Source organism: Atractosteus spatula, chromosome 9, assembly GCF_055471065.1.
Source record: "Atractosteus spatula isolate fAtrSpa1 chromosome 9, fAtrSpa1.hap1, whole genome shotgun sequence".
NCBI classification, from domain to species: domain Eukaryota; kingdom Metazoa; phylum Chordata; class Actinopteri; order Semionotiformes; family Lepisosteidae; genus Atractosteus; species Atractosteus spatula.
The window spans coordinates 9152239-9376208 of NC_142714.1; the positions used below are offsets into that span (position 1 = coordinate 9152239).

Consider the following 223970-nt stretch of genomic DNA (forward strand, 5'->3'; position numbering starts at 1 on the left):
CTTGGACTACACCTAAAGCGCATATCATGCGAGCATCACCTTTGTAAGAACGAGATCAAGTTCTCTACTTTCAAAAAACACTCTACATAAAATTTGCCTGTATTAATCTTTGCCACCTACGGCTCCACAATCAAAGCTCTTCTTAACGATCATTTGAGGCAGGTGATTTCACTATCAGACCACAGCTAGGGTGTGAATACAGTGAGTATGCAAGGGGGAAATTAGACAGTGTAGAAAATGCATACTGAAAATATAACTTCGGCTAGGCTGTTTCTATTTTAAAGTGAAAATGCCTCTTTTCACAATGTGTTGCAGTGTTTTCTCTTCTGTGGAAGCTCACAAAAAGATTTTTTTTCTACCAGAGTAGAATGTGAGACTTTTGTGGTCCTTTGTCATTGTTGATGACGTAGCTTAGACTCTTGTCTTTTGCCTGTGTTTAAACCCACAAATGTCCCAATCTTGTAAGTGCATTTGATGCCAAAATGTATTCGTCTTACTCTGTTTCAGAAAAAAAGACAGAGCACTTTTGACTGTTATAGATAACGTTTACCCTTTGTTTTTTTCCACCGTTTTCATGTATCAAAATTGTGCACTGGGTTTTATTTTTTTCTGTTTAGTTTAACTTTAAAAAATGAATGAAGCCAAATTCATTTTTCAATTTACGATTGCTCAAGCATGCTTTGCAAGACATTATTCTTCTTTTAAGTCGGAGATTTATGAATCTGTTGTTTTATGGCTTGTAAGCAGGAGACCTCAGCAGCCAGCACTCACAGCAGTGTTTTGCCCATGCACAAGCAGACCAATTGATCTCTTTGCCATTACATTTGCTCATGTTGAAACCTCAGAATTGCATAACAGATGTTTCTTTATTTTTCTTAGTCTGCAGACTCCATATTGCTTTGAAGGCAATCTAATAAATATCACCCAGATGGTAAAATTGCCACCAGACCCTCTGAGCAGCCCTTCAGTGGCTAGATGCTGTGGAAGAAGCTGATGCTGTATGTATGATGTGAAAGAACTTGCACTGAACCACACACATACTGTAAGTGACAGGGAGTAACCAGACACGTGAACAAATTCTAAAAAAATTCTCTCGTTTCCTAAAGCTGGGATTTCAGGGATTTAGAATTCCCTACCCTATACACTTGTAAGAGCACTTTAAGATAATTATTTTTTTTCTTTTTAAAATTAGTGCAAGAACATAAAAGAAAATGCTTAATTTATTTTAAGTAGCTAAAATGGTATATAACCAATTAATTTTAATCGTCTTCTAAACTGAAATTCTCAAAAGAAATAGGACAATTAAAGTTGTGCATTGGTGCTGTCTGCCTGGGGGATGGTCAGAATGTGAAGAGAAATGATTTCTGCTCATCTAGTAGTTTTTGCTGGTCTTTTTAACACAAAGTACATGAGCATATCTGGTGTTGATGGGTAAATGAAATTTCCCAACAATCTAAAGTAAATTTGACCTCAAATGATTTAGTTTTTGTACAAACTAAACATTTTCCTTTAATCAAAACAAAGATAAGATAATTTAAGGTTCTAATCACCAAGTCTGACAACTAATTATTTCTTTTATTACATTCACCAACCTTTGTGTATTATGGCGTATGAAATTTCAAAGGTAACTCATTATTGCCTAACACTTTACAATTGTAACTGAAATAATGGCTTGTCAGTGTGAGTGACTATATTTGAACACTGCGCTGGCACATTCTGTGGGTTAATGAAAAGCTCAAATTCCTATTCCTTAAAAAAAGGGGAAATTAGATTATTATGAATATATATGTGTACTGATGGCAGTATTTTGCAATGAGCTCAAATGTTTTAAAAAACTCCACTGAAATGAGAATGTTATAGTACAGCAAGTTGCAGGAGGTGAAGAGACTGAAAGAAATGCAATGTGATTGTGTAAAGCCATTTTCATACCACTAAAATGGTATGAATGGTTTGAATTAATTTGTACTTAATTATTTGTAATTAATTGAATTAATTAATACACTAAAATGGTTTGAATATTCCGAATAAGGAGCAGCATTAAATACTAATGGTAGTTACTATAAGAAATAACTCATGGACTGAACTCTTGTAGGTGTCATAATTGTTTTACCATAATGCAATTAAGCAAGCAGTGCATTACTCTGGCTAGAGTCATGGTAATGACAACAACAAACCACTGTGGTCCTGTAACCTGCTTCCTGAGAGAAACTTTTAGAGACCCTGTAATTGTCAACTCTATTCCTCTGTTTAATTATTGTGGAAGCTCCATCTGTCAAGTATTGTGCAAAAAGACCCACAGTCCCGTTGTATTTTTAGACAAAAATTGTTACCATGGATGTACAGTATATACTTTGCTCAGAGGAGAAAAGAAACGATTGAGGATATTGGTGTATTTCTGGTATTTCTCTGCTGCCTTGGCAATGTGTTTTATTTCATGTATTCTAATATGCAGGCCAGTTGTTATTTTTTACGGGTTAAGTAAACAAGCTTCAGCCAAACCATGACTATATTAAAATATTTTAAAAAGTAGTTCAGTATTAAATGCAATAAGTATTCCCAGTTTTTCAAATATTACGTAGCCATATCTAGTACAGTTAGACTGTTTTTTGCATAATACGGTACCTAAATGAACTTACTTTACTTACCCATCTGTCACCCATCTTTAAATAGCAACTAAAGAGAGGATTCCTAATTTGAAATCTATATTTAGCAATACATTAAAAGACATTGCTAACATATATATACAGTATTTGCCTACAGAAGAAAAGCAATGCTGAAGATAGGAAGTAACCTGGAGAGCCGTGTGGGAAGGCCGGTGTTACACTGTCTCTCTGTTTCTTCTAACGTAGGTCTTTGATTTCTCTGAGTTTCTCTCCTGCATCAACGTGATGCCACCGCACTCAAACACTGATCATGAGAATCTTGTTACTGTCGGGTGTCATGGCAATGTCTTGTGCTGTACCTGTTGTGTGCCGTGCACTTCAAATCACGTGTATCTGTGAAAATTATTTATTTATCTTGTGTAAATATGTTTAATAATAAAAATTACCTTTTGTTCTACAAGAGCAGACTCATGTACTCGTGGCTTATTTACGGCAGGGAATTGTTCAACAAAATCAGCTGCACTCATTTTAAGGGATTATGAAAGCTGCAATTTTAATTTCTTTCTTTTTCCATCACCTGTAGCCCAAACCTTTCAGAATACAGAAGCACATCCTTGTGAAACACAAATTGTTGGTCTTACAAAAGCCTTTATTCTAGAATTGAACTGATAACAGACAGGTGTTTGTGAGCAGCTTTCAAAAAAGACTCTATGGGATCATTCAGACCAATTGAGAAGTTCTGTCTGAACTATTCCTTGAACCAACTATCCCAAAAGAGTGAGTAGGGAACCTTTAGGAATAATACTAATACCGTAATCAAAGTCTAAGGAAAGACACATATGGAATACACAGAGAAATTTCTTCAGAGTAAACCTGGTATAAAAATACAACAATGTAGCTTCACTGAAACTTTATTTTAATTCACACCCCTTAATTTTTATATAAAATATAATAGTTATATTCCTTAGGAAGGAGGGATCAGAAAGATTAGACTCAATAGATTTTCATTGCCTAGTTTTGGAATTACAGTAAGTTGTAGAATAAGTTGTAAGCTGTTTTCAGGCAGTGTGTGAAAGTAAAATATTTCAGCCTATCTTGCATAAGCATCTAATAGTGCTGAGAAAAACAATGCTGCACAGTACCTTGTCTCTTGAATTTTTTTGCATCCATCATTAAGATATTCATGCTTTCTTACTAGAAGATTGAGTTTTCCATTCTCCCTACTGGTGTATAAATAATAAGTAAGTGATAAGACTTGCTGTTTAAGATAGGCTGGAAAACAGCCATCAAGCCAAGCTTTGTGAATCTGTAAGAAATGCATTTTAGTGTTTATTACTGCCTTTACAAACAACCCACACAACCACATGCATGCACAGATATAAATGCATAAAAAGAGACTCAACAGATAAACACACATTAGCTGATTTGAAATATTTGTTGCATATTATGAAACAAACACAAACTGTTAATTACACTGTTAACTGGATATTACAAATGAAGAACAGCACTAAATAAGATTGTTTATCAAGTAATATCACACATCATAAACAATACAAGTCTCCCAGTTTCTGACTGTCCACAGTAAAAACAGATTTCCCAGTTGCTCTTATGAAATTACTCAATGGTTTTGCACTAAAGACTAAACAGCAGTAATCTGCTGCTATAGCTGGCCACCCACCACATTCACAAGAGTATCTCTATGACAGTCTCCACTCCCCAGGACAGTTTTGCACTCCATTATTAGTAATACGTCTAGCCTTGCTTACCAACATTAATAGGAGTTATTCCATAATTATTTGAGTGTGTCAATATCCAGGCCAGAATCTAACGCCTCCTACCCCAAACGTACACTCCCAAACTCCTTTCGAAATGATCCACCTCCATTGTGTTGCAGGTAACCAAAACACAAGCAGTAGCAAACACTTGTAATTTCAACTACAATGAAATCGCCCATATTATATGTTAGAATTATCAAGAAATTTGTAGAGATTTCTACTCTTAGATATAGCCTCTTCATTGTTTTTATTGTGTTTTACTTGCATACAGGCATTGCGTGTGTTTTAAAATACGGTTCTCCAAACAAGACGTGCAGTTCTGTTTTTACTGTTGCTTAGTGTCATTATCAGTGGTTAGTTATTTCTATTGTCTCTCTTAAAACAAAGAACAAGCCAACTCATACCATGCAATGTTTTGGCTGGGTTTACAAAAATGACACAGAGCCTATAATAACCATAGGCTCTAATAATAAAAAGTATCCCAAAACCTATCATTAATGGTAATTATAGTCTGTCATCTATATACAAATTGTAATAAAGCTTCCCATTCTTTCTGGAAAAACCATTATACTCGGATGGATACTCTTTTAGGAGCCTGGGTCATATTATTTTTGTCTTGTTGTAATCCTCCTTTGTGATCTAGTGCTGCTAATTCTTATTTATTTCATCTGTAGCCACTTCATTTTCCAGCTCTCCAAGACCAAAAATTGAAAATGACAAACATGTTCAAAGAATGCCCTGAATGAGGAGGTGCACTGAAAGGAAGCCACTGTATTTCTCCCCTCCTTAAAGTGGTTCTTTTAGCTTGTCATGGCAACGTGGACAGTAAAACCCGAGTTTCTGTGGGAGTCACAGAGAAAGTTCAGGTCACCTGAGAGGAGGAAATGGTCAAAACCCGCTCATGGGGAAGCACGGGATGTGCATGACCTTTTCCACATGTCATCAAAAGGTCAGAAATCTCCACTTGCCTCAAAAGAATTTTACCCGCCTGCCATAATGGAGTAGGCCCCAGTTGTTTATGGGAGTCATGCAGACAAGTCCCCTCCCTTGGGGGCTGTCTGTGCAGAATTTACTCGGCTCTTACTTTTTATTAACTTTAACCAAGAAAGCTTTATCTTGCACTCAATAAGAGCTTGTCTGTGCCCAGGCCTTTCAGCAGATACTAGGTTCTTCTTAAAAACAAAACAGCAAATTCCAAGGCCTCTTTGACTGCTTAGTTCCCTTTATTTTTAAATTCCACATTGTTCTCGGGAATACCGAGAACACAGAGATGTAATAAATATCATACAACACTAGGAAGTCATATATCTAAGCACAAAAACATATAATGACATTTATACAAAACTATTGAGAGCAAAGAGGCTGCTTTTTAAATCCACTTTTTACCTCTCTGATTGTGATTGCAGCACATTGAAATATAATTAATGGAACATACTGTTAACACTGAGATGGTAAACGATAACAGATAAAAGTGTGCTTGTAATAAAAAGAAAATAATATTGTGAGTGCTATCCTTCTCAACATTTTCATTTATATATAAATGGATAGACTGGTGATTGGACAGAGTGCCAAACTGTTTTATGCTCCTAAATTTTTAAAAAATTACCATCTCATAAATATAGGCTTGATTCTTTATACTGTATAAAGCACATATGCGTAATATGCACTGTGTAATATGTACAGACATTCATAAATCACACCTTTATATTCACAAATGTGATTTCATGTTTAATACATGACTCATAAACGGTGATGTATGAAAATGGACAGTTCATACATGGATCTTGAATTAAATATTGTGTAGATCATATACTTCATATTCCTTTTTTCCTGCAAAGTGGAACCTTGGTCAAAGGGAAAATTTATTGTATTTTCTGCTGAGTGAAAAGCGTGCAGTAAATAAAATAAAAGCCAATCTGGTTCATTTGTGAAGACTGGAGTGCATTGCCTGCCCTTACACAGCCTTATCCTGCCAGTGCCGGTCTTTGCAGAGATTTAAAGAGCCTCTGAGAAGTGAGCCAGCAGTCCCACCGTAAGTGACACTGTGCAGTCCATTTGCTAATTTCAATATGGTCTCAGTCTGCGCAGGCAGGGCCTGGGGGCTGAATGACAGCTCTCCTCCTCGCCAGTCCTGCTCGCTCATCTGTCCCATTTGACCTTGTACTGAAACATTAAGAGTTTAATAAATACGCAACTGACTACCTTTGTGATCCGGCCCCATGGAAATAATTCCATTTAGGACTCATTCAGGCCTCATCAGAAGCTTTATCAGGTACACCTCTCCACATGTCTGGAGCAGTCCTTCAGTAAAATTGCAGATCGAGTAAAGATAAAGATTCTTTTCGATCAATTAATGGTATTCACTCGAAGCCAAGCGGCCAGCCTGAAAACCCCACATTGACAGTTGTCTGTTGACACAGATGTGCAACTTCCAGTTACATATTTAACATTTCATTTAATCCGCAGGACTAGGCTTCTGTCTTAAGTGCTTGTTTTTAACATAGCGCGTGTCCTTGGAAGAAATTTCTCCACACTGACGCGGATATTTTCCAACCCATTAAATATCTGTATGTTAAAAAAAATAATACAACCCCCACCACGACAGCCTGTATTGTAGTTCCATTAATCCAGGCCCTCGGAAGTTGAAAAGTGTAGTTAGGGTGTTATTAGTATATGCAGGCTTTGATGTGTTTTTGTCAGTGTCATTTAAAAGGAGAGGATAGGGACAAACAAGCTTTTGCAAATTGTAAATGTCAGAATAGAAAACTGAATTGTAATTTTCAGAACTTTTCATGTTGGATTTTTAACATACTTTTTTTTATGAAACGTGGAAATGCATTATCACATTACAAAGTAATGCATCCAGTGTTAATTCAGCTCTGACGGCTATTGAAAACACTGAAGCACTGAATTAACAATCCATGATTTGCTGTGTAGTAACTTTACAATTTGGTCCGGTTTTGCAATAGGCAGTGTTGAAATTTTTGTGTTAATTCTTTGGAATAAAAGATTTTTGTAGTTTAATCTGAAAGGCTTCAGGCTTCTCCACTGGAGAAAACTCTGTTCTAATTTACAAGAAGCACTGCATGCCTCCTGCGAGGAAACAACAGAATGAATGAAGACAAACGGGATATATATATATATCCGCGCTGCTTCAGAGTCAGAAAGAGACACGGGATGGGCTTTTAGCAATGAGAATGATATGAGCAAACGACAATATTAACGATATTGTTAGAAAACGTGTATGATAATGCGTGTAATTCTTGGTAGCAGGCAGGTGGGGAGCAGCAGTGTGGGGAGTGCTGCTGCCCCACAGCTCCTGCACTATTCCTGCGGGACGTTTCCAGGCGCCCCTGCTTCCTTCCCGCCTTTGCGGATGTCTTTACATTGTCCCTCTGGTTGCGCTGAGACAGACGTGTCCTGTCCAACCTTCCAAATTCTTCCCTACATTTTCCAGAAGGGCTTCAGGTGACCTAATAATAATAATAATAATAATAATAATAATGTTTTCTGATAATGGTTGCATCTGTTTTTTAGATTAAATATATCTATTTTTATATTAATACATATTTATACTGTTTTACATATATTATGATGCAAACATTATGCTGTTGCGTTCTATATATTGTCATCATCAATGCTCTTCCCCCGACAAACAAATACTATTAGCTGTGTTTGTGCGCACTTCCACACCTGGTTTATATTGTTGACAAACCTTTTTTAAAATGTGTCCATTCCCTGAGTTACCTGACCATTCTCATTTTTATACTCTGCTCCTTTCCTAGACCACAGTCTCTAGACCTTCAATACTGACTGACCTGTTTTAAAAATCTGTACCACCCCCTTGCCCTCTGCAACTCGTCCATCTTTCCCAGGCTTTAAAACATTTATGAGATTCTGAACCATGATTAAAGATTCTGCAATAAAAATATTTATTTTGATTTTCATCTTTTTTTTTAATCTCTTGGTGCAGCAAAGACTCTCATAGGGAAAAAAACATAATTTCACGATGGGGAAGGGAGGGGTGGGGTGTGGAGAGGGTCAGTGGACTGGACTGTATCCAACAATGTGGATTATTTTAAAGAGATCTGCTTTATTCCAAACATAATTTAATTATCGCGGGTCTGCTATACTATTGTGCAAAGGCAGTATTTTATCGAGATTATAACTGAGTGTTATGTTCTGTGCGTAGAAAACCTTCTGTGTTATCAAAAAAAAAATCCACCGTATGAATTTAATCAGGTTATAAAATTACAGTCTACCTGCTCAACCACATTGAATTCACTCAAGGACAGGTAAGCGCGCTTTTCTCTTTCTCCTAGCCTGATGCACAGTACAGTGTCCGGAACAGGCTTTTACGCGATAGGTTTTAATATTCTAATGAGAAGAGCACCATCTAAAGACCACCTGTTGAACTGCAATTAATCTAAAACGGCGACAAACCTCGGACATTCCATTTCATTTTGTTTCTCTAATCCGAGTTCTCCACTTTTCAAAATGACAGGGCAAGAGTAAAAATAAAAGCATGAACTTATTAAGGGAAGAGATTTTTGTACATTCCGCGGTTGATATGATTTAATTCCGATAGGTTACTCGTATTTTTAAACAGACACTCTTTGTATTGTTGAGACCTAACCGAGTAGACAAAGATTGAAGAATACGTGACTAATACAATTTTATTTCTTTATTTTTCTTTCAAAAAACATTTGCTAACTGGAATACAGTACATATGTTGTGTGTTGGACCTGCAGGTTTGGCCTTTTTAAGAAAAGGAGAATCAGCACTTTTTGCTTTGATGATATGTGGTTACATTACTGGCTTCAAGGCTGGTTTGAAGTTAAAATGCTCCAGTAACATTTCCTTTTATTTATATCTGTAGACCTTGGTTGAAATAAATGAGTTGAGACAGGCGTGGGGAACTGATGTTACGAACAATTTCTTCCTGCCATCGTAGCTCCTGTGTGTGAGACTTGAACTCTTTCATTGCCAGAAGTAAACCAACAAAGCAAAAAGATTATCGCAAGTGACTTGTTTTAAAAAATCTGCTAAAAATTCTACTGGAAAAAAATCAAAAGTCATTAGCTTAAACCTTACCTCTTGCCTCGGAGGAAAATTTGAGAGAATAGACAAATAATCTACAGTATACTAAAGTTAGTGGCAGGGCCTTAAAGCCACTCTGGTAGGGTAAGCAAAGCATGCTCAGTGTGAGTGTGCCACTCTAAAGGGGCCATATTATCTGACCTGTATTAAATTCATCATCTTTTTAACTTGCATCATAGTTCAATTGTATGGCTTTTTTATTGTAGTCAGAGCCCTATACTGTATCTGAAGCTGGCAATTTTTTTAAATCAAACTTCAGACAAAAATAAGAATTTTACCCTCTTTTCTTTTTTGTTTTATGTCACAAACCACCTGTCCCATAGAAACGATGGAGTCCTTACCTATTTGTTTAGTCACCAGAACAAACTTTTGTAAAGAACAGTTATAAAACGGATCGGGCCATAAAGCCCACCTAGCTTGCTCGGTGATTAGTAACTAAATGATCCAAGGATTTCATCCCGTTTTTTTTTAAAATAAATCAGCTTCAGCAACAGGGGTGAGTATCTTGTTCCATACCCCCACAACCCTTTGAGTAAAGAAGTGCCTCCTGTTCACAGTTTAAATGAACGTCCACAGAGCTTCTCTTGTGTCCTTTGGCTCTTGTTTCGCTGCTTGTTCTGAAGACATCTGCTGGACTGACTTTGTCCATGACTTGGAGAACATGTTTTGAGTATTGACCTTTGAGGACATAAAAGATTGCAAATGCAAGGAGGCCCGTTGGCCCATCTAGCACATTTGATAGTTACAGTAGGAGTTAATCAACGCAAGGATCTCACCTCGCCATTTCTTGAAAAAAGCTTCAACAACATGGCTGGTGGTATTTCCCATACTCCCACAACCCTTCAGTATTCCCATAACCCACAACCTCACTAACACAAACAGTGCAGCAAAGTGTCCTGAAGAAGAATGATAATAGGGCTGAATGACAGTCAAAGAGCTCCAATTTGTTCACCAGACCGTGCTTCAGATTTGGTATAGCTTTGTTCTGCCATGCTAAGTAACTCATCAGACGTCTGTATAAAAAATGAAATGAACTTCCTCTGCTAAAGCAGATCTTAAAAGTATTAGCAGATTTTAAACTGGTATCTGATAGCTCTGTGGCGCTGTTCGTTGTGTGACAGCTGCTGGCCTTAATCATCCTCATGCAGTGAACGGCTAGAGCCCGTGAAGAGTTAAAACCGTCCAGCAACCGTTTTCTCCGCCTCATTTATCAAACTGTGCCTTTGGTTTAACTTTGCAAATTTTTTTTAATCCTGCAATTAAAACTCACTAAAACTTACGCGTATATATAAAAGTCGACAGCTGTCGTTAGTTACAAATCACAGAAGGTACTGTACATCAGCTGTTAGGAATCCATGACCTCACCTCTCACTGTATGCCTATTGTAGTAACTGTTCGAGGTCTACCATTGGTCTTAATGAGAAATTGCGCCAGGTGTTCCTTTCTGGTGCATACTAAAGACAAAGCTGTTGAAAAGCATTTTATGTACTTAGTGTTTTGAGTTTTTTTTTCCTCTATGCTTGTTTATTTTCTAGCGTCTAGGAGCTCTCCAGAGCCAAATGCTTCAAGTTCACAGCCTGTAACTGTAACACCTTTGTATATGTTTATTCACTAACAGAGACATCGTTTTTACTTTATTTTTTGGGAAAGTACTTAAGAGGATGACAGACCCATAGAGGAGAGAGGACAAGAGAGATTTACAGCCCTGAAGCTGCCACTTTTGGCAGGAGTTTATTAATAGATTTATATTTTGTTCCCAGACTTGGCTCGCGCCGCGGTCTGAACTGATAGAAAGGAGAAGATGCACTGGCCCGCTGGGACATGGAGCCAGACTACACTGAAATGCCCCAACAAATTATTTCGCCATGACAGCTGTTGAAGTCCCATGCGAAAAGAGCTGAGCCAAGTTCCTACTGTACAGAAACACACAACAAACAGCTGCAGAGAGACTGCAGAGCCACCAGGCTGAGAAAAAGCCACAGCAAGCGGGATAAGGGGCCCCTTCGTCATGCTGGAACACCATTCGTGTTCTGCTAAAGGCCTTACAAATGCCAGTAGCAGCCCCTTCCTCTTTCCCAACCGTTCTTCCAACTTTTAGTCATTCTTACGACGCCTCCTGCCTTTCCTTCAACGTTTCTCAAAGTTACATTCCAGAGGTAAAACGGACTCGAATGTGAACCGCTCTTCATTTTTCACTTGCTTGTGGCAGATAAATGAACTACTCACCTTTCCCACAAAGCACCACTTCCTTCGTCAAGCAGCACGTGCGGCTGTCTGCCGCCCAGCTTGGTGGTACTAGCAGTGTGTGGCAAACCAATTGGACTTAGGTGGAGTGGGATGAACATTTTGGCGGCTTGGTGCAACACTAATAAAATTCCCCAGCCACTTTAGGGAGGAAGTTGATTTGCAACCCAGACAAATTCTAAAATTAAGCTTTGCAACCAGAGTAAACGATGTAAATACAACCACATCGCAGGATCGGTATTGAGTAAGTGGTGTCTGCTGGAGTTTCTGCACCGTCTCAGAGTGCAATATATTAGAACATACAGTTAAAAGTGAAGAATTTCAATCAACGGATGTTTTTTTGAAAATGTATAATGTACAGTATACATCATATACAAGTTTGGTCAGCGTGATACAAATAATAGGGCTACTCTGCAGCCAGTCCAGAGAGGAACAACCAGATATATTCTGGGGCTTAAAGGACTTCCTTACTCTAACAGGCTCAAAGAAGACAAGAAGTCTTGAACAGAGACGATTACACAAACACCTGATTCAAGTAATGACAATCCTCAAAGTCATTGACAAGTCAACCCAACAAACATCTTCAGAACCAACACCAACAAGAAGACACAAGTTAAAACTACAGAGAAGTGCATATAAAACTAAGAACATGAGGCAGTTTTTTACGTTAAGGGTTGTGAGAGTTGGGACCAAGCTCCTCGTCCTCGTCATGGAAACCGATACCTGGGCTTCTATCAAGAAACAGCTGGATGAGATCCTCACATCCATTACCTGCTATCCACCAAATGAGCTAGGTGAAACCAATGGCCTGCTCCCATTTGCAAACCTTTCTTATCTTCCTAAAGAATTATACATAAAAAAGTACTGCATGAACTTGGCCCACTAAATAGCATGTTCTAGTCTGTGAGACGTGCACTCTGTTCTCAACCTGAAGGTCATCCTTTGAGAGGTAAACAAAATTCAATCTCAACTTTAACCTTAAAAGATCCAGCGGGTAAGATTATTTTATTCATGGAGAGAAAGTGCAACCTTGCACTTACCAGATATGTGTTAATTAGCAAATTCCATAAACCTGCTGTCTGCACAACCAGAACAGGAGGAGAGTCAGGGTGACCGCCATCCCAGAGGGGCAGCAGAATCCAATCACACTCCTTTGCATTTCATTTCAATAGCAGGGACCTGCTTGGGAGGGAAACACTCAGGCATGCTTTGCATTTACGGGAGTCAGACAAAACACATCAGAAGCAATGGACTGCACTGATAAGCACATACAACAGCCATCTAAAACAGGCTACAGATTGTAGTTTTGCACAATTAGGTAATATCTGTGATGGTTTGAGAGTAGTATTTTTTACCACTCTAGGTCAACATTTTTCTTCATCCATGCAAAGGTCTTTCGATCTTACATAGGTGGCAAAACACCTTCATAAAGGTTACACAGTCATTTAGAACTGTTGTTTCAGGAGCTGTAATGGGTATGTAAGCATTCATGATAATAACATTTGTTATAACACAGTTGGGATTAAGGTCAAAATCTCAGTTAAGATTGTGGTCATGGTGAATCCTTGTACAGCTCTCGAAAATTAAAACATTTGCTAAACCATAGAAAAATATTAGAAAGTATTAAATATTTTATTACAGCATGATTACACAGTCTCTAAGAAAGGCTTCAGAATGGTTATGTACTGTAAGTGCATTCAAATAAAAAAAATGCTTGTTTTAATGAGATGGTATGACAATTGCATTACAATTGCAAAATGTTTGACTGAAATTACGTATGGCACAGTCTTCTGATCCACTTAATCAGGGGAATCTTGGGCAGCAGAAGCAATGAATTGCTAAGATGCCCATATCAGTGTTTTGTCTTTGCTTGTATCACACCCTGAAGAGGTATTTACTTGAAAGGTATTCAACATGGATGCCGAACAGTTCCCCCCTCCGCGTGACACTGATTGCTGCCGATATTGACCTTGAAAGGAAGGGGGAGTGCGGGGGTTGGAGTTGGTTGGTAGCATCTGGACTCCTGGCTTGACCTACAACCCCCAGCCCCTCTGATCACACATAACTCTGATGTGAGCCTCCCTCCTCATAAACAAGCACACCGCTGTAGAAACCGAAAGGCAAGCGACACAAATCAAAGGCCATCAATAAACATGGCACCATAACCACTCTGATCAATCGCTTTCATTTCACCCTGCATCTTCACACAATGCCATCGATCACAGGCAGCAGCATGAGTTAGAGGGGATTACACAGCACTATTGAATATCTCGCAGTGAACGTGTGATCCAGAGCTGCCCCCATCACCACCCTCTCCCCTCCTGTGCCTGTGACCCCAATCCTTCAGGACAAGTTCACCGTCCCTTGTTTCTCCCTCATACATGCAGTCAATTAATGGTCAATAATTTGGATTTGTTAAACAGAGGCTGAAAACCAATCAATGCTGACAGACAGCATGGAGCTGTCTTTGTTTTATTAATGATGGCTTAAACAAGCATATGTGTCTTTCACTGGCCCCGTATTTCACCTTTCGTCCCTCTAAGGCTGAGGAGACCCTCTGACAGCCCTTCTTCTTGTTGAAATACTGTACGGCACAAAATCACTTTTAATTATGGGAGACATCTTGCTTTAACATTAGAAAACCTCAAAGAGCAGCTGAAAAATAAAGGAAAGGAAACACATTCATGGTTAATAGTGTTTATACAGTACACCTGACACCACAGAACTCCACATCTTTCCAGGAAATCCTAATCTTTCCTCTGTGTTAATAGGCTAATTTGAATAACAGCAAGATGTTTTGTTAATGAGTCACCGGTGTGGTGAACTACTCCAAGCTGAGAAGGTAAATATTTCTCTAGGAATAACTTGCTCCCGAAACAACAAAGACCGAATTCCAAGCAGCAGCAGTACTTCATCAAGATTTAAATTAAATAAGACTAAAGATGTGAACTATTGTTATCACAAAATGAAACTCGTGTTTCCTTCTGGCAGCCAACATAACAATAGAAGTCCTACAGTTTCAGTCTCCACAAGCCCCTCTTTACTGATAGGACTAGCGCCCTCTGGTGGTAAAAACTGGATAAATCTGGTTCAATCTTTGACGGGCTATAAGGACTCCTCAGACTGCATGTTCTAGTTTGAATATCATTCCTTAATTATTTTAATATCGAAGATAAATCTATATTATTTTGTTTGTGACAAGAAATAACAACACTTGCAACCATAATGTGAATGTAAAATCCAACTTCGGCTTCTCTAAACCAGTTTTGAAGCAAGATTAACGAGCTCATTAACTCAGCTGAGATGGTACAGTGCTTACAGTTCAGCTTTGAAGTATTCATTGGAATATTCACATGTCCCATTACGAGAATAACCAATAGCCTGTATTCCTTAGAGTCTAGCTTCTTTCAAATTCCTTTTAAGCAGTTAGCGCTGCCTTAGAGCGTCACATAAAAGAAATCACATGAGAGCTCAAATAGCTCTCAAGGAGAAAAAAAAATCCACACCAGAAAAAAAAAACAGTATTGCGTGCCAAAGAAATGATCAAATTCTCATTTTTGTATAATCTGTGTAAGTGAAAACCTTCAAAGTATCCACTTTGTCTTAACATCACAGAACAGTAACCGGTGTTCTTGCAGCTGAAGATTCCTCTTCATATTAACAAGCAAACAGAGGCCCCTTACAAGAAATTTGCCTCCTTTCTAATGACATGCCTTTTATGATGCGACAGTTGCTCTATACCTCCACAATTACTTTTCAATTAGTGCGATGGAACATTTTCAACACCATAGCGCAATTATTTTATAGCTCCATGTCTTACTCCATTAATGGCGCTACCAACAGCACAGGAGCGATAAACCATCTGGGCAACATCCCAAAGAGATAGTGCATACTTAATGGAGTGAAAAAGTAAAAGCAATTAATGTCACATTAATATAATGATAATAATGCCTTCCCTCTCAGCGCCACATTGTGTAGCAGGCTCTATACTTCTACAGAGAACTCTGAGTGCTCTCTCACTGGTGTGTCTCACAATGGATTCTGCAATGTGACGCAGGAGAACTGCAGAAATGGGATGAATGTTAAGGTTCTGGTCTCTAACATTCATACTGGTCTGCAGATATGCAGGTAGAGGCATCCTGGGGAAATCAAATACAGAAGTAATATGTTCACTTTCAAGGGGGTGTTGTACACTGTACGTGAGCTAACAGGAAGAGTGCATTTCTGGTACAGCCATATGAGTTATCTAATATTTTAGGGAAAGCACCTGGCCTGAATCTTCATCGTCAACTCCTGTATCCACTTTCGAACTGCAGCTCAATTAGATTTTATCTTCTGATCAATTCATCACGGAATCTCATGCAAATTTAATCGGCCCTAATAAGGAAATCAGTTTAAAATAATGTAAGAAGAAAAAAAAAAAAGGTTTTCCCCGTTGATCATCAGATTAATACATCGTACGTGATGCTTTATAAGGGACATTAACCTCTTCTGTTACCACCGATCTTTTTAAGAATGGAGGGTGCCTAGGAAGGAATGTCCCTCGCTCTCTCTGGTGGGTATGTGAGGCACTGCTGCTGTCAGATGCTCTAAACCTTTCCCTAATGTGAACCATCCCTTTCTACAATCTCCTGACCCCACTCTGTTTCCACTGCCCTACACTGTTTGTGTTAATTCCTCTACATCTCCAGGGTGGCTTGCATTAGAATATCTTAACCAGCAGGCAGCATTAGCATACAGTGATGGATGCTGCTGAATCACAACACAAGATAATGTCCACATTTTGCATTTTAAACTAAGGAACGCATAGGTGTGCTATCCATTTTCTCGAGGAAATTAGGTCCTTATAGACTGTCATGTGACTTGGAGTGTGGAGCTCTTACAAATGGGTTTTCAATGGATTTTTGTCAGACCTTGAGATCCATCTGAGGGACTAGACCCAAAATGAGCTCTGCTGTTCAGCTGAGGTCATCAAGTTTTTTCTTCAGTTGGATTTGGTTGCTTCCTTCTATTTGTGCACTACTCTGAATGAAGAAGGGAGCACGCTCTAGGTGTGCTGTGTTGGAGTTGACTTCCTTGCATCGTTTTCACCTGCTGCCTTTTCCTGTCCTCCCCGCTACCTAGGCAGCTGCGTGCAAATGGCGTGAAAGATGCCCTCCTCTACTCAGCCCTCTGATCCTGGCTGGAGGATCTGCACTCTCCCCAGATTGCACTGAGCTGTGTTTTCTCAACTCCTGCCCCAGAAGACAAATCAGCGTGCCCTCTCATCAGGACACCTTTTGATTTGCCGATATGAGAAGTCAGAATTTAAACCATTTCAATCATTTCCAATTCAGCCTCTGGTTATTCTAAAATACCTGCTTATTTTGGTGCCAAAAGGTATGTACACTGCATAGAAAGTGGTAGCCACTATATGTATGCTGTGTATGATTGCTTTAAAAATAACAAAGATACCATTTTCGCTTTTCTTTGTCTATATATCTTATATACTGTAGCTTTACATCTTTTCTGTAGCTGTTCTTTACACCATCGGCAATACAGGGGACTGTGACATTCCATTATTAATTTCAATAACAGATCCATTGATTAATGTAACTGAGAAAAACACACTGGATTAAGGAGAAGTGAAGGGAAAACGTGATGTATATCAAGCAGTAGCTGTAGACTCATATTCTCTCCCTGCCTTAAGAGCGCAATGCTCAGAGATGAGCTGCAATGCCTCTGCATGTGACCTTTAAGAGTCATGATTAAAAAAAACAGGAGGTGAGAGGTCAGAGTATTAATGCTCCTGCTTCTCCACTGCACACAATTGCTTTCCGAGCTCATAAATTATAATATTCTAAACTGTTGTAATGGTGAATAAACCATTAGCAAGGTGTCAACACAGCGCATATATTAGATACAAATTCCCCTCGCTTACATTTGCAATTAAAAGGTCAGCAGAACTCCAGTCTCTGGAGCACTGGAGAGGGTCTCACAGCAATGCCAGTCCATCGTATTCCATGATTCATGGTCCATGATTTCTTTTTTTCTCTTTCCACCCAGCTCCCCCCGCTCTCTCAAGCACGTTTCCGATATTTTAAGTTAGTTAAGTTAACCATAAGTTCTTCACAACAGCTCTTTTATTTAATACTTGTCGCGTTCTCCAGCAGGGCCTGTAACAGACAGTATCCTAGTGCCAGCCTCTCCATCTGCCATTGCTGAGCTTAAAGAAAACTCTGTAATGGTATGTTATTGCAATCAAACAACTTTCTGCGTTTTTCAAAAACCATGCTGTTAAAAATCCCTCTAGGCCATTTTAAAGTCTAGGGGACAGACAGGCCTAATCCCTTAGCCCCAGTATTGTCAACGTAGCAAGGATAAATAATTCTAGCCGATGTGAAATTAAATTTCCATTATGTCCTTTCTCTATATCCTGATCTCCAAAGCTCCAGAACTGGGCACAGTTTGGGAAGTGCACAGTCAGTGGTCAGTCAGCTGGGTCAATCAGAGCATCTTCAGTCACTCACTGAATAACAAGACTGTGGCAGGAGGCAGTAAGACAGATGGGTCACATCTGTTCTACGCAGAGGAACATCGAGAAAAGACTTAGCATACGAATCGTTTATTTATCAACCTATATGTAGAACCTCCGTAAAAGTTTTTCAACTCTTCCCAACCTCTAAGAGCAGCAAAAAATGATACCGTGCAGATCTACAACATAGATTTTCTGCATTACTGTAGCTAAACCAGCAGCAGCAAAAAATATCTGACTACTGTACATCCTCACCAAATAGTAACCAAGAAAATGCATCAGTGAAGGAATGGTTTGGCAATTGGCTGCCCAATTATAATTAATTGTAATTATATATGTAACTGTAATTGTGCAACTGTATTGCTGAAAGCAAAATACAAACAATTAGCTACTAAAAATGTTGTATTCAACAAAATAAAATCAAGCCTGGTTTTCACAAAGCCTTGAGACAAAGTGGCTTGTACTGTTCCAGTTCATTTCCTGCCAAGCAACACTATGTTGTGTCAAAAATGATCATTTATCAGTGACAAACAACTGGAATATACTGTTTGTTTACTTAATGTTGTGTGTTCATTCTTACATGATTCTGTCTGGCACAAAACAAACCAGAAATACTCTACAAAATTCAATTAAATTTGTTTATTTGTTGATGTTTTCTGTAAACAGCCTCTCTAATATAAAACAGCCAGAAGGGACCCAAGTATGCAAACCATTTACACCAGTGAAACCATCACATTAGGGATCAATATAGCAAATTTAAAGATGACGTATCTGGATATACTGTAGCACTTCATCTCTCTCTTTTAAATTAATATCTTATACAGTATGTTTAACTGAACTTAATTCTCAAGTTAATATATTTAATGCAGAACATTTGTTTTACTTATAACTTTGTCAAGTGTTTTTACCTCTATGAAATCATTGGGTGGGTCTTTCCATCGTCGTTATGGATTCACGAAGGCCACCACTTGACAACATTTCAATTCCGCCATGTTCCGCTAATTAGATTTTGCTAATTATGTTTTTTTTTATTATATTTTATATGCTACGAGTTGACATCTCCCCGTAACACAGGGACTACTCTTTTTTGCTTGGATGACCACGATTGGATTTCAGAGACCCCTTTTTTGTTTACTTTCTAATTAATTATCAGCTTCGACCCCTTCTGAGGAAAACGAATCAATTAATTCCACATGCCTGGAACGCCAAAAACGTGATCATGTGTGACCCTCTTTTTTCAGGCCCCGAAATAATTGATTTCCTTGACTTATTTGTTCCTTCCAGGTTGGAATTTATTCAGCGTTGGACTGAAGCCGGCTGATCACCTGCATGATGAAGATTGCGGGGCTGTAAATGAAAGGCCTCCATCCGTCCTGTCTACCCCGTTTGATAGTGAGGAGCTGAAGGGTCCAAGGATCTAATACCAGCTTGAAAGCAAGCTGAAAGCAACATGGCTGAGGACCTCATTCCAGACTCCCACCACATTTCACGTGAAGAAGTAGCTCCTGTTCTCCGTTTTAAAATACACTTTTGCATGTAGTTTCCACATGTGTCATCTCATTCTTGTTTGCCTGCCCCCTGCTGCTCCCACCTGGTGAGAAAATATTTTTATTATGTAAATGAAATCTGCAAAAGCTTGCACATTCAGATCAGATTGTCCCTACATTTGATGGTGGTACCACTGCACTTCTACAGTAATAAGGGAAAAACAGCCATCAGCCCATTCTTTGTCCACCTGTCCGACTGCAGGTCATGGTCATAGTGAAAAAACAGGGATGTTTCCCGTTTATGATCCACTGAGAATAAAACTCGAAGATCCCAATCTTTCTCCAACGTGGGCCACGCTAATTGTTTATTCCGAATCCTTCTTTGGAGCGTTGGAATGCAACACATTAATTTCAATGTTACTGCATGATAAACTATCAACTGGTTTTATTCATGGAATGCAGTGGAAAAAAACCCCATGAAAAACAGGGGAAATAATTTCTCGGCACACTTGTAGATAAGTAGGCAGGGTTTGGCAGATGCAAGATGTCTCAACAAAAAGTAGAGAAGCTACCGCGCCTGAGCAAAGGATGATGGATGGTAACACTAGAAAGAACAAAACCAAACATCCCTCATACTGTCACAGCAATGAAACCAGGACATAACAAGATTTGGTCACAACGCACTGCATTACTTCAGAAAGATGCCAAGCCATCATGCAACTTCTATTGGAAGTCAAAGACTCCATTTATCACTGTTAGGTCCCCTTAGCATTTGACTGAACATGTCCTGTCTTTGTGGAGCTTTTAGAAGAGCTCAGGCGATTCTTTTCTGATGTTGTTATTTTTGTTCTTGTTTTTCTTTTTCTTTTTTTGTTCTTTCACAGAGGTTGTGGGAAGTGGGAGGCGGAATCTGGAGGGTATATTCTAGCCGAAACTCTGGAAGACTTCCAACGTAATGTAGCTGCACACAAATTCATTAGTCATATTAATCTTTTGTTCCTGTCAGGCTGCTCCAAGAAAATTTTCTTCCATCACCAAACCCGGCATGACAACAGGATGATATACTCATTTTTATAATTAAAATTTACCTATGTCCTTGCATACGAAATAACAACTTACGCATGTAAATTGGCTTCATTTTTAACTATGAACTAAACTTCATGTAATGCAACAATTGTTCACAGAGCTGCAACAAACTACATTTACAGATTTATAACTTCTTTGTGATATTTTAGGATCTCCAGATCTTAATTCCACATCTGGACATACATTGTCAGATACTCCTCTGGACTTGAGATATCTGACTCCATTCAGTTATACTATTTCACGGGGCTTGCTTCTTTCATCATTAAATTTTAGTGACCGATTTAAAAAAGTGATTCTCCATTAAACACAGCAGCAGTTCTGTGGGGGAGAAGATACTGAAAGTGTTAAGAAGATGCCCAAGACATTAATTTTCTTAACATTCAGTAAGAGCAACAGCCCATTTTCACAAAGAAGACTGATGCATTGGAAGACACCTACTTAGTGTCGCATTTTAATTCATAAGACTGACATAATGGGTTTGATGGATTAGAAGGAGAAAAATGAATTCACACTACTTCACACAATGATTAGAGTAAAGGAGCAAGAGCAAATACAAACCTGAAAGCTGAAAACAGTTATTGAAATACTGTGGACCTCTGAATGAACCACATGGAAGTAGGTGATAAAATCTATAATCTATCCATGTATCTATATTTCAATAATCAACATGTCTCTATAGTATGTATTCTTGTTCTGGAAACAGTCAAGAGAACTCATACAATGAAATGATTAACATAAATGTAAAAGTCCCTACCCATCCATATCTATATTGACTGTATATTAATCGTCAAATTGATACATATGACAATACAATGTTCGTTTTAAATCTTGCTGGGTAATGTAGGATAGGATTATTTTAATTCCCTGCTTAAACAAACGCATTTTGTCATACAGTATGTACTGTACCTTCCTTCTCATAGGCAAAAGTGAATGAATGCAAAATGCTGACTTCCACATACAGTTAAGGAAATGTATGAGTATTTAAAAATATTCTGAGCATTCACGAACCTTGAGCAGAGCCCTTTAATTCTTTTTAACTGGATCTGCACGACAGTATTTCCTAAGGTAAGCTTTTACCTATCAGCTGAACCTGAGACCACCGCACCGGTAATGACCCAGACGCCTGTAGGGGTGGAAGACAACAACAGTTTTGGGTGGCTTTTTCCATCTTCCGTTAAATTCCTTTTTAACACGGGCCTTGCAATCAAGCAGGGGCAGTACGCCAAAAGGCCCCGGGTTCTCTTGCTGACTATCGCGAAACCGGAGCCATCGTTGGTGGCGATTCACATACGGGCTGTGTGTAACGTCGAGGTGGAAAAGAAAAAAAATAAAAGCTTTCTTAAAATTAAAAAGTTGTAGCCTATTAGTTTGTGTTTGGTAGCTGAACACGCATCCATGCCTAGCGCAATTGCTAATAGGAAAAGATGTGTGGAAGTGTATGATTTATGGTAGCATGCAGACAGGGGTGGAATAATTTGGTGCGGAACGGGTACTTACTGAACGGCAACAACTCGGCTACTTATCCGTACTTTCTCTTGATAAATTAGCTCTTGTTTAAAGTAGCTGGGGCCCCATTTTTCATTTTGATTACTACACTTGATATCTCTTTCTTTCTTACTGTTTCTTTGTCACCAGTGGCCCTTAGAATATTTTTTTGTGAATTGAGGCAATGTGTTTAAGTAACTCTCTCCAGTGTTACGGCTTTTAACTCTTCACTGCTGCTCCTGGTCAGCTCAGCTTTTTGAGTCGCAAATACGATGATTGCAATTTACTCGTTGTTTTCACTTGGTGTGCACTAATGTATTTTACAAGCCAAGAGGTACGTGGCTCAGATTAATTGCAGTCAATGATGTCTTATTTGTCCCTGGATTTACTTGCTTAGTATTTATTTGTGAATTTAAGATTAAGAGTATGTGTTTTAAAGGTATGAAAAGTTGTTGAATATAACCACTACTCCAGCAAAGATCTCTGAGTACAGACTGGGAGGTGAAGGATCACACCAACAAGGAGTGAAAAGAAAGAAGAAAAATGTATTAATTGTATCCACATTATACATCTTACACACAATCAAGAGTCACCATGAATGTATATGTTATGAGACTCAACAATTTGCTGAGCCTCAAATAGCAAGTAGTAAAAGTTTTCTACTATTAGAATGGCTTGAAAATACATCTTAGTACTGTAAGAAGGAGCAGATCCTGTGATCTAGAAATTCTTATTTCACATTGATCAGTCTTCAGAAACATGATCACAGATACTCCAGGTAAATCATGCATGAACAGACAATATAAAGTCTTGTTGTAGCTAATTGAACACAATTACCGCTCAAATCTAATTGACTCATTATCACGTGTTCCTACAGAATTTATTAATGCCATTTGTCCTTGTCTACATATTCATAAATGTAAAAGGCTACTTTATTACTACAAAATACAGACAAGTTCTTTGTGTAAAAATTGATAAAATATCAGTGGAAGATTGACCTACAACTGCTGTTTTGTTGAAGTGAGAAGAGTAGAGCAAAGTGAAACGTTTGGACAGAAGTGTATATTGTACAGTATGTAAAGGTGAAGATTTATTGCATGCTGAAAGGAGAAGAAAAGAGAAACACCATTTTAGCTTTGGGCTTTTTTCCCTTTCAGCATGGATTACACCTTTACCTGTTCCTTTGCAGCCTATGCATGCTGAGGGAGCTCCCTTCTTGAACTTGTACAGTATGTGCCCTCTCTTAGTTTCACTAAATATATTTAGGCATGATTAAGTCAGGTTGGTCCAGTCCTTGTCCTGGAAGACAGGTTTTCTAGATCTCTTTGAAGCAAAAGCTCCCGGAAAAGCTGGGGGAGGTTAGTATACCAGTCCATTTAAGCCAATTAGCCAATTAGGTAATTACGAGCTGGGTTGGAACAAAAACCTGGAGATAAACCTGCCATCCAGGATCAGGACTAAAGACCCATCCATCTGTTCAGTGTCTAACTGCTTTTTCTAATACAGGGTCACAGGGGAGCCACAGCCTTTTCCAAAAACAACAGGTGCAAGGTAGGATTCACCCTAGATGGGGTGCTGGTCTATCACAGGGCAGACACACAGACACAAACACTCACACTCATATCTGGGCAAATTTTCTCAGAAGCCAATTAAGCAACCAGTATGTCTTTGGACAGTGGGAGGAAAACGGAGCACCTGGAGGAAACCCACGTGAACACAAGAAGAACATACAAACTCCACACAGATAGCACCTCTGGTCCGGAATTGAACATGGGGCCTCAGTGGCAGGGCTTTAAGGCAGAAATGCTGACCACTGTGTCACTGTGCCCCCTGATAAGGGGACCCCTCATAAACAAAAAACAGACTCTGTTATAAGTACCAAATCTTTTATCTCTTCATACTTTCTACAAGCAAATTTGGAACTCTCTAACAGATAAAATGAAAAATGATTGTAGATACAACAATAAATTCATTTCTGTGCTGACCTTTCACTACTTTTCCACAAACTGGAGACTGACATCCAGACGGTCAATTACTGTAGTATCCCCTGCCAGAGCAGGGCACAGTAAGAATAACAGCTTCATTGATTCTGCCATGGTACTGTATGTCAGGAGACAACAACAAAATAAAACAGATAAACTATTAAATTATAGGGCAGGTTCAGATCAATGAACAGCACGGAGAATCCTGAGGAAATTACTCATATGGCTCTGCAGCTCAGAATAACACCACTGGACTGTGCCCAAAGGTGTGCTAGAGGTTAAATTCTAAACTTCTTGATTTCTTCCATGACAGAGTCTACAGCCTGTGGAATAGTAAGACTGCTGCTATCCCTTCCTCTCTGTCATTGCTACTGCGTAGTGGAGACGTTGCTGCCAAAGATGTAATCAGCTGAGAACTGCATAAATATACTAAAGGTGTAATGAGGAAAATTTGCAGAAAGCCAAAAGCGTACAATAGCCTGAGAACATGTGCTTTAGAAATCACATACAGGCTTTGGTTCAGAGCCAGAAAGTGTAGAACATTGACTGGTGCCCACTCTCTGATTCCTGTAGCTACCTGTACATCTGAAGAGCGAAAGTCAGGGGTCTCTGTCGCCTGACGCTAGTTTTTCAGGTCTACATATTCCAGACTCTTCCAAAAAATATTTTTCATATAAGTCATATAAGATCTCACTGCAAAAAGATATTTGTTACTGTTTGACTTTGCCAGTCTTAAGGGAATTAGGTTTGCCAGAAATGCTTGGTTCATTTAAATGTTAACAAACAGGAAAGTCCTGGCAATGTCACTGCCTTCCTTGCCTCCATTCATATCAATCTTTAAAACAAAATCCCTGCAGACAGATGACTGGATGTATAGTAGCAGCAGACAGTACTTTCCCTTTGTACATTTACAAGGGCCCTGGTTCAAAGTGTTATTCTGGGACACTTGCGTAATTATTGCGTTTTTTAAGGGGGCTCTCCCCTTGCTGGTGTTTTGCTTTCAGGCAGGGATTCTTTTCTTTTTCCCCTGTCTAGAAGGACGCAGGTCTGGGGATTGGCCCACCTGATCCACTGTTGGGCCCCATCGTCTCCGGGTGCAGTTGCAGCACATCTGTGACACTGCCCTGTTTGCAGTGAGCCATCGCTCCCTCTCATGCCTCCAGTCCGCTGGCTAGTCCGTCAGCCTATGATTCACAGTGTCATTTGTCCTTCAGGCCAGTGTCACACGGGGCAGTGTCATTATTCATCCTCCCCTCCTGTCTCCGGGAGACGGCCTTCAGGCACGTGCCCCTGTCAGGTCTCCTGAACGAGGCCTGAAGACCAGGGAGAGAGGGCTCGGCTGCACCCACCCCACTGTCAGGAGCAAGCGGCGCGGGCTGGCTCTGGCTGTGCCGAAGGGAGAAGCTCCCTGGGCTCCTGGCCTGTCTCCTGCCATACCACACTGCTGAGTGACAGCTATCTGAAAGACACGAGAAACGTGCCCCTGCTCCCCAGCACTGATAAAATGTTAATGTAATTAACAGATAAATGGCCGTTTGTTTTTAGCTGTCAATACTTTTGCTGTGAAGGGATAAAGGATTGGAACTTGCAAAGTCACATTCAGATATCTGGCAGGCATTGTGTAATTCAATTATTTAACCCCCCCCCTCCAAATCCCTCTTCTTCCAGTGGCCATACAACACCTCCATTCACTCTCACACTCCCACCTGCACACACATACATAGACACACATACTGCACAGACCTGCATTGCTCCTCCATTTTTAAATGAAACTGTGAAATCTATATGCATAGAAATGAGCATGAGTACCGTATGTGTCACCTAACAGCAGGCTGGACAGAATCTGCTCATTAAGTCATGATTTTAGCACAAAACACCTTACTAACTAAAGAGCCAATGTGATTGTGTCTCAGAATGAAGCCGCCACTAACCTTGTTTACTGAAGATGAAGATGCATCCAATTATGAAATGAATGCACTGCTCTTTTTGAGGGAAAAAAAAGTATATGTTGCATATCAGAGCGCTGAAATTTTTTTTCTTCCTTGCTTCTTTTGTATTCTGGTATTTTAATAAGTATCAAAACTGAACAAGATTAGGCTATTTTGGATTATAAAATGTCATATAAGGCACCACTATCACTCATAATAAATGGGCTTATGCAAACAGTACATTTTTGTGATCCATCAGAGCTAGTTTGGTGCACACAGCAGAGATGAGATACCCAGCTCTGATATGCAATTATTCTAAAAAGCTCCGACACCTCCCTATTTTAGTCCTGTGGGCCAGCTTCTTTGTTAGCTGGTGTGAGGAAATAAGAGATTTGATATGCTTTACCATCTTACGTGGGTGAACAGCATTATCTGAAATAGTAAAGCAAGACGCAAATCAAAATCAAACATGTAAAGGGCATTCTTATATATAAATACAAATAAACTCTACAGATTTGGACATCACTTTGAACCTGCTAATATAGTTGAATTTGAGCCTTTTTTAAACCTTTAATAGTCATTACAGACATTTATTTACAGTGGAAAAAATATTAATATAAATATTAATTGAAATTATTATATTATATTAATTTTGTAGCAATGGGGAAAAGTCAGGATATATGTATTTTTCTTCCCATTTTCTTTATTAAGAATTCTCTACATCCACACATTATATCATCACTGATGGTGGCACTGAATGTCAAAAATGATCTGAACTTCTGATCTGAATCTTTTTTACAGGTCCCCTTAAAGTGTTTGGGTTTCCAGATTTTCAATTAACCCAGTTTATGTGCGTTAATGGCATCTAATTATCATTCCTTGTTGCATGATTGTAATTGTTCTTAACAATGTAATGAGAAAATTCCTTCAAATGTTTTAGAGCTTACGTTAGGATTTTCAAGTCATTAGCCGAATGTTTATGCAATTAAAGTTAATCACAGTGTTAATTAGAGTGACATGTTAAGCACAATAAAACTATAAAAAGACACAAGAAAGGCATAATTTTGTGTTTTGTTTCATTGCCATTGGTGAAACAGCTCTGTCCCCAGCGCCTTTGACAACATTTCTAATTTAGCTAAACCTAACCCTCCAGAATGTTTCAAAGATCGCATCGCCATCGCCGATCTACATCGCCAGTTTCTAAAAACCTGGAACAATTACATCGCGGTCAATTATGATGCTGATTTGTTAGATTTAAGCAATTTAGAGTTTATTTGGAACTAATATCTGAGTATCCTTCTGGCTCTCAACAGCCAGAGCTTTTTTAAACGAATAGATTACATGTCTAATGCATCAATAATGCAGGTGTACCCAATCTTTAGAGACACTATGCCAATTAGATTAACTGGATTCTGTGGTACCAGCATTGGACTCCCCCGAATGGGTTTTAATTTGGGAGTCCCCTGAAGCTAGAAACCAGATACCAGATTTTCCAAGTCTCCTATAAACCTCAACCAGACTCCCCAGGTGGAGTGCTCATCCAAGCTGTGACTTCGGTCATCTCCAAAGAAAAGGGATTCTGCTACAGTTCTGTAGAAATTTTAAGATCTGTGGTCCTGATTCCGATTCTAAACCTGCATCACAATTCACACCTCCCTCCGCTCCCTCTCAAATCTCACTGTAACAAATTTCTTTTTAAGCACAACCCTGATTTAGCCTGATATTTTTATTCCTCTTTACAAAGCAGAGCACGTGCGGTAATGAGGAAAGGTGGCAGATTTAGTCATTGTGGTTACTTAATCAGTGATAAATGGCTTCCCGCCGTAAGAAACATCATCATTTTCTCCCTGCCCTCTATTTCGGTTCTCACTCCAGTAAATGAGGACTATCATCACCCTTTTAAATGATTTCCTTGTCAACACTGCCGCAAAGGGGATTTCTGGAGACGAGTAATAAATGTAGCTTTCCCTTTAACAAACATGTGGCCCCTCTATGCTTATAATGTTTACGCAAAAGCTATTATCGATTAATGCACCTGTCATGCTTGCGTGTTTTGTTTTGTTTTTTGTTTCCCCCACCAAAATAATATACTTTGAAATTTGTGATTTAATAAAAAAAATAATTTATCGAAACATGCACGATGTCTATACCGCGGTTTACGTCAGGGACGCGTTCTTACAGCGAATCGTACTGTAGGATAACGAACGAGTTTTCTTTGCAAGTATTAACGCAAAAAGTCGGGGTTGGACTCTGTAGAGTCGGAAATACACACTAGTATAATAAATATTTTTGGTTTGCTTAATGCACTAAAATTGAACGAAATGAAATAAAAATCCAGTCATGGAGTCCAAAGCATAAAAATGTTATTTTAAAGCAGACTGTTACCGTTTACCGTTTTTGAACTACGCTGTGCAGTACTGTACAGGAGTAGTGCGACTTTCTTGGAACTTGGAACATTCTTGTCTGTTTTTCATTGAAGCTCTTCAGATGTTGGATAATGCAGCTGTTATTCTTAAAAGAAGGTACACTGTAAACAATGTTTACCCTTCTGCTTATGCATATACATCTATATTGCGTAGTTGTGGTCCGGTTTAGCGGGGTATTACATTTTAATTTTGTCTTTTGATGTCGGGATTCTAATAAAACAAGCTAAAAACGAAAGTCTAAGACCTGCTTATACAGCATGTTTAGGTAGGACAAAAGAACGAAAGCATGATGCGTGATTGAGTGACACTAGATTTTCACCAAACAATTTGATTTCACTGAAAATCATTGATTTCTTCCGTTTTATTAACTAAACCTCTTCCATCTTGCTTGGAATATTGCACACATTTTTTTTTGTAAATTAACTCATTGCCATTATGTTGGAAGTGGTGGTGGATGGTCACTGGTTCTGCTTTCTGTGCTGACTTTGGGACTTGTGAGGCTCACAAGTGCATCAGTCTGGCAGGACCATGTTGTGAAAGACTAATGCTGGAAGGGTTTCACATGAAAACTGGAATGCTTCATGTTGGTTTGGAGCAGGACACATTCTTTCCTAAAGAATGGCCTGAAGTCTTCAAGTGGGTATCCTGTAAGGTTTTCAGGTGAGTTTGTACAGGTTTGGTCTAGGCAGAAATAAAAAGTCCCAATAAGGGGCCAAACTAACTGGAATTGATTGTGATATAGAGGATGAGAAAATAGTGATTTATTCTCAGTAGTATAACTATTAGTGCTAAAAATAAAGACTCCTCAATCTGAAAGAGCTTTGCCTCTTAATTTAAGCTGTGTCCACCTAGACATACTGTATATACTATAATTGGTGTCAAATAGCAAGATTTTCGCCAAAGCATTGTCAGACTTTGCTGTCAGTGTATTGGAATACAGACCTGCTCTGGACAAAGGTGTCAATCTTAGGAAAATTAGGGATGATCCTTAATGAAAAAGGGGGTTAGAGTAAGGACAATATGATCTGCCGGTCCGCTATGAATGACACACAATCACATAACCGGATAAGTCTGTGGAGAAGAAGCTGAGGTCATTTTACTGGAGCAACCCAAGTGCAGTATCACAGCAATGTCCCCCCCAGGATTCAAACCCACAACCTTCCAATTGAGGATCTAGAGACCTAAATGTTCTTCCTGTAATTCATTCATCCAACGGATGAACTAAATATATTTTGGTGTCACTGCTGCTTTCATTAAAACAAAATATCCTAATGACTTGAATTTTATAAGGAATGATATTAGTGTATGTGCTGTTTTATATACAGTAAATAAAGCTATACTGTGTGTATTTTACTTTCTAATTTATGTGCTCTATATACTGTATATATATTCTTATCCCAAATCCTATTGCACTTGGTAATCTCTTACTGCCTTCACTGAGGAATGTGCCAGTTGAGCTCTCCTCAATGTAATTACAAAGACGTGATTACCCACTCCTGATTATTCTTCTAATCTCTGCCATCACCTTGCCAACACAAGGCTTCGAGCTCTGATTCCCACTCTTTGTTTTGATCACCTAATGAGGAGATAGCCTGGAGCTCAGACCCTTACTGTGTCTCTAATCATACGGTTGGGGTGAAAAGCCGAGCCTCTTAATTTCTTTTTGCACGTGCTCTATGCAAACCGCTAAAAAGTAGTGCAGATTCTCTCTTACCATTGATCTTCCTGATCACATACAGTACTGTACCACAAGACTTTATCTGCACTTGCACATAATTTCTCTAAGGTTTTGCCATAATTCCTGTAATGTCTATACGCATATAATCATAAACCAACGTAGAACACCTTTAAGAATTTTAATTGTTCTGGCTTAACACGGACCCCGAAGACTGGGAGATAGGAAGTTCTGATTGATTCTCTATCCTTTCTTACTTATGAAGCTGAAATTAAGGAAACACAATTGGCAACAACAGAACTGTTGGTGACAACGAGTGTATTGAATTCACATACTGTGCCTGCTCCATTAATCTTTTCTAACATTATGGCTTAGGCCTAGAATGCACTGCTGTATTTTCAGCAGAATGATTAAACTGCACAGGCAGCAAACCTGCTGAATACTGCTGGCTAACGATGCTCTTTAACACCTGTTTAGCGCTGACATCCCTGACTTGCTATTGTTTCCTTTCCTTCTGGAAACATTACCTGTTCCCCGCTAGTATTTTGTGGTAGTATGCTTTCATATTCTTGTTTCTGGAGTTTTATGTCAACCACAAAGTAGCATTAAGAAAAAGGAAATAAGTAATATGGTTGAGGCCGCAGTCTAGAGGAGTGGTCAAGGCTCTGCACTCATAACTGGAAGGTTGGGAGATGAAATTGTGGGTGGGACACTGCTCTTGAGCAAGGCTCTTCAATTAGATGCTCCGGTAAATATAGTAAATGGGTCCAAAGGTAAGCTATTCTGGACAAAGGTGTGAAATGAATGGATAATAAGAGTACATTGGTTTATTGCAGTTCTCTGTACATACCTATCGATTAAGAATGCATGGAGTCTATTTTATTGTTCGGCTCCCCCACGCTGCTCTTTGATCAACAGCACATGGTCTAAGAAAAGCTGTCTGCTGCAAGGTGTTACTTGGCATCAGCTGCAGCACTATTAGAAGTGGTGTCAGCCCTGTCATCCCGCCTGCCCTCCTCAGCCCTGCACAGTTAACTGTCTGTCACACATGAATCCTGCAGAGCTAATTGAGAGTTGTGATCCATGTAGCTTTTTCCATTAGCGTTCCTAATGACAGGCAGCGAGACAGTTACACATGTTCTTCTGTCCCACTGGAGGACAGTCCTGCTGCCAGCCAGTGTGAACACTACTGCTCACCAATAACCCGTGTCAGCAGTTACCAGTCTCAACTTTACCATGATACACAGAGCACCTCAGGGATGTCAGATAGACCCAGACTACAACAGTGTAGTATATATGCTGTATATAAATTACATACTTCTATATGCACTATAAATTATAGTAATTATATACAGTATGTCTATGATATAATATTATCTATTATGGATTATATAATGCCCTATATATTATTTATATGCAACATATAGTGCATTAAATCTGTTCTACCGTTCTCTTAATTGTCTTTTTTCAAACAATGATGTACTCTTTTGTAAGATAAATATTTTATTTTTGCAAAATAAATAGAATAATTAGGATTGTAAGGTATACAGTAGGTCATATATAGGCTTATAGGTATAGGTCACTTATTATATTGAATATATTGTAGTCTGTGTTACTATAGAAGCCAAATACCTCCCTCTCCATTTTGTGTAACACTTTATACGGTATCTGCTTAAACTGTAAAATCTGATAAAAAAACAAAGTCTAATTCCACTCTTTCTGTTCTCTTACCCCTGTCTCATTCCGCGAAATCAGCACAGTTCCTCGAGGAAGAGAAACATTATGGTACAAACCCTGACAACTAGAACACACACACTAATATGTTCTCATAGGACTTTAAATGATCCATTACCAAAACTAATATGATAAGCACTTTCTGTTCCACATTCCCATCTGCTTGCTTTTTATCTATGAAATCATTTGTTTCTTTTGAGGGTGGCCTGGAGGGCAGATGGCAAGCAGTTTGATCTGACTGTTTGACCCGATCAGAATTCTGCAAGGGTTGGAATCAGTGGCTGGGATAAAAACACACACACAAACAAACAAATAAAACAACAAAAAAAAACACATGGCTGGCTGTAGGTCTAAAAAGAACAAGAAGAAATCATTTACAGCCACTACGAATATTTACAGCCAAAGTGTACTTTGTATCTCTTTCATTTATTCATGTTGGGGGGGCGGTTATCATCCTCCTCACGCATAAAGAATCTCTGGCCTCCACAGAAAATATGAATATACCTATATACCGCTTACCACCCTAGAGCAAAAAAGAGATACGATACAATTCAATTACAGCTGTGCTAAAATCATATTTAAATCTCAGAGATATTCCCCCCGAACAAAGAAAAAAAGGGAAAAGGAAGAGGTGATAGCGTGCTTGAAGAAGAAGTGGACGAAGACATATAACAGTAATGGTATCCTTTAACATCTCCTTAACCCCTTCCCCCTTCTCCCTGCTCCACCCCACCCCTCTCCCCTGGGGCCTGTTTGTTTCCCTGCCAGCAGCAGGAACACCGCGGTGCTGATGAGATGCTCAACCCACCATGAAATGTGCTACATCTCGGCACAACCTCCCCGTGATTGCGGTATTTACTTTTTAATCTCGCCATCCTTAATACATACGATAAAAACTTTGTCACGTTAGATGGTGACAGATGGGCAAGAAGATGTTATTACTGTGAGAGCGTTGCCCCCAATCACGATAATTTTTCATCACCCCAATTACATTGTTGAGTGCGCCGTGGCACGTGGGCCAGCTTGAGAGCCAGGAATGGAAAGACATAAATAAAGATAAAATGAGGTGCCCTGCACTGCCTATTCCACAAACTACGTCTCAGGCCATCTTCAACACTCATAGAGCCAGAGTTCACCTGAAGGCTAAGTCTCATGTAGACAGAAGAACTACGCTGGCAACTTTGGCATAGATCCCTTTGTTTGGGTCTGATTGAATGCCGCACATGCATGTAGACCTGTTTGAGAGCTGCATCGTACACATCAGACATTCTCTGAGAATGATCCATAAATATATTTGAGAAACATTGCTAAACACTACTGTAAAGTCTCACCCACTTTTGTAAAAGTTAGCAAATAAGAGAGCTTTAAAGTTCTTTCAATCACATAATTAATTGACCGCATTGGTTTGCACATTTCACTTTTCACCTCGGATTCAAAGTGTAAAAAATGAGTTAAAGTGATTGTGCAGGAGTGCTCTTCAGGGGCTGTCATGCTCTTTCGCATTGTACGGTTTTCCACTGGCCATTGGCATTTGGACTCCTGGTGGCAAAACATTTGGAATTAAGCACTCAGACAAGCCAACTGATGTGCTGTTCCAGATCTGTGCTTGTGGATTCTTTACTTACTGGTTTGGGAATAACTGTTATCTGTAAATATTTTCTGTTTCTTCAGATTGGGAACGCAGGTCAAATACTGTACAAGTACGACTCAACCAAAGCCCCAAAACCAACCCCTGATGAAGAGAGTCTGGTTATCACTAAGTAAGTATATTAAACAAGAACAAAACGAAAAACATTCGGAAGTAAGCTAAACCACCCAGACACTGGATCAAAAAATCTCCACTTTTACCCTAAACTTCAGCCTCCATACGAGGTTTTTCAGTAGTTGCCAATTACTTTTACTCCAGTTCTGTGGAGAACAGGACAAATGACCAAATTCTTGATATTTTGATACGGGACTGTGTAGTGTTTATGCAGTCCACCACTGTATACTGTACAGCTGAACAGGATCACATGAGGGTATCTGATGTTGTGTCTTTGCTTTGGAAGGATGAGAGGATAGCAGTGCAATGTTAAAGAGACATTATATTATATATAATATCCCTCTGTCCTGAAGGGTGGTTGACTTGACATTTGTTGTTAGAAAGTAAAGAAACATGAGATGCCCAGAAGATCGATCTTTGTTGTTTAGAAATACAGAAAAATACTTTTAGAAATTAAAGTTGAGTTCTTGATTACATAACTAGAAAAAGACTCCCCCTTTTTTAAAAAAAAATGCAGTAACTTACAGGTCGATTACTTTACATTTAGCCATGATTTTGGTTGCATGCCCTCTGGAATTATTGACTTGAGCCACGGTTTTGATGGCACTGGACCCTAGCAGGTGTAAATCCAGATCTGGTAAAACTCTGATAAGCCTTTTAGAACTGGCAAAGAGCATGATTGTTTGTACTGATGTACATGTGTGCACATGTGTGCGGAAGCGTTTGTACTGTATGTTTTGTCGCACTAACCAAAATAACTTAACCGACTTTGTTTTTCCACTTAAATGTTGTTCAAATGAAATAAAAACCTTTAATGCTCGTGACAAAAAAAAACATCCTCAGTAATGAGATGTGCCTGTTAGACTGCTAGTCATTAGGAACTGAAAAATCTCCTGAACTCCACGCCGCTATAATCCGTTAATGAAAAGAATGTAGTCACAGATCTCATTTTTCAGACAATTCTTGTGTAAACTGGAAATTTTCCAGAGTATGCGCTTTGAAACAGGCACGCCATAAATCACTCCAAGCCGGCCGCCTCCAGTGCAGAAGCTTGAACGTTTTTAAATCGCGGCGCCATATGTTCACAGAAACCGGAAACCCATATGAGCAAAACCGAGAGAAAAGAAATACGATCCCCTGTCCCCCTCACCGCCGTTATCCCCTCCCAAATAGTCTACAGTACTTCGCTCCGGGCAAACCAGCAAGCGATGCCTGCATGCAAGGCAACGAAATGGGTCATTTTTTAATTAAATACAATATTAATTACTGTGAGCACCATTAACGATATGTGAGATTTGACTAATTAGTGTAATAGTTTCAGAGTCACGCTCATTAAATATGAAAATTACAGCGGTAGAAAGGATTGGTTCCGTGATCAATCTTGTATGGACAGAAAGGAAATGATTTAGAGAATAGCTTTTATTGTACAATTAACTTCATTACAACCAGCCTGACAAGAATAAAGAGAGCAGGGATTTCATCTGCACTCAAGTTTAAAAACGCACTGTCGACGGCTTGTGGGTTTTTCCCGCTGAGTGAAATCCTAACTTTTTTAACGCAACAAATCGCCTAATCTGTACCCGGCTGAACGGCGCTCTGCAGTCTGTAGGCAGAGACACGGGGTCCGTCAGGAACTTCTTTGTGTTTTACTTTAGTCTTATCTAATCTAACAGTTCATTTTTCCTCCCACTCTGATGGTGTCACCACTACATCAATTCATTTTTTAAAGAACAGTGCCATGAAAAGAAAATGAGAACTCTGTGTGAACTGAACAACTAAAACAAAGCATATTTTCAGTCTTTCAGACCTCTTGTGTTGTTGTTTTTTTAATGGGAGAGCAGTTGGAAACCTCTGTAATTCCGTGGCTTCTGTGTGACAAACTGTAGCTATTATAATTTGGAACACTTCCTTTTAGTCTAAGGACTCCTTGGTCATCAAGGGATCTGACTGGATTGCGGCTTCTGTTAAGACGGTGTTCCTCATAATTTTTTTTTTCGTACCAGAGACCAGCTTTTCAAGGTCCTTCTCCTCCAAGGATCACTTAGAACAAAGAACGACCCGTGGCAAGAATAATATTTCATCAGTAATGTTACAGTTACAACAGGAACCAGTCATGCATCACTCCAGGAGCTGAGAAACATGGTGTTAAAGGAGAACCTCCATGCAGGTCCCTCACTATGCTTCCATTTTATCATTCACTGAATACAGAAAAGTCTCAGTAGGGTGGCGCAGTGCTGCAGTGGGTTCCTGGGTTCAATTCTGGACCTGAGGTGCTGTCTGCATGGTGTGTGTAAGTTCTCCCTGTGTTCACGTGGGTTTCCTCCTGGTGCTCCGGTTTCTTCCCACAGTCCAAAAACACACTGGGAGGTTAATTGGCCTCTGGGAAAACTGGCCCTCGTTTTGAGTGTTTGTGTGTCTGACCAGTATGTATCCTGCCTTGCTCCCGTTGCTTGCTGGGATAGGCTCTGGCTCCCTGACAGCCCCGTGTTGCATAAGACAGTTAGAAAATGGATGGACAACAGGTGTGTCTGCAGGTTTTAGGAAATGATATTAAAATAAAATAACATACAGTAATAAAATACAATCCAAATATACTGTCAGAAAGGACAAAGCCAAATCATGCTATTCAAAACATAACAGGGCTGGAGTGCAGAATGTAATGAGCACAATCGCTACAAAATTATCATCGTGCAGTCAGATTTGTGAATAGACATAAAAGTGTTTTGATTTTGGCCAGAATGAGTGTGAGAGGCCACACAGTACATCTCTAAGGTCTCGAGTGGTTTTTGACAGTGCAATTTAAACCGATCCATAATGAATTTCCCACTTTTATTATTTCACTTCAGAACTCGTGAAACAACTTCTAGCGGTTTTGTCTGCTTGTTTGTTGGCCTTTTTGCTTGTGTAAGAAGCGATCCAGAAAATGACATTAAAATCCCACTCAGCCCAGCACAGAAACAAACCGTGAAATCACAACTGAGGTTCTATGAAGGGTACTGTACTTTGAAAATGATATATTTTTAAACTATTTTTTAAAATGCAGTATTTCAAGCCAGACTTGCATGTATGTTATTTATGATGTCAGTGAGGGCATGTTGATTGGAAACAGCAGTGCAGCCAGGAAAACGCAGGGCCTGCTGTTTCACTAGGAGTTAAGAAAGCCCAGGATGACTAATCGGGGCAGGGAATCCCTGTTATTATCAGCCAGTGACATCACCCACTTGGGTCGAACCCAGGACACCTGGATCACAGAGCTGAAGCTGCTTTAGGATGAGCACCTCTACCAGGCAAGTCACCAGACAGCCCCCAACGCCACCCCCCTTCTATTGATCTCTCCTGTGAGCCTGTCAGGGCATCAATCAATCAAACGGTCAATCAGATCTGATCTGAATCAGTGAGACAGTCAACTGTCAACAGGAGACTCGCATGCTCACTCAGATGCTCAACACTCTTTTTCCTTTATTGAAACAATAAGAAAAAGTTTGTGATCTCCACCCCCGGGAAGATTAAACATGTAAAAAGAATTCACACATCAATTTTAAAAGAATTCACGCATCAATAGAAAAATATGATAGCCACTCCATGCAAAACCTATGATACCAACACTGCTTTGAATTCTCCACTGGCAGTCTGTATGTTTACACTCTATCACATTTACCCACATGTTTAAATAAACACGTTTATGCTCCCTTAGCCAGTATCTGCTGTACATGTACTGTCAAATTTAGCTTTCCTATTAATACACTATTTGGAGTGGTGGAATATTGCCCTTTTGGAATTAACTGGCTTAGCATTTTAATGACACTAAGCTGTGAAAATATATTTGTTTATTGAGCATCTCCCATCATCAGGTACTGCGTGGGCTTTGGAAAGATAATTTTTGATCCTATAGGAGAACAGTGAAATCAAACTGGGGAATTGGCACGGCCTTGAATGTTAATTTTCCCATCTGTTAATTCACGCAACGTTCGAGTGAAAAGGAGCCCACTTTTGGAGGGGTCAGCACAATTTATTTACACTGAAAGAATGAAGATAACTGACTCATTTCGTTAAACACTTAAGTTAAATGTAATGTACAGTACAACGTCTTGTTTGCTTTTGCTAAAAAAAAAATCAAAGGTTTTTGGGATGATCACTAGACAGTACAGTATATATTTCAACATATTTGAAATAAAAAACCTACATGGTTGTGCCTGTTAGCATTTCATTAAACTGTTTTATATGTTTTACAAGCTGGTTGAAACATACTGTAAGCAAATGCTGCATTATTTTTCCCTTGATTATTATTTCTACACTTCTGATCAGGAGTGAAGTAGAACTCTCAGGATTTATATGATGTGACTGGCAGGATTATCTTAACAAATTCTAATCAATTTATTTTCTGCACAAGCAAAAGGTTGTTGTTTTTTTCATTTTCTGTACTTTGTTTAAACTGCTTTGGTAGTTTTCTTTTCATTTTAAACAACTTTTCCCCTAATCTGTACGACATGCCTATCTCCTCTTTTTGAGAATCACACTTCCATATTATTTAAATGTTAACCTCCAGAGTTAACACCAAAAAAGCCAATACTTTATCACATTTTTACTTTTTTTTATTTTTATGCTTCTGTCTCTTTTAAATGATTGCACCTAGTTTGATCTGATTCATTTTGTGGTAGCACAAACAATTACTTTTCATCTTTATCAGTTCAAATAATCACCCCTTTTATGGGTATCATTTATTACCAGCCGACAGGTACCTGTTTATTAGAATTTAAAGCAGTATATCAGGATGGCAATCGTTTTTGGTCTATATTTACATTTCAACTTCAGCTAAACAAGCATGACAAACACACGCAGTAAGTCAAGTCCCAGCATGATTTAATTTTCATAACAGTTTCACAGGTTAGAGGGGCTGAAGTTTGGAGAAAGTTATAAGGAGTATCTATCAAATACATTCACAGCTATTGTCAATTTGCAGCTATTGTCAATGATTTTAAATACAAATGTTAGAGCTTCTCTCAGTAATGCTTTGTGCTGGGTGTTGTCTCTTTTCTAGACAAAAGACCTGTGTGTCATTTTCTTCAGCAGTGTTCACCAGTCCTGGAGATATGAATTAGGGCTTTGGCTCAAATAGGACTGTAGTTCTGCTGCTGTTTTATGTCCTGCTCCTAACATTTTTAACCCCATCATATATACATAGGTCAGTCTGATACTCAAGAAGAATCATTAAGAATTTTATATTCAGACACAGAACAGAGGAAAACCTGTAAACCTTGAGATGAGTCTGAGACTTTCCTTTTCAAGATACTTTTTAAATGAATACTTGGACATTTTGTTTTAGGTGAAAATCTCTTTTGTGTAAGTATTCCTGGGTTTGTTGCCTTTTGTATTGTCTAATAGTGTTTGTACAGAACGAGTGTACAGTATGTGCCTGATCATGCAGTGTGCCACAGGAGCCATTTTCAAGGCAAGCAGATGAGATAAAATGGCATGTTAATATCAGGGGCAGTAGGTACCATGGGAGGAGTGGTGGCAGAGGATATATAACACTGACTGGCACCCAATCACAATCAAAGTCTCCCTTTTAGATAACACCATCAATCCATAACACCGAAAACTGTCGTTTAGAGACATTTAAAACTCCATTTTTTTTTCAGCAATATGTGCAGGGAATTTAAGTTACCTTTGCAGACCTCAGGGTTACAGAAGGTCTGTGCCTTTAATTTAGAGAATATCTTGAGGAATTTTAATTAATTTTCCACTCCTAGCTGCTGAATTTGCGTTAATTTTCCCCCCAAGGACTTTTATAAATTTCATCATTAATAAAATCAGACATTCAATTAGTCCAAAAATCCAGATTGCCAACTGTTTCATAACAGTCTCTCCATGATTTCTCTTTTCGTTATAAGGTGGGGGAAAAAGTTAAAACTAATTTCATTAATCTAATTGTCATCACTTCAAACCATCTCTTAATTAGTACAAATTAATATGATTAATCAAAATAATGACAAAAACTCATTCAATTACAGGATTTCAATGGCAAGTGGATGTGTAAAGGGTGATAGGAATATAAAAAATGGGGGCGGGCTGTAAAACGAGCTCTTGTGATAGGGATTTGTCCTGATTATTTAAGTAAATGGCAGGTTATCAATCACAGAACGTTTTTAATAAAGGGAGTTAAAACTTCAAAGTGTGGTAGAGCTGCTTTGTCAGATTTTGTTTTTCTTTTGCCTTGAGTCTTAAAAATGATCCATCCTTACACCAGGTATGGTTATTTGCTTTAAATTAAGCAGAGGTGTAAGGTATAGTGACACTTCAACATATTTTAGTTGAAAAGGCGAATGATAAGGTTTTCCAATCAACTTCATAATTTTTCCGGCAAAAAGGAATACAATCACAAAGCTATCTCCTGTTTGCCAACAGGCTGGTTGTCCTTGGTACATCTACAGAATATATGCAGTACAATATAAAAGTCACTTTGTGTTATATTTACAGTAGTGGTAAATGCTTATTTCTTTTCTTTTAAATTGGAATTATTACCCATGTTTTATTGTCCATTATTGCCCAACACCAGTCTCTCAGGTTATAGTATCAAGTTTCTGATATCTTAAATTCATAGTGTTTATTTAATTTTGAGTACACTACATGGCTTGTGTAGCTATCAATTTATATAGCTTAGTTGTCCACCCTCTTGTTCCTATGAAATAGTTGTGCCCTTTAGTGACTTATCATAGACTTTTTCCCCCTGTTGTACTATGGTCCAATTTTCCAATTTTGTGACACAGATATTTAAGCCACACCTGGCTATACAGAGTACTTCAGACAGAAAATGTTTCCTTGACCAGACAATAGCAAGGACTGGCTGACTGATAGACACATTGTACCTCTGATTATCTCTAAAAAGTAAGACCATTTGACCAACAAATGAGGAATTTACATACTAGGCGATTCTTTACACACAGTACAAGGGCACAGAATGGCAACTAGCTGCTTTGTGCATTTGAAGGCATGACCAATGATGGCGTGAGTTTCAAAGGGGGAGCCACTTGAGGATTTCAATGCTAGTTTCCTTATTTTGGTTTTGTTTCTTTCAAACAGGATGCCCAGTTAACTGTACAGGACAGGGAAATAATGGTGTACTTGGCCACATGCGACATTGTGAAGCAGGTACAGTAAATGATGCGGAAGTTAAAGGGCATTCCAACTGGTGCATATGGGTGCTCCCATTTATGGTAAGAAATTGGACATGGGCTCCCATGAGGATTCTTCAAATCCCATGACCTGGCTGCTGTCCACCTGGATGGAGCCCTTGTAAGTGCAGTCAGAGTGGAGAAAGAGCCAACCGGGTTCTCCCTCCTGGGAGTGTGAGTAGTTCACTCAGCAGATCTGGGAGGAATAAGCTCACATGTGCAGGCAAAGTGCTCCCATGGGGAACTCTGCCCAGGAACAACAACAACAAAAAAAAACGCCTGAATTCAATCTGCTAGCGAAATGGCATTGGCAGACCAAGCATACCACCCTTCTCCTATACCTTCCAAGGGCTTCCCTGAGTTGCAGCAGCACTCCTGGAGAACTGTAGCACACGTCGATGGGTGTTTATTAATGTTTATTCATGCTTTTTGAAGGCAACAGCCACCAAGGAGCTGAACGTGGCCTTCGATGAGGTAGGGACAGGGTACACCACAATTACTGCTGATGCATTCTCATAACAGTACTGTACATTTACACCTATACAAATAGGCTGTACTGCACAAACCACCTTGATGAAGAAAATGCTGAAATTAAGAAGGACAAATCTTTTAAAACACATCTGAAGTTTATTACACCATGAAAAACTCCTGAAGCAAATAAATTGTACTGATACACTTGGGGCTTGAACCAAAGAAGAAAATTTGGGATTTCTAACTCCTGTTCAATAAGTTCCTGTTCAATAAGTACCTGATATGTTGTTAAAAAGCATTAAAAAAGGAATGACAAATCTGATTTGACCTTTTCTCATTCATGACATTCATTACAGCAATAGACTGTGCTTTCAAAAACAGCCTTCATTTTTAATGAACCTGCTGACCAGATGCTGGTGGAAATGCATTTTTACACCTTTCTAAAAAACATCAAAGAAAGAGACTTTTCAGAGAGATAATTCATCATACCCAGGAGAGAAAAAAAAAGCATTGAGCTGTGCATAAAGCAGAAATAAACTGCACCATCCATATTTTCATTGACAAAAGTGAACTCAATTTACACGGTTTAAGATCTTTGCTGACTAAACACCTGCTGGTAATATCTGGCAAATTCCTTTTGTGTCTGGCATTATTGCTCAAATAAATAACCTTCACCACAATCAGTTTGAGGATCTTCACTTAAATTATCACCCTGCGGATAGCTCACTCACGATCTTCTTCTTTATCCATTAACTATCCAGGAAAGTGATTTATTGGTAGGGAAAAAAAAATGTGAGAAAAGGAACCTGTACAATAATGCAATTGTGCCCTCTAGTGTTCCTTAATTGCAGTATCAAAGTGCTTCAGGGTTAGTTGCAGTGGATCATGGGGTGGACAATGCAAGAACGAGTTTTTAAATAAGACTGTGCTTTACTGGGAAGGGGCGTCAGTGATGCAAGAGTGAAGTCACAAATGTTATTCATTGCTGAAAAACAGGAAATCACCCTACAAATACCTTTATTTTTGTTTTAAATACCACCCCCTTCTTGTCTCTCTTATGGGGGAAAGAAATAATGAAAACTGGAGCAAACAAAACAGAAAGACACCTCATGCCTCACGTCTTGTTCTGCTCTTGCTGGTGCAGTTTTGGAAAGATTGCCCAGGTGCAGTGCTCTGGGGGCAAACAAACAAACAATAAAACAGGCAGCAAAGCATGCAGATTCAAGCACCATTGTTCAGATGGCACCCAAAAGGAATCGGTTGGTGGTTAGTGGGTGATGTACCACTCAACAGTACCATCAATGAATGAGTGCTCTTGGGGATTCAATTCAATCCTAGAGAATACAGGTGTCTTTTTCCTTGTTAAAACCCAGCTCTTAACCCAGCTCTTCCATCCAAGAGGCTGCCTTCACTCACCCTGTGTCACTATAGCCTGACAACAAACCAGCTCCAGAGTATATTCTTTTTTTTTTCACCCACTGATGTGCAGGTTTCCACTCCAGTGGGTCTTTTTCTATGACAGACTGTTACCTTCTCAAGCGGAAAAGAATTTGATTGTTAACATCTGGGCCATTACAATTGCAAACTAGGGCTCTGTACATCAATCAGGAAGTGATTTCAAAACAAAGAGACCATCCTCCAATCAATCTATTGGGAAGCAGAGGCATTACATGCTTCTGTAATCCGTGGTAATTAGCAGGATAATGGGAATGAGATTTATGAATCAGCAGTGGAGTGGAGGTGTGGGTGCAATATCCCTCCAATTTGAAGTTTACTACTGAAATTACTAGGGAACAAATCCAAAGCTTTAGCGGGAGGGATCATTTTTTAAAACATAAAAAATTACACATTTTGAGGGGACACATTTCTTGTTCGTTCGTTCGTTCGTTCGTTTTTTTGTTTGTTTTCAGGGCCTGAAATAAATGATCATATACTAGTCCAAATATTAAAACACGTTCACTTTTTTCACCAATTTATCTTGGTACGGAACAAAATGACAGAACTAAGGGCTTGCTAGCATGGAGGAGGGGAATGAGGGTTTTTACATTTTTAATTACACCTTCAGAATGCCATAAAGAAGAACCTTTTTATATAATGAATGGACACTACTGACTTTACCAAGGTACATAACATAATATTCCTCAATATGTATTATACAAGTACAATGTGTATGTTTTACCACCAGATCTTTTATTTCCATTTATTTTTATACCACTTCTATTCATTTGTTCATGGCTGCTATTGAAATTAACTCAGGGCTGTTTGAAAATCAGTTTTTTAAGGGACAAGAAAACTCAGGGACAGTCTTCAGACTAGCCTCCCTCTCTTCCCCTTGCTCTGCTAATACTGTCAATTGGAATAATTATAAACACATTAAACTGTGCTGCTTGCTTAGGGCTGTAATGAAAATGATTCCGGTAAAGAAAGCAAAACATATGGAGTCTACTCAGATGAATAAACAGAGAGAGATACTAATGCACAATGATCTTTGAGGCTGCTTAGCTACCCTGCAGGTGTCATGTTAAAAGTCAGTGTGTGAGACAGTGTGAGACACAGTGGCCTTCATACAATAAGTACAGACTTACACGGCACACCCTTACATATACAAACACGGTATATTTCTACATACTGTATCTACAGTATATAGAGTCGTTTCATGTTAAGAAAGTATATTCAAAACTTCTTATTTATTCATAAATAATATTATTTATTCATCCTTTTTTTCACCCTTTTTCAGTCTAAAACATATTAATTCAGGCCTTGACAAAAAATAGTAAGGTCCACAGCTATTCACTGCGATTCCTATTGCTGCTCGTTAGGTACTTCTCAATTTTCTTCTAATATAAATAATGCCTTTCTAAAATCACGTCATGCTGTATATTAAAGTCACTCACAATGAATTTTTAGGAGAAGAACAATGGATTTTATGTTATCCTAAGATTATTTTGGATTTAACTGGAGTCTGGTTCTGAAAATATCTCTGAATCCTGTAAGAAAAATTATTGGGGTAAATTGAAAATTCAGTATACTTTCCCCATTCTAAGTTCAAAGATTAATTTCTCATTTCAAGGTTTGAGTGAGAAGACAGACGCCTAAACCAGAATAAGTACAAGTTTCTTTTAATTACTAAATCCATACACACATCCATTTTAACCCCTTTATCCAATCCAGGGGGGTCAGACTCTACAAGGCAGGATACACCTTTGATGGGACACCAGTCCATTGCAGGGCATACAGAGACACAAAACCATATACACACTCACACCTGGGCAAATTATCTGAGAAGCCAATTAACAGTCTTTGGACTGTGGGAGGAACCCGGAACACCCAGAGTAAACCCACACAAATGCAGGGAGAATATACAAACTTCATGCAGATAACACCCCAGGAATTGAACCCAGGACATCAATGCTAATCGCTGCCCCACTGTGGAAGCCCTTAATTACTACAGGAGGTTACCTACAGGAAGGGATACGACCCGTTTTTTTCCTGGAGTTTTGGTCTCCCCAAGGGCTTCAAACTGGTGATCCCTGGCAGAAGTCTTATTTTCCTTTTTCCTTCTTCTTTTTTTATTTTCTTCTCTTGCACGAGGCACGGGTGAGTTTATGCACTGCTTGTATAGACCTCTAATGTCACCTGACTGCCAGGTGGAAAACGCTAATCCCTCTTCAGAAGAATCAGTCATCTCAGATTAAAACAGCTGCCCAAGGACTGACAGAACTGTTACCAGCCACAATTTTCTCTTTACCCTATCAACGTCCCTCATATTATCCGGCGGCTGCCAGTCAAAAAGGGTGGAAAATTGCCTTTAATATTTTCTAGGGGTACTTAAAGAATTCTGGGGGTAGGCTGACCCCTGGATCCTCACACTGATGGCAGCCCAGGCGCTGGTTGGCAAGGGGGTCTCCAGTGGTTACCACTGCCATCTCTCTCTCCCAGTTCCTGTGATGAGTGGTACCTGTCCCTCATGGCCAGGCCTTGCTGACCTTGCCTGGCACGGAAAGGACGTCTGCCGTTAAGGAACTGCATTCTGATAAGGCCATTTCTTTTCTTTTAGCATCTCTTTAATGTCATCCCTGAAATATGAAGTCATTAGGCGATATTAAAACAGTGCTGACAAACTAATTAACAGAAGACATTATACGGGATGGGCTCGATTAATCCGCTTTAATGGTTCTTTTAAATGGGGGCTCCAATTAAAATTAATAAAGATTTACCGGTGATCACACTAAACTACGCCGAGGAGCCCCGTCTGAAGGGCAGCCTAAAGTCAGCCTTATCGAATTCTCAAGTTTCACTTGCAGCCCTATGTGCCAATTCCCCGTCTGTATCAAAGGAATGTCAGCGCTTGTTTTATCTTCAGAAGCCAAGAGGCTTCATAAATGCCTTGGTGTTTCATACACTGGCAAAGTATCTTTCTTAATTTGTGTCTGTGGGCATCTGCTCTCTTACAGTGTGACATCAGGCACAAACCAGAAAAACACCAGCCGGGCGGTCCTCTTTTCCCAGCACCGCAGAATTAAGGCAGTACTGTTCGGCAACCGGAATTGGAAGATTCTACCCATTGGACGTCTAAGTCCTGAATGAAATTAATCATTTGCAGCAAGTCAGCTTTAGGAAGTGTGAGATTAATTAGTCCATATTATTAATTTCTGACATTTTTAGCGATGGATATCTTGAAAATGAATATGTATCCTTTGTATAGGAATAATTAATTCCTGCACTCAGAAGAAAACACAACAAATCAATTCTTGAGTGTAATGTATGCGCATAACATTTTCTCATTTGTGTAATGTGGACATCCCCGCGCAGCACAATCCATCAGACGCAGAAGGGCTGCAGCTTTGCCATCCTTCTTGACCTCAGCACTTTTACTGCTGCCATCTTATCTCCTGCAACACTAAAAATAATGCTTGATATTTTCCATATTAGAGTTAGCAGGAAGGAAATAACTGGACGTCTCCACTTTGAATAAAATTTAAGTCAGTGGAGCCAGAGCGTGTTTTCTCCCCTGTGGCAACACTCAATAGGCCTGTACCACAGCCCCCAGAACCGTAACAGGCCCCAACCTGTATTAGATGGCTAACGGGACCTGGGTACATTAAAAAATGAAAAAATGTAGTAAATGAGTCTTTATTCATCACAAATCCAGATAACCTACAGTTCACTATTTTAAACACCAAGTAACACTGTGAAGCCCCTTATATACTAAACATGATGAATCACAGCCATGCAAGAATGTGTTTTCTGAACCAATTATTCAATTAAGTAACTTATCATCTCCCAGTGAGTCTATTTACAGTAATTACAGGCCTTTGATGACTTCTAGTGGCAGGTCACATGAAGCTTCAGTCTGTCCTGACCAGCCTGCCACAGAGCCCTGATACAACACAAACATTAACAGAACCCTTAAAATGTATAACCCAAACCCCAGCACTTAACCCTATCCACAACATTAACAAGCAATGCTTGAAATTCCAAACTGCAGCTAACAAGTATCCATTAATCAATGCATGACCACTCAGAACAATACCTTCCATATATCAGAAATCCAAACTGAAACATTTCTACTGTTAGAGAAACAGAAACAACCTCCAGTCTTATTGAACACCTATTTTGATTCAATTTATTAAGTGAATGCATGCATGCGAAGTTTGGAAAATGTGTTTGAATAGGATTAATGTTTTTTATTTTGTTTTTGAATACCCAAAATCTTTTAGGAATCTTTCAGGAATAGCTGCGCTTCCAGGGTTAATGGCACTGAACTTAAAAACACTGTTGTGGGATCTGTAATGACAGAATCATCAGTACTTTGGAGTAACATCTCTTCCAAAGAAGGGTTCCTCCTGTAGTACAGTGTTATTAGTCACTGTATTCTTGGCTTTGGTTTGGAAAATCCTGTAAGATATTAAAGATTGTCCCAGACACCACTTACAGCAGCAATAGCTTTCTGTCCTACTACTGCCGAGGCCCATACTTGCTTAACTTCTGAGATCTGACCAGACCAGGCTACAAAGCGATGAAAACTGCGGTCTGCATCATTTAGTGTATTTCCTGATGGTTAACATACGCCAGTCACAGGAAATTAACGCTGTTCTTTTAAAAGCTACAGAGAATTTTAAGAGAGAGAGTGTGTCTTATTATTTTGGTGTAATCTGAGAGTGTACAGTCAGAAGGAATAATAAGAATTAAAATAATAGCCTAGTGTAATGTGGGCTCTGACAGTCACGGATTCAAATCAGTAAATCACCCCTTAGAAATATTGCTTATGGAGCAAGAGCTATTAGATAGAATATGAAAACATGGAATAAGGTTGACACCAACAACACATTTGTCAATTATAAAACAATAATTACAAAACCTTCATTTACAAAAAAGAACAGGATTGATGATCAAAACAACTCAATGGTAACCTGTTTTTTTGACAGCTGCCTCCCTCTCATGGTTAAACTGTGTAATTGCATGTTATTATTGAATCCTATCACTATTTCATGGGCAGTATTTTGAACCTCAGTGGGTTAAATCTAACTACATTATTTTTTTTAGATTCCTCACCTGTCACATAAAATACATGTGCCACTGGTTAGGCTGAAATGAAAACTTAACCCCTCCCAGTGGAACTTGTATTTGATTTGACAGGTAATGAACCCAAATGACAATGTGCTTTTAAGTTCATTCATCCCATCGCACCCAGGAATACTGTGGGAATTTGCTGCAAGCCCGGTTCAGTTCATTAACAATGCCCGCGACTGAAATCAGAGATGGTGATTGCTCAGTAATAGCACAGAAGCTGCCAGCAGGGTGCTGAACAGCCTGTCTGAGGTGCTGCTTTTCAAGACATTCAGTCTGAAGAATTTCGTGCTCTGCAGTGGGACCAGTAAGGCCCACTGGGCCATTGCTATTACTCCTAGTTAGGGAGGCTTTGAAAAGAACCACACATTTATATTCTCACTTTGATGTTACTATGCAAGTTTAGGATACCATTTATCATGATTCACAGCTTTGGTCGTAAAGACGCTGGCAGTGTTAGTTGCTGTATGTATTCTGGAGGATGTGAACACCCTGAATAACTGTGCATATCACCCTAAGAGACTTTACCTGAAGCCAGAGCATGGTTATCACAATTCTACCTGAACACCAGATTTCACTCGAAAGATATAAAGACTGCAAAAAGCCCCAGAGCTGTCTTGATATACGTCAGGCTTTCACATTAAAGATGAATCTTGAAATTCTTTCATCTACTTCTGCTACAGTTATTACTTTCACTTATCCAGGTTATTAAGATTTTGTTGTACTACGATGAATAGATGTCAACCAGTACTGCACGAATTTCCATGAGCTACAGACTCCTTTGTACAAATGAATGTAGCACTAGTTTCCTCCTATCCCTCTAAACACTGGTACCTGGTTTGCTTCCCCAGACCTGGGTGAGCCTGTTGTTGCACAGGAGTGACATGTCTGAGCACTAACAGCCTGGGAGACTTATGTTTTCATGTGCCATGAAAAAAAATCATATCCAAGCTGCCTTTGCGCTAATGTCTCAGAGGTCTTTTGAAGGCCAAAGAGTGCAGTGAAAGCTAAAATCACCATGAGGTTATTTTAGGTCTATTTCCTCAAGGTGGCACTATATTACTGTTGGTTAAATCAAGGCTGTTCAAAATTCTCAATGAGTGCCTCAGAAGGGTATAATCCGATGCAAATTTGACCATTGTTAAAGATGCAGGCTGCTTGCTTTTTGGTTTATTTTATTGAACAGCTGTGTGCAAACACTGTTGTCATGTTGTGACATGACATGTAGGAATTGGAACGCTTTTTGTAGACTGCTGACTCATCTTGACCTTCCGTTCCTGGGGGACAAAGTCGTTACACAAAAAGATTTTTTAACCAACTGTAACAGTTGTCAAAAAATAAGACATCTAAAGCAGCCATCCTTGACTGCTTGTCCCTGAGCATGGAGAAAGACCACCTAATATTCCTTAGTCTTTTTGCAGAAGGCTAATGAACACTCTGTGTCTTTCATCGTCCGGATTTGTGAAGGGCAACACCGGCCACAGGCAAAATCTGTCTCGACTACCAGGGATGACCTTGGGGGTAGTTAAACACCTATTGTACCTTGGTAGCCATCCTTCACAATCTGCAGACACTGAAGCAGAGATCCAGCACCAAGTCCGAGGTGCTAGGGCAAGCTCCGGAGCACCCTTCTGCTGTATTTTTAGTCATCACAATCTCTGCAAAGACACAGAGGTTCAGCTTTAAGAACAATCTTTATAACCACACCCTTTCGTGGATGTGAGATATTGGGAGACACATTAAGAGCCCACAAAGGTAAAAACGAAGATCCTCCACATGAAATACAGGCACCCATAAAGCTTCTAGTAGCAGTCACCTCAATCCTACATACTGCAATATCTGGCCAGATGTCATCTAAGGTATGTTGAAAGGAGTGTGTGGAGGGAGTATTTTCCTTGTATTATTATACAGGACTTTATTTTTCGCATGTCGTAAATATGTGACTGTATTTAGGCACTGTTGTTTTTTCTGAGTTGTTTTCATGACAAGTGTGCACCCAAATAGCATTGTATTATTTTTTTTACTGTTTGGAAGAGTCAGAGTAGGAGGGGCTAGCCGACATAGGATATGCAAAGACCTGGCGTTCTCCAGGTAGGGAATGTTGAACAGAGTGTCAGTGTAAGAGAGAACATTTAAGGTAGGGGTTCAGTTTGGTGTGAGGATTCCCATCCATCAGTTGAAATTTAAGCATAAGAAATTTACTCCTGTTCAAAGTAACATTATCACTGTAGCAAAACTAGATTTCCATTCATGTGTTCTATGACACATGAACACTGCCACCACTAACGGTTGAAGTGCCAATATGAGATATGAGGTTTTCTGAGAAAGGCACACTGACTCTGCCACAACTCTTTCCCCCAGATTCTGTAAAGGTGGAGCACAAGCCCTCACTATCCCACTGAGTGGGGCTGACGACACTGGGGAGACCCCTGTTGGCTGAAGCTCATCAGCCCACTCTTGCTCCCTCCACTAACATGCTGTCCACTGTGTGCCCATCCTGCCCCAGGGTCTGTGTACAGAACAGCACCCAGCACCAAGCTGCAAGCTCAAACATGCTGAAGACGGCTACTTAAAAAAAACAGCCTTTGTTAAAAAGAGGTTATGTTGACCAACTCCTTCAGTGCAATGAAAAGATCCTCTTGTTCTGGAAAAAGACAGACAGCTACTGAAAGCGAATGAAGCAGTGAATTTAAAGCAGTGATTTTGTTCACGAAGGACCCTGCATCTCAGCTAGTGTGCTGAATGTGGCCTTGAGGAGACACAGACCTGTGGATTACTGATGACACACTGAGGGGCCTTCACCTGTAGTATAACCACTCTGTTTCACAGACCAAACCAAACAGAAGGCAGTCTTCAAAACCTAAAATGTTCTAAAACATTTCAATGTACAACTCATGTTATTTAATGCCTTCATTGATATGGTCTTCAAATACTGCAGGTATTCATTAAACGATCTAACAAGCCTGACTGGCTATACAGTACAGTAACCACTATCAAAGCCTGCTCAGATTTAGTGTATTGTTTCATGAATATATTAAGTGCATGTCTTGAACATGCCACAGGGCTGGTGGGGCAATTTACAAGCTTATCCATTTACAGAGGAGAGTGCTGTTTGCCCAAAATGTGGCCACAGGGAAAATGTACTGTATTTCACGATGTAGGTCTTATGGACATGAGGTTGGGTGCTATTACTTTAAAAATGTACCTGAACAGTCCTTATAATAAGTCGTTGCAGAGTTTCTCCTACTGATACCACCTCTCGATTCTGATTTCAGTTGATTTGTCTTATTTGGTGGTGAGTGTAGAAAACTGAACAGTCTTAGTCTTACAGTGAGAGAAATAGTCTAATGAATAATAATAATTTCCAATAGCAGCTGGTTACAATACTGTAACCTGTAGCCTGCAGTGATATTTGTGTTTGTGTCCTAGTAAACAACATAATCCAAACTACTTTAGGGATGATGTTTTTAGAAACTGCCATTCTGTTGTCATCATGATTTTTTGTATATTTATAGGAAGCTATATACTGTATATACGTTATTTTTGACGTGATCAAAAATAACCTGTTTAACTTCTGCTTCCTCGGTTCATGTTTACTTCTATTTTTTTTCTTTAGGAGGAATAACACGTATCTGTTTTAATGAGTAGTGTCGGAGAAAAATAACTGAACGCACGACAATAGAAACCACCGCCTGTCCCTAAAACCCACCAAAACAAAAGCTCATTTTCAAACTTGCGACGCAGTGTCACTCCTGTCAATAGACATTAACATTACACGTGAAAGTGAACTGAAAGTTCCCGATTCGTACATCAGTAGGAAATCATTTCTATCGAATTTGTGCGGCATTTCGCTCGCTGTTTTCCCCAGGATATTTGCTTAGGAAGTGTGTATGTTCTTCTATTTATAGCGAAAACATAAGAAAGCACATTGCGCTGAGGATACAGTAATCGCTGTACAGCGAGCATGCGCACTGGCGAGTGTTCTGGGAGTGTCCCGAGCCGCACACAATGTAACAGGCATGATCAGTTTGCTTTCACCGTATACAATGGATTTTAGGACTGAGAAATAAACTAGACGGCTACGTACAAGAAGGAAACATGCTGTGAGGGAGGCATGGACCACTGTGGAATGTCAACGGTGATGAAACCGAGGGTCAAGGAATTGTGCGAGGCCGTCTGTGTAGTTTTGCATGGCGCTGTGGACGTGGGTTGGATGACCTCTGGCTTAAATGTAACTGTTCTAAACTAGCTTGTCTTTAGGCAATATTATAAAGTCGATTTTACATCCACAGTTACGCGATGGTACTCCTATGTTAGTATTAGTCTTTTTAGAGCTTTTCTATACGGTGCTAATAAAAAAACACAGAACCGTTGCGCTTGAATATACCTTTAAAACACTGAATAGCTGTTACAGCACATTGTTCTGTTTTACAGTATGTACAGATTCTGAATATGTGATTTTTAGTGGAATCGTAGCAGAAACGCGAATTTTATTCTGCACCACTTACAATTGTACACATACTGTATACACAGTCTGAGCCGCGAGTGTATTATCCTTAATCGATACCTTTATCGGATTATCGATCGTTAGAAGTGCTGAAGTTGTTTTAACCTACAGTATTTGTGTATTTTATCATTATATGATGGGAGAAAGTTCTATGAATGTCTTTCGTTTTTGAAAAGTTTTAGAATGTTTTGTCACTCAACACATTTTACATACAATTTTTTAAAGTTTTACATTTTTTCTACCTTTGTTCAAGTGCGCTTTTAATGCCGTCATTGTGCAGTATACACACATAAGACGAATGTCTTGGACTGCAGTGCAATGTAATGAATAGACAACAGGCACGTACAGCTAGAAATAAGTTTTGTGTAATACAATTTGAACACATGCGAAGTCTTAACAAATCTATCAATGTTTCGACTATGTATTGACAAATATGGTTTCTGGATAACATCATAGACTGCAGTAATACATTGCGTTTAAGACTGCGTTTAAGCCATTTTTGTTCAATCGAGGGTGCACTCCCCCGTTCCACGGTTTGTGTTAGTTGTGTCAAACTGTGTTTTTGCAAGCACCAACAGCAACAACCACCACCAGCTCCGTGTCCATCTTGTCATGAACGGCACACAATCTCTGTCCACTCGTGCTTGATGTGACAATTTGAGCCGGCGACGGTCGAAGAGGCTAACAGGGTCGGGGGTTCGAGCAGCAGAAATGCCGGGGGACAGGACGGGGGTCTCGGCGGGGTCGCTGCGTGGCTCCGTGGGGTGCGAGGGCGTGGCGCAGCGCGACGAGGAGCAGGACGATGAGGGGGAGGAGGACACGGTTGACGGAGGGGTGCAGTTCTTCGTCAACCGGGGCGGTTTGCCCGTGAACGAGGCCACATGGGAGAGGATGTGGCGGCACGTGGCCCGGATTCATCCCGAGGGCGAGGCCTTGGTCAGGAGGATCAGGGGAGCCACTGACCTGCCCAAGGTAAGAAATCCTTTCATTTCTGCTCGGGGTTCACACAAAATGTAGATGTTTTTGCAAACCTAGTACAAGTGCCTACTGTCTGGTTTACACGTGGGCAGAGAGAAGCAGGTTTAGTCAAAGTCATCCCTTATGAGAAAGTAGCTTACTGCTGGTAAGGGTTTTGGCAATCTGAAGGCAGGGCAGAAAGAAACTATTCTACCGCAGGACGCACACAGACAGTTGAGGTATAATTTCGAAAAACCCCGATGAAACTGTCCAGCATGACTTTGAAAGGGGGGAGGAAACCACATTGAACACAGAGGGAACATTCAAACTCCACCTTGGATGTTGAAACCAAACCCAGGACACAAAAGCTATAGTTTGTAATTGGTGGTTGGGTCAAACGTTTCATTTTTTCCCATTCCTGTGTCAGGTTGCCTAGCTTCAGATTAAGAACACAACCAAAGGTTTGTTATGATTGATATTACACGTTTTATGTGTCACTTTGTCTATGTTTCCTACTACCCTAGTTTTGTAGCATGGATAACAGTTTCAGAAATGTTATCTTATGTGAGATCCTCTCTTGCATTTAAGGGAGTCTACCGTGTCACCCTGAAATGAATCATTCCCTGCTGCCTGACACAAAGCACATTGTCGGTGGACTCCAAGATCAAGACTTCTGTGTGGTAGCATTCACATCCCACTCTGCTGTAACTCATTTCTAGACCTGTAAATGGTAAAGAATGTCAGAAGCCAAATACAGTTTCTGTGTCTTCTGTTTCTGCTTAATTGAAGTCATGTGAAGCTTCTACAGAACACAGATTTCTAACCCAAGACTATAGTCATGCATTTCTATTAAGAAAAATGCTTTACAAATGAACAAGAGGGGATTCTCACACTGCCGTGAATATGGTGATTGTGTCAAGTATGCCTGCCAGTGTTTTAATTTTTTACTTGCAGATTCCAACACCAAGTGTGCCTGCATACCAGCCATTAACCACCATCCCACATCGCCTGGAAGCCATACAGAGATACATCAGGGACTTGCAGTATCCTTAAAGCAGGAAAGGCTGTTATCCATTCAGCTCAGCTGCAAGGAACTGAAGAGAGGTCTGGTTGCAGTCAGAGAGAAAAATGAGTTGTAAAATCTTCGTTACTCGGCTCTGACTTCATTATCTACTATGCTACGATGATGTCAGTCAGTTCATTAGAGGGTTTGGTTGTTCAGAAATATTCACTATTCTAATATACAGGCCACAGTGCTGCAAGAAATATTGCATTATATTACTACGTTGGTCTTATTTCTAAGCACACATATAGCCTCCGAATAATTTTTTTTGTTACCATTAATGACTGTCACTTGTTTTTTTCTCTAACACCAGTCATGGTAAACTCATTGAAGCTGCACTCATATGATTTTCTGTAAGTGCAGTCGGTGCAGGATAAGGAGTTGACACAGTTTAATCTGTAGTCTTCATTTGTTACACTGGGTGGATATAATCCCCAGATTGATATACTTCACTTTGTATGTTTAATGCATTACGCAGAAGCCTAGGTACTGTATGTTAACCCAATGTAAGTTCCCACCAAGATGGCCATTGTAACAATCCAAAGACCAGCCTTGTAATTTCTTTGGTATCTTTCAAAACTGAAAAGGTTATTTGAAATTAAGGTACAGGAGCTCTAAATCTGCCTTTTGAGAGGTATTTCCAAAAAATAAACACTTTCTTCTTTTGCTCTAGTCAGATTGTTGTTGAAGTTTTAAGTGCTTTGGCAAAATTAATCTCGTAACTCAGGGAAGGGAAGCGTGAAGTAATTGTCATATCTGAAGCTTATGAATAATTCACCCATAAGACCATGAATGATGTAAAATATTTAGAAGTGGGGGTCTGCCACAGCTGTTGCTTTATTAGAGCTATTTTTATTTTTATTCTGTTTCCGAATACCCCCCCCCCTTCTACTGGCTCTGTAGTTGACATTTTTGTCAGTCTGTTCTGGTCCTAATTTTTCTTAACAGCACCCTCTCAGGTACAATCATACTGGAACACAGTTCTTTGAAATTAAGAAGAGCAGGCCTCTTACTGCGTAAGTAAACTCACCAGTTATGTAAGGTTTGTGCCAGAACTGAAATTATATTGCTTAAGGTGGGGTTACATGAAGCTGATTGTTTTAGAAGCTTACTGAAAAATGCAAATGTACCGTACAGGCATAGTGCCATCTCGGTCAAGCTGATGAGCACGTTCTATAGCTGTAGCACACTGCATACAGTCTGTTTGGGGCTGTAGAGAAAAGTTTGAAAAGGGACTGAGTGTACGGTAAACCTGAGGTTTAACAGACTTCACTTTATTTTACTTCAGATTTAACAGACAGGATATAAAATAAGATGAGACTGTAAAATAAGAAAAACAGGTCTTTCCATGCAGTAACAATGAAATGTACAAATAATAAAACAAAGTTAGATATTACACAGGTTTGAAATTCAAGAATAGCAGTAGTGCCTTATAGTGATAGGCCGGTTGCTTATGAAGGGTTTGTGTTTCGTATTCTTTAGTAAATTTTTGTAGAGTATATTTATGACACATAAAATAAAGAGTTTGCATATTCACGATAAAAGGCACAGGAACAATTTTCATTAACTCTGTTGATTGCATACTGTACATGTATATTTTTCATGTAATAGTGTGTTTTGGGGGCATAAAATGTAATCTGTGATTTAATTGACATTCAGCAATAACAGTCAAAAGTTCCACCCATTAGTCTGTTAAACTGGGGGTTTACTGTATTCACTGATGAACTTTATAACACATCATCTAATTAATTTAGCCTGTGACAGGAAGGGTGCAGCTATTCAGGTTCTTGCTGAGATGTTATAGATGTTTTTTTTTTCATTTCTATTTTACAACTGAATGACAGCATCTGTGACTTCCTCTTTCTGGTCCACCACACTTCCTTAGTTTCTGCTGTGCCAGATATTTTTTTTTCCTATTTCTCTTTATTGTGAATCCTTTTTAGACTGGAATTGCACTGACTCCGAAACCACCTAGGCTAGGAACAAAGAAAGTCCTTTCATTACTTTGTTTTTTTTTAATTCAATTTATTAAAAATATCAGTAGTTAAACTCTAATTATTATGTAATAAGTTGTCATTGAATTAGATAGATATATTGGGGTAACTGACCAGGCCATGGGAGCATAAGGCGGATGGAACCCCCGTTTTCAAGAGGGATAAGTCAGGGAGATACTATTAGGACAGTGATGGAGAGGAGGGACAGATTTGCACAAGCAGCCATGCTGGACTGATGTTGGGCCATGGATATGGGTGAGGTTAGGGTCTGACCTGATCCTGGACCTCCATTTAGAACTCTGTTTAGCACAACAGCACACGTGATGGTTTCAGGATGGTAGGATGGTATCAGGAAACAACACTGAAGTGTTTTTTTCCAGAGTTTCTACTCTGATAACACTGCTTCTCCAACACAGGCTGATGGACATCGCTAAGGAGATGATCCGGGAGTCACTGCCAATCAAGTGTTTGGAGGCTGTGATCCTGGGAATGTATCCTTTTCTACGCTCTGAAACCTTGGCAGGTATTTTAGCCCGACGGCCAGCCACTGTCATGGGGAACTGACTGTGCTTTGCTTTTCACTGTGTAAGCAAGTCTTGGGTTCGTCATACAGAATATTACATCAGGTCTGCATTTCTGCTTTTTTATAAACAGAATCAGGTCATTTTTGTATTTCATATATAGTAGTGGTACTGTATGCTACAACAATGTTTAACTCATATTTAATAAAGATAGTGAGAGTTTAGCCTTATCTAAAACGTTAATGGTACTGTATATGTGGGTTCCGAATATTCAGTCTACTGGAATGCTTTATTCAGAGATGTTAGTCATTAACACTGTCATAATCAGAAATGGATCTGAGTAACTTTTATATTCCTTTAATAATGCTTTGGGTTAATTCTGAGGGTTGTGTGTTCAAAGCCTGGGTGGGCCTTGAGCAAGGTACTTCCCTTAGACTGCTAAAATACCCAGCTGTACAAGTACAGTAGGTCTCGGGGTCATTGATAGGAATCTGTGGTAAAAAAAGCAGAATCAGATTTTTGAATTTCAAACCACGTAATGGAATACTTTGTGAGGAGACTAGAAAATGCAGACGCTGTTTTTTTAAAAAAACTTCATGTGGAATTGTTATTTCCTCTAATGAACAAAAATACCTTTCTGGGGGAAAATTTGAAGAGAAATGCTGCTGATGTTCTCTCTGATGTGAAACTAAGAAGGTACTGTAGCTTTGACACCAATGAAGACAGTATCCTGTCTAAATGTCTGGTTCACAAGGTTTCCCCTCATAAAGGCAAGACCAGGGAGGATCGTGACTGTATAACTGTCGTGTCAGTCTTTACTTGGAAAGCTTATTGAACCTTCAATATTTTAGATACGAAAAGAAAAAAAAAACAATCCAACATCACTGACTGCAGTAATCTTTTCTTTTTCCTTTGTCTTCATGTCCAAAGCAATAGTGAGGTCTGGGAAATGGGTTGCCCTTGGGGAGAAAGAAGTGTGCAGCTATATTGTGTGTTCCTTCCTTGACTCGAGTTTTCTCAAGTTACCTTACCAACAGCATGCCCGGTGTTGAGCGTTTCCCTCTCAGCTTTAAAACTCAGTTCTCAGGGAATTACTTCCGGCACATCGTGCTGGGGGTGCACTGCGGGGGGCGCTTCGGAGCCCTGGGTATCAGCCGCCGGGAGGACCTGATGTACAAGCAGCTGGAGTACCGTACCCTGAGCGACCTGGTGCAGGAGTTCGAGAGTGCCTACCGGGGCTACTGGCACACCCTGAAGAAGGTGAAGATTGGCCAGTATGTGTCACACGACCCCCACAGCGTGGAGCAGATCGAGTGGAAGCACTCCATCTTGGACTTGGACAAGCTGTCTCCGGAGGACTTCCGCAGGGAGCTGGAGAGACACACCCGGGATATGAGGCTCAAGGTGAGGACTGAGGTGACGTGACTGTCCTGGGGCCAGATTGCCAGGCTGCTAATGGCCGTACAGGAAGGAAGGGATTACTTTGCAAAAAAAACAACAAAAGCACTTGGGACAATGACAGTGAAGCAAAAAACTATTTCCTCCAGTTCTTAACAGTCCTTTCTGACAACATTTCTGCTGCTGTTTGGAGAGCAGTGTATTGACACTTAAGAAGTACCCAGTAACTCAGTAACTGAGTCCAGAAGATCCCTCGTGAATACTGTACTATTTGCTGCAGTGCCAGTTTAAGGACGAGTGATATGTGATGGTGAACTTCATGGCTTTCACCAGCGCAGGTTACATGAAGGAGAAACTGCAGAAATGCTTTAGGCTGAAGTCGATTTAATCTTCCATGTTCAAGAATGTTGTTTTTCTTACCTTAACATTTTTTTTTACCTTACTGTGCAAAAAGTCCTTACAGTATTTCCAGATTTTTTCAGGAATTCAGGATAGTACACACAAAAAAAAAAAAACATGTTAATTTATTAAAGTCACAAAAACATGTGGGTATAATGTCAGTATATACAACTCTTTCCAGAGACAAACAGCAAGAAAACAGCATGATGGACTGTAATGCAGTCTGTTCGGAGATGACCGTCGCCAAACAGTCCCACATTTTTCTGTACCTTTTTTCTCTTACAGATTGGAAAACCAGCCCCATCTTCCCCTACCAAAGACAGGAAAAGAGACATGGGCTCCCCTCAGCGAGGCCCGTCTAGTCCTTTACGGAGAAACAGCCGAGGGGAGAGACGGTACTGCCCGCGTCGCTATGTGTTTAATGTTGCAGGATAACTGAAGCCCCTCAGATTCAAAGGGTTCATTATTTTACAGTGAGAGATTTTGGTGGAGCCTGCACTCATGGGCAGCTTGCAAGCACAGGAAAGGTTTTAGCAGTGCTTTAGCTTACAGACATGACTTGACTCCTCCTGCTTATCAATTTGAAAAGAAAATGTTTTTGTGCATTGATCATTTCTTCCATATGTGAAGATGGTTAGATCCTTAACACTTCCACTTGCCTACATACTGTATATAAGTCTCACACCCAGGACTTCCCGTTGCTTACCTCTCTCTTGCATATCACCCCCATTCCGCTTCCCCATCTACACCCGTGCAACAGCTCCCTGGCTCAGTTCTCTCAATAGTGAGGGCGGGCTGGGCATTGAGAGATGGGGCTGCCATTTCTTCGTGCATATTTCGTAACCCTCTGGATCTAACTGAACTACTGAAATACATTGTTTTCGTTGTGCTAAGAGATGCAGGTTTTATATATCTGTGTGCTGTCTGGTTCTGAATACCTACTGTAGTGATAAAGTGTCTTTTATTCTGTCTCTGTCTCTGGAGAGAAAAAAGAAAAATGAAATTCTTAAGCTGCGGTGAAGGGTTAGTTGCACAGCAGCAGTTGAGGAATGAAAACAGATGCATGGATTTGTAATGGTGGGATGTGGAGCTATAGCTTACAAACCATTTGCCGCCTTTTTTACAGGCCATCTGGGGAAAAGAAGCCACCTGAACAGAAGCCTTCCTCAGACATCAATGGCTACCAGATCCGAGTTTAAGACGTCCCAGCTTCTCATGAGCCGCAGGAAGCCGCTGGACCTCCAGAGTACTGTACCTCACCTACCACAACTTCTGGGTCAAGCACTGTGACCAGAACAAACCAAATCTGCCAGATGTTTGCTGAAGTCTTAGCCTGTGGGCAGAGAACCACTAACACTTTTTAGTGACGGTAGAGGTTGATATGGCTGGTAGAGCTTGAAAGAAGAGTGGTCAGAGTGACAGGGGCAGGGACAGAGCTTTGTTGGTTTGCAGCAACATATTGTGAATCACTTATATTGATGTAGAGCTTGCTGCTGGCAGGCCGAGATGTGAATTGAAGACTTTGTCCTTACAGTTTGGCTTGACTTGGAGTGAAGGCATAGATGGGGAGTAACAGGAGAGTCCCGTCAAAAGTTGAAACTGATGAAGCAGCCAGTGAAAGTACTGTAGGCCTCTTCGCCTTGCTCTTTACTAGTGTATATAAATAGCATTAATCTTTAGCTCTGCTGGACAGCTATGTAGTTGCGCTTTTGTAGAAGATACCTTGAAGACAAAGCATCCAGTGCCTTTTGTGTGAAATCTTACACCATTCACCTTCATATGAAAAATTCTAAGACCACCTGCACATATTTAATTTCCACTCATTGTGTTTAAGAAGGCTTTATGAGCAAACAACTAATAGTTCAAACCACTAGCATTTCAAAAACAGATAACTACAAAATAAACAGATTGTTCCAACTGCAATGCAACAATAGTGTTAAGCCGATTCATCAAAATCGACAGACTTGAAGCAACAGTTAGAATGAGTTGCAATGAGATTCTTGAGTGGCTCAACTAAGTGAAGACTTTTGCTTAGAGCACAGGTTAAGACTAATTAGGCACAGATGTAATCTGTGGTCCAGATTTGATGTTTAAGCCTGTGCATTAATATCAACCCATTGTGGTCAGGCTCCAACAAGTGGCAGTAATGCACCAGTTGTCCTCGTGTCTCTTTGATTGTGTCAGCTTTAGCCAGGCAGCGTTCTTGCAGTAAATCAACACTCTTCCATTCCCTCTCCTGTAGGGCACTGCTGAGCTTGCAGTGTATCGAAAGACAAATGACACTGATAGAAGGGTGTGTCAGAGGAGCATATCTGTCTATCTGCTGTGTTTCTGATCAATAGTTAGAACCGTAAAGCCGAGTTAAATGAGTGGCGATTCCACACTGGGTGGGTATAAAATAGAAAAGAATGAGCAATTCCACATTTTAGGGAATAACGTTGCAGGGATAGTCTTAAAATAGAAATATGAATCACCAACTTAAACAATGTGTCACATATCACATGAAATCCACACTTAAGAGTAGAACTGCATCTTTAAAAAATGTTAACTATGAGAAACCGTACGTATTAGGAATGCTGGAAAACATTTAAACTTTATTTGTAAAAACCTTACAAATGTTTTGTGCTTGGCAGGGATTGTTTAAAAAATGACATCACAATCAATCGTGCTGTCTTGATTACGAATGCTGCAAGAACGTTTTGAGTGTACCAGCATGTTTCTTCTGCTAGCCAAAAGTTTGAGAGGAGTTCAAATCTAAAACCCCATTAAAGGAGAAAGTGCAACTATAACATCAGATGTTTCTTCTGGGTGGTCAGATTCTGGTTTTGCTCACATACAGTACATACTGTATTTCAGCCAGGGTAGTAGTTAGCGAATAGTGGTCAGATTAAAGGACTTAAACTGACAAGTTTTTTCAATAAATATTTAGATCTGGAGAGCATTGTTTTTATCTTGTATGTTGGTTAAAACAGAAGTATAATGATAAGTGTGAGTGTTTTTGTAGGTTTAGGGTCAGCTTTGAAGAGTAATTACCCTCGCAGTATTAGTGCAGGATTGTGAAGTCTTAATAAAGGCAAAGGTGCAAAGAGAGGTTTGTTTACAAGTTGTATATTAAATATTTACTTCCACATCACACTGAAGAGCACTGATAGCCCTCAACTGATATTTTACCTGTACCTTGTTGTTCACTGTAGATTTATTTCAGGCAGGTGAGAATTAATGTAAAACCTGTTCTATGTAACTACGTGAAAGAACAAAATATTTTCAAGGCACAGTAATGACTTTGTAGTTATTTAGTAAAATGTTATTGGTGAATAAGAGTCATGTGTTTACTTGAAAATGTTTGCTGCCTTTAGAATTAATCCATATTAAGGCTCTATAAATGTCATTTCTAGAGTACAGATTCAGTCTATACAGCTCCCTTATTGTAGAACTAAACTAAAATGCTTCTATTCACTTAAGGCTTTTAAAATTATACTGAAAAAATGTTTTTTTTTTTTCACACATTAAAGCTAGATACCCAACATATTTACCACTTTTTTCATCTCCATTCATTTTACATCTACCAGTATCTTGATTTCACACTTTTTTTAAAGACAGATGGTCAAGACCATATATACTCAGACTGGTTCTCATTATTTGTGTGATCGCCAAGACAAAATTATGATCTCAGCAGTTTCGAAGCACTTTCATAAAAGCGTGAGATGTGCAGAATTTCTGAGAGGATAAAGATGGCAAAGATTAATCAATAAATGTGATTTTTATCAAAAAGCAATAAAGAGGCTAATGAATCATTTTTGTCAATCTACTGTACACACTGCCAAGAAAGACAAAATCTGGATTCTGGAAGTGCTTTTTCCCCACAGCATGCCCTTGCCCCAGAGAGATGAAGTTGACCATGAGTGACTTGTTATAAAAACAACACAGAAGGAAGACAGGCAAATGACATCTCATTATGCTCTCAATCCTGCACTAGCTACTGAATATAGTGGGAGCTGTATTTTGACAGAATTCAGATTCCCATTTTAATTTCATTCACTGTGGCCATTACCGGTTTCATTTTCTGTAATTCCGCTAATTAAATAAGTTCCTCTCTGTTTCTTTTTCGAAAGAGGCCTCCAGAGATAGTGTAATACTTTTGTGTGGTTCCTTATACTTTTTGTTTGGAAGCGTTGTTGAGCAGAGTTTAAAAAATGCACGATTTTGCTTCTAGGAAGACATCTGATACTAACTCGTGAGTACTGCTTTATAACATAGGAAAAAACAAATGAAGAAGTGGTTTTGTGGATTACTTTTCTACTAATCTTTGTTTATTTTAAACTTTAATACAACTTGAGAATAATTTTGAAACATTATTGAGTCATGAAAAATATGTTTAATCTTGTCTATGTACCAAGCAGCAAAATAAACCTCTTTGAACTGCAACACATGAATGCAAAGGGGACAAGGCAAGGTACACCCTGGATGGGACACCAGTCCATCACAGGGAAGGCACACAGCCACAAGCGCCAGGGCCAATTTTCCAAGAAGCCAATTAACCCATCAGTAAGTTTTTGGACAGCAGGAGCAAACCGAACACACAGAGGAAACCCAAGTGAACATGAGGACGTACAAACACAAACTTCACACAGATAGCACCCAAGGTCCCTGCTCTGTGAGGCAGTAATGCTAACCACTGCACCACTGTGCCACCCATAAACACATATGACATGGGTAAATTCATTATGCGAATTAACATTTCTCACCAACAGGGGATCTACTGTAACAGTTTGCAGGCATGAAGCGTGTGTAGCTACTGCTGGAATTCTACAAGCTGCCTATCTGTGACTCATGCTTGGCACCAGGTAGCTGATGATGTCTTGTGGGGTTTTGTTCCATTCCTCATGCAGAGCCTGAACAAGCACGCAATGGCTCTCTGGCTAGATGCCACCCCTCCCCCCCCATACAGTATGTCCAGTGGGGCTCAAGCCTGGAAAATAGGACATCTGCAGCTTAATGGTCACACTCTCATCTTGAAAGAAGACTACAGTTACACAAGCAGCATGAGAACATGCAGTATCCTGCTGGAATATCGGCACATCAGGATGAACCTGCAGGAAAGGCAATAAATGGGGCTACCAGGACTTCAAAGTCATGCTTTTCAGTCAGGGTGACATCAATCACTGCAGGTGGAATTTTGTGCCAGTTAGACATACTTACCCAGCCCCTCAAATTTAGACCGTCCCATCCTGGTGAGGTGTTGAGACTTGCTCTTTCCCAGATAGTGGTCTGTTATTCCGACTGTGTGCTTGGTAGTTAGATTTTGCTAGGTTACAAACTGCACCCCAGAAGCTGCGTGAAAGTGCACGAACTTAAGCCAGCTCCACTCTGTGCTCTGCTTTGATTGTCCCCAGGCTTGGCATCCAACAGGTTAAGCCATCTCATCAACTCTGTCCAATCAACTCGCTCGCTAACAAGGCGATTTGGTAACTCCAAGAGTCCAGCCTTCTGCCAAGTGCCCTTCAGAGTCACACAGATCTAGCACTGGGGAGCACTGATGTTCAGTTAAACACGTAAAAGATTTACAGCACCTAACACTACTGTTCTTTTGGGAATCAGTCTTATGCTAAATCTCTCCCTTAAAAACAAAATCCATTTATAAAATGATAGCATAAGACTGCTGCCCCTTTAAAAATGAACAAAACAGTTCATCTCAAACTATACATTCTATCTACAATTGCAACATGAAGATTGTTACACTCGCTGTGCGGCAGCATTAGATTTGTTTGTACAGTAGGTCAAGGGGCCACACAGGTGATGTGCAGATCAGATGAGTAAACTATTGTTTTTACCAAGAGGAGGATACTGCATGTGCAGCAACTGTGTGGAAATTAACTCAAAGTTTTCTCCCACTTTAAAACCTGTACCTCAGGGGAAAATCTTAATGTTATCTATTTATAGACATATTGTATAATTTAAGGTATTCCTTAATAATACCTTTTAAGACTGTGAAACAAAAATCTAGATTGCATTAGTTGTAACCACTAGTCTTCATTCCTCCACCCCAGGGAGCCATGGTCTGATGAGGTATATGTAAAAACTCTTGATCTCTGATTCTTCTTCAAACTCTACACATTTTTACAAACCAGAACAGGCATGAAATCATTCAAATTTCTAATCCCATGTCCTTCTGTCACCTTAATTTCTTCCTGTTCCACAAGAAAAGTTACACGGAGACATTTCTCCCGGTATACCTCAGGCAGGTATGATTTTTAAATCGAGATGAGCGAGGTTTATATTTATTTTATTCTCATGTACATGTACTGTAGCAAGTCCTCATCGCAGGTCTTTATTCCCTCCATTTTAAATACTGTATATGGAGCCCATACAAGAACTGAACTACATACTTGGCTGCACTCTGTGATCTGCTGCAGTACAAGATGAATTATTTACAGTATTCCACAACTGCTTCTCCACCCTTACAGTGTGCTCATCACTAGAGCCAGACTAAATCTAAACTCAAGAGATTTCACAGTGGACAGAAATAGATAAAAAACATCTTCTAATTAAGAGATTACCCATTTCACCGTTTCATGATTTATCCTTGCATGGAAGATGGTGAAAGCTCAGACTACCTTTGCTGACACGCTGTAGTTGCTTATTTTTAAATCCTTTATGCAACTTGCTCTTAAGTGGCCGATCTAATTTTTATTTCCAACGACAGCCTCGACAGTACCCAGAGTACCCACAGGGCACTGTACTTACCGGAGCAATTTGAGTAAAGTGCAGTACTGGATGGTACAATTCCACCTGGGAGTTGAACCCACGGGCTTCTGGTCTGGAATATAGATCTCTAACCATTACAGAGTGGCCTGGCGCCTCATTTCTCAATCCCTAGTTTTCATTTCCAGAAACTAAAAATGGGCAGAGAAGAGACTGGAGAAGACCGATCAGCTCATGTGGCAATTCTGGCTGCTTTGTTCTTCTCCTGCCTCTGCAAACACATTTCAAACACACTGAGACATCATTTTCCACAAAATTTATTCTGTCAGCTTTTCTTACTTGTTAAGTACTGTGTAAGCTGAAATGATATGTCAACATCCACAGCACAGAATTAAGGGGACAAACTATGCGTGAATGGAAAAAGAAAAGTTCTCTGGCAAAAACTCAGTTCGCAGTTTGTTTTCAGATGTTAAACTCACAGTAGCAAAATTGATTTCAGAGAATCAGAAGAGAAATGACAGCCACTTAAAAATACATTTGTACTTTGAATACACTAAAGTAACTGAGGGAAGAAAAGGGGGAAAATCATGCCTCCAGGAGCAACACGAACGATGGTTCATGTGATTGTTGAACTACCTGTATTTGAACTGTGCACACTCACAACCACGGAGTCTGGACAGACAAGTATAGGAAAAGAAAAGTCATTACATAATGGCTTACTGATACAAAAGGAAGCACTCTGTTTCTGTGTCGCAGGGTTCTGCATTGCTGCAGAAGCACACCTACATGTCTTATAGGTTTCTTCATAAAATAAATAAAAACAAGTTTAAATGAAGTTCACAAGGTATCAACATACAGCATCTTTGCAATTGAATTGGTGACAGCTTGACCTTAATCTTATGATATCTCAACATCTTTCTTATTATACTTACACACCTGTTCACATTGCTTTGTTAAATGTTACAAAATGTAAGCAATATGAAGCAACTACCAAAACAGCATGAACTGTGCTTTTAAAAATAAGTAACTATACTAGTGAAATGGAACAGGTAAAGGTAAAAGAAGAACAAACATGTTTCAGCTGCTGATCCTTCTTCAGAAGTGCAATGTATTTCTTTCCATCTGCTTTATCAGCACGGAATCAACCTTTGCTTGCTCCTGTGCAGCTTCCCTCTCACATTTATACAAGTGCAATACCTGCATACATTCCCTTAAAAATAAACCTTAATTTTACTTTGTTTAAAACAAGCTTAAAATATCCCCATTTTTTGTGCTTTGCTCAAGAATCAACATCATTCCTCACTCTGGGTTGCATTCATAAAATGTTTACATTGTTAAACTTATCATCCCTTTATTTGAAATGGGAGAACAAGAACTTGCTGAAAAAGCAAAACAAAACATCTCTTAGCTTAGAAACCTACATGTCGATTTTTTCAGCTTCTTTGTGATAGTGGTAAAGCAAAGTGTTAACTCAGAGTGTCTATAAATGTTGAATGAATATAAGTTTCGAAGCTGAAAACAACCCCATTACAAACAAGCCAAAACCAATAAGCAAGTTTCTCTTTACATTCCTTGTTTCAGAGACCTGGAAAAGAAGGAAAACTTAAAGACATTTTATTTTTAAAACTGAAAAGACCACGGAATTCTGAAGTTTCCTGGTGTAGGACTCAGCTCCTAAATTTGAAATACTGAGCGCTGCTGTATCAATGGCACTGTCTCAGGATGCCACAGGTTGACATGTCTGATATCTGGTACAGGAGGTGCAATTACTGGAGTCTAATTGTACTGAAGTCTAATTGTTTTCTGCTCCTAATAAAAGAATAATTTCCAAGGACATAGTAGTTGTAATACTTAGAAAGTAAATGGGAAACCATTGTAGCTGAATGTGTAAACAGTTCCTACCGTTTATATGTAACTTCTACCTCCAAGAAATCAAGCTTCCAAGTCATCTACACTGGGGCAATTAAAACCAGGTGTGGTCCAGCTGGAATTTAGCTAAGAGAGACAGGTGGTCAGAGGAGAAGACCTCATTGGGCAGTCCCTTGGTGGACCAGAGCTGCTCCTCTGACAGCAGAGAGAGACGACCCATCAGCTTCAGGACTCCATCCTGCTTCAACCTTCCTCCTACAAGGCACAACAGCAGTAAGACTGGACAGTTAGCGTGCAGTCCCCGCTAGCACATCCTTAACAGTTCCAGGGCAAGAACAGAGCTGGTCTGTGGGATTTGGAGATCTTTAATGCAGTAGCGAACGGGTTTTAAGATTTTCATACCTCGCTGGCTCCTGTTCTTGACAGGCACAGCTGAGTAAAAGATATAGTCCACAGTGGCCCCAGAGCCACAGTGCAGTGTAGTTACTTCCCGCATCTCTGTGCCCGAGATGTAGTGGCTGTAAACCGACGTCAAATCGAAACCATGAAAAATTGTGTTTCTGAACCTAAGAGAGAAGAGAAAAGACCTCTTGCACTGTAGGTTCTAAAAACAAGTCAAATAACTTTGATGAAAACCAACATAATGCAAAAAGGTTTTTGAATAAGCGTATATTACTTAGCCAGACGTGGGGTCAATGCTAATTTAAACTACACTTTCCTGCAGCGTGAGTTGACAAAATTACAAGAACAGCGCTGAAAGTCTATTTATGATCATAATTAATTTTATGGGGTGATGATATTTATAAAAAGTATGACATGCATTCAAACAACATACAAAATCTTGGTAAAACAAATGGAGGCATGAATAATTAATTATAACAATCCTTCAGACCTGCTACTTCGTCTTCTATTTTAGTACAGCTGGAATTACATTTGAAAGGTGTAAGGACTCATAGTGGATAGAGTTCGTCTCAATTTTACTACTGCTTTCTCATAGCATGTCCTATACCTTAATCTTTAACTTCATACTTGGGTATATCATGGACTCTATTAATCACTACATTAACTACTGATTAATATCCCTAACCTTAGCCTTATTCTTAATCCTAGCTCTAAAATTACAGTACACTCAATTGGAATCTGAATCCTGACTGTAGGTAAATTCACTACTCTTAATCTTAAATTTATTTTATGCCAACCTTAGCTCTAGACATAATCCTAGAAGGATGCTATTTTTTAGTCAAAATGGTGCTTAGCGTATTCTATTATTTTCTTAGCTATTAGGCCATAGTCCTTTACCTAGATGAACTTTTTTCTGGATCAGGTTCAGGTAGAGATTTTAGGGCCTGTGCCTGTATTTTAGAGGGATCTAGAAGAAAACAGCAAAAGAAAAAAAGTTTACTGAAATGTACAACAGCCACCTCTTTAAGTCACATTTCAAGAACGTTAGAAACTTACTTGCGACTTTCTGATACTCTGTTTTTTTTTCTAAATAAAAAGGTTTTTGATCGTTAATTCAGCAGTTTGGTCAAATTCTAATTAACCAGACGAGATGATGAATACAAAGGGACAGCATACTAAATATTTTAATGTTTGGCACTAACTTATCTAGCTGAGGAAATAACAACCCAAGCCATGAGGTCAAGGCTGAGAAAAACCTCCCTCACTTATTAGGAATGAACCAGGAAGACAGCTGCAAAGGTGGTATTAGGGGGAGCTAGAAACAAAACAGAGACAAAATCCTGCCCACTATAGAAATATTTATACCTAACAGAGCGAAACTGTGAGAATGTAATTTAACTTCCCTATTCGCAAATACAAAACTTTTGTGTGGTAAAATATGGACTATTTTGAACACAACACAGTATAAAGAAGCTTTATGGGTTTAAAATGTACCAAGGAATGAAGAGTTCAGAAGGGTAATGCCTAGGGATTTTACCTGGCTTAGCGTCCGTCACTCCTGGAATACACACAAGATACTCTGGGCGTGTGCAGGCAATTTCACAGAAACGAAATTGAAGCAAACACTTGTGACTATACTGGAGTTTCCCTGCCAAAGAAATACACAATTACATAATAAATAGATGACTCTTAAAAGAAAACTAACTGAACTACTTGTTCATCAGTTAGTATAGTTAATGTATTAAACCAGAACAGTAGGTCAAAAAAGTTACACTCAAATGCTAAAAAGACAACAAACATATTAAAAGTACAGTTTAGGAGACCACATTTCAAATTCATCTCAAAAGACACTCCCACAAAATATGTGCTCTACATTTTTTTATTCTGATTGCGCTCTAAATGTAACTTTTTCTTTAAATTTAGGATGACCGATGATTCTTGTTTCTCTACCAACCCAACGTGGAATTGTCTGTTGTGTCTCTACTTGCAGTGCCAACACCAGCACCCACAAGCAGAGAACGAAGGCGTGCAGACAGGCTCCTCCAACCTGCGCACACATCCAGTTAATCTTTTTGTTCTGCAGGGAAGTGTGAGAGGCTCACTGCCAAACCTGTCGCTGCAGTCCTGCGGGTACCTTGGCAATGAACAAGGGTCACTGTGAAGCCAAGAGAGCCTTGGCCAATTAATTATAACCCCTGCCAAGGAAGTCCGGTCACATTCGACTAGTGTTGTGACCCAGGCTCCCATCCACACTGTCTGGGTCATAGAGCTCCTGCTCTAAACAAGTGCCTCCTGGCCCTGATCTGGTACATTAGTTCATAATGAAGAGAATCCTTTAACTCACTCACTTCCCTGTCCAATAACCGCAAAAGGTGTAAGATCCACCGTAAAGCAAATTAACCAATGAATCGATTGCCAGCACACGGCCTGACCTTTTTCTTCTTTTTCTTGACCATTTTTCTTCTTCTCGTCACAGACTGTGAAGTACTGACAGTTGTCACTTATTCCCAGGCTGCTAGGCCACAAGGGGGCGTACAGCCTCCTCTGGTTCAGTTTGTGTGATAAGTCTTCTTGTCCAGAAATCTGAAACAAAATAATTTATCAAAATTCAAATGAAATCAATACTAAGTTCTACAGTCAGAGACCGTGTGTTTTTCAGCTCCTGTAAAGTAATGTTAGATTTTTATCTGGCAATGACTTCTTCAGTCTCCAAGCAGCAGCATTCAATTTTTTTTATGCCAGTAGGGGAGTGACTGAGACTAGTCAGCCAGGGCTCTCGGAGCTACAAATGAAACAGGGACCCCTGCAAATTCCCTCGAGCCTCCAAGCTTGCCGTGATGTCAACGAGGAAGGCGCCATCCTAAAAATGCAAAGCGTGCATTCTTTGTATTTCTACAGCTGGACCTTGAAGTTTAAGAAAACTTTTAAAAAAATGCATTCTGTACCTCATTTCAGAATATTTACTACAATATTAGTAGTAATATTAGTAAAAATATTGGAAGAACACAATAAGCATTCATGCAGGTATCGCATACGCATCAGGCAGAACTCGTGACACTGGCAGATTAGTGCTGCGTTTTCAGTCATCAGCTATCAGTGGGGAGGACAGCGGATGGTGTGAAACTAAGCGGAAATGCATTTAAAACTATCAACAGGAGTCACTTTTTTATATGCAGGGTTGTGTGGGTTCAGAACCTGTTGTTGAAGCCGATATCCTGGCTTCTTCCATGGAATGCCTGGATGAGATCCTTGGATGAATTATCTACTAAACAACCAATCAGGCTAGATGTGCTGAATTGCCTCCTCTCGTTCATAACCTTTCTGTTGTTCAGAAGTTAAAAATCCAAACCATTTGATCCTCACCATCCAAGCTGGCAGCCCATGGTAATACATCTGGCCGGTGCAGATGAACTGGTACAGAGGCATGTAAGGGACGGAGTTGAAATCCCCACACAGAATGACTGGACACTGTACTCCTTCCTCTCGCCAGGGCTTCACTGCCCGGTCAATTTCGGCTAGCAGCAGTGCCAGCTGTGCCAGTTTGACGTCGCCTCTCATGGGGTTGTACAAAAGGTGAGTGTTGGCGATGCAAAGGGGCGGGGCCTTTGACCTCTGACCCCACACCTCTGACCCCTCTGGGGTTACCGGCTGCAAGAGTGTCACCACTCCCACATTGTCACGATCGAGGAGCTCCACCTCCGGCCGGTAGAACTCCACCAGGCTGCACGACACTTTGCGGAACCTGGCCGGTTTGTAACAGATAGCACAGCCATCTGTCTTCCTGCCAGTGCGGCGCTTGTAAACACACGAGTAACCTGGAAGACACAAGAAGGAAGATCTGAAGGTAGACATCGCCTGAAATTGACTTTATAAATAATAATAATATCTTTGCACTTATATAGTGCATTTCTAGACACTAAACTCAAAGCACTTTACAGATAACAGGGACTCGCCTCCACTATCACCAGTGTATAGCCCCCCACCTGGATGATGTGACGGCGGCCATAGTGCACCAGTACACTCACCACACACCAGCTTTCAGTGGGGAGAAGAACAGAGTGATGAAGCCAGTTCATAGATGGGGATTATCAGGAGGCCATGATTGGTAAAGACTAGGGGGAAATTTTGCCTGGACACGGGTTAACTCCCCTACTCTTTTCAAGAAACACCCTGGGTATAGTGTACCCGGCACAATACTGGGCCATCAGGACCCACACAGAGGTGAGCACCCCCTTGTGGTCCCACTAACACTACTTTCAGCAACAGCCATAGCTTTCCCAGGAGGTCTCCCATCCAGGTACTGGCCAGGCTCACACCTGCCTAGCTTCAGTCGGTTGCCAGTTGTGAGTTGCAGTTTGATATAGCAGCTGACTATAACAAGGCTGGGTTTGGCAGACATCTTCTTGAACATGCTTATTTATAAGATATGTTATATATCGTGACCACCAGATACTATCTCATAAATAGGTTCCTACTTCTACAGCTCCCCATGCAAAACTGGAAGCAGATCATTCCACAGATTCCACAGATGCAACCTCCCGATTGCATGATCCGAGTGAGATAACTTAAGCTCGTCCATACCCATGGCTGACAGGACAGGCTCAAGCTGCTCCCAAAAGTGATTCTCTTGAACTTCCTGGAGGCACAAAATCTGAGTAACAGAAGTAAAATGAGAAAATAAAACAGCACCCTACGGCTGATCAAGAATAATTCAAAAGGCAAGAAAGGAATTAGAGAATAACAAAAGCAAAACAAAGTCCAGCCTTAACCTGGAATTTCAAACTACAGGTTACAAACGCTTCCCCATAAACAGTTACAAGTCAAACAAGCCCGGTTAACTCCTTGGTGTAATATACCAGGTCAATTAGGTCGAACTCACATCTGGTTGCCATGTCTGGAACTCCTGCAGGATGTTCTGCAATCGGAATTCCCAAGCAAGGACATCCGGAAAGCAGTGTGCGTAGAGATCGGGGTTGGCCACCAGCAGGTCCTGGGATAAGAGGTTGTAGGACATGACTGTGAATTCGAACGGCGCCGTGGTGGCAGGGCTGGACCCCTGGGGAGCGAACGTCCGAGAGTGCAACCCAGACAGATCCTCCCACACTCTCCCCACCTCTGCAAAACGAGCGTCTCGTTACCAAAGCCATCCACAGACCAGGAGAAATCCCACCGCGCAAAACCGTAAAGGTTTCCTCCTCACCTTCTACAGGCGCCGTCTCCATGCGTGGGTAGTAACTCATGCCCTGAACCTGCCAGGGGGGATAACACTGCTCTTCCTCCGGCCCCGGCCAGGAACAGGGACTCCATCCTTCCCGAAGACGGTCTGCCGCTATCCCCCAGCTCTGAGCGTCTGCCTCACACAGAAGCATTCCCAAATCCAGGGCCGTGCTGGGATTCTGCGCTTGCTCCTCGCCAGGGTGTGCCCGATCACACTCTGCCCACCCGACAACACGCTCCCCCCAGACCGGCGCATCGCCCTGAGCCACCAATTCCTGCTGGCTTTCTCGGCCAGGCCACTGGGCCCCCGTCCCCGCACAGTCCCCCTGCTGAGAAGCGTTCTCCACACCGAGCCGCTGCTCCAGCAGGGCATTCTGCTCCTGAGGAAGAGTCTCCAGCTGCAGCCCTCCCCCGACTGAGGTCTCCTTTTCGGTCATTGGGAGAGAGGGGGCTCCTCCTCTGTCCAAGTCATCGTGCTCTGGTTTGCGACCTGCCAGTCATAAGACAAATGGCAAATTGGGTGAAGCTCACGTGTGATGTGACGTACAGAAATTGCAAGGATGTGCACTTGGAAAAGACTCAAGGGGGGGGGGGCGTGACTTTACGCGAAGGGTGGTGGGTGTCTCAGACCAGCTGCCCAGTTATGTTTTAAGGTCTATACCCTTGGATCGTTTCAGAAATGACTTAAACTTCTGAGCAATAAGCAACTAGGTCAATTCCTGTCGGCTGTGACCCTATGTATCTTAGGATATGCTTTTGCTTTATTGTTTTGAGATTTAAAAAGATAACATTCTGCTGGCAACTTCAAAAACTCTCTCAGGCATCTGCAGCTGATAACAATAGTTATCCCCCCCTCAAAAAAATGCATGCTTTTTAGTTATATGTCATCTCTTAACTATGCTGTTTCCAGTTTGTGGCCTTTTTAACATTAATATACAAATCTGCGGATATAGAACTGTCAGCTGAAAATGGTCCAATAGAGTTACTGGATCTCTGAATCCGAAATTTATTTTCGGAAATCGGATCATAATGAACACATTAGCTGTCAGGGTACGGAATATGATGTTTTTAATTGCTGAAGGTGTGGTTTATACTTGATTGTTTACTGCTTCTGATCATCGCAGCGCAGTACTTGGTGCTGAAATTCTGCTGTAAATCGTGCTTTTGTATTACTACCAGAAAACAATGATTTAAAATGCTAACTGTCGCCATGGCGAGTTTGAAAAGCAAATTAGAAACGCAGCACTTTGTACCTGCTGTGAGATTTAATAACATTATATTTCCACATCAGGGAAGGCAAACTGCTAATTGTGAGCCGCAAATACACCAAGGCCTGTTCACTGAGAGAAAAAAGAAAACCAGGTGTTTACCTGCAAACTTGCGTAGTAAACGTGATATTGGCAGAAGAACAAAACACATGAGAAACGCAATCATGCTCCACACTGCCTCCCTCACGTGTTTCCTGTGGCTGTTTAAACTTTATTTACACCGACGCCAGTCGAAATCCACAGTTCAAGATGAGCCTCTTCTGAACTTCAGTCTGATGCAAGATATTCGTTGTTGCTTACCGCATAGAGTCCACTGAGATCACGACTTGTACCAAACATGTCCCCAGACCCTTGGAAAAATTTCAGTTTGTAATTTTTAAGGGCAAGAAAACTGAACTCCCTGCGCTATTGGTATTTGTAGCAGTCGTATAGTCGAGAAGGCAGCGTCGTATAGCCCTTAAACATTAACGGAGTTTACCATTGAAACACTGTTAGGAAAATGCTGTAATCGCAGGTTGTCAGTTCCCAGAGGCGTAATTTGAAGTACATTCGCATTACTCTATAGTTGCACATACAGTAGCACTTGACACGGAAATAGTCGCCTCAAATAAAATAAAAACGTGACATCGCAAAAGCAACAAAAATAATCCTTCCGAAGTATAAAAAAGCATTGTGGTATTTACAATACATTAGATCTGTGGTATTGTGGTAGGAAATTCTTGCGGATTCTTGCAGTATGTTTGGGATCTTTTCTTTGAATCTAACCCTGCAAGAGTGTAATATAGCCAATACTAAAGCACTCTTCGGCAAACCGTTGTGCAGGGCGCTGAAGAAATATCCTGCAGGATTGCTCTTTTAGGGGATGAACATACAGTATGATCAAGCAAATGTCATACCTCACGTACTGTACTGTATATTCCTATGGACTGGTTATGCATCATTTTGATAAAATAAAACAAAAATATCACTGTTAGAACGTAACCTTTGCAATACTTTACAATAAAAAGCATTGTATTTAGCGATAATATAGTAAAAACAGCTGATGCAGTGTGTAGAATTCAACATAATTCCTGGAAAGTTCCTGGGAAAAAAATGACATAATGGGCGATGTTCATATTGCTCTTGAAAATAAAACAAATGTCAAAACAATGCTTTTATTTGATTTCGAATTTTGACAGCTGTTACCATGGCAAGGGGTGTTTCGGTTCTAAATCAAACAATGATCACTAACAGAATTCTGGTAATATTATTGTCACAGCTGAAAGATCATGTACCTCTGTCTTCTGTCTGCACAAGACTGAGCGCAATGCTTGAGAAATAAGGTATAATTAGCCACGTAAGAGTGTTATAATGGAAACATGCATCGATACATTTTATGATATTATTAAATTTTGCGAGGTTGTTTGTTCAACTTTTACAGTTACTGTAACACACAGTAACAAACTTCAGGAATAATCCAGCCTTAATGGGAAATGCTTGAAGTTCTATGGGTGAATATATCTTTTACCAGACTAAGGTTCAACAGTAAAACTTGGCACAATCTAATAAAATAGAATTAAATAAAGGTTAATATATTACTTTTTAAAGAACACACATGCATTGCATGTAGCTTGGTTTGTATTTGGTCTCTGCCTTTGCTAACAAATTATTTATCATTAGACGTCTCCTAAAGGTTCCTGTTACATTTCTGTACAGGCTAGAGTTTCACTTTGGCTGTACAGTTGTCAACAATGCCTGTACTTATATTCACTGGAACTCCTAGCAAGTGAAGTTGAACATAGAAAAAAAGCTTAGAAATGGTGCTGGATATCTTTGTTTCTAATCATCACATCTAGCTCCTTAATTAAAGTGTACCCTTCATCGAATACAACATATAGCCCAGGATTTGAGGTAAGCATAAAACATCGATGATCTACTTACTACAGAATGGGCTGGATGGGCTGATTTACCTCTTCTTGTTTGTAGATTTTCTAATGTTCTTACCAAATGATAATTGACTCACTGTACATGCCAGGAATACGACAAATGTTAACCTGATGAACAAGACAGAATGGTTTAACTGATAGAAATTTAAACCCAAAGCCTGCAGAAATTCATTCCTTTTCAATCTTGCACACAGCATTCAAAAAGAAGCCCACTTTAAAATTACAACGAGGTTTGTTTTGTAGCTCCTGTCGGCTGTGAAGGGGTTGAGATGGCTCAGTCCAGCCTGTCTGTGGAGTCCCTCTGTCTAGTGACACAGAGTGGCAGCCCTGCAACGGACCCAGACAGTGGAGATGAGTGGGACACTGACCTTGAGCTCGACGGTAAATCACCTTGCTTGAATTACAACATTCACTCTAGATCTATGAAACTGCGGAACTCCCAATGTGCATATATGTAGAGCGAGTCAGTAAGTTGTATTTCCTTTTCTTTTCAAGGGTTTTAACTGTCTATTTATCAGAGTTTATCAAAGAGGTTCAGTGTTTTTGGCATCGCTAATGTATAAATTCCGCAATTTAAATTTAAAGGAAATCAAAAGGACGTGTGAGGCACACTTTTCTCAAATCTGGGGGAGCATGGATGGTGTTGCCCTGTTCTTAAAAATGTGGCTGGAAATCATTTAGATGGTCTGAAAGACTCAGGAGCCAGGGTGAATATTATGTAGTTTTCATTGCCGGTGAACAATATTCTCGTTATATTTGTTTTGTTAGATATTAACATTTAACATAGAAGTCATGTATCTTTTTCCCTCAGACGGTAAGGAGACTAGAAGAAGTGTCTCTGCTCGTGAGCTCTACCTGCAGGCCTGCAGGCTGGTTGGTGTCGTGCCAGTCTCTTATTTCCTGCGTAACCTTGAAAACACAAACCTCAACCTTAACCACCATGGGCTTGGGCCCCAGGGAGCCCAGGCCCTGGCAATAGCACTTGTGGTAACTATTTCTATTCTTATAACTTACTAATACCATGGCCAACCTGGCAGGCAGCAGGGGCGGCAGTGTCTGCCTGCCCGATAATTTTTTCCCTGGTTTCAATTTTTAGCAAAGCATCCTCTTCTGCAAATCTATTTTTTGTGTGTGTGTGTGTTTGTGTATGTAGAGCGACATGACGATCATAACCCTTGAACTGGAAGACAACTGTTTGTTTGCAGAGGGAACAAAATATCTGGCAGAGATGATCAAAGGAAACTGCACTATTCAGAATCTGGTGAGCAGCAGACTGTGCATCAGACAGCACTCACAGTGGCGCGTTCATGATTTACAGGAAAAACACAATCATCAGGCTGTTTCAGGAAGTTATGAGATGGTAGTGCAATGAAAGAACCTCACTGCCCCGATCGCAGTTATTTGTGGTTTGTTCTTTGAATATAAAATTTTAGTGCAACACGTGTAGGAATGGATTTGTAATGTGAGCTCTTTTGAAAAGGAATTTATGTAGACTGCCACTAGAGAGCACCATATTCTTGAAACCCCCTGCCTTCCACGTCTGAACAAAATTGCTTTGAAACCTAAAATAACATTAATTTATTTGCGTGACAGAATCTTTCCAATAACCACCTGAAGTCCACAGGCGCTATCTACATCTCCAAAATGTTGCTGGACAATATCTCCCTCAGAACCATAAAACTCTCAGGTATATATACCCATCTCTGTTCACTTTTTACAGGCAGTATGTATGTTTTAGATTTGGTATAGAGGTTCAGCACACCAAATACAGAATCACTTTGTATAGGAACTTTCATTCAGTAATATCAAGGGAAGCACAGTAAGGCCGTGGTTAGTACTCCTGTCTCGTAGTTCTTGTGTCCTGAGTTTGATTCAGGCTTGAGGTATCTTCCATGTGGAGTTTGCGTGTTCCCCTTGCATATGTGTGAGTTTTCCCCAAGACCTCTGGTTTCCTCCCACTTTCTGAAGATATGCTGTCCAGGTCAATATGATAGATTGGTGTCCTGACCTGTATTTGTTTGTGTGCCCTGTGATACACTAGTGTCCACTCCTGTGTGTGTGCCCTGTGATACTCTGGTGTCCTGTTCTGTGTGTGCACTGTGATATACTTGTGTCTTGTTGATGTAGTAAGATAGTAGCGTTACAGTAAAATACAATTATTTAAAAACAGATTCTATACCCCATGATTCTTACCTTTTAATTTTCACCAGTTATCACAATATTATACTGTACAATGGAAAACAAAATGTATTTATCCTCAATAAGTTGTACTTGCCTTTCTTTTTAAAATCCTTCAATAACGATGATTTCTGTTGATTGTTTAAACAGGAAATGAGTTCAGAGAAGAAGATGCGAAATGTTTTACAGATGCCTTGTCTGTAAGTCGCAAACAAGAACTATTTAATTGAAAAACATGTACCTATTATAAAAGTGTTTTTGTTCATGATACAGCACACTGGATAATATGTGTCTCGGCAGTTAAGTAATATTCTCAATCCAGTACTTTTCCTTCTCTTTCTCTGCCAGAACAATTACAGAGTGAAGGAGCTAGACTTGAGCCACAATGAATTCAGTGAGAAGGGAGGGGAGCACTTGGGCCAGATGCTAGGTACAGTATGGACATCACTGTATCAGAAACATTGCTTGGATTTAGAATGCACAGCCACATCTGGACACTGGAACTACCAACATTATGAAATAGCTCAGTCAACAAAGGTTTTAGGAAGCAATGGGAATTTCAGTTGTTGTTGTTGCTGAATTCACTGTAGAATGGACCAGTGATAGAAACTCAATCAAGAATCAGAATGCAATGATATCCACATTATTTCAATTATAAACAGAAAGATGCTTTTTTAAATGTTGATTTGTTGCTTGATCTTTGTTTTCAAACAACTATAGCAAACAATGAAGGATTGGAGATGCTGAACCTGAGCTGGAATCGTCTGCGTATGAAGGGCGCAGTGGCACTTTGTGCAGGGCTCAAGGTGTGCATGACTCCTGCTGCAGCTTCTGTCAAGCTCAGGGTGTGCATGACTCCTGCTGCAGCTTCTCTCAAGCTCAGGGTGTGCATGACTCCTGCTGCAGCTTCTCTCAAGCTCAGGGTGTGCATGACTTCTACTGCAGCTTCTCTCAAGCTCAGGGTGTGCATGACTTCTACTGCAGCTTCTCTAAAGCTCAGGGAGACATAATGCAGGCTTCTGTATTTGTTGGATCAATTAAATGAGATGAAGAATGCAAAACAACCAAAATCTTATCTGCTACTTCTCCCAAAAGCCAGTTTTCAAATTCTCATTTCTAATAATTGTCCTAAACATAATTTGTCAGAAATATCTGGAAAATTAATCAGTTTAACATTTGTGAACTATACTGTTGTTCTGTATGGATAACAATGAATTCGGTTGCACAGTGAAATAACATCACAGATTAAAACTATTATATTTAATACTCTGTACAGCAACTTATGAAGAGAAAATTACAAAAATGAAAAGGTCCTGTGTAAACCATTCACTACATAACATTTTGAGAAGACTGGGACATAGGTGCCTAAAATTCTGTGGTTAAAGGCAGCACAGCAAACAGCTTTGTTTTTCTCCTCAGGTCAACATCACACTGAAATACTTGGATCTGTCCTGGAACGGCTTTGGAAATGAGGGGGCTCTTGCTCTGGGGGAGGCTTTAAAATTCAACAACACCCTACTGCACCTGGACCTCAGCAACAACCGGATCACCAACGAGGGCGTCGGCCTGCTCTGTAAAGGGCTGGTGGCTAACGACACACTGAAAGTACTCAGGGTTAGTTGCCAATGTATTGCCTCCATTTATTTACCCAGGAGGGGAATTTGGACTGTATGCCTAAGGGATGAACATGGAAATCATGTTAAAAAAACAGAACATCTGAAGTGTGACCACATATTGATTTTTAATAACTTTTAAAATGCAAATTGCAGGAAAGGGTTCAGAGGTGCTTTGTGTCTGAGCTCAATTCAGTGACGGTGCTGTATTTAATCTGGTTAGTGTCACAGCAGGATGAAAAAACAAATATTGTCATTAGGACTAGGACATTAGGTTCAGTAGTGTAGCCATGCGTTGGTCAGGACCCTATGCAGACGGTATAATCTGGAAGAAAGTGAAACGGACACAGGGAGGAGACGACGATGAACTGGACAAGTTGACAATCAGGGAGGCGTGACTGTGCCCTGGTGCTCGGGGGGGTGGGGGTGGGGGTGGCCATGGCAAACAAGTCCAGAGGAGTTCAGGGGGTAATCCAGGGAGAAGTCCAAACATCCAGGCCGGGTGATCCATCCAAGACAAACACAAGACAAGGTTTAAAAACCAAACGGGATCCGGTTCAGGGACGGGGAATAAAAATGGGTTAACGAGGCCAGGCGCTCCAAGCCCCAGAACCAGATGGTCAGGATGCCGTGATGAAGCCTATGCCGTCGGGTCACTCCAGGACCCGCTGGTAGGCAGGCTTCCGGGCGTCCATCTCCCACTGCTGAGCCCAGAGTAGTGAAAGCGTCTGGTTAAAATAAGGAGGGGCTGGATAGGAGGCAGGCACACATAATCAATTCAAATGTAAAAGATCCGGAGTGCCCTTAAGAGGAGGAATTACAATCATGACAATTAGGACTTGAAGTTTTTCTTTTAAGGGTTGGTTGATAAAAACATAAAAAGAAATATTTTTTGTGGTTTTGCAGTCCAGGCAAGCACTTATATAAACAAAAAAAAGATTTCCTAGACAGATCAGCAAAGCAACAGACACAATTTCCTTAAACAATGTAGCTTGATTTCAAATCACCAGTTTGAATGCAGACAGGGATCAGAGACAGAGAAATTAACTTAGCTGGAGAGCTAAGCTCCAATGTGTGAACGCTGTGAAATAATGTTGCTCCCCAGCTGGCCTACAATTCTCTCACTGTTGAGGGAGCGCTGGCCCTGGTCACTGCAGTGAAGAACACCCCCAAATCTGCGCTGGAGGAGATCAATATCTCAGTGAGTTAATATGAAGGTCATTTTAAGTAAGCTGCAGCATCTTGGCCACAATTCTCTTGCAGCCAAACAACAGATTTACTCTTCTTACTCATTCGGAATTTATGAGTCAGAAAAAACGGATAATATTGTTTAATTACTGTATTATTTCATCAAAGAATAATATATTCTCTATATTAAGTGTTTTTTATTTTTTATTTTGCAGTAGAAAAAGATCTACAGTTAGACAGAGTATATGTAATATTCCAATTACATCAACTTCTTTTTTAAAATTCTAAAGCCATTTAAAGCCATTTTATGATTGTGCCAATAAACTTAAGAAAAATTAAACAAACATGAATGACAGCACGTTTTTATGGAGTTTTATGGTACAAGGATTGAGCTCAATGCAGATACACTACAAAGCTGTTTGAAGTACTTAAATATCTGAAGAAGTTTTCTGAATGCAGTCTGACAGAAGTTGTTAATTTACATAGATCATTTAAGGTGGGTAGCTGCGTCAGCATGCGTAGGCTGCAAAGGAACAAGTAATAGGTTTATTCCATGCTGAAAAAAAGAAGAAAGAGAACACAACGTTTCGGCCGTGGAGCCTTCTTCAGGTGTGAGGCCCTGTCTCTCTCACACCTGAAGAAGGCTCCACGGCCGAAACGTTGTGTTCTCTTTCTTCTTTTTTTCAGCATGGAATAACCCTATTACTTGTTCCTTTATAGATCATTTAAGAAGAGCCTGGCTCCAAATGACTAGAATTTCCCTGGTATAATCTTCCTCACGTCCTCTGACAATGCTTTTCGCCTCCATGTGTGTTCAGAATGTGCTGGTGAATGAGGCCTTCCTGCACCTGCTGGAGCTGACCTGTCAGGAACACCAGGCCCTGGAGGTGCTCTATGGGGGCGTTGGGGGTTTCATTGCCAAGAAGCAACCTCGGCGCCCAGACCCCATGAAAGTCATTCAGGTGCATTGAGCTCATACTCACTGACAGGATGACAGCCACGCGGTCACGGTCGGTGTCCTGTTTGTTTCATGCCCTGGCTGTTTTCTGTAGGATTACCTGGATGAACGCAAGCTGCGCCTCTGGGATTTCTTCCGCAACATCGACAAAGACGGATCAATGAGAGTGCCCGTCTCTGACTTCAGAAAGGCTGTGCAGGTCTGATTCAACTTTGAGATTCCCAGAGCTCTGTCTAAGGACAGCCTCTGGCACTGCTCTGTCTATGAAGCATTTGGTGTTTGGCTTCACCTGTTGTGACTGTTTGAAATATCCAATGTGACATCCAGGACCAGGTGCCTTGATCTGTATTCAGCACTTTGATGTCAGCATCCTGTATTTTCATAATGTGAGGAGCTCATCGGTGTTACAGGGGCTACACTAATTACACCTTTACTACAGTTATCTCTTGTAAATCTGAATATCCTGTCTTTTTATGATTTGAAATGACTGGGAAGGAGCTACATATGAGCTATCTATTTCTGCTCATCTTTATCCAGATACTGTGAAGAGATGGAAGCCTGGCAGGCAGGCAGACATTCTTTTTGAATTGTCTTACTGTATATATTTTGGGGTGTCACCTTTGTGAATATTTTTCTCAATATTTTAGCAATCCAGTATTCCACTAGATCGATTTCAGATTGAGGAGCTGGTGCAGAGACTGGACAAGGACAGGACTGGGAATGTAGACTACAGGTTAGTGTTCCTCAACCTCATACAGTATGTGGATTAAAAAAAAAACAGCCTGAAGGAGCATTAATCATCTGATGACATCGCACTAAATAATAAGCTGATCATAACAGCAGATAAGAACTTCCCCGAAAGAGACCTCAGTTTTTCTGCAAACATTTCAAAGAGTAGTTACTTCGCTGATTAAGCAGAATATTTTGAAAAGCCTTAATAAGGAAACCTTCCCCAAACCTTTCTCTTGCCACTTCTCAAATGACCCTCTGCTTGTGTTTTTCATTTTGATTAGTTTCCTTATGCAGCCATAGTCAGCAGGAGAAAGAGGGGCAGCAGTTCAGCAGATGTCCATTCCAGCAACTAATTGTCTTCAGGAGAGGAAAGGGCAGAGGCAGATCAGTAGAATCTCAAGGGCTCCAATAAAGGTTCAGTGAAACATGGCTGGGCTCAGTGTGCTTCGACTCCCATCTCTGGTCTCCTAGCACTCTTCTTACCTTTGTTGTGTTAAATATGTTCCCTCACCACATTCCCCAGAGGTACCTACGTACAAAGGTGTTTAGAAGTGTAGAAGGAAAAGCTGCAGGAAAGGGACCTGAGAGTAACAAAATAATAAAAGGCACAAGAAAGCATGACATCCTTTTGCCTAAAAGCAAGCACTTCTGTATTAGATCTTGTCCATTTATCTTCAGGTTTAGTTGGTAAGAGAAAAGTGTCTGAGTAGTATATTAAGATGGCATAGATAATCTGGGACAGAGCTGGGATAAAGATGAGTACTGCAAGGCCTGGCTTTACACAAGTCACACTGCTCTTGCTTCCTGGAACCTGCTGCTCTGCTCCCTTTGCATCTCACTTGCTCTCTTCCCATGACCGCTTGCTGCTCAGGGGCCTCGCCGACACCCGGAAGCAGATGATGAGAGATCACCGCCGGCTGCTTCGGAAGGTGGAGTCCCGCCAGAAGAAGGAGAAACAGAAAAGCGAGCGCATCCTGAAGACCTTCCAGAGTGCAGTGGAGGCCGTCACCCCCCGCAGCTCCATGGTGATCTCACCAGGGGGCGCCAAGGAGGAGGAGGAGTCTGGTGGGCCTCAGCACTTCTCGGCCACCCCTCTCAGCTCCTGGCACCACGTGGTGATGACAAACAGCAGTCGCTACTCGGCGCCCGACACGGACAGTGACCGCGTCCGTCTCCCGCGCATCGGGAGCCAGGCCCGCCCCCTGTTCCTCAGCACGCCGGAGGTGCGCTCCTTTTCCCAGCCCAACCTCCTCTCCGAAAGCAGTGGGTCCCCCCTGCCCAAGCCAGACTCGGCCCACCGCGGCCCTCACTGCAGCTCCAACCCCGAGGTGTTTTCTCACAAGCTCAACTCCGGATCAAACAGCTTGACCAGGTCCAGACCAGCGCTGACGTCTCCCAGGAACCCAGCTTCAAAACGTCCAAAAAAGAAGTCCACAAAATGAGCACAATTTTCAATACCTTTATTTCTTTTTAACCAAGAACAAAAACGAATGCGATATGTTTTGAATATTTTTTTTCTGTCTACTGTATATGTATCCAATGGAGCACAAAGATGTTGCTGAATTTGTGATCCCCAGAATTGGTAAATTATTACACTGACAATTAACATAAAAGCTGATGACTAGGGTGGAAATATTTTCCACCAAAACAAAAAAAAAACACTCCCCCAATGTCTCTTTTTACAAGAGTTTCAATACTGAGATTCAATCTTAAGAAAACAATTCTACAATAAGACTTTAAGAAAGGTGACAAATGAGAGGAGGCCATTCAGCTCACTGGAGGCTTATTACCTGCATTGTGTCCATATACTGTAGATGTTACAACCAAAGGCTGCTGGAACTCTTCAGGCTGATAAGTGTAACTCTAACACACTAACATACTTTGGCACCTGCAATCATATTACATATATGTCATGATAAATCTTCAAAGTGGTTTATCACATCTTGCAGTAGAAATGATTGAATCTTGACATTTGCCTCATAAAGACTTTCACTTCGCTAAAATTGTCGAATGTTGTGATTTTGTCATTTTTGTCTCCTCTGTCATGCATTGATTTGCACACTATTTCTGTGTGACTCTTTGCCTGTGACTAAGAAAAGAAAAGGATACAATTATTTATTTTATTATTATTGATAAAATTATATTCTTGATAAAAGAATAGCATCAACGTGGTTTTCATCATTTAGACATCTGGTTTTTATAAATTATGTGGAAACTACGGACACATTTAGTTTTCTGGTGCCACATTTGAACATTAAAAGGTTCTCAGTTTTAAATGTGCTTCTTCAGCTTGTGTCCTCTGGCTCATGTTACAGTGCTGATTCTGAAGAAGTCTACTAAGTTGACTTTTGAGGATTTAGAATATGTGAATCTCATTGCCTTTTCTGTTCAGGACTAAAAAGATTCAGGTCCTTTAGTCTGCCTATGATATCCCTTTATATGTACAGCATTTAGGCTGCTGATTCTAGAGCAGCAATGTCTTTCTTTCTGTACCCAAAGTCTTACTTGGGAATTTTTCACATAACATATCCTGATTTACATTCTGTATTTTTAACTATACTAAATTGTACAGATGTTCACCGATTTGTGCATCATAGAAAAAAGTTCAAACAAACCCCAAAACAGGTGTTGATCACCTATGGTTGTAAATTTTATTGTTATTTTGTTGGACTACAGATTTGACCTAATGTATTGTATATAGATACGGAATATTACACTGATAATCCTGAGAACGCAAAAGATGTTGCTGTTATCAAAGGTAAGATAAGGGATTTAAAAGGCCCAGGATTCAAACACAAATCATAGACCTGGGAGCACAAGACTGAAGAACAATGATCTCTGCGCTACTGCTGTTCATCCTCCTCCACTGTGCACTTTCCTGGATGGTGAGAATCTTGTTTCAGTAGGCATTAGACCTCCCTATTCAATTAAATTAATAAACCACACTGAAAATCAAAGATATTGGTATTCGGGTATTTCCTTTGGAAACACTTTAACTGCAACAGGCGAGCATTTAATAATGTCTAATTTAATTCATAGAGTCATCTCTACTTGTAATGCAGGACTTGCAGCATAGACGTCTGCAGGATTATATACTGGTGCAGTACAGTATGAGTACAGACAGTAAATTCTGATCAAATAATTCCATAGCACAAGCAGTATGAGGACCCACGGGGAACATACATCCTGTTTGTCCTTCTAAGGAAGTACGAAAGAGTAAGGGAGTGTTGTACAGTTTAATCTATGTATTCTTGTAGCCCATAGACCACTGGAGCTCCAGCAATGCAACAGGAGGTGTGGAGGAGAATGACAGCTGTTCCTGTAAAGTGTTCCTGCCCAACAAAATCTTCCCCTTTGACAAAGCGGAAGATCTAGAGAAGACAGCAGTGATGATCAGTCACAAACTGGAGCTGGAGATGAGCAAGGTACAGACTCATTTGGGCATTATTAAATTATATATTACTTTAAAGTAAATAGCATTCTCATAGTGTATTTTAAAGCATGAAATGACCATTGTGTCTTTCTTTTAAACATATACACCTGTACCAGACAGATGAGTTATTATACCATACAATTATATTAATGACCATGCCTTAAGAATTTCAGCTATAATCAGCATCACTCTAAATATGTAACAGATAATACTGAAATGTCCATCCACCCATTTTCTAACCTTTTTATCCAATTTAGTGTTGCAGGAGAGCAGAAGCCTATCCCAGCAGGCACAGGGTGCAAGCCGGGATACTCACTGAACAGAAGGCCACTCCATCCCAGATTACTGAAACACAAAAAAACATTCGAATTTCTTTCTCTCCCAGCCTGGCCTGAAGTCATTTAGTGGTTTGCATCTGCAGAGAGATGACGAGACCCCAGTGGGAGCTTCTGCTGTGATAATGGACTGAACTCTCCGTGTCTGTAGGTTGAGATCTACGAAAGCAAGCTGACCATCTACGTGACGAAGCTGGAGAACCTGACGGCGCACGTGGAGGTGATGGAGAAGGACCCTGACAAGTACACGGAGCTGCAGTTCGAGCTGCTGAAGATAGAGATCAAGCAGCTCGAAGCTCTTATCACTGAGCTGAAAGGATCTATCCAGACCTCTTCATCCATTTTCACAAGTCTGCATTTAGAGGTAATGGAAATGTAGCAAAATCGAATTTTCCTCGTTATGGTATGTCATGAACATGGGCTATAATAAGATATAAGATACTGTATACATATGATAATACCAGGTATTATTGTTTCTTTATAATATGTATTTTTCTGTCCACTGTTATCTAAATTTTTCCCAAATGAATTTTGTTCTTTTTGGAGTACAGTCTCACACACACCACACTATATTTGAACACCTTTGTACTTTATTTTCTTAGATTTCCAACATGACAGTCATAGCAACCCATCTTGAGAGTTACGACAAGAATGGTGTGCTGGCGACCCGCCGTGAGAACGCAAAACTGCAGCAGAAACTGGAGGAATGCGAAAGATGGCAAAACGAGCTGTTCAAACCCGACATAGGTAACTCAGATTTCTTGATTCAATTTCCACTTCACTTTGGTTATTTGACCCTGTTATCAGACTGTGCCATTCCGTACAACGCAAATATTCACTGTTCCATTATTTTCCATGATTTCATCCCTTTAAATCCAAACAAACACAATCTGGGTTTGTTATTACTCAGCAGTGACTCAAGACGTTTTAGGTGGTTAGTTTTTTAACTTGAGCACAGACAGTAGTTCAGGTTTATCTGGACTATATTTACAACATTTAGGTGTTTTCTCACATACATTAATAACCCATGCTTGATGATCAACTTTTGAAAGAAAATACCTTCATTACAGCTCATACTATTTAGTTTTTCTCTATTTTTTCAGGATCCTGTAAGCATGGGGGAATTAGAAACCTCAGCATGCCATTTATAGTCCAGCTAAACGATCACGACAGTACAAGTTACCGATTTGGAGGATGGGGAAGAGACTCCAAGCCTCTGCCTGGCTTTGAGAAGATGTACTGGTATTCTGGATTTACCTCCAGCTACATGTACAACCTGTACCTCTACTCCGACTACACCAACCTGGTCTTAGGCAATTCCTTTAAAAGCTTTTCTTATAGTAATTCTAACACAAACAGGGGGAATGGGAATAATTATATAATGCACGGAAACTACTTGTACTATAACTGCTACAGTAGCAGAGATATGTGCAGAATGAATGCAACTACTATGACGTCAGAGTCCAGAGTCCTACCTGATGCGGCTTATAACAACAGGTTCTCTTACAGCGCTACTCAGTACCAGGATTTTGACTTTTCAGCTGATGAGAATGGACTGTGGGTGATTTACGCAACGGAAGCGAGTAGGGGTAACATGATGATCGCCAAAATAGATGTAAATGCTTTTGCTGTAGAGCAGACATGGGAAACAAAGATGTTCAAGCGGTCGGTGAGCAATGCCTTCATGGTGTGTGGGGTTCTGTACGTCACCCGACCAATTAACATTAACACAGAGGAGATATTCTATAAATACGACACCAAGACTGGTGAGGAGAGTTACATCAGCATTCCCTTTAATAAGAAATACGAAGAATTTTTAAATCTTCACTACAACCCTATAGATCAAAAACTGTACATGTATACCAATGGCTACTATGTGTTTTACAATGTTAACTTCCACAAGGAATAACAAAAGATTAAAGAAATATGGAATTTCTAAGTGTCACATTGTTAAAACATCATGTGTTAACATTTATCTAACAATGTATTTCTGGTATTTTTTAAGTATATTGTTAAAGAAAACATTATACTGTATATGTGAATATGTGAGAAGACACAAACACAGTGGCACCACTGACAACAACTGTGAAATTCTTCACATTAATAAATAAAATCCTATACAAGCATCAAAACAGCACAGTGTGTTTATTATGCATGGACACACACTTACAAACCTGCACAAAGAAATATGTTTTATTTGTACACATACAACAGTTCCAATAAGGAGCTTTAAAACATTTACAACAACTGCTTTAAAACAGGAGCTGAAGGAAGGAAGCTGAAAAACTCTATTTCAAACCACAACAAACAGGTATGAATTGTTATTAGTGACTTCTAGGTGACAATGGATATACATCAATTGAAATACATACAGTACAGTATGTCTACAATTGGTGAACAAATCCTGCATAATTTGTTTTTGCAACTTGTCTGCTGCCCTTAAATAAATGTAATAAAACTCTGTAGAAATTTGACGATTGTAAGGAACGATAATTCAATTACAATAAGAACAAGACTGTCCGTTCGAACAGGATTGAGAAAAAGAATGAACTTTTATTACTATCTTATGATACAATAATCCTAACATACTGTATCTGAAGAGAATTAAAGCTCTCTATGGCGCATTGCTGAGTTGGTCAGCCCTTCACATTGTACTGTACATGACTGTCATGGGAATGGCAATATCGAGGTGATGAAAGACCATGTTTCGTTTATGATGCTCCAGTATCACTGCACTTGAAAATGGCTTTATAGTCTCTAAAGGCATGCTGAACACATGACATCTTAGCACTATAATGAGAGATCTATAAACTTTGAGAATGAAAGAACATGCTCTGTAATGTCAAAATCCATTCCATCAAATTTCTAACCACTCCATACAATATAGGGGATCCGTAGCCTGTCCTGGCAAGCAATGGGCTCAAGGCAGGGTACATCCTGGACAGGACACCCATCCATCACAGGACACATACAGACACAGACAAGCACATACTCACACCAGGTCAAAATCCCAAGAGGGATTCAGACAGATTCAATCAAAACAAGCATTTAAACTACAAAAAATAATTACACAAAATATATAGTACATTCAGATTCAGGTTTAAGGTACTTTATTTTAATTATTTTGACAGAAAGGATTGTCTGAAATATGCTACCAAGCTAAAATATGAGCGATATTCCATGGAGATTCAATAGAGAAGCAGAAACTCTCAATGTCCTGTACAGTGGAATGAGTAATGCATACGGCCCAAACAAAATATTAAAGAATATCCCTAATTGTGCCTAAATAGATACTGCGTGATACTGTGTCAGGTGTTCTGTGGCCTTCAGAGGTGAAACAGAGGCAAATGCATCCAAAATCATTCACTAAAAAATAAGAAATAAATTCCTTATCATTAAACTACAGTAATAATACAGTTCTACAGTCCGCTCTTTCCCAAAAACGTGAGGACATTTATACTATATAAGCAACTGAGATTGTTGAGTAAGCTGCCTTTTCATGACTTTTGTTGTAAGCCACTTCTCCTAATTATATAATCTTGTTTGTATGAGTAATTACTGTTGTTAGCTAAGGCTAGTGTGTACTTTGCACTTTGTGGTGAACATTTATCTTGTTCTTTTATTCATTTAACATAGAGATGTTTGTTAAGTCCTAGATAATTAAGTGAGCAAATTAGCTGTCCCATAGTATAAATCATTATCATCGTTGTCATCATTTTCTAACTGCTTACACCTGTTGAGGGTTGCAGTTGTAACAGGCTGAACAGAGCAGACCAGAGTTCTCTTTCCCAGCTCCTCCTGAAGGATTCCAAAGTGCTCCCAGGCCAGCCAAGAGATATAATCCCTCCAGCATGTCCCGGGGCCTCTTCCCAGTGGGCTCCTGGGGGGCATCCTCACCAGATCAGCCACATCAACTGGTTCCTCTTGATCCAGAGGAGCAGCGATTCTACTCGAAGTTCCCCCCAGACTGCTGAGCTCTTCACGGAGAGAAAGCCCAGCAACCATATGGAGAATCCTCATTTCCACCACTTGCCTTTGCAATCTTATTCTTTCAGTCAATTCCCAAAGCTACTACAACTACATGGCCATAACAGGAGAGCTACGTGATCATAGACACAGAGATGGAGATCATCCAGAAAAACAAGAGCTGCTTTGAATACTCAGCTCCTGCTTCATCACTACTGTTTGGTCCAGCATCCTCATCTCTGCAGCTGCTGCCCCAATCTGCTGGTCAATCCCATGATCCCCTCTACCTTCACTCGTGCACAAGACCTCACGGTACTTAAACTCCTGCACTCGGGGCAGCTATTCCTGCCTTACCTGGAGAGACTAAACCTCTCTTTCTCAGGAGAGAACCATGGCCTCAGATTTAGAGGTGCTGACCCTCATCTTGACAGTGTCACATACAGTAGTAAACTTCTCCAGTGCGCACCAGAGACAGAGTATTCACTGAACAAACTGTGCCCTCTGCATCATTTACAATGTTATTCTAACATAAATACAATATTTTACTATCATAAAACAATGTTTAACAATGGGTACGATATGAAGCAGCAGTCTACTATGATTAAGTTGCTTATGACACCTTATTTCTTCTGAAATTTCTTCACAGATGGTTAATGGCAGTAGACTGTCCTATAGTAAACAGAAAACATGAGAATTTCTACAGGTTCTCATTCCATCATAGATGCTAGTCACCAATGTTTACAAAAGATATCATCATCAAGGAAATAAAGAGCCTCATCAGAGAACTTATGCACACCGTCAGATACAGGAACTGCTGTAATAACTTTGAGAACAGGAAAGATGTTTCCATTGAGGTAGATAAGATAAGCAATTTAAAAGCATCGAGGATCCACACAACAAAACACAAGAGATCTAGAGAGACAAAGCTAAAGAACAATGATTGCTGCCTTGTTCTTATTCTCTCTGCTCACATCTGTGCTTGCCTGGGTGGTAAGAAACTTGTTTCAATTGTTTACCTCTTGATGAAAAATGTATTGAATTATGTCTATGCGAGTAGAATAATTCCTGTCAATCTTTTTGCATCCTGAGCCTTTCTATCATTTTGTATTGTTCTGAGGTTGTGAACTACGGAACACTTATAATGCTGTTTATGTTATGCAACTTGTATTTTTTTGTCAAAGTTGCCTCAACTGTCCAAACTTGTAATCATTCCTGACATTATTTCCTAAAGCTTAGGAAAGCTTCTCACTCTGTACTATTGTACTCCGTACTCACTCTGCACAGGGGTCCCAACTTCCTTATCCTGTGGCCAGAAGGTTAGCCCTCAGCCCAGCATGTTAAGCCAAATATACTATTGGCTATTAACACGCAATGCACATTTTTCTACATATCTATTTCTTGGGTTTCATTCCTTGTGAAACCCATAGCAGGTGCATGTACAGTAATTGTATGGTGAAATGCAAGGCAAGTGAGCAGCCTGTTGACTTTACATAGTGTTACAAAGTGTTTGAAATTGGAGCCAGTACTCAACAGCATCTCACCCCTCATCTTCTACAGCCCATAGAACACTGGGGTACAGCTAACGTGACACAAGGAGTGGACGAGAATGGCCAGTGTATCTGCAAAGTGTTCCTGCCAGACACAACCTTCCCAGCTGACAAAGTGGAACATCTGCAACAGACATCGAAAGTGCTTGGCCAGACTGTGGAGCTGGAAATGAGCAAGGTATGCAACTGTCATTATCTGTTTATTGAAATAATAGTGTTTCACATACAGTACCTTTTGCACGTAAGGAAAAGGCTACAAGATCTGGTATGTGAATAGTGTATAATGCAATTCCTCTATACCTAGTAAGTGAAGGAACAAGCATACAAAAGTTAATAGGGTTAGAAGAATTCGTATTTCTAGATTTCTGAAACACATATTTATGTGTTTTTAAATCTGCTTTAGCTAGTCTTGAGAAGCTGCAACTTTTAGCCAAAATGCACACAAACTCCCTGATGATGTGCTGATCTTCACAGAGGGAAGGAGCCTCTGAAACTCAAATCCAGTGGCATAATGACAAACCTTAAGAAAGCCAAGTCACCGTGCATACAAGTAACTGCTCTGAGCTCTTCCTCACCTGCAGCTCGAAGTCTATGAAAGCAAACTGGTCATCTACTCTGAAAAGCTGGTCAACCTGACTGCGCGCTTGGAGTTCATCGAGAGCAGACCCGACAAGTACACAAAGCTGGAGTTCGAGCTGCTCAAGATCGAACTCAAGCAGATGGAAGTGCTGGTCACCCAGCTGAAGGCTTCTCTGAATTATTCCTCTCCCATATTTGACATGCTGTATGCAGAGGTAAGGTACCGAATAGAGGGAGCACAATCCCTGTCTTACCTTTCAGTATTTGGTATGGACACTATCAATAGGCTATCTCTGAAAATTTCAATCAAGTAATTATTAAAACAAGCTTGTGTAGCACATTCACAGTTTATTATTAACATGATTTAAAAGATGATTGAGCTTCATTCATTAATACAACACGCATTATTAAAAAGCAATTCATTCCGATTTGATTGATCCAACTCATCACGATCATTTCAAAAGCAGTAAAATCGCTTCAGTTAAAATGTTACGGTTGTCTAGAAGCTCTGTAACCTCACTGCTGTAATTGGTTTTCATCCTAGATCTACAACATGACAATAGTTGTGAATCAGCTGGAGAGCTATGACAAGAACAACCTGCTTGTGATCCGTTATGAGTTCACCAAACTCCAGCAGAAACTTGAGGAGTGTAAGAGGTGGCACAATGAGTCTTTTAAGCCTGACATTGGTAAGTGCCCTTTTCTGATTTTAAAATTGCTTCCTAGTCTCTGTGGTTGATCTTTTTACTCTGTATTAAACAATTCAGAGAAAATCTATGGCACCTTGAACTTAACAATGTTCTTTGTGTATGCCTGATTGTTTTCTGTTTTTTCAGGATCCTGTAAGCATGGGGGAATTAGAAACCTCAGCATGCCATTTATAGTCCAGCTAAACGATCACGACAGTACAAGTTACCGATTTGGAGGATGGGGAAGAGACTCCAAGCCTCTGCCTGGCTTTGAGAAGATGTACTGGTATTCTGGATTTACCTCCAGCTACATGTACAACCTGTACCTCTACTCCGACTACACCAACCTGGTCTTAGGCAGTTCCTTTAAAAGTTTTTCTTATAGTAATTCTAACACAAACAGGGGGAATGGGAATAATTATATAATGCACGGAAACTACTTGTACTATAACTGCTACAGTAGCAGAGATATGTGCAGAATGAATGCAACTACTATGACGTCAGAGTCCAGAGTCCTACCTGATGCAGCTTATAACAACAGGTTCTCTTACAGCGCTACTCAGTACCAGGATTTTGACTTTTCAGCTGATGAGAATGGACTGTGGGTGATTTACGCAACGGAAGCGAGTAGGGGTAACATGATGATCGCCAAAATAGATGTAAACGCTTTTGCTGTAGAGCAGACATGGGAAACAAAGATGTTCAAGCGGTCGGTGAGCAATGCCTTCATGGTGTGTGGGGTTCTGTACGCCACCCGACCAATTAACATTAACACAGAGGAGATATTCTATAAATACGACACCAAGACTGGTGAGGAGAGTTACATCAGCATTCCCTTCAATAAGAAATACGAAGAATTTTTAAATCTTCACTACAACCCTATAGATCAAAAACTGTACATGTATACCAATGGCTACTATGTGTTTTACAATGTTAACTTCCAGAAAGTCTGAATGCTGTTTTAAGAGAAGATAAATACATTTTTTTTCTGAAATACAATATTTAGATGACCACATTGCTGTTTGTATACCCATAAAGAGAAGGCAGCACACATTAATTGTACCTATTGATAGTTATTTAAAAATGTACTTACAATGCAACAAAAACCACTGTGTTTATCCTTAAGGGAATAAAAGCAAATATTATTCAAGCATCAAACCCTGTCAGTGTCTGTTTAAATACCTATATAAATAAATAGAATCTCACTGTATATACAGTAACATGCAGAACATAATTTTATTCCTCTGGGGCATGGGCATGACACTTTGTTAAAGAATTTGTCTAATACTGAGTAAATGTATTAACAAGCCAAGATCACACATCTTAATCACACAAAATCAAATGTTTTAAATTATAAGAACAATTAAAACTCAAACCAGAGAATAAGTGAAAAGGTTATTACTAACTCAAGTGAAATATATTGAACCTGCAAAAACATTCATTGTATTCCCAATAGATGTTATTTTTTCACATGGAAATCATACATTTCACAAGACAAAGTTATTAATCCCAGGTCACAACTGGACTTTTAGCACAAAGCTTCACTAAATGGACACTCTTCATGCAGTGGCGGGTTAATTTTAGTCCTTCACAATGAAAATACAAAATTGTTTTGCTACATTGGGCATGTGTGTCAATGGGTACTCTCCTAAATCCTTTCTGTACTCCAGTTCCCTTTAAGCATAGATTTGTGGAGTAAAATAACATGGGACATGAAGAGTGAAGGTAATCAGAAAGAGAAGCAAATGCAAACTTGTTTACCCTTTACTCATTACGCAAATGACTTCTTTGATCTAAAGGGTGTTTGGAATGTGGAAGAAAGCCCCCAACCACGTTGCTGAAGCCGATATCCTGGCTTCTTTGTAAAAACTGCTGGATCTAAGTATCAGATGGGCTCGGTGAGCTGGAAAGGCCTCATTGCTCTTGTTGGCAGCTGTTTTTATTTTCTCACAAGACAATTAGTGCGGCACGACACCACACAAGTTCTGCTTTCCCTCTGATGTCCTGGTTCTGAGAAAGTGTGCAGTCACTGAACACAGAAAGAAGAAAAGGGGTCTTGTTCTGGAGCTACTGAACATTGTATATTTTGGTTCTGGCATGCCTTTCATATCTACTGTACACACATTTTTAGACATGCTGATTACTAAGTGCCCTTATGGAACAGTCAGAGAATGAGCTGTCTGTACACAACAGCTCTATGCACAGGGGCTCTCAGGATGATTTTGCTAGGCAACCCACACAGTGTGTGGGTTGATCAGCTGCCATTATTTTCCTAGGTCGTTTAAGGAATGCGGAAAACACTTTAAAAATCTCCACTTTACATAGTTTGGTGTAGTTTTACGTAATTTACCGATATTGTGTTGCGTGTGATCACCTCTGAAACTAAAGGCCATTTTTGAAAATGGCGGGGCTGAAAGAAAATCCTTAAGAAATATGCTAAACCGTCCTTTATCTGTGTTTCAACTTGTTACAAAAGTGTGACCCTGCCTAGTTATTTCAAGATACCTTCCAGAGATTGCAGCCTGTCTGGAGCTCTTGCATTGCGTCAGAGGGAGAGGGTGCCTGGTATGTTCCTGCCTCACTCGACCGTTCCAGGTGACGACATTGCTTCCCTGCACACAGACATCAATCCAAACAAATTATAAACTGGAACGAGAAGTGAGTAAAGCAGAAAAATGTTCTTGCAATTGGGGTTTTCATTACGTATTCCATAACAAGATAAGACGTTCATTTAACATGGTGGATTTAGCTTTGTTCAACTTGTTGATGTGTTTTAATTTAAAGACAAGGTGACAAGGTGAAAAAGAGTCTGGCTAATCTAGAGATAGTAGTCTACCCTAACTTCCTGGGGTGGCCAGGACTGAATTCCTCTATTTCAGGGAAAGTGCTGATAACTGCTGTTTGTTCTCTCCACCTAGTCGCCTGTAGACGCCTGAAATCTGTAGACACAAACAGGTTATCCAGAGACTGGTGAACTTGACTGTGCTTATTGGGGAGATTAATCCTTATATGTGACATATATGTTAAAAAAAAACAAATGACTAAATCATCTTTGTAGGTCACGCTCAGGAAGAATCAGAAACACAATTGCTGTTTTTCATTAACACAATATATTTCTTTGTCGCTGCAAATTTTTAAAATGATTACCACCAACTCCTGCAATGCTGTTGCAGTATCGGGTTTCTTGTGCACCATCTGTGTGCTGGTTTTTACGGACTTCTCTTGTGGTCTGTACTGTGTACAGGATGGTGTGGAATACAGCTTCACTGAGACTCCCCTGGTGGGAACCAGATCTCTCTCATTGAAAGAGCCATTTCACTCACAGCAACAGAAGGCCCTGTAGTCTAATACAAAAGGGCCTGACACTCCCTGGTGTCTTTTCTGTATGCTCCAATGTCAGTGAGTGGCTCCAGCTGGTAATGTATAAGAAGTGCTATCAATGTTTAAAAGGATGACATTTCTCTTAGCAGAACGTATAGCTGCAGTGGAAAGTTGGATTTCCACATTCGTCTGTTCACTAGTTTCGATCACAAGGTATTTTTGAATACCCCCTTATAAACAAGAAACGAATAAATAAAAGTAGGTCTGCTGGTCGTTTTTCATGCGTTACATATTTATTGCTTAACTAGTTGTGAAACTAAAATTCTGGATACCACACTTTACAACGGTGCTCGCTTTGCAGCTATGAAAAACCCCCAAGGTCTGCAACAATGTTTACTGTATGTGTCATCAGATGAAGCATCACAGTACACGCGTTTTCATGTGAAGCAAGTCGCATTTTAGGATAGTACAATGAAATGCCTATTTTAATCTGGGTAATTGTTCAAATGAAGGAGGTGTTAAGGAAAATAGACGCTACTGCGTCTTTAAGCAGAGCGGTTTTAAATGGGAGGTGTGCACGCTCTTCAGCTAATGCTGGAGGGGTGACATCACCATCGGCCAATAAACCGCAATTGCGAGTCTTCCCCTATTAATAAGATTTTCTGTGCTCATACAGCTTCCTAATACACTTAGGCGCAGATGGTTCTCGTCACGCGTTGCCCATTCAAGGTACAGTAAGCATCTGCCTAAGTTTATTTTTCTTATCATCATTTTCTAGGTGAGTCTAATGCTAAGTACAGTATGTTTGGGAGGTTTTATATTTCTGTAGCTGTCTGGAGGTTTGCGTCAAGTCATTCTGGCAGGTTTACATGCTCGTTGTGGGGAATGCTTTTAGTAGCGGACACAAGCCTAATGAACAATCTGCCGTCTGCGTTGCATCGCCTTTCCTTTCTTTATTTCTTATTCCGTGAATGGTTTGGCCTGGGATGCTATCGGTTGAAGAGGGTGTGTGGAGGCGAGACTGTCTGCGGGCGCTGCAGTGATGCAGATTTTCATCGCCGTGGAGATTCTCGTCTGTTATACTCTGCTGGTCTCGCTTTCTGGCTGCCCGCAGAGTTATGAAATGGCCATTTTCTTTTCACTCATAGATTTCTTTAGCCTATTACTTCATAATTGTGGAGTTACAACGTCAGTGATTAGAGAAACCGTGACCGGCTGCGCTGAACTGGCGGTGCTTCCCCGCGCACCATCTCCTTCCTTGTCCCGAATAGAAACTTTGAAACCAGCCGACAGAAAGTGCTGTGGTAACAAAAACGAAGCTATGGCAGAAAAAGAGTCTGTAATAATAAGAAAAGTTTTATTTTCTGTTTTAGTTTTTCATTTGATCCTTTAATTCCCTTCTGGGGGAATGGAGAATTATAAAATGGTTCAGGACAAATAAACGTGACATTTCAAGGTAGACTTCATTCTCAGTGGGTTTGACTTGGTTAACCTGCTCTGTGGTTCTTGTGAGCTTTTGATAATTATTTGACAATATGGAAGGAGTAGTTTTTAAAATGGCACATCCTGTTGAATGTTAAATAGTATTTGTGAGATTTGTGGATTTGAAATGAATGAGATCCAGCATGTCTTATGATGTACAGTAAATAGGAAGCCTATATTGCATCTATACATGATGCATCATTTTGTATTGTATGTATAGAATGTAAAATCATTTTTGCATCTGCACAAAATAAAACGATACTTTAGCACAGCAGTGTGCAGTGAAGGAAGAAGCATGGGGCTGTGGTACAAAGAAAGCCCAGGTATACATCATGAATTCTTTCTGTTATGAGAATAGCAGAGGAGACAACATGCTTTATGAACTGATTTGGACTAGGCCTATTTGAGCGATACACAGATCTCTTTGCCCTAGGTCCTCCAAAACACTTTGTGCTTAGCCTGTTGACTTGTTTGAAGACATACAAGTTCCTGATGGGGCCAGGCTAAGCAGTTTCTCAGCACATAATGTAGGTGTTTAATAAACAATGAAGGTTTGTACTTTGCAATAGCCCTTTAAGTGAATGGTAGCACATGGGCATTATTCTCTGTGCTCTTTGGCCCCTTTTAATTATGAATTATGAGAATTCAATACAACATTGTTTAACTTTGCTTTTTCACTGTCACATATTATTTGCCTAGTGATGATACTTGTCTCTACAGTTTGTATACAGAATAGGAACAGGCTGAAAACTTGCTGTAAAGGATAAAGACTCAACTAGCGACTAGGAACTCCAGAAATGTTTCCTGTTGTTGAAAGGATTTTGGGAAAATAGGTTAGTTCCATTCAGTGCATTTTTCTTAGATGTGGATGCCTACTAACAGTTATATCTCTAAGGCAGAGAGCTCTTATTTGAAGAGAGCAAATGCTTTTGACCATTTTCAGGTTAACACTGTGCCAAAGAGTAACTGTAAGACATTTAAAATAAATTAATAGTGGTTGTACAACTTCAACATTATTTCAAACAATGAAAAATATCATGAACGCTTAAGATAGGTTACCTTTATTGACGATCCTTCATCATGAATGTCGATGAACCAGACTGCTTCTTTTTCTCAGCAGCTGGAAGAATTTCTGTGGCTGTCGTGGGGCGTCGGTGAGAGTGGCGCGAGGATGAGGAGGCAGCGGCAGGCCCTGTCATGACCCTGCCCAGGCCATGCAGACGGGACTGGGGGGAACGCAGCACACCGACCCCCGGGCCCTGGTCTTCCCTCAGGCCCGAGTGTGTCTGGAGCACATCCGCAGCCAGACCAAACCCACCATGGCCAAGAGAGACTACCTGGTGGACGCCGCCAAGCAGATTCGGATGGCTCTTGACAGAGAGGTCAGCGAGGACTATGAGGCCGCCTTCAACTACTACAAGAATGGGGTGGACCTCTTGCTGAAGGGAGTACAAGGTACAGTAACAGCACAGAACATTGGACTTCTCAGAACCTGCGGAGAGCTGAAGAACTGTGCTGTTCAAGGGTTTCCTTCTCTTCTTTATCAAAGAACTTCCAAGACCACTTCTTTCACACTGAGATGCTATTGGTGCCCCTCTACATCTGCTATAGTAACAATAGTTTAAAAGAAACTATAAAGGCACAAGGGGGATTTTCAGCTAGTCTTTGCAAGTACAGTAATAATCTGCTGTTGTAGAAAAGATGCACATTGCTTTGTAATGCCCCTTCTCTCTCTGGCAGTGCTTTTACTTGTGCAGGAGCGAATGAAATAGAGACGGATCACAATAGGAGCAGGGGATAGTCTTTTGAAGCCCTCATTTCTGACTTTGCTTTATTTTCTCATGTCTCAAGTTAAAATTGCTACAAGATGCACCTCAGATAATGAAGTGGCGGGGGGGGCTTTTAAAAATCCTGTTGACACTAGCCTTTAAAAAAAGAAACCACATTTGTTAAAGTCTGGCTTGAACCCAGCCACTGGGAAGACTAAATGATCTATGTTGCTCAGTTTTTTTAAAAAAAAATGTTGCTAGTTTATTTTGCAGTACTTCCACATTCTGAATTATCTAGCAGAAGTAATGACTCTGAATAAAAAGAGGGAAGTGTTTTTATTTGCTTCAAAAGAAGAAAGAAGGTATTAAAAAGAAGAAATGAAGTGTATTGTGTCAGAATCTAGTCTGATCTGGTATTGTTTTTACTGTGGCCAGAGTTGAGTAACAAACGGTCAGTGAAAACATAGTTGGGCTGAGGCCAGAAACATTTCTTAACGTAATAAATGACAGGACACATTCCGGAATCACTTCTATGAGCTCTATCATTTTTGTCACTCATGGCAACTTGGAGAAGTGAATTTCTCAGACCGCTGCAGGTAAAAGATGTTGGATGACCCACAGACTATTGAAGGAGTCTGCTGGGGGGGGGGGATGTGTTTTTACTGGCTTGTCTTTGTTTTTATTGCAGTTGACCCAAACAAGGAGCGCAGGGAAGCAGTTAAACGGAAAACCACTCAGTACCTGAAAAGGGCTGAGGAGATCTTCAACTCCCACTTGCAAGGCAGCCTGGGAAGTGTATCCTCCAAGTCTGAGGTACAGCCCAAGGAGGGGCGGGGCCTGGTGACACACCCACAGAAGGGGTGTGTCCGCAGGCTAGAATAAGGAAGGAAAGGCATTGTCTCAGGCAGACTAGATGGATTTACACATGTCCATTTTTTGTCTCCACCCAGTTTCCTCCTCTTTGTGAAAATATGCTGGACATGTAAACCACAAACCTGTGTTGCCTGATCCTCTCCCAAACATTACATCAAAAATATCCTGCATGTTAAAAAATTGTAGTAGCTAGGTGTGTCAGGCAAGTCCTAGCAATGCATGATATGCTTTTCTCATCTGTCCATGGCACAAACATCACTGCCTTTTTGGTAAATCCTGAGTCACTTATCTGCTCCTCATACCCGTCTTCTCTGTCTCAGGCTCACTGTCAGATTTCAGTATAGCAATTGTAATAGCTCTTCATTTTACTTTTAGCGGAGAAGTAGAGTAACGCAAGTAAAGAGACTGTAAACTTTGTAAAGAACCTTTAGTTCTGGGAAGCTTCTCTGTTTATTTATTGAACATTTTCCAATTAAATGGTAGGGTATGTGGAACAAAGGTCAGTTAGCCTTATTCTAACTGAATTCTGGCTTATAGTCCCTTATAGCAGTGTGGCAAGTAGTTCCTCTTCCATCATCAAACCCCTTTCTTCTTGAATCCATAGGGTTACAGTAGCTTGAGATTCCGGCCAGTCAGAGTCCTCAGCTCACCTGTGGAGGACCTGAAGATGTGCAAGGTCATTGGGGTCATTGACAAGGTAAATGAATCAATCAAATTGGTCTTCAATATACTGCGCCTTTAAAATGTAAAATTCAGGTCTCTGATTACAGCAGTTTCAAATAACTTTGGTCTTGCAAAACTAGACCACAAGATAAACCTGTTTTGTTGGTGCTGTGTCTCTACAAAGCAGACGGTCTAGCTCATTGCACTTGTCAGGATCAGAATAACATTTTCACTTCTGTTGTATTCAGGTGAGACTTTCTTTTTAAGAATTGTGGTGAGGGATGGGGTTAGTTCACTTTAAGAATAGTAAGCAGAATATCAGCAGAAACCAAATGGAAACTAAGAAAGGTGTTAGCTGTAGGTGAAATTCCCCCTACCACCTTTCATCCACTTTACAGACTTGAGCCTTTATCTAGCGATTGCATGGACATTTGCCTTTAGTTCTTGGCTCTCTGTTGAAGAATGGAAGGCGTGTATAAAACTGACATTCTGAATACAATTTCCAGATAGCAGGTGATGCAGAACTGGATTTGATGTCATGTGAGAAAATGCACAGGAAACACCTGCTATCAAGGAGGGTTTTATTGTTGCCAGTTATGGTGAAACAAAAGAGGAAGCTGTAAATCTTTCTCATTCTCTTGTGCTAAATCACATGATATTCAGATATGTTCTGTAACAACCCTAAGCAACCCATCTTATCGTACATGGAGTTTATAATTAAAATTCATAGGTATAACACCAGTTCTTAGTTAATTGATATAAGCATTACAATCTTATGAATTGCTGATATGAAACAATTACAATATACATCTTGAAACTTGTATACATTTAATCTCTTTTGTACTGTAGGTCCTTACTGTCCATAATTCTATCACCAAGGAGACGTTTGTTGTTAAAGTAAGTATTAAATGCTTCTGTATTTTTTTATCTTATTTTGTTTACAGCTTGAACAATATGCCCAGATACCAGAGAGAACATACAGATACAGATGGTAACTTTGAATCAACCTCAATGATACCTAGACTGGTCACTGAGTATCTTCAGTAATCTTCAGCTAAAAGGTTGTACCTTACGTCAGAGGCAATAGAACCAGATGTGCTACCTATCTATTCAGAAAGCCAAGATTCTGTTTGCTGTTTGAAACAACATAATTTGGTGTTTTGATTTTATTTACCTATTTAGGATGCAAATTGTTATTATTTTATATGCATAGAACATAATGTCATTTTGAGGTTTCAATAGGAACTCTCGAACGTTAACACTAGATTTAATTCCATGTTGAGCTGAATTTGTCAATTTAATATTGTTCTGAGAAACTGAGCTAAATACAGTGAGAAGTTTTTTTATCTAATTTGTGCCTGTCACTCTGATGATTTACAAGGACAAAAGTAGAAGTTGTAATTTTTTGTTTTCCACAGAGCCTGCCAAAGTCCAGCTGGGATGGTCATGATCAGCAGACTATAATTCCGCAGGGAGTGCCTTTCATGGTGCAGCTACTGAGGTACTACGTCAGTGAAGATGCTGTGTTTCTGCATCTGGAGCACGTTCAAGGTGAGGTGACTCCCTGAAGTCCACCACTGTTGTGTCCGAGCAGGAACAAGGGGCTTCAAGAGCATCAAGCCAGGACTGCTACTAAGACCATTTGTTGAGATGTTTTCCATGCAGATGTTTTCTTACTAAGCCATTATTTACAGTACATAGATCGTGAGTAGAAGTGGATGTTCCTTGGTGGACGTGCAGCATGGCATACTGAGGACTAGTACATTTTCGTTAATAGCTTTAAACTATTTGTCACATTTCATTCTTATTATGAATATAATGACTGTTACAATTAAGAGCGGCCCATTTGTTAGTTAGTAACTAATTAATCCAAGGAAATCATCCAGCCAGTTCTTGAATGTAGGCAGGGTATTGATTTCCACAATATGGCTGGGTAGCTTGTTCCAAACTCCCATAACTATTTGTGTAAAAGTGTTCCTCCTGTTCTCTGCTCTAAATGCATGTCCACATAGTTTCTTAAAAAGATTCTTATTGCTGCCCCTTTTCCCAGGAGGAAGACTTTTCTCTAAGCTTCATAAACGCAGAAAGGACAGTGCTAAGGAGCACCCAGAGTGTTGCAGTCCCACACACAGGAAGATTAAGTTGAAAAACAGTTACACCTCTCCTACTTTGAGTCTGGACTATGGTGAAAGAGGCAGATGCACCACAAAGACTGCGTTCTTCACAGAGGACTCTTCACAGCCAGACAGCTCTGACACAGAATCTCCAGCCTCCTGGGAAGAAGCACATCACCAGCTGGAGACCTTTAACACACACTCCTACTCGGAGGACACTGGCTGTTTGCTCACATTCAGAAAAGACCAGGTCTGTCGTTGTGCAGATCCTCAGTGCTCAGATTCCTGGGGTTGTTCAGGATGCAACTCTGGAGAAATGCTGAGTGCTTCATCAGGTGACTTCCCACAGGAACCTCAGAGCCCATGTCCTCCTCATTGCGAATCTCAGGAAACCTCTGCTCTCCTGCCTGACTGCCCTTGTCAGTACACAAGAGAGAGTCCTAATAGCGCGTCTGATGTTTCACCAAAGACTATGATAAATGCTGATTCTGCTGCCGAAGCCAGTGTCGCCTGGTGTGCTGCTGCTCACTCTAAGGACCGTAAAAAGTCTGCACCTTGTTTTGCACTGAGTGTAGTTCCAGGAGGGAAGGGAGACATTGGAGTACCTCAAGCAAATGAATCTTCCGTGGAGGGTTCAGATTTAAAGACTGAATCTAGGGTGAAGGAGACTGTGAGTCAGGGCATTATTCTACAGTCGAAAGACATGGAGACTGTCCCCCCAAATCTGCAGTTTACTTCCTATGACCAAAGCCAAGACGATGGCACTCGGAAAGAGTGCTGTCGCGCTCCGGCCACTGAAGGTGCTTGTAAGCAATGTGGCAGAAAGAAGAGTGATGGAATACCCAGCCTGGAGCTCTTCCCTGTAGAGAGCAGAGGGGTCATGCGGCCAGGGTTGCAAAAAATGAAAGGGACTGGAGGGAGCAGTGAAGTCATTAAGGGAATGGAGGTGTCGCAGTCATTCAGATCTGCGTGCTCCTGTGCTTGTCCATTAAAGGGAGTGGCAGGACTAACCTCAGGGAATGCCCATAAACGCATGACTGGTCTAGCTCAAAGCCCAAATGCTGCCGACCAGAGTGACCTCCTTACTGCACTTAAGCCAGAGAGTTGTGGGGAGAATGACCCAACGCTGATGTCCAGCAGGAACATGGGACAGGGGGAGGAAGACGAAGGGTGGGAGCTACTGAACACAGTGACTGGGGATCTATCTCAGAACGAGGAGGCGGGACTGTCCAACTCGGGTGACTCCCAAGCTGTGTCGCAATGTTTCAGCAGCAGAAAAGACTGCCAGGGCTTGGTGCCCTCCTCTGATGTGCACATTGAGGTGGACGGCTGGTGTCTGCTGCCCAAGATGCCCTCCAGACAAGCCACTGACAAGCCCAGACAGGCCTGCTGGGGCCTCCCGGAGGATAAGGTGCGCTTGTGGGTGGCCCAGATTGTGCTGGCTCTGGAGAGCCTTCATCAGCAGGGCATCCTGTGCCGAGACCTCAACCCGAGGAACATCCTGTTAGACAGCACGGGTCAGTGAGTCTGGCGTGGTTTTCAATGCCCTGTGATATTCCCTCATATAGTCGCCCGTCACTGTGCTGAAATGTTTAAATAGGACTCTTAATTTTACTGTTGATCCACTGCCGGTAAAAGCGATTGTTTTTTTTTATGTGATGAAAACACAATTGTGACTGGCAGTTTAAGGGTGAAGGCGATTAAAATGAGAAATCAGTACAGGCTTAGAAACATCTGGGATTTTGTGGTAAGAGGAGCGTTCAAGTAGTACCTGAATCTCGAGGGCTTAAATGAATATCGGTTTAATCAAATCATTTAATTCCCATGTCATCCATGACGTAGAATTATGAAGCATCCTAACTTGTGTATGCCAGGGCTCCCACCTCAAAATTGACCTAAAAATCAGAAAACCCGACCTTGTTCTGGAGTATTAGTGTCGTGTAATTTTAAAAGAGCCAGCTCACCGGTGTGAAATTTTGTCTCTTGAACAGGAAAGGTCCGTCTGACCTATTTTGGCCAGTGGAGTGAAGTTCAGCCTCAGATGAGCACCAAAGCAGTGGAGTACATGTACTGTGCACCAGGTAAAGTAGACCTTTCTGAAGAGCCCCATGTGTTTTAAAGAGGAGCCTTTTGACAGATGCAGGCTAATTAAAAACCTTGATTGATCATTCACATAAAAGCAGCACCCTCTAGTGTTCACAGCTGTAGCTTACAGCATGGTTTAATTATTTTTAATGGAGGGAAGGGAGTTAAAAATCACTTTAATCACATTTCCATATAAAAAGTGTATTGAATATTCTGACAAAATAGCTCCACCAATGAAAACTACTTAATCAATTCCCTATATATATATTTATGCATCATAGAATTGCACAAATTCTTGAATGTCTAAAAACAGTTCAGTTTATACAGTAAGTCATGTAAAACCACAAGTTTAAATGTTTTTCGCTGGCAGAGGTGGGAGGTGTTTCGGAAGTTACAGAAGCCTGTGACTGGTGGAGTTTGGGGGCTTTGCTGTACGAACTTCTCACTGGAATGGTGACACATTTATTAACTTACTCCTTTTCCAAAACATCTGTTAACACTCATCTGTCTGTTTTAGTGGATGTTGAACCTCACAGTAGAACAAATAAAATTCAATTAAAAAAAACATGATTTTCTAATCAATAAAATACTGCCTTTTCTATCTAGTTCATTATTAATACTGTAATCAAGTTTATTTTAACAATTAATTACCTATTAATTGCTTGGGTGTAAATAATTTCCTTCCAAACTGACACACATTTAAAAACCGAAGTTCTGACTCAGAAGTAGTGTTGATGGACCTTCCCTTTCTTTGGACTCCTAGCAGTATATTTCCTTCTTCCTCTTCATATCCGTTCACGTCAAGCTCCGTTGTTCCAGCCTCAGTACCTTCCCAAGAGGCTCTGTGTTTACAAGCCCCTCTCTTCCGCCCCCAGCCCCTCCGGCAGTTCCACCCCTCTGGAGTCCTCCCTCACACCCAGCTCGTCATCCCCGACCACATCAGTATGGCGGCTGCCTCCCTGCTCACTGAGGTTAGGCCACTGCGATTGAGCAGCTCTGTAACCTGACCATTGAGATTGACAGCGCAGGTCTGTTTTCCAGCCTTTTAATCAGTCTTTTACAGACTACAGCAAGTACAGGAAAGGTGCAAAGTTCAAGATAGTTAAGATTTTGTGAAGTATTTCCGTAATTTATGTGATTATGGACGCATGCAGGCAGAAGCCTGCCTTGTGTGTTTGAACACCGCTCTGTGGAGATCGTGAACTAACTCGTCTCTTGTCCTCGTCTCTCAGCTCCTGCAGTTCGATGCTGGTTACCGTTTGGGCTCTGGAGGAGGCGGAGTGAGCGATATCAAGTGTCACCCATTTTTTGGCACTGTTCCCTGGCATAAGCTGAGCAGTTAGGAGCCCGACGCCCTGATTGCAGAGCTAACTAGCACAACAGAGATGGAAGAAAAGGGGGCGAACCCAGACAGCCTCTGAGAGACAGAAACCAGTGAAGCCCTGACTGGCTTGTAAGAACCATCACTTGAACTAAAATGAACAGGTCCCAAGCTGAATGAGGGATGGGGAAAACATGAACTCACACCCAATCTTAAGACTATCATTTGAATGAGGATGTGCATGTAATATATAGGAACTGCAGGTTATGTATTAGTCAATATAGTGCTGCACTGACTTTCTCAACGTAGTTTGATGTCATACAATATGCAGATTTAGCGATGATTGTCTTTTTGGGTGCAGAGAATCGCCTAAATGGGCTGCACAGGAGAGGTGCTCAGCAAAGATGAGCTACAGTTCCTTTTTAAACCTATAAACGTATACCACAATTTTGCATTCGGAAAAGAAGTGATTGCAAGAAAAGGTTAACTGTGGTCTTTAAATAAAACCTCTCTAATGGGTGTGAACATTTAAACTTAACCCAAATTCCTGTCACGAGTCACAACTGTAACATTAACTAGATCATGGCCATGGCATTCTGGGATTTTTTCAGGAAACCATTTTGTCACAAGGACAGGTCATTGACTTTTCTCAGCATGCAGCAACAAAGAGATTAGGATGCCTTTAAAGAAGTTTAAACAAAGTTGTTTTTGTTCTTTCAGAGAACTGATGTTACAAAGTACCCGGCAGATCTTAACTATGAGCATTTGTATCACTGCATAAGTTATTAAAGCGAATGAAACTTTACTTATTAGCTGTCTTTTTTTTTAAGTTTTAAAGACGCAGTTTATAGGTTTCTTTAAATCCTCACCCCTAACTATGTACAGTACCTGGTGATTCTGACTAGAAAATTAACTCGAACTAATTTAGTATTTAAGTCTTCAAGCAACAATCAGAATGCCCTGCTGAGAAGGACCATGCTCATTATATACTGTTAGGGTGCTTTGCATATGAGACATGGTCATATAAGACTGGCCCTGAAGGCTATGGTTGTATTCCCACAATCTATGTGAAGCAGATGAAGCAAATAAGAAAGGTAAGAAGAATGATTCTTTAAAGTACACCTTGACAAATTCTTCCCAAATACATTATTGCCTTAGGATTGTCTTAAGAGTAAACGCCTAAGGAAAGTGCTTTTCTAACAAAAAAATATAAAATAAAACCTAACGATAATGCTTGAGATTAATATTTTAAGCTTTTACAAAATATTATTTGATTTTAAAAAATCAATGTTATCTTTAACCTCTCCCTGAAATCGGCTTTGTTGTGCTTCCGATTCACTTAATTGCAAATCTTATTTATATTCCTTCTGTTTGATGTCACAGCTGTTCACTTTCATCTGAAATGGGGAATAAAACAGTCATTCATTAATGAGTGCTTTTTATTCCTTTATATTTTCTATTTACTGTTGTCTTCTGTAAAAAAGAACAGGGACATGCAGTCACAAGAGGACAGTGGAGGCAGAAGAGAAATACCCTTTTGGACTGCTGAACTTGCCGTCAGTGGTATTTTTATAGGATCTACAAGCAAAAAAGGTTATTGAACAATACTTTAGTTACCACAGATAAAGGAGGACTGGTTATAATGTTATAAAAACTGCAATTCCAAGAATGTGAACAGCTACTGGAAATCTAATTTAGTTGTCCACAGCCATAGACCTGTAAGCAATCAACAAATTTAAGGGAACATTTGCACATTTTATTTTTATTACAGTATGAGCACTTCATTTATATTTACTCTGTAGCCATGGCAATGACAAAATTGGTGATGACCGTAAAACTTAATTAGATTTTACTGTGATTTCTCTACCTTTGTGCTTTGTGTAAAAGGTATAAGCAACAAATGTTCTACATTCTATAAATCTGTTAATCATTTTAGATTAATAAAAATCCTTAGAAACAGAAAAGCTCAGTGAAGATGCTGCTGAATGTTCCATTTTCTTTTAATTTAGAATCACCGATTATTTTTGTTGTGCTACATCGGTTTGGAATAGCCATTTGTGTGTTGTTCACTTCTGGGCCAAGTATTTCCACTCTTCCCTCTCCATGGCAGTGTTCAGACATTTGTGCGCCACCTAGTGGGGAATCCTGGTCACAGGTAGTAGCATGACATGAGCTCGAACCCATGATTGGAGAGCTCAATCTGCTCTGGGGATGGGCCAACAAAAGCCATGAGAAAAGTTAAACACCTTCGAAAGTTTTATACTACTTAACCACTGGTTATGACTGTATCTTTAAGCTCAGCTCAGGGCTTAAGGCTGTTTTCTGAAGCCTGTAGGATTTTGGAGGGCAGTTTTATCAATCATAGTACTGCACGTTTGTCCCTGGCTCGTGTGTGCTGAGGGTCCAGTTGTCCAAACATTTTTGTTCATTCAGATTTGTCCTCTATTGGTGTCACACCCAGTTTGTAATTTTCTGACAACTGGCAGTAGCTGGCAATAACTGCACTGACATACCTGGGGCACACTGCTCGGCTGACAGCAGAGCAGGCCCATTAGGCTTGCCTGCTGTACATAACTCATTCACAGAGTGTAACTCTGTTCATATTGGAAATGATGGAGGAAAGGGTTGCAGAGGATTGTGTATTATATTAATAACTAACCTTAAGGGATATTAAGGTTATTATTGAAGATCCAGTGAGTTGATTCCATCACTGACCATCCCATTACAGATTCTTAAAGTAGTATTTTGTATAAAAATGTTTGACTAATATGTGCATAAAAAGCAAATATTTAACAGTCATTTAACAGTCCTTACTGACTTGAGCATGGAAACAAAAACTACTGGCAATAAAGTATTTGCTTTTGCAGAAAATCAGAAGTGTTAATACTAAGGAACTTAAACTAGAGAGCATTTTTTGGTGATTTCATAACAGCCAGTTTTATGTTTTTGCAAAGGCAAAAACAATGATGGAATAATTTAGGGAAATCATCTCTCTGAAGTGGGTAACGTAAACAAATTGCCATCTCTTATAAACTGTCCATTTTTATTTGCTTAGCTTTCATCTATCAGAATACAAAGACTAAAAGGTTGACTATCTTGTTCAGAAGCCTGATTTGATATTCTCATCTTGTGCCAAGTTTTTAAAGAAAACTGCATTTGAAAAAACAAGGATACAGATATCTGCGCACCTTATAGAGCAGCGCATTAAAAATAATCTCTTTCTTGCTAATGGAATCTTGAGTGGCAATAAAAAAAACCCTGAATGTCATTGTTTGAGCTATTTATCTATATTATAGCTTCATCTATTCTTATGGTAATCTAATGTGCATGTTTTTTGTGTGTATAATGAATTCAGTGTTTTTCTCCAGATTGCATTGTTTGGGCATTTGTGTGGGCTCTGGCAATGAAACAAAGATGCCTATTAGAAGCTATTGTGCTTTGCGATTATTAAAGTAAACGAAGTATTAGAGGGTCCCCAATGCAGCTGTGTACACTTGACCCTCCATTATTAAAAGGTGGAGGCATAAGCAGTCTAAAGACTGTCAGAGGTGATCTCATTATTTGGATTCTTAAGTGTAGAGGCTAAATGAGCGCACAGCCCTTGGATGTGCACATGTGGTTTAAGCTTAGTGTTTGATACAATCTGTGCAAGACTCAATAACCGCATTTACATCGTTAAGGTTTCTAAAAAAAAATGTAAATACGATAAAAATTCCACATTTTACCTTACCTTCTTTTGCTGCTCTCTATCATATGGCTTTTAATTTAAAATGAAATATCCCTTCAAATTTGAAAATGGCTTTTTAAGGTAGTCTATTAGTATGCCAGTAAAACCTGAAATGTGGGCTGCTTGACTGGCACTCGAGAGAGAATAATGTTACTAGATGAATGGATGAAAAAGGAGAAATTGAAACTCTTTAAGGACTTTCCTATCTGGAAGTTGCAGGGGAAATGCTCTGTGATCGTACTGTAACAGCATGCCTAGTGTGAGCACTTGCCATTTCCGTCCTTCTATATTTGACTTTATAGTGCAGCTAAGGGTTTAAACACCCTCATAACCACATCCTCTTCGGTCTCGACTTAAGATGCAGGAATATAATTAATGTTTATTTTAAAACTTTAGAGATTTTACAAACAGTGGCATTCACGTGTCAAAACTGAATATCTTAAAACCTTTGTGATGGTTTAATACAGGGTAGTTATGATTTACCAAAATTTTGAGGTTCTTGTTTATCCCTTGCTTCTTTTACATTACCACAACAGTTTAGTGGTGACAGACTTAGATGTTTTTGACACTACAGAACATCTTATAAGGCAGACCTTATTTCCATTACCATTTATAGCAATGTTCCCGTTTCAGAAAAGAATCCTCTGTACTACTCAAATTTACACAAGCAAACATATAACATAAAATGAGTAGTTGTGCGGTCTTTTGAAAATTTAAAACAATTCTGTTGCTGATGCGTGTATCAGATAAGTAAAACATAGAACACAAAACATTTTAAAGTCAATATGTACCACCAAAACACTATAGGAGTTTTGTGTTTTAATGTTTAAAACCACTTTCCTTTCTATATGTTCGGTATACAGCAGACGTAAAATCAGTTCCCAAGGTTATCAATGGAGCAGACCTCTAGCTTCTGCGAAACATGTATGGCTACCTTATGCATTTCAGATATCAATGCCACCGATTCCTGAAAATGCTGCATCAAAGTATAAACAGCTGTCTTATACCATCACAGAACAACAGCAGGTGGATTTTCAGCTTACATTTTGTCATCACAGAAATCATTTTTTACACCTATTATTCAGTGCATTTTTTTTCTCCAAAAAGACAAACCTCCCAAGGTATCCATTTGTAACTTGTTGTACTACTTACATTACAACAAATTAACATCTAAGTATATTTGCATTTCTTAGTGTGAAAGGACGCAAGCATATTGCAAGAAAAATAAACACCTCTACATTATTTTACTGTCCGCACTAAAAGAAACCTGATCCATTGAAAACCCAGACTGTGATACATTAAGTAAAAATATTGTTTTACTCTTTGATCTCATGCAGAATTCCAAACCACCTTTCTCCTTCCAAGGGTAAACTACAAGATTACACCTTTTTCTTTTTTGTACAATATAATAATTAAACATGTAGTAATAACCATGGAGTATATAACCACTGCTTGTGTTAAGGGAGGCTGTCTTAAATAGAATTCCTGTGTTTTACTGGTTGAAGGTCACAGGTCACAGGTCAAGCAGGAGCACTCGGGGGTCCTCCACCACTGACTTGATTTTGCGCAAGAAAGTCACCGCCTCTCTTCCATCGATGAGACGGTGGTCATACGTCAGAGCGACATACATCATGGGCCGAATTTCAACCTAGAACGTGCAAACATTAATGTGATGAGCTCAGTTTCAAGAACACAAAAATGCTCAAAAATCTCCCGGCAACAAAAAACGTACAAAACGTTTTTAACAATAACACACCTTCCCTCCAATTGCGACAGGCCTGTCAAAAATTCCATGCATGCCCAGGATAGCGGACTGTGGAGGGTTAATGATGGGCGTTCCAAACAATGACCCAAAAACACCTCCATTGCTGATAGTGAAGGTCCCACCATCCATGTCTTCCACTGCCAATTCATTCTTGCGAGCCTAGAAACATCAAAACACAAGTTGTACTTTAACCAAAGAAGGTAACTGGGTGAAAAAATATATTCATGCAAAATTCAGACATTTTCTACTTTCTACTTTGTTAGACATTTTCTAGTACTGTTATCTGTCCTTTTGTCCCTAGAATGGGGAACAAAAAACTGCCAACACCTAAAAGAACTGTTTGGAATAGTGTCAGAAATACTTAGCTTCCTTAATGGGACCAATTTAATTGCCGCCTGCTATTAAACCACTATAAATATTACCCTATGTAAATGTGCTGTTAAGGTATACAGTTCCAACTGTCAGGAGATGCTTTTCCCCATCACTAGTTCTGCTACTTCTGAAACATACTACAGACTGAAAACAAAAATTAAATTAAAAGTTCTAATGGTTTCCTCATATGTTTATCACCTGCCATGTTAACAAATCATGAGAAATGCTTTAAAAATAGCAGTCACCTGCTTCTACTACCCTACACACACACACACACCATCAAAGCTAATGGCACTATATGTCCTGATATGGTTTAGGAAAAAAATGGCAAAATAAAAACAAATGCTATTAGTTTACTAACAAACAGAAAAATAGCCTAATAAAGAGGAAAATATTCATATTCAAACATTAATGAGCAAATTGGTCATTTACCAGGAAGGCCGGTAATTCAGAATTGAATAAGTGGGCTCTCATGGTCAGGTCTGGAGTGCATGTGCAATTCATCTGCAGGAACTCTACTCAGCTACTCTCAACCCCTTTCCTCCTAGGTGTCTGGCAGCAGCCTTTACCTCCAACTTGCCCAAAGACTGCAGGCTTCTGTCTATTTTAAGTGTGATCGGCAACTCAGAGGCCCACCGGTTAACATCATGAGACTGCATGAATTTACAATTCACTCGATTGTTGTACTTGCAGTTGCTAAGGAACAAGGTACCAAAACTAGAAAAAGTCCAGCTTTCCGTACGACTGGCTTGTGCCATCTGTGCATAGCTAAAATAAAATTAGCTGAAGATTCCAAGTCTAAAAGCAAGTTATTTTGTGCTTTATTTGACACACCTAGATTGAGCCCAGGAAATACAAAATCACATTATCTTCTGATTCCAGAACGGACATTTAGCTTGGCAAAAAGCAGTAACAGACGAAAATCATGATTATGAAGAGTGATTTTTTACAACATTATAAAAATCTCCACGATAACGATCATGGATTATTGATTGCCTTTGTCAAATTACACACTCCTTTATTTCAGCAGGAATAGAAAGACCATACCTTTTCTCCGAGCTCATTTATGGTTCTCTCAATGTCAGCAAAGTTCATAGTCTCAACTCCTCGGATCACTGGAACCACAAGCCCCTGACATCACAAAACACAATATTTCAAACTTTACAACACATCAACAGATCCAGATGACTGAAACCTTTGCCTTAAAGATCAAAAATGTCATGTCATTAGGTTCTGTAAAAAGGTTTTATAATTAACAAATATGTTTCAAACTAGGTCATCTGTATAATGAAATATATATAGTGAAGAATACCAACATTAATTTACCTTTGGTGTTGCCACAGCCACACTGATATCGACATAATCCCTGTATACAATTTCTTTGGTTGTATCATCAATGACTGAAAAAGAGAAATTAACAATTTCAATTTTATTACTGAATCCAAAAGTTATATTAAATTTTCTGCAGATTACATGTTCAAAATTTATTTCTAACTTTAAGACCATGGCATGCCGATTTTACTAAGTCTTGCATGTACAGACTGTACACAATGTCAAGTCTTTACCTGAATTTCTACTAGAAGCATTTACAAACTCAATTAAAAATAATATTTGAACACATTTCTATGTACTCACTTCTAACTATATATCAATACTTCTCTACTAACCTAAAGCTACATGTCACATTTAAAAAAAAACCACAAATGGCAAATTCTAGACAAATAAACCACAGGTATGATATACAGACACTTTTAGATACATGGAGGTTAGCTATGAAGATGAAACTTGTCAACCTGTTCTGTGGGCTCTCTAAATAGGACGGAGTAGCTAGGAGCAGTGCAAATGACGCTTTATGAAGGTTTATGTGGCTTATTCATTAAAAAAAACCTTGCATTTAGACTCTTCAGAAGTGAAAGCATAAAATTCAGTCAAACCTCTAAACCACAGGAACACTTGCCATGTATCAAACTAAAAATTCAAAATCTTAGACGAAATAAGAGGGTACTAAGAAAACAACGGTTTTAAATTTTTATTCAGCAGCATCCCAGAGCAGCTTGCTTTACAGTACACCTCAGGTACAACTGCAGACAAATCCATCTTACCAGCATTAACAGCAGGTTGATCAGCTAAAGCGTGTGCAGCCGCTTTCACAAATGCAGACATGAAACCAAGCTTATTGCCGTGTTTTTTCAGGAAAGAATCTTTGTGTTGTTTTCTCATTTCCTGGATGTTACTGTGGAGAAGAGGATTGTGAGACCCACCTGGAGGAACTCAAGGAGCTCATGAAAACAGTTCCAACAAAACCAGATGTTAGACCAGTAATAAACATCTGTAATCATTAATAAAGCTAGCACAAGTGAGGTTTTAAACCATAAACATTTCTATCAGAATTCACATTACATGAAACATGCATCATTCTGGCTATTGATATAGTAGAACTTTTTGATTTACAATAAATTAACCAAGCAAAGACCTTTGGACTAAACACTGCATTAAGATTATCGAATGCAGACTATTCCTGTTAAGTAGACATTCATTTTTCTTTGGTATGATAAAACAGACCCTTTTATCAGTGTTTATGCTGTTTTTAATTGTTTGTTTTCCTGTCTATAACCTTATTTAAATTCTAGGATTACTCCGCTAACGGCATTACCCCCTCCCAAGACACAAGCTCTCCGAGAAAGAAGAGAAGAAGCGATAAAAATCTTCACTTTTAAAAACCATCCAAATCTTATTGCCTTGTCATAAAAGCCTATTCTATTTCAGCCTCTCTTCCACTCATCACGTTATTCTCATGAGGGAGTTTTCAGATGTTCTGGCCTCCTAACCTGTCTCCTTCCTTAGTCTCCAGAATAACACAATCCTTGGGAGTCTTTCTGCATCCCATCAATAGGAATTCAATTATAACACATAGCAAACCCCAAATAGCTGTAAGATGACACCTTCATTAGCTTTTGAAAGAAATGGTCAAAGTGTTTTCTCCTACACAGGAAAAAAAATGTAACATTTCCACATAAATTAATAAAGCTTGTTTTACCAGTCTTATCTTTGTTTTACTGACATTATGTACAAATATTTACATTCAATGTTAAAGAAGGTATTAAATTTCACCGAGCTGTTCCTATTGATCTAAACTAAATCCATAAATACTTATTAAAGTATTGCTCCATATCTATTTATACCATAGTTTCTTAATGTCTTTCAAGCCATTAAATATTTGATCAGAAAAATGGAAAAGGGAATAAATTCAGATTTATTCCTTTCTGCTGCATTTAGCATTTGTGTAATCTTCAACACCCAAATTTCTCCATCAAACATCAACTTTAGAAAAGATTGGGTACTGTGATTAATATAGATTAATTTCACAGACATAAGAAAATAAGGGTTTTTCCTTGCTGCAGACAGCAAACTTCGCAAATAAGATACTGGGAGTTACTGAAAAAACAAAACTGAGTGTTATTTTTTAGTTCCTTCTGTCATATCTTTGATATATACGACTCATAATGTAAAGATAAGTGAATGGTCCCTTGAGAAGCCCTCTGTTTGCTGATATGTCTCACCTCATATCAATCTCATTAAAAGTGGTCAGCATGGCACAGGTGTTTTGTGCTTCCTTCAGCCTTTGAGCGATCCTCAATCGCATACGGTTCATTTTTACCTGTTTTTATAGAAGAAATAAAACACCTTACAATACCATTACAAACATAAAAAAGCAAATTCTGATAGTTCTTCTCTTGAGTTCTTCTCTTGAGCTTTCAAAGGTAGTAACATTATAAAACATCAATAGTTAAAACATTTTCAACACTTCTGATTATACTTAACATTTCCATGTCCTCTATCTAAAGATATCGAACCGCCTTTCGCGTCTTTAAAAATAGGTACCCCAAACTAAGTAACTTGATTTGAAGTGTCCAAACTGGCCAAAACGGATGTACATAAGACAGCTTTATATACACTGATCTATCTTAAAAGTTAAAAAACCAAACTAACCTCATGAGCACATTGAAATAAAGCAAAAATTAAATATGATGCCCCTCTACCAACTAATTTTCCAGGAAGTACAGGACAAGTCCTTCAAAACCAAGAAATCATTTTATAAACCTGAGGTACTGTGGTTAGTTTCTGAAAACTGCTTGTGGCAAACACACACATATCAAAGACAGCCATGCAAGCAAGGGCAGACTGGATCTGAAGAAAATCTAGATAAAGCAGCTCTCAACGGATACTACGGTTCAGTTTTTGCTTTGTTCTTATTTTTGTGATAGTTGTACCCCAAATTGAACCTATACAATACCTTCACAGAAAGCGGATTTAAGAAGAAATGTAGCTCAGTTTAAAAATGCCTAGCAAAGAAGAACAGAAAGCTCAACATTCTCAGTATAAAATACAAATCAGTACTTTTCTCTTTGCTAATAAAACTGTGAAAACTATTTCAATGTTTATGTAACACCTTTTCTAAGGCTACAAGGCTTTTTCAACTTCATGGATGATGCTATTGATTCAAAAACCTACAATGCCTTATGAAGTATGAAACATGAAAGAACTTAGGGTTATTAATTATGTAAGATTTTTAAGACTTAACCATCATTAAATAAAAACATTTAAAGCAATACTTTTATACATTCTTTGCAGTGTTCTTTCCTGTTTAGGGACGTGGCAATGGTTATAAATAAAAAAAGGCCACTCCCTAGTTAGGCTGACAGTTCTGCACAGGTGCTGCTTCTACTCATTTGTCTGACAACACTGCAGTAGATTCTTACCCTGTGCTCTGACCTGGACCCTTTTGCTGTGCTTTCTGCAGAGGCAAATGGAGTGGATGGTGCTGCTGTAGGTTTAATGGCACCAACTGGAATGCAAAGAAAACATTTTCTTGATTTCTTCAACATCATTTTCATGGACTGCTGAAAGATACTGTATACTAGTCCGATCAAATAGGTTTAGGTATGTTGGTATCATTTAGTATAAGCCTATTATAGTTGTGTTAATTGTAACAAAGCAGTGTTACAAGCATTAATGTAGAAAATATTTATATAACCATGCAGGTACATATACATGTGTATATAGCAAATACCACATATCACACTCTCTTGTATTTTTAATAGATGTATTAAATATTTACTGATTTTGATTGCTGTAAATACACAAAAAAAGCTGTACAATTATGATTTTCAAGACGTGATAGTTAATAAATATGCTTTGATATTCAATATATCAAAGCTTTGATTTCCTAAACAAAGTCTCCGTGAAGAATACATGCTGCTATGACTGAGCAGAGCAGAAGAAGTGTCTTACCAGGTTTCATGTCAATGGCCTGTCCTGGCACAGGGGGGACAGGGGGCATGCTGGTGGGGATTGGTCCCACAGAAGGAGGAGGGGGTGAAGGAGGAGGAGGTGCTGCTGTGACTGGAGCTTCTGCTTTTGGCTGTGGGGCATCAGCAGGCTTGGCTTTGGCAGCGCCAGCTGGTGAAACAAATTGTCAGTAATCTGTGATACAGTGCAATGCAACATTTTCTGCTTTATATGAAAAGACTAATTTCAGCTCAAACTTTTTTCCCCCACTCACTTTGAGTTTGTACATTTCCCTCCAAAGGGTAAGAGTATGTATGCTTAGCTCCCCAGAATAATATCACTTGAATCACACTTATCCACGTATATATTGAAATAAAGAGAACTCACGGATATTTACATTTCAAGGAAGCAAGCATGCAACACAAGACATAAACATATAATTACATCTGTGTCTGAAAGCTCACCTCCTTTTCTGAGTTTGAAGAGCGGGGTTCCACCTTCCACTCTGCCTCCATCTGGGACCAACAGAGCCTCAATCACTCCGGCTGCAGGGGAAGGGACCTGCACCGAGGTCTGAAAGACAAGTCTTCATGAAATAAAGTTAAGAAAAATACTGTAACCTTCACAGTACCCTTCACATCCTGCCAGCGTGTGCTTTCTGTATTAACATTTTAACAGTGCTAAAGTACATTTTAAAAACATGAAGAGAATATTCCCATGTTATCTTGTGGAAAACACCTGAACTCTGTTGATTTTAATATAAAGGTATTCACAAGCTTTTAATGCCACACACAATTATTATTGCCTTTCAATTTGCAAATTTATCTGACTATTAACATTTTGAGCCATTGGAGCCTGATAATTAAAATACTTTAATGTCCAATTCATAGTTCATCTTAGTTTCTACTCCATAGTGTGAATAACCATGTTTAAGTGTTAAGAGATGATGCACAAATAATCCACCTCATTCAAGTAGCTGTTTTCCTTATTTTAACTATTATAGCAACTGTAACAAGTTAGGCAGAGAACAAATGGCCATAAATGCTAATAATAAATGCAAACGATGTATGCTATTTGTAAAAAGACAGTGTGAGAAGGTTTTTTCTTTGAAAATGTTGATTTCCGTTAGTTCAGTATCAAAATTTAAAGGGGTACTGCAACGCTCTTGTTATATTTCAGGGTTAAAATGAGTGCATTTCAAACCACAATGAAAGACAAATGTACACAGTAAACACTGGTGTATAACCTCCAATTTATCTAAACAAAGACAAATTTCCAGTTACTGTATGAGAAGTGGAATATTCTGCTATTCAGAATGAGGCAACAAAACTTCTGGTGATGTGAAGCGGCCCTATTACATTGTAAACAAGCAAGTTTATAAATTCATCTCTTTTAATCCAATAAAAATATTGTTCTTGACGTTGAGATGGTTTTGCATACAAAAATACTACTTACGTGTTACTCTACATGCAGATCACATTTCAGTGGTGAAATTTCAGCTGCATGACCTGTACAATGACTGTACATCGCATTACATTAGTCATTACAGTAACTAGTGAGCAGGAAGGGCCGCTTCATGTCACAATTTGCATAAACTCCCACTCCTGGTGACAGAGAGACCAGGATTTTTGAACAGCAGTTCCCGAGATTTAATAACCGGTCTGAGAAATTGGAACTGCAGTTCTCCTTTAAAAGTTCACTACCTAAAACTTAACTTTTACAATTCAGTATCTGTCTTGAATACATCTTTTTCTGCAAAGGTGTGAGCCTAAGAATTGAATAAAAGCATGACTTATTATCATCGTTTCAAACACAGCATTACACTTACAAGTCAACATGTTATTTGGGCAGCAGTTCTTTGTTTAAAAAAGGCCATATTCTCTCACTTTAACGTGAGTCATTAGTGAGTTATATTAACCAATACCGACAAAAACAGCAATTCAGGGTGAGACTTATATAAAAAGTGATGTGTAGTTAAATCCTTTATAAGGTTTATACCTTATCAGTCTCTATTTCACACACCACCTCATCCTCTGCAACCTCATCCCCAACAGCTAAAAGACAAAATGAATAGTTACATTTTGTGCAGGGACAAACTTTCAAAAATAAACAGTAGATCAATATCATAATGGAATCAAAACACCTAACTACATGCAATCAAGAAAGAATGGCAAATATGATGAATTATACAAAAGATATGTTTACTGTATTGATCCAAACCTGCATATATCCATAATTAATATCAATAGTGATAAAAACATTTCTGAAAAATGTATACTAATATGGATACACCAAAACTGTAAATCTAGTAATAAATGACAATACTGTTCTGCGATATATAGAACTGCAGTCAAATATGCAAGAATTACTACAGAATAAAAAAGAAATTAATACAGTATTCCAAATTCCAAAACTTTAATGGAAAAAAAAACAATACCTTTCTCCCACCTTACATCACCCTCTGTGACAGACTCCGCAAATGCAGGAGTATTTACTGTGACAACTTCATTTTCTGTTAAAACAAAAAAGAATGTGAACATACTTTACTGGAGGCAATTTAAAAAACAAACTGAAGACAAATTTTAAATTTTAAATGGAACCAAGGCAGGTGAATACTTACTGCAGACTGCTGAAGTCTTAAAGTACCTAATATGGAAGACACTAGATCTCCTGCCACATTCCCTGAAAGAAATGTGATTATTCAGGCAGCTTTAATAGTAAAAAAGCAGAATTACTGTACGATTAACATTTTTCTTTATCAGCAGCTAATTTCATACCGATTCTCTTTACAACTGAGAATTACTCTTCTCTAGAGCATTAAAACTCTTCTTACTAGAGCATTAAAACTCTAGTAATGCAAATGTACGTCTGTTAAAATGTTTTACTAACTATTCAGTTCCATCATATTGGTTAAATGAATCAACAATTAATTCAATTCAAAACTCTTATGGGAATATTGACAATGTATTGGTATTTGTGTAAAAGAATGATAGTAACACTGATGTCCTGAATGTTAAAAGTAAAATTATGTCTGAGGTTTCTTTAACCATAAAAAGACCCAATTTCACCTTGGTTAAAAGACTTTAAATGCAAACCCACAGGTGTTTAAAATAAATAGAACAAGTGCACTTTACAGGATGTTGAACATTTATAATCATGAACTCATTTTTTCTTATTAATGAAACAACTCGGAAATCGTACTGCTTGGAAGCAATATAACTCCAGACAATTTCACAGACGTTTTTTTGAGCTGTTCAACTTAACTTGAGGACTTGGAGATTAATAAAGACACATACGCAAGTATACTGTATGGGTGACAAAAGGAGATTCCAAAAAAACAGAACACTTACAGACGGCTCTTCTCATAAGCTAGGTGATGACAAGCTGAAAGGCCTAAACAGATAAAGGATAACATTAACAGTCTGATGACAATACTCCATTATTTAAATAGAGTAATCCTATTAATATCTTACTGTATATTTAAGTGGTCCTTTGTAAAGAGTACTTAACCTCTCAAAAGCCCTTTATTTAATCAGGGTACTCAATAAGCATTATCATCTCCAGTAGAATTGTTTATGAATCATTCATGGGGAATTTGACCAATTTTATGGATATTCATAAGACATAAAATCTTTGTGTACGACCGACAACAGAACTAAATTATGCTAAATCAGTGAAAATAAAAGGCAAAATCCTTACCTGAAATGGCCCTCCTCCCTAAGACACTGTTACCCTGTTGAAAGAAAAGAAAAACAGGAAATGCTTTTATTCACAAAATAAGTTTTAAAATAAGCACACATTTTGTATTTTGGACCTGTATCAAGTTTGTAAATTGCCATTCTTCAATTAATAGGATATGACCAATTCTATGAATTCTGATTCCAGAATACATGAAAATACAAGATAATGAGATAAGAAAAATAGGTTAAAGGACTGTCTATGCAGTTCACGTACGTGTGGCAACACCGGTTTAATTATATATTATATAACTGGCGACTCCAGTTTAATTAAATATACCTGCGGATACAAGTAACCTGTCACGAGACGCAATAAAGCTGAAAATAATATTTTTCTTTAGCATAGCAGATAAAATAGACTGTAGGAATCCCTCACAAAAATATACAGTTCAGCAAAACATTTTATAATTACTTCAGTGTTTCGAGTCTGAAGACGATCTTTCTTTTCAGGAGGAAGAAATTCAAAGGCCAACTGAAAACTACTTGACTGGAACTTACTGTACCTATTGTAATTGTGTTACAAAAAACTTATGTAAAGAACAAAGAGAAGCCTAACCATACTTTATAATGACCCCCCTCCTCCCTGACTCCCCTTACATCTCTTCTGCGACAAAAGAATCAGAATGTCCAGCAGGCTCAGACCCTCAGGTTCACACAAGAGTAAGATAACAATAAAAGGACAACCTCTTCATCAGCACATTTTATGCTGAGAACAGGAATATAGAAAGAACTGGATGCCTTGACTACTGTTTCACAAAGGGGCAAGGTACAAGAATTATGCAATCTTTCTATTCTGAGAAATGTTTTCAGACCATAAATACCATTACTGATGGCACATCTTTCCAGAAATTCAGGAAAGAAAAAAACATCAAAGATTTTTCATTTCTTAAAGTAAAAAGATCTTCATCTGATCTTTGTGCAAGCAATGTGGTGTGGTTTTAGTGGGTTTTATATTGACTCATATTTGTAGTGAAATAATGCACATACAGTCACATACATAACTTTTCTGTAAATGATCTTGAAGGCACTGTCCAACAAAACATTTTCAGACTGTGGAGTCAAGCTAATTTTTCTCCATTAGTAATACTGTCTTGGCATTCCACTGATTTTGTAAACCAGCTTTCTTACAGTTCTCTGCAGCCAAAAACCACTTGTGAGTGGTCTGCTCTGCTCTATATGTTCATTCTCCAGGTTTAAAAAAAAATCAAATGGCTTTGAGCCAAATATTATTCTTAAAATATACACCACATGGAAATTATACAGTAAACTACTTCAGTATGTTTGGGAACTTTCTCAATTTACAATTGTATTTTAGGGAAATGTATTTGAAAACTGACATTTTGCAAAGGAAGAAAACAAATAAGCCCTAGTACCCAAGTAACCTGAAGTACTGCATTCACTCCTCAAGCTATTTTTAAAAGTATGCAGCTGCAGTGTGATCATTAAGGTTCCTGGGTGACTGGGAATGAATCTTATTGACCCCCAGTTTTATAACATAACACACAAATAAAGGTTAACACAAAACATTCAATAACAACAGCAGCTTACATAATGATTAAAAAATATAAGTGGAAACAAAGTTCTAGTAAACCATACCATATTTGCAAGATTTTAATAACTGCACATATCAAATGGTTATTTACTTTAAAATGTTTTATTTCTTATTGAAAATTCAAATACTCCTATCAGGTACCCAAACAAGGCACAGTGTTTTACTTTGAACTTTTTTGGAGTTTTGATCATCTCTTCAGTCATGGACTACAAAATAAATGCACCCCTTAGTGTGAAATAACTTCCTCCATTCTGATTGGAATGTATTTAAGATACATATTACACATACACCCGGTAGTTCATTAAAATATGATACGTACATTTACGAATAGAACTCATGTGATTTTAACGCGTGATATTCTTTTAAACTTGCCTAAGTTTGTAAGAAAACATTGGCTGAATTTAGCAACACCACACAACACTGGGGAATTCTAAAGGACATCAATACTTCGTCATGCGCTGCCTTATGCAAAGCAGGAGTTCAAACACAGATTATCACAGACATGGCCCTACAGGGTAGACCTGCTGTCTTTGAAATGGGGTGAAATTTCAAGACATTTGGATGCTCTGCCCCACCTTAACCGCCAACCGCCTGACCGTGAACCTAACTGAATAGATTAGTTATTACACATGATCAATACCTGCAAAATCACACCCCGTTAAACCCGCTTTGGTTACTGTTTTCTACGGTTTCAGAACCTGTTTATCTACTTGTCCCAAGCGCCCGTATTCAATTCTAAAAGAGAGACCGCTCAACACACCACAGACCACCTTGGGCTGTTCGAAATGGGCTGTGCCTTCGTTCTCTTCTGCAGTTAATAATATTCAGTCAAGGGGCAACATGTGAGCTGCAGGCCAGGCTTGTTCTATTACGTTGATCAATTCACAACAACCGGGCAGAATAAAAACGGGGAAAAAATAAAGCACTACACAGTGGCAATTTGCAAACGCTACATGCACAAATGTAACTCCGCAAATGTTGTTTTTTTTAATGGAACAACCTATCAATGACCTCATTTCTGAGCAGAAGTTTTTCCCAAAGTGTCTCCAATGACGCCGTAGAATACAAAGATTATACGGCCAGATTTCATTATTATTTAAGTCGCTCCCTCACCCTCAGGGTGCTTATTCTCAGTGTTTTACAAAGGAGCCGCTCTGCGATCCCGGGAACGGAGTGTCACTCTGTCCTTGGGGTGTCGTGAGGCCTATCCCCGGCCTACATCCTACTCCACCGCCTCACTGCCAAACCCCAGGCTCTCGCATTCAGCCTCAGCGAACTAACGGCGGGTTGCTTTTTCCAAGAGCCTACCTGGCTGAGAGCGGAGAGGGAGCGGCCAAGAGTCCGGGAGAAACACCGGGAGTGGGAAAGCATGACGACTAAGGACAGCGGTAGCAGTACCGGGGAAAACCAACAGCAGACAACCCGACCGAGAAGCTGTCACAGACCCACAGGGCGGAAACAACCTGGGATAAACCAACGCGAACAGTGACGGGGGAGGGGAGGTTGGAATTGTTGGGGCAAACCAACACCGAACAGGGATTAGGAACGTCCAAAAGGAGTAAAACATGTAAAAAAAAATACATACATGAATTTGGGAAGTACACGTTGTCTCTTTTAAGTAACCTCGCATTTGTTAAACATACAGGGATAAACGACTAGGAATGCCGTTGACTTATTTAGCAATGGTTTAGCATCTCCTCTCGGATTTCCCCACAGATGCTACTACAAATATTTTTATTGTTTTATATTGCTTTACAATACAACAGAAAAACTCGTGCTTACTGGAATAAACACTACGCGTGGGGTTCAAACTGGAGTGATGGGATTTTATTGATAATTATCCTTAGTTAATTCATTCACACATAATTCATTAATTATTACAACTCTAAATGTGTAGAATGGCTAGGTCACCTCGAGTTTTCAACAGAAACTTGTCGTTTTATTTCTGGGCTATAATAGCATGGACTGAGAATCAAGCTGTGACACCCGTGTCGTTGCGTCTCAGAAGCTGACAGCGAGTCAAATAGTGCAGTTGTACTGTATCAGAAAGCATAGCTATCTGTTCTGCTTTACTTTTAAAAGGGATATGTTAGAAGGAATGTTATTATCTGCACGGCATGTCAGATATGTGATTGTGAATGTGATTGTAACGAACATTACCGCTACTTTTAAATTCCCTGCTATGTTACGCTCCTGCAGCGCCGCTCTCGTCTCATTAACATAGCTGAACTCCGATTTGCCTGAGGTGACCACACCTCCGCTAGCCCCTTGTGTCATGGACCGGCCTTTGAGGCTCCAGCTCTCGGGATTGTTTTAACCTTTCTCGCAGGCATAGGGAGTAGCATCTTCTCAGCGGGGCTGCAGGTAAGACAACCTCAGAAACCCTCCTCGATCTCAAGTGTCGTTCCTTTATGGAACAGAATAACACGCCTTTTGTTTTTTTTAAGAGAACATAACTGCAACGTTCCCGATTTTTTTTTCTCAAGTTTATTCATTTTCCTACTATTGAGTTGAACTTTCACCGCATTACTGAAAAATGGCAATGAAAAATATTTAATTGTGGGGGGGGGAAAAAAAACTCCTAGTCATTTCAGGTTGAAGCAAATAATATGCCTTTGCAAGTTTAGAGAAATATATGTCTGCAACATTTTGTAGCTTAATCTTCTGGACAAGAAGTACACTGTATTAAAGTGATTATTTCTCCGTCTTTAAATAGACTTTAGATGTTTAGATGTTGTCGATATTATTAATAAGTGTAGTCAACTAGCAATTTGTTGTAATTAAGGAAGGACACCGACTGCTTTTAATAATCTGTCAGAATGCAGAACATGAAATGCATTTACTGGATAATAATCAATTTGTTTGAATGTGTTGCAAATAACTTATGTCCTGTTTGTATTACACCTCTATCAATGTAATGATTTGCTATAGACTTGGTATTTATTTTTTGGTCACCGTATGGCAAGATTGATTTTAAGAACAGTTATGGGAAAGTACTTATAGATTAAATATAATTATGCAAACCTATGTTTTTAAATAGGTTGTATTAACAAACTCCTAGGACGTGTTATTTATATGCATTTACATCTTGTGATATAGCATTTCACATCATATCTTGTGAAAAAAGGAAGATGGAGCATTTTTTCCATGGTACAATGTAACAGATCTTGAATAGGATTTTATATTTTATACTTCAGAATACATTTTCTAAATGTATTGATACTCAACTCCTTGGTTACGAATTCTATACGTCTTAATATTTAACCATAATGAGACTAAACACTGAAAAAACGGAAGTACCCTGAGTATGCTTCACTCTGTCATACATGATAAGGATAAGAACGTTTTTATTTGAATTAGTCAAATGATTTGTTGTAGTATATAGTTTTTACAGTTAAGATATGTCCAATGTCTTAGATAAAAGAGAAATAACAAGGAAGGGACTTAGTTTTTTGTGCTTGTTTTTAAGTGTGCTTAATACTGTAAATGCCATTTTAACGGTAAGAGAAGCTTTGATTTATTGTTGGGAAGTGAAGTTACTAATTAACTACTGTACCTCATTTCCTCTTTTATTCAGCTAAGTGGAATAACTTGCCCAATTCTGAAACCTAGCACACTTGTGACCTGTTCTCATTACATGGAAAATAATTGTTGAGTAAAACATAAAACAATCTGCGTTCAAACAGGAGCAACACGATTTTAATCAAGACGTGTTGATTGAAATCAACAATAAGACCAAAGCTGGATTCCTTAATGCAAATTAATGTTACAAAAAATATTTTAGAGAAACGCATTCACCTGTTGGTTAATTTTAACACAAATTTGTCCAAGTCTGAACATACTATTATTACGTTTAAATATGGTTACATTTTTACAAGCAAAGCTGCCATTATACATACACTATATTATAATTTTTAACTTAAATTGAGGATTAATATTGCATTAAAAATTAATATGGGCATTTTAGGTACATAAAGTTAGTATGTCTGACAATATTGTTAGGTCTGCTATACTATCCCAAGAATGTTATTTCAAGAACACAACACAAATACAATTCCTCAAACAATACAAAGAATTCAACTGAACAAAATTTCTCAGTTGAACCAAATATCTCATAAAAATACATCCTGTGTAACAAATGTGGCTGTTTTTACAAGTTTCATCAACAGATGTTTTTTTTAGTATGTAAACAACTTTCTCAAACTATCTAAATAAAACTGCCATCTGAGATGCTTTTTCTCTTTAATATGTCATTTCAGAATATTTCAGAAGCGGATATAAAATCAGTGATTGTGACACAAATGAAATAAATTAAATTCTTTAAATGTATGAGATTCTGAAAACTGTGTTCTGAGAAAGGCACTGTACAGGATATGTAAAATGCTAATGAAGTTTACATGGAGATCAGCAGTAATATTCTAAACAAAACCATCATTCCTTTAATAGTTGGGATAAGGTGTATAATCTCTGACAATGAGAATCTAGAGACAGATTACAGTATATAGTAAGCATGATGATAAAGTTTTTATTATCCAAAGCAATTAATGTATTCAAGGCTGATATGATGGTTTAATAATATGTCTGTCTTTCTTTTTGTTACACTTTTCATTAACAGACAGAATGCTTGCTAAACGTTTCTTTGGTCTATTTATTTGCATTTATTTTTACAGAAAAATAGGATTTTCTGTCACCTCAGTTCACAATTTGTATGTGGTTTACCAGCTTGTTGACTACGTCTGAGTCATGCAGAAAAGGTTTATTTTTAAGATTAAGTGATACAAAAGCTTCAGAATTGTTTTTTGATTCATTAAAATGTTCCTGAAGAATTCAGTAGCTGGCTAGGTGCTGATAGAGAATGCTTTTTTAATAGGAATTATATTTGCAGGCAAGGAATATTGAAGGCTGCAACGTATGTGAATTGTACCTGTTTTGTAACACATTAATGTGCAGTATTTTAGTATCTACCTGTACTTGTAATAAATGAACAACAACGACAATAACACTATTCTCGTAGCGATACATTCTCCTTTGTTCTGTGTGGTTCTTACTTTTACTGATTGTAAGACTGTCTATTAGCCTATTTTGGGATTTTGGATCTACTGATAAATTGTAATTATCTCTTCGGGGCTACAAATATGTTAAGGTTTTGCAATACGTTTTACCTGTGCAAATGCATGATTTACAACCCATGTTTGAAAGGGAATGGCAACATGTTGCTATAATAAAGGACAATATGAGGAATCAGGGGTTATGCTTTAATTTACTGAGGTTAATTTTCATGGACTGACTCAGACTCTGTTACTGGTTATTTATCTACCTTTCCAATTTTGTAGCAAAACATTCCCAATGTCCTTCATGTATGACTTACAATCGTGTAACAGTTAAGGCTTTTGTCTATGTAAACAAATATTAGTGTTAAACATAAACTGTTGTTTCAGAGTTGTGTAGAGATTTATTCTGAACACTTCATGCATTTAAGTTATTATTTACGTTAAGGAAAGTACATGTTACATTGTGCTGTGCTGTTATAATAGTATCCTTACATCTTTTATTAGTCTGTAGTTAAGTCTTTTATTTTTTATCACTGACTTTCAACTGTTTTAGCTTCTCAAGTAATAAAAAGATTAAAAGAGTGTTTTATATATTTTATAAAAATAAATCTTAATCATCTGTTTGGTCTTTAGGAGACCTTATTCTCTCTTTTTGTCCCATAATTAAAGATCTTTTAGGGTGTTTTTAATCTTTTTTAACATGCAAGATAAAGGACGCTCTTTTGCAGTTTAATGATGCCCAATCTCTGCATTTTTTAAATTTGCCTTTATAGTGAGAAGCAAGGGTCCTTCGCCAGAAACCTTGCAAGAAGGTTTTTGAATGAGATTAGCCTAAAACTAAAGATCGAAACCAAGCACTGCAGAATGAGGGATATTGTTGCATTGTTGGACTCATCGTTGTATTAGATATGGTTTGTGTTGTGGTCTGAGCTGTGCTCAAATGTTCATGGTTTTTGGTACAATAAGGCTGAACAAACAGGAATGTCAATGTATTGCTGCTGAGCGTCTCTTGTACGTTAATGTAGAGCATATGTCATCTTTACATAATGTCTGAGGAATCCAGAAAAGATGTGGTTGCCTTCTATTTTATTGATAGAGAGACAAATCATATATCAGACCTTATCAGACACTTATTTTCTTGAAAGAAAATATCATACAATTGTGGCAGCAGATAGATGTATAGAGTTGATTTTCATATGATGCTGGAATTCATTTTTCACTGTTTCAGTATTCAACTCTATAAATTTTGACTCACTAGAACTTCCAATTAAGAGACAATGGCTATGGTGGAATACTTTCACGGTATCTATTTTTTAGCATTTTAATGATCTTTGGGAGAGTGACTTAAAAATCAATCTTTAAGACACATTTGTATGTGGAAATTTTATTTTGGACATGGGTGGCTATTGAAAACACTTTTACATTAAGTTTTTTAATGCTTGTCTTTATTTCAGATATCCTCAACATCGGGCTTGATAACATTTCAGATTTATTGATTCGGGCATCTCTTCATTAAATTCTGTTCTTTTTGAATAACGATTGCCTCCCTAAACATGAACCTCAGCATCTCAGATCCAAGCATGCATTCCTCCAGCGCAAACTATCTGGAGGAGGACAAAGGGGAAATCCTCCATTCGTCCTTCAGAAAAAATCTGTATGACGGCTCTCTGAATATGTACTCGAACGGATCCATCATTTCTCAGCTTTTGCGTAAAACCATTCAGAGTAAGAGAGCTCTGGAGGAGGGTGTGTTCTTCTTGCCTGCCACTGCGGTCTCCAGCTGCACCATGGGAGATTCCGCCCAGGAGGACAGAAGCAGCAGCTCATCCAAAGACAGCGCCCTAGAGCCACTTTCCCCAGGTAGCCACACTTCTACCATAGCCAGCCCCGAGGGTGACCGGCCACTGAATGAGCACCACCAAGCCAAGCGGGCCAGGGTGGAGAACATCATCAGAGGCATGGCAGGATCTCCTAACGCAAAGACGCCTGGAGAAGGAGACAGGAATGAAACTGCTGGGGACCTAAGGGAGACCTACCGGGAAAACAAAAGGAAGCAGAGGCTCCCCCAGCACCAGAACCACAGCCTCAGTGGTGGAGCCAGCAGACCCAGCAGTAAGGATGAAGAGTGCCATAAGCTGAAAGAGCAGCTGCAGGCCATGCAAAGACACCTGAGGCAGCTCCAGGAGAAGTTCTTCCAAGTTTATAATGTGAGTGAGCTGGAGCATGAAGACCGGGTGGAGACATACCCAGCTGGCTTCGTACTGCATGGCGGTGAGGACCGTAATGCAGACCTTCTGGAGAACCTTGACTGTGAACTCCTCGCGGACCTCGACAGCGACGTGGAGAAAAAGTTTGACGCTATTAAAGTCAGGCAGAAAGAGACACTGCAAACTGAAAATAACCTCCCAACCTTACATAAAGAGAGCAAGAATCTGTCAGAGGCTTTGAAATCTGAGTTATCCAGGGCTGTGAACAAGAGCGTAGACTCAGTTCTTAAAAAGTTCACTTCTACATTGGTGAGCCCAACATCTCAAATAAACTTTGAGCAGACTTCGGTGCAAGATAATAGAGGACCTGAGAACAAGACCATCATCGTGGCTGCTCAGGAATATTCACACACAGATGACTCAATGAAACCTAGATCTCCTGACTATTATGAGAGTGCGGAGGTGCAAATTCCTGAAGACCAAACAGAGGCTTTGTCACTGGTGGTACGTAAGCCAACTCTAAGCCACCCAACATCTGTAAACCAAGTCCTGAAAAGGCCATTTCACTTACATCAACCTTTACAGTTTAACTATAACACCGCTTTACATGAAAATCAAATCCTTGAACATCTCCTGAAATATGGACCTCATAGCAGTTTTGGAAGCCTGCCCTGTATGACCCCAGCAATGGACAGGTCTTCACCAGATTCAGTAGACATGCCTTGGGATGTCATCAAGGTGAGGTCCAAAGTAGGTCCCAGTCATATGACTCACCAGTCCCGTTCTCCGAACCTGGGGCAGGTACCCGTGGACAGCCTGTGCCTTCCTCATGTCAAAATGGAATGTGGGGATCTGCATAACATGGCAGACCGGAACTCTTACATGTCACTAAATATATCCTTTAAAAAAAGTGATTCTTACTGTTAAGGGTAAGGTACAAGTAGAGAAAGATGAAATATTTTAAGCCTTAGATAAAATAAGACTTTGGTTTCACATAGTTTGCTCCACTTTAGTGAACTCTTTGTGCAGGGACTCCATAAGCCACATCCACATACAGTAATGTAGGGGGATCATGTTATCACCATATGGCTGCCTTTCACTTCATATAATAGCCAGTCTTCAAAATAAAATGAGAGCACTTTCATGAATGTACCGTGTATCATTCAAGTGTAATGCAAAATCCAAAGACCTGCACATACAGTAGTGTCTACAGTCATTGTAAATTATACTAAAAACAAATTCTCAGAACTTATATGGGTTTGCTTTCAGGTGGTTGAAGTATACCTTAATAATCTTTCTTTCTGCAAGTTTACTATTATTCCCATCTACTGCCTTTGAAAACAAAGGTAAACCAACAAATGCCAATTTTCCTTTCTTCCCTTTCCAGCAGAACAATGACTCGGTGAGCCTCACTGTAGCATTAAGAGTTCCAGTAGCACAGACTTCAAGGAGAATTTTCCCTTTGATCTTGGTAACCCCAAAGAAAATTACAGCATCTTCTTTAATCTGGGCAGAGTAATGACTTTAAGTCTGGAAAAAGACAAATAAAAAGGAATACAGGGCTTTGATAAGAAATTGCTAGGAACAAAAGGCAATTTTCAAAGGCAGAAAAAGCAGTGTTTTTATTCAGGAAATTCTCTGAGCTTTTTTTTATTGTACTTGAAATATTCTTCAAAAATCCACAATATGTATGTGTTCACCTTGTTACAACAACTTAAGATGAACCCAAAATAAACATTTTGGTTTTCATTTACTGGACAAAACCTCCCGTTTTTCAGTGTTTGAGATTCACGAAGGCTATAAACATCCTTACAAGAAATGTTTTTCTTCTTTAGTGTCAGCTGGCTGCTGTTTAATCAGCGCCTCATAAATCTTTTGGTGACATGCACTTCTCCATTTTTCCAAATGCACCTTTGCCTTAAATAACGTAAGGCGTTTTATTAGTTAAATTACTTTGTTGTGTTATTCTCTGGGCTTGTTTGCTTGAGGTAATTTTTATAAGAACAAATCAATTGAAAATTAGTGTCACATGAAATTCCCAAAGGTGCAATTGTTAAGTAACTTTTAATAAGGAAAGCTTTGTCTTGGAGGGCAGAGGCAAGAGAATGAGAATCCTCTCTCCCGTTCTCTCCCCACAAGCGCTTTCTGCCTTTGTTTCTGTGACCCAGAAATGAAACTCTGGTTAGTCTCTCTAGAAGTAGTGAAAGGACCAAGGTTTTTATAGTCTCATTAGACAAATAATGGCAAGTGCAGAGTTGGAAAACAAATACAAGGATATTTCTTGTTTTTTCTCCCTGTTATCCTTGCATTAAAATGCTTTTGAGCTTCTGAAGAAAGTGTTGCCTTCATTAACACTGTCCCCCATCTGTGAAACAATAGGCAAACTCAGAGAGGAATGAGGCCATGAGAGCAGCATCAGAACATGACACAAAAACCTTTTAATAGCTGTCATGTGTTCCTTTTCACAAACAATAATGGAGGTTAATTAAAAGACATCTATTTACATATTAAGTAAACAGAAAAAATCAGCTCGGGCTCTTTAAAGCACATTTCATTTGCTCTTCGCTTTCCACTCATTTCTTCCCTCCCCCCATTGTTATCAGTTTTAAAATTCATTTACTGATACATCATTGTAAACATACGACAGATTTAATAATAAGGCAGATTTTTAAAATATTGAAATGAAAATTGTTAATGAAAATGATCTTTAACTCTCATTTTGGGAAAACATTCCTTTTTGTTTTGCTGTGGGTTTAAACAGTACTGTTGCTGAGTGTAAGTATTGTCAATTCTATTATACAGTATAAATTTGTGTGTGCGTGTGTTAAGGCCAGACGGTGAAGTCATGAGAGAGGTTACCAGCTATTGTGGGCAGAAGTCAAATAATCACAGAAATGACTGGCACTGCAGTGGGCTAGAAAATTGGTCAGATCCTGCAGAAACAAACACTATAGTCTGTTCCATTTTACACCAGCAGCCATAACAACAACAAAAAACTTGCTCAGTCAATGTGCGAGAGAGAAGTACAGTACTGGGTGGGAGTTTACTGTTCTTATTTATATTTACCTGTCATGAATGAAAATGTCTACCACTGCATTACAGCATGAGGAATTTAAGCAACAGTTATAGCATAATCTAAGCTCCTCTAATCACATCTTATGGCAAGTCCTATCTATTATAATTATTAATATTAAGATGATGATGTCCAAATTGCTGCAGACATCGCCCTAGCCTTGCTCACTGGGGGTTCAGGCCCGGAAATCTGTAAAGCTGCTTTGTGACAATGTCCATTGTAAAAAGCGCTATACAAATAAAACTGAAATGAATTGAAATTGAAAGTGCCTAGCCAGAAGCTCAAGTTAGATAAGATAGTGTATAAACAAGCCTTCTGTCCATGGTAGCCTGGCTTTGGCATTTACCATCACATACAGAGCATGTACATGTATGAATTTATATATCTCAGGCATACAGAAAGGGAAAGGATCCTATTGCCCATTCTTGCAAGGTGAACTGAGACTGGCAGGCATACCCTTTTATCAGTAGCTCAACACTGTAGCAATTGAGCTCCCCAAATGAACTTACCAGTACAAATCAATGTTTTTCTGCCTTCCGTTGCGAACCTATGAAAACTGTCACCTTTCACACATCCAGATGTTGTTTTTTAATGCACTGACAAATGATAGCTTGCAATTACCCTTAACAGACATCACGCTAAAATACTGATAAAAATCCTTAATGTCATTGATTGAGGTAAACTTACTAACATACACCTTTAGTGTGAGATATCATTGTAGACTCCTTATTTGGCACAGTCTTTGTGTAATGTAATAGAGCAGGAACAGCAGAATCTTCTGTATAAGAAAGTAATGACGAAAGTGGATTAAAACAGCTGAAATAAAGTCTGCTAGTTGTTCTTTGGTCAACTAGGTCCTTTTTTCCTTTATTTCAGCTGAAATGTCTCATTTATTTTTTCCGGACAGTAATCAGATCACAAACATTGAAAATATTTTAAAACAGAGATGTATTGAATGGTTTTAAGGCACTATTTCTTAACTATAAGGCACATTCAGGAAGGCCTAACACCCAATCACCTGAAGAAGGCAAAGTTAATGTTCTTCTATACCCGGTACCCCAGCTCCAACGTCTTAAAAACATTCTTTCCAGATGTCAAGGTAAGCAAAGTAAGAAATTCCTTTTTTTTACTTTTACTTTTTGGAAGTTTTGATCTTTCTTCATCTTTTTACTCAAAGCATCATAACACTTCTCGCTAATGTCTTCAGTGTTTTGATAAGGCCATGCGTTTTATTGCTTATGCTTCGTGTGAAATATGCACCAAAGTGTAAAGAGCTTTTTTTATGTGTACATTACACATATGTTGGAAAGTATTAAAATATTAACAAATTATATGTTGAAAAGTTGGTAGCAGTAAAAAAGTCAACTTGTTTTTCATTTACCTAGCCATATCTTGCCAATTTATCAAACTGGTAGTCTCTGAAAAGGAACTGTAGATATTTTTTATACAAAACAGATACATCAGTGTTGCACCTACAGTAGAACTGTAGAATGCCCAATGCCGGGATAATTTAAGTATATTTAACTATATAAAAAATGGTTCTCCGGAAGGACCTAGAGCAGAAGAAAGACTGATGTAAATAACATTACTTTCTCCTTGCGCTCTGCCCTTCCTGAAGTGGGCTCAGCTGACGAGCTGCATAGTGCTGACCCTTGAGGTCAAAAGTAAGTCCATCTCTCCTCCCGGCCCATGACCCTGTCAATGGGAAGCCATACTGAATGACAGGTAGCTAATCCCGATGTCTGAATCCATTGGATCAAACTGAGTCACTGAGAAGGAAGGTTCCTACTGGTCTTGCACTGCAGATGCTCACTGACAGGAGGAAAAAAAAAGGCTTTGATGACCATGTGGCAAAAAAAAATAAATTTGGCCCCTTTGGCTTCACGCATTATCTTCTTGGATAAAAAGATAAAATAGCATGACTAATGACAAGACAAAGGTGAAGAACACGCTGCTTCGGAACACTTTTTAATCTTCAAGAAAAGTTGACAAAACAGTACAAATTGCAAATATGGAGTACACAAACCCAGTAAGAAAAGGACAATACAAACAATGCATCTAGATAGCATGTGTGCTAAAATGACTAATCTGGCAATTGTAAAACTTTTAATTTAAAAAACTGCATGGGCAAAACTTGTTTTTAAAAATGATAAACTACTTTCCTCATCTTCAAGACATGCATATTTAAAGGGTTCAAACAATATGTAGCATCATTAAAAATAAAAGGCAGAGAGAGTCAATGACTGATATCTACCATATAAAAAAACCTTCAAGAAAAAGAGTTATGGACTGACCTCCAGCACAGGAAAATGAACTTACTGCTTCTTCTCTCTTCCAGTTCAATCGCTGCATCACCTCTCAGCTGATCAAGTGGTTCAGCAACTTCCGTGAGTTCTATTACATTCAGATGGAGAAGTTTGCTCGCCAAGCCATTTTGGATGGAGTAACGAATGTGAAAGATCTGTCAGTTACAAGGGACTCTGAACTGTTTCGAGCCCTCAACATGCACTATAACAAAGCAAATGACTTCCAGGTTTGTAGAATCTCCCATCCGTTCATGTGTTTTCACCTGGAATGTATTATTGTGCAAGAAGAGGTATTTTGTCAGTATGGAGCCAGATATTTTATTTTACCAAAGCTTTGTTTCTGCCAAAAGTTAGATTTTCTGAAGACTAAAATGCTTATAACTCAAATTTATAACCAAATGAGAACAGCACCTTTGCAAGGGTTCATTTTATCAACAACAGTGCAAAATATATAGTTTAGATTGCATACGTTTAGTTTATTAATAATTCAAATAAAAAACGTAAACATAATACCCAACTTGTATGCAGCCCATACTAAACATTACAGCACAGTAATGGATTCTGATCTTCATCCATAGGTGATCATTATTATCTTGTGAAAATATATACAGTTGCATTTACCAACCTGAAAGCTGCTAAATAGTTGGATGTATGATCTGTTTGTTTTGGCCACTGGTGAACATGTATCTCCCATTGGTCACGTATGAGAATGTCCTGGGACTGACCCTCATGGCGCAGTCCACCTGAGGCTGAGTGGTCTTTAAGCCCATTATCTAAACTTTAGTGCAGTATATTATAAAACTGTGGGAAGAGGAAGCCACAGAATCACACTAAAACAACTCAGGATTAGAGGAACAGCACGCCTGAACGAGGCTCCCGATGACTACTGACGCGGAACGCTGAGAAAGATTCTATGAATTCCGAGGATGAAGAGAGTTTGGTGGGAAAGGGCCGAGACAGTTTTCTTTACCTTTAAATCAAGACATTCCTTTCCCAGGGAGGGTTTTTGTTAGGCACTAAAGGGAAAAAATAACTCATCTCAGCAACAGCCAGTTAAATACTCTGCTTGAAATAATGTTATTTATTTTGCATTGTTTGAACATTTTCTTGGGGCATCTCGTTCTGTGACCAGTGTTGAATCTGCTGAAGTGGTATTCAAGTTCCCATTAACATGCCGTTTTTCCACAAAACAAAACATAATTTACCTATACTTACTTGTAAAATGTAAATGTTTAATATGTTTTGATGAAAAAAAACATCCTTGAGTGTCAGTCCGTACAGTAGTAAAGATAAGAGAGAAACGTTCCTGTAAATTCTCACCATAATATGGAAAAATATCAACCATTTCATAAAGACTGCTTTATAAAGTATGGACAGTATAGCAGACTTAACATGAATACATTCAAATTTCATTTTCATTTGTAAATACTACTTTCACCAGAACTATTTTCCTTAAGTACTGTAGGTTTAACACTATCAACTGCGTAACCAAAGGTTGGAACCATTTGTGTTAAATGAGAAAAATAATGTTACAAATCTGTGAAAGGAAAACTACAAGATCAGTTATTCAGTGAATAAATCTGTACATTTGAGCTTTAGCTACCATCAAGCTTTCTTGCCACATTAGAAGTTGTTACCTTGTGCTGATTATTTTAAGAATGAATAAAAAAACAAAGTGACAGCAACTGTGTAATAACAGATTCAAGTTAATAAGTTATAAAAGCACAAGCACTCCAAAAGGGAGTTTCATTTATGTTTAAAAATATGTAATAAGAATGGAGACATTAAAAAGCGCAAACATTTCCGTCCTTGGTGATAAATGACCATGCAGAATGAATTTTACTCATAATTTATGAAAATTCTTCCTTAAGCCCTTAGTTAAGCCTCCTTACCGACACACAATGCAAAGAAGAATTTTGTGATTGATATGAAAGTGCCTCGCCAATACATGAGGTTTTTACTGCAAAAGCTACATTTAGGTATTATAAACTCATTGAATTTTATCCTGTATTAATAAAAAAAGCACCAGATTTTTCCATCCATCCATGTTCTAACACATTTATCTAATACAGGGTTGTGTGGGAGCCATTGGAAAGCAATGGGCACAATAGAGGGTACACAGAGAGAGACACCCATTCACACTGCAGGAGTTTTCCTTTAATGATAATTAAAGAGTATTTATGTAAAATTTCACATTAAGCTGAACGTGATTTATTTATTTTTGTTTGGGAATATTTACATATTCTAAACAGGTTAATTCAATTCACAACTCTCTTTTCCTCTCTTCCCACAGGTTCCCGATAGATTTCTTGAAGTCGCAGAAATTACACTGCAAGAATTTTTCAATGCTATTTCACTTTCAAAAGATTCAGACCCCTCCTGGAAGAAAGCGATCTACAAAGTCATCTGTAAGTTGGACAGCGAGGTGCCTGAGGAGTTTAAATCTTCAGCCTGCCTGTAAGAAGTCACCTACAGATGGGCACAGTTGAATACGGTGGCATCAGGACATTTTGTATGATCACCCACATTATTAAAGTAATAATCAGACCAATGTCAATGGAGATGTAAATCAGTCATCTTTTTTTTTTGTCAAATTAACTGGAAACGTTTTTCACCTTTTTTACCTGTTTTTCAGGGTGACTTTTAAATGGTAAAAAAAAATATAAGCATGATTTAATGTGTTGTGGATTTCAAAAGATTTTCCACAGGAATTGGTTAAACATATCCTGGAATTAAGCACAAATTAGTAAGAAAAAAATATCCTCAATTCTAAGAAGGGACAAAAAAACATTGCAAAAAAAAAAGAAAACTATCGCCTTATTCAATACAGAGAAAATGAAAAATGATTTGAGCCAATTACAGTACTTAGTTATGCAGCTCTAATATTCAATTGTTCAATTATTCAAAAAGAATGTCGTATATACCCTTGAAAAACTACATGGACAAACTATATATTAATTGTTGTATATCCTTTCATTTTTTTATCGGTATATCTAAATCAAATGTACTTGGTTACTGATCATCACAAAAAATCATGTTATGCCTGATGTTTGCTTTTCACTTACAGTATATAAAATAGGAATTAACAGTAATTGAGCCTATGTATTTTAAAATAAAGATTTCTTATTTTCCTTGTTAATAGAAGAATGTGACTGGTGTGAAAATTAGTAAGGATATCTTGTGTACACAAATTGGTTTGGAAAACGCTTGCATGTTCATTTGCTAATGTCATTTTGACATCACAAATTTAAATCATTACAACTTTAGTTTCTAACCAGTTATCATAATCTGTACAGACAAGTATCATGAATATCTTTATATCCAGTCATGAAAATCCTTTTTTTCCCTGTTTTATTTTAATAGTAATAGTAGTTGATTAGACAACGTAATCCAGAAAATAAAGTTATATTTAAGCAGATTGTTGACCTGCATTGTTAGTACTCTTACTTGTATTTTTTTATGAGACTGTCATGTTTGTTTTGTTTAAAAAATCAATACAATTTTTAATGTTAAAATTGTAGACGTGTACGAAGCATCAGGGTGAACTTGCTGCAGCCTTGTTTATAATTGGATGAAGGCACCAAGCTGTGCCTTACAAATCACAGGATTCCTAAGTGAATTAATGAATCCTAGTCCTTCAGGTACCACTACTGCTTTTTTAATGATCCTAATGAGTGTTAAGATGAAGGAAGCCATGTATGAGGGACATAATTATACAGTAATCTTAATCTGGAAGACCAATAACACAATTCAACTGCAGTTAAATGAAGCTACCAAAAATAAATTCTACCGGCTGCTTGCTTGTTAAACACTGATTGTATCCTGCATAACATTCTCTCATTTCTAATTAAACTAATTTAAGAAGCGAGAAAGAATAATTAAGGAAATGCAAGGCTACTGTTGTGGCAGTGCCTAGAGAAATGTCAAGGAAGTTTAAATTCCTTCTAGTCTTCTGATCTTCAATTTAAATTTAAATTTAAAAGGAATCAGATTTGAGCGTGTTTCTAGCCTGCTTAACACAAAATGGCTGTAGATGATTTCATATATTTTAATATTGAATTTTAATCATTTCAATAATTCCTACAGCATTTGACGCACACCAGAGTGGCTCTGCAAAGCAGGTAAGCATGTATAAGGATGTGTTCATGAAGAGAGAAACACCTGTGGGCAGTACAAAACTAAAACAAAGGCCAGAATGATGATTTAACCCACTGAAAAACAAAATTGTGGCTAACAGCTTCCGTTTAGCTTGTACAGTAACAGATCAGTAACCAGGCTTGTCTGGAAATTCGAGAATGAGTAATTGGACTTCAGCTTATCATGTAAACAGGGGCAGTTTATAGCACATACTCGTTCATTTTATTCCTGTTCTTTTGATCAATGTCTTTCCACATGCTTATCTCCTACAATCAATATCTTCTTGATTGTACTCTGTACATTTCCCCATTGTTCTTTTCATTTGTTACATCATGTTTTCAGAAGAGGAATGGCTTCTGAAGATTTCTCAGAACCGACTGTGGAGAAGTGTGATGGGGAAGAAAAGCACCCAACAGTGTCTGAAACAAACTGATACACAGCAATTCACATCCCCATTTCATTTCTTCACAACAGGCCAAGAGGAATCTGCTCAGGAAGATCTCCTTCGATTTGTATGCCTCAAAAAATAAACATCTTACAGGTTCCATGACGACAACAGGCAGCCCGGTGACATTACAACTTTCCTGTAAGGTCATGCCGATGTGCAAAAGATTGGGCTGAGCATCAGACACAAAAGGTTTAAAAAATGTCACATCAAAACTCAATGTTGTTTCTCAGGATTACGTAGCCCATTTTCAGATACACAAAAACATTTTCCAGAAGAAAAATCTCCCTAAATAAAAGAATTGAAGAGAAGGAATGGAAAGTGACACACTCAGACGCAAACGCAACAGAAGTGAATTAATGAATAGAAATGGTCTCTTCAACATATTAATTATATTTATATGTAAAAATTGAATAACTAGTGTAAGCATACACTTGTCTAAAACTTTATTTTGTAAATCTACAACTTTATTAACCACAGTGACAAAAGGTGGATCATTTTGTAGAAATAACAAATTAGTTTTAAAAAAGATTCTGAAATGGTTAATTAGGTTTAAGTTAGGCTAAAGGAAAAATATGAAAGACCTGTATTTAACAATTTATAATTGTGCACTCCTAATATAAATTTGCATTGCATCTACCAAACATGGTAATACATGGATAAAGATGTTTCCAGTGTTATATTATAAAGTGTTGATTACCTAGAATTGTTAACATTCTCTTATCATTAGAATTATCACTGCCAAAGATAGGGATCATTTTCTGCAGGCTCTTGCACAGTATTGTGGCTATTTTATAAATCTTTAACAAAGGGTTTTTCAACATTATAACAAAATTATTCCATTGATGTTATTAAGTGAAGTGGAGCCAATTAAACATTTTCTCCCCAATCATTTAACAAAAAAATGACCAGAATAGCTGTATTTTTATGTATAGATCTCATTGACATCAGAAAAGGCAAGACAAATATGTTTTGCTTATAAAGCTTTCCCAAAACTATCCATGTTATCCATATGCATACTGCAAGCAAAGACCTGAACAGAGCATACTGAAGGCTTAAGCAAATTATGAGGTTACTAAAACAGGCTTAAGGAATGTAATCTTTTCAACCAGCCTCAGTACAAGACACTAGAAAGTATAACTATAAACTGGTTAAAAGACAATTTTGCACTAGTACTAATCAAATCTCTTACTTAAATAGCTATTAATTCATGGAATGCTTTATCAGGATTTATAGTGGAGGCAGCGTGGGATTAACACTGTGATATATTTCCATACTGTATATCACACACATTTTCATATATCACAAATATATTATTTAAATTTGTAGACGTTTTATTTGAACCTCATACGTTTTACTTACCCAGTTATGAATTCCACCAGTGAACCCCTATAAAACAAAGTATAGTTAAAAATAATTCAAGCATATTTTTCAAACTGAAGATAAAAACTGCACATATTCCAGTGCGTTGAAGTAATGGGATATATACATTAATGATCTAAAGCAAACTGTACAGTCACTGCAAATATAATCAATATACATTTTCCTGATCAATCCCCACCTCTTATACCTTTCACACAGTAAAAGCTATTGGGTTTTTTTAATTGCCCCCAAAATAAATTTTATACTGTTTTCAAGGAGTGGTAACCAATCCGTAGGAAGTCATGTAGCGCAGAAGAAAACAATGCCACATGTGTAAACGCATTCAAAAGCATATTTCTTATAATTATCTCATATAGCGCAAGGAAGGAGCCTGACAGAGAAAAAATGTGAAAACTAATGCAATCTCACCATTTTCTTTAAATAAAATTGTGCTGATGTCAATATAATAACTGTCAACTTTGAAATGGGTTTGCAGTTCCAACATTTGTCAAGGTTAAAAGAAAAACGGAGTGGATTGAAAGTTAACCTCTTCAGTACACACAAATGGAAATCGGTGTCTTAGAATGTCAAGCATTTTTGACTTGTTATACATCAAAATGACTATTAATTCATCAGCTTGATCCAAACAGGGATTTGTATTTTGGCATTTGGAACTTAATTCCACAAAGTTCCATGCCATATAGAAGCAATTCCTTTTAAATACTTCACATCTGTCTAATGCAGGAACTCAAAAACTTTAAAAAAAAAACTAATTTTCAAGTTTTTATTAGAAAACATTTTGAAATCTTGAACCACAGGTACGAAATAAGGTAATGTATTTACTTTATAGTCAGATTAAAATTACACACACACACTCCCACCATTAAAATTCTCAAAACCTTATCATATTTTAGTTCTTGAATAACACTGTCATTAGAGATTTTCTTAAACTGCAGGAAGAAAAAAAAAATAAGACCACATAACTGTGAGGCCCATATGATCATTCACATGAGCCACATGAAGATGTTGTTTTTGGATTTTTTTATTGTTTATTTTTTAATGGTAAAATAACCAACAGTGCTCACAGGTTAGATACAGTACATACAAAGTATAAAAACTGCAAAGACAGCTAACAATTTAAAGAAACCAATAGGATCTTTAGTCCAGACTGTGAGTCTAATTACAGAGTGCTCATTTACCCTGCAAAAAGGATTCACTATAAAAAGAACATTTGCAACATTATCTTTTTTAAAATGAAGAACCACTGAAGGAGTATCCAGGAGTATGTAGAAATGATGCTTTCACAGCTCAGAGCCGCTTCACATTCAAGATAACACCAGGTAACAACCTACAGGAATACAAAACGCTTGATTGAAATACGAGCTGTACCATTGCACATAGACTAAAAATGCTCTTCAAAATTGAACAATAGATACACGGGAAAAAATGTTTTTACATCAAATGTACAATTCTAGCGTGAAAAGGACTGGGACTTTCCTTCCTGGAAAACTAAATGCAAATAATAAACACAAAAAAAACTCCTGAAATCGGGACTATCGGGAATGTGTTGATTTTAAAAAGTCAAATTTACTTTTGCCTGTGGCCGAGGTAATTAAGTTCCTTTAAAGTAAATGCTATTTAAATATGTTATCAGTTTTAGGAATATCGACTTATTGGAACCGTGAAATATACAGTTGTGGCTCTCTGCCCTCTACACAGGGCATTTAACATTTTATGTTAGCATGTTACTGTTTACATGCTTTACAAGCAAGCAAACAGTTAAAATGTGCATTATAAATAATAAATGTATTATAAATAAATCACGTTTAGCATACATTTCAGAAATTTCACCAATACTCCTTTCATGTGGTGTGTTTCTTAATCCATACTGTCATCATGTTCTTAATGAATTATCAATCACCATACTGTTTGTGTAAAATGCTTCTTTCTTATCAAACTACACTGACAGTTTACTGAAATTTAACCGTATCAAAGTGTACACTTTCTTCAGACTGCACTGCATTTTAATATTAAGCTCCGACAGCGGTTGTTCTAACACTACTGAAAATATCACCTGAAAAGTAACAACTCACCTGTTCCCGAACGATTTGCTTGGAAAACGTTCTGTTAAAAATACTTTGTGCGATTGAGTGCTCTCTGAGCAAGCTGTCCGCTTTCGTCCGTTATTTTCTCCCAATCTGTCTGTCCAACCACAAAACCAATAGCGCGCTTCCTATCAGCATCTTTTTTCTCTTCAAGATCTGCCCACCTCACCTACAGCAGAGTGGGGGAAAAACAAAACGGAAGTCATACAGATGAATCCAATATTTCACATACACCAAAGACTGGAAGAAAGGAAGGGTTTTATTCATGTTTTACTTTATACTGTAGAACTCTTTCAAAATACTGGAACGCAACAACAAACCTGATCCTTCAAGCAGAAGTATCCAGAATATCAACTGTAAATCATCAGAACACATAACTCTTTGTTTTAACTGCCGAAAAATTTGATTTACACATGTTGACAATTATACAACATGAGATAACACCATCTCCTGTCTGAACCTTTGAAATAAACTCTATAAATCAAATCAAGTCATACTGAGCACTTTAACAGGTCTGCTGCATAAATTTCGTAACAGGGGCCAGTGATGAGGAACCTTTAAAAAACAAGCATGTCAGCTCCACTATCTTCTATCTTGATTAGTGATGTCTGAAAGAAATGCGTCACCCTTTTCTTTCCTGGCTCCGACATGCGGGTGGCGTAGTCATCTGGGAGCTGCAGGTAGTCCTCCATGTCTGTCATGCGGCCCCAGTCCCGCTTCCTTTTCGTGCTGCTCACCAGCCCGTCCAGCTTGTCTGCGAAAATAAAGTGCCTCCCTTGGTCACACGCCATTCCAACCTCCCGCCAAGCCCATACGGAGCCGCGGCCGAGCCCCGGCACAGCCCGTGGTAAACGGTGGGCTCTCAAGGAACAAAAAAAGCACTTACTCTGGAGAAGCTCGTCCCTTTGGCTGCGGCAACGTTTGGGAAAACTACCTTCCCCGCGGGTTTTAATTTATCGGGGCCCTTTGCGAAGTTGCTGTTAAGGAGTCCCAAGGTGTAACCGAAATGACGGCAGGGTAATGAATAAATGATAACCCTCCGGAAAACACCAGCCGAAACAAATGCAAAAGACGCAGGAAGCACGACATCTCGGGATTGAAAACAAAATCTCAGTATGTCCAATTTCATTTTATCCTCTCCATTGCAACATGGTGCATCGCATCTGACGAAACGTGGGTGACTGCCGGTTTTATAATCGATGTTGAACATTGCAATGCTTTTGTAAAAACCACAAGAGGTAACCCAGTTACATTTTCAGACATTTTTTAAATAGACTCGGTTTAAAACTAAATTACTGTTAAAGTGAACATTGTGATCTTTTTGAAAAACAAAAAAAGTACAATATGCCATTATCTGAAACCAAGCAGAAAATAATTGGTCTTGCTGTGCCACACATTCAGTAGTTATATATATATAGCATACAGTATTCAAATTAAAATTTCCATGGCTTTGAAAACATTTGACATGCATTAAGGAGGACAGTTTTAAAAATGGTAAAGATTTCATAATTCATATTTCAGCGGGGGAAAGCCATAAATGTGTTTTCAACAAGTTTTCTAATAAAAACAAAAAGCTCTTATGTGTTTAAATTTTCAGTGTTATTTTAAGTCATTTTATAATATTTATGCTGCTTGGGCAGCTTGAAAACCGTCAATATGGCTTGCTGGCTGAAGTAAACCAGTTTTGTTAACCAGTTAATTAATGCAAACACTTCTTCTCACTAAAGATCCCAAACTAGACAGAAAAAAATGAAAAAAGTATATTTCAAAGTTGGAAAGATTCAAATAGTTACAAAAACAACAACGTATTTGCACAATCATTATGCAAAGACTAGGATAGTCTCCAAATAAGCAAAAGAAATAAGTTTTCTCCCGGTAAAGGGCATGTGGTCAGTGAAGGCAAGTCAGTGACATATTAAGTGTTTGTGGCGGAAGACCAGACAGTTAATCTACAGGTTTATGAACAACATCAGCAGTCCTATAGGGAGGCATGATCCTCCTCCAATTCTGATCTCACTGAAGGGCACTGCAGTAATCCTACAAGTCCACCACCAATGAAATGCTTCAAAAAATTTTTAAAAGTCTGTTTTCTCTGCCTCTAATGAACAGTGTAGCACATTCATGCACATCAGCTGCTGACCTTATCACCCGGAGTCGTGACAATAATCATTCCTGCTTTCACAGATCTGAGCTTCTCTCATTGTTATATTGCAGTTGCAGCTTTGTGAGCTGGAAGTTTAAATCTGACTTACTACCCGTCTTTCGGACACTGTTTTTACTTCCTACTTGCATCAACAATAGTTCACACCTTTTCCTTTTTTTATTCAGATATTCCCTGAAATTGAGTCTTGTACTTATAAGAGACTGGTATCTCCTGTCATCACACCTTAAAAATTAAGGTTAGAAAATGTCCCTGACTCTCAAGTACTTAACTCATATCCTCTTTCTAATTTGCCTTTTTCCTGCAAAAAGACTGGAACGGGCAGTGCCCGCTCAATTACAGTCTCATCTGGTATCTAATGAACTCTCCCAACCTTTCTAGTTGAAAAGGAGATTGTAGACAAAGACACAATACTGAAACAGCCCTTATTAAAGCAGTGCATGCTTTGCTGACTTCTAACATCAGATCACTTAAAATTAATCACCTGCTAGGCTCGAGTGCCATTTCTGAAACTGTCCATCACGATATCCTACTGAAGCACATGGAAAAGTATTAAGAGAGAACTGGCACTTGACTTTGTAAGCCTCGCTCCTACCTGGTCAATAAATACTAATTTGTAAATCTGGGCTTTTTTAAAACTGATGATGTTGTTTACTCTCTGAGTTCCCCAGGGCTCTGAGCTGGGATCTCCACTATTTAGTATTTACAAGTAGTTTCTTGGTCATTCACCATATTCATCTCTGAACAGGTATGGATCTATTATTAATACTACATTTTTTTCATCACTTCATAACAACAACTTCATTTGATCTAATCTAAAGGAAACATTTTAATACGTCGTCCTAATTTTATCATTTATAGTAATATATTATTACATCAGGTGGGTAGCTGCGTCATTACAATTTTAGATAAGTTTATTTGCAAATATCATCTAATGCGTGACTTCTGAGAATAATAAACTATTCTGGACGCTATGAGAATTTGGTAATATGCCAATATGCAAAACATTGCTACCTCTGAACCAATGGTACCGAAAGTACAATTTCTCTGCGTCTTCCAATAAATATTTTCAAAAACATTGGCAAAGAAATTCACTTGGACCTTCAAAATACACAATTCAGCAATTCTCTAAAGCATGGATCGGCAAAATCATCAAATACATTTCAAATATTAATAAATGAGAACATTTAAAAAAATACGAAACATAAGATACCACTGAATACTGCTAAGAAATTAATATTCTGAAACTACAAACACCAATGCCATTTATAGTGTAATTGAAGCAGTCCGACTAGGACTCAACAGGTGGTGTCATTGTACTGAACAGCAAATAGTGTTTATGGAGAGAAAAGAAATGCACTACAGATTACAATAAACGTTGAGCTGAAACATACAAAATATAATCAGACCCAGGGCACAGCAATTGCATGATGGAATACTATCCCAACTGAAGTCAGGATGGCCAAGTTCGTGGGTGTTTTTAAATCACACTTCAAAATGTACTTGTTTTTGTCATTTCTACAGTTGTACATTTGTTTTATATATATTTTATATAAGTAGTTTATGTTAGGATTTAACGAATGTTACATTTTATCATCTTTGAAATTTTAAATATGAAAGATGTTTTATAACATTAAGTTCAGTATCGTGATCTTCTTGGTGTTAAACCTGAAATTGGTTAGAATTCATACTGTTTACAGATAGTTTGTACATTTTTATGAACAGAGTTTATTCACAAAAATGTACAAACGGAGGACGGAACAGAGAAGTATGAGATAGGGAAGTATATAGTTAAAGTTATAGTTAAAATCAGTCAAAACAAAGCCTGACCATTTTTTTATTTCTTACAGATTACTTTAAAACTCCTTGTTTTCTAGAGGATAAAATATAGCAGATTCATCAGCAACAGCACACTCAACACATATTCCCATAGTCAGAAGGAGCAAAAATGATTTTCACCTTAGGTTTAAAGTGTTTGAAACACTACTTATCAACGTTGCCTAGATGAAAGTTAATTGTGCTACTTCTGTGAGGACTATGATGCACAGTGGACCCCACTGCACATAGTACAGCTCCTTTTAGATTAACTTCTTGTCCAGAACCACACATTTTTTACATACTTTTTAATTTATATCCCTTATCTACAAAATGAACAATGCAAAAGTGTTTGGCATTGTTTTTTTTTTGTATAAAAAGGATATAAAAGAAATGCTTGCCAGCTTTACACAATATTTAAAAACAAATGAATTTGTAAGAATGAGGTTACTTCCACGGTATGGCGCAAAATGAAACATAAGAATATTGTTCCTTCAAAACGGCAAAGCCTGAGTTTTGTGTTACCATACAGTTGTTTCATTTTATGTATTGGAATTGGCAGAGATATATCAACCACGTATTCGGTTGGATACCCAAACTAAAAACAGCAGGGTGAAAAACAAGATATACCTACCAAGTTTTGCCCCAGAGGTGTCCATCTCCCATTTGCTTTTTGGAATGTAACCCTATATTATATACAGAGAGAGACTCCAACAGTTAGAATTCGGCACAGAGAGGAAACAGGAGGTGCCAAAGCTTAAAAATAGACAAGAGTTAATAAGATATTTTCAGCAAGGAACATATTAATCAATTCAACCTGCCTGTGAACAAGAAGAACATTTTATAGATGTTAGCATGCAGCCAATTCAATGGCACTGGGGAAAAAACAAAGCTATGGGAGCATGCGCCATGTGAACCCCACAGCAAGACTTTCACGGTTAAGAGTGGAATCCCACACAGAGCTTCCTGATTTTCTGCTTGAACCTGCATATCCATAAATAACACACACAAAAGCTTGTCTGCACCTGGAAATGTCTGTTTTAGATACATCTTTTCATGCATGGAATATCGATTTAATGGCCTTAAAAAAATAAACTTTCATCCTACACTTTTGGGATATACAGCAGTAACCCACAATAAAACAGCAGGTAGGAAAGAGCTAAACTATGTTGTTAGGACCACTACAAAAATGAACAGTGAATCCCAAATAAGATACAGAATGTTTTGAGTTATAATGTTTAATGTATAAATTTATAATTTATAATGTATTACATAATAGTGATACAGAAACATAACAGATTCACTTACCTACCAAAACTAACGATAAATTAAATCAATGTTTTTTATACAAACGGTTAGAGAGCAGCTCATACGTTACCTCTGATTATAATAATTTTAATTATTTGAACTCGATTTAATGGATTTAGAAAACAAATATATGTCCAAATCTTTTCCCGTCTGTAACATGACAGTTTTTTAACGCATTTGTGGCTGAAGTAATCGAGGTAATGGTTGGGAGGGATAAATGAGAAACATTATTAAATGAATGTGATGCTGGAAGAAATACTGACCAACATCTCACAGAAGTGACTGGCGCCATAACAGTGAGAAAACCAGGTTCTCTGTGCTCATCTAAAGGCAGTGATTAGCTTAAAGCATTTTAAGTGGACAGGTATATCCCTTCTCCCCATATGACATCACAGCAACTGTAAATGACTGTAAATGTAAATGATGTACAATATTTTACAAATGTGTAAGTACCTCATTAGGAAACGCCAACTGCAAACTATCTTGGGCAGATAGTACACTTACAGTAGAAGTGATAATAGCTTATGGGTATCATTAAGAGTCACATTTTAATGGAAGGTTCCTGTACTTACTGCTTTTCAAGGGCTGTGAATACTTTAAAGTATATTAAAATACCGTATCTATATAAAATTCCAAAATTTCATGTACACAGTGCTCTTCCAAACTTCCGAAAAGTTATCCATAACCAATAACGTAATAAAAACATTACAATAATTAAAAAATTAGCAAGTATTGCAATATCTAGGTTTTATGTATGATTTTTATTAAAATAACAGCATGTGTGAGGTATTCTTTTTATCCAGATCTATTTACCTTTTAATAGGCAAAGACATACAAAACTTCTTTAATTAAAAATAGTAAAAAAAGCACCCTAATTTCAGTGAATCTGAAAATCAGATATATCTGATTCTATATAATCTGAAATTATAGATCTGAATCTATAAAGGTCCTGTTTTAAAGTTATATGTGCACTCAAGAGTAAGAGTAACTGGTAATGATGGCCGAAGAGACAATGAGGAGATATAATGAAATCTTAAGTCGTACAGTGTTTTCTGCCATTATGTTTCTGATCCTCTTCACCCACCATTTTCAGGCCATCAGTGTGCACGCTTACGTGGATCACAGCGCCACGAAAGAAGCCTTTGAAGCTCTTAAGTGCCCGTCAAAAACCAGAACAGAACCATGTGCCATCCTTGAGCTAGGGTGGAAACAGCATTAACCTCAGCTGCTTCAGAACAGCGATGTATTTCAAGATGTGCGTGAGTACCCTCAGGCAATTACTTAACCTATCCACCGCTGTAGGCCTAATGAGAAGAACATAAAGGAGAGAGAGAGAACGAGTTGGAAATGTAGGCCACTTACTTAGATGGAAAGTGCATTTTACCATGCTGGTGGGATATTTTGGTTAATTTCAAAACAATAAGTAAAAGAAAAATTTTAAGGAAAACAACATCCTTCTCTGCTGTTCTTTTACGTATGAAGACTTAACTGTTCTTTATTGGTTATACATTAGCCTAATAGGATGACATGTGGCAACCCATTTTCAGTTTGGCTTTCTGTGAAATGTTCTTATGATATTAAAGATTTGAGTAAACGAGGAAAAATCTCGTTCTTAACAACACTGATCCTAAGACTTCTCTTTTATCATCAGTCTTTTAAAATAAAAAAAAACATTGACAACAAAAATATTTTAAAAAACGCAACACTCCCAAGACACTCCACAAGCCCAGAGGACAATTTCATTCCCAAAAGCTAAAATATTTAAGCTGTAGTTCTTTGCATAACCACCAAGGTATAGGATATGAAAGCAAAGACAATTTGCCTGATATTGTTGGAGATATTAGGACTGAAAACCAAACCGAGGAGAAAGCAGATGTTTAGACATTTCAAATTGTTTCAGCAAACGTCACTGTCGATTCAGAAAACTACATGCAGCCCATGATTCCTTACAAACTGCATAAGGCAAATTTAGAGCCGACAAGAAAGATCTTCACGAACTGCACATCAAAGTTTTCAACACTAGATTTTGGTCATGTAACAGTGCATCTACTCCATTACCTTACTAATATATATAAAACATAATCCCCGATCGATACTGTAGTATTTTTAGACAAACATACTGTAAAATGTTCATTCAAATATGTAAACAATTTCTATGCATGGTTAAACACCTTATTACATTTCTCAAGTTTATGAATTTTATAAATGAGATTATAACCACAATATGGGGGAAAAAGTGATTTAGTAATTGAATGTTTTTGTATTAATTTGCTTTCCTGATTGGTTAAATTTACAGCACATGTAACATACGGTAATGAATGGTAATAAATATGACTATTTTTCAAGTAGATGCCCCTCCTCCCTAGACAAACATTCATAAAGAACTGCAGGTTACATTTTTTAATATTAATTTACAGAAGCAGAGCAGAAAAGCTACACTGTCAAAATTGGCATGTTTCTATAGAGGGCTTTGAAAAGCATAATTAGTAAAAGAAGTGCAATAGTTGTTTTTCCAAAAAAATACTTTAAAGTGCTTAAGATTTATTTTAATTTATTGTTGTTTGTGTGCAATAAGGTAAATGTGTTAAAGGCCATGGTAAATAGCAGGTCTGAGTAGAATATGTGCCATTTTCATTTCTTTCTAATGCCTTTATTATAGTTGTCCTGATTATGTTTTAACATTTTATTACCTAACAACATACATTTAATGTAATTAAATATCCATATTTATTCTGCAGTATCGTGTATTAGATTTTATGGAAAGAATCATTTAAAATACTTATTATTAAACAACTTAATAATCATGGCTGCTTTACTTTTTATGGTTTTGCAATGAATAATGGTTTGAAAACTTCCATGTTTAAACCCTGTGTATCAATTGACAACATCACTATGAAATTTAGCTGACTAAATAAAATCAAGACTTATCTGGGTGTAAGAAAAGTCATATGCTGCAGTAAACCTGATTTCAAGCTATACCTGTGCACTGCTTCTTGTCTTAAAATGTTCAAAGCATTTGAACAAAAGTTTCCTAATATGGAGGATGTACTTGAGCATGTTTTCGTTGCAACTTTTCTAGTTCGGGTTTTTATAAAAATCTTACGACACACATTACACAACATTCAATATGTTTCAAGAATCCTGCATCTTGCAGGCAGCAAAAATAAGTTGTCCTTTAGAAATACCATGAATTATTCTTACAAAAAAGGGCTTTAGTATTATGTTCCTTAATTCCTACTTGAAATATAGATATGAAAAAATACTTCAACTGGCTGCACACAAATATAAACTTGTAAAGCTGTGAAAATACATGCAGAAGCTCTGTAATCCTACCAGATCCGCTTCCTCTTCTTCTGCTGCCTCTCTCTTGGCTTCTACTTTCTGCTCTTCTTCTGCTGGGTCAAAATCCTCCATCTCAACCTGTAATAAACAGAAGGGCAAAGAAAGAAGAAACTTAGAATCAGTCAAGCAGCGGTTTAGCAGCTTTCAGGCAGCATGTGCTCCATGGAGATAGCTGTGAAGCTTCCTGTAGCACAATGATTTTAAATGTATACAACAGATTTAAAACTTTTCTTAAAGCAAATGAAAGAAATTAGAGCACATTGATGATTAAGTTATTGTATCACTTACGTCCTCTATAGCAGCATCTTGCAATAAGGACCTTATGTCGAGCCTCACCATGTGACGAGGGGCTGACTCCCAGTTAGTGGCCATCTGTTGCAGATACACAAATATTTCACACATTACAAAATCCAAATATTAATACTTCATCCATCATCCCAGAGTTTTATTAAATAAAAAATCTAGGTATGAAATTACATCATTTTCAATAAGAAAATTTTACCCATCTTCTTCAGCCTTTTCCCTATTCAATGATGTGCATGTATGTAAAACATCATCTCTGTACTTCTTAAGCACTTCTTGCATGACAACAAAGGAAAACCTCTGCAAAACCGACCTTTGCAATATCCTTTAGCTTGCGTCCATGAATGTTCCTCTTGGCACATGTCTGGTTATCTGCAGAGATTTCAGCTAAGTACACCTGTCAAGGAAATACACAATGATACTTATTTTTTTAATCAACAAAGCATTGATTTGTCTTCCTGAAGCCATTCAATCAGCTTCTTAATTTAATTGAAATTAAAAAACTTAAGGCACATGAAAAGAAATAAGCACCCAGAAGTTAATTGATAGGTTTTGCCTGTTTGCATGACATCACCAAATGACTCACCTCAAAACCTTTAGTCTTGGCTGCACTCCAGAACTGATCGAAGTATTTAACTCTATCATTAATAGCATCAATAATGATGAAGGGGAAGAATCCATCATCCAGGGTTTTACGGAAGGTTTTGAGCATACTGTTGCGATAGGTATCTTCCATCTCTGGCTCATATTCATATTCCAAAACCTAGTGGTAAAATGAATCCTCACAGTTAACTTGGGAGGATCAGGGCATTCATTCATTATCAAATATTTAATACAGTAACACTGCCATGTAAAAGTATTCACCCTCTTCCAATGACGTTAGATTTTGTTGCATTACAAATGATGTAGAGAGTTTTATAAAAGTTATTAATGTTATTAATCAAGTCTTAAATGCTCAAACTGAAACTCAAGCTGGGTAAAAATCTAAATCTTAACAAATAGCTGCATTCAACAAAACAGGAAATCATTGTAAGTTTTGGAATAGCTGTGCATGGCACACAACAACATTTGACATTCTGAAGAAAACACATCTAAGATTAAAGTCTATATTCAAATAAATGGCACGTACATCTGACTGAGCAAGCTCCTGAAAATGGACAAAATAGTAGAAACTAAAACACACACATACCTTTTGTTTGACACGCTTTCCTGTATCAGGATCCTTCTCAACTTTTTCCACCTCCGTCATAAAATAATCGTCAAGCCCCAGAACTCGAGGAGGCGCCCCGCCAAATTCCACCTCCTTGTCCTGTACAAAGATTTTTGTCAGCTCAAAATTAAATTGCAATACTGCTGTATTAAAATGTGTTGTACTAGAATGGTGCTTTAAAAAGAGGATTTCTTTGAAATGTGAAAAGAGTAAAGCAGGAGAAGACTGAAGATAATTATTGGCAATAATCTGGCTGTAAAGCTCACTAAAAAGCCTGGAAAGCTGCCACAAGCTTACCCGGATAAGTTTTGCTACATGCGTTTTTCCACTCCCAGGCAGTCCTCTCATAATGACGACAATCTGTAAATAATAGCCAATGTTTTTAAAGTTACTGAACATTTTAAATGTCTACAATGTATAACTGATATGATATAAACTCTTCCTTCTTCAACATACCCTTTCCGGGCGGCTCTCTCTGCCTGGTGGTTTGAGGATGTCATCCACATTTTTGGTTTCGGGTTTCTTTTCGACTCGTGGCGGAGCAGGAGGGTGAGGAGGCAAAGGTGGAGCAGGCAACCTCTCTTCAGGGTAACTCCTCCTGTCACCTGAGATGAGCAAGGGAAAAACAGACACGCTTAATGTCAGCAGGCATGAAATCTAGAGATCGAGCGGAGGCGCAACAAATCAGGAAGAACAATGTCAGCATCTTACTCCCAAATGCAGGAGCGCTGTGGTCAAAGAGAGGGCGATCAGGGATGCGCTCGTAGGGTAGTCGGTCATATCCAGGCCTGCCAAAGTGCTCTTTAACATCTCTGTCTCTGCTGCTCCTGCCCTCGCGCTCTCTGTCTCTGCCGTCCCTGCCCTCCCTGTCCCGGTCTCTGAAGCCACCTGACCGAGAGGATGGGCCTGGTGGCAGCCTGCAAGTAATTCATCATATAAACATGAAGCCTTATATCTGTTTTGGTGGATTCAGTAATGTGGTAATCTTGTAAAGAACTGCTAAATACACAGAACAATGGGGCTTTCCAAGTTTGCAAATGAAAAGTGTAAAATAATCATTTTCGTACACACACTTTAGATCTTAAAGCAAGTTGGTGAAATTGATCATTTTGCTTGACAAACTCAAAACAACCAATTAACACAGAAAGATCAAATTACACTGCACACTTTTTACTCCTATCAAAATACTACAAAAACAACAGCATTTTTAGACAAGCTGGTTTCATCTTGAGCTGTAACTTTTACAGAAAGGACAAGCAACTCATCACATAATTCTACAAACAGATGTTTATACATGCATTAAACCACACCAAGTCCATTATTAGATTGTCAAAATCCTCAACTTGATGACAGAAATGAAACGTTTGTAGATATGAGCATTCTCCAGAGCCCCATAATTTGACATGTCAATACCTCTCGTCTCTGGGGTATCGTTCTCTCTCGTATCGCTCCCTGTCGTAGTCCATAGGAGGCTTCTCACGATACATATCCCTCTCTCGTTCCCTTTCCCTCTCCCTTCCATACTCCCGCCGCTCCAAATACGGATCAACTCGCCTCTCATAATATGGATCTCTGTCATATGGGACAAGTGGTTCTATAAAGCAAAGACAGAATTGAAAAACATTAAGAGTTAGGTAAAGGGTCTAAAACCAGGAAATTTTTACCAAATTGACATTTACCAATGCAAAAACACTGTTTTTGAATATAAAAATAAACTTAACTTACCCCCCCAGCCCCCCGCACTGTCACTGATGGAAGTAAATATCAAACAGCTGTAGTCTCCAAGCATTGAGATTTCCCTGAGCAAACCTGAATATTATTTCATACCTTTACATGCAAAATAATTCAATTCTTCGGCTGCTGTTGTGAGCACAATGCCTAGATTGAGGCATTTTTAATTGGCAACAATGAACATAAATACATTGCTCTCTAGGTAGATGAGGAGACCATCCTGACTGACATTGTGAATGCAAATGTGGTCTTTATTAGTCTCACAGGACCACAGTAACTCCTGTAGGTCAAAAAGCTAATGTACTTTATCTATGTACTAAATAAAATCATATGTAACCCTTATAACTAGAAATAACGGGTGGTGCACATACCTTTTTCATAAGGTCTCTCTGTAGGTACTGGATCGGGTCTTAGGATGATCCTTTCACCATACGAGATCTGCTCAACTTTTGACACAGGATCTGAAACTGAGGGAATTAAACTTAATCGTGACATATTCCATACCATCCTATCTTTTAAAGACATAAATATTTTGTATTACATAACCACAAAGGAAGACTAGTATGGCACAGTAACCTCTTTTAACTCTTGCTCTGCTTAATGCAAATGCATCCATGGGGGAGAAATTAAAAAAAGAACCAGCAGGTACAGCATATTTCCTTTCTTTACACTGTGGGCCACTTTCCATTTTGCTTACCATGTCCATGTCCATAATCCACAGTCTTGGGAAGCACAACAGGTTTGCCAAGCATGGGGGCTGCCAGTGGTGTAGTGTCTGAAATGACGCTCTGTGACATCACAAAGCTTGGATCTGTGGCTTGCGTGGCGCTTCTGGTGTCCCAGGCGCTATGTAAACTATCACCACCCCAGGCCTGAGCTTCAGGTGGCACTGCTGGAGCTGCAGCTGCAGAAGCCAGGCTAGCACTGGGCAGCAGGTTTCCTGTCTTGGGATAAAAATAACAATACAGTTATAAACGTGACAATTAGGAAATGTAGGAAAAAAAATGTTGTGTAGGAGCTTTTGGGGTATATTAAAAGTTAAAATGTCTTCCTCTAAATAGCTATAACTACTGTAACTGTACTGTAACAACTTGAGGGGACTAAAATGGATATGAGACAATCCACTATCTAGATCCACGATTCAAAAATCCAGAAAGTTAATTTACCTTGAAAGCCCCTGTCACTGCAGGGGGGATCTCCAATCCCAAAATCCCTGCTGAAGCCACCTCTGGCTGAAGTACTTTCTCAGTTCCTTCAGGTTTGAAAAACTCATTTAGAGCATTTTTCTTCTCCTGTAGTTCCCTGTACAAGAACAAAAAAATCCAAGTCAGAATTTACCACCTTAACTATGAATGTTTATCAAGCATATTGCTAAGCAAATACATAAAACACCTTGGATAGTTACAATACAAGGATCCTATTAAAATCTGATTAAAAAAAAACAACTTAAAAGGTGATTTTTGTTAACAATATGACCATCCTGGAGTATCATAACTGAAAATCTAGTAGTCATATCTAGACCTCACCTTATCATCTTGAGCTCCTGAGCAGCTTTCAGAATAATCTCATGCTGTCTTTGCGAAAGAGCCAGAATGCCCTTTCCAGTTCCAGAGGAGTCTTCAAGAGGATTTTCTGGGGGATTACTAGGCTGAGTAGGGAGCCCAGGAGGAGGCAAATCCATGGAAGTCTCCAAATGGCCTTCAAATGGAGGTCTGCGGTCATCAATCTCTGGTGGGAACGTCCTGTCAGGCAGAGGTTCCCTCTTCCACTCTGCTGGGTACTGCTGCTCCTCCCCTCTGTAGGCAGGTTCCTCTGGGTACTCCCGCACCCTCAGCTCTCCCCTGTCTTGCGCTCCTCTATCGTATAAATAGTCCCGGTTTCTGTCCTGAGGCCACCTGTCCTCTCTAAAGGGCTCTGGCGGTGCCCGTGGAGGACATGGAGGGTAATCCCAGCCACGATCTTTTACTTCCCACTCATTTCTTGGACGATAGTAATTCTGGTCCGTGTCTTGCTCAAAATTCCGGCTGTGGTAATCTGGGTGAGGCCTTCCATATCTGTCAGGCTCTGGCACAAACTCTTGCTCATACTCCCCGAAGTACTCTCCACGTCCCATATCTCTGTCTACAGCGTCATGGGAAGGTGGGGGGCGACGAGTGTCTCTTTCCATGATTTCATGACTTAACGGTGGTCGTCTGGAGTCCCTCTCCAGTATTTCATGAGGGAGAGGAGGGTGTCTGGGTTCCCTATCATGGGGCGCATGGGGCCATCTAGGCTCTCTGTCCAAGACCTCATGATGAAAATGGGGTCCCCTGTGCTCCCTGTCCATAATGTCACGGCCAACAGGGGGGCGCCTAGAATCACCTTCTATGTCTTGGTGGACTGGGGGTCCTCTGGGATCCCTTTCCAGGACATCATGGTGTGGGGGGGGTCCCCTGGTATCTCTTTCTGTGACATCATGGTGGAGAGGGGGGCCTCTAGGATCCCGATCCAAGGCTTCAGGAGGAATAGGGGGGCGCCTTGGACCCCGGGCAACATACTCATGAGGAAAAGGAGGGGGACACCTAGGTTCTCTAACATCATGAGGAAATGGGGAATTATGCCGGAACTGTGGCCTCTCTTCCCTCCAGTATGGGTCGCCATCTTCCCAGTAGTTGGGTTCTGGCTCCTCCCAGTGCCTCTCTCTCCCAGGACCATCCAGGGGCTCTCTTTCTAAGGGGGGGCCTCGCCTTCCATGATCCTCGTAAAAATCTTTATGGTAATGTTCCTCACCCTCTCTGCCCCATATTTCATCCGGGGGTGGAGGTAACCTGCTGTCCAGCCCCCCCCGCCTGTCTACAGAAGGATCCTGCCAATCATAGCCCTCCTCCTCCTGGCTTCTCTCCCTGTTCTCGCAGAAAGGTGGTCTGTAATCGTAAGGCTTGTGCTCAAAGCCCTCTGTCCGCTGATTGGGAGGGAAACCGGAACTACTACCAAAACCTGGACCTCCAGTTTGCCCTCGGCCCCATCCTCGGCCTCTTCCCTGACCTCGCCCCCTTCCCCGGCCCATAGGTGTCTGAGCTTTATGATTATCTGCAGACGAAAAGGACTGAGGTGGTTTAGGGGGTTCTGGTTTTGAGGGAATCTGTTCAGGAAGCTGAGGTTGGGAGTCAGTATTTCCTTCATTCTTGGTTTTCATTTCTCCCTGATTAAAAGAGTTTTTATGGGAGGCAGCCTGCTTTTGAGGATCAGCAGAAGCTGCCGATACAGCGGTCTTGGCTGTCTCTGACGTCTGCTGCTGTTTGTTTGCCATCTCTCCACTAGACTCATTTGGCTTACTTAAAGGTGCTGCCCTGTTCAATGTGGTCTGTGGAATTGGATCACTTTGGACAAAAAATCCAGATTCTGTGTCAAGGAAATCATCCGTTAGCGTTTCCCTCGTTGACATGTCTCCAGCACCAACTTGAGTAACTACTGTTGGTTTACAATGCTCATGCTGACCTTCAGGCTGGGAATCTTTGGCGCTAGAAGAACTCACGTCTTGACTTCCCTGTGGTTTAATTTCTGGGGCTTTCGGAGGCTCGGCCTTGGCCAATACATCAAACCTAGAAGGCTGCTGAAATCCAGGGGGCCTTTCAAACCGAGATGGTGGGCTTGGCCTCGGAGGCTGTTCAAATCTTGTTGGTGCTCCAAACCGTGTTGGCTGGGTGCTTCTGGGGGGCTGATCAAACCTCTTTGGCTGCTCTGCTCTGGGAGGAGGCTCAAATCGAGGTGGGGCATTAAATCTCTGCTGCTGCTCAAATCTAGGAACACCATGCCCTCTAGGACCATCAAACCTGTAAGAAACAGAAATATAAATCATTCTGATCCCCCTCCCAGTAACTCACAATGATCTTGCAAAATGCAATACGGCAGGTATACATGTACTTATTTACCCATTATCACAAGCTTTCTTATGCCTGGCAAGAGGCATATCATCCCAAAACCTATACAGGAAGAATACCAATTGGGATGCCAGCTAATTACAAGGATCATAAACATGTACAATACAGCGACACCAATGAAATGAGGAAACCCACCAGAAGTTGTGGAGAATATGCAAATATCACACAAGCTGCCCCAATTTTAAATCAAAACTAAAAAAACCAAGAGCTTTGAGGGAGCAGTGCTAGCAACCAAACAGACGACTGTGCCACCACTGTAAAGGCTAATAACAAAATCTTCCAATTTGCTATTAGTTTTGACACATTTCTTGATGATGCTACAGTTAAATGATTTCATGATAAATAATCATGTGAATATCTAACAGATTTCAAACTTCGTTTTACATGACCTTACATATTTTTGATGAAAAATTCCAAATTAAGAAAAAAATGGTGAATGTATAGTACATTGCACTTTCAGGAGAGGAAGAACAGCCTTACCTTGGACCTCTAGGGCCTTCAAAACGGGACGGTGCACTGGGAGTGGGCAGCAGCCCAGATGGTCTCACTCCTGGGCCAGACAGTCCAGCAGAAGTGTAAACAGCTGAGTGAGCAGATGCAGGAGGACTCGATTTCCCTGGAGCTGAGGAAGATGGCGGCTGGGTTTCTGAAGTTGTTGTTGTAGTTGTTGGGGGCGATATGTGATTTGGAGTGGAAAGACCTTGAGCACTTTGCTGTACTGAAGAAGGTGTCCCTGTGGGAGGGTGAAGACCCTGCTGTGGGGGTCCCTGAAGCAATGGAGCCTTCTGTATTGAGGGCCCCTGGGGAGGGGGTCCCAGCGGAGGAGGAACCCCCTGGGGCGGGGGTCCTGGTGGATGGGGAACGCCCTGGGGTGGGGGTCCTGGTGGATGGGGAACGCCCTGGGGCGGGGGTCCTGGCGGACGGGGAACGCCCTGGGGCGGGGGTCCTGGCGGACGGGGAACGCCCTGGGGCGGGGGTCCCTGTGGAGGGGGAATCCCCTGTGGAGGGGGCCTCTGCGGAGGGGGAACCCCCTGGGGAGGGGGTCCTGGTGGACGGGGAACACCCTGGGGAGGGGGTCCTGGCGGACGAGGAATGCCCTGAGGCGGGGGTCCCTGTGGAGGAGGAACCCCCTGAGGCGGGGGTCCCGGCGGATGGGGAACCCCCTGGGGCGGGGGTCCTGGTGGACGAGGAATGCCCTGAGGCGGGGGTCCCTGTGGAGGAGGAACCCCCTGAGGCGGGGGTCCCGGCGGATGGGGAACAGGCAGGCCACTCTGTGGCGAAGGTCCTGGGGCAGGTGGAATACCCTGGGGCCGGGGTCCCGGTACAGGAGGAACTGAGGCAGAGGAAGGCTGTACCTCTGAAGGGACTGGAGGAGCAGGGGTTAAAGTTGGAGGTGGTGGCATCTGAGCTTCTGAAGTGGTCCGGTGGTACTGTCCATATTGTGGCATCCCCATCATCGCCCCTATATAAGGGGTGGTGGCATATTGGTGCTGCATTGTCCGAAGGGTCGTCACCCTTTCTTGCAGGTGGGAAGAAGTGGATTTCATCTGCTCCTGCCACTGTTTCCACTGGCATTCATAATCCTGCAACTGATCCTTGTGCGGGTAGGACTGAAACTGCTCCTGCCACATTTTGAACTGCCGGTCCCACTCCTGGTAAAGTGGAACAAACTGCTGCTGCTGCAGCTCATAGTGCCTTAGTTGCATATCGATGGGCATCTTCTACAGTAACAGAAAAACATAAGTCAGGTCAGCTCACCAAAGCACAAGATGTGTCCATGATAATGAAATGTGATAATGAAAACACGACTAAAGACATATGTAGATTATTACCGTCTCATGTAACTGTTAAGAGAACATGTTCATCTTGCCAGTATCATGACTGCAACACTTATATTATATTACATTACATTGAACTATAGAGTTATTAATCACTGATAATAAATCCTAATTTATTTCAAAGTACATCACATGAAACAACACTCTGATAAAAACCAATGGATGAATTACACTGGAAAAAAGGCTCTTAGCGCCGTCACTGTTAATTTTTAGAGCACGTCACCTGCAGATGTGCCGGCTGCTGCATGAACTGCTGGTACTGCTGCAGGATGTGCTGCAGCTGTGTGTGCTGCTGCATGAGGGCCTGATACTGGTAGCCCGCTCTCTGCTGCTGGGTCTGCTGCCACTGAGCTGCCGCAGCCTGGAGCTGCTGCAGGCGAACCTCTTCCTCCGGGTCTTCCGCCCTAGTGATCACGGTGGGCTGAAAGTGCAAACCGGAGAAGTGTGAGGGGAAAAGAAATACGAGTGCAAACGAGGGCTCTCCACTCTGCTCCTATGGGTCTGAGTTCCAACAGATCTTCTAAGCCTCCTTAAGATAAAAGGAGCTCTTCACCTGACGTGAAACTGATCCAAATAAGGCTTAACTGGACCACTTGTTATCCCTCTTCCAATTTTCTCTTCCAAGAGACAAAAGTGACCCTGTGTTAGGAAACGTCGCTCTACAACAAAAAAAAAGCCACCCAGGCGCGGAGACAAGAAAAATAATAAAAGTTCAACATGACTTGGTTCATAAAGCCTTTAATATTTAATATTAAGAGAACACTCTCATAGGAGACAAGACTGAAAATGAATTTCAGCTGCATGTGTTTTTGGCACTCCAAGAGCCGCCTGGGTGAACAGGTCTGCTCTACCTTTGAGTCCTCTGGTGGAGGAGGTGGAGGGGGCTGCTCTTTGGGAGGTGGCGGAGGAGGCTCATTTTTGGGGGGCTCCACAGGTGGAGGGGGAGTTTTTGTGGTCTGTTTGTTGGCCGGGGTGCGAAATTCCTCCTGCGGCTTCTTCTCTTTAGTTTTTTCATGTTTTAACTTCTGTAAATTCTGGAGGTGCTGTTTGTACCAGTACTGCTGTTGCTCCTAAATAAAAAAAAAACAACAACTTAAACGTTAAAATGAACAGCCCCCTTTTCCTAATCTTTATGGAATGTGGTAAATGAACACAGAGCTAAACAGAATGTGCAATTACATGTTCCCGAGATATAATAAACTGAGCATGCATAATAAAATTACACACAACGTGGAACCGCTTTTTCAGTTTTGCTTTTTAATCTATATGTACAGTTTCATGCTTGCAAAACAGGTCAGCTGAAGGCTGTTTTCGCTCTGGAGGAAACTGAAGTGCAGAAGGACAATTTTCTTCATTATCTGCTTTTTTTATTTTTTGCTGCTTTATTTCCGTACATAAAACCACCAAAAGGAAAACTTGCCTATAGGGCATCCACACTACAAAGAATACTCAGCTGTACTAAGTATTAAGTGCTCCTAGTTATTTGCGGTCTTAATCCGATATTCCACATGTATGCCATTGAAAAAACGTAATATTTTGCAAACAGCTTCTCACTTTTGTTTCAAACACTACGTACAACAAACAGTAAATGACAACACTTAATGCTGGCATGCTAGTTTTAACAGCAAAAGACTGAAGTTATTCGACTACATCAGGCCAGTGTCTAAGAACCGTAATCAACACTGAACAATCGATACAGCTGGCATTGATACACAACTGCTTACGTAGTTGTGTGTATTCCTTAAAGCTTAAAGGTTTATTCCATGCTGACAAGAGAAGAAAGGAAACACAACGTTTCGGCTGTGGAGCCCTCTTCGGGCGTGGTTGTGTGTATTCAACAACCTATGTGATGATCCTTCACGGACAACCACAACAAGCAAAGACAAGGACAGACGAACTCACCTGTAACGTCATTGAAGACAAGTCTGCTTTCTCTTCCTCCGGCTTGGTGGCATCGCTTTCCTTTTTGTCCGTCGCTCTCGCGTTTGTACTCCCTTGCTGCGGTGCACTTTTACTGGCGTTGCTGTGAGAAGGCACTGGGGGGCTGGGGTCGGTTGTGTGGTGAGGCTGCTGTGCGGCTGTCGGGGGACCCCTCTGGTGCTGCTGCTGGTAAGTGGCCGGCGCAGACCCCCCAGGACCCGGAGGCGCAAAGGCCGGTGCACTTCCACGCCAAGACCCCGATCCGCCGGATCCACCGGACCCGCCGGATCCGCCACTGTACGGCCCACTGTTGTGGTGCAGCACTGATTGGAGCTGTTTTTGATGGAGCTGCTGCAGTTGCTGCATCTGTTGTAAATGCTGCTCCCGCAGACTCGAGAAGTTAGAGGCCGGACCAGAGGCATAGCTTCCCGGCGCCCCGTATGGCCCATAGCTTCCCCCTGGGGGCGGTGGACCCCTCACAGGCGGCGGTTTCATACCGTAATGTGGAGGAGGAGGAGGATGTTGATGTCCACCGCCATACTTTCCCCAAGACGGATACATTCTTGGTTGGTGTAGGCCCCTAGACACTCATGTAAAGCGGGACCAAACACACGTTTCTTTTCTTATTAAAAAAAAAATCTTAAGCTGGTTTAAATCAGCAAGCTATGAAGTTGAACCGCTTGCTACCCTCTCTAATTCAAAGCGTCCATCGTTTTGATAACATCAATTATAAATCCTCTTCCTTTTTCTCGATATTTTGGAAAGAACGAAGTGTGCACGTAAACGTCACGACATCCCCCCACTGCGTCTTTGCGTAATCCAACTGTATAGCGTGAATCTCCGGCGCGACGTCCGCCCCGCCTCCGTTTTAAATAAACTTTATTGACACACAGGATGGGTTTAGAAACCAGAACCGCTATCAAACCGTCAAGTGTGTGGCGTTTCAGTCATATCCAAACGCAGGGATACTTCAAACACCCAAGTCTTTTGAAAATAAACGTTAAAATAAAATCTGATAATTAAATTGCATATTCATAAAACGCAACAAATAAGCAAATTGTTAAAGTTTCACTTTCTTCATTCTAAGAATGAAACCAAAGTCGTTACCTTTTACGTGGGAGTGAACAAATCACTCGACTTGGGAACAGACAGCTGTAACGGACGTGAACAGACGGGATTGTATTCAAATATAACCCTTCCACTGGTGTTATTTTAATAATTTAATCCATATCAAATTCTATGTATATGTAAATTGACAATATAAATAACTAAAAACATTTTATTTGTAACGGCCTTAATGCAGAAGCCGTCAATATAAAAACAAACGAAATGACCGGTCCCATTCCAAGTAATAAGACGCTATTTTATTTCCACTTTCTGAACTAAATTATCCACGACATCGACTGTAATCAACTAGTCAAGGAATGTCACCCTAAAATTGTTTAATACACAAGTTCTCATTTAGAAAATTGTGTGCAATTCTGGTCATCACAACACTCACATAAAAGATACTCTTGTCCTGAAGTTAGCCCAGATACATTCCCTGGGTCAAAGGAATACCTTACACTGACAGGTAAACACAAGTATACCTTTTTTAATCTTGCAGATATGGAGATTGAATAAGTATTCACAATGCTCAAAGGCAATGACAAAGTCAACCCAATGGACTCATTCGGAATCTACAGTGAAACATGAACCGGAGGACACAAGTGGGAAGTGCTTTTAAATCTAAGGACTGGAACCCTTTATACAAAGAGCTGTGGGAGTCTGGCAGCTCGACTCTGGCATGTTGTTGAAGCAGATATGCCTCATTATTCCAAGAAAAGGCTGGATGAGAACTTCAGGTCAGTTTGTCAATAGGAAAACAAATAAGATGCACCAAATGGTCCCCTCTCATTTGCAAACTTAGTGTTCCTAAATAGTAGTCAAAAGCCACATAAAAAACATTTTTTAAATAGAGCACACATGAAACATAGAAAGTGAGGCATCATTACTATTATAAACAGAAATTGTTTATTTTCAATTTCATTATGGAAAAGTACAACTCTAGTTTTTATTAGGCATCTTATCATGAAATACTAGTGTTTATTGGTTGTAAAAATACTACTGTAAGCATTAGATATCCAGTGCTCCATTTCAGGCACCAGTTAATGGTAGCATTAGCCGAATCTAAAAAAATAGTACAGCAGCACATGCACAGACTGCAAAAAAGGGAAAGAGAGTATTTTAAAGTTACTAATAAGAAATATTAATTCCAATGAAAATATAATGAACAAGATAAACTCTTGTTCTCTTCCTTGTATGGATGCTACAGCAAAGCTGTTATTAGAGGCAAATTTTTACACATTCAGCCATTAGATAGGCCTTTAAAGAAAAAAATCAAAGCGAAAAATAAATTTAATCACAAGAGTACCAACAGTTTTTTTTCTTTTATTTAAATTCATATATTACATGCTGTTTTGTTTCGCAACCAATCATCCAAATGACAGTGAAGTCTTCTACAGTGAGTGATCTTGATTAGCCTCATTGAAGCCTGACATCCAAGAGACTGGGGGAGTTAGACTGTGGTATTGAATTAGATACTTGTAGTCCATCGTGCAAAAAAGGCATCTATCCTAAAAGAAGCATCTGTCTGAGCTGGCCGCATTCTTCCATACACTTACAGCTACAATCGTGGAGCACCATAGTCATCAGGCATTCTTTCAATATTGTACCTACATAAAAGAAAAATTACCGTTACTTAAAAAAACAACATCATGTAACACTCTCACTGTGAGTTACTACTGCAGATTTCCATTTAAAAGCTTCAAGAGAAAAAAGCAGTGGGTATTAGTGATTTCTGCTCCAACGCTGTTATAATCGAATGCTTCAGAAGCAGGTGTTCTTAAACTTTAAGACATCATTTACTGAGAAAGAAGCTGGATTTAAGTTTGTCATAAAGCAACACTAAATGACATAAAAGTAACATGATGTGACAATTCTGAAAATGATCAGATAGCACTTAATGTGAGAGTTTATCAAGTTGTTCCCAGAGCACAGCAAGATAAACGTAGTCAAATATTTTGGTGGATATATGCACCCATGGTACATTAATAATTTATTTATATTAAAGGGTTTAACTTGAACTGGACTTCAATAAGATGGTAATAATAGGTATATATGCAAGTTTTGTGATTTTGATATGAAACCTGCTTAAATTCTTAGATTTCAAGTACAATTTGATGAGAGGTCTGCAGTATTTGATATTTCCAAGACTACTGCACGGAAAATGATATTAAAAGCCATGATAGTTCCAAACTTTAAACATAAGACAATGGAACGCCTGACTCTCTGATTGGTGAATTAATGATTATGACATACTGTAGTAGTCACAAGCATGTCTACTAAGGACAGAGCATTTGTAGGAGTTTCCATTTTGATCGTGTTCCAACGATTTATTGAACACATTGTCACATATAAACACCATTACACTCCCGAATTGAAACAAACCAGAATGCTGGGAAAGCTTAAAGAATCAACCCTACCAAAACAACTCTCCTGGAACATTCTGTGGAAAAGTGGCAGGTATATTTTGGAGCCTTTTGGCTATAATGTTTCCAATTTCTAAGAGATTAATTGATTAAAGTCATTCTTTTATCAGAGATTAACTAAGAGATTAGCTAAGAGATTAGCTGGGTGATTTAAGCTTTGTCACAGACAAAGAGTTAACAATCTGCCCAAAAATGTGAAGGAAGTTCCTATAGTCAGGAAAACTCTTACCTATGTTTAGAAATATACATGATAGGGACTCCTGGGATTTTTCTGATTCTCCTCTTCAATTCTCGGTCCACAGTTGCAACAATGTAACACTTATGCTGTGAAAAAAGTTATTTTAAAGATTTAAAAAATGTTCAATCTTAAAAAAAATTGCCCAGAAAGGGTTAATTATCAAGTGGAATTGAATCACCATAATTAATTCAACAATCCCATTGTATTGATTGATCTTTCCAAAAAGAAAAAAACCTGGGTTATATAGCAGTGAGCAGGACTGGCCCACATTTTATTGTTCTCTTTAGAAACAAACACCACTTTCCAAAGCTTCTTTCCAGGTGAAGTGAGATGGACAGAATTCTCACAATAAAAAAGTGCAAGTTTGTCATTACTAAGATCAGTACACCAAGACACATCATCTTGTTCGCCCTGGCCCCCACTTTGCAGCAGTGCCACAGTTAGAAAGCAGAAAGCTGAAAACAAACAGTGAAATGGAAAACAAATTTACAAATTGTTCCATTAATATGACTGGACGTTAATACTTCAAGTGAAAGACAGAATTGTGAAACTGTTTCTCATCCCTATATTTTGTAAATAAACACAATCTGACTTCAGCTGAGAGCACACTGATTTTTGTGGAAGACGAAACCTAAACCTTGTTCAGAGATCATTAACAGGGTTCAAGAAGATATAGTCCATGCTTACCTGTGTGACCCTCTGAACCAAACAGTCATCAGCATACGTTCCTTTGTGTGTACAGGGTAACCTCTCAAACCGAGGATCTTTGGCAATCCTGCAGTGAAATATGTCTAATTTTAGCCTTCATCCAAACCCTGGTCTCATTAACCATGAGGGAATATCATCTTAACCGTGGCCTTCACCATAACAATACGTCATAACCACAGTCTTCACCACAGCATTAAACACACAGTAAAAGTACTGGGAACAAGACTCAAATCTTGCACATTTATTATTACGGGATTAGTTACATTTTATAATACAATATATAATGTATTATATATATTATATAATAATAAAAGTAACTACTCGAAGCGCTTTTTGCAAGGAAAACAAATGAAAGAAAATAGATAAAGACAGAAGATAAAATTAGCACACATAAACACAAGCGATAAAAAATTGCAGAAGATATGAGGAGCAGACACAGACAGCAATTAAATAAAAGCCTTCCTGAAGAAGGTTTTGAGTCTAGATTTGAACGCGCTCATGATAAGTGCATCTCCGATATTCTTGGGGATATTCCAGTGCTTTGAGAAATAACATTAGACGGCCCCATCACCCACAGAGCAGAAACAACCTTAATTGACAAACAGGAGACCAGAATCAGACAAACGAATTTTGCATGGTGGGGAGTAGGAAGATAATGGGGCAGAGCGGAGGCTCTGTGGCTCAGGATCTGCGCCTGTGGCTGGAAGGTTGCCGGTTCAAATCCTGCGGCCGACAGAGGAATCCGACTCCGTTGGACCCCTGAGCAAGGCCCTTAACCCCAGCTGCTCCAGAGGCGCTGTACAATGGCTGGCGCTGCGCTCTGACCCCAAGCTTCTCTCCCTGTTTCTGTGTCTGTGTGTCTCATGGAGAGCAAGCTGGGGTATGCGAAAAGACGAATTCCTAATGCAAGAAATTGTATATGGCCAATAAAGTGATCTTATCTTAATAAGTCAGACAGGTACTAAAGTGCCAAGCCATGTAGAAACTTATAGGAGAGCAAGAGGATTTTGAAATCAACATGAAACCTCATAGGAAGCCAGTTACAGAGCATCCATACAGTGAACAGTTTTGCAACTTTGTAAGAAAGTGAATAAAAAAACTGTGTTTTTATTACTTCTCACAAACCAATGATTATCTGAACCATCCATGATATTCAGTCTTCAATAAACATCCACACAAACATGTATGTTGCAGCATTACGAAATGTTGAACAAAAGGATAGAATCACAGTATGTCGGTCAAGTAGACTTTGCTGAACTGGACAATAAGCAACAAGAAGAAACAGCTAAAACCATGAAGCAGGTACAGGCTGCTGTCCAACTTTCCAAGAGTAAAGCATTTTTTTCACAAGATCATTTAGTAATTTTACTGAAAACAGTACCTGAGAGCAACTCTGTACTTCTGTCCCAGTTTTTCAATCTCTGCTATCACACAATCAGTGACACAGGGAATGCCTACACCCAAAAAAGACAGTATTAACACAATCGGCCTATAACAGAAAAAGTCATGTAAATTAAAAAGATGGCATTAACAGGAATATACAGTTTTTGCTTCGATATCCGACTGAACTTAATAAGGCTCTCTAAATGAGATACTTACATTTAGCATACAAACAATCCATCATCGATTGCACAATGTCAAGTTTGGCTTTAATGGAGAAGTTAATGAAATTAGTGTCCACCAGGATGTGGTAAGGAGGACCCAGCTGTGTGTTGTATTGAAAGAAAAGGCAGGAGGGATACTTGGTACTGTAGAAATATGGACAAAGAAAATAATATAAGTTAGCAAAGCTGCTTTGTGTGCTGAACCATACAGTGATAGTTCAGAGTCGACTGAATGCACTAACAATACAGAGCTCTGTGATGCAGAGAGTAACAGTTAAGTAAAGTGTCTAGGCTAAAAACAGTTTATTAAACAAAATTATTTTTATATTTATTTAAATCCATCCATACATTTTCTAACCACTTCTTCCAATTCTGGGTTGTGGGGCGGCTGCAGTCTATCCTGGCAAGGAACGGGCACTAGGCAGGATACACCCTGGATGGGATGTTAGTCCATCACAGGGCTCACACAGACACAAACACGCACACGGCAGGGACAGTTCTCCCAGAAGCCAATTAACCTACTAGTATTTGGACTGTGGGAGGAAACCTGAGCAACATTTAAGTATGAAATAGAATACATCTTTTTAAAATATATACATGTGATTTTTTGGGGCACTTTATAATGAACAGTGATATCTTCCTATAGACTGCACAGTTTGACTTGAACCTGTTTCATTAAGGAGAAACATTAATGCATTTACTTTCCACAGACTGATTTAGTTAGTAAACTATGGGAACCCCTGATCATAGCACGAGTGTAAATCAGAGACATTAAAAAGTAATACTCATTTTCCTTCCCGCATTTTTTATATTTTTCATTTTTAGTAAACATTCTTGACTTCTGTCAACACTTCGGTGTTTTCTGACTGTGATTTAAATCACAATAAAATCTAATCTTCATCTTATTTTAGAATTTTACTTACACTTCTCTTTCCTTTATTGCAGATGGGTCTTCTTTCTTCTTCTGTTGTGTTTTAGCTCGGTCTTCTGGTTTTCTTTAAAAGAATGTATTCAGAGATTTCTCAATATTGGTCTTTAAATTCAAGTACAAAGTGACAGATACTTTTTGTACGGGTGAGAATGTTTTAATTATGGAGTGTTTTTTGGACCTAAAATAACATTTAGTTTATCAGTAGGCCTATTAAGACTTACTGCCAGTTAAGTCTTTTGTAGAAATAATGCGAAGTACTACTTCTTTCATAATCGGAATTAGTATTTTGAACAGAATGACACATAGTAGTTACAACAGTATATTAAACTGCCGTATTTCATTCCTCTCGATGAAACTGACTTTGTCTACATCTTCAGCTTACACTTTATGTGACTGAATTTCCAGTATTTATAAATTCACTCTAATATGAATAATTTACCTAAAATAGACTATAAATATTCCACCACAAACTTACAGCCTTTGATCCTTCAAGCTTATCATCCTTTTCATCACCGCATATTTCTTTGCTTTCTTCTGTTTCCCCTACAAATCGATAAAAATAATGTTTTTTCACAATACAAAAATAGATACCGTAAAGAAAATTAACTTTTATCCTAAGTTTTCAAAGAAATGCCCCAATTCTCTATAACTTCCTAAAAAACTTGATTTTCCTAAGAGTACAGTTTAGCAATAACTCTAACACAACATCGAAATCACTTCTATTTACCAGGTAATAAGATCTCAAGAAGCTCAATATAAACGAAACGTTTAAAATTCCACTTTTAGTAAATTATTATTAAACATTAATAATGAAGTATAATAAACGATGAGAATTATGCAACAATGCATTTAAACGATTTTTCAATAATTATAGCAAGTATAGTCTATAATTCTATTATATTACATGATTTCGTTAACACAAAAAGACAAGACTTGATTTGTACTTTTGTACGAAGTCGAGTTATTTTTACAACTTAAAAATGAGGATTTAACACATATAGGCAACTTTGACCTTTAATTCAAGACAAGAAACGCATGAATTACAACATAAGTCCTGTGTTTTCTATTTACACAGCAAACTGTAAATAACTTACCATGATTAAAAACAATTTATTTCCTCCCTCCTCTAACCTCGTGTTTCTTCGTTTCTGGAAACGTCACCAGCAATCGCCCCAGTCTATACGTCATTTTTCTGCGCCTTGTTTCCTACGTGCGTTGCGTCTCTTCCGGAGGTGCTTAGGTAAATACTCTCAAGGTAGGGAAGAAGTGTGTAGTTGACTTGGGGGGGGGGATTGTGAATATTATGAAAATCTATTGCATTGTCTGTGACATCATGTTAGTGGTTCTTTTTTACCTTAATTGATACCAGATCTATAGAGGTCAGTGACATTAGCTTTATTTAGTATGCTGGCAGGATACTAACAGCAATCTAGGGATAAGTACTGTGCGTCTTGCTACGGGTTTCTTGATATTGTAGGTGGGTGCATTGCTATATATATAATATATACATTTTTTTCAAATGTTTAATTTGTTTGTGTATCGTATTAGCGTGTTCTTTAGAATGACAAATTAGGATGTTTGTCTCCAGGTCACAAATGTATTCAGTTATTCAAGATCTGTAGCAAAATAATAAGTTAAACCTTTGATACATTAGTTTTTTTTTGGATCGAAATCTGAGGAAATTACTGTGGGACTTGCTTATTTTTCTTTTGTAGTCCAGCAGTGTAGTCTGTTGTGCATGCGTTGTCTCAGAGTTTCATTTTCCCCATAGTTTTAATGCTATAATATGCATACAATAATGTTAGATTGTCCCTTTTGACGTTCTCGAGAGAACATTGAATACCAAATAAAAGCACGTTGTTAGGCAATCGATTTCTCTTTATGTTTCTTGGAATTTAGCCTATTGACCACTGTTTTTTTAGGAACATACCACCAGAATTTAAGAACTCCCTTTTGTCTACGACCTTTGGTAAAGTTTAGTATGTTGAAGAAACCAGTCTTCGGTATCTCTTCTTACAAATAAATCCGTTACTGTAGCTAGCCAAACATTTTCCGCTCCACTAAAACAATACTTTGGAATCCATTACAGCACAAATTTGTATAAAAAGCAGGGGATATTTTTTTCATGTTTCCTTTATAATAGGTAAATATCTGTTATATGATAAGCTTGAAGTCAGACAGTTCTTATGATGTTTTAGTTGGAAATTAGCTTAAGCTGTTCAATTCTGAATCAGATCAGGAAGATTTCATTTATAAGAGTTCAGCTTTTGATGACTCTTTCGTGCTCATTAAACATTGTAATTAGAAACTTTTTTTCTGCTAAATTAATTTGGATGGATAACACTAGCTTTGTATCTCTTTAAAATCAGGAAGAATGTAGTGTGCAATGTTGAGTGTTGCATGGATTTTCAGGTAGCTTGGATCACTGATTTTTGTATTAGCCTTTACTATTTAAGCGTTGTTTTTGATCCAAAAGGCTTTCTTCTTCGAGATCCATTTCAGATGTTCAGGCAGTTTTTAAATACCTGCTTGGAGTATGGGGAAGCAAATCTGTTTGTCTTTTCTGAAATTGATACCATATGTATAATTTATTTTTTCCCTTTTAGGCCTATTTTTTTCAATACTGTCAGGGTTACACATTCATTTTTCATTAAACCAGATTACATATCGTCTCCAATCACCCAGCACTCTTCTCTTGCAATGTCTATTAATATTGATGCTCACACTGTGATATCAGTGCAACATTGGCTGTATCTCCATGTGTAATGGTTAACATACTAGATTCCACAGAAGCAGATGGGTATTTTTTTTAAGAATTTATTTACAATTACATCAAATCATCAAGGTGTATGTATAAAAACATTCTTCAAGTTTAGGGATATCTGTGTATATTATCCATGTTTCAATTTTGTTTCAGGTTTCCAGAAGAAGGAAAGCTGATGGAGTGCTTGAATTAATCTGTGATTTCGTGAGTGACCTTGACCGTTGTGGTGGTAGATTGTCGTGGCAATCCTGTGCAAAGGGGCTGCATTTTTCTGTTCCTCGAAACGCTCTTTACTATGAAAATCGGCTTCCCAGTGTTAAATCTGGCTCCTTAACAAACAAAAAAGCCAAGTCCGAGTTAAAGATGGTCTGATGGACCGACGCTTCTTGCTGACTTTTGCCTTTTGTTCGATTCTGTGGGTTCTTTTCTGGGAAATCAGGTGGAAGAAAGCAAAAGAAAATCAGATTGAAGAATGGCTCCATGGCAACAGCCTTTCCGAATACAAAGACATATTTGAAGGTTAGTTGAAAAGATTTGATTTAATCAGCATCTCCATTGTAGTGTAAACCTCCATTACAATTGCTGTAGTTCACTGAAACAGTTCTGAGTGCTTTTGTAGTCAGGAATGCATTTACTGTTCGTGCTGAGCAAAGGAAGATTAGACATTATTGAACAGTTTTAATTTCCCTTTACGAATACAGATATCTAGGAGCAAATCAGAAGCAAGTGTATGCATTTAAACCAGCCCAAAATTCTGTTTCACTGCGTCCATTGAACCTTTTGACTGCTTCACACATTCTCAGTATTAGCATTCTATTTGTATTTCGTGCTGTGTGGACGTAATTTGTGCTTATTGTTGTGTGTTGGTGTCCAGTATAACGGCTGAATGACCTGAGAGAGTTACTATGTGTCTTGGTGTAGATGTGCAGTCCCTTGAAGAGCTGACCTTAAGTTTGCTGTCTCGACTGGAGGAAGTTTTGCAGGAGACACGGTACTGGCAGGAAATTGAGGAGTCTCGGAACCAGCTGCTCCGTGACTTTGCCTTTCAGGAGTGGCTGTGCTCTCAAGGTCTAGAGCACTACTACCACACGTGAGCCTGTTTATTTTTATAGACACTGAAACTGACAACAGCAAGGAGAAGTAAACTTATGTGCAATCTGATACCATGTGTTATTCTATCTGCTGCAGCATGGTGCTACAGTTGCTATAGTAATTTTAGCTCTTATCACTTAACAATGATTGACATAGTCAGCATTATATTAGAGTGCTTGTTTGGTCTTGTTAAAGGATAATATTTGAAATGACATTCAAAGGTCACATAATGTCAATAAAGAAAACAAACTCATGTTAATATAGCTTGAACTGACCATGCCTGGGACTCCCCAGGTAGCAGTAAGGTTGGGGTTAGTCACCCAGGGCTCTTGCATCTATTTAGCAAATAGCGGCTTCTGTGCCCTCATGGCTGCCAATGGGATTGCAGTGATGTCAGGGAGACTGCCGGTCCTCCAGTTGGCATCAGCTCTCCTGTAGGGCACCGTGGAACTTGACACTTGTCTTGATGGGTAAATGGCCCAGAAGCCATTGCTTGTTCTCTCTGCATGGTACAGGAACTGTTGCTGTGTGTTGAGAAGTTAAACAATCAGTTGGCAGTTCCAGACTGGGTGGATGTTAAGTAACAGATACGAACAAAGTAATGGTATAAACTAGGTCTAAAGCAGGAATGCACTCTAATGTGTCAAGAGATTTTTTTTGTTCTCTGCGAGACAGAGAAGTCAAAGTAGTCTGCCTTGCTCACTCCACATGAAATTGTGTAAATTAGTAGAGCCTCATTGATTTTGTTTGATTTTTGGTTGCTTGAAATAAACTGTATCAGAAGGCCTAGTTAGCATGCTTGTGGATAATTCACAAAATCTAAATATATCAATATGCACAATTGACAACTGGGCCTAATAACAATAGTAACAGATGTTAATATGTTTATTGAAAGCTGTAATTCTCCCACTTCCACAGGAGGGCAGTATTGATGTGTTTATGGTGTTATTAAGAAATTTGACATTCTCAGTTGAACTAAAGCTATGAAATTCAGAGCCAGGAGCATTACACTTTCATAGTGCTTTCCATTTAATTGCCTTGACTTCATTAAAACCAGCCTTTCATCAAACATTCTTTCACTTTTATTGAAAGGTAAGCACTCAAAACTAGCTGTACTGCTTTTGTAATCTATTTTGCGGTACCTGGAGACTTATTTATTAAGAGCCAGCAATGTGTAAGAAACACTGGTGGTTCTTATTATGTTTAATTTGAACTTTACACCAATATTCCTTCTTGTGCTGGCTGGCCAAATTCGAGAAACTGACCTGAGAAGACAAGTAGAACGTTTGCACATCTTAACTGTAAATCAAGGAGAGGTTCCTCCTTGATGATAGTTTGATAGTTGTAAGGGAACCGTTTTTCTTTCTATAAAGAAAAACTGCTTGCTATAAGTTTTTATTAGCTGTTAATGCATCCATATTTAATATTCAAACCTACTCTGCTGCCGAAAAGGAAGTGATAGTCAGAGGAGGAAGTATTTTTTTTTTCTTTTTGGTATCTTAATACTTTTCAGAAAGCTCTCTGAAAAGCAATAGTACTACAGTGTGTGACCTGTGAAATGGATTGAATGCTATGAAGCTTACTTGTGTTTCGAAATGTTTGGTTCCTTTTTTCGTTTTGAAGATTAAAGTCCTTGGGCTGCTCGAGCTTGGATGACTTAGCTGAGTTTGACAGTCAGCTGCAGCTCTCACTCGCTGCCTGGGGATACTATTACGAAGATTACATCAAGCTGTCCACAGGTGTGAAGGTCCTCCAGGCCTCTCGGGGGCGCCGGGACCAAGACTACGAGACAAGGCTGGTGCACAGCCTGGCTGAACGCAGGTTGAATGAGAAGTGGTCTATAGGTGGGTTTCCAGGAGTAAAAAATACAGAGTCTTGCTTATTTGCTTATTTGCACCATATTCCGTAATGACCACATTGCCTAAAGGCAAGCAAGGTGAAAAGAGTATATTGTTTTCAACAGCAGTGATGCTGTAAGATAAATAGAAATGCTGGTACGGTATCTTATACAGTGAAAAGATATCTTACCAAGCTTCATTAGCTTCATCCTACAATTAGAGGTTTTTACAATATAGTGTAAGTCTTGTATTCTGCCTATGATTGTACAATAAGACATTAACATCTTTAAGCCAAGTCCAAGAGCTTTCATCGAAGGTATAGTGCTATTTACTGGAAAAGCTTGATTTTCTTATACAGAGCGCTTTTTGTAGTGCAGCACCACCGACCGCTATCTGCACTGTCATCTCTCAGTGAGAAATCCTGTTTTTCAGGCCTTACAGTGCAATTTAGAAGTGGTTCCTCACTTCTAGCACATAAGCAATTTGACATGTTTTAATTATGTAGTTGAATTTATATTGGAGGAACATCGCATTAAAATCGGTGTTCTCAATGACATCTGCTGAAGTAAAACAAAGTATGCTCAACAATTTTACTTCTTACCATGGAAACAATGTGTATAGTAGTGTATTCAAATGACATTTTAGGATTTCTGTTCGTGTCCATTACCTATTGTTCTTTTTTTTCAGCTGGTGCTCTGATTTTCGGCTGTACTGTTGCACTGTGCTTTCTGATAAGGGACCTCATGTTTTACGTGATTGGTGAGTCAGCGAGGAGATCTGGGCGTTGTGAATCCCACTTCTTTGAGAAAACCACTCTGGGGCTGGGTTTGCTGAAGACAATCTGTTTTTCCTTCTCAGGTGGAATTACAGTTTCCATCATCGCATTTGTCTTCACAATAAAGTTCCTGTGCGAGCTTGCGGCTCGAGTCGTCAGTTTCCTTCAGAATGAGGACCGCGGCAGGAGAGGAGACCGTAGCATTTACGATTATGTCCGTGGCAACTACCTCGACCCTAGGTCATGCAAGGTGTCGTGGGACTGGAAGGACCCTCAGGAAGTGGGCCACACTATGACCTTCAGAGTTCAAGTACGGCCCATCCTTCATCTGATGTTCAAATTTCTATGAGAAGGAACTTTCCATGGTGTCATCTTAACTGGTTATCTCTGTGCAGGGACTCCAGGCTACTGTTTCATTCAAGGAATGTAAAAGTGCACATTTATTGTACACATGCTGTGTTTTTAATCCTTCTCTTCAAGAATTTATTTCTAAAACTATTTTTAAAGGCTTAAAAATGTATGCAGTCTACGCCTATGTAGGGATGGTAGGATTCACAGTGCAGTGCATCGAAGGTTTGAAATGAGTTTTAATTTGTGAAGAAATCAGGCCATTTCTAGAAGAACAGTGAATTACGGAAGTGTTATAGAGGTTTTTATAGTCTGGGTACAGCCAAAGACACCTCATGTTATTACCATGAATGAGTGTTTTATCAGTGGTGATTACAACATATAAAAACACTTCCAGTTCTGGCACATTGGCTGTTTCTGATAATGTTATCCCTGCCTTGCAGACACTCCTGAGGTGTAACGTAGAACGGTTATTTCTGACATATCACATTCAGCAGGCATCTGTTTGAACTGCACTCAAGCCAGCTCAGGAGTAATGATCCCAGGCCAGAATCAGATTTCTACACCTGACTAAGCACTCCTGGGTTTGGGTGGGCTTCAGCTAACCAAGGTGCTCTTAGCTTTTGTCACCCATTCTGCTCCTGCGGTGGAGGATTGTCACTGCAAAACCAAGTCATAATTGACTGCTAATTCCGAATTGGGTGATTGTAAAAACAGCATAGAGCTAGTGATTTCTTTTTTACAAAAAGAGATGTCGAGTAACATTTATTCTGTTTTTTTTCCCCCGTATTTTCCAGTTATTTTATAAAAATGGGCAGCCGTATCCGGCGAACAGGCTGGTGGGCTTGAGAGTGCACATCTCTCACATCGAACTGGCGCTGGACATTCCTGTCACACAGGAGGTGCTTCAGGAGCCCAACTCCAACGTGGTCAAAGTGGCCTTCACGGTCAGGAAAGCCGGCCGCTATGAGATAACCGTCAAGCTTGGGGGCCTGGACGTTGCCTATAGTCCCTACTACAAAATCTTTCAGCCAGGTATGTCTTTTCCATTGTGCTGTATTTAACGCACACTTCCATTCTTCTATGATTTTATCCAGTTCTCTTTGCTTCACCTTTCAAGGCTAACTACTTGAAAACTATTTGTTTTGTTTGTTAAATCTGAAAACCAGATTAGAAAATGTCAGCATCCATTGTGTTTCTGTATTTCAGGCACAGTAGTACCCTCAAAAACGAAGATTGCCTCCCACTTTTCCACTTTGGTGTTGACAAATGGGCAGCAACACACTTTACAGATTGAGCCTCGGGATGAATATGGCAATCCCACCAGTAATTCGGTCTCTTTGATTGATGAAGATAACTACAGCGTACGGATCCATCCGGTAAGGTGCCAGCAAATTGTTCCTAACACTGGCACATAGCAATAACTAAAATGCCGACAGCAGCCAGTGTTCAGTAATTACTCTGAACTACAGTATGTAAAACATGTATTAATGAATGTTACACCCACTGTTGAGGGAAGGATACAAGTGATTGAAGTAAAACGTTCATTCACTTTGAACTGACTTCATGATAAGTAAGCATCAGTTAACCTCATATGGGTTTTTGTATTTTTTACTAGCTTGTCTTAGAAAAGCAGAATGTTACCACGGATTGAAAATCATCTTTAAGAGCACTAGTTTCAATCCCTAATTTGTCCAGTGCATGCCACCCCCATTTTATTCTGCTTCTTGCTAGCTTGGTACTCAAGATGAAGAATGCTCTGAAGATTACTACTGCAAGTCAGTGTCATCTAACAAGGAACTTTGCCAAGTTCTCTTGAGACTGACCATCAGGAAAAAGGGATGTTTTCGAACCTGCATCTCTTACCAGAATCAGCCTATTAGCAATGGAGAGTTTGATGTAATTGTACTGAGTGGTGAGTAAAATACTCTTTTTGGAAATAGCCCAGATGCTACAGGAGAGGTTCAGGTAGTCTTAACAAGGCCTGGACTTCCTGCTGTGTTTTGTCTAACTAGCAAGGTGTACTGAAGCTGTTTTCAGGCTAGCACTTGAACCCCAGTCCTGACCCAGTGTCACAGGTGTCAACTGAGCAGTTCCACTCTCTAGTTTCAACAATCAAGGTTGACCCAAGACCACAGACAGAGCAAAGCAAAAACTTTGCTCTGTCTGTGGACAACGAAGGAGAAGTTTTTGCATGACCATGCTTAGGATAGACATTTCGATTTTTCCTTTCTTAAAGCCCCATCGTGCTTTTAGCCTCACTAACTCAGGGTCAGCCCCACACAGCCAAACTCTGATGAATCCACTTACAACGCAGGTGGGCTCAATAGGAGAACTTTTCTCCCGGGTCCCAGATATAATGAGCAGATCCTGACTCAAGTCCAAAAGTCCAGAGAAGCTGTTTGAGTAGTGAGTCGTATTTTTAGATTATTTAGGTTAAGTGAACAGTTATCAGAATATTAAATTTGACAGGAGTCACGGCAGTTGTTACACACGGATACCTTAAGAGCGCTATTCACCGGTTCACTTCGGCAGGACAGAAATGTTTAGAAATGCTTCTGCCTCGTGGCAGTAGGACATGGCTTACTGACCCATGACCCTGTCTCCCCACCAACCTCCACCCCCACGACCCCGAACAGAAAACGAAAAGAACTGCGTGGAGAAGAATGTTTCCACCCCGGGGGTCAGCATCTATTTCGAGGCGTATCTGTACAGCACAGGGAATTATGCCAATGCCTCGTGGCAGCTGCCTGCCTCCTCACTGCTGGCGCCTCAGAGGCGGCCCTCCACCGCCAACGAGGACGAAGAGGAAGACAGGGACTCCCCGTCCGAGGGGCAGCCGGAGAAAGTGAAGAAACCAAAAAAGGTGTACTGTTACATATCACCAAAGGTAGGGCTCTTGTTGATGGGGGGCACTCCAGGAAGAACGTAGGATCTGTTTTAATGTAAGATGGGGCTTCTGCAGTGTTGTGTGGGTTCTCATTGTTGGGCTGCATTAAAGTTCACAATCAAGCTGGCTTTTAAAAGCCACACATTCCTTAGATTACGAACCTGGAGATCCCTAACAGGGATCCCTAATCCCTTCTTTTTTTTGTATTTAACTCTGCTGACAAAAATAGTTAGCAAAAATACCCCGCTATATAATGTGTGGCAAGAAAAGAGAATGAGGGGTTGAATGGAACAGATGAGACAAGAACTAACTCCTTTTATGATTTTGTTTTGTGTTTCTGTCAGAAGGTCCCTCTCTGTTTATAGTTCATAGCATCAGCATTTGTGTAAATTTTCATAATCCCCATATTTAAGTTGTAATTATACAGTATTTTCAGAATTGCCAAAGAACATCATTATTTTGAAGTCCCTTGTAACTGTAAATAGATGGAATATGTCTGCTGGACTCTCATCTCTTACTTTAGAAATGCATACCCTTTGATACTGTAAAGCTCATTGGAGTGTTCAGGCAAGCTATACTTTCTAAGCAAAAAAAATATGAACACGTGCTATTTTTTCTAAGGTTTATATGAGGATATAACTACTCTAAGATCGGTTAACATTATCCTTGTTGTTTATTTTAAGCAACTCTCTGTGAAGGAGTTTTACCTGAAAATCATTCCGTGGCGCCTTTATACCTTCAGAGTATGCCCAGGAACAAAGGTAGGTGGCAGCTTAACGTTGGAATTCCAATATGAATTGGAAGTAACTATGGTGCTAGTGGAAGGAGTCAAATTGGGCAGCTCTGAGAGCAATAGCTCTTATGTGTATTCTGCACAGCAGGGACTGCTTGCCCAGCTGTCACGTGTCCTGTCACAGACTGCTTGGCTCAGATGTTGGGGATCCAAATGTACTGCCTTGGACAGGGGTTTCTCATCACTGCAGAACTCTGCCTGTCTGCATGGCACTACATTGATGAAGTCCTGGGACCTCAGTTGCTGACCTCCCTGCTGTCTCATCCTGACACGGCAGCACGCCTCCACATGCTGCTTGTGTAATGACGGCTTGCTTGCCTGATGAGAATGTGACAGTTCGTGAATTACCTGCTCAGCTGACGTGAGCCCCATTGAATGTTTTTAGAATGATCCAAAACAAAGTTTGGCATTTGTGGGTCACAGAGACCAGGCACATGTTTGCCCAGGCTGTCCTGGAACCTGCTGCAAAGCATCTGTCACAGATAAACAGCACATGGCTCTTTGGGTAGTGGTCACATACAGTACACTGCTGACCTGTGTCTTTAACAATAGAGCCCTGGTTGATCAACCCTGTTTATTGCTATTTACCTATGTCATGACTTTTCAATAGAATGTCATTGGACTTGCTCAAAAATGATTGTTAATTTTCAAGCACCTTTTATTAATTTGATATTTGTTATAATTAAGTTTCCTTTGGTAGTATATCACCTGTTCAGCACATTTGCTTTGAAGGAACATTGAAAACTAATTTTCAGACTCAAGATTCATTAAGTATTATTTACATATCCACTTGAAAATACAAATAGGTCTGTTACTACTATACTATTAGTGCCATAATAAATATTTCCGTACTCACTTGGGCTACCCATGTTAAAATTTAGTTTCTAAAAATATATTATCCCTAATTGTGTTGATGTTTGTGTTTTGATTTACTGAAACCTTATAACTCTATTCTGCCAATTCTCATGCATGAATATTATCCTGTAAAGGACGTCTTTGAATAATGCAAAACATCTTTTCCTAACAGTTCTCGTACCATGGTCCAGACCCCATTCACAAATATTTGACGTTGGTGGTGGATGATGGGATACAGCCACCAATAGAACTGAGCTGTAAAGACAGGAACATAATGGCTGCAACTTTTATCCGCTTTCTGCACAAAAATATTGGTGAGTTTAATGGGCTATTATTCCATTAACTGAATACTGGCACCGTCAAACATAGCAGAGAAAAACTCCATGAGAGAGGTTAATCAGCTCTGTGATAAAATATTGAGGAACATTGTTATCAGAACCTTTCCTGTCTGCACAAGTCTGGAGGAAAAAGATTGCCCTACTTTCCCCAGCAAATAAAATAAAGTTTAAAGCGGAATTATTTATGTTTTCTGTTTATTAAGGAAAAACAGCAATTATTTTCTGACCTCTAGTCAGATGAACTAAAAGTTGAGCGCTGTGTTTCTCTGGATTTGTGTGCACGTTAAACAGGAGGCTCGGAAACATTCCAGGACAAAGTGAGCTTCTTTCAGCGGGAGCTGAGGCACTTGCACTCAAAAAGACCTCGTACAAAGACCTGCCTGAAGATCAGCCGCCACTCTATCCTTGACTCGGTGAGGTGGCAATGCACCCCTACTGCAGTGAAGACAGTTGGAGGAGCCTCTCCACAAAACATCTTTTCATCATACAGTTCTGTACAAAATACTCCTATGCTTTTAAAAAGGAAATTTTGGAACTGAATAGAAAATATTGTACTGTAGCCCAGATTATTTCAAGATTATTTCATTACCCATTTGCAAACAGCAAATCCCACACTTACTGGCAAGTATGGATTCCTAGACTCTCAATGCTTTTCTCTGATTAAAAAAAACTCAATAGCAAGTGCTCATTGTATAATTTGTTGGAGAGCTGAAGCTTTGATTGAATTTGGTACTGTGTAATGACCTTAACTCTATGGTCAGATCTCTAACCCTTAGCAATAACCCCCAAAACAAAAGCAAAACCCTCAAATGTTCTGGTTTGTTTTGTTAATCTTTTCTTCTCGCAAAAACTTAATTAAATGGTGTTATTCCTCAGTCCCTGAAGGCCACACGGAACTTCTCAGTGTCTGACTGGAGCAAGAACCTTGAGGTGGTGTTCCAGGATGAAGAAGGTGAGCTATTTCGGCATTTTGAAACAATTATAACTTACAGGCTGGGTAACTTTAGCATTGTTGTGGTTTTCTTAGTCGTGTTGCTGCAGATTACAAAAGCATGCAAAACAAAATCAGGAACATAAAAACGATTATAAATAAGAGGATGCCATTTGGTCCAAATGTCTCATTTGGTAGTATTTACTTTATCCACGAATCGCATCCAGGTGCTGCTTGAAGGAATTCAGGGTATTTGATTCAGCAAGGTCACTGGGTAGCTTATTCCATACTGCCACAACCCTTTGCATAAAGAAGTGCCTTGTGTTCTCATGCACTTCTGCACTTTCACATGTTTCTCCTGGTTTCTTTTTCAAATGATCGGGTTATTTAATGACAGGGTTCAGTCAGTCATAACCGTTAGAGTAACATCTGAAAATTGGAAAAGGAGCAGAAGATAATCGCACAACATACAGAGCTGCAGTTGCAGTCATGCACGTTTGAAAAGAAGAGTGCAAACGCCCGGGGATATTTCTAGTGTTCAGAATTCTGAGAACGTCATATGTTGTCTTTTGTGAACGATATCTGTGTTTTTGCAGCCCTGGACTGGGGGGGGCCTCGCAGAGAGTGGTTTGAACTCATTTGCAAGGCGCTGTTTGACACCTCCAACCAGCTCTTCACACGCTTCAGTGATAACAACCAGGGCCTGGTAAGGAGCTGCTAGTTTCATTATTTTCTGGATGCATTTTGTTTTTAAAGTGTTTGCCACACTGCATGTACTCTTAACTGCATGCATTTGTTTTATGAAGTACCTGTGACTGAGAATCAAAATTCTCCCATAAGCTTTGTGTGCGTGTAGATACAGACCTCAGTCGTTCATGTCATTGTGGATGCAGGTCCACCCTAATGCGGATCGACCACCCCACCTGCGCCTGAAGGTGTATGAGTTTGCAGGCAGAGTGGTTGGAAAGTGCTTGTATGAGTCAGCTTTGGGTGGAGCATACAAACAGCTGGTGAGAGCCAGGTTTACACGCTCCTTCCTGGCGCAGATCATTGGCCTCCGTATGAATTATAAGGTGGGGAAAGCAATCATTTTGTCTCAGGTTTAACACAATATTTGTAATAGCTTTTGTGTTAGCTTTTTTTAAAAATTTCAACATCTGATATGTAAAGAAATGCTTAGAAATTTAAAGAAATTGCATGCTGCATTTTCATGTGTGCAGATGATTTTCAGCTTGATAGTATTAAATGATTTTTATCAAAATTGAGTAAATATCAGATCTAATGGTTACAAGAAAAAATCCTGATTTCCATATTTTTATTACAGTACTTTGAAACAGATGATCAGGAGTTCTATAAAACTAAAGTCTGCTTTATCCTAAACAATGATGTCAGTGAAATGGATCTTGTTTTTGCTGAGGAAAAATATAACAGATCTGGACACCTGGAGAAGGTACTTCCTAAAAATTACAATATTTATGTAAGGGGAAGATGTCAGTTTCTTTTTCTTGTATTTGTGAATGCAAGTATTTTTAAGTTATTTTCAATTACACAAGTGCAATTAAAATTAATGTGCAGTTAAAAAACAAAACAAATTTAAGACTTTTATTAAAAGTTGCCAGGATACCAGCTTTGACAGCATGGGAAGATAACTTGTGCCAGACTCCCAAACCCTTTGTACAAAAACATACCTCGTTTTCTTCCCTCTATTTTCAACATGGTCTTCTGGTTCATATTTCACTACAGATTCTGAAGAAGTCTGTCATGTTGCCTTGATCAGTAGCTTTGAGTACTTTGGCTTATATAATCAAGTCCCTTTGTAATCTTCTCTATTCAAGTCTGAAGACATTCGGTTTGTTTAGCCTGTCACTGTAGTCCTTTAAAATCAGGGATGTGTTTGGTTGTTTTTCTCTAAACTGCTTTGCAATAAAGTGTGTAGAATTGTATACAACACTTCAAATGAGGCCTTACCAGTGCATTGTACAATTTTAATATATCATCCCTTGATTTAAATTCTACATTTTTAAATGTATTTGATATAATATATAATATTTTATTATGTTTCAATGCTCTTTCTCATTTCCTTGATGTCAACATGAACTCCTATGTCTTTCTCTTAAGTAGCTTTTTCAAGATTAGCATTTCCATCTGGTAATTTGTTTTTACTAACTGCATGTAATGCTCTTTACTTATCTTGGTGTTTGGTAAACATCTTGGTAAACTTGGTGTTTACCAAGACTCAGACTTTGTCTTAGATTTTAAAAAAACTTTACTTTGCTTCTTCTACTATTTTAGTAGAGTTTGTAAACCTGACTTGTTGACTAACTATACCAGAATCTAGATATTCTATTGATATAAATGAAGAAGAGCAGTGGTCCCTGTACAGATACCTGTGGTACTCCAATAATTATATCACCTCAGCTTGAGCATTCACATGTATGGTTTTCTTTCCATTAACCAATTCTCGGCTGGTCAGATTTCCCAATTCAAATACACACGTTACTTTGCCTAATGTCTGCAATCTTCAGAATTGTTTTTAGGAAGGATTTAAAAGTGTTATGTATAATGATTTTTTTTGTCTTGTATTAAGTTGAATTAGAACTGACATGTCAATGTGGTGGTCATACTGGAGCACTCCTAAGACTGCTGTTGAGCTCTAGTTTAACCATGTTCTCTCATTAAGTTTCGTTAATCCGAGACCTTGAAGTAAATGGTTTATAGTGGAGTATGTTGAATGAAAAAAGTGTCCTGTTTTCCACATCTGCAGGTGGTGGAACTTATCTCCGGAGGTTCCCAGATTGCAGTGACCAATGAGAACAAGATCCACTATTTAAATCTCTTGGCACAGTATAGGTTGGCCAACCAGGTTAGGGAGGAGGTAGAGCATTTTCTCAAAGGTGAGAATGGTGCACTTATCATTTTAGCAGCAATTTTTTCATATACTATGTCTGCTGGTTCATTAGAATGCGATTGCAGATTTAAAAAGAATATATTACTTTAGAATAAATCATACATTGATTTAATTTATTTTCCTTTAGAATAAATCATACATTGTTTTAATTTATTTTTATTTTTGAAGTCTATTTAAATGTTTTAGCTTAATTCTTGCTGACATTGTTCCTGGAACTGACCTCTTATCACCCTATAGATTCATCATTTATGATTTCTCCATCTACAGAAATCTTAACAGGGTGAAGTGAGGGTGTGCCCCAGAGAAGATAACTCTGTTTAAACAGTTGGGAAAGCTTCATTTTAACTGTTTTTGTCTAGGTTTAAATGAACTAGTTCCAGAGAACCTCTTGGCCATATTTGATGAAAATGAGTTGGAGGTATGCGAAATGCCTTCTTGACTTCTATGAATTTGTTTAGAGTGGACTGTGTTATGCTTGTTCATGTACCATGAACAGTTTTCTGTGTTTACTGTGTTTTATCATCATTGCATTTCTATGTCTACTTATGGAAGTTACCCCTTTAGCTGCAGTTCATGTATTTCAACACCGAGGTGATTCAGCATATTTAAGTGAACATCATCTCTAACGATGCATCACTAAAATAGGTGAGCCTGAGAATTCCACGATACATGAAATCATCATCATTTTCTCAAATAAATAAGAGAAGCTTAAGTGAGTTTTCTTGTAATAATGCTCCGATTACCTAGACAGAATCTGGCTCCAATACAGATGAGAAAAGGACCTGTCCCACAGCTGAGCTTTAGAGGAAGAGGAGTATGATGAATAATGATGATGTTCCTGCTTCGTTTCCTCTTATTTCCTCCCTCTGTCCTACTGTACTTCCTTTCGTACTCCGTTGTCCCTGAATTTATACTATGATCCATTTTTATGGAGGCTGGAATAATAACCTGCCTAGATATGACCTTGTCACTGTTGAATGTTTATTCTTTAATATGATGATTCTAATGATTTGCAGTGACGTTAAAATAACAGCATTATGAACACTGCTTGATCATGTGTTTCGTCCTTCATGTTTACCTGTGTATTATCCAAAGGAGAGCTATGTAAATATCAAACAATAACCATTGTTTAAAACCTTCTTAATAATGTAATCAGGAGGGGAAGTGATAATTTTGCTGAAACTCATTCAATACCAGGATGTCTCCTGTGGTTTGTTTTTTGCAGCTGTTGATGTGTGGCACTGGGGATATCAATGTCATGGACTTCAAAGCCCATGCTGTGATTGTTGGGGGTTCTTGGCACTTTAGAGAAAAGGTAGGTAACTGGGGAAATTAAAGTACATTTTATCTACCTGAAGTCGAAGGACAATGCAGAATGATCGGAAGTTGTTGACATTGGGATTTCTGAATGTGTGGTGAAACGCAGGTGATGAAGTGGTTTTGGGCTGTAGTGTCCAGCTTCACCCAGGAAGAACTTGCTCGTCTGCTGCAGTTCACAACAGGCTCCTCTCAGCTTCCTCCAGGAGGTTTTAACACGCTGTGCCCTTCCTTCCAAATTATCGCTGCTCCGACGCACAGCACACTGCCAACTGCACACACATGGTGAGTAACATATCTTTACCATCTGTACACGTGGTAACGGGCACGTGTATGTGTACCGTCTACACATGCGTGGCGGGAAACAGACATGCATGAACGTATATTAACAGTGAAAAACCTACACCTTCTGACTCAATACAGGGTATATTATGCATGTTGCAAAAACTGCATGTCAATTCACAAGCCTTTTACACTCCATAACTGCATTTCAGGACATATAGATAGCAGTGTCCATTTTTTCAGTAAAATTGTATGTTTTGTATTCAGTTATGAGAATTATGAGCAAAATATACTCATACTAATATTGTTCAAAATATTTTTTTAAAAAACTCCACAGTTTTAACCAGTTGTGCCTCCCCTATTATGACTCCTATGAGGAACTGCACAAAATGCTGAAGCTGGCCATCAGTGAAGGCAGTGAAGGCTTTGGGATGCTCTGAGTCTTTGGAGCTGTCCTGCAGGAGCAGCTTGGTGAAGGTACAGAACAGGGAGCAGGATGATCGAAAGTGTGGAAAAAGTCGATGGCAAAAACAAAAATGCTTTGACATTTCAAATGAATCCAGACGCTGTGTATATATGGTCGACTGAAGTTTTAGTCTAGATGCTAGAAATACTTTTATAATGTATGAGTAAGTGATGAGGGAGAAATTTGAGTTACACTGAATGAACAATGAGCTTTTTTCAATGCTGAAATGCAATATGTTGAACTATTCAATCCTCTTTGAGAAGTCATAGACTAAAGGAATAATAAGTAGCAATTTGCATGAAATCAAAATATACTGTATACCAACAACACTTTGGCCTTAATTGCAGACTAATCAGGGAAGAAGACAAAAAAAATTAATTTGTTACAAAAAAGGGACTCATTTTGGTAGTGGAGAGGAGTGAGAGATGGAAAACATCCCCATTGCTGGGTTTTTGGCCTAGGAAGAATATTTTGATTGCTCATTTAGCCAAAGTCATCACCTTGAGCGAAACAACATAGATTTTCTTTTGAAAAGGAACTGGTGATGTCCTCTTTCACAAAGCTTTCACAGGGCAGTCTAGTTAAGACTTTGCTTTGAACGTTCATTTGGAATATTTATTAATAATGATCTTGCAAAGAGACTTCCAATGTCTCTTGCTTTTAGCATCTCCTTTTAAGTTATGTTAACATTAAAAACGTGATTTCCATGAAAGTACTGGAGTGCATGTGTCTTTTCATTGAGGAATGCCATTGTATAAAGTTGAGCTCCTTTTTAGGGCTTAATTGCATTTGAACTGTGACTTATTTTTTTAACCTGCCTTATTTTTAACCCTTTGCATCCTAGACATATAAATGAATACAGATTAGTAAATATAGACACGTTAATACATATTAAATGCTTTCAGGGAAGACTGATTGTTTTGTTTGATGACGTTCATTTGATATTGTAATTTAGACGTATTGCTTTGTCAAAGTTGTCTGTACAGTTCACAATGTTGCACTTAAGATATTGGTGTAAAGACATGAGGTCCCATTGACACAGCTGTAAACCTTACGTACAGTGCACCACATGTGAATTCACCGACACAGAGGACGCATATTTATTGTACTTTTCAACTTTAAATCTGGCCTGTCTCATCAGGGAGATTAATGTTTTCCTCCATCAGTAACAGCTTAATTCCTTAAGCATGGCACAGAACGTGATGTCTAGGCTTTAGATTTTAGGAATGGAGTATGTTAGCTGAGCTGTAAGAAGTAATCTCATAAGGACTGTTTTCTCTGTGCCTTACTGTTACCAGTACATTTACATTGTAACCATTTAAGTGCACAGAAAGTGCAATCACAGAAATAATAATATAGAAATGAATCAATGCCCTAAAGCATCTTTTTCATGAAGCTGGTCCTGGATGTAGGAGTGGTTTGGATCATCCATGTAACTACAGGGGATCTAATTCGGGGTGCTGTACTGAAATAAGCAGTGAGTGCGGGAAGTGAAGCATACTGGCTACATTTAATGATGCATGATTTTTAAATATTTTTTTTGCAACCAAAAAGGTTTTGTCTCCATTCTGGTGCTTTCAAGACTGTTGTTTTTATTTTTCTTCTTGTGTTTCGTGTAAAAGTAATGTATTCTTACTGTTTTACAAAGACATTAAATGAGGCCTAAAGGTGAGTAAAGTAAACAAGATGAATTTGTACATATTAAGAGACAGCAGGATGAAAGGTACTGTATGTTTAATTTATTTTGCAGGTGAATCTAAGGAACTTGATATTGAAGATCAGTTTCAAATGAGCCACTGCATATTGTTGTTTAATGGTACAAACGGATGTCTATCTTTTGTCAGGATGCAAAGGTTTAAAAGTTTTTGAATTATTTTATGATAGTTATTTTTATTTGTATTTATTTTTTGAAAATCGCCATGAAGAATATATTAATTTTGGCGTGGTGTGTAGAATAGCTGAAAATGTGTTTATATTTCAGTGATTCTGAATATAAATCTTATCTCAGTGACAAACATTCAGAATGTTACAATGCTGTTGGTTTATCAGCTTGTACAAATAAGTTGGTTTTCATTTCAATTATCTTGTGCATGCATCTCTCAGTTCTCTGTAGAATTTCATTCCCAGAATGTGAATAGTTGTCACTTTATGCCTGTGTTTAGTTTGCTAAATTTCCCGGTGAGTGTTAAGACTGAAAACAATTTATTATTTAAAATGGATTGGAAGCCGAAGTACACATTTCTATATTATATTCATGCAATATGTAAAAGTGCACCATTAAATAAGACCACAGAGCCACCTGAGCTGTCTGCTTAATTAATATCTTATTTAAGACTGTATGTTACTACCATATTGTAACAGTGTTGGAAATAGCTGATGTACAGATTCATTTTCTGATCTAGAGAAAGCACATTATGTATACCTCGTGTGTATAGCACACTACTTCTATGTGATTTCCTACCCTTTTCTGAAAAATATAAAAGCATTAAAATCTTTATTACTTGTCTGAAACAGAATTACTTGTTTAAAGCATGTGTTCGCAGGTACATGCAGAGGAATTTGGGGTCATCTTAGTTTATTTGCTACAGGCAAGCATACTTCATAACCTGTCAGGTATGAAAACTATTGTTAAGAATTCAGAATTGAAGCTACATGCAGTACAGTGCTGGTTATGTTTCAGTATGTCAAATTTTAATAAAGCATAGTATACCTAGTCAAAATGTGTGTTTAATAATGAGACATTACAAATAAGAGGTTGTTAATTAATAGTATAGTGTTTTTTGTATAGGTTTATCTTGGTACCTTCTGGTAAGGCACCATATACCAGGAATGGAAATATTCTTAATCTCGGGCAAATTGCTTACTATATGGTGAAAATTATCTGTTTGTAGCATCCATCCCGTGTGAGGAGTTCCATTAAGCAGCTGGGCCAAGACAGTAGAAACCACTGGGTGTGTTGTCGAACCTTTTCACATGCTGCAACAGAAGCAATGCACTTTTTTGCGATTATCTATTTCTGTCAAAAACAAAGCAGTGAAATATATCAGTGAAAGTGTGAGATATTCCAAAGTTTAATTCTGTATGACTTCGAGATTCTCAACAGGTCTTTGGTTTCAAGAAGCTTTGCTTTCCCATGAAAATCCTGCCATCTTTACTACAGATGCAGTTTTAAATGGGTGAGCTTAGTGCTGGGTTTGGGAAAACCTGTGTTAGAAGGGAAGCAGATTTTTAACTCCTGTAAATATTGTGAAATACTTTCCTATGGCTGGAAGGTGTGATTTTTTTTTTAAATAAAATGATTTGTAGAATACAAAACTGTCAGCCATCAAAAACGAATGTCTGAATTTTATGCACTGTTAAATATTTTGATGGCAGCAATGCTACTCTGTTGTTTATGAGATAAATAAAGTTAAACAAATGTCAATTTTGCCTTGTTTGATAATTATTTAAGAATATAATTTGTCAATATTTTTGCTGTTTTATTAGCCACTATGCCTTTGGGGGTTGGTTTTAAAGTTTTGATAGATCCCAGGATGCTGGAGCCAGTATTGTACAGCATAGCTTATCTAACATCAAAATTTGTGTCCAAAGTTATTAGTGCTATTTAATAAGCAGGTAACCTTTAGAGTATGATTAAAATCAACAGAGTAGATTAGACATAAGTTTTAAAGAATGATGAATAATTTTCATGCCAAGTAAAAAAAGTGTTTTGATCAAAGAGCAATGATACATGTTTGATATTTGATGATAAGAATATTGAGAACATTAAGATGTCTTAAGTTCTTTGACTTATTAGACTGTAGGTATTTGGACAGCTGAACAGCCAGGTTTCTGTTGTTGATAACTTGGCTCACCTTAGTAGTCCATTTGTACCACTTGATAACTACAAATAACTAACAGCTGGAGAAAATGCACAGACCTGACAATGTGTCCGGTCTGTGAACAGGAGATATAGATCAGATTTTCATTGTTTCACTCTTAGGGGAGTCTTTTAATTATTAATCTGGCATGGAGGACAGCTGAGGGTGATTACTATAATGCTTCCAGAGGGACAGAAGGTTATTCCAGGGTTGTTGCCTTGAGAACTGTCAGTGTTAAGCTTCAGTTGATACCATTTGCAATGTGTGTGTGTTGGAGTACAAACCATCAAACCATTTGACCTCTTTTTTTTCTTTGACAGCTTACAAAATAATTTGACATTTTGAGTGATCAAATGCCCCTTTACAGATTATTTTTTACGTTACTATGCAAACTCTGGATGGGTTTCTTTGGGCTGTAGTATGAGATCTGATTTTGACAGTAAAAGATTTTATTTCTGTTCTTTCACGTCCGTTTACTTACTTTGATCCTGGATTGAAAACAACTGGAAAAAAAATCTTTACGTGAAATGAAGTGCAAGAAACACAATGTAATAAAGTTAGGAAAGGCAGTAAAACCTCACAAAATAAAATTTTCATGAGATCCTATGGTCCTTTGGTAAAGTTGTTCTCTGCTCTCAGGTCTGACCCGAGAAAGTGGTTTTCATTGTTACTTTAATTAAATCAAAATAAGAACATTGCCATTATCTTAGGTTAACAAAAGCAGGTAATGAGTTTAAAATCTCTGGTAATTCCCTACACTCATTTAAAAAGGTTTGGGCAAAATTTTATTTTCTTTGGTATTTAAATATCACTAATAGGCTTTTTCTGAAGGGTATTTTTGTTATTTAAAAAAAACAAGAATCTGAAGACATCTATTGAATGTGTGTCCTCAACAGTTTCTCTCCAGAATATTCCATAGCATTGGGTTCTGTAACAACCATAAATATGACATCAGTATTTGACTGGATATCTGAACTTTAGCTTTAATTTAAGCCGTAAATCAGGCTTCTACTGTATAACCTTCCAGAGATATTAAAAAATGTTTGAGGGTACATTGTTCCAGGTGGAAACTGACTGAGGTGTCACTGGGTTAATGAGCTGTGGAAGCATGTAGAATGAAGCTAGTGTGTGCTCTAGAAGAGTGTTAGACTTGATTCTTCCCAGAGAATGAACAACCAGCACCTTAGAAGACATTGGGATGAAGGTCTCGAACTTAACTGAGGATCTGTTTCGTCTTCACAGTTCAGCTTTGAAACCTGTTTCTTATTCTGATGTAGGTGAAAAAATGTTAAAAGAAGTTTTGACACCATATCACTTTCATTTGGTGCTTTTTTATGGAACACTGCTTGTCAGAGGATTTTTCATTTTAAATGTGGACTTCAGTATAGCAATAATCTCTGCTCTAAAATGCATATCAGCGGGAAAAAAATATTTTTTTACATGCATGAAATTATTAGCCAGATCTGGCCACTTGCTAATGTCTTTCTCATCTGAACATTTCAACTGGGACAAACCTGATGATGTAACACCTTTATTTAGGAAGAGCTGGCACAAGCAATACTATGGTTCATGCATTCACTGCTTTTTCCCAGACAATGAGTGCAAAAGACTTGACTGGTGAGGTCTTGTCAATATTGTAACATATTAGACTTCAAGGCTGATTATTGTAGAAGTGGGTAAAAGATGCCATGTCATTACCTGATAAGACCCTAAACCTTGTTTTAAGTAGCAGGTTGTTCTCAGTCTACAGTGTGATATTTAAAAATATGCTGAAGTCATGTGGTGTTGGATCTAAAATTAATTCTATTAATCCTTTTACCCCCAGGGCAGTCACGATGATTAAATTCTAAGCAAGATATTAATTTAAGCACCTATAAGCCACACTGTTTTCCGATCATATTTTTTCCCATTTTTTTATTGGGGATCTTTAAACTGCACCCTTGACAGCAAGGCACAGCTGAGCAGCCAGGATTCTGTTGTTGATAACCTGGCTCACCTTAGTAGTCCATTTGTACCACTTGATAACTGCAAATGACAAACAGCTGGAGAAAATGCACAGACCTGACAATGTGTCCAGTCTGTGAACAGGAGATATAGATCAGATTTTCACTGTGATCAGGTTTTCATTTTCAGTGTAAATTTTCAGTCCTGAACTACAGCTACAGCAAACCATGACCCTTCAAAAAATAATTTTGACTAAACCGTTTGTGTGCATGCAGTTTACAGATAATTACACTCATTTGACTTTTTTATTAGAAATAGTGCAGCAGTGCTATTTTCTTAAAGACGCATGCTAGTTCAAAGAACTTTATTTTCAGGTTCATGTATTTGATCATTTGTCAGACTAGTTGAGGTTTCTGCCAAAGTAAAGCCATGCAGGGTAAATATTTAAGTACTAGTCAGGCAGTGCAGATTAATCTCCGTTTTAATAAAAGATGTCAGTAATTATTAATTATAATAACAAAACCAGGTGAATGTCAGGCTTATTCTGGGACCAGTGCCATGAAATAGAAAATGTGGAAAGGGGGCCAACTCAAATTATTCCCTTCCCAAGGAGACGCAAGTGTTGAAAAAGTTATTATTGCACTGAACCTAGCGAGTGAAATGATATATAGTGTTGTACAGAAACAGGTTCTTATCGCCATTACTCAACACCTAGTCTTCAGTTAAAATGTGGGTATTATTCTTCTGAATTATAGAATTAGTGTTAATCTTTTACAAGCAAGTGATGAAGAAACCTTTTAGCTGGAGATTGTGAAAATATTAGAACTACCATGCTAAATAAAAAGAACTGATCAAGATCACATCAGCATTCATAAACTCTCCTAACTTAAGCTTTTTGCATAACAGTATTCCTTTATTTACTTACTGTTTTAAATCTCAGCTCATGATTATTTCAGCTTCAGCTTCTGGATCTGAATAAATGTGATGTTATTGCTTCATTGCATAATGATCTCAGATGTGTATCTAGACATAGTAAACAGCCTCTAACAATCCACAAAAGAGAATGTGCTGAAGGTTTGTGCCTGTGTTCATGACCTCAAATATTTTAAAATATAGAAGGCTTTGAATGTGTAAATCAAGGGAAAACTGTACACCAAGAGGGAGCAGTTAGAGGTTAGAAGTGGAAATGCATTAGTGTTGTTATTGAAGAGGGGGAAGCAATCATATGGGTGAGATCTATTATTTATGTATATCATATTTTTAGCTTTTAAAATTAATATTTACACATAAACTTCTATACTGTACAGTATATGTATTTGTCCTTTAATCAGATGAAATGCAATAAATATTATAACCTCAAGAGGGCAGCAAAAATGTATTTTATCCAGACCTAAGGGCTCTACTTGATATCAGATAATAGTGGTCAAACTGAAATCGGTACATCCTAAAATATTTTGCAATTGTTGTTTTAAATTTTTAACTTTTAAACAGTCAGTGCATCAGACAGATGCCATGGTTATGTCTTAATATGTTTTAGTATTGAAGGCAAAATAATATTTGTTTCCCTTGCTCTCCACATCTGAAAGACGCTATAACTGTGCTATTCAAAAAAGCATTCAAAAGCATTTGATCTGTCTCTTACAAATGAACTTTGATAAAGACAAAATGTAATTTACTGTAAATCCAATTTTATTTACAGTGATGGTTTTGCCTAGTGCAGGAAATATGAAGAAAAAAAGCATCAGAAACATACTATTGAGTTGCTGTTATGGAGAAACATTTACTGCCTTACATTGCTGGGCACATTAGTGTATAAAAATAAGACATACAAATTAAGCTTTCAATCATGCCAGTTTTCTCTTGATCAATCACTAAATAGAACTATTTCATGTTCTAGTATGCTGTGTGCAGTTGAATATCTTCAACTCTCCCAGTGTGAAGGCACAGTTTTCTGTTGAACTGAAAAGAGAGATTGACTTCCTTTCTTTATTTTCTGAATGTTTTACCTCAAGACACATTTCACAAACATGTGCTCATACACACATACAGGTAGTGAACAAAGAGAGAGTGAATTATAATAACAAGAAACTATTCCCCTTAGGATATTATATACTAATCCCCACTCATTACTGTTGCTCCTCTTTGAACTATTCCTCAAATTATAATATGGTAACTGTGTTCTGGTGATTATAACTGGACAAAGCATTCTAAATGAAGTCTTATTAGTTCTTTATAAAACTTGAATGCAACTCACCTGTATTTAAATCTAATCTAATCTATTTAAATTCTATTATTTTTGCTGTATGTCCAAGCATTCCTTTTACTTCTTTATTGCTTTCCCATATTGTCTTGATAAGGACAAATAAAGATCTACAAAAATGCTGAGACCATTCCTGTGCATAGCTTCCTTCAGCTCAGAATCACACATGCAATATGCTTATTGCAAGTTCCTACTTTGTGTGTGGATCACTTTGTACTGTACTTAGCAACATTACATTTCATTTGCCATGTGTGTGACCAAGCCATGGTTTTGTCCAGGGCTTTTTATAATTCCCCTGCCACTGTTACTCTTTTTTACTTCCATTTGACGCTGAAGAGTTAATAACTGTGCTGTAAAAATTGGATTGCATTTGAGGGACTAAATTGAGAAGTGATATTCCTAAGGAAGGCTGACTCCTATTCAGTGCAATAAGGAAATCCAATTCATTAAGACAGGATTCAAGCGATGTGATATATCCATTGAGACTATGTATGAACGCACAGTTCAGTTGATGTACAGACGTGCAGCCAAATTAAACCTTACCATTATCTTTCTCTTGCTGAGTCTGTGTTTTCAATCCTCAGCCTCACTGAAATGAAAAAACCAAAACACTGCCTAACCACACAAGGACATAAATTATGTACCATTCCGTTGGCAGTGCTGCCCCAGGTCTGTTTCTGTGGAGCTCACATTAATATCTAAATAATGATCTGGTTTATAGCCTAGAAACTGCTATTCTGGCAATGGATTCAGTAGTGCTCCATAATGCAGTAGGATATTGTTGTTCTAGCTCTCCGATTCAGAGATGGATATTCTTGAGTACAAATCACACAGCCCCTGCAGCCTTTTCAATGCTGCCTATCTCAATAAAATCAATTGCAGCTGATTTGCAATACTTGCAATACTTCAAAATGTGCAAGTAAGACGCAAACTTCAAACTTTGTACTTTTTGTTAAGGATTATATACAAAAGAGCAATCAAAGTACTGCTTACTTCAGTAAGCAGAAAAATAAAATTAAACCTGTATGTATGCAAAGAAGTGCTTTTTAAATGTCTGCAAGAATTCAGAGTTTCCGTGTTTGCAGAGAGTGATGTACCATGAATATATTTGTCAAAGCTAGTGCTTTGTGAAACTGTGACAAAGTTGGTATATTTATTGAGGAACATCTAATGCTTTTCTCACTGGTGTGCAAGTATCTCCATTTTTTTCTATTTTGAATTACCTTTCATTATTGCTTAGGATTTATTGAAAACAATCCACATAGTTATTCCTTCCTGTGTCTGCATTGTTCATTGTTCACCATTAGCCTTTTCTTTTTGGAAAAAAAAACTGAAGCAATGCTTTCTCCACAACAGAAATCACCCTATTTTCCCATTATTTTGAAAACAACAACAACAACAACAACAACTAATTTTGACATTGTGCATCACAGAATTTTTTCCTTGCCTTATATCATATGCAGAATAGTTCTCTACCTATACCACAATCTAAATTGAGTAGATCAGGGAGACCAACTGGCCTTAAATGGGCTCCAGCAGTACACCACGTCTTACATCTTCCCTGTTCAGGTTATTGCCCCTTAGCATAATGCACAGATTCCCTTTTGTGGAATTGCTCTTGATCCATGTGCAATCATTACCTTGAATTACCATAGCACTGGGAATTAGAGAATTAACTTTTTATGAGTGTCCCCATCAAAACCAAACCTTTCTGGATGTCTGAATACAATGTATTATGTTGTATGTTTTAGTGTTATTTATTGTATCAGTCTTGTTGCTTTCTCAAGCAATTCTTGCAATTTAAGACTTTCTATAGTTAAATCCATTTTATCTCTCTTTTAAAAATGACATTGTACTGTAATTGTTCTTCTAATTTAATTGTAACTACTGTTTCCTTATAGCTTTGCAGTCACAGGGGCTAACCTAAATGGTCTAGACTTTCCTGCTTCATTTTAGAGTCTATTTTGTAAATTAGTGTTACGTGTGCAATTCTTCAATCTGAAGGTACAGCCCCGGTCCTCAGTGAGACCTGAGCTGTATAAATAACAGCCCTCATTTCCTTAAGTACATATACAAATGGAAAAGCACCATCAGGCCCTGGTGATATGGTGTGCCTAACTTTAGTGTCATTTATACTAAAATTTACCAATGCTCCTTCTTCAACATGGAGCATGTTGTTAGCTTCTTCTCTTTTACAGAGCTTTCGTAAAATCTTCTTTTACATCTCTTTGTCCAAAGATGACACACAAAAGCCCACCTGTTAACTCGCATTTAGACACATCTGGTTCAGTTAAGTGTAGTTATGTAGTTTGATTTTATTTTTAGTTTTTAAAATACAGCATTGTGCAAGTGCCCTTCACATGCACTTAATATCTGTGACCATATTAGACAAGTCCAGTTCACTTCCCCGAGGGCATTGGATAGGTTTCTGTAGGCATCGATGTGATGAACATTGTGTTGAAATGGAAGTATTACTTTTTTGTCATCTGGTAAAAAAAAGTTGAGAAATAACTGCACACGAAAATCAGGGAAACAAAACACAATTAAAATGCTTCTAGACATATGACTATGGCTTTGGATTTCAGGAATGACTTTTGAAAAAATTAGCTTTTTTTCCTTTAGTGCTCTAATGAGGAACAGAATGAATATTTTTCTGGGTCTGAAACTCAGTCTTTTTCTTAAATCATGGGAGATTTTAATTTCCACTCTGTCACACAATTCTGACAATAGTAAGAGTAACTTTAAACTTGTCACATCCCAAGAGCCCTAATCTAATGCCACAAATATACACAGTGTTTCACCTTTTTTCCTTTTTATGGATGTTCTCATTTGCTTTAGAATTCCGGACTCATAACGTGAAAGTTGTGGGTTCCAATACCAAGTGGGGGCACTATTGTTGTACTTGATCAAGGTACTTTTCTAAATTTGCTCCAATAAAATGCCTGGCTGCATAAATGTAGGTTGCTTTGAACAAAAGTAGCAGCCAATTTAAATTATAAGGGTGATAATCCTGGTTTCCTTTTGTTGCCACAGATTTGAAAGAGACAATTTTCACTCTGTTATGCAGTAACTACCTGGACCTGCATTATAACACTATCCTTGACCAATGTAGTTGTTTCAAATTAAATGAACTAGCCCTGAGAGTGCATGACTGCTCTCCCTCCGGACAGGATGCAGAACTGCTGAAGAGAAAGGGACAATTCTCATAATAGCCACTCACACCTAACCAGCATGGCTCAGGAATTAGGAATGTGGGAGGAGGCCAAAGCACCTGGAGAAAGAGCATCCAAACACCAGACACCTGTGGCCAGAGTTGAACCCGAGACCCCAGAGCTGTGAGGCAGCAGCCCTGCCTTCACGCTACCCTGTGATTTGTTGTGCAAGTTAATAACATATGTTGCAACAGAAACCCTGCTCAGTGCAAGAGGTTCAGACCTTCGGTGTCTGTACTTGACCGAGAAGCCAGTGGTGCGGAGCTACAAACTGTGGGATTAACTCAATACCTCTAAATCAGAATCCCCCACCACCCCCCAAAAAAACTTGTTTTCATAATGTTTTTTAAATGTGAAATTGAATAATACTAATAATACAGAACACAAAAAAAATCACTGAAAGTCTGAATTTTCTTAAGTGTACATCTTGGTGAATCGGGACCATGGCATTTTAATTGGATTAAATTAATTAAATAAACTACAGATGAAAAGATTAAGCAGCATATCCAATGTGATCGCATGGAGTGCTTTTGAAGTTTTTGAAGTTCCATATCACAGCAAAAAGGAAAAGCTACAAGTAACTCTACTGATCACTTTTTCAGAGCTCATAAGAAAGAAACTGTAATATGTTCGTAAATCAGCACAGGCATTAATGTGTGGATTCTATAAAATCCCTAATTATTAAAGACACTTGTGGCTCCAGGAGGCTTATTGGACATGAGAGTATACTTGGAGTATTTGAAAGTTTTCCTTGGCCCTCAGGATAGAGGATAGCTCACATGCTTAGGCTTGCTTCCCACCATTGTTTTGTAAACTAGATAGCGTCCTGGCAAAGTCATCTTAAAGCAGTTCGAAGAAGCCCGTCTTTGCTTCTTGGCAGACTGACCTATTTGCATAATTGTCCTGTTTTCCAGTGTATTCAATACATGCTTGATGGTCAGGGCTGGGAACATGAGTAGATTCCTTTCAGGGTTTTTTAATGCCATTACATTTATTGTTCCTTGTCAAATGTCTCAGCGATTTGTACGATTGAAAATTAAAGCTATTAGAACTTTTTCAGCTGCAGTCAGTTCCTGATGTACGTGTCAACATCATAAGCACTAATATTTGAGAACAGAGCTGTTCAGTCAGCACACATGGAGAGAAATCTGTTAATGTACAAGAAAAATGTTTCTTGCGGTCATAAAGTTTCATTTAATCAAGTAAGACATCAAATATGTGGCTTACAGTAAAGCTGCTCTTGACTAGATTCCTCCAAGTTACTGTAAGTATGTAATTTGCTATGAGAGCATTATACATCTAGAAAAGTTAAATGGAGCTGTACAATTTGTTCTGGCCATGTGCACATGGAACATTCAGCTATCACTGCCATCAGACTGACAATACCAAGAATATGTGTCTGAATGTTAAGAGTGATTAATGCTATAGTAAACATTGTTTTTTGCATAAGAGCAAAAGGAATGAGAATGTTGTAAAAGATACAACAGACATTATTGGTACTTTTTGGTGTACTGATGCTATGAAAGTGTATGTGTTTGACTGTAATTCATGTCATTGTTTTATAGACCCAGTTCATTGACCTAAACTGTTATACAGGAAAAACAAATGAGCCTCTTGTCTTCCATTAAGGAAATGTTTGTTATAACAAAATAATCCCTTCATGGATGAAAGTCAATGCAAAGACACACATGCTAACTGTACTAAGTAATGGTTTAAAAATAGCAGTCCATTCAGCCTAGCTATTTTTTTCTCAAAACCTCCATCGATAGTATTAATTAGTTATAATTAAGTTTGAATTGTGCAAAACAGGCAGTACGTCCATAACTTGAAACACCCATTTTCATAATGTCCAAGCTGTGGAGGCAGGAGTCTAAAGGAATTTTTAATTGTGGGGGGTTGTGGGTTTAAATCCTACATGGGGCACAGCCATTGGAACAAGGTATTCTGCTCAGATTGCTTCAGTAAAATGCCCAGCTTTATAAAAAGTGCACAAGTAATCCACTTTGCTAAATGCATCAGCCCAATATATTTGTAATTTCAGAGAATGTAGTGCAGTTTCATAATGAATTGCTTTCAGCACATATTAATATACTCCTGAAGAGCCAAATAAGAATTTTCACTCCAAAAAGCACTATACTAAAAGTAACAGCTTTTCCTGCTCTGTGTTCTTTAATTATTATTGGATATTGAGAATATATCATTGGAAAGTAATACTTTTCTTTGTGTAACTGGATCTTTGATTGATAAAAAATGCACTCACTATTATTATGCACTAGCATGTTGGATACAGGTGAGTTGTCACTGTTAAAAATGAAGACCAGAAGGTAATGAAATGATGTTCTTGGATTAGGAAGGGTAAAGTGGGATAAGTGGTTACATGACAGCTAGCTGGAGGTAATGAAAATGTGTGTTCATAAATGTTTTTTGCTGCATGCAGTTTGAATTCTTTTTTTTCTCTTAAGTTTGATGTCTTGGATCTTTTTAGCAAGCCAGAACATTTTGATTCCTTTTTTATTCTCTTGTGCCCATTAAGTTGTCTGGAGTCATTATTTCAGAATAATGAATGTGCATTGGGAATCTTTCATAGAATTTTCTGCTTCTTATCATGGATAAGAGATGGCGACACCAGGAAATAATTGTCTTAAGGTGTGTAGCAGGCCCATGTAGATCATTATATTAGCCAGGATTCTCATTTTGAGATCCATTACTAACAAGTTGGCTGCAAGTGAAGGTCAGTGATACCAAAGACACCTGGTGATTCTGATGTGTGTTTACCAGAAACTGTACTCTTCCACTACAAGCAATTTGCTCAAGACTATGTATATTTAAGTCTAGGAGAGCACAGAAAAAAAAAGATTTGTTTTTTGTGACTTGCCAGTTCTTTCTAAATCTCCACCCACCTTGTCCGAGCCAGAATCGGTTATGATACTGAGATCATGCTGTTTGATGTCGACCTTATTCTGTAAAATGATCGCATTTCACTTTTTGTTGAGGTGGACTATGAGGCGATAGAAAGCAGAATAATAGACTCTGTCAGTTTCATGAGAAAAACGAATGGAACAGTGATTGGATTTTTCCGACTCTCACAGGATGCCTTCTCCCCTCTCTTGAAGAGGACTGAATGCAGTCCGCAATCAGGTCCCACAGGGAATCGTGAGAAGTTCACCTTGAGTTCAGGGCAGACGCTGGATCAGCCACACTTCCACTACATGAAAAGCCAATGGAAGCACGTTTTCATTTATAGCTTCGGCTAATAAACCCGACTACCAAACCGTAGTGCAGAATACTGCATTTTCAGTTATTTATCACGTCAGTTATCCCAATGAAGTCAGATTCTTATGCGAATTTATTTACCTTATGTAAAGAAAAAAATCGAAACTGTTTGGTCCAGCTATATTAGTGCATTTATCTTAATCCTGTGAGAGCTCACAAAGGGCCAATCTTTCAAGTGTCTGACAGTCATGAACACAACAGAAGTATTGTACTGCCTCATACTGTAGGACAAATACAGCACTGCACCCCACCAAAAACTGGCAGGTTCCATTTCCCACAGTACTCCAGCTCAGTGTCCAGATGAAGAAATAAACACATTACAGCGCTGCACATTTTTCAAGCAACTACTGGTGTTCATCTAATTGTCATGTATACATTATGATTCCATCTGATTTTTATATAATCTGACTTACTTGGTATCCCTTTCTGTATCACCCCACCCCTCTCCAGTCCCTTTCTCTTATTCCTGTCTCTGTCTCTAGTCTCACACTGTCTCTCCCTCCTCCACTGATAGAAACCGTGGTGTTACCCTTGATAGCTCCCCTGCAGCTGTAACACACTCCTGCCATGTTTTTCGGAACATTTTTCAGGTTCCACCCTTTTCTCAACAGCCTCTGGCTCCTGGTCCAAACCCTTGTCCTCTCTAGACTGGATCGCTCTCTCCTCCTTGTCTTACATGCAACCTCTCTTGGGTGCACTCATCACTGGCTACCTATCTTTTCTCGCAGCTGTTTTCAGATCCTGGTCTGCACTCTCCCTAATCCCCCTCTTCACTCAACTTCTGCATCTTCTGCTAGTCTCTTAGCTCATGGCTCATGTGCCGGACCCAACTGCATAGACGCCAAGAGTATCGCACCATTTCTGACCCCTTCCATTGCCAGCCATTCAAATTGCACCTACTGTATAGACTAGGTTGGAACTGAGGAGGATTGGCTGGGGAAAGCAGTTCTCCTTGTCAAAAGAAACAACTAATCACTCCTACCCCCCTTCTTTAGGTTCTGTGTTTGTTGGACATAAGCCATCTTAGACAAAGGACCCTGCTAAATGTATTAATCACTATAAGAAATATTGTGTATTGGCACCTAAATACTGTAGAAATATGACAATGGAAAGGAAGAATGTGTTGGAACTTGAACATAGCCAGCAGACTTTATAGTAGTACATAATTTGCTGACATTAACTACAATACATGCTGTAGTTTTTTTTGTAGCACCTCTAATCAGAATATTATTTTGTCCTTTTTTCTTGATTATGTGGGTAGGTGTACATGGTCCAATTCATTATACCATTGGTGTCTACGTGCCTTAGGTTTTTTATTTTAAGGATTTTGTTTGTTTGCTCCCACTCTCACAAACTGCTGTGTCCCAAAGAGATTCCTGTCTGGCTCTAAATTAGTCACAGAGCCTGTTCATGATTTCTGGAACATGTTTATTATGCTGTAAAAATACTGCAGCACCCATTCGGGCTATTAGAAATTAACTGCACGTTAGGTATAGCTGGCCTGTTAGGCAGCATTTTAAATCCTGGAAAATGTCAGCCTTTAAGGATCTTCTGACTAGACTTTCTGCTTCCTGACTTAAGGTAATAAAATCACTACAGGTATCTCTTTCCCAAAGAACGCATTCTCTTTTGGCAGTGCACAAAGAAAATAACTTTAATTATTTTTTGTTTTGTCCTCCCAAAGTCAGTTCTTCAATTATGTGGCACTCTCCGTTTCTCGTTGCTCCTTGCATACAGATTGTTGATAATGCAGATAATATTGACTTGCATGGAGTCTCTAGAATGTTAGGCCTCTGGAATATGATAGTTTTGCTCCACTGAAGATCGGAACTGGCAGCTTCAATTGTCATGGAATGTGAATGACGCTGATTAAAAGTGCTCTTCTGGGGACCTGGGAAGTATCGCTTTCCAAGAAATGTCATAGTACATTTGCTGAATGTGACCCAAGAACATGATGATCACCCGTGGTCCCATGATTACGGATGAGTAAAAGGTTGTGTTCTTCTGTCTGCCATTTTTATAATTGAATGCTGGGCTCTAGAGAGTTTTTGGGGATGTGGGATTTAAACGAATATTACAAAACTACGCACTGTTATCTTCGGGTTGTGGTGTCATCCTTTTCAAGAGTGGAATTATTATGTCAAGGAAAGGCAGACATAACAGGCTGAGGGCATGCTTGGTTTCTAATGAGGCTCTTTTTAATCACACCTGGGGCTACTCTTCATATAGTGGGGCGAACAATGTTTCTTTGCTTATTTTCCTAGAGTTTCAGCCACTAGATCCAGGTGTTCAATGGGAAAATCCGAGTTGACATCACAGTGTAAGAGGTTAGAGAGATGTGGTTTTATTCCTATGGGCCTTTGTCAGAAAGAGCTAAGTCAAGTTATATTAGGAAAATGCCATCGTCTTTTATGAACCAGGCAGACAGTTTTTCAGCTCTTGCCGCTTTCTGCCCTTTCAGACGCCTTTGAGAAGATTCGGTTAACAGCTGACAAAATGAAGGAAAAAAATCTGGGCTCTCACCAAAAGCGTTAAGTTGAATTTGTGTGAGGAGGTGGGGTGAATGTATTCACATCATAGTGCTCTTCAGACAGAACTTTGCTAACAGCAGAATAGAAATGTTTTTTATGTGTTAAGAAATGATCCATTTGTATACCGCAAACATGTGATTTTATAATACTTTAGAACAATTTTGGCATATCATAAGTACAAAATATAAATTGTAGTCATGTACATATTAAATATAGTATTAAATTCATTTACTGACAGAAAGTCTTCCCTTATCTATGTTACGTACATAGTATATGTGTCGCTGCCTTGATTTGTGGGGTTATACATCCTGCTGGGATGGTGTAAGTGTATTTCTGCTCTTGTCGGAAACCATTTTATTGCTCTAACCTGGGTCTGCACAGCTCAGCTCTTAATTGTTAGTAACTCTAAAAAACAGGGTTCTGCTACACTGAGATAAATGGAGTGTGAAATGGACTTTTAAAACTGACCTCCTAATAATGAAGTCTAGAAGTTTGTTTTTGAGCTATCAAACTTTTCATCTGATACACATTATCATATTAAATGATCCTTTAATGCACAAGAGAAATAAAAACATAAGACAATGGCTGATTGAAATCTCTCACACTGCGGTACTTCTCAGTAAAAGACAACCTGAAACCAGAACCAGGGTTAGAGACCGCTGCTGACCTCCGGACACGAAAAAGAGGTAGCCATGTCAGAGTTCAAGGCTAAGATTTTTCTCCTGGGTTTTCTATCCGCCACTGTAAAAACCATTGAACAATTCTCTGACTGTGCTCCAAAACGTGTACTCGTACACGTGGGTTGCGTGGAAAAAATGGAAGAGGGAAAATGTTGACGAAAATGTAAAATGATTGTAAAATGTTTTCAATCCCACTGAATTTGCTTGTTGGGCTCTGATGGCTGCCTCTTTTCCAATCATCAGTCTGGTGAAAAACATTCCAATACTTCAGAACTGGTCCTACCACTCCTCATAGCCTACTCAATCCTGACCAGTGCAATTGTATTTGAGAGTTATGTTTTAGCTAATTTGCAGAACTGAACTTTTAATAATGGAAGTTTAGTGATACAAGGGATTTTCCCTTTGGAGCCACCAGTGTATTTTCAAGATATGGTTTTGATTTGTTTTCAAAATGTTGCCCTTGTTCAAAGATCATTGGAACTGTAAGAACTGCCTGCCTTCTTGTTTGTAACGCTCACATGAAAACATAATGCTATTTTGGAAGCAACTGATGTGCCATGGCCTCCTCTTTCAGAATGCACAAGCCTTTAAAGTTAATTACAGTTTAAATTCCAGAACCGTAAATTAATTCAATCTTTACAGTATATAAACAGTATACATTTTGGCTTCAGTATCAAGTTTTAAGATTGATTAAGTCATTTGCATTCTACAGTCGGTGCCACATATTAACCAGATCATATATAAACACGTCATTCTTTGAGCTCTGTCTCTCCGGATGTAATTCCCTGTGTTTAATATATCAAAATTTTGAATCTCATATACATTTTCAACATCGGAAAAACAACGTTTCAAAACTGTGCTTTGCCAAGATTATTTTATAATTCTGTGTCACACTTCTATTATAAACAGGGGATTCCAGCTCTGCGCTGAACCAGAAATTCCTCTTTGAGTCCAGCAAACAATAAAGGGAGTATAGTGGATTAAAATGGAGTCATTCCTCTTCGGTCATAAATTGTGGAAGTCCTGCACCCATTTCTACCTTCTGACTCAAGGATCACTATCTTCTGCAATGTTTTTCACAGAATGCAGACCACACAGGCAGAAGGCTGGAGATGAAATATGTTCAGGAAAGGCCCTGGAATATCAGCCTTGGGGCCCTGACTAAAGCTGGTACTAACATTTCCCTGCCGCACTGTCTATGCGGCAGTATGTGGGAAGAGGAGATTTAGGTTTCATGTGTGCCGGGAAAGATTCATATCTGTCTAATAAATTTCAGCCAAAGGGACACAAAAGCTGCTGGATAAGAAAGCAGTACAGGCTTTTGAATACAATGGGCTCCATGGAATGTATCAATCCCTGTATGTAAACCCATGAGGACCTTTGCTGCTACATTTTTCTGCATAATTTAGATGGTATCTCTCAAGCAGGAATTCCGCACCAAAATGAGAGGTATTAATGATGATAATGGAGATGCATATAGGCTCCAAATGTGCATGCTTGGCCTACAGTGTTTTCTTTCTTGTGGCTAGTGATGATCTCTTTAAGGATCTCCTGCACTCATCTTTGGGCAAGGGAAGCCTTCAAATTTTGCAAGTGGTCTAGACAGGACATTAAAATGAGCCAGATAAGGAAGTAGCTTAGCCTTTTGCCTTCTGTATGAAGACCCTTGAAGGCCCATGGATCTTGGCGGCTATGCTCAAGAAAGACTGAAGTTCTTCAGTTTAAGAATGTGCAATCTGAAGGGGAGGGCAGAAGTAGTGGTTGAATGCTGCAGTTCAGAAAGAGTACTTGTCAGAGCAGATTGTCCTGCCTGCCTATCTTAGAGTGGTGGATTGGAGGGCACATGTAACCAGCACTGCCTTCAGTGGATATAGCTGAATATCATATACAGTCTGTGTGTATCATTACCAACAGAGATGACGAGCCAATACGTGAAATTTCTGGCCAGATAAAGGAATACTATCTATTTGAGAACTGGACATATGTCAAACAAGACATAGATTCTCATACATAGTTAGTTGGCCTGTAAATGCAGGAAATGCTTTTGCTGAAAGCACCATGATGATCAATTTTTATCATTTTTTTCAGGTGCCACTAACAGTTCTCCTTGACGGCAGAACTGGATAGGCTAGCAATTGCATTTTTGGCTAGAAAGTGTATCTGGTTGCAATTGCATCTGTTGTTGGTTTGTAGTTCTCACTGGCAAGTGTTCCTTAAGTAATGTTACCAGACATCTGCCTCATGCAAGTTACCAACATTTGGCTTCTACATGAAATCAGAGCTACCAAATACAGTAAAAACCTTAACCATAAAAAAACCCATTCACATGGCTTTTAATCTTTTCCATGGTAGTTAAATACTGTTTACCAAATAATTTAGTGAACTGCAAGTATGATTTGCTAAACATTCCCATCAGCAGAGAGCACAGTAGCTAACTCTGTGTGCAGCAGCAGTTACCCAGAAGTATGTCTTGTGTTATCAGAAGTGCAAATTGATAATCTGAGTAGACTGAATAACAATCAATTAATTGATTTAATGGGTGACTATGGATCATATTATATTAATTGATAGCTATTTGTTCAGGAACATTTCAATAGATGTCTGGTCTCTTCTTGTCCTAATCTGTGAGCCAATTACTTTTTATGGTTTTCGCTCATTGGCTGTGTTTTTCAGGTCAATCCACCTCCAAATTCAATTAAATCCCATTTAACAATTATGCAAAAAATTGCTTTTGATAACCTTGTGATTGAAGTTCAAGGGTCAGAAAAGGTTTAAGAGAAAAATCTTGTTTACCATGCAGGCAAGCGACATACAGTATTTCTCCCGGAGGCTACTGTTTCGGAAGCATAGCTGGGCTAATTGTTCTCAGGTCTGCAGTAAAAACTGTTGATGTTCGTGAACGTCAGCTTTCTGATCGGCTATTCTCAATTTAACGCGTCACCCCCGGATGTCACAATGTATAAAGCACATACTGCAATAGTAATGAAATGCAAGAAATACATCAAATACCAGTCAGAGAACAGAAAACAGAGATGGCACAGCTGTCTAGTTCCTGCACAGAGCAGACTTCTTGTAATGGATTGCAAATTTATATTATTATTAGCAATTGCTCCACAAGACACAAGTCTTAGCATTCCAAGGACAGTTATGTCACAAGTAGATACAGCAGCAGGTTTTTACTGTCTACACTGTCTGTCCTCAAACGCACCATGTTCAGCTGTTTTTACATTCTGATACTTACTTTTTGGTTGATTTTTAGCAGTATTTCAGGATATTTAGTAGTGGTGCAGTACTATGTCATGCAATTCAAACAACTGCCTTTTCTCAATTTTAACACAAAATATTTATTAAGATCACTAACAAGTTGTTATTTTCTTTGTAAGGTTAGGGCAGAGATAAAGTAGTAAGGGTAGAAAATCTGGAAGCATTACCAAAGGCAACCAAGAGTATAAGGAACTTAATTTATAAGGTATTGCTCCAGGGTGGCACAAGGGTGGAGCAGGGGTTAGCACTGATGCCTCGCAGTGCTGAGGGCCTCCAGGTACTCCGGTTTCCTCCCACAGTCCAAACACAGATTGTCAGATTCATTAGGCCCTGGTGTGAGTGTGTGTCTGGGTGTGCCCTGCTAGGGACTGCCGTATCCTCAGGGTGCATCCTGCCTTGCGCTCGCTGCTTGCTGGGATAGGCAACGACTCCCCCCACAGCCCCGAAATTGTCTAAAGCAGTCAGCTGATGGATGGTATTACGCAACGAAACGGTTTCGTTTGTGCGGTAACATCTGTTTCCGTGGAAAGCGGAGGTGGCCAAGATTCAAACCACGAGGTGATTGATGATTAGACACTCTCACAGACCTTCTTACCAGCAGACAGTTCCCGCAGCCCGTTTCAATTAGCCTGCACACTGCCGCTGTCACTGTGAGACCCGGCACATCTGATCTGTAATCCTCCTTGACTCATGCTGCATGATTCATGCAGTGTACATCCTCCAGGAACATAAACATGTCTTATAAAGCCCTGACAACAGCTCGCCCCACCCCTCCCTCCTCACGGAGTGTCAATGGGTTCGGTGGACTGTCCCGATGAAGCTCCACGCGAGCACCACAGTCCACTTGACACTGATGACTCATGATAAGGTCAGAACTCCTAGATGGACCCCCATTTCATTTTCCAGTACATTGTTCTCTTTAAGAAAAAGACAATGTCTGAGTTAGTTATATCCACCAATCTAGGAAGAAGATGTATACTCTGTTGTGAGCTACAGCTGGGTCAATTTTTAGGAGGAAACAGCCATCAGCGTGAGATTCACCAATGATGTTGACTTTATTGTTTCTCAGGTTTCATCATAAGGTTACTTTTTCCCCAAACTGAGGCAGAAAGTAACAGTTCATCAAGATTTTATATTTTTATTTGAATAACTGAGACACCATTTTATGGATTTTGTTATACAAGTCTTACCTTGATTGTTTTTAATTGTTAATGGCCATTGATGATGATCAGGAACTTAGTATTTATAGTTTCCTTTAAAAAGTAAGATAATGTGAAAAACTGGTATTGTACTTGTACTTTCACTGTGTGTTGTAACTCCCAGTTTGAAATTCAGAAGTTGCCTAATTGGAAAACCCCGCTTTCTGGCCATGTGCCAAACTAATAACGAATCACCCATCCCCCTCCCCAGAAAAATGTTGTCACTGGGCCATTTTTTTCACCCATAATTGGGAAACACGGTACAGACAAAGCAGAATCATAGTTTCTTAATAGGTTCTGTTAACTGTAGTCCTAGAAAGAACACAATTTAGTGGTTAGGACTTTTAAGTCATTAATTATAAATAGTGTTGAATGTATACAATTGCAAAATGTATCTGATCTTTATGGGATTATGAAATAACACTACTTGTTACTTTCCTAGTTTTTGTAAAATATTGTGTTCTACAGTATAATGGAGTTTCACTAAGAATGGCAACACCCAAGAATTAAGTGTACTGAAAAGATTATGGAGTGTTTAGTCAAAATTTGGCTTAACCCACTTGGCCGAGGCCTGACCTCCTGGCCACAGGACGAGGATGCTCGGACCCCCATGCAGAGTGAGGAGTGGCCAAGGGGCAGCTACGTACAGTATTTATAGTGTTTTAGGAGAGGAAATGATGTCAGGAGCAATTGCTAATTACTGACAGCTGAGTCTGATTGAACTTGGTTGTTGTCATCCCTCCCTAACGTTTGTTACAAACTGCATTTCAGATGATTTGTGAGTTCTGTATGCAGATGCCTGCTCGGAGAGCTACAAACACCCTTCTAATGGTAATTATCGATAAGTCTTTGGTGTTGCTCCTGCTCCAGTTTCTTGGTTTCAGGGCCATTGTACTCTGGCTACAGTCTCTGACAGTGCAGGACGGGGCAGAAGTTCTGATCTCATGTTCTTACTGTTGCTTAACAGTAGTGAAGAGCTTAATTATACTTCTCAGTAGATTGCACATGAGCATATAGCAACTGCTCAGAATTGCAACCTCTGATTCTTTGATTCAATTGAAATGCAATAGTTTGTATAATCAGACGAGAAATTAAAAAAATCTCAACTGGAAATTGTTATGTTAGTTTTGATATTGAAACTATTTAAAAAAAGAAGACATTTGACTTTTTAATTTGAAGTTTTAAGTTTAATTTTCTGAAAATGAGAAACGTTATAAATTCATACACCTTATATCTATTCTACACATTAAATGTTTTTTTAAATGTTAGAAATGTATCATGAATGTTGTCTGAATTATGTCTTGTATAATGAGAAATTGTCTATGTGCCTAAATAAGACATTTAAAATAAGATATATAAGAAATAGATGTTAAGAGACTGGCAGCTAAATTAATCATTAATAATGCAGACCTTCATACAAAAATTATTTTAATTATTACATTATTTACATTTGATGTAATTGAGATATAAATTCTAACTTACTGCCACTTAAAGTACATTCGCTGGTTAGGATACACTGTAGTATACACTGTACATAGAAAGAAACTCTGTTAAATCTGTAACAAAGCTAATTTTTCTGGGGGGATAAATTAAAATGAATTTACCTGCAAATTACCCAGTGCACAGTGATTGAAAATCCATTTCTTTACAAAGGCTATATTCTCTTCAATTAGCCTAGAAGCCTGGAATATGAGATACATTAACTACTCCGTGCAATTTGTGAGAGCAAACCTGCACACAGTTCCTGAGCCTTCAGAGAGAATGAATAATTCTCGACTGAAAACAAGACGCGCTGTAATGGGCCTTTGCTCGGGTTAACGGCTTGGGAATTATCTTAAAGTGTTACGGTCCAGTGAAGAATCTGTTTTTGCCCACTCACACATGCATAGGGTCACATACATTTTGAGGGCAAACAATCCTACATTGCAGTTAGGGCTCAAGTGCTCTTCCACGCCAAGACCTCATTGTGCAGCTGAACTGAGCAGCATTCCACTGACAGGGCAGGGAGAGCATGCCTTTAATTCAGAAGAATGGCTCTGTTGAACAAGCAAGGTTAAGGCTGCTGGAGTACTATTCAATGCAGAGTTCTAAATAGTGATGGAAAACCTCCTCCTCTTTCTTCAGGCTTTCTCTGGTCCAAATCTACACCTTCCACGGAAAATTGAAAAGCTCGATTTTGTGCGTTGAGACACAGTGATCCTTCAGTTATTTTACTTTAGCGTGTTTTATAACAAAGTTGGAAAGTTTTTACTTCCAAGCCTCTTTCAGACACCTGTATTGCCTGTATGTGCCTACTCCAGAAACCACTGCAGTTAAGTGCAAAATGCTGATAGATGCCAGAGAAATATCATGTCGTTAATTTACAGTTTTTTATTTTCAATGTATCTTTCAGCAGCTGTTTTCCTAAGACGTCAGGGCCACTGTATTCTCCTCTCGCCTGTCATACAAGAATTTTTCTCTTTCTAATTTACTTTTTGTTCCAGTGATTTAATAAAGCTGAAAGCCAGTCCCGAGTCACATTTAACTGGTGGCGCTTCATACAAGATGAAAGACAAAGCAATTTTCTTTCAAAGTACCTGCCATCACAGTGGGGTCTTTTTTAAAGGACATAGCAAATCAAATAGTTTATAATGGAAAGAGATGACTGAAAGGGAAAGGAAGCACAAATACAAGTATTACATTGTTCAAGACTAGAGAATCACTTAAAAAACACACTAGCAGGGAAAACTGCATGGCGACACACATGGGCATGTGAAAAAAACAATAATTATTTTTGTGTTGTTTTAATTAGGCTAATAAAGTACTAATTTGAGATTACGATAGGGTTGCTATTGTTTAAAATAAATCACCCTCCTTTGAAAAGTTCAACATCTGCACTTTCAAGCTCACGAGTTTCATAAGCAAACAAAAATTGTCCTTGTTTGCAAACTTTGATAAACCAACTCCTCACATCAATCAAAAAACAACGTGATTTCTTTTTATAGAATATATATATATCCATATTGTCAGCCTTACACGTGTAACAGAATATTATTTAAAATATTGTACAGCTCATTTTGAAGTTGAATGAAAAACCAAAAGTATTCCAAATATTCCTCAGGGCGAAGGCTACATTTAACATCTGGTGTAAATGTGTTAGCAGCTGCAAGGGGGAACATCCCAGCTGCCTTTATGAGCAACGTGCAGTACTGGTCTTCAAGACAGTGTCCTGCTAATTAAACTGCATCATGGCTCTTTTAACTGGTATAACAGGACTGTTTTTCATACAGGAATATCATCTGTTAAGTCAATCAGGTGAAAAAAAAACTGTGTTGGACAATATGGTACATACTGTACCTATTTGTAGGTATAGTGCAGTATAGTGTACAGTATATACAGTATACTGTGTGTAAGAATCATTACAAAAATGAAATAAAAATTAGCTCATTGAAAATAACTCACTGGAAGGTGAGTAACATACAGTACTATATGTACAGTATCACGTCTGTTGCTGTGCTCATCTAGTGTGGTCTCTGTTTGTTTCACACATACTGTAGCATGTCTGCTCTGAAACCTGGCATTTACCATCGGACTGTCTTTTTCCTCTTTCATCCTTCAGCGGACAGGAAAGATGTTTCTTTTGTGTACTTTACTCACTTTTTCCTGCCTTCACTTCTTAAATCCAAAGGGAAATACCATAAATCCTAAAAGCTCTTTCTACTTATGTTAGGTGTTAAAAGAATTGTTTGGTAAAAACTGCTTCCTATCATAAAGTTAACTTCTATTAGCCTTTTTTATTTTTTTTAACTTAGGTCTTAGAGCCACCCTGTGGCCACATTTTGCATGAGTTACTATTGCTAAAGACATTACTGCTATAAAAGATACAGTACCATCTGTTCTTAGTGGATGGTATAGAAAGTAATGAAGAGTGAATGAAGCAACAAGCAAATAACAATTGTATTACAGTGTATATTCTCATACCTTGTTTAATGCTTGTCCAAAGTGGGCTCATAACCCTGTGATTGTATTAAATTGCGATGTCTGATGTGTCTAGTGCATACATTAAAACATCACAGCCACGCTCAGGGACCAGAGCTACAGTAACACTTACAGTACTGACAAGTCACATGTGAAAAATTTGTGGGGAATGTATTGCTCACTTGAGTATGATCCGTGAAAGCTAAAGATCCATTAAACACTTAACACTAAGCAACAACCATGGAGAGAGTCACCATTGCTGGTAAGTTGATTCAGCGTGGTTGAGTCACTTAGCGGATCTCTGTGACCATTATGTACACGGTCAGCCAAAAATAACTGAAGACACGTATAATCGACATAAATCATCACTTGTGGCTTGGGCTGTAAGTCTACCTAACCACAAAAACGTAATTGTGGTTGTGTGGTGCAGCTAAGGGCAAGCTAACATTAATGAAGCGGGTCAGAAAGAAACTCGCCTACAAAAAATTGCACTCTTGAGTGGTTTTTTTTCCCCCTAAGCAGCTGTCCAAAACACTAGCAATAGGTATCAGGATCTCTAACCCTGCCTGTAACACCAATTAGCCTTCTATCTGCTGTACACACCAGCTCTCCCCTGAAGTCCTCTCTGTGCGCACTCAACGAGGGCTTGCATGACTGTAATGATGATTGGTAATTGCAAGCATGTGGTGCTGACGTTCAGCTCCAGCACAGCACTGTTATTAATGATAATCATTACCATGGTTATTAGGGTCATGCTATTTGACATGGTATGGGGAAGGAAAGTATTGGGAGTGTAAATGATGGTGTAAATGGACACCCCCCCCCCCCCCCCCAAATAAACCAAGGCAATGCTGAATTGGCAGTGAAGTTAGGGGTGGAGGAGAGCTGTTATGGCGATGAATGCTGGGAAATAGTGCTCTAGAGGCCCCTATTTTATACCCTGGAGATCTGCAGGAAGTGGTGCTGAAATGTTGGCACGAATCTGTTAAAAATAGTAGATACCTAACAATTTATCACAAAGACCCCTATAAAAGTTCATAATCTTGACTAATTGGGCAAGCTTCATTACGCCCCTCAAATAACATTTACTGGTTGATTATGAATCTATTGCCATTCAAAACCCATGAGAATTTAATTCATAAGAGCTTCTCCTCAGTTTCAGTAATCAGCAATAAAGCAGTGATGAAAGCCCAAAACATAAAAAACAAATGTTTCCTACGTAATCTGAAGACGACCTTTTATACTTTTTGTAGAAACGGGATTTTAATAATTAAAATCTACTTTGCATTTTTAGTGTGGAACATTCTGACTTTCGTGATTTACCTTGATTGACCACACTGACCATCTATAGAAAAATGTGGCTGCTGTTTCTTCAGTGTGGCCCGTCTTGAGCTCTGACAGGCTCACTCTTTCTCCAGGCAGAGCATGCTTGACATATAATAGGCCACTTCTGCTTCAGTGTTTTAAAATATGCTTTTACTGTAAGTAAAAAAATCATGGTGAAAATGAGATTTTCACGTAGGTAATACAGTGTCTATGATTAAATAAAACAATATAAAATAATTGTAAATTGTATAATATATATATATACTGTAGAAGGCGAACTCGAACCCTCACCTTCAGTAGTTACCTAGGCTGTTGGAATAACTGTAGCATAAATGTGTACTCTGGCACAATGACATTCACTCTCCCCGAGTGAATTGGACATACTGTACCTGCCTTGATTGACTGATTTGATTGGCCAAAAAGGGCTCATCTCATTGGTTCTGATTCATCCTAAAACTCTCAGAAATCAGGATATCAGCAGTCAGATGCAGAGGAAAGGGGTCTGCTTTTAAGCTCCTGCAGTTCATGGACTACTTCATAATAGTGTTATTAGTATAGTATTATTCCATAATAAAGAGTTACTCAACAACAGAGGGCACACCATGTGTTCCTAGGGTAAGGTTAGTAGGCACAAGAGGTATTTGTGCCCTCTGTATTTGTGTTCAGTTATTGTTCCTAATGGTTACATTAGCATGTTTATGACATTTCATTGATTTAAGATGAATATCTTTCATGTTGTAGCTGTTTCCCTACTCCTGCTGACTTTATAAATACCCCTTATTTATTATAAGAGGGAGGGCTGTCACTTTAAAATGTCACACAACCATTCCTGGATTCATGTTGAAGCTGTCCCCTTCCCTGCCTGCCTGTACTTGTCCTTGGCACAAAGAAATGGCACACAGGCTGCCTCTGCTGCCAGTAGGCTCTTGTCCCTCTCTCCAACCACACTGTGCAGAGAAGTGGCACCAGTCACCCCAGCAAGCAGGGCCCGAGGCTAGGCTCAGTAATGTGTGTTAATTATGCAGAGGGAACCAGGAGCCAGTCCTGCTTTTTTCATTCCTTCCTGATGTGGTCATTCCTTTTACACTCCTCCAATAATGTGTGGTTTGCACACAACGTAAACTGCTGTGTGTATTAGCTTCCTACCTAAAAGCAAACGGACAAAAGACTTTTAAATTGATTTTTCAAAAGGGAGTTTGAAAGGGAGAAAAAAGATAGCTTTCCAATGCGGACACCTAAACTTAGTTCACCTCATGTTCCAGGCTATGACCCAAATTTGATCAGCAGTTACTTAATGAATCTGATCAGAAGTGACTACACAATAGATAACAATGATCTTCTGTGATCATTTGCTGGTCTGTCGTATCAGTTCCCTTAATCTTACACATAAAAAGCTTTTTGGTTGCATGTTGTATATCCTGTTTTTTGCTGTACTTTTTAGTGCTGTCCAGTTGTGAAGTGAATGATCATTTTAGGAATCTACAAGCACTCTCTCTGGGACAACAGATGTTCCTCTTGCCTGTAAATTGCAAGATTCTTCATCACTTTGGGCTCTGAAAGGGATAATCCCGACTATGACTGATTGCAAAGCACATGTTTTATGTACAATAATGTACAACAATATTTGTCTCGTCTGTTCCTGTTGTTTCCACAAGACTATTTCTGTGACAGCAAAGTAGCCCATTCTTTACTTGTGTTGAGCATTTGGTACAATTAAGTGTACTTAATGTGATTTTTATAAATTATGTGTTCCACTAAGTTTTCTATATTCCAGAAAAATGAAATATTAGGTTGAAAGTGTGCATAACAATTTCTTAATTTGACACAGTGGATAAACATGTTTAAAAGACATAAGAATGTTTGGATAATTTCATTTTTTTCTGTTAGATTTTTAAACAATAAAAAGGTTGCTCTGTGAAAATATTGAACAAACAGAGGCAAAACATTAGTATCTGTGGATCAATATTTCAAAACAAATAATGTACTTCATATAAAACACTACAGAGGCTGCCAACTCTGCTGCTTATAGTTTTGAGCCGAGCTTTTGAAATCTGAAATCTATTCCAGAAACAATCTCTGGAAAACCACATTTTTATCATTGCTGCCTGATAGAAAACAAAAGCTATTCCACAGTAACCCACATGAATCAAAGCACTTACTATAATGATGGCTATTTTATGCATTTCTAAGTAAGGTAAATATGGGACCTTTGTGATCTGCTGCCAGTAGACAGAGCCACATGTGATGAAGTTTTTACAGCACTAAATGGATCTGTGAAGTGATTTCATGTTTCTCCTTGGTGTCATTTGCAATGATTTATTTTTTGTTGGAATATGGAGGGTATTGGAGTTATAAAGTGTGCAGATTCCATGCATAGAAGTTTGTATGATAAAACCCATCTTCAGTGATTACTGAAAGCTGTTGTTGGTCTTTAGGGGCTCTGTCTTTGATAAAAGAAAATTCTAGACTAATCCAAATATGTCATGTTAATAAAAACCAAAGTGTCTAATATTCTGTTAACCGCAAGAAGAGCCCTCAGCAGTGAAGGATGTGTTTTTTTCTACATAAATGGCTGTGGCAGAGTGAAGTATTAATTTCACTTATAATGTGCAGTTTGTTCAGAAATAAAATGCCCCTGTATAAAGTTAATGTGCTGTAGATTTTACAGAGGAACAAAAATCTCTGATAATTAATATGCTAAAGCTTGCATAGATGCCTACAACTTTCACCTTTCACTCTTATTCCCACTCCCAGTGTTTGGTCTTTTCCACAATGCCATGCAATATTATGTGCAACATAATATGTGTACAATACATACACACTCAAACACCCATGGAAACAATGAAAATGACCTTTGTTATCACATTGTGTACATTGCTCCTGCTTTTCTTTTTGACACTCAAACCCATTGGCAGTCTTCAGAATGTGTGATGCCTGGTAGCTGCAATGCAAGCCATGCAGTGTGACTTTAATGATCAAATGTCTAAATCAGTACTTTGGCTCCGGTCTCCCACTGCTCAACAATGCAAGCCTGAGCTGCCAAAGATTTACGATAGGAGAGCTTGTCTTGTTAAGGTCAGTGTTACATTTGTCCCAGAAGATGTTTAGCTGGTGCACTGCTGGATGAAAAGTCTGGAAAGGGACAAACATGGGCACTGTTTTAACACTGCTGGTTTGGCATAAACAGTCTAGCCCTCACAATCCTGAGTGTTCTCAGTTTGCAGCTCCACAGACACCGTGAGGTAGGCCTGTCCATGTCTTCAACAAACATCTGATGAGGGAGGGATAGACTGCCCCACACAACTGTGCTTCCCCCATCCCATCCAACTAAGGCTTATGACTATGATGGCAGCAGAAGGTCACCTGTGCTGCCTGTGTGTTAGTAATGCTTGATCCTAGTATTGTGCCTGTCTCTAACTCTTCTGCCTTATGTTCTAGTAGTTTTCCTGCAGGCATTTCTGATCCTCTAATCTCAGTCATTTGACCTTGAGCAATAAAGGAGACTGTCTTGTGCAATTCAAAATATTAAAACTATAACTGAGAAGAACTAAAACCTTAAAACTGCTTCTTGCTTGTTGAACTTTCCATTTTCACATACCTCTAGAAGAAAATGATCGGGTGGATACAAAGATAGACCATTGTACCTGACCATTGTACTCCTCTATGTCTGAAACCAAGATCATTTTGTTCTTAAAACAAGGATGGATAACTTCATGTATATATAATATAACCCAGCATATGTAATATTTCAGGTTGCTTTTTAAGCTGTAAAGCTCCATTGAGGAGTCCTAACAGCACTATTTACCAGAACAGAGACATATTCATAAACCCATTTCTTGTTTCTTTTTTTCTGGGGAATGAACCCTTTACGGAAACATCCCTCCCATCGTGATGTGGTAATGTAAATGGGAGAAGGAAAAAGAAAAGGAAAGAGTAAGAGTAGAAACAGAAAAACTTTAAATTTAAATTCAAAAGAAAAGCAGACTCAGACTTGTAAAATCTAACCATTTACTTCAAAGCACGGAATGAGTGGCCAATAAGCACTGCTACATGCTATTAAGAGCTGGTTGCACCAGGGCAGTCATCTTAAAGGAGCTTTATAGATTTATTAGTCAAGTGCTCCTATCTCCTTCCTAAATACTGAGTCCTGGGTGGAATCTATCCTTTCATTCATTTTCTAAATGCTTTATCCAATGTAAAGTTGCATGTGAGCTGGAGCCTATCCCAGCAAGCAGCAGGCGGAAGGCAGGAAGGTGGAATATACTGTATAATGGTTGAAATACTTGAATTATGAGTGAGCTATTGTTCTTAAAGGGCCCTGACTAGCTCTGTTGGTAGAGCATGGGACTCATAATCTCAGGGGAGTGGGTTTGTGTTCCATGTCGGGCGCCAGGTCCTCCATGTTGGAGGTTGGGCACAAGGCTCACAACCCTGTCCTGTAAAAAACAAATATTACGGAAACAGCTGCCCCTACATGCCGGAAGGCATAACGGGCAAACATCCATCTTGTTCTTAAAGGAGAATAAAAATAGAAATCCCACAACTCGGTGTTACACTCCACCTGGCGTTGCACAGCATTAAAGCAGGGTGTGTCGCAGTTGTGTTGACTGGTGGCCACGCCTCGCAGTGGGGGCAGGCATAGCAACACCCTGCTGTGCAACATCGGGGCGAACGCAACACTGAGCCGACAGAGTTACGTCTGTCTAGTTGGGAGTGGACTCTGTAGGTGTTACTGACCCAAGGGCCAGGGCATCACAGTCCAGGGGGAGTGGCCACCTCACTGCACCTTGAGCAAAGAGAGCAAGGGCTGTACAGGATGTTGATCCGGATTCCTAGAGGCTAGCCTCCTGGCGAGAGGCCCCGCCACAGGGTAGCGGACAGTCCAGTGGAATCACCTGGGACGCAGGCAGGCGGATCGAGAGACTTGAATGCAGGGAAGGGAAATGCAAGAAAGGCTGGTGCAGGACAGGGAAGAGCCACCAGGGTCCAGAGCTGTGCTATGTCTAGAGGGCCATGCAGGGTGGAGGGGTCTGACCTCCGAGGCTGGGCAGGATACTCCATATGGGGGCACCATGAGCCGGCTGACTTAAGGCACACGCCCTCAGGGCCCTCTTCTCCAGAGACCAGTCCAGGTGAGTGCTGTCAGAGCGATCTCCTGGAACATAGTCCTCTGGGACAGTGCTCGGAGTAGGTCAGGACGGACTTGTCAGGCGCCACCTGGACCGGGACGAGGGAGTCATCTGCTGGGGCAAAAGCCTGAAGCAGGGTCCCGTCCTCTGGTGCCCGCTCAGCACTCTGAATCCTCTGGTAACACAGCCGCAGGAGAACAGAAAGACGGGAACATGAAGGGCTTCGCTGGGATGCTGGTGGCTCAGAGGGTGAAGTGTTGTACACGTCAGTGCCAGATTGCTGAGGAGAGACAGAGCAGACAGAGTACCTGCTGCTGTGGGAGTTCTCACAACAGCCAGGCGTTCTGCATAACTGTCTCCGCGGCGATCAGAGTGGAGGCCTGGCCACCGGCCGCTACAACGTCGACACTCCCCGGTGAGCGTAACACCTACAATATCAGCCATCAATCCCTGGTAACACTCTGTCTGGTTTCTAAACATTCAAAAAACATGGTCGATGGGGTTTTAATGGTCCTCTGATTTTTCATTCATTTATACATTTATTTTCATAATTGCTTTTCAGCATTTTGAGAATAAATCAGAATAATGAATTGCAGGCATTTTGATGAGGAAAGGTTCTATATTTGCTTCAAGAGTATGACAGGAACTCTTCAGACCTAATTGGCTGTGAGCTTTACCCACCCTTTGAATTACATTCAATGTCGTTTGTCATGGAAGTAAATGACATCATTTTATGCATTGTGCATTAGGGATGTTTCTAAATGAAACTACTATAAATACAAAGACTACCCCACCAATTTGTAACTATAAATTTAGGAAATGTTATTCCTTCAGACCAGGAACTGGTGGTGCTGTCATTGGTTGCTGTTATAGTTTCGGACGATCCCAAAAGCTTATACAATGCAGCACCAATGTGATAAACTCAGGTTCTTCTTGTTACACAGCTCTCAGAGACATGCTAGCTCTCCCAGCCAGATTCATTTTTAAAAAATTGCGTTTACCCTTGTGTGGTCCAGCATGGTTTTGCCAATTCAGCTGTTCTAAGACGTTTAATCTTTAGTTAGCACATATATCTAAACATAATGAAAAAAAGTATTAAAGGTGAATTTGATCCAAACTTCCTCATCAACAGCATTTATACTAACGAAATGCAGCTGTGAGAGGTATGCCACGTTAAGTCTGCTGTGCCGAAGGAGTGCTACATTATCATGTTTTATAAATTAGATTAATGTGTTTGTGAAGGTAAAACACATTGTTTAGTATCAAGTGATATCTCAGATATCTCTAATATTTTATTACAGAACTGAAACCTCATGTTTAATTCTCTTTTTGGACCATCCAGACCTCAATAAGCTAACATGATTGCTGAATCCTTGAGAATGTTGTTCTTTGTGAAGCACAGGACCTGTAGTTATGCTGTATAATACTCGCTAGTCCATGATGTAGTAAGCTCTCCCATGGCTCCATGTAAGATCAGAGTGCAGTCTAAGCCCTATAATTCAGACATTGCTGGCTCGTTTGTTGACTTTGACCAGGATTTTGACCGGCACACAACTGGCTGAGTGCCACTGGATTTGAATGAGCTTGTGTCAGCCAATGTGTCCTCAGCCTGCTTGAACGAATAACCCCCAGGACATGCTGGGCCTCCTGTGAATTTATGGCGCCATCAGAGCGAGAGATTGCTTAGTCAATCACGGCTCACTCTCCAGCAAGGTAATGTGTGGTTCCTGGTGTGACTAATTGTAGCTCGGAAACATTGTAGCAAGTAACAACTGACAATTCCAAACAAGGAGAGTATGAAATAGGAAAATAATTGGAATTCCCAAACTTAAAAATAATAGTTAGTGCACGTTTATACCATTTGGGGGGGGCTGTTGAGTCCCTTTTTTTGATAGGTGCAGAAAGCAAAACCCACAGGCCTCGCCGGTGGGACCATAGGAATGGGACTCATCTCGCGACGTTGTTCTTTTGCGTGAGCCGAATACCTTCAGATTCTTTAAAAATACCCTCGAGTTAATATCTGACTTTATACTGACATCTTTGTTTATCTGCAGTATATCCCAGCACAATAACACCATCTGTGATTCATGTTTGTCCAGCATCAAACTAGAAAAGTAATCTTTGTTTCAGCAGATGAGATGCTGACTTCAGTTCTTAGGTCATTTGCTGCAATATTTCTCCAGCTCCTCGTAATGCTGCCAGGAGTATGGATATCGGTTATATTACTAAATGAATTACATATACACTGAATGATGCCATTAGCTAAGAGACACTAAAAGTTCCTTTTCCTTACATCAACATAAAGCTAGCCGGTCGTAAGGAGAAGGGATTTGTAATTTTTAATTTAATGTAATTCAAATTTCTTGAATGTGCCAGAAACTTCACCAAACCATTGATTCTGCTTTTATAACCTTGAACACACAATGTACTTTAATAAACCATCTCAGCATCCACGAAAGCTAGTGTTAAGAGCTCCAGATTGTGACCTCTAAGTCAATTTCTTGCTTAAATGAAACAAAATGTATGCACTGCTATAGACTTCATGTTACTACTGATTTTTTTACTGCACAGATCATTAAACAATATTAACTTTTTGATTACACTTAATTTTGGAGGTTTATAAATTATTTATAGGTAACATTAAATTTGCAATCATAAATAATTTATACATCAGAGTAATATCCATCCATCCATTTTCAAATTCCTTTATCCCATACAAGGTTGCAGGGGAGCCAGAGCCTATCCTGGCAAGCAAGGGGGGCTAGGCAGGACACCCCCTGGATGGGGGGCTAGGCAGGGCACCCCCTGGATGGGATGCCAGTCCATCGCAAATAAGAATAATATGACAATTTTTAATACACTCGCAAACTAGTAAGTAAGCTTAACTAAGATCTAACTTGAGAGGTTATTTGCTCTCCATTACTAGTGGTAATGAAATAAACTTTAGTTAAGGATTTGCACATTCTATT

At 39.1% G+C, this 223970-nt stretch overlaps 11 protein-coding genes across 21 annotated transcripts; 7 read left to right on the forward strand and 4 right to left on the reverse strand.

The window, feature by feature from the left end:
* Window positions 1–52018: 52018 nt before the first annotated feature.
* Window positions 52019–62379, forward strand: vash1 (vasohibin 1). Its single transcript, XM_088926088.1, has 7 exons — window positions 52019–53493; window positions 54433–54521; window positions 55501–55557; window positions 56952–57026; window positions 58079–58460; window positions 59139–59248; window positions 59980–62379. The coding sequence occupies exons 1-7, from the start codon at window positions 53233–53235 to the stop codon at window positions 60050–60052; spliced, it is 1047 nt and encodes a 348-aa protein (XP_088782214.1). The 5' UTR covers window positions 52019–53232; the 3' UTR covers window positions 60053–62379.
* A 3480-nt stretch (window positions 62380–65859) lies between these two features.
* angel1 (angel homolog 1 (Drosophila)) lies at window positions 65860–74502 on the reverse strand. Its single transcript, XM_088925261.1, has 10 exons — window positions 74414–74502; window positions 73027–73533; window positions 72706–72941; window positions 72408–72477; window positions 71190–71641; window positions 70259–70409; window positions 69364–69474; window positions 68724–68793; window positions 67827–67990; window positions 65860–67679 (listed from the first exon to the last, which is right to left on the reverse strand). Exons 1-10 carry the CDS (start codon window positions 74475–74477, stop codon window positions 67519–67521), a joined length of 1986 nt encoding a protein of 661 aa, XP_088781387.1. The 5' UTR covers window positions 74478–74502; the 3' UTR covers window positions 65860–67518.
* A 2003-nt stretch (window positions 74503–76505) lies between these two features.
* lrrc74a (leucine rich repeat containing 74A) lies at window positions 76506–84347 on the forward strand. Its single transcript, XM_088925135.1, has 13 exons — window positions 76506–76617; window positions 77048–77223; window positions 77390–77497; window positions 77830–77923; window positions 78565–78614; window positions 78763–78844; window positions 79135–79220; window positions 79834–80028; window positions 81133–81228; window positions 82034–82177; window positions 82268–82372; window positions 82821–82906; window positions 83777–84347. Exons 1-13 carry the CDS (start codon window positions 76506–76508, stop codon window positions 84345–84347), a joined length of 1905 nt encoding a protein of 634 aa, XP_088781261.1.
* A 1364-nt stretch (window positions 84348–85711) lies between these two features.
* Window positions 85712–88889, forward strand: olfm4.1 (olfactomedin 4, tandem duplicate 1). The gene is made up of 5 exons (XM_088925787.1): window positions 85712–85790; window positions 86163–86330; window positions 86825–87037; window positions 87276–87420; window positions 87777–88889. The coding sequence occupies exons 1-5, from the start codon at window positions 85737–85739 to the stop codon at window positions 88580–88582; spliced, it is 1386 nt and encodes a 461-aa protein (XP_088781913.1). The 5' UTR covers window positions 85712–85736; the 3' UTR covers window positions 88583–88889.
* Window positions 88890–91527: 2638 nt separating this feature from the next.
* On the forward strand, window positions 91528–94606 carry LOC148828106 (olfactomedin-4-like). Its single transcript, XM_088925768.1, has 5 exons — window positions 91528–91629; window positions 92197–92364; window positions 92768–92980; window positions 93310–93454; window positions 93602–94606. The coding sequence occupies exons 1-5, from the start codon at window positions 91576–91578 to the stop codon at window positions 94405–94407; spliced, it is 1386 nt and encodes a 461-aa protein (XP_088781894.1). The 5' UTR covers window positions 91528–91575; the 3' UTR covers window positions 94408–94606.
* Window positions 94607–97431: 2825 nt separating this feature from the next.
* Window positions 97432–107887, forward strand: rps6kl1 (ribosomal protein S6 kinase-like 1). Of its 6 annotated transcripts, none has more exons than XM_088925875.1 (11): window positions 97432–97504; window positions 99378–99712; window positions 100715–100839; window positions 101504–101596; window positions 102412–102459; window positions 102981–103113; window positions 103613–105193; window positions 105668–105757; window positions 106132–106214; window positions 106637–106732; window positions 106994–107887. In XM_088925875.1, exons 2-11 carry the CDS (start codon window positions 99472–99474, stop codon window positions 107102–107104), a joined length of 2601 nt encoding a protein of 866 aa, XP_088782001.1. In that variant the 5' UTR covers window positions 97432–97504; window positions 99378–99471; the 3' UTR covers window positions 107105–107887. The 6 variants fall into 6 exon arrangements, with proteins under 6 accessions (XP_088782001.1, XP_088782003.1, XP_088782002.1 ...); XM_088925877.1 differs by having other exon boundaries at window positions 106132–106192; window positions 106994–107161; XM_088925876.1 differs by having other exon boundaries at window positions 106637–106789; window positions 106994–107065.
* A 3278-nt stretch (window positions 107888–111165) lies between these two features.
* On the reverse strand, window positions 111166–124999 carry dlst (dihydrolipoamide S-succinyltransferase). Its single transcript, XM_088925881.1, has 15 exons — window positions 124833–124999; window positions 121935–121968; window positions 121586–121628; window positions 120856–120917; window positions 120673–120747; window positions 120234–120289; window positions 118700–118808; window positions 118239–118406; window positions 117707–117792; window positions 116507–116604; window positions 115049–115179; window positions 114273–114346; window positions 113994–114077; window positions 112566–112733; window positions 111166–112457 (listed from the first exon to the last, which is right to left on the reverse strand). Exons 1-15 carry the CDS (start codon window positions 124893–124895, stop codon window positions 112323–112325), a joined length of 1386 nt encoding a protein of 461 aa, XP_088782007.1. The 5' UTR covers window positions 124896–124999; the 3' UTR covers window positions 111166–112322.
* An 857-nt stretch (window positions 125000–125856) lies between these two features.
* Window positions 125857–139577, forward strand: prox2 (prospero homeobox 2). Its single transcript, XM_088925886.1, has 5 exons — window positions 125857–125888; window positions 130030–131676; window positions 134847–134954; window positions 136194–136388; window positions 138455–139577. Exons 2-5 carry the CDS (start codon window positions 130129–130131, stop codon window positions 138620–138622), a joined length of 2019 nt encoding a protein of 672 aa, XP_088782012.1. The 5' UTR covers window positions 125857–125888; window positions 130030–130128; the 3' UTR covers window positions 138623–139577.
* ylpm1 (YLP motif containing 1) lies at window positions 138542–164535 on the reverse strand. Of its 5 annotated transcripts, XM_088925882.1 has the most exons (21): window positions 163741–164535; window positions 162690–162908; window positions 162062–162259; window positions 160481–161721; window positions 157607–159892; window positions 157247–157382; window positions 156778–157024; window positions 156452–156547; window positions 155763–155943; window positions 155061–155266; window positions 154806–154954; window positions 154647–154709; window positions 154329–154448; window positions 153726–153902; window positions 153453–153536; window positions 153125–153208; window positions 152828–152914; window positions 148821–148872; window positions 144837–144964; window positions 144199–144379; window positions 142880–143453 (listed from the first exon to the last, which is right to left on the reverse strand). In XM_088925882.1, exons 1-20 carry the CDS (start codon window positions 164317–164319, stop codon window positions 144233–144235), a joined length of 6480 nt encoding a protein of 2159 aa, XP_088782008.1. In that variant the 5' UTR covers window positions 164320–164535; the 3' UTR covers window positions 142880–143453; window positions 144199–144232. The 5 variants fall into 5 exon arrangements, 4 of the variants coding, with proteins under 4 accessions (XP_088782010.1, XP_088782009.1, XP_088782008.1 ...); XM_088925884.1 differs by lacking the exons at window positions 142880–143453; window positions 144199–144379; window positions 144837–144964 and adding exons at window positions 138542–138630; window positions 142106–142132 and having other exon boundaries at window positions 163741–164533; XM_088925883.1 differs by lacking the exons at window positions 142880–143453; window positions 144199–144379; window positions 144837–144964 and adding exons at window positions 140894–141031; window positions 142106–142132 and having other exon boundaries at window positions 163741–164533.
* A 1215-nt stretch (window positions 164536–165750) lies between these two features.
* Window positions 165751–171946, reverse strand: fcf1 (FCF1 rRNA-processing protein). The gene is made up of 8 exons (XM_088925586.1): window positions 171864–171946; window positions 171245–171312; window positions 170762–170833; window positions 169834–169982; window positions 169616–169688; window positions 168214–168301; window positions 167518–167612; window positions 165751–166472 (listed from the first exon to the last, which is right to left on the reverse strand). The coding sequence occupies exons 1-8, from the start codon at window positions 171864–171866 to the stop codon at window positions 166424–166426; spliced, it is 597 nt and encodes a 198-aa protein (XP_088781712.1). The 5' UTR covers window positions 171867–171946; the 3' UTR covers window positions 165751–166423.
* A 135-nt stretch (window positions 171947–172081) lies between these two features.
* Window positions 172082–191785, forward strand: arel1 (apoptosis resistant E3 ubiquitin protein ligase 1). 2 transcript variants are annotated; one of them, XM_088925584.1, is made up of 22 exons: window positions 172082–172246; window positions 173687–174052; window positions 174455–174623; window positions 176249–176469; window positions 177151–177222; window positions 177322–177548; window positions 178384–178621; window positions 178796–178965; window positions 179321–179501; window positions 180226–180476; window positions 181160–181237; window positions 182297–182438; window positions 182754–182875; window positions 183339–183414; window positions 183990–184099; window positions 184287–184466; window positions 184718–184843; window positions 186158–186287; window positions 186661–186719; window positions 187527–187616; window positions 187728–187903; window positions 188238–191785. In XM_088925584.1, exons 2-22 carry the CDS (start codon window positions 173905–173907, stop codon window positions 188338–188340), a joined length of 3069 nt encoding a protein of 1022 aa, XP_088781710.1. In that variant the 5' UTR covers window positions 172082–172246; window positions 173687–173904; the 3' UTR covers window positions 188341–191785. The 2 variants fall into 2 exon arrangements, with proteins under 2 accessions (XP_088781710.1, XP_088781711.1); XM_088925585.1 differs by having other exon boundaries at window positions 176249–176364.
* Window positions 191786–223970: the final 32185 nt, after the last annotated feature.

Excerpts from the sequence above, each read along its gene's own strand:
- prox2 (XM_088925886.1), top strand. The coding sequence starts at position 130,129 with ATGAACCTCAGCATCTCAGATCCAAGCATGCATTCCTCCAGCGCAAAC. Across the intron at positions 131,677-134,846 it reads ACTCTTACATGTCACTAAAT|ATTCAGGAAGGCCTAACACC; the intron begins ATATCCTTTAAA and ends ACTATAAGGCAC. Across the intron at positions 136,389-138,454 it reads ACAAAGCAAATGACTTCCAG|GTTCCCGATAGATTTCTTGA; the intron begins GTTTGTAGAATC and ends CTCTTCCCACAG.
- LOC148828106 (XM_088925768.1), top strand. The coding sequence starts at position 91,576 with ATGATTGCTGCCTTGTTCTTATTCTCTCTGCTCACATCTGTGCTTGCC. Across the intron at positions 92,365-92,767 it reads TGGAGCTGGAAATGAGCAAG|CTCGAAGTCTATGAAAGCAA; the intron begins GTATGCAACTGT and ends CCTCACCTGCAG. Across the intron at positions 92,981-93,309 it reads TTGACATGCTGTATGCAGAG|ATCTACAACATGACAATAGT; the intron begins GTAAGGTACCGA and ends TTTTCATCCTAG.
- angel1 (XM_088925261.1), bottom strand. The coding sequence starts at position 74,477 with ATGATTGCGTTTCTCATGTGTTTTGTTCTTCTGCCAATATCACGTTTA. Across the intron at positions 72,942-73,026 it reads GGAGACGGCGCCTGTAGAAG|AGGTGGGGAGAGTGTGGGAG; the intron begins GTGAGGAGGAAA and ends CTCGTTTTGCAG. Across the intron at positions 70,410-71,189 it reads ATGGGCTGCCAGCTTGGATG|ATTTCTGGACAAGAAGACTT; the intron begins GTGAGGATCAAA and ends ATTTTGTTTCAG.
- arel1 (XM_088925584.1), top strand. The coding sequence starts at position 173,905 with ATGGACCGACGCTTCTTGCTGACTTTTGCCTTTTGTTCGATTCTGTGG. Across the intron at positions 182,439-182,753 it reads CTTTCTGCACAAAAATATTG|GAGGCTCGGAAACATTCCAG; the intron begins GTGAGTTTAATG and ends CACGTTAAACAG. Across the intron at positions 186,720-187,526 it reads TTGATGAAAATGAGTTGGAG|CTGTTGATGTGTGGCACTGG; the intron begins GTATGCGAAATG and ends TGTTTTTTGCAG.
- vash1 (XM_088926088.1), top strand. The coding sequence starts at position 53,233 with ATGCCGGGGGACAGGACGGGGGTCTCGGCGGGGTCGCTGCGTGGCTCC. Across the intron at positions 53,494-54,432 it reads GAGCCACTGACCTGCCCAAG|ATTCCAACACCAAGTGTGCC; the intron begins GTAAGAAATCCT and ends TTTTACTTGCAG. Across the intron at positions 58,461-59,138 it reads CCCGGGATATGAGGCTCAAG|ATTGGAAAACCAGCCCCATC; the intron begins GTGAGGACTGAG and ends TTTCTCTTACAG.
- ylpm1 (XM_088925882.1), bottom strand. The coding sequence starts at position 164,319 with ATGTATCCGTCTTGGGGAAAGTATGGCGGTGGACATCAACATCCTCCT. Across the intron at positions 156,548-156,777 it reads GGATTATGGACATGGACATG|TTTCAGATCCTGTGTCAAAA; the intron begins GTAAGCAAAATG and ends TAATTCCCTCAG. Across the intron at positions 152,915-153,124 it reads AAGATGCTGCTATAGAGGAC|GTTGAGATGGAGGATTTTGA; the intron begins GTAAGTGATACA and ends TGTTTATTACAG.
- olfm4.1 (XM_088925787.1), top strand. The coding sequence starts at position 85,737 with ATGATCTCTGCGCTACTGCTGTTCATCCTCCTCCACTGTGCACTTTCC. Across the intron at positions 85,791-86,162 it reads ACTGTGCACTTTCCTGGATG|CCCATAGACCACTGGAGCTC; the intron begins GTGAGAATCTTG and ends GTATTCTTGTAG. Across the intron at positions 86,331-86,824 it reads TGGAGCTGGAGATGAGCAAG|GTTGAGATCTACGAAAGCAA; the intron begins GTACAGACTCAT and ends CCGTGTCTGTAG.
- rps6kl1 (XM_088925875.1), top strand. The coding sequence starts at position 99,472 with ATGCAGACGGGACTGGGGGGAACGCAGCACACCGACCCCCGGGCCCTG. Across the intron at positions 105,194-105,667 it reads CATCCTGTTAGACAGCACGG|GAAAGGTCCGTCTGACCTAT; the intron begins GTCAGTGAGTCT and ends TCTCTTGAACAG. Across the intron at positions 106,215-106,636 it reads ACGAACTTCTCACTGGAATG|CCCCTCCGGCAGTTCCACCC; the intron begins GTGACACATTTA and ends TTCCGCCCCCAG.
- lrrc74a (XM_088925135.1), top strand. The coding sequence starts at position 76,506 with ATGGCTCAGTCCAGCCTGTCTGTGGAGTCCCTCTGTCTAGTGACACAG. Across the intron at positions 76,618-77,047 it reads CACTGACCTTGAGCTCGACG|ACGGTAAGGAGACTAGAAGA; the intron begins GTAAATCACCTT and ends TTTTTCCCTCAG. Across the intron at positions 81,229-82,033 it reads TGGAGGAGATCAATATCTCA|AATGTGCTGGTGAATGAGGC; the intron begins GTGAGTTAATAT and ends ATGTGTGTTCAG.
- fcf1 (XM_088925586.1), bottom strand. Across the intron at positions 170,834-171,244 it reads AGCTTGAAGGATCAAAGGCT|AAAACCAGAAGACCGAGCTA; the intron begins GTAAGTTTGTGG and ends ATTCTTTTAAAG. Across the intron at positions 166,473-167,517 it reads ATGTATATTTCTAAACATAG|GTACAATATTGAAAGAATGC; the intron begins GTAAGAGTTTTC and ends TCTTTTATGTAG.
- dlst (XM_088925881.1), bottom strand. The coding sequence starts at position 124,895 with ATGCTTTCCCACTCCCGGTGTTTCTCCCGGACTCTTGGCCGCTCCCTC. Across the intron at positions 117,793-118,238 it reads GGCCATTGACATGAAACCTG|TTGGTGCCATTAAACCTACA; the intron begins GTAAGACACTTC and ends TTTGCATTCCAG. Across the intron at positions 112,458-112,565 it reads CTGTCGCAATTGGAGGGAAG|GTTGAAATTCGGCCCATGAT; the intron begins GTGTGTTATTGT and ends TGCACGTTCTAG.